Source organism: Calonectris borealis, chromosome 25 (genome assembly GCF_964195595.1).
Source record: "Calonectris borealis chromosome 25, bCalBor7.hap1.2, whole genome shotgun sequence".
Classification (NCBI taxonomy): domain Eukaryota; kingdom Metazoa; phylum Chordata; class Aves; order Procellariiformes; family Procellariidae; genus Calonectris; species Calonectris borealis.
The window spans coordinates 5185100-5451546 of record NC_134336.1 but is presented as its reverse complement, the minus strand read 5'-3'; the positions used below and the strand labels follow the sequence as shown (position 1 = coordinate 5451546).

General features: G+C 51.6%; 11 protein-coding genes and 5 non-coding genes across 72 annotated transcripts; 12 read left to right on the top strand and 4 right to left on the bottom strand.

Moving 5' to 3' along the window:
- The first annotated feature begins 26722 nt into the window (after positions 1–26722).
- Positions 26723–28345, top strand: TMEM200B (transmembrane protein 200B). Its single transcript, XM_075173552.1, has one exon. It carries the CDS (start codon positions 26723–26725, stop codon positions 28019–28021), a length of 1299 nt encoding a protein of 432 aa, XP_075029653.1. The 3' UTR covers positions 28022–28345.
- A 9029-nt stretch (positions 28346–37374) lies between these two features.
- Positions 37375–133757, bottom strand: EPB41 (erythrocyte membrane protein band 4.1). Of its 42 annotated transcripts, XM_075173648.1 has the most exons (25): positions 133656–133671; positions 124256–124362; positions 88162–88607; positions 85592–85822; positions 83107–83211; positions 80083–80125; positions 77992–78067; positions 77262–77480; positions 74966–75053; positions 74243–74395; positions 73251–73348; positions 72737–72909; positions 70990–71106; positions 69513–69641; positions 66257–66468; positions 64446–64502; positions 64279–64323; positions 63377–63439; positions 60324–60503; positions 46380–46856; positions 45046–45174; positions 43279–43380; positions 42733–42813; positions 41772–41879; positions 37375–40884 (listed from the first exon to the last, which is right to left on the bottom strand). In XM_075173648.1, the coding sequence occupies exons 4-24, from the start codon at positions 85643–85645 to the stop codon at positions 41781–41783; spliced, it is 2700 nt and encodes an 899-aa protein (XP_075029749.1). In that variant the 5' UTR covers positions 85646–85822; positions 88162–88607; positions 124256–124362; positions 133656–133671; the 3' UTR covers positions 37375–40884; positions 41772–41780. The 42 variants fall into 42 exon arrangements, with proteins under 42 accessions (XP_075029749.1, XP_075029748.1, XP_075029744.1 ...); XM_075173647.1 differs by lacking the exon at positions 124256–124362 and having other exon boundaries at positions 133656–133757; XM_075173643.1 differs by lacking the exon at positions 124256–124362 and having other exon boundaries at positions 66257–66465; positions 133656–133719.
- A 44-nt stretch (positions 133758–133801) lies between these two features.
- Positions 133802–138314, top strand: LOC142092939 (uncharacterized). Its single transcript, XM_075173661.1, has 2 exons — positions 133802–137717; positions 137796–138314. The coding sequence occupies exons 1-2, from the start codon at positions 137322–137324 to the stop codon at positions 138147–138149; spliced, it is 750 nt and encodes a 249-aa protein (XP_075029762.1). The 5' UTR covers positions 133802–137321; the 3' UTR covers positions 138150–138314.
- A 369-nt stretch (positions 138315–138683) lies between these two features.
- Positions 138684–150361, bottom strand: LOC142092936 (CCN family member 2-like). Its single transcript, XM_075173613.1, has 5 exons — positions 150230–150361; positions 144950–145163; positions 140796–141047; positions 140156–140364; positions 138684–139961 (listed from the first exon to the last, which is right to left on the bottom strand). The coding sequence occupies exons 1-5, from the start codon at positions 150290–150292 to the stop codon at positions 139650–139652; spliced, it is 1050 nt and encodes a 349-aa protein (XP_075029714.1). The 5' UTR covers positions 150293–150361; the 3' UTR covers positions 138684–139649.
- Positions 150362–181180: 30819 nt separating this feature from the next.
- Positions 181181–205162, top strand: TRNAU1AP (tRNA selenocysteine 1 associated protein 1). Of its 9 annotated transcripts, none has more exons than XM_075173601.1 (16): positions 181181–181333; positions 184474–184571; positions 185372–185471; positions 188226–188278; positions 189637–189768; positions 192901–193020; positions 194481–194643; positions 195222–195255; positions 196996–198849; positions 199337–199550; positions 200894–201148; positions 201678–201865; positions 203029–203139; positions 203833–203891; positions 204269–204381; positions 204817–205162. In XM_075173601.1, the coding sequence occupies exons 1-9, from the start codon at positions 181307–181309 to the stop codon at positions 197130–197132; spliced, it is 864 nt and encodes a 287-aa protein (XP_075029702.1). In that variant the 5' UTR covers positions 181181–181306; the 3' UTR covers positions 197133–198849; positions 199337–199550; positions 200894–201148; positions 201678–201865; positions 203029–203139; positions 203833–203891; positions 204269–204381; positions 204817–205162. The 9 variants fall into 9 exon arrangements, with proteins under 9 accessions (XP_075029702.1, XP_075029707.1, XP_075029705.1 ...); XM_075173606.1 differs by adding an exon at positions 204561–204706 and having other exon boundaries at positions 200894–201865; XM_075173604.1 differs by having other exon boundaries at positions 200894–201865; positions 203068–203139.
- Positions 202662–202805, top strand: LOC142093062 (small nucleolar RNA SNORA16B/SNORA16A family). The gene has a single exon (XR_012677290.1). It is a non-coding gene; the product is annotated as a small nucleolar RNA SNORA16B/SNORA16A family (small nucleolar RNA).
- Positions 203590–203720, top strand: LOC142093050 (small nucleolar RNA SNORA44). Its single transcript, XR_012677279.1, has one exon. It is a non-coding gene; the product is annotated as a small nucleolar RNA SNORA44 (small nucleolar RNA).
- On the top strand, positions 203929–204063 carry LOC142093051 (small nucleolar RNA SNORA61). The gene has a single exon (XR_012677280.1). It is a non-coding gene; the product is annotated as a small nucleolar RNA SNORA61 (small nucleolar RNA).
- On the top strand, positions 204611–204681 carry LOC142093057 (small nucleolar RNA SNORD99). Its single transcript, XR_012677286.1, has one exon. It is a non-coding gene; the product is annotated as a small nucleolar RNA SNORD99 (small nucleolar RNA).
- Positions 205163–205241: 79 nt separating the features above from the next.
- LOC142092932 (ras-related protein Rab-42-like) lies at positions 205242–207924 on the top strand. The gene is made up of 2 exons (XM_075173609.1): positions 205242–206553; positions 207324–207924. Exons 1-2 carry the CDS (start codon positions 206303–206305, stop codon positions 207739–207741), a joined length of 669 nt encoding a protein of 222 aa, XP_075029710.1. The 5' UTR covers positions 205242–206302; the 3' UTR covers positions 207742–207924.
- Positions 207925–208289: 365 nt separating this feature from the next.
- LOC142092935 (ras-related protein Rab-39B-like) lies at positions 208290–210225 on the top strand. The gene is made up of 2 exons (XM_075173612.1): positions 208290–208504; positions 209269–210225. Exons 1-2 carry the CDS (start codon positions 208290–208292, stop codon positions 209699–209701), a joined length of 648 nt encoding a protein of 215 aa, XP_075029713.1. The 3' UTR covers positions 209702–210225.
- A 641-nt stretch (positions 210226–210866) lies between these two features.
- On the bottom strand, positions 210867–218256 carry TAF12 (TATA-box binding protein associated factor 12). 2 transcript variants are annotated; one of them, XM_075173611.1, is made up of 7 exons: positions 218160–218256; positions 216780–216926; positions 214679–214930; positions 213424–213501; positions 213007–213121; positions 212504–212592; positions 210867–211339 (listed from the first exon to the last, which is right to left on the bottom strand). In XM_075173611.1, exons 2-7 carry the CDS (start codon positions 216846–216848, stop codon positions 211304–211306), a joined length of 639 nt encoding a protein of 212 aa, XP_075029712.1. In that variant the 5' UTR covers positions 216849–216926; positions 218160–218256; the 3' UTR covers positions 210867–211303. The 2 variants fall into 2 exon arrangements, with proteins under 2 accessions (XP_075029712.1, XP_075029711.1); XM_075173610.1 differs by having other exon boundaries at positions 216780–217319; positions 218160–218252.
- Positions 218257–218582: 326 nt separating this feature from the next.
- On the top strand, positions 218583–218711 carry LOC142093055 (U11 spliceosomal RNA). The gene has a single exon (XR_012677284.1). It is a non-coding gene; the product is annotated as a U11 spliceosomal RNA (small nuclear RNA).
- On the bottom strand, positions 218593–230087 carry LOC142092929 (discoidin, CUB and LCCL domain-containing protein 1-like). Of its 2 annotated transcripts, none has more exons than XM_075173593.1 (15): positions 229982–230087; positions 227138–227359; positions 223600–223737; positions 223203–223254; positions 222937–223009; positions 222570–222703; positions 222342–222379; positions 222035–222229; positions 221145–221266; positions 220888–221056; positions 220671–220763; positions 220375–220465; positions 220145–220182; positions 219827–219949; positions 218593–219322 (listed from the first exon to the last, which is right to left on the bottom strand). In XM_075173593.1, the coding sequence occupies exons 1-15, from the start codon at positions 230085–230087 to the stop codon at positions 218913–218915; spliced, it is 2004 nt and encodes a 667-aa protein (XP_075029694.1). In that variant the 3' UTR covers positions 218593–218912. The 2 variants fall into 2 exon arrangements, with proteins under 2 accessions (XP_075029694.1, XP_075029695.1); XM_075173594.1 differs by having other exon boundaries at positions 219827–219908.
- A 625-nt stretch (positions 230088–230712) lies between these two features.
- Positions 230713–243018, top strand: GMEB1 (glucocorticoid modulatory element binding protein 1). 4 transcript variants are annotated; one of them, XM_075173596.1, is made up of 10 exons: positions 230713–230777; positions 232264–232430; positions 233436–233518; positions 234479–234603; positions 235564–235667; positions 236114–236268; positions 237457–237585; positions 238297–238434; positions 239566–239688; positions 240773–243018. In XM_075173596.1, the coding sequence occupies exons 2-10, from the start codon at positions 232303–232305 to the stop codon at positions 241477–241479; spliced, it is 1692 nt and encodes a 563-aa protein (XP_075029697.1). In that variant the 5' UTR covers positions 230713–230777; positions 232264–232302; the 3' UTR covers positions 241480–243018. The 4 variants fall into 4 exon arrangements, with proteins under 4 accessions (XP_075029697.1, XP_075029696.1, XP_075029698.1 ...); XM_075173595.1 differs by having other exon boundaries at positions 233406–233518; XM_075173597.1 differs by lacking the exon at positions 230713–230777 and adding an exon at positions 233625–233746 and having other exon boundaries at positions 232313–232430.
- Positions 243019–243734: 716 nt separating this feature from the next.
- Positions 243735–265674, top strand: YTHDF2 (YTH N6-methyladenosine RNA binding protein F2). Of its 3 annotated transcripts, XM_075173589.1 has the most exons (6): positions 243735–244015; positions 244326–244350; positions 244771–244850; positions 249116–250702; positions 260680–260744; positions 264735–265674. In XM_075173589.1, exons 1-5 carry the CDS (start codon positions 243989–243991, stop codon positions 260737–260739), a joined length of 1779 nt encoding a protein of 592 aa, XP_075029690.1. In that variant the 5' UTR covers positions 243735–243988; the 3' UTR covers positions 260740–260744; positions 264735–265674. The 3 variants fall into 3 exon arrangements, with proteins under 3 accessions (XP_075029690.1, XP_075029691.1, XP_075029692.1); XM_075173590.1 differs by lacking the exon at positions 260680–260744 and having other exon boundaries at positions 243739–244015; XM_075173591.1 differs by lacking the exons at positions 243735–244015; positions 244326–244350 and adding an exon at positions 246290–246356 and having other exon boundaries at positions 244783–244850.
- The last annotated feature ends 773 nt before the right edge of the window (positions 265675–266447 follow it).

Sequence of the window (266447 nt, the reverse complement as noted above, 5' to 3'; positions counted from 1 at the left end):
TGGGGTGAAAATTTGCCAAAGGGGCATCCTACCCATCTCCATGCCATGCAGCATGTCTCCTGCATGATAAAACAAGTGACCTGCTGTCCTCTCCTCTCCTCCTTTGCCTCCTCCCTTGGAGGATTTGGCAGAGCAGCAGTGCTGCATCCATGCCCCCGTGCTGGCATCCTCTGCCTTTACAGCCAGGGATGCTGCAGCTGGGGGTGACGGGGGGCTGTTGGTCTTGGCTGCATGGTTCTGGAGTTTAAGAACTGGTACTTGCTGGGCTGAGCTCTGCTCCCGTCGTCATCAAGTGAGATGGTGCGGGACAGAGGGGCTGCATTCGGAGTGATGGTGGCAGCGGATCAGGGGTTTATGGTTGGGGTGGTGTGAGCTGCTTGCTTTCAAAGATGGGTAACATTAATTTTGAGAAGAAAGCTTGTGCTGGAGTTGTGTTGTTCCTTTGAGAGGTTGACTGCGGCCTTTATTCCCTGCACGTGCAACATGCCCAGATCTGGCCTGGGGGATTTTGAGGGGGCTGCAGTGGGGTTGCTCCGGCGAAGGAGGCGTCCACGTCCTCCCAAGGCTCACCCACGGGAGGGAGCTGCCCGGAGGCTGCCGCAGAGGTTGCTCTGCTGAGCATCTCCTTAAATGAAAAAGAAGCCAGGCCCATTTGCCTTTTAAATGCTTTTAAACACTGATTTTCATTGTGCTTTTGCAGCAGGCTTGAGGTGTTAATCATCGTTTTATTAGAGCTCAGTTAACCTGCTATTACCAGCGGGCATAAAAGGGTGCCAGCTCTTACCTCCTCGTGCATGCCCACAGGGCTGGCTGGATCCTGCACCTCCAGGGACCCTCGGCAGGGTCTCTGCCTTGCTTTCCTACACACGCATCTCATCTGGCCACTTAAAACTCTCAAGACCAGCAACTTTCCCAGCAGCAGGAACTGTAAAGACGAACACCGCTGCAATACCCTGACAGCCCAGCCCCAGCAGGAAAGAGGATGCAGGGATGGAGGGGGGAACTTGCTGTCTCCAACCTGCGTGTCTGAAGCCGACGGGCAACTTGAGCTTCAGGAGAAAGAGAGAATGGCAGTTGGAGAGGTTCAAGGACAAGGCTGGCTGTGCTCTGCCCAGGGGGGACTTTAACTGTGTTTACTGCACCCCAGCCATCAGCAGAACTGCTGGTCCTTTCCCAAATAATGCACTTGCTCTGCTATTTATTGGCTTTGCATGTCACTTCCCCTAATATTTTCTTACATCCTTGCCACCAAGTACAGCCTCGGCTTATTAATTGCCCCACGACATTTTCTCCTCTCTACATTATTCACCATCCAGACACTGTTAATGTAAGCAAGATTTTTTTTTTTTTATTTTTTTTTTTTTGGAGACGGATACATTTGCTGCTGGAAAGTTTCCAGCCATTTCTCCGAGAAATGTGCTGAAGACTTGTGCGAGCAGGGTATCTGTGCCGTGACCCCGAGAGCTGCTGGCGCGGGGGCTCTGGCATCCCCCCAGCAAACCCCTTCCCCGCCTGCCTGACCAGCTCCCATCTCGGAGCCTTTGATCGCGTGGGTGTTGCGTTTGTGGTAAGGTTTGTCCTCAAAAACAGGGTTATGGTTTCACCAGGGTCAACCTGATGTCCCCACGTGTCATTGGTGGTGGATCCTTTTGGGCCAGAAAGTGGCTTTTTGCAGCAATGCTGATTTAAGAAGCTTTTCCACCTGCAGAGCATTGTCCGGGCTCCCTTTCAGCTCTGTTCTTGAGTTGACTCAAATTACCCAAGTGTTAAAAAAAAAACAGAAAAGGTTGTTTCAAATTCAGGTGGTTTCCATGGTTGGGGTCATGGCTGTGCTGGGAGCCGGCGGCTCTGCGGGTCGGGGTTGCCAAAACGCCTCCGTTTCTTGCACCGTCCCCAAAACTCGAATGAAGCTTTTCCGCTCTGGGCTCAGGTACCCAGGGCACGCGGCTCTGGGCTTTGTTATCCCTGGCAGAAACGAAGCGCAGGGAAGCCGTGGTATGTCTCTGCGTTACGAAGTGGGACCACACAACTATTCAATGAGTCTCTCTAGATGGTTTTCGCACCGTCTTGAACTCGTCTCTCTTATGGATGGAATTGAAAAAGGCCAGAGAAGAGGCTCGAATATAAATTTCCCTTTTCCCAAGCATGTCTCTGCTGCTGGTCGATGGCTGGGGAAAGTCTTGCTCTTTGGTTTCAGTTAAAACTTTTCAAGCATCTTCATTTCAGAAGAAACACAACAGTTGAAATGTTGATCTCCCCCCGCCCCCACCCTGAAACTGATTTTTTTCCTCTTTCTTGTGCTGTGCCAGAGCCACATGCGCTGAAAGAATTAACCTAATTAGTCTTCAGAGCTCAGCAGCACCTTCTCCGTTTTTCTCCCCGGATTGTTCTTCCTCTCTCTGCTCTCCCTCCCCTGCCTGCAGGATTTCCCTGCCTGCTCAGCTCTGCTGCCCTGTGAATCTGCTTCCCCATCAATCCATTCTTCATGCGATCGGTTAATTCTGCCGCTCTCCCACCATCAGTTCTCTTCCCATCCATGAACACTGCACACACATGCGGCCTCCCCTTCTCTTTACCCCCATCCCTCCTTTCCCCACCTTCCCAGCAACATCTGCTCTCCCAAAGGTCCACCCTGACCCTGCATCCCTCCCGGAGGTGGTGGGCAGCAAAGGACAGGGGGTCCCTGTGGCATCGTAGGGTGAAGGCAGACCCATGGCACGAAGATGCTCTCGGACAGCAGAAACACAGCCCCAGCAGCAACGCAGCCTCTTCTGCTCCCACCAAGGTGGGCTGCAGACCCTTCCTGCAGCAGAAAGCCCAGAATAAATAGGAGCAAGCAGCACCGAGTTCATCCACCCTGAGTGAGACCAGGCTACAGGCAGGAGCACCATTTCTCTGCCCACCACTGCGGCAGGAGCCAGGAAAGGGTGACCCAAAATGAGTGGGAATCCCATGGCACTCAAAGGAGAAAGACCCGTCCATCAGCACAGGATGCTGTCGGGATCTTCGTGCTCCTGTGATGCTCACCAGTTGGAGATCGCAGGCTGGGCTGGAAGGATAAGTGAGCATCGGGGATGTAGTTGGTGTGAGTGGGAGAGCGATGCTGGTGGTTGCAGCACGGGCTGCGTTGCTCGTCTCGTTGCAGCATCCTCGCAGCAGGTCTCCAGCGAAGGCGGCTCTGGGAATGCTTTCCCAAGGGATGGGGAGGCCCCTTTCCCACCCTCCTCTCCATAAATCAACCAAGAGGGTTTCCGTGTTTTCCTTGCTGCTTTCTCTACTTCCCCAGGATTTCACAAAACTGTGTGCTGAACAACCCATTTGGAAGGAAACTGCCCTAAACAACTCGTGAACCAGGCAGTAGATAAAGGAATCATTTACATTTCAAATAAATAAAGCATTTTTGGCTTTGGATCAAAACATAGTTGTGTTCAATGTTATTGGTTTCGGAGTGAGTCACTGTTTTTTATACCCAGGCAGTTTCTCTTATAAAATGTGCATGACGACTTCATGTAAGCAGGGCAGCGAGCAGACTTTTTTTTTTTTTTACACTATTGCACAGAGTTATCCCCACGACAGAGCCGCCGAAGCTTTTCTCTTGCCCTAAAGCCAGTGCTTGTTTACGTCTACTTACAACCAAATTACATTAAACACCCAGAGCGATGCAGCAGATAGCTCTCTTGCATGTTGCCACCGTATTTCCAGCTGGGTGTTGCGAATAACTCTACATCCACTACAAATGGAAAACCTTTATGAACTTGGATCAGAGCTTCTGACCGTGGAGCCAAGGAGCCTTCTTCCAGGTGGGATAAAAATACAGAGATTTGCTCCTATAACTACAAAGAAAAGGGCTGGACATGAGCACAGAAGGTAACAAAACGAACCCTGTCCGCCTATAACCATGAAGAGCTTGTGATAACCAGGAGCAGCATAATATGCTAATACCCCAAAAAACCAATATCCACCCCAGCTGGAGACTCTCGGCATGGCAGAAGAAGTCAACCATGAGCCTTGGCTCTCATTCCAGGTGTTGTGTTTAATTGACACCCCAGCGATCGGGGTATCACAGCCTTTATGGTGAGATGATGGAGCTTCTGGTAGGTGCTACTGCCCACCTCCTCACTAGGAGCTTTCTAGCACCCAGGCAAGACGGATGTGATTTTTCTGCATGAGCTTCATCAATGGGAAGAGCTGGGAATATGCATTTAAGTCCTTCTGGATGGCAGAAATCGGGTAACAGTGTCTTCACAGAGCAATATGATGTAGTAAAGTGAATTCTCAGAGCACCGTTTGATCTTCCAGAGTCTTCAGCCAGAGCAGTAGCAACTGCATCCCTTTAAGAAGACATGTCTGGTTAAGATCATCTACTGCTTCCTCTGAAACAAGATTTAAAATAGGAGACCTCCCCTTCAAAGAGGCAGCTTTGTTTAGCAGTAAAATTGATTAATTACTGGAAGGGATAAAGAAAACAAAGTCTTCTGTTGATCCCACGGGGTAAGACCTGCTGTGGCAGAGATACTCTGCAGATGACGGATGGGTTTACCTTCCGTTACCCTCTTCACACCCTTCTGCTCTCAGAAGCCAAACAGCTTTGGACCGTGAGGGACCATCGTGTGTTGCTCTTACCCGGTTTCAAGGGAGAGCATCATCCAGATGGGTGTAGACCCGTCTGCCGGTAGCTACAACACGGAGCATCAACTGCTCGGCTCGAGGGCAAGTGAGGACAAGAGCTCCAGCCCGAGCCCATTTCTACCGCACACGAGTGCTGTCTGCTTTCATCCCTTCTCCTTGTGCACCCGAAGGAGAGAGGGAAATAAGGTAGGATAGGATTTATGTGATCTGGTGTGGTCCAGAGATGTGCAGGGCGATGTCAGAAGTATGCTTTGTTTCAGCTGGCATCGGCTGAACATCTCGGCTGAGGTATCTCGGCTCCTGTGCTGGTCAAGGGAGAAGAAACCAGCACCTGCGGAAATGAACTAATCCTCCTTCCCTTACACAGCTTTTTTGGGATCGGATGTGTGGAAACGCCGACTTTCCCCCTTAACTCTTGGGAGAGCCCGGAGGACGGCTGGTTTTCAGATGACTGAGGTCAGATGTGGTGAATCCCTGCAGGCGAGATGTACGGGATGCTTTCAGTAGTGTGTATTGCATGTGTTATTATAATAACACAGCAGGATTTTTCTCCTCTCTCCTCTTTCCTTACGCCTGCCTGCACAGGTTCTGAGCGTGATTAACCTAGAAAAGCTCCTTGCAACGTTCAGCAAGTGCTGGTTAACTTTCGGAAACCATCGGCCAGGAAATATCAGCAGCTGGAGGGGTTGGCAATGCGGGCGCCTGGCTCGGGTGGTCCCGGAGGCGAGGTGCGTTGGAGCTCTTTCCTCGCAAGGGCAGGAGGGTCAACTAATTTGCTGCTGCTCAGGCAGCTCAGCGTAAATTCATAGATGGAAAAACTCAATAGTTGCACATGAGATCATGAAATAGTCCCAAAAGAATGAAAAAAACCCCCGCCCTGATACCCCTATGGGAGCTCGGCTTCAGCAGGGCTCATAAAATCACCACTTGAGCCCTTGGCAGAGTGTTAATTATTTTCCTGCCTATTAGAGCCACGTGTGTAATTGCTCCAGCGCGCGTTAGCAGGGTTAGCGAATTGCTCTCCCAAATGGCCCCTTTTTTTCCCTGGTTTTCATCTAGACACAGTCGCCTGGAGACCGGATCCAAGTCTTCTGCTTAATGTGGTGTCAAAAATCTTTGCTCATCAGATGATCCCTTTCCCCTGGATCACTGAGAGGGAACCCGTTCTGTAGCGTTGAGATGCCAGAGGAGCTTGCACTGTTGCCTCGGGAGAACTCCAGGGTTTGTGAGCCTGTTTGTTTACTACTTTTCCAGAAAATCGTCCCAAATTTCATATCGTTTCTGGGAAGATTAAGCAGCACGTAGAGGAAAGCAGCACTCTGACAGCTGGGATTCCCTCTAGGTTCGGGATCGTTTCTTCCCGGGAATTGCTTCTCTCTGGGCAAGAGCCGAGGCCAGGCTGTTCTTCGGTTGCTGTTTAATTAGTTCCTAAGTTCTTCTAGTGCAAGTGTGCATCTACATAAATTAACAATAATAATGTCTATAAACATCTTTGTAAGGAACGGAGCTTTGTAAGGTCCCTGCCTCATGGCACAGATTCCCCACCTTCCCTTGGACCCGCCCATCTCCTCTCCTCCCTGTTTCTTGCCTTTTTTTTTTTTTACCCTGTTTTTAGCTCCTAGTCCTTGCTTCTTGCTATCCATGTCTGGGTCGGGATCTCCAGCCAAATACCCCTTGGCAAAGGGGATGGCAATAAACGGCTCGTGGGTGGCTCGGACCCTTCGTGGGTGGCTCTGCCACCACCCAGCTCCGCAGAGCCTCCAACCCGTGCCCCCGTGAAAAGGAAAGATGCTGCTTTTGTTTTTCGGCTGCAGCCCCCAGAGATGCTCTAACAACCGAGCTTGACTCCTTGACAGGTTTCAGCTAATAATCACACCCGAATGTGCCTGCAAATATAATCAGTGGTAAATGCGCAGACATAACCATGCCAGGGAAGAGAAGAGGTGCCATTTAGCAGCTCTAGAAAAGCCTGCAAAGAATCAGCTTTCTACAGACTATCGGTCCTTGGGGAACGATAGCACATGCAATATTCAGTGGGACATGGAAAGAAACACGGAAAGAGCCATAAATATCTCCAGGAAAAAAAACCACCGATGGAGATTCTGAAGCTGAAGAGGATCAGAGGTCTGGAGAGCCTCCTCCGCCAGCCACCACGGCCCGAGACCTTCACTGACTCCCCTCCAGCCTGTGCTTACAGTGAGAGAAACCCGCGGTGTTTACCCACAACGTGATGGTGTTTCGGGCACCGGGAAGGATTCTGAGCTCCAAAATCTTCATGGGGAGCAGGAGAGGCCGGAGGGGAGCGGGCGCGCGGGGCAGCACAGACCTAATCTCATTACGGTATTTTCCATAACATTACAACACTGACATAATTATTACAGGATTTTCCGTTAGCCAGGCCGTAATTGGAAACTTGCTGGGGGAAACAGTGTCAGGTTCCCTAAATGAAAGTTATCCCTTTTGCTCCCAGAAAAACCCCTGGTGTCTGGTTGTTCCTGCTCAGTCCATCCCGGGTCCCTTTGCTGGTGCCTCCTCCCTTAGGTGGCCATAAAACATCTTCATTTCTGAAATCAGCACTGCTTCATCCTCTCCAGAGGGATTATAGCCAGCATTTTTCATGGTTGTTGTTGCTTTTGCGCTGATGGCCGATCAGCCGTGACCGTCTCGGGACTTGCGCTGGGGTGCCGGGCTGCAGCGACCCGCCGGGGTTGCGGATATATGGATATATAGGCACGTATGGGCTGGGCTGGGTTGCCCAAAGCTTGGTGTTTTCTAGGTAACACTTCTCAGCAAAGCACGGTAACTGGTGTTATTTCACCTCCTGAATTTCTGTCCAGGCACCCGGCCTCCTCACCTCTGCTCCGTGCCGTCGGCTCAAGCAGCCGAGTCCTTTTCCATGAGGCTCTTGGAGGGGAGGGGGAAAACTTGCCTGGTGCCAAGAAAACTCCAGCCGAGGGCTTTGAAGCTTGCTGAGGTCCAGCGGCAAGAAGCAAGGCCTTGCAATGGAAAGGGCTGGGCTGTTTTAATTGCAAACAGCGTTACTGGCTTTGCTTGTAAAACGACTGCACGCGCTGCCTGGCTGCACCGCCGCCGCGTCCGAGCCTGTCCCAAGCAAGAAGGAGCTCACAGCGACTGCTCCCTGCGTCTGGAGAAGCAGCTTTTGGATGTTTCTCCCCAAGAACCAAAGCAGATGACGGAGCAGGGAAAGGCTGAGCCGTCCTTTCGCCTGGAGCGCTCCCGGGCTCCTTTCGGCCAGGCGAGTTGTGCGGCAAACCCCGCTCCGGGCAAAGGCTCTCTGCGGGGGGAGGCAGGTTGGCTTTGCACGCTTGCTCGTTAGCATGTGGGCTTGATTATGCACATGGAAGGGCAGGAGGCTGGCAGGGGAGAGAGCGTGTGCGTGTGTGTGTGTGTGTGTGCACGGTGCAAACTATTCCGGTTGCCGCAAGCGGTAATGGTTGCCATATGGAGCAACGCGCTGAGGATGCATGGCTGGCTGGGAGCGGGCAGAACCTAATTCTCACGATGGGTTTAAGCTGCAAAATGTTATTTGTGGGCATCTTTTCCCTGGAGCACACCCGCCTGGGATGCCGGCAGAGCAGCCGTTTTGGGGATGTTCATGCGATGCGTGTGTAGCCGATGTTGTGACATGAAACCGTCCTGACACCTCTTTTTCTTGCGCTATCTCCCAGTGGGGCAGGGGACAGCGGGATGTCTTCTTGTGCGGTGTTTAGGTTGCATGTTTGCACCCAACCCTTGGCCTTGCAGGGGCCTGGGGGTCCTGCCGAATTCCAGATTTCCGCTATTTCTCCAGATATGAGAGTGTGAGATAAATGGACATTTGCTGGCACATCTCGGCTGCCAGGAGCTTTGAGCCTTTTCTAGCTTCTCCTTGCAAACCCTCTCCTGCGCCGCAGCAGGGAATGCGCTCGGTGCTGACCTCGCATCCCAGTGGGATTTAAGCCATCTCCCCTCTGGGGAGCAGGGCAGCCCAGAGAAGACGAAGGGAGTTTTGTCTACCCGAGGATGGCAATCACACCCGGGAGGGTCACACGTTTCGGCTGTTACCTGGGGCAAGGGGGATGCCCTGCACCCCCAGACAAACTGCAGAGCTGGGTGGTTCGGCTGAGGCTGGAAAGGACGATGCTACGGCCCCACGACACGTGGGGGTTTGTTTAACCCCCAGCCAGACGCTGTTGTTCCGTTCGTTTCTGAGTGATCTGTGTCAGGGCTGAGCCTTCGGGTAGAAATTTATAAGCTGCCCTGTAAGAGGTGTCTGGAGAGGCACCAGCTCCTGACGTACAGGGACATCGAGGAGGCTGAGGTTGGCACTGGAGGAGAGGCAGAGCGGGGAGAGCTCGCTATAAAGAAGCTGAGAGAGAGCAGGGTTCATCCATCACATTCTTTTTTTTTTCCTTCTTTCTTATTTTTAAGGTGAAAATGCATTTGCTGCAAAAGTTCTGACTTTAATCTTAATTGCAGTCTTTAGCAGGGAAATAGCCTGGGGTAGCGGGCTCGCTGCTGGAGGGTGATTTGCCACTTTGGTGGCCTAAAACAGCATATTTCTGGATCATTTATCACCCATGTATCACTGGCATTGCCCTGAACAAAGAGGGCTCAGGCAGCCAGGACACGGTGGTACAGCCTGGTCCGGCAAGTGCAATCGCCTCACGGATGCCGCAGAGCATCAGCGCAACGAGAGAGGTCCCACCTCCCCATCTTGCCCTGTTTCCAAAGCCGTAACGACCTCTGCACACCCGCACGGGGAAAGACCTCGCGCTATCGGCTCTGAAAGTGCCCTACTTTACCCAAAAACTCATCGCCTGTCCCCAGAGCCCTCTTGCTCTGGCAATTGTACCTGGGTAAGCTCCAGCTCTCGGTTCCATTTATCTGGGCTGCGTTAAGTGCCTGGCAGGTTGAATTATTCTTTAAGCGCGCGTAGTTCCTCCAAAATTCATCTTCTTCCTAGTGAGGCGCAGCAGTTCCCACGGGCTGGCAGGAGTGAAACCTTGCGGCACCCCAGACGCTGGTTCCCAGTGACCTTCCCCGGCAGCCAGTGGTCGCTGCTGCGGGATGCTGAAACTCCCATATCGTGCTTTTTCCTGGTAAATATGGAAAAGCGGGATTACAGCTTCACCGTTTGGGCTTTTTCTTGTATCCCATCTGCTTATTTTTATCTAGAAAATAGGATATTGAAGGTATATACCTGCTGCTAATAGATATTTCAACTGAGGTCAAAGTACTGTCCCTCGTTACATCTAGGGGGGTGGGGAAAGGCAATTAAAAGCTCTCCATTCTGCTAATAATAATGAAACAAATGCATTTATTAGCCAGGGCAGCTCCACTTCTGATTAGCATTGGTGGGATCCAGGGGTGACTAGCGAGATGACATTAATGGTGAAGTATCCTGCACTGGGACTTCTCTTCTGGAGTAAAAACCGAGATGTCCAGAGGATGTGGAGCAGGCTGGGGGGAGGGAATGGAAACTGGGATTTTTTGTATCCCAGGACTCGTCGGGCATCAGCAAAGCAGAGCTGGGACCCGCGCTGGGTACCGCCGGGGAGCCGCAGCTTCCAGCGCTCGGAAATGGGGGTCCCGGGCCCCCAGCTCATTGCTCCGCATCCCCTCTGGCTCTGTCCCCAGTTCATCCCGCTGCCACTTCCAGTGCTCAGCATCTGTCCCCGCTCGCAGCCCAACCAGGACCCTCCCCAGCACCAGCCCAGGGCGGGGGGGAGATGCCTCCAGCTTTCCTGCAAGGCAGGAGAAGACATCAAAGGCACCAAACCCCTGACTCGTCCGTGTCCCGCGTCGGCCCCTCTCCCCCCCCTCCCCAGTTTACATCATGGAAAATAACGTCCGCGGCCTCCAGCCCAGGCCGCTGGCTCGGCTCCACGCAGCCGCTCGGCTCCCTCGCCCCCGGGGCCGGCCGAGACGCGAACACAAGGTCCTCCTCTGTCCGGGGAGGGGGCATTTTTTCCCCTCCCTCCCCTGATGCTGCATCTCTTCCCCTTTCCTGGAATAATTATAGCTGCTCGGGAAGCACCAAGGAAAGCCAACAAAAGAAACCGCTGCCTTTTCCTCCTCCCTTCCTTCTTATCCACCAGCCAGAACCAATTAAACCTGCAGAAGCTCAGCTCTTCCCTGCTTCGCTTTTAATTTCAGACCCCCTGGTAAGAGGAGACATGATAAAATGCAAGATTAAATGCCTAATACCTAGGATTTGGGATTACTGAGCCCAGGCTGGACGGCTGGAGGATGTATCTGGTTAAAGGGAGGTTTGAACTGGTGATGCCTCCCCACTTCTTCTCTCGTGGCATCGAAAGGGCAGGGCAAGCGTGAAACCCCTGCAGAGATCCAGCCCGGAGGCGTTCAGAAAGGAAAGGCTTCGCTCGCCAATGTTCAGGGGTGGCTTTGGGAGGGGGTTTCTGTGCGGGGGTGGAGGCTGAGGTCCAAAATCCCACCCCACGGCAGCAGGGTGGGGGTCCACGGGACCAAGTCTTTTGGGTTTGTAGGTAACGGCATCGCATAGCCCCTATCATAAACCAAACGTGTGTCAGCTTGACATCCCCTCCGCTTCTCGCTCCATACTGGAGGGTTTCAGGCTTTGATGGCTGGAAAGATGCTGCTGATTTATTCATGGCCACTTCCCGCCCATTAGCTCTAATAGCTCTTGTTGCTCTCGTCCATCTACGGAGCCCACTCCTATCCCTGCCCGGCCTTTGCTGGAGATGCTGGAGCCCAAATAATTTCCTGGAAATAGCCATCGTGCCAGGTTTCCATCCTCAGCATCTGACCTGTCCAAGAGGGAAGGAGAAGGATGCCAGCAAATGGCCCCTCTCTGTTTCTTCTTCCTCTTGATCTCGTCACTCAGAGAAGAAAATTGCAAAGATGGAATTGTGGAGAGCTGGTCTGCCTTCCTCCCAGCTGCTCGCCGGCTGCGCCAAATGGCAAACAAGCTCTGCTCTGGCTTGTTCGGGGTGGGCACATGCCCTTGGGATGGAAATGTGCCCCTTGGGTCCTGTGGCTGTTGATCTTAGTGAGGCCACCACATCTCCTCTCGCTGAGCAGCCGGGGGGGCCCCAGGACCTTCCCAGGGGAGGGAGAATCGGGGGTCCAAGATAAACCTCCACGTCTGAGCTGGTCAGAGGGAAATGAGCTCCCCAAAAAACGCTGTTAAATGCCCGAGTGCTCCTGCCCTTCCGTTCCCTCTTAGCTTCAAACCCTTCACCCTGCTCTGGCCCCACACCTCCACCCCACGGCTGTTTAATTTTACCACCATCACCTTTAAACATGAGCAGGGCGCAGCTCCAGCCCCGCTGCCGAACTGGTGTCCCTGGGGACCGGGATAGGAAGGATTCGGGGGGGCCATGCTGGGGTTCTGGTGCGATAGGGCTGAAATCCCCTGCTGAGACCCTGGGGGGGCTGCCCTGCCGGGAGCATCGCAGCGAGATGCGTGGGAGCGTTTCGCATCCTCCCAAGCCCTAGAAAGTGAGAGATGCTCTTTGCTCGCGGCGGCTCTGTGCCTGCGAAGCGATGTGGGTGGGGGGGATCCGAATCTGTCGAGGAAAGGACTGCAGAGGATGAGCATTGATCCAGGGACGAAGCTGAATATCCCAAATCAAGCAAGCTTGGTGGCTGAGCTTCAGGTTGGGTTCATCTCCTTTTCCAAGGGATCTTGCCCAAGTCCTCCCCCCTCCCGAGGCCCCCGCTCCCTGCCTGCGCCCCGGGATGTTGTTTGAAGCAGCGACATGGATAAATGCAATCGCGTTGGAGAGATGCTGGGATGCAGCTGATGGGTCGAGGACCAGATGAACGTGTGAGTGCTGAGACACTGCTCGGGCTCCTCCTGCTCCTACCTGACCTGTGGTAACTAACTTTAAGGTACAAGAAAAGGCTGTGGGCATTGTAGTGGGTGAATTTTTTATTCTTTTTTTTTTTTTTTTTTTAAATTACTAATCCTTTAGAGGCTTGATAGCAGAACCGGAGCCTTCTCTGGGGCTGCCTGGGGAGCTGATGCTTAGACACAGCCAGGGACACTATGTAAGTGAGCAAATATCGGTGAGGGGACAGCTCTGCTTTGGGGATATTCGCTGTATTTGGGAAATGCAGGGCTCAATGATCTTAATTGCCAATAAAGCCTATTTAATGTGCTGGCCTAAGGTGTGTCCTTGTGGACCGAGGGGACATTTTCCTCTCGTGGCTGCCCAAACGCCTGAGCCCTGCGGTTTTCCTCGTGTGACGGCCTGGAAGTGCTCGGTTTCTGCATCAGCAAAACAAATATGGAAGCGTTTTGGGAAGGGGGCGTTTGGCACAGGACGGCTCCGTGTCCCGCCGGGGGGAACAAGGAGCGAGGACATTGCCAGACCCCGGGGGTGTCACCTCCGAGAGGGTCCCTCCGTGGGGCTGCGAGCGGGGAGCAGCCCTCTCCCCCGCCACGCCGGCACAGCAAGCTGCTAATGAAGGCCTGGTACTAACGAGAGTGTGATTTAATAAGGGAGGGGACAAACAAGGGACGGGAGGTGCGGAGGGGTCGGGGACACAGACCCCAGCCCGGGTCAGCCCGCGGCAGGGCAGGTCTCCCATCGGGGACCGGGGTGAGAGGTGCGGAGGATGGTGCTTTCCCGGTGCGTTCCATCCCTTCGGAGCACCGATGCCTTAAGGGCTTCTGCGGCTGCGGACGTCACCCCATTGATCACGTTCGTTAGCTGCTGCTGAAGCACTTTGTCAATTTGAGTTCTCCCCTTTTGAGCTCGTTTGTGAGCTCCTACAGGGATGAGTTGGGCAATTCAATTAAACGGGGTCTGAAAACGCATTTCCCTCTGTGTGTGTTAAAATTTGGCCCTGATGGTTTCATTGGATTCCCCCAGGATTTCTCCTGTAGGATGAAACATCACGAAGATCCCTCGCCTCTCCCCCAAACCGCCGGGGTTTTACCGAGCTGCCGTCCCCGCCTGCCCCGAGCCCTGCCCTGCCCGCTCCGGCAAAGCAAGAGAGGGTTGAAAATACAAATTACCTTCCCATGTGGAGCTGGAAATGTTATGGCTCATTTTGAAATGAAAAGGCAATCTCAGAATATTGCATTTCTGTGAAATATCCCATCCCAGCTTTAGCTGAAGCACTTCACTCCAGCTTTTATTTTTGTGACTTCAACATTAGCAAGCACTAATGCTTAGTAATTTAGAATATAACCGAAATGACAAACCAAAACATTTTGATGCAGGAACTTCTCCAAAATCTGGAAAGGAGCTAGAAGGACAAGCCTTTTGGTGCCCTTTGGGATAATCCTTCCTAAACGGTCCCCTCCTCCCATCGGGAGTCGGATCTTGATCCCTTGCGTGACCAAACGAAGCGATGGCCAAATGCAGCTACTCCAGAGCAAAAAAACCACTCCTGAACGCTTCTGCCTGCCTAAAATTAGGGCACTGACCCCCAGGGCCATCCGCCCAGGTGGTGGGTACGTACGTGATGGGAGCAACCACCTTCCCTCTAGCTTTCCATTCAGTCCCTAACGTGCAGTACGTATTCTGCTTTAGAGACGCTGGGCGAAATTAAAACCAGCTTCAAGGCAGATTTCCTCCCCCAGCTTGTGCGAACGCTGCGTCGTCGGAGCTGGAAATGCAATGGCCAAGTGGCTTCTGGCTAGCGCCGGTCCTGGGTCTGCAGCATCTCCCTCCTCCTCCTCCTCCTCCTCTTCTTCCCCCCCCCGAGCTGCCGCTGGAGCATCAGGAATGTAAATGCAGCAGGCAGCGTTATCTTCCCAAATATTTTCTGTCGAGCGTGGATATATTTCTGTGGACTTTCAATTGCATAAAACTTCACAGAACTGCGTTTTGGCCTGAAGTCATCAGCTTGATGTTCCCTTCAACTGGAAAACGTTTCTTTTTGGTTGTTTGTACGGAAGAAATAATTCTTTACGCGGAGCTCTACGACCCGTGAGCCTGGTCAGGCGAGGAGGAATTGCTTTACATGGCAGTGGAGGAGAGATCCCGTAAATCAGATCCCACCTTGTCTCCTGCACAAGTTCTACTGGGTAGAAAATAAAATACAGCATCACGCAGTACAGCATGATATGTGCAGTCCAGGAAAAGTTTGCAAAACAGGGTTGTAAATCACTGGAAAGAGGAGAGACATTTAACTTAAAGCTTTGGAAATGTATTAAAACTCACTCGTTTTGTAAATTTGGTTAACTCGCATTAATCTGTGAAAACCTGCAGGTTTTCTTCTACGTGGAGACGGATGACATTTCCAGAACTCAAGTCTTTAGGCTTTTCCAAGTTCTTATTGAAAAAAACAGAGATAATTACTTTTCCAGGGACATAAAGATAATGACTCCACATTTACAGAACATGATTAATAACAAGTCTGTTTATATTTACAGTCGCTTCACTTACCACTGAAACGGGGCCACCTCCGAAGCAGCCTATGGAGCTTTTTATCCCACGGCGCTGGGAATCTGGCGCTGGGGTTATTTCCAGGCGTGATACCAAAAAATCTCTCTGCAAGGGACTTTGGGAAGATGCTGGCTCATCCCCCTGCTCCTAATGCCTTGCCCAAATCTCCTTCCCTGCCTTGCCCTGGCTTCAATGGATGGGGGGAACGGTTTTTTCCCCCCCTTCTCTCTGCGGCAACTTTGTGAATATCGGGGAAGCTGCTACAGCATCTCCCGCTGGATGGAAGTTGGATGAAAGCTGGCTGAAAGCCCTCGTGCCCTACGAGGGGATGGTGGTCTGGCTCCTCAGCCAGAGATTGCTTCCAGCCACCAAACGTTCTGCCTCGTCCCAGCGCACGAGTGCGTGACCACGGGCCGGGGATGCTGCAGTGAGCAACAGCCATCGGCGAGGCTTATTTGAACCTCGGCAGCTGACTTGGTGGTGGGAATACATCACCTCCCCTCTCTGTGCCTCAGTTTCCCCATTACTAGGGAAGGGAGAGGGCTGTCTGCTTCGTACCTTGTACTTCTTCCCAGCTGCAGCCCCGGGGCTGAGCAGACCCATCCAGCCCCACTGCTCCGACTCCCCCCTTCCCCAGGGCAGCATCACCCACCCCAGCCGAAAGCAGACAAGTCCCTGCACCGAGGGTACGCGTCCCTCAGCCAGAAGGGACCCTGCAAGCAAGAAACCTCACTGCTAAGCCCTGCCTGCTGCCCAAAATACCTCTCCGGGTCATGACCCCGCTTTGGCAGGCAGTGTTCCCTTCCCCGTCACCTCCAGCACAGGTTGGCAGCTGCCTCTGCCAGATCGGAGACATCGCGGAGGCTCCTCGCTCCCCTCTCTGCTAACGGGGAAGGCTCCGCAGCCTTGGCGAGCGGGTGCCAAATCCCACTCCAACAGCTGTATGTTCTCCAGCATGAGTCATCCCCACCCCGAGCTTTCAGCCTCTCCATAACAACATTCCTTCTCTCTGATCTCAGATCCTGGCTGTGATCACTCGCTGTCTAGTTCTCCTTCCTCCATCCACATGGTTCCTCCTGTCCAGGCTCAGTCCCCAGCCGAGGCAGCAGAGAGCAGAGGAGGCTTTGTCAGGGTGGCCAGAGCTTGAAACAAGGCAGATTCAGATCCCCTCCCTCCCCCAAAATCAAGAGGAGGTGCCCAAGCGCCATGAGATTCATTTTTTCTCTCTCTGAAGAGAGACGGTGACATCGATTCTTCTTCGTATTGTTTTTCGTTGTTCCTCCCCATCCAAGACGTCTTTGTAAGAGCGACTACTGCCCACCTTCTCCCAGAGCATCAGGGAAAGTGCCCTGAGCCCTTGGTCCTCCACACCTCCTGTCCTGCCATGAGCTCTGCTCCAGAGCCTCCTCCCCGAGCCCCTTCCTCTCTCTCCCTGCTGTCACTTTTGTCCCCAGTGGGTTCTTCTCTCCTCTTCACCTCTCCGCTCCTCCGGAGGTGATCCCACCGTCTGCAAGGACACAACTGCAACATCCGCCTCCCCCTCCGTGAGCTGGGTACCGCGGGAAGGGTGGGAGAGCCAGGCTGAGCTCTTCCTCCTCTGCAGGAGCTTGTCCCCTCCACGGTCCAACTTTAACCCCTGGAGAGCTGCAGGCAGCTGCCCGCTCCCCTGCACCTGCCTCCGACACCTTTTATCGCATTAACGGTAGACCCACGGGGAGACCAACCCGCTCGGGGCGTCACTGGGCGACCTGCAATTGGAAAACTGCTTTTGAGCAGGCTCCTGCGTAGGGATGGGCAGTGCCTGAGCGCGACGGCTCTCTGCCAGCCCCGTGCTGCCAGGTCCTTTCCCTGCCCGCGCTGCCGAAAGCGCTGACCCTCGCTCCTAAAGCTGCCGGTGCTGAGCTCTCGCTGCTTCCCCCCGCCAGCTCTTTGGCCGGCTCCGCCTGGCACAGGTACAGCCTCTGAATAGAAATCAAATTTTGCTCAAAAGCATTAATTTCTTCTGGATGGTGGAGTGCCCAGATGGTCTCCAGTGCTAACGAAGGGAGACCTTGAACGTGTCGCTCGAACAGCGTGAAAAGCCAAAGTCAAATATCATTCCTCCCTGGGCAGTTGTGTTTGTTAGCTTGCCTGGATAGCCAGGATGAGCGAGGCATCGCTCCGGTCCAGCGGTGCGGCTGGCACCTTGAACCCGCAGCTATAATCCCTCACCCTTCCCCAGCGCTCATCACTCAAGAAGCCCCAAAGTTTCCCAAACGCTGCTTTAACTGAGCCTGGCAAGTGGGGAAAGACGACCCCGTGCAGCCTCTCCGCAGCATAACCCAGAAATGGGGATTTTCTTTCATCATCGACTCACTGGATGATGCTCCCCTGCCAGAGACGGGTGAGGAACCCGGCGTCCTGCGCCCCATTTCTGAGCTTTACCCCTAAAAACCTTTCCTGGGCAATGCTCCCTGCCACAGAGCCAGCCGACTGCATTCTGCATTTGCTTACGGACTACGGGGTGCCAGTGGCAAAGTCGCACGGGGAATTGCAGGGTTGTGTTTTGTGGCTCCCTGGGAAGCGCGGAGGTCTGGTTTGATGCTCTTAGATTGACCACAACCATGGGGAAAAGGGGGAATGCAAGCTCGGTACATTTTTAATTAAAGGCTGATAAACAGCCTCTCCGCCTGCAAAACATCAGTGGCTCGGGGGTGTAATGAGGCTGAATCTCCTCAGCACTTACCAGTGCGTTGGGTTGTGGTGTTGGTGTGTCAATACGTTGGTGAAAGCTAGGATCAGTTGTTTCAGTGCATCGCGATGTGCCCTCGGTTACAGCCGTGGGACGCTGCTCGCTGCCGCGTGGGGATGCGGGAATGGGGATGCAGGGATGGGGATGCAGGGATGGGGATGCGGGGATGGAGATGGGGATGTGGGGGTGGGGATGCAGGGATGGGGATGTGGGGACGGGGATGCAGATGCAGGGATGGGGATGGGGATGTGGGGATGGGGATGCAGGGACGGGGATGCAGATGCAGGGATGGGGATGGGGATGCGGGGATGGGGATGTGGGGATGGGGATGCAGGGATGGGGATGCAGATGCGGGGATGGGAATGCGAGGATGGGGATGCGGGGATGCAGTGCCACGATCCTTGGGGCTGACAGAGGGGGCTGCATGTGTCCCTTGGGCAAGTTCAGAGGCAGAAGAGCGAAGCGCCGCGCTCAAAGCCGGCTCCTTGCAGAAGCTCCTCTCTTTGTGCCTGCCCAGAGGAGAAAGCGCTGCTGGAACCTGCTTTAAGCACGGTCTGCGGGGGGGCTGCATCAAACGCCTCGGCTGCTGAAGTTAACTTAGGGTAATGTTTTTATCCCAACTGCTAAACTCCCCTGTGCTTTCACAGCTGGAAGGGGGAAACCGCTACAACCCCAGTCCCAGCGCAGGCTGGCCTGGCTGGGAGAAATGGGATGTGTCGGTGCATCGCAGGCCGCGGGGCTGGGGGGTGGGAGTGGGAGAAGGGTCTCTGGGCCCTGAGCATCCTCTGGGGCAGCGGCGGGGCCCATTCTGCGCAGGGGGGGTGGTGCCGGGGCCGGGGTCCCTGCTGGGAAAGGGAACCCAAACGAGAGGCACCCCGGCCCGGCGGCCGCCCTCCCTCCTCCCCGCCGCTCCCGGGGCCCGGCCGGGCTCCAGCCCCGCTCGGAAAATCCCCCTCGATCCCCGCAAAGCGATCGCAACTTTCCCACGGCCGGGAACCGGCTGCCGGCCCCGCCGGAGCCCGCACCCCCGGGGGGGCAGGGGGGGTCCCGGCCCGTGTGTCCCCCCCCCGCCGCCGCCATCCCCGCGCTCCGCCCCCCCGCGGGGCCGCGGCCGGGGCCGGGCGGGGCGGGGACCCGGGGCCGGGCGGAACCCGCCGCCCCCCCGCCCCGCACCCAGGCGTCCCGGCGGCGGCGAGGGCGAGCGGGGAGCGGGGAGCTGGGAGCTGGGAACCGGGAACCGGGAGCGGAGAGCCGGGAGCCGGCCGCCCCGCTGCCTCCCGCCGCTCCATGGCCCCGGTCGCGGCGGCGGAACCCAGCGCCCGCCGCCCCCGGGGGACCGGCCCCGGCCCCGGCGGGAGAGGCTCGGCTCGGCGGCTGCCGGTGAGTGCGGGATGGGGGGGGCGGCCGGGGGGGAGCGGAGCCCCGCGGGAGGCGGGGGGGTGGGCACCGGCGGGTGGGCACCCACGCGGATACACGGACACGGCACCGGCCGTACACGCTCACATCAAGCCCGGGCACACCGACCCCGCAGCAGGATGCACGGCGGGCACCAACGGACCCCGGGCACCCACGGACACGGGGCACCCACGGACCCCGGGCACCCACGGACACAAACACACTCCCGCAGACACCAAGCACACACGCAGAGACGGGAGCGCATGGACACGCAGAGACGGGCACACGCGTGCAGCCCGCATACGCACACTCGCATGCACACGCCGACACGCAGGCATGCACAGATGTGCACGCACCACTCGTGTGCAAACCCACGCACGGACACAGGCACCCTCGCATGGCCAGAATCCGGGACCGGGGAAGCAGCCGGCTGCACTATCCAAATCCCAGCACTTTTTGCAGTTCCCCGAGTCTCCTCGCAGAGGGTTGATGCGAGGAGCGGTCACGCAGCTAATCCCCACGCAGGATTTGATGTAGACACTCGAGAGAGGAGAAGTGGGTGGAAATTATCCCGGTAGCTCCTGGACTTTGGGATCGGGAGGGCCTTTCGGCAACAAGGGGCTCAGCTTTGGAGTGGGGGAACAACCCCAGCCAGACCCACGGCTCCCGTCTCGCTTCCAGGTGGGTTTTGATTCCTGTTCACAAAACCGGGGAGACGGGGCTTTCGCAGGGTAGGGGAGTAGGGGAGATGGGAGGTTTAAAATGCTGGAGGCAAGAGTAATCCCAGCTGGGAATACGGCTGGGAACTTCACTGCTTGCGGGCAAAGTGGGATGTGGGTCCCTGGGGTGGGAGGAGATGGGTTGTGTGCGTTTGTACCCGCTGGATAACTTGGGCCATGCCTGGGAGCAGGGAGGACTTGGCAGCCCCCCGCAGTCCCCTCCCTCCCTCCCTCCACACTGGCAGGGATTTTTCAAAGGAGCAGCAGGGAAGGTGCCAAATTCAGAAAGAGTTTGGTCCTAATTCCTTGGAAATCCCAGCCTACGGATTTTTTTTTTTTTCCCACCCTCCTTCCTTTTCTTTTGGCCGTGAGGATTTGCAAGGTGCTTGGCTGCAGCCTGCATCCCCGGGTGCCCTGCCACCCTGCACCGCTTCCAAGAGGCAGGAATTCTCCCAGGAAATCCCCCTGAGCTCCCCACTCCTCCTCCTCCTCCTCCAAGCAAGCAAAAAGCTGCCATTAGAATTCCGCTTTCTGTTTAAATTTAGATGCCTGCATTATCTTGAAGTTGGACTTATTAATTATTTGCATCTGGTTCGTATCAAAAAAAGTTGAGCAATGCAGATGTCCTGGTTTTGGCATCAGCTTGGAGGAGAAACACAAAATTTCGCCGGCGTTTCTATTGTCTCCTTAAACAATGGCCCGTCAGAAGTGGCCGGGAATTACGATCCCCTTCAGAGGGGTCTGACATGAGTTAAGCGTCCGTCCAACTTGCGTGATCTCCTCGCTATGGGTGACTGCGCCTCATTTCCCAGCCGTAGAGATGACTCTAATTAGCAGAGCAAATCTGGGTAAGGCAAGCTCTTGTAATTAGTAATCAGTTGGATGTTTCCACGCACTTTCTTTGCCTGAGGGGTAGAGAGGAGTGTAGCGGATGGCCCCGTTTTGGGAGGACTTTGGAGCAGTCAAGGTGAACGGGGCTGGTGGCACTGGTGACACCGGTGGCTCTCCTCGCTTCCGGGCGTTGCTGCATCCCGTTTGCCCAGGGACCTTCTCGCCTGGGGGAGCCCACGGGGTGGAAAACAAAGGGACAGACCCCTCTGTGTCCCCAAACCACCCCAGCACCGTCTTGCCCCGTAGCCTGCTGTCCTGGATCATATTCCAAGTGACAGTGGTGGCCCTGGTGGCCCCTGGCTGCTGCCTGGGACGTGGGACCTGAAGATGGGAAGCCAGCAAGATACTTCTCCACTGCTTGGCCAGGCGTGGAGGTGGTGGGTGCTTGGTGCTCGGTTGTGTGTTAACGTCTCGTCCATCCCGTCCTTCCCTTGGGGAAGCTGAGGTCTCCGCTTCTGCCGAGAGAGGAGCCAGGGGTGTTTCAGACTGATGAGCGGTCACCTATGGGTGACGGGCAGAGGGTAAATAGTCACAGCCGGGATCTCCTGTGCTGCAGCAAAGGTATCACAAGCCCCGTTAAAAGCAGGCGTGAGACCCCCAGCCCAGGACCAGAAGCTGGTTCCCACTGGGAAGGGGGATAATCTTTCCCACACCGTGATAATTAGCGTTACTGGGTTTATGTGAAAGCTTCTATGAGGGAACTTAATTAATTTTGATTGATTAACGGGTGTCCCCAGCCAAAGCTGAAGCTGGAGAGACAGATTTTGTCACCGCGTTGGGAACACACTTGTGCGGGGGTGACGGTGGGGAGATTTACTCCTCGGGACCGAGCCCGGAGGAGGATTTGCAGCTTCGGGCTGGGAGCTGCTGGTGGGTGCTGGGATGGTGACAGGGTTTTCTTCTGCTGGGAGAGTCCCAGAATGATGCTCGGCGGCTTTTTGTCTTGTTTCTTCTCCCCGGACACCTTTAATGTGTAGCCAAGGGGGGAGATTTGAAGTGGACTGCGAAAAATAGGGAAGGAGGAGGCACCACGCGGGCGAGGACGTGGGGTCTCAAACCACCCCGAGATGATGGTTGTACCACACGCCGGGACCGACGCTGCTCCTCCTCCTTCATCTCTCCTCCGGCCGGGATGGGAGATGAGATGGGGAGAGGGGAGCGGTGCCTGGGTGCTGCTCCGCGCCGTCCCCTCCCTGCCCCGTGCCGGGGGCGGCGTTGGAGGTTAGGCTGAAAAAGGGAGTTATTTTTAACTGCGCATCTCGGCGCAGACTGTCATTACCGTTCTCCGTACCTTCCCCGGTGGGTGGGGGAGCCAGGGAGGGCTCTCGCAGCTCGGCGCGTCCTCGTACCCGTGAGGTCTCGGCTGCCTGGGTTCCCCTTCCCTGCGGAGGGGGGGTTTGGGGGAGCGCAGCCACCGCAGGCTTTGGCTTCACGGGCTCCCTCGGGGGCTTGGACGAGGCAGAGGGGGCTGCGCTGTGTCTCAGCACTTCGGGGGTCTCCTCCCCTTTAAACGCGGTGCGGGCTTTGCTGGCTGATTTGGCAACAAATTTCAAAATCAGTTTATTCCCCAAGTCAGGAGAGCAGCTTTCAAGTCGCAATATTTTAGGAAAAGGAATGGAAAAACGCGGGGCTTTCTGTTTGCCAGGCATTTCTTGAGGGCTCGTTACAGCCTGTACCAGCTCCCCGGGGCGATGTGCTGGAGATGTGACGTGGAGAAGACCCACAGGATGGGATCCCGGGCACGGGATGGGATCCCGGGCACGGGATGGGATCCCGGGCACAGGATGGGATCCCGGGCACAGGATGGGATCCCGGGCACGGGATGGGATGCTGGGCACGGGATGGGATCCCGGGCACAGGATGGGATCCCGGGCACAGGATGGGATCCCGGGCACAGGATGGGATGCTGGGCACAGGATGGGACCGTGCCCCGAGGATGGGCAACGCAGCCTGAAGCGGGGCAGGACAGCAGGGATGGAAATGCTCTCCCTGGGGAGATGCTGGGATTTAAATCCCTGCTGGTGTGGTGGCGTCCGTCCTGCACCAAAGCCCTTTCCAGTTGTTATCCTGGAGAGGGAACTGGCAAGGGGGATAAACCCGCAAGGGGAAGGCAGCTGCCCTCGGCGTTGCCTGTGCTTGGCCCTTTTCCATGAGGTGTTTTTGCAGCTCTCCAGCACGTCACCGAGCTGGCTGGCATCTCCTGCGACGTGGCACCAGTGCGGCACTGCCAGGCACCAGTACAGCCCCTCATCCCTCAGCCGGAGGGAGATTTTGAGGCCAAATCTGCTTTTTGATAGCTTGTGGCACGCTGCAAACTCAAGCTGACAGCACGGTCAGGGCAGAGGCAGAGCATCCCCGGGGCACCCAAGGGATGCGGGGACGCGCCCGCGGGAGGGACCCTTCCCAAATTCTGCTTCACCCCCAGTCCAGCTCCGCTGTTGTCGGGTGCGTTGGGATTTAGTGTCAAATTTTAGGAGCGTCTGTCTGCAAAGGCGGCGGGAGAGGATTGGGGTGGGAGGGTGGAGCCAGCAATGTGCCTTCGTGATGGGGGGGATTAGAGAAATATTTGCGTTTATTTTAATGCCAGGCTTTGCGGGGATTGGAAGCTTAACTCCGAACCTGGCAGCAGAGCAGCCCTCAGCTCGCTCTGTAACGCTAACGGCATTTACATTTCTATACTGTCATTCCTCCCCACCCGGAATCAAAACCTCAAAAGTGGAGGCGGCGGGTCCCGGTGAACCACGGCTGCCTCGGGGCTGGCGGTGGCCGGGAGCGAGAGCCACCGCCTGTCCCGTCCCCCTGCCCCGGCAGCACCCATGGGACCCCCGGCCCTGCCCTCCAGCTGAGCTGTGTCTAGCACCGCTGCTCCAACATTGAATTAATCCATTTGCGTGAGTGTCGGCGTCTGCGAGTTGCAGAATTGGATGGCAGTGCTGGCTTTTATATGTTGGGGGTTTTTTTTTATTATTTTTTATTTTTTTTTAAAGAGCTTATATAACCTTGGGGATTCTATTAATAAAAATAATGGTTTTGAACTCTGGGAACAACCAGCCCCGACGATGAGCAATTAAATGCTTCAACTTCAGAAAGCAGGGAGCTATCGGGCGGCAGGGAGATAAGGGGAGAGGCGCTGGGGCAGGAATGGTGGCAGGGGGCTGGGGAGGGGGCGAAGGGGATTCCCTGCCCGGAGGCGGATTCCCGGCATCTGCCTGTGCCTCCTGCCCTGCATCCCCGTCCCTGTGCCCGGGGAAAAGGGGGGGGAGCGGGGAATGGGGTCTGGGTCTGGACCCCGGGGGTGCGGGGTGGGGGGGCACCCTCTGGTCCTGCTGCACCCATTTTTAAGCACCCCAGCTCCCCCGGTTTAACCCTGGGGCCGTATCCAGTAACCCCGGCACGGCGCGGGTGAGCATCACCTGGAGCCAACACAACGCCCTGGGTGGGACCCCGGGGGGACGCTCGTGGTCCCCGCGGGCGCTGGCATCGGCTCCGCGGGGGCTCAGGGGGGGGTGAGAGGAGATAACGGCGGAATTGGGTTTAAAGAGGCTCGGCCGAGGCTCGGGGCCAAAAACAGGAGGTGGCTGGTGGGGGGGGGGGTGTTCAGGGCGACTTCGGGGGCCCTGAGCCCTGGGGGGTTTCACGTTCCTCCCCCCCCACCAGTATCAAAGAGGCTTTTGTGGTTTAGGGGGTTTTACTTTTTTTAATCCCTAAGTAGCCAGCAAGGCATTTAAAGGGTTTAATAGAAATTTAAGAGAAGTTGAATCTAAGACGGTAATTAGAGAAAGCTGGGACATAACCTAAATCAGGGCATTTGGAGGCAAAAAACCCCCCCACAGTCTTTGGGACATGTTCAAGTGCCCGGTTGTTTCTCTTCAATACCAAAATATTTAAAAACTTGTTTTTCCATTCAGGGTGACCATTGCGTTCGGTTTATTGTCTTTCCCCCTTCGCCGTGCAGGATTATCGGCTTCTTTCCCGGGAAGGTTTAACGCCCCGCTCGGCAGCGGGCTGTGGGTTTGGGTTGTTTTGTTTGGGACTTTCTTTTTTCTTTTTTTTTTTTTTTTTTTTCCCCTTTAAATCTCCCTTATTCAAATTGTCACAGCTCGACAGCCTTGTGCCAGGAACACGCTGTCATCCTGAAACCCATATCTTTAATTCCTTCCCTCTGATGCTAATAACACCTTAAGATGATTAAGACTGGAAAAAAAACCCTTTGGATCTTATTTTTCTGCCGTCGGTGATGCTGGTTGCTGGCTCTCGGCGCTTCATTCATCTTGGGGAGTAAAACGAGAGCGGTCAGCCTCCTCCTGCCGGGGCGTTTCTCCTTGGTTTTAGTTTCTGGCTTTTAATTGCTGGATATCGATGCCAGGCTATGCGAACGCTTTTCTTCTGCCGTAGAAGATGCGGCGTGGCGAGCCCTCTCCCGCAGCATCCCTTGGCCGGGGGCCACCCTGCAGCGCTCCCCGCTTACGCCGGCGGCTCGTCCCCGGCCCCCGTTTGGGAGCAGCCCGGGCAGCGTTCCCACCCCGGCCGGGCCAGGGGAGGCGGGCGAGGGCACGGACGCGCCGTCCTGCCCGGGCTGCGTCCGCAGCCCCCGTCACCAACCACTGCTGGGCACGCAGCAGCGAGCAGCCGGGCTGCAAGGACACAGATTCCTGTCAACATGAGGTTATTTATTTTTTTTTTTTAAAGATGTTTTCCGGCTGGGACGTGGTCAGAGCGTGTTTTAGCTTCCCCATATCGCAGGGCACCGCTTTCCCCGGGCACCACGGTGCCAGCCCAGCTGATGCTTCCCTGCCGGGCTGCTCACCGGCTGGTTTTGGCAGCAACTTCGACACCTTCTTGCTCATCCAAGAAACAAGGTACCGGATAAAATTAAATACTGTGCACTCTGGAACGCCCCGTAAATCCCTGGATGTGGAGCTTTATCTCGGTGCGTGCGAGGGCAGGACCCCGCGGATGCACTGAGCGGGTCGGCTTCTCCCTGAAGCAGAAGACAGCAGCAGATGGGGAAAAGAGCCTCTTTCAGCTGAAATCCTGCGCGGGTGCTGGGTTGGTGGGTCCCGTGGCCTGACGAGCGGCTCGAGGCCGATGGGACGTTGCTTTAGGTTTTTAGGTGCTGTTTGGACAGCGAGCGGAGCAAACCGGGGAGCTGCATCGCTTGCAGGGCCCCGTGCGGTGCGGCTTTGTCAGACCTTTGGTTTGGGTTTTCACGTGCAGTCCTGCCTCAGTTTCCCCAGCGGGCAAATAAACGGCCCCTTCCCTCGCTGCTGTCGAGCCGAGCTGGCTGGTGCTGCCCTTTTGCAGGTGTCGTAGGACTCGGTAACGCAGGACAGGTCCCTTTGGCCCCCCGATGCCAGCGATGTCTGCGCGCCGGCGCGGAGGTCCCGGCCATCCCCGCTGCCCTGGGCAGCCCAGGGGGCTTGGGGGGTTTGGCAGCGTGGTCGGAGGGAGCCCCTTGGCCCTTCCACGCCTCTCGAGCGGGGAGAGGGAAGTAACTCGAGGGAAGTAGGGAGGCGAAGGAGGAGAGCAAAGCTGCTGGTCCCTGATGTGGTGCAGCCTGCGGGCTCGGTGTCCTCCCTGCTGCCGGCATCCCCGTGCTCCCGGTGTCCTCGTGCCCACCATGTTCCTGGCATCCCCATGTTCCCAGTGTCCCTGTGCTCCCCATGCTCCTGGCATCCCTCTGCTCCCAGTGTCCCTGTGGTCCCCATGCTCCCGGCATCCCCATGTTCCCAGTGTCCCCGTGCTCCCCATGCTCCCGGCATCCCCGTGCTCCCAGTGTCCCTGTGGTCCCCATGCTCCCAGCATCCCCGTGCTCCCAGTGTCCCCATGCTCCCCATGCTCCCAGCATCCCCCTGCTCCCAGCATCCCAGGCACGCAGACCCCCAGAACCCCCAGACCCATCAAGTGATGCCTCTTCTCCCCCTTTTTCTCCTCCCCACCCCGCAGGAACAGCGGCCGAGCCGGAGACGATGACTGCGGACAGCGCCAAAACCAATGGACCCATGCGGGAGCCGGAGGGGGGGGGGACCAAACCGCCGGTGCCCCCCGCCCCGCCGCGGCGCCAGGGACGCAGGCTGCGGCGCAAGTCACCGCCGGAGATCCCGGTGAAAGGGCAGCTCCGCATGCGCTCGCCGTCGGGAGCCTTCGTCATGGTGGGCATCTCAGTGGTCCTGGTGGGCATGACCATCGCCGTGGTGGGCTACTGGCCCCACCGGGGACCCGGGGGCACCGGGGCCGGCGCGGGGAATGCCAGCACCGTGGGGGACATGAGGAGGGAGGTGGCTGCCGGGCGCCACGTGCCCCACAGCGAGAAGCTCAAGCTGATCGGCCCCGTCATCATGGGCATCGGGCTCTTCATCTTCATCTGCGCCAACACCATGCTGTACGAGAACAGGGACATGGAGACCCGCAGGCTGATGCAGAAGTGTCTCTACTCCATGGCGGCAGGTCTTCCCGAGGGGACCGGCCCTGAGGACGGGCGCTGCCAGCTCGGGGACGGCCAGCCCGTCCCCAAGGCCAATGCCGAGTGCGTGGAGGGCTGCTACCAGGTGGATCTCTCCTGCCAGCCCTGCCCCGGCAGCAAGTGGTCCGACTGCTACGGCCCCAACAGGCTCCAGACCACGGCCGAGCTCCTCCAGCACCCGGCAGCATCCCCTGCCGCCTCCCTCCTCAGCCTCCGCTCCGGTGCCTCCGCCGAGGCCAACCTCAGCCTCTCCTGCCGCGCCGGAGCCGAGTCCCTCCTCTCCTCGGCCGTCGGTGCCTTGGCGTTGCCCATCATCAAGCTCAACAACCGCTTGCTGGACGCGGCGACGCGGGGGGCCGGCGAGAGGGCGGAGGGGGGTGGCGCTGAACCCCCCGCCGAAGCACCGCGGCTTTCCCGGTGCAGCGTGGCACCCCGCGGCCAGGACCGTGGTGGTGGTGGTGGTGGTGGTGGTGGTGGTGGCCACGTCGTCATCAGCGTGGATGGCGGCTGCCCCGGCGCGGAGCCGGTGGCCGCAGGGCTCAGCCCGGATGCGCAGCTTCACACCCCGGGACACTCCAAGTCCCTGGACCTCGGCCGGCCGGGGGTGCTGCTGGTGGCCCCCATCAAGGACCGTAAGAACCGGAGCTGGCCCCGGCTGGACCACGTCAGCCTGGTGGGTTACGCCAAACTGGAAAGCACTGGGGAGTCCTCAGACCGGCTACTGGAGCCCAGCGAGCCCCAGAGCCGGGGCGAGCCCCGACCCAGCTCCTGGGCGGTGGGGACGGAGCGGGGCACGCGGGTCTGACGTCCCCACGGCCCTCGGGGACCGTGACGTCGCAGTCCCTCATCCTGCCCCACAGCACCCACCAGCGACCCCAAAACCCCACATCCAGGAGGGGTTCGGGGATGCCAAGAGGGAGGTCCCGACCCGCTGCTCCTGGGGGAGGACTCGCCTGGGGTGGGATGTCCTCTCCTGGCTGCCTCTCGACAGCTTCCCGGTGGATGCCCTTGGCCTTACAAGCCCTTCTCCTGGTGGCTTTTCCAGAGGAACCCTCGCTTTGAGACCCAACACAAACTGCGGGATGGGGACGCAGGGCGGGCGAAGCCCCACCGGCCCCCGCAGCGCTTTATTTCAGCGGCGTTGGGGTAGGGGGGATGTTTTGGGGAGGGGTGGTGTCCCTTTGCCCAGCCTCAACCCACCGGAAAATTTGCTTGACCAGAGCACGTAAACCCGAGGGGGCTATTAAATATTATCTCGATGCCATGCGGTCCCACCTCGCCTCATCGTCTCGCCTGCGGGGTGCTCGGGGTGGGCAGCGCGCCGGCGGCAGCCGGTTCCGGAGGGTCTCCGAGGTGCCCCCAGCCAGGCTCAACTTGGATGGAGTCAGGGTGCTCTATAACCAGCTGCTGAGTATTTGCAGGATAAGGAGATAAGCTCAAGGTTGGGGGTTTTTTCTTTGCAGGGTAGGGATGTAGAGGTGCCTGGGGAGCTGCAGGCAGCGAGCGAAATTAAAATAGAGGGTGGGTGCGGGGGTTCCCAAAGCTCGTCTGCGGGGGGAGCGGGTATTTGTGCTGGTTTCTGGTGGGGTGAAGGATGCTGGTAGTGGGAGGGATGGCACAGAGAGGTAGGGGTGAGCGTTGGTGCTGGTTTTGCTGGGCCCCGTCGTGTTCTTTGGTGCCCTTTGGGTGCAGAAGAGGAGCTGGATGGGACGAGGCCAGAGAGCCAGCCCTGGCACCGGGGCGGTGCGATCCCCGGAGAGAAGGTGGCACAGAATTAAAACTCTCCCAAAACCCATCACAGCAGGAAAATGCAGTAGGAAAATGTGGATAAAATGAGAAATGAAGTAGAGAAACAGGGTTCGCTCTGTCGGGTGAGGCTGTGCCGCGGGATGCCGTTCACATCCCATCTCGGGAGACGGCTCCGGGCTCAGCAGCGTGGAGAAGGGAAGCGTCGGCTGCCCGTTTTCTTGCAAACGAGCAGTTTTTGCTCCGACATTTCTTTCCCGATCCTTTCCCAGGGCCTTTGCCATGTTTGCCCCTGGGGAAGGCGTGGGCTGGTCACTGCTTTGGTGCTCAGCCCCCATTCCTGTTGATTCCTCCCAATGTCCCCGGGGGTGAAGCCCACCCAGGGGAGCTCATGGGGACGGGGGGGTGAGGAGCTGTCAGGTCCCACTGGCCGTGGCACGGCCACGGGGCAGCAATGGTGGGGCATGGTTAAAATAAATAGGAATATCCTTCATCTTTGTATTTTTAAGGCAGGGGCTGGAGGGTCCCAGCTGTGCCACCGGCTCGGGGCAAGCCTCTATGGGGCTGTCCTCCCTCGGCCCTGGGAGGCACGATGCCGGGGTTTGAGTCCTTCTCCAGAAAAAAAAAGCCCTTTTTTTTTTAACACCGAGTCCATCTCTGGCTCTGGCAGAGTCCCCGGGGTCAGGGGGTGGTTGGGCACCGGCGGGCGCTGAGCCTTGGGCGGCTGCCGAGGGCACCGCGGTGGGAGCATCCCCAGCTCCGCGGCAGGGTACCACTTGGCTGCATCTTTCCAAACCGTCTTTTTGCTCTTTGCCTGTTTCTTTTCTCCCCATCTCCGGGGAGATGTCGCCTACCAAAAAGCAGAGAAGTGTTTTTTGTTTTTTTCTTTTGCAACAGCAGCTTTGCTTTGTCGAAGCATCCGGCGCCGGCATCTCGCACCCCTGATCCTGCCCTCCCCATCGATCCGGACGGGAACGGTGCCCCTCGCGCTCTGATCGCTGCCCTGAGCCTGTTCTCCGGCCAGAAACACCCCCTCCACCCCCCGGTGCCGGGGGCTCGTCCCAGCCCGTCCCACTCCCCCCGGCACTTCTCATCTCGGCTGCCCAGGGTGCCGAAGGATGGATCAGAGCGAAGGGGCGAGGACGGCTCTGCTCTCCGGTGACTCGGGAGGCTTCAAAACGTGGTGTTGATGCTCAGATGAGATCGCTGCCTTTTGCCTTCCCAAGACCAGAGCCCGCCGTGGTGCACATAAATGGCTGAAATGTGTTTTCTCTGCATGAAATCAATTTTTTTTTTCTTGTTCCTGTCTCTGCTTCTCCCTCTCTCCAGTCTGAAGCGAGCACCGAGCCTTGGATCTTGCAAACCTCAGGGACAATATCCTCCTCCAGACCAAAACATCCCTGCAGAATGGCTTGGAATCTGCCTTTTCTGGCAAAAATATATTCCCAGCGCAAGCATTCCCAGCAGCTCGGAGACCGACGTGCCCCTGGCCTGGGGCTGGGGCTGGGCAGAGGGGAACCGTCCCCAGCCGGGGGCTCTTGTCACCTCTTTTTGTCACCCCATGGGGTTGGGGACGGGGGACAGGGCTGCGGGAGCCAGGGAAGGTTGTGCCGGCGATGCCGTTGTCTCTCACCCGGCTTTCATCGCCTTCCGCACCGCCCGCATTACCAACGGCGCTTGGCACCGGGGCTGGGAAACGGCTGATTAAAGCCTGCAAGAAACAAAACGGCTCCGCGCTCGTTTTAGAAAAGTCAGGGTTTTGCACAATATTTTTTTTTTCCCTGCCTTTGAAAACTCGGCATGTTTTGTTTCAATTTTTATTATTATTTTTTCATTTTCATTTCTATTTTGCCTTTCAAACAGGAGCGATATCTGCTTCACACCCTATTGCCCGGAGCAGATCCGGCCCCAGCTCCACCTTCCCCCGTGCCCCTCCAGCCTGCCCCATGCGAGACCCCCCAGCTGCAGGGCTGCTGAACCCCCCTTTTACCAAAAAACCAACCTCTAACCTCCCCCCACACCCCTGCAGTGTTTGTTTTTGGTTTTTTCCCCCTGCTTTACAAAGAAAAGGCTGGCTCTGTTCCCAATGCAAACTCTCCCAAGAAGTTTGGGTACCAGCATCCCCCTTTGCAGGGAAGCAGGGATGGGGCCGTCGGCTGCGGGTTTCGCTGGGAGCGATACCAGCCCACGGCTCAACTCTTTCTTTGGCTGCTTAATCCCAAAATTATTTAGGCACTGGTTCAATGCAATAAACAGCAACAACAGAAAGTCACCGGCGGGGTCTGCCCCAAAGCAGCATCCCAGGGGACGTGCCAGGAGGATCTTTTTATCTGAAAATAACTTTTCAGTTGGGCTTAACCAGCTGCAGCCAGAGCTAATGCCAGGCCCTGGGCCACGCTTCGGAAACGGGCAGCAAGAAATTGGAGCCCGAAATGCCGCGAGAAGCCACGCCAGGAGCTGCTTTTAGGGCTGTTTGAATTTTCCCACTTCATTTTCTGGCCGGGGCTCAGCCCGACCTCGGGAAGCGGCTGCAACCCAACGTGGCAAATGATGGGGGACGAGAGGGGAACCTGCCCGCAACGTTCTCCTGCCTGGACCACACACCCGCTCCAGCATCCTCCTCCTGCCCCAGCGTCCTCCTGCCCAGCTCAGCAGCATCCTCCGGGGAGGCATTTCTGAGCCACGTAGGGATCGTTTCAAAATGCAAAGCTGCTTTATTAATTAAGCCGGTGGGGGGAGAAGACCCGTGCTCTCTCTGGGGAGAGCATCATCTGCACATCCCTCACCTGCAGCTCTGCCTGCGGACACGGTTTCGAGAGCATTTGTGGGATTTTAACAGCGCTGGCTTCATCGGTTCGTCCTGCCGTGGATGCTCTCACCCCCACGCTGTCCCCGCAGCGTGCTGGGAATAACACTGGGTAGGGCTGGATCTGGGTTAAAAAAAAAAATTTAAAAATAAAGTAAAAAAAAATCCACCCTGGATCCCTCCATTGACCCCGCTTGGCTGCAGAGCTGTGAAGTTAAACCGTCCTGGAAGCACTGGAGATCACTGTGCGGCTTGGGAAGGGCAACGCTGGGCGGTATCTTCTCATCCTGCCCAGGAACCGGCTCTATAAACGATAGATTAAATACTCGGACATTACCACCCACCGGCGTATCCCCACCCCGGGAGGTCCCTGCTGCAGGAGGAGATTCCTGCCAAGAAAAGGGGGATTTCACCAAAAACACCAGCAAAAGGCAATAGTGGGGTTGTCCCCAACGCTGACCGGGACCGACCACGGGGTGTCCCTTGGGCCACCGCGGCAGAGGATGGAGGCAGGAGAGTCAAGGGGCCCCCGCTAATTATAATTACCCCTGCACCACCTTTAGGCTGGCACACGGTTATGGGATGGCTGTAGTTTGGGCCAAAAATGGACAAAATGTGGAAAATGGGTTGGGGGAAACCACTCCCGAGGGAGAGGTGCCCTGGGGAGGGTGCAGACCCCACCAACGGCTCCCACGCCCAGGGTCACCCCAGCCAGCACCAATGGGACTCCAGTTTGCTGCTGGGACACCTCCATCCCCAGGGACGTGGTGAGGGGGGTTAACAACAGCCCTTGGACCCCCTCGTTAACGGGGACCTACATGGAGCTGGAACCAAGGACTGTGCAGCTCGAATGGAGCAGAGTCGGAGCCGGCTCACGAAACATCCCCCCAAAGGGGCAAAAATGGGGGACGGAGAGAGAAGGGCTGGAGCAGCCAGACCAAAAAGCAGCAGATCCCAACTGCAAAGGATCCAGACCCAAAACCACCCCCCGAGCACAGACGGCTACGGTCACGCTCGGCCAGATCAGCCGCAGCTGGGGGATGACGGCTCCCACCCCACACCTGATGCTGCTCAGCCCACCGGCTCCCACCAAACCACCAGTTTGCAGCCCTTCTTCCTCCTCCTCCTTCTTCCTCCTCTCCCTGCAGCGAGGGAAGCCACAGCCATGAGTCTGCCTGGCCGGTAAGTTCTTCCTTAAGGTTTCAAGCCTATGCGAAGGAAAGCACTTTGCTAGCGGCCGCGCACTTGTAGTACAGCCAGGGAATGCAAATGTTGGTGCATTATTTAGGGCGAGTGCTCTCTGCTATAAATCTCCTTCCTGAGGCGCTGGGAAGATGAAGTGTCGGGGCTTTCCGTGCCGGGGCCAGGGCTGGGGCCGTTGTGACGTGCACCGAGCGATAGTGCGGTGCTTTGCACCTTATGTTTAAAGATGAGGAGCCCTAAGCAGGGGTGACGGGGTGCGGATGTTCTCCCCGGTGCTATAAAGCCTTGTGACCTTTCGGCGAGGTATATAGGGTGCTGCTTTTGGATGCTTTATTTAAAAAAAAAAAAAAAAAAAAGGAAATAAGTGTGATGCAAAGTGCCTCTCTGCATTAACAAGCCAGCACTGAGCCAAGGGCACCCATCTTGGTGCTTCCCAGCACCCGAGGGAGCCGGGACAGGGCTGGAGCTGGGGTGCGTTTAGGAGTAGTTGCTTGATTTTTTTTTTTTTTTTGCTTTATTTTTTGGCTCTGTGGGTTTGGGGGTGTCCCCGCACAGATTCGCTGGCACCCCAGGCTCTGCACATTTCTCCTGCTGCAGAAAGGGGCTGTGCAACGTGGGGCTGCTCCCCTCGGGGCTGCTTCTGGGTGGGATGGGGAGAGCCCAGCTCCAAAGTCCCCCATCAGCTGTTAGCAGGTCCCTGCCGTGCGCTGCCGGAGCTGGAGCCCAGACCTCTGGGGCTTTGGCTTGGAGCCCGTCGGGGAGCGCTGCCCGTGCGGGGGGCAAACGGGGGGGGAGGAAAGGATGCGTGGATAATGGGGCACGTCTGGCATGCAAGGAGTTAACTGGGACTTGGGGCATTAAGGGCTGGGAATGTGGGCTTTGGGAATCCGTTCCTACCCCAGGAAAACTCACACGGAGAAGCTTGGCAGGACGTGGCGGGGGAAAGCTTGGTCTGACCGCCTCGGAGCTTTCCTGCTGCGGGGGCAGAGCAGCGCCTGGGTCGGGAACGGCCAAAAGCCGCCGCGTGCGGCTCCGCGGGGCCTCGGCATCGTGGCCACAGCGGAACGTGGACCAAAGCGTGGCCAGCTCCGGAGCCTGGAGCCGCCTCGGCCTCCTGCAGCGGGCGGGCCGGGCAGGGAGATGAGCCGTGCCCACGGCGGGTGCCGGAGCTGGGACGGCAGCGCAGTGATCTCGCCTGGACGCGTCCTGCAGGAGAAAGCTCCTCTGGCCCTCAGTGCCACCTGTGGCCACCCGAGGTGTCTCCTGGGTGCCGGAGCTGCACCCACCCACCGACCCACCGGCTCGTCCTGGGCGAGGTTTGCACCTCGGATCCCACGGCAGCAGCTCTCCAAGTTTCCCTGGTACTTGCCGAGGGCAGTGGGGTGCATCCCACCGGCGCGTCCCGCTCCGCAGGGTGACGGAGGGGCCGGACTCCGGCCAGGGAGCTGCTGCTTCCCCGCTCTGGGATATTTTGGAGGGGGAGGCGAGGCGGCGGTGGCGATGGAGCGGGCTGGAGGGATGCCGCTTCAGGTCTGCAGTGTTTGGGAAGCCCAGTGTGGAGCAAGTGGGGTGTACTGGGGTGTTATCCCGCCCGTTGATTCAGTTTTCCAGCCTCCCGGGGGCTGGCGTGGTCCCGGGGTGCTCTGCAGAGCAAAAGGGGTGCTCTGCTCCCCCAGACTGACTTGGGGGGCTGCTCCAGGGGGAGCATCGAGCCCCTGGAGCTGGGCTGGGAGTGAAGAGCTGCTGGGTCTGATGCCCGCAGACCTGCAGCGGTGCTTACCTGGGGGGTCAGGGATGAACCTGGTGCCACCCACCCGGCTGGTGCAGGACGGGAGGTCACTCCCTGCCTCCGGCTTTGACTTTTTCCCCGTGCCTCAGTTTCCCCAGTTATGGAGCTCAGGGCTGAGCTCGATGTGTCCTACCTGGCCCGTTGCAAATGCAATTCCTCCCTTTTAACCCTGTTTATCCCAGACCCTAAACCACCCCGGGCTCTTCTGTCTAAAAGTGATGGAGTCAACCCCGCTGCCTGCCTGGCTCCGGCAGCAATTCCCCTCGGGGCCCTGAGAGCGGCCCTGACCCCCGGGCACCACGCTGACCCGCCGGGAACACGACTGGCTGCCCGAGCCCCCGAAACGAGAGGAATGACCTAAAAATAACCCAAGCTGGAACGAGCTGGTGTTTGAATGGGAACTTTCTCCTCCCGGCGTGGTGGCTGCTCCTCCGGGTCCCGGGTTGGGGTCTGGGATGGAGACCCAAGGAAAGACCGGGAATGGGGATGGGTGACGAAGAGAAACGGCTTTTGCAGCTCCTTCCCAAGGGATGGGACTTCCAAGACGGAGCTGTTGCCTTCGGTGTGGGATTTGGGAGCTGGAGCTGGCGTGGGGCCACCCAGGAGCCCAGGCTGCTGCTTTCTGCTGGTGTTGGGACAAGGGGGTTGGGTTTTGAGTGTTTTTTTTTTATTATTTATTTGCATCTCTCTAGATTGCCATGGTGTTTGTTTACCTAATATTTTCCCTTGCTTGTAGCCAGGCAAAATGCTCCAGGCTTGGCAGACTTTGCAGTTTGGAGTGGGGGGGAAACTGAGGCACGGGGCTAAGGGGAAGCAATAGGGCTCAGACCCCACCCAGCTCCGGCTGTGAGAGGGGTAAAGGCTTGTCCTGTGCTTGGGACACCCGGCCCGGGGGAGGCTTTAAGGGAGGGGGGAGCTTTAAGGAAAAGCCTTTCCAGTCATGGTGGTCTCCCAGTTGACAGCCCCAGGGCTCGGTGGCAGAGCGAAGGGTCGTGGCTGGTGTTTGCTGTCCCTGCGCTTGTCCCCTGGGGAAATGAGCCGGGGACACATTTCCTCTGGGCATGTCAGATGGGGCTCAGATGTCCCCTGTGACGTGTCCTTGCACTTGCGATGGCGATGGTCCTGCCCGGCAAAGCGTCGCGGGAATGGGTCCCAGGTGCCACCGATGTCCCTGCAGTGCCACCGGGCCGGGGAGGGGATGGGCTGGCAGCCCCTCGGGGCAGGGGCAGCGGGGGACAGCTCACTGTCCCTTTGCCAAGGTTTTTCTGCCAGGACACGCTGCCAGAGCCCAGCACCCCGGTCGGTGACGGTCCCCCCCGTATCGCTGGGACCCACCCCCGCTACGGGGCAGCTCGTTGAAGCCAGAGCTTGGTGCTGCTCCCTGGGCGGTGTTAAATAATCCAGAGAGGGGGCAGGTGACGGCTTGGCTGCTGGGGTGACTGCCACCCCGAAGTGCGCCTGAGCAGAGAAATTAAGCTGTTTCTTGGCTGTTTGGCCCCCCCCCCATGTTTTTGGAGCCGCGGTTCGTGCCCGGCTGGGGTTCATCGCACCAGCGCCTTCTCTAAGGGAGCTGGGAGCTCCGCAAGCCCCGGCTCCCCGGGACAGGGTTATTTAAAGCGCGTTTTGGTGTGACCCTAATGGGGTTGGACAAGGCGAGGAGCCGGCGGTGCGCGACAGCCCGTGCTGGCTGGGGGAAATAACGTGATGTTCGATTCTGCCTCCTTCTTGCAAGTAAATGAAGTTGCTGTGACATGTTAGGGAAAAGCAGCTCCAGCGGTGGCCGTTTCCCAACTATGTGGGGCCAATTCCTGTGGCTCCTTTGTCATTTTTGCTTTACAATATATTGAGATTTCATAGAAGAGCGGCTTGAAAGCAACCTGGCCAAAGGCAGGGTGTCAGGAAGATGCAATGATCTGTCTCTGGAGCAATTTGAATTAATGTTGCTTTTAGCATGTGACTATAGATACGTGCAGGAGCTCGTGTAAGCCTTCCCTTTCTGTCTGTTGGGGAAACTGAGGCACAGGGGGGTGGTACTGCAGCCAGCCCCAGGACTGCCCCTGCCTGCAGGGATGCTCTTCCCATCCAATTCCCAGTCTCCAGCTGTCTAAACTGGGCCAACTGGCTTTTGTTTTCTGTCGGGCTGGTGGCCAAGATGCCCCGTCAGCTTTTTGTTCGGTATTTCTGTCCCTCCTAGAGATGCTGCGGCCAGAAAAAATGAGCTGGGACAAAAAAAAAAGCCGGGATAGACATGTCCCCCGCTCCAGTTCAATCACATTTGCTCGGGGTTAGGCAGCAGCTGCTGAGCAGAAACCCTCACCCGAGCTCACCTCAAATTCAGTGGCTCAAAGGGAGGTTTTATATCATGTATTTATATGATGCTTTAGGGAAAGCTTGGACTCCGGGGCTCCCTTTTGGCCCTTTCTGGGGGCTTTGGTCCCGCACGTGGCCCCGCTGGGAGCTGTTGAAAGCGTCTGAAGCCGCCGAGAGCGCAGGAAAACGCAGGCGGAGGCGACGGGTCTGGCTTAGGTTGGAAAAAGCAAATTGCCACGAAGCCAGGCTGGGGAGAGAGACCTGGAGGAGGGCGAGGATAAGAAAAAAGGCTTCAGGGGCAGGAGACAGTTTCGTTTGAAAATTTATTGAAAAATGCAATACAAGAAGCAATACTGAACACTTACGTCTGTCTAAACGCTATGGCAACTTTCCCTTTGATTTACTATGAAAGTCCAAAATAACAGCTCCCATCACTAGTTAATCTATAAAGATTTGCCGATTTTAAAAGTTCCTATTTATTTTTATAAAGAGTGTAAACAGCTAGCCTAGACAATTCACAATTGCCTTAAAAAAATTGTACAAAGCTCCTTCATATTCTCAACTAAATTTTTGTTTGTTTGTTTTTTACAAGTTTCATCTCTAAGGCTGGGACACTACCACCTCTTAAGGTAATTGTACAATTAGGAAAATCAGCAAACCACAGTTTATTAAAACCAGAAATCAGTCAGTCCTTCGCTAACACATCTGTGTCGGTCAGAGATTGCTATTTGGCAACCGGAGCTGCCGTTCCAGTTTAATGGAGGAGAATCATGAGCTCCTTTGCCTTCCTTTTCTATAAAAACATTCATTCATATATAAATAGCTTCCATATAATGTATATTATACAATCAAGACAGTCTCTGGGTGAATTTGTGGAGTGGGAAGAGCTGGGAACATTCATATAAATAGACCTTACTTAGCTGGTTTGTCCCTAGAAATAACACAGCACGCTAAGAGCGAAGGATTTTAAAAACCCGTCGGAGGTGGAAGGGATGCGGGCAGCCCCGGCTGAGGATGGAAGAAGCTTCTTCTGCTCTTAACTTTTATTTTCTTCCCAGGCTGCCGCTGCTCCTGTCCAGCTCCCGGGCGCTGCACGGAGGCGGCCGTGGCGGCTGGAGAGGGTGGGCAGGGCTGGAAATCCCCCGTGGGGTCGGACAGCAGGGTGATGGCAAAGGTCGGACGAGGCGATAGCTTGTTTAAAATAGTCACGGAGAAGCAAGAATTTAGAAGGGGGAAGTGTGAGAATGAACAAGCTGGAAACAGCCACCCAAAATCCGGGGGGGAGGAAAAAAAAAAGGGTTATTCTAGTCTATGGGCCCTTAAAAAGGGACGTACGCATCCGCTTGGAAAGGAATCGCCTCCTCACCCTCGAGATCCCCTGCTCGGGTGTTTTGTCCCGTTCGTCGTGCTCAGGGCACCCGGGGCCAAGCTTCAGCCTCGCACCACGGTCCCCTAGGTTCTCGTGACGGCCAAGTGCCTGTAAGTGCTATGGACAGACTTAATTTATCGCGCTGGCTTTGTCTGGTAAAGCTCAGAAATCCTCTTAATGACTACTCGGCGTGCCCGTTTACTCCTCAGGTAGCTGCTCCAGGGTGAGAAGGAAGGACCGAGGGGCAAAAAGCTAAATTCCTAGAACAAGGACATCGCCAGAGGGATGCTCAGCGCGACGGGCGTTTAAGGCAAGTGTTACCCAACTAAGTCGAGGACAGCAGGGACACAGACCTGTTAAAGGGTCTGTGTTGCAGAAAAAGGAAGGAAAAGGCTGTCCAGACATAAATAGAAGACTTAATCTCTACTCTACAGCTGTGGAGCTGAGGACTCCCGAAATCCGCAGAGCAGGATGCCTGGTACCCTGTGGAAGGCAGAGCATCACCGGAGGGGACCACGCACCCAGAGCAGCAGCTACCGGCACGGGAAAGCTGGAGGCTGAGAAGGACCCACGGCCAGCAAGGCTCAAAGAAAGCAAAAATCCAGCATTTCAGCAGTGTCTCCAATCAAAACTGACAGCTTCATTAAAATTGCACCTGAATCTGAGAAACTCCACTAGCCCCAGTGTAGTTCGAAGGCTGTTTGCAGCTGAACAGCAAGTCGTTGCAGCCTGAGCTAAATCCAGTGACTTCTGAAACACATTATTCAAATTTAAAATAGCAGAGAGCTTTTTTTTTTATTGCCATTTTCTTCCCATCCTCAACGGAGGAGCAGCAGCAGAGCACTCCAAGCCCTCAGCTACCAACGTGCCACACTATGTATATTAAAAAAAAAAAAAAAAAAAAATCACAACCTCAAAGTGTACTGAAGTGTTCACAAGTGTCTGGGCAGACTCTTTACAACGCTTGGGGGGTGTTTTTTTTTTTTTCCTTTTTAAATTTAAATGCTGGAAGGAGAAACCAGGGAATGATTAGGACATTTCCACAAAGCTCAGCCCCTGGTGCTGTGGAGGGAAGCACATCCAGCTCCAGAAAAGATGTTTTCTGGTCATTCCCACCAGCTGGCCGTGGCCCCGGAGGTCTGTAAGCTCAGCCTAAAGATGCAGACACTAACCCTGGTATTTCATTCCAGCAAGGCGGTCAGGAAGCCAAAGGAAGTCCAGACCCTTACGCCAGCGTGGAGGAGGGGGTGGCAGCACTTTTCACGTGGTTTGGCTCCATCACGACCAGCAACACCCGACACCTCCTACGATTTCTTGTTCAGTCCCTCCAAATACCTAGGAAGGATTGTCTAAAGGATTTTGAATTAAATGACAGTAGGATATATGCCCTGGTGTTTAGCTGTAAATAGCACTGTGAGCGGAGGGAAAAAACCACCCCATGACTTACAAAAAAACCCCCTAATTTAAAAATCATGAACACAAACATGTGAAAAACTATGACACTGGAAAAAAAAATCAGTTACTGTGAATGCTGCATAAGCCTACCCTAATAGCATTCAGAGTCCAAACACCTTAAACGCACACTTCTAAGGGCTTTTTAATTTAATGGCATCTAGAAAACACAAACAGGCAGGTAGCACTCGGCAGAGACACACAGGAGGAAGGCGAGGTGCTATCACAGTCCTCTTAAAGCTCTAAAATTCACAGTATAAGATACTTGAAGCAACTTCCAGTATTCCTTAAACCTAGTCCACTATTAAGATGTGTGCATAGGCTACACCACAAAACCCTACTGTGTTCACACGTCGGGGGCCTGAAACCCAACGGGGAGGAAACTCGGGGCGAAGGCAGCAGCTCTGCTCTGCACGCCCAGGTATCGCGGCTGGAGTCTCAAGCTCCCCAGAGCTAAAAAAAAAAAAAAAAAAAAAATCAAGAGGCAATCGGAAATGTTGCACAAAACTGAAGTCTGACTTTTTAAACTGACTCTCCCGGCAGAAGGACCCATGGCTTTTTCAAGGCGCGTTACGGATCCCGCACTTGGAATATGCACGGATGTGGCTTATCGCCGTTATCCCTGACGAGGCGGAGGGAATACAACTTAAAACAGCGACCCTTTGAGCCCTGCGAGGTGTGTCTGAGTCTGTATCTGAAGAGGCTATGCGTGAAAGGGAATGCAAAATTGAAAACCTGTAAAAAATATTCAGTACAGTTAGAAATATGGCATACTTTTGTCACAATATATAAAAAAAAAAAAAATCTATATCCAATAAGATCCAGTGGAGTCTGGAAAATCCCAAGTAAAATGTCAAAGCGCAACTCCTAATAAATGATATGAATGTCTCTGAGTGTCAAGTCTTGTAAATCCGAGGTCTTTGTGCTCCAGGTAGTTTCTTGGTAGTTTTGCTGGGTTTCTTCTTCCTGGTGTTGTGTCTGGCAGGAACGCTTCTAGAAAGAGAGAAACATGGTAAGTTATAGCTACCAACAGCCGGCTTTCCGGGAAAGGAAGGAACCTGCTTCCCTGAAGCCGCTGAGGAACCGGAATCAGAAGGTGAGTGTGAATTCAGGCTCAGAGCCACCTCCAGGCACCCGGCACAAACAACGTCCTGCTCCCAGCCCTGAAGGACCGTATTTAGGAGCTGCAAGTCCAGGAACCCTCAGGAGACCTCTGCCATTTTTATTGAGCTTTGGACAGTTAAAAAGCTCAACCACAAATGCCTGTTAAACCACGCTGTCTCTCCTCTCGCCTAACTTCTTCTTGTTCCACCTCCCAAACCTCTGCAAGCGCCAGCTTTGCTGGGAGGAGGCAGGACGCACGCAGGGCAGCGCGTAGTCACCCACCTGGGCAACACCAACACCGCCGGCGCGGGGCAGGACAGGCTTTACAGCAGAGCTCCTGGATTCCTCGAGCAGCTCTTTCCCAAAACCATCAAGGCTGCAGAAAAGGGATCTTTCCAGGCAAGTCAGGAGCTCGGGGTCCAGCTCAGGGGTTACCTGGCACTGATATAGGCAGGGGTCTACGTGAAACCTATAGCTCGGTGTGCTATGGAAGGTGTTGGTAAGGCCAAACAGCCTCGTCGCAGGAGCCACGGACCTTCTTTTAGACTTTTCTGGCTCATTTCCACCGCAGGATTAGTCTGTATTTGTGCCTGCTTCATCAGCCTTAAATGGTTTAATAGCAACAGCCTGAGAGGGACTCATCGGCTAACAATAATAATTTTACTTCAACTTTGGCCATATTTAGCCAAACCTCGTTTGCACGGAGATGAAGCCCCCTGCCCCGGGGCGGGGAAAGCAGCACCCGTCACTCAGGTGTACGCGGTCTCCCTACTTACACAGCCTCGCTACACCTCTGCGATCTCCGTCTCCTGGTGCACAACCACTTTGGTCACCGACATGTCCGGGTGCTGCTCCTTCGCCGCCTTTATCGCCTGCGCTAGAACCTGGAAGAGAGCACACTTCAGAGCGTGGCACCGAGGGCCTCGGGGGACGCGGGGCTACTGCTGACGCTGGGGAGAAAAAGAAAAGCGGTTCCACTTCAGCTGGACGGTTTGGTGCCTTTTGGTAGTATTAGATTATTTCTGAAAGGAAAAGCTGTTTTCTAAGAACACACTACATCTCTCCACTGCCCCATGGTAGAAGATGGATGAGAGCAATGAAGCAAACTCTGTTTATTCTTCCAGCAAGTGCGATGAGCACATTTCGGGCATCTTCTCAGACATTTTCTTTTGGAATTAATAAACTAGTTCTTGTCGTACGAATATTCTCCAGCCCCACGATACTTGCATCTAAAATTAAATTCAAAGTATAATTCTCTGATGACTTCCAACACACGCTAGAGGCCAATGAGGCTGACTCATCAGAAAGGTTTCGTATAAAGCCGATGAGATTTAATGCAGGTGCTGAGTGCTATGAAGTGACTTCTGGCACTATGCAGCAGCGATAGTGCTTCAAAGTTACTAGAAAATTAACGCAGATCATCCAGATGTCAAGGAAAACTTTTATTTCACGTTTTTGTGGAATTTTTTTTTTTAAATTGCATTTGTCCAAAACAATTCTGGAATCAAAACGTTGCTGCCAATACCAGTTTCAAAGCAGAATTAAGCTTTGCTGGCCCAGCTATACAGCTGCGTACTGTCAAAGAGGAATTTATTATTGAAATCAGTTTTGAAGTTTTATTTCTACCCCAGTAAAATTTCCCTAGGTTGTTTTCTGGTTAAGTTATCTTCGGAAAGGCAGCCTGTCTAGTTTGTGCCAGCTCTGAGAAGCTCTTTTGGATCGCACCCAAGCTCCTACCTGGTCGTGGTCTACATCTGCATCTCCTGTGATGACAATCCTCTTTTCAATCCGCGTCTCTGAAATGCCACCTTTTACAGTCTAGTACAAAAAGAAAAAACTACTGTTAGTCTGGAAGTGAAAAGGAATTCAAGTGCACTGGGGCTGCCTGTCTAAAGATGGTATCAAAAATAGCGTTACCAAATCCTGCCGTCATACCACGGTATCAGAATCACGGGGGAAAACTGCCGCGGGTTAAAGAAAAACTGTCAAATATTCATTTTCTTATAACTGAGTCGGGGAAGAGCTCTGACTCACAGTACAGTTCTTTCCCGTTGTCCCACAGGACAGTCAGAGCCCGGGTCCGCAGACTGCACTGCAATTAATGCATAATTTACAGTCTTAATTCAACGCAGGGAACCTCATGCTTTGTTTCCGGTATTAATCACATTTTTTTAAAAGAACCAGGGTTTAAGCTTTTTTCCCTATTATTCAACTCTGCCCATCTCTCTATCGTGTTGCTGTTTTAGTTGTTGTCGTTGTTTTATCGTGTTCCCGTGCTGTTACCTTCGTGATCTGGGTGGTGGTGGTGCTGCTGGTGGTTTCCGAAGTGATGGTCTGAGCAGTCAGCAGGATGCCAGGGTCTAAATCTCCATTGCCACCATCTGCCTGCGGGACAGAAGAAGGGGCCATCGGTCTCTGCGGGCAGCGTGGACAGGAGGAGGGTCTGCACATCACCAGAGCAGGACGCAATCCGAGGACAGAAACTCCTCTCCATCGTGGACCGCGGGACAGAGCGAGCTGATCTGCAGCCGGCTGAGCTGCACAAGGACTTTGCAGGTCTCTGAAGCTCAGCACAAAGCCCACGGACTTTAAGGTTGGAAATGCAGGGATCCACAAAATCACCCAGGCAGGACCTATGACACCCCTCAGAGCAGGGGGACTGGGATATACCCAAATCTGGGTACACTGCAATGCTGGTCATGCTCCTCCGCAGCTTTGGACCACAAAGGGAGACCAAAGCAGACACCCATCCCAAATTACACCTGCCTGGATCCATGGAGGTTCACAAAGCCAGAGAGCACAATCTGATTCAGAAGGGACTTTCTACCCTTCCTCCCTCCTGACACCACCTTACACACCACTCGCTTTAAACTCTGCAGAAGCAAAGTCCAGATACCTGCTGAACGAGGAACAGCTTCTTTCATGGTTCCCATTCTGCACGAGTCGACCTTTCAAGGTCTGCTGAAAAACCTAAAATAAGTCATCCTGCCAACTCATCCCTTACGGTGCACCACTAACACCGGGCAGCATCCCCAGCGCGGCGGTGGGACGATATCTGGAGTTACCACAAGGTGGGACCATTTTCCACAGACTGGAAGAAAACTCATGGCACATCACAAGCGGCCGACTTCTCCCAGCCCTGGAGACGCACTTTTCCTTTTTGTGTCCCAATTAGAAATGGTAACAGCAGTAACCAGAGCAAAACTCTATTCATCTAGCCACTCGCTGAGAAACAGGGCGATGCTCACCACCGCCCGCTGCAGGCATGCCTGAACCCCCCTCTACTCCTGCCTTCGGGGAGGATGCCCAGCAGCCACGGGATTCCTCGGGAATCCCAAATTTTACAAGCATGATCCATGGGACACCCCCACCCAAACCTACATCCCACGGTCACTACGCTCCAACAGCAGAGCATGGGCTGCTTCTAACAACCACAGTTACGACAAACCCAAGCTAACACGGGCTCCAAATTCTCAAATACATCAATAAACCCTATTTTAGACTGAGGATTAATTTGAACCTCAGCAATGAAACCGTACCTGCATACGTCGGTATCGCTCCGCTAACATTTCTACTTTCCAGTCACCAGATACCCACTCTGGTTGCATTTTATACAAAACTTTTGGTTTTCAACACCTGTTTCAGGGTTGAAACCTAAAGGACAATCAAATCATTTATAAACCAAGTTCTGAAGAGGCATAAACAGCAAGGAGATCTGGGGAAAACAAGACAAGGCATCTCCTGCAGAAAAAAGGCCAACTCAGGTTAACTCCGATTTAGTCAAATCTACATCCCGAAACCACCAGTGACCAAAGATAAGTTCTGTTTGCACGTACATCTTGAAAAAACAATTACTCTTCAAGGACAGTAAAAACACTGCTCCTCTAAAAATACCAGCTGCACCTGGAAATTGCGTCCACAGCATCGGTTAACGTCTGCGCTGCGACTCGGATGCTTGGAGAAAGGCAGGTGCTTTCCGCGGGATTCGGAAACAAAACACTTACTTGAGTTTAATTAAGCCCCTGGAAAATTAATCAGAACACACCTTACCTGTGCAGCTTCATAGGTGATGGTCTTCGTCTCCGTGTGGACAATGGGGACTTCTTTCGTGGGAATTTCACTTTTGACGGCGCTGGACACGTCGGAGATGGTGACCGTCTGCGTCTTCACTAGCGGTGGCTGTGAGACAGGGTTAAAAACATCTCCGTAAAGACCCAGTTAGCATTTCCACATCGTGACCGTGTTTGCTGGCAAATGTTCTGACACTGATCTGATAAAAGCACTGTGGGAACCAAGGTCAGCCCGGAAATCTTTGGTTTTAAGCCTTCGGTACGACACGCTGCTCAGAGGGCAGAGATCGTGCGCGAGGATTAAGCAGACAGAAAAATCCTCCCCAACACCGTGCCCTCGGGTCAGCCCAACCGAGGCATTAAGGCTTTAACCGGTGTGTCGCAGTACCATGAAGAAACTGTCTCCGCTGATTATTAACTTTCTAATTACTAGAAGCTCATTGCCAGCTGCCAGTAAAAGATGACCCTCATCTACTGATGACCATGTCAAGATTAACATAAACCCTGGGCAAATAAAGACTTGATCACAGCTGAGAGGCTTTATCCTGACTGCGAGTGAAACACTGTATTATTAGAAATCCTCATCAGACCCTAGGTCTTTAACTTTTATTAAATCAATGTCAGACAAAACAGAAACATGACATCTCGAAAGAGAAATGAAGGGGGGGGGAGGGAGAAATCAGTAGTTCCACCACCTGATAATTATCCAGAAGAAGAGAGAGTTAGTTCAGACCCACGGTGTTTTCCCAGAGGGCTCGATTTCTGCTCACCGTCCCCAAACCTGACAGATACCACCGTAATTGTTAGCAGGGGAAGTGGGCATCTATTTAACCGTAAGCAATTAATATCAACACTGAAGCAGGCAAAAATATCTCCCACGGTGGGGAGCAGAAAGGGACATCAAAGCTCACGTTCACCATGTAAAAAGCCCGTTTGACAGCGCTTCGAATTGCTCCGCTGTGCTAAGGCTCAGCCTCCGGTACAGCAGGAAATAGCAAAAACCTTAAGAAACTAAAATTACATGCGTTTGGAGCCTAAATATTTCCCTTTTTGGGGGATGCGACAGGATGCTTTGATCAAAGACAGGCAAAGGGCGTTGCGCTGTGGCAATTGTATTTAATGCAAAGATAAATTGAGAGGGGCTTGTGTGCGCTAACTGCGGGAGATTAACCCGCTAATTAGCTGCAAGCACGAGTCCCAGCCAAGCAAACACAACTCCTCTCTGGGTCCGTGGCATCTGCTTGCTGCAGTGTTTGGGTTCCCACTCCAAAGCCAGCCGGGGGGTGTGGGGGGGCAGGCGCTGGGGCTCACTACCTGGAAGCAGCGAATGACTGCCGGCAGCCCGTTATTAACATCTGAGTCGTGACACTCGCCATTTTGCTTTCTAAAGGCAAATTTGTCTTCGCCATCCTCTGCCACCTCCTCCTCCTCCTCCTCCTCCTCTCCCCAGGGCTGCCGGGGAGGTGCGGCAGGGCTGGCGGGGGGCTCCAGCTCAGAGAGCTCCCAGTCCTTCTCCGCATCCGCACAAACCCCCTTTCCACATCTCAGGTCCTCCTCGCTCGCGGGGAGGCTGGGAGCTGCCGCCTCCTCCTCCTCCTCCTCCTCCTCCTCCTCGCTGCTTAGGGAGGAAGCAGCGAAGTCACGGCCGGGAGAAGGCTCTGAGGCGGGTGGCACTGGGGTCTCACTAAAAGCTACCGACCGCTTTGAGCCCTCCCACGCAAAGCCAACGTTAACACTGCTCCTCTCTGGCACTGCAGCCACATCCTCTCGGGAGAGAAAGTCACTCATTTTCTAAAAAGAAACGAATACAGAAAAAAGGCCAGGGAGAGAGAGAGAAAGAGAGCGTTAGGGAGAACAGGAGGTCACGAAGCATAAAGGCAAAACATCGGTTTTTTATAACAGATCACATCTCCAGTAACGCATGCAACAGCAGTGGGTTTGGACACTTGAAAGCTTGAAAACCTTTGTGCTATGCGATGTATCCAGTGCGTTTGCTGACACGGCCTGCCTGGTACATTCATAATTCACTCTCCTGAAGTTTAAGGAGTTAATATGGAAACAACTCTCTGCAACTGAAGCAAGAGCCACCACTATGCACTTTTGCCCAGTTTGGAAACGGGAATAATTTCAGTGTAGCAAGTGGGGACTTGTGCACGTCCAAAATTCACATGTGCAACAAAACCCACCGACTACACCAAAACCGTACCCCAATTCTGCTTGTAACTCCTTGAAATATTTTACACCGTGTTTTAATTCGCACGTGGAGGTGAAGAGAATAAGCCCAGAATTAGTGTGTACGATAACCCGCAGAGCCTGCGCCTTGCTCTTTGCCTCGCCCCTGGGAACGCTCACACCTCCGAGCACCCTCTCTGCTGTTGCAGCCTCCGGGATAACCAACACAGCCTTGTCCTTATGGCATTGATAAAATTATTGTAAGAATACCCACAAGTTAGTATTGAAATCAACTGCTTCAGTTACCGAGAGGCTCCTGAATTGACAATGCAGCCTGGTCATTTGAAAGAATTTGTATTATTTCTTCCAGACAAACCAGTCCAATTAACTCGCACAACTTAGCACAAAACTTTTCAGCTGAGGAATAAAGAAATGCGGCTTTAAACTGGAAAGCCAGATGTTCACGCTAATTTGTGCTGACCCCATTGCCACCAAACGTGCGGTTCAGTTGACTGCTCAACAAGCTGCATTTGACCATTTATTTGGGACTACCGAAATACTCCTAACATTCTTTATCCCAAAAGCAGCCGGCGCGCGGAAACCTCTGCCGTAGCTAAACCTCCTGAAGGTACCAGGTAACTGGCATTCGTGATGGTGCACGGGAGAGAAGACGCGTAACGAAGCAACTCAGCCCTCCGAGAAGCAAACAAGCACGTCTAGAGCACCTGAGATATTTGGGAAGCGCGTGCCAAGCCAGAGGGTTTAACTAAGGCTGGTGCTATTCTGCTCTCCGTTCAGCTCGTTAGCAAGGTCTCAACTAGGTCTTCTCACATCTCTGGGAGCCCTCTAGCCAGGAGGGAAGCAACAGTGACAGAAGAGAAGAGAAGGGTTAAAACATGAACAAGACAGAAAGTTTTAGCAAAAATCAGCTGTTTGCCCAATGCCCGCGTGATGAATATTTCATGTGCACAGAGAAGCAGCATTTCAGTCACCAGCGGTGAACGATGGCTACAGTCCTGCCCTGCGCCAGAAATTGCGTTTCTCATTATTGACGTGGAAAGTTGCCTTCAAGGAAGGGCAGAATAAACAGTTATGGGCACCTACAATTTTACACATCTCAAAGTTGTCACATCATACAACATCAAGGAACAAGGAGGGAAAAAACCCAGAGGGATGCTGCTTAATCAATGCCATTAGTATTTCTTCTCAATAATTAGCCTCACAGTTGATTTCTGGTAACTTTGTATAAAAAGAGCCACATATCTGTTAATCCAAAACGGTTTTCATAAAAGCATGGCAAGTCCACTTTGTCAACTGTTATTCTAATTTTGGTGGTGGTATTAAGATGAACAGAAACTGTTGCCTCATTTTCTATTAAGAAGATTCTCTGGGCAACCAAAAAACTGTAATTTGTGCTTAAAATGTGAGGTCTGAAGCCTGCGGGTTACCCGGTACAATGCTTTTTCTGTACACCAGAGGCTTTCACCCTGATTGACCTCATCTAATGGCGCAGTTCAATAGTATGTTAAGAATAGTAACTGCTTTATGGAGGAACAAATAGATGCTTATTTTAGGGCCATTTCAAGAAATGACTCTTCCACCATTCCTCCCGGGTATTTTTCAGTTCCCAGCTGCTTTATGTTGCAGATCGATTACCTGGAAGATTTCTGTCCATTAGGATTTGCAGCCTCTTGGGCATCTTTTAAGTTCTTGGGACGTTGCTTAGAAAAATGCATTTAACAGGAGCGAAGGGACAGTGATCAGCACAGAGATGATCAGGTTTGACCGCACACATCGGGAAGTGTTATTTCTGATGGAAAACCACTTCCATATGTGCTCCTCCAAAGGTACATCCAGATCCCACCCTCATTTTGCCTAACGCAAGATACTACACTGCAGTATTTCATGGCACAGAACGGAGGTTGTCAGCTTTGAATGCCCACGTCTTAATCTTGCTTTAAAACTTTGGTTTATATACTGCCATATATCTTTCCTTAATTGCAAATTGATCACGGGATCTTGAGAAGACACAGTACCTCTTCTGGGGTTTCATGGAGAATGCCTTAGAAGCAAGATTTCCTTACCTACCAGCCGGGCACTACTTGGACCAAGAGGAAGAATCACAGATAAAACAAAGCAGATTAAGCAGCTACACAGAGGCAGATCTATTTAAGAGACAAACATTTGTATCCAGTCAAAACAACTTCCCAGCTTCCTTTTGTATAGAGAAAAAATTGCATTTTGGAAGTATCTTGTATGGTAAAAGCATAAAGGAAGGGAAAAGCTTAAATGAAGCCGATGGCGTACATACACGGGTCGTCAGCAGAGCAAAGTGCGGCAATAAACGTGCAAGCTATAAAGACAGAATGAAATCCTGATAAGATCAACTGATCAGAAGCACTTTTTTCCTTGCCTTCCTCTTCCACTTGTAAGAAGTTAGACTAATTGAAAGGTATTTGTTTCTATATAAAATTAACTATTTACACACACTTTTTCTTAAAAAAAAAAATAAAAAACAAAAAAAAACAACAACTGTTTGCTCCTGTATTTAAAAACACAGTTTGCATGTAGGCTAGAAAAGATTATCTTTTTATGAAAAAAAAAAAAAACAACAAAAACCCCATAGGAATTTGAACATCCGTTACAAATTCTGATCTTATCAAGATTTACTTTAATTTGTAAATGCAAAAGAATTCCTATTTTTAGGGTTCAGATTTGCAGAGTTCCAAGCTCTCCTTGAGACCCATGAAAACTGCAAACTACTCATTTCCAGAGACACAAAACCAAACCAGCGACGCCTAAATCAAGCACGAAGCGGACTATTCGCATAAGCCATACACAGCGTAAAGAAAATACAGGACAGGATGCAATGCCCCAGAAGAAACAAATCGAACCAGACATGAATGCAACTAAAACATTACCCTGCTAAACACAAATCTTTGTGCACCTGATGTTGACAAATACTGAGGATATAGCTTAAGCGTTACACCGTAATAAGTGACAGACAATAATTCAGACTGGGGATAAATTAATAACAGGCTTAATTGCATGGCTGATACCAGCGACCAAAAGGATTTCTTTTTCTTCAGCAGTGGTTTTGTATAAATTTGTTTGCCTGTATTTTTTCAAGAACCTCCTATTTTGGATCAGGATCTATTCGTATGAACCAGCTGCCCTGCGCTGCCAGAGTGGAGGCCTGTTTTCTGCCGCCCGTGCAGGCACGTTGCTGCCTCTCTCCCCAGAAATATTCAATTATCTTCATCCCAAACCAGACTCCTATCCTGCGGGAAACTTAAGGAGTGCTAAAATGATGTCAGATACCAAAGATATTTGATAAAAATTGATAAAAACGTGAAATTACAGTGCACGTTAACTCCCTACAACCACCATATGAAATGCTATAAATTCCAGCCATTTAGTACTTCCCAGTCCCCTTCTTTTTCCGTATGGCATTGCAGTCGTTAACGCTGGCGCGTGTTATTAGGTTATCCCCGAACAGGTATCCACATAAGCTAACAGGCTCGGTGTGACCGTCTACGGATGCACAAGTAGACGACGTTGCTTTTGCAGCGAAACCACACTCACCAGTGAGAACTCCCAGATCAAATGATGCTCAATCTCACCGCTGTCAAAGCACTTGGGTAAAAAGTATTATAAAGCAGAAAACAAGAGATCCTTATTTTACAATACCTGCCATGCCTTATAGAGCTGCTTTGCCTTAAAGATAAAAGTTAAAAAGTTTAGAAGCTGTTCAACAAACCCTGGCATTTGAAAATGATGGCCATTACCTATGGATTTGCATTTTTGGGCTGATTTTTTAATTGCCGTTGATCTGATCACAATATCCTGACCAGCCTAGTCAGACGACAGAAGGATAAAGAGAATTTGACCAAAGTTAAAAGGTAAGGCTAGAAAATACACAGCATGCTACAAGCTTAAAAAGATTAACCTGCTGTCATGAACAAGAATCCCAGGATATTGCACAGCAGCCACCTCCAATCCACTGCATCAACTATTTGGCAACATGAAACAACCTCAAGATCAATACTTCAGTTATTAAAATAAGGTTGCTGAGCAATACGATTCCAGAAGCGTTTCCTCTCCCCATCCACCCTGATCCCCTCCCCATCCCTTTTGTGGGGCAGGTCCCCTTGGACGGGGGGGTACAAAGCTGGGCACTTCTTATTCCAAATTCCCTCTGCAGAGGAAAAGCTGCTAGGGGCACTGCAAACCCTGCCTCCGATTTAGCGTAGCAGCAAGTGAAAAGAGTGGGGAATCCATCAGGGTTTATAACTGACACGGCTTTTGTGCTGCTGCGTTTCGCTTGCTTCATTTCGTAAATCAAATTACAGCCCTGCTCGATGCCAGGGCTCATCCAGGAGAGCAGCAGCACAAGCCTCGTGCTGCTCCATCGCAGCCAGATTTGCTTTCCTGTGATCGCCAAACAGTTTATCCAGAAGTAAATAATCTCACAGAAGAAAAGTTGGGAGTTAAAATCAAGACTGACTCTTGATACAGCCTCTAGACACAACCTCAGGCTGCTTCAACCAGAGGCTTGCATTGTATTACCAAGCAGAAAGGCGGTGGTTAATTAGGAAGGTGGTTTCTTCACTTACAAAAATAGAACGGAGCATTTTTGTCCTCAAATTAATACAACGTGGAGGGCAGAGGCTCTCGCAGCTGCATTGCGCAGGACCTGCCACACTTCTGCTCTCGCTCGGGACAACTTTCTGCAAACGATTTTTCCTACCATTAGTCTCGAAGCGAAGAGGGAGAACGTGTTAGTGGTAGATTAAGTATTGGGTAGAGGGCCGAACCTTTTGACCCCTCTGCAAACAAAGCCTTTCTTAAACCAAGGGGGATTTAATCTTCAATCAAATTATTCTGGCCAGTTTGAGGGTGTGCATTGCTTGCAGCCGCAGCCTCACGTCTCCCCTCTCCCCAGGAGCACGAAACCCACACCAGAGAGCGTCCCGCAGACCCAGCACCCTGAATGCAACCGGTAACGACCTGGGGTGTGATGGCTCCTGGCTGGGGAAGGCAATACGGAGGGTTAGTCCGAGGAAGTGGTTAACAGAGGTCATAGATACCTTTTTTGTTAATAAGCAGTGGAAAGAAGAATCTGATTTGCAATAACATTTATTAATGATAAATGTACATATTTACAAAGAAAAATCTGAGAAAAAATACAAAACCAAAAAAGTGTTCCGAAAGAGAGCATTTTAGGTAAAAAAGAAAGTTTTTTTAGTCCCCACAAACTGATCCAACATGACCGTGAACCACTGTTAGAAGATCCCAAAGTGGCACAAACCAGGGCTAGTCCTTCCCTCCAGCTTCCCAAACCAAGACAGACGCAAACAGAGACACAAGAGAAACCATCACTGTCCAGTGTCACCCACTGGTAAGTGCAGACCAAAGAGTTTCCAAATGAATCCGTAACCCTGCTTTGGGCTAAATTCTTCCAGAAAGCATCCTACCTCAGTCTGTAAGTCAGAACAGGCGCCATCAACTCAGGAAAAAAGAAAACCCAGTAAACTAGTGGAATAATTCTCAGAGTGACAAATCACTGACCCTTACGTGAAGTGAAACACTCGGCCCGCAACCTTCCCGGAGCCCCGCGGAACGGACGCAGCGCGGCCAGCCCAACCTCGCTCCTGTAAAGGCGAACTACTCCTTTGGTGCCACGCCGAGGAAATCCACCTCTCCTCATTATTTCAGGAGAGGAGATAAATATCGAGTACGTCCTCTGCAGGGTCATCACCAGTTACTGCAGAAGGGAGGAGAGCTGGTCTCAGCTGAGCCCCCGGCCCTAACCTGACCTGCCTCAGTTCATCTTCTACAGACCCACGGGGCAAAGCAGCACAGGCAGGAGACGCAGACCATACCCTCATTTATCTGTTCACTTTTAATAACGGAAAAGAAAAAAGGGATGTTGTTTTACAGTAACGCACACCTCGAATATCACCGATGATCATCACGGAGAGAGCCCGATACCTAACGCAGCCTCAGAGCTGAACCTGAGCTTCAAGCAATCGGCTCTGGCATACTTGCTGCTTCAAAATACTGATGTCCACCTTTTCCTAAAGACCAAGAAACTATTCTGTGTTTTATCTGGCGTTCAGAAGAGGTGATATCAGGGTAAGAAGATTCAGAAAGTAAGCACAGAGCCAACCACCAACTTCACGATGGAAAACGCCGAAGCCTCGACAGCCGCTAACTGGATCCCACGCATGAGCACCAAAGAGCCTCGCTGCAGCCGAGCGGCCACACCACAAAACACTGGGAAAGTCTAATTAACGTCAAAACTGCTGGCAGTCTTACCGTAGCTACGTCACTGGCATGCCAGAGTCACTGAAATGTCATTTTCTGCAGCAGAAAATTGAAAAATCACATAGAAAAATGAGGATTTCTCACGCCAGCCTGGATGAGGTTACGTGCTGCAGGCACTTCCAGCTTCCCTTTGGAAGGGATAATTCCGTTCTCCATCACCCCCAGACTGGCATTGCACCGGCCACGTACGAACGGGGTGCGTTAATCCCACCACCGCGCGGGGTCAGCGATGGTGTCGGGGCAGGCGGCCGGGGGGGCTGCGGTGCTTTGCAGCAAGTTTGTTCCTGAGGAAAAAAGGGAGCACGCATTGGTTCCTTTAGGAAAACCCTGAGACCTCTGTCCTTAAAACAAAGGTAGAGCGAATCAACTCTCCCTGTGCACGGGTACGACAGCAGGCATCCCGAAATCCCTTCTTTCAGCGCCGCATCCCGCACGGACTTCAAGGGAAAAGGGTGAAAGCACGAATCAACCAGCACAGCACCGATGGGTACGAGATACATAATGTGCAGGAACGGGATATATAATGTGCAGGAACGGGACATATAATGTGCAGGAACGGGACCTTACGTGGATTGCCACGGGGCACGTCTGTAACTCCCTTTGCCTTACAAGCAAATGGGGAAAAAAGCAGAGGAGCGACCGGCAACGGGGCTGGAGCGCAGCGGGCACATCACTGCGGCGTCGATTGGATGAGGTTTCTGTTCCTGATAAGCTACGAGCTTTCTCTGTCAGAAGAGATCATATCCACCCGGATGAATCCAGATAACTGGCTTCTAAACTGCCGTAGAAATATAAAGCATTTGTTCAGTTTCTTTATACTCTGCAGTGATAATTGTTATATAAATCCCAAAAATGTTCCTGAGCATTCTCAGAATGTAAAGTTTCAAAGTTTTTTGGCTGATGATAACCAGCCTTATCTCAAGATTTAAAAAAGAAAAAGTGAGAGACCGTTTTAACTAAGAAGTTGAAGAATTGAGTTTAAGCGACCAACAGAGTGCACCTCTCATCACGCTGGGGTAAGATACCCTGAGCGCTATGTTCAAACATCGCTCTGGGCAAAGACTTTTAGACTTCAGGTCCTTTGGAAATGGTAGATAGGGCTACAGAAACCATGGCTTTGCGAAAGCCACTGGTATGGCTTCGAAGTACTTGTCATCGGTTCAGAAAGACAGCACGCAGCAACCTCAACAGTGCTCAGCGCACGGCACGGCAGCTGACCCGAGCGGCGGCTTTCCAAAGGAAGCAGGCGTGCATTTAAGCTGCTCTTCTCCAGGAAATACGGACAGAAAACGGACAGGGAGAGATCCGAACAATTCCTGTCCCTTCCCTCTCCACGCCAGCTTGGGGAGAACGAACAATCCCTGTTTTTCATCGCGTCTGTTCCAATTTCGGGAAGGAGATTCAGGCAGGGAATCCCAGCCAGAATCCTGCGTCTTCTGCAACAGCACGTGGCACCTCAGCATCCTTCCCCACCTCTCCCACCTCTCCTCTCCAGGGCCCACCTTCTCCAGATAATCTTCCTAAACTTCACGCCGAGCTCAGCAGAGTTCACGGGCATCCCAAGGCGCGCTCCGAGCGCGGCAGGCACGCAGCCCGCCGAGCAGCCCTGCGCTGCCGACAGCTCTCCTTCGCACCACCGTACGCCCGTACAACCAGCCAGTGACTTCTACGCTTCCAACCACCGAAAGAGGAAGACTGTGTATTAAAAGGCAGTGTCTTAAAAAGGGAAGAATACTTTCCAATGAAAAATCAGCATCCTCACAAAACAAACTCCTAAAGGCACAAACCGGTGAACTAATCGGAGCAGGTTACAAGAGTAATCGGAAAGATTCCTGGGAGATTAAAACAAAGGGTTTCACTAGCAACCTAAGTTTCTGAGAGCATCGAGAGCCTCAACCTGCACACTGAGAGCAAGAGAGGCGGCTCGAACGGTCCGTGACACACCACGGTCCTTCAGATCAGACAGCACATGCCATATTTGCCTTATGTCTTTTTCCTGCAAGCTTTATCTGCTAGCTTCCTAAATAACACTGTTCACACAGCTACAGATCTATAAAGGGTTATAAATACATGTATTTATATATATTCACACAGTTTAGTCCCTGTAATAAAGGTCTACTCCTTTCTCTTCTGTGCTGCTGGAGCAGCTGCCAACACTGATGGCACTGGTGGCTGTTGTAGAAGTAATCGTGTCTACACCAATCCTCCAGAGAAAGCAACAGAAAGCACATTACTGTCGAAAGGAGAAGCGGTTGGCTCAGCTCAGTCTCATAATTACTATATACAGAAAAGAAACCCCGTAGACACAAAGTCCCACCTTCCCTCCAGCTCACAAACCAGTTCTGCTCAGCCCAGCTGGGCAACTCAACTTGGAGCCTACGCAGCTCAAGCAGGGTAACTCGGATCGACGTGAGCCTCATCCAGACATTTACATTTGTAGGCAATAAACAACAAGCGGCATGCAACGGTTTCGTTCGAGAAGTCAAAACAATCAATGGCTTTAACATTAGAAGTGTGTCCTGATGTGGTAAAGTCAACATGCTAACAGAGGAGACGTACCTAACAGCAGGTTACTCCATTCCTGTGACCTAAGCAAACATGCGTCAGTTAGTTCAACACAAATTAAAAGAAAAACACATCTGAAGTGCACACCAAGACCACCAGATTCAGAAAAATGATTCATCTATGTTTACAATACGTATTTCCTTGCAATGGGTTTTCTCCTATAACACGATGTGTTTTCTCGGAAATGAGAATAGAGAGGGGAGAGAGAAGCTGCGATGCTTTGCAAAAGGCTTCCCCCACTGGGAAAATGAAAAGTTGCCCGTCCCTGTCTCTAAGTTAACACTAACAGCAGCATTGATAACCAACACTTTTTATTTAAATGCCAACCTTAGTTTCCTAGAAAAGGAGTGGTTATGGATTAGATTCAGCAGATTGCTGTAAAGCCTCTTTTGGATCAGTAGCCAATGTTCTCCAGCCTGTGAACATCTTACATTTAAAACAACAAGCTTCAAAGCAAGTCTTCGGAATTCCTACGTGAAGTCTACAGGGGCTGAAGAAGCAAACGTCTCCTCCCACGTATTTACGCTCCCCGACTGCCCTCTTACAGCAATCGGGAGCACGGTTCGGAGAATTTGCTTTTGCACACTAGGAAACTTCAGAATGGACCTGGCAATCCATGACCACTCCTGCCAGGTCCCGGATCACAGCTACACGACGACACACAGCGGGATTAACACGACGGTGGCGGGGTGTCCCTCCCCGGGACAGCGAACCACGGAGAGAGGGAAGACCAGGACAAGGAAGATGCAGCAGAGGCTACGGCCAAGAAATTCAGGAGCTTTGGTCTTGAGGTTTCAACACGACCCTGTTGCCACTCAGAGAAAGAGCAGCCACCAAACAGTCAGTGCTACGACCAGGAGAAAGGACATCATAAAGGGAATACGTGGAGAAGGAAAAATGCTAGAGTACAGCTGACACTTTTTGAGTGATTTCTGCTCTTCAGGAATTGGAATAGAAACCTTTGGAAGAGTTTCTTCACTTGCTTGCCGGGGAAAGGCTGTCTCAGTAGGTATCTCCTGCTTTTTTAGTTTGTCTTCATCCTGTACTAACAGAGGACGTTCCTGTGTCTGCTTTCGTGGTAGAAGATCAAGAAAGACAGAGAGAGATGAACAAAAATGACAGATGGAAAGTGCCCAAAATGGTACTTGGAGGTGTGCAAAGCGTTAGGACAGCCTTCTCTCAACATAAACTGCCCTGGAGAGCAGAGCCGCTGGTGGCTTGGGTCACACCAGCCTTAGAGCTACAAAAGCTAGTCCTCTCTGCAGAGCTCGGGAACATCTGGATCAGGATCACGTGTGGTTTGTCACAAACCTCTGGACCGTGATCACGCGTGTTTTGCGCCTGCCCTCCCAGAAAAGCCTATGCTCAAAACCTACGGAAGTGTTTTGGAATTGGAACGGTTGAGAAAAAAGTTCGAGGCATTAGAAATAGAAATGGCATAGTACAAAATGTGGTCTCTGACAGCTTCCTAATCAACAGTGCCCTTAAAAAATAGCGTTTCTTAAATATCACTGAACATCCAGCTGCAGTGCAGATACAAAATGCTTTTTCAAAGTTCTCACGACAGTATCAAAATTTCAATTGTTTGGAAAATTCTACTGGAACAAGTGAAAAATTGTTACATCTTAGAAATCCTGAGCGTGGAACAGGCAGGATGGCAGTGGGAGTGTTGCAAACTCCTTAAATTTTGCTCCGCATTTTAGCACTTTTGTTTCTGGAGTTTAAAGAACGTAAAAAACCAGAATGAGCAAATCATCACGTAGGATCATGCAAGGGCTCTAGCGCTTTCGGTGACGAAAGAAAAGATCGTGGGAAATGTTGCTGTTCAGTAACTCTCCATCCCTTTAGTTTTGCCAGACCTGGTCAAACCCAAGTGCACCTAGGAGAGGAAAAACTTGGCTCTAAGCTCTCTCAGTTGAGCTAGCCTCCTTTGATCAGTGCGGTATTTTGGGACTGGTTCTTTGCACACCCCTAAGTGATGAGTATTGGGGAGAAAGTAGCTGGGAGACTGGGCAGCAAAAGAAAATATAAAATGCAAGAGTAACGTGATCATTAAAACAAAAAACAGAAAGAAAGACAACATAAAAAGAACAGGGTACAGTTAAACTTTCATAATTGCTTTTCTCTCCGAATACACGGTTATATCTTTCATGCAGCTTTTTCGAACCAGCCATGCACCAAAATAAGCAAAATTGAAAGCTGCAAAAGCTGCAGCAGTGCAAAAGTCCTCTCGGTGTGAGTTATGAAACTACTTCATGTAGCCAAAAGAAAAAAATGTTATCCAGCAGCTGCTGTTGAGTTTTTGCTTGGTGCCATTGCAATAGCAAAAGTCTGGTTCAGAAGCACATATCAAAACAGCAGCTTTACCTCAAGCCCACCAACCTGTCTCTCAGAAGATAGGACAGTGACTTTCTTGACCTGGACACACAAAGCGTGTTAAGGTTCAGTTGTCTTGAAATAAAACATATAGGAACAGCAGAAAAGCAGCCCCTGGCAGAATACCCTTTGGCCACTACAGCAGGGTGAAGATACCACCATGAACAGGAGAAAGCGGATTGCTTTGCATCGTGATTTACCATCCTTAAACATGGGCGGGGGAAGGAAGGCATCCGCGCCGGTAGGTGCCTCTCGAAGATGCATTTCTGGAAGTTCACCTCAGAGCAAGACCACTTCAGAGAGGATCAGATTAAGAGGGAATTTCCAGAAATGCAAATCCAGGGCTGCCACCAACCCTCACGTCGCTGTGGACCACTGCAGCCTTAGATGGGGAAAGCCCACAGCATCCAGTTATCGTGAACAGCAGCCCCCCAAGACCTCACAATGCGGTCACCATGCAAGAAATTCTTCGTAATAACCAAGAATATCATTCCTGAACTGTGGTTGTGGAGCTTGAGAGCCCCTGCTCTATCCCACCCGCACATCCGTAAACCACGTGGCACCGTGGGCAGAGCTCTGCACCGCTCTGCTGCCCACATTCCTGCAGAATTCACACTGAGACCCAGCAACCAAAGAGGAAAGTCCATCTGTGGACTTAAACACGGTAATTCCAAGGATAACGATCAACCCTCATTAGTTCATTTTGGAGGTTTTGTTTTTCCAGCAGGGAAAAAAAGCCCTATACTTGTCATGGCTTTTCTCTATGCTTTGAGGAGCCTGTAGTGAACTTGGCCGTTAAGACCCCTTGTACCTGTTGTGATAACCCTCCCTCCACTGCAAGATTATTTCTGTTTAAAAAGTCTCCCTTGCAATGGTTTGAAGATGAAATGCAAGCTTATCTGCAGCGCTGCGGGCTTAAACCAGGAGAGAGTCTACGACTGCGCCACTGCAGCCAGGGTGCAATTTTTCAGTTGTAATGAAAAATCGCATTTATTATTAAAGAGACTCATTACCTGCTAGAGTTTTACTCACGAGCTTCAAATCTGAGCTAGGTAACACCAATATTAAAGCTCTCTGTTATCCAAGAAGAAACTAGTTGGCAGACAGATCTCTGCTGCTCCAACTCCGTTTCTTCGAAAAATTACCTTTTTTAAGGACATTAGCAGGGAGACTGAGAATTGTGTATGGCCACTAACATACAGACACTGCTCCTGCAAGGAGAAAGATTTCCATCCCGTATGAACAGCCCTGCTGTAGCACCTGAGGAGTCTTCTCGAAGCCTCCACAGCAGATCAGCACCTGCAGATCCTAATGCAAGACTGAACCCCATGACATACTGGATTAACTGGACAATAAAGTGACTTGAACATTGATACCATCCTAGTGCTTCTGCACTAGGTTACCTGCAATGTTATCTCTGAATTAATTCCCTTCAATTTAGGGTTTTGGGGGTTTTTTTCCCACATTTTGGGGAGACCTATTCCCTGGCACCAGGAATAAGCCAGTCCCCAAAAGAGCCATGGGAAGTATACTCTAGCATCAGAGATGAAAGCAACGCTAGGAAAAGCAGCACCAAAACCAGGTGAAGAATCCCTACATTCTTTTCTACCAAAAAAAATCGTATTTTGATGATACTACAACTAAAGCATCAATTCTCTGAGACCATTATACATGTTAAAAGTCAATATTAACTATTAAAATTCAATATAACCAAACCCTAAGGGGAGCTGGGGCTCAATCCTAGGTTGCAAAGCTGTCCCTTGGAAGTCGCACACTGCTCTGCACTGACCCCCCCCACGCCGCCGAGGTACTCACTCCATCCGCTCCCGTGGGAATCTGCCCGTTGACGTTGAGGGTTCGGAAAGGGGAGTGAGTGGACAAACGTTTGTCCCATTCACTCGGCCGAGGCTCCGGGACGGACTCCATAAAGTTCTTCTTCAACTCACTGATGTTGGCGTGATGCTTCTTTATTTCTTCTTGGGTCTTATCTAGATCCTATTAGTAAAAGGACAAGATAAATGAAGCGACACGGAGACGACACCTGCGATTGCCTACGCTGCCGCATAGCAAAGCTGCGCTCAGCAGAGGTGTTGCCGACTTCCATCACTTGGGCTCACACTGCAAACACACAAAGGGAACGTCCTCTCTCCTCTTTCCTCTTGTATTAATTGGGATAAACTGCAATCGGCACGGAGCGGGGTCTCCTCCAGGAGCGGGACGTGCCATCGGTTCATCTCAAGCAACACCAAAAGAGATGACAGCTCAGGGGTTTTCCCCATATGGGATTTTTAAAAATTGCAATAATATCTTTGTTCGGGTTATTTAATTTAGTGCCTTTAAATTGGGTGGGTTTGCTTTCTTTACCCTCTGTTAGCCTGAATATTCATGGTATAAATGTAGTTACTGTTTAAGAAAATATTTTCCCAATTTTATTTATTCTCTTCATACCTATTTCTCTTTCATCCTACCAGGAATTATCTTTGGTCCCAGAACACCCCCATTACTTTTTCCCCCCGCCTCTCATCTCATCCCTCCAGGAGCTACCACAGGAGGTTTTAGACTTCTGAAATGAAGATGAGATGACAGCCCTTTAAAAATCAAACTGAGAATTTACTTTATGCCGGATTAATCAAGAAACTCCTGCTAAAATACTTCATCTGGAAAAAGCCAGATTTCTACTCTGTGATGCCAGTTAACAGCATAAACGCACAGACTTCAAGGCAAGTCAGCTCTCTTCAACTTGTTTAAAAATAGTTTTTCCTTGCAAGCAAACCAGAGTTTGTTGAAAACAAAGCTTTTGCATAAAATAGGCATAAGCCAAACAGCAATTTTTTTGGACAGTGCCAAAAAGCAGCAAGCCTCACCCGTTAGAAAGGGGGAAATTAAGGTCAGTAAAAGCATCACTGGGAAATTTCACTATTTTTGTGCTTTCCGTTGGTACTCGGCCCATCGATTTTAGAAGATGGGAGAGCAAATGCATCCCGAAAGGAGGGTTTGCCCCCCAATATCGGCGTCCCTGCAGCGCACCCAGGACACACCACCCTCCCTCCGCAGGGCTACAGCCCCAAATGCCCCATTAACAACATTTGGCATGGTTCTGGGGGGGGGGGAAAAACCAGTTTTGGCATCTGTCCTGGATGAAAGCACAAGGCAAGTGCCTGCTAGTTAGGAAAAAAAAAAAAGCACACAGAAGTCTGCTGAGGGTAAAGCCCTGCCCGGGTCCAGGAGCCCTACAGTTGCTCCTGGTTTAGAGAAGAGAGAAAGACCACCTTGGCTATCCGCCACTGCGCGAGAGCTGGTCCTGGGAGGGTTTGCAGAGAAGCTAAAGCCACGAGGAGCTACGTGGAGCCACAGCGGGTCTGGAAAGCATCTGGAGGACCGGGCTCGCTAAGCGTTAAGGCTTTTCCTCCTGTTTTGCCCTTTTTGTAAGAACGCGGAGCGTGGGTTATCGAGCACGGAGCGATAAAAGGCGTTCAATAAAATCAAGCAGCAGCTTCGGGAGTATGAGGTCTGCTGGAAAAACATCTGATCTGTCAAATGCATGGATTAAAAAAAAAAAAAAAAAGAATAAAGGGGGTGAGCTGCTGGGGTCAGCCCTTTTCTAGGGGAGGGCTGGAGCACCTGCAACAGAACCGGTGGGGAGGGCAGCAGGGCTGGAGAAGGGGCTGGGTGCCAGAGCCAAGTATTGCACTAACAGGAAAAAGGGGTTTAGAAGCAATGAAAAAGCTCTGTTTGGGGTTGGGGAGATGGAGATGCTCGAGTTGGGTGGAAGAAAGCGACAGGCACAGTCTTCGCAGTGCTCCGGCGGCGGCCGAACCCTGCCCATCGTGCCGCAGACCCTTCACTCGTGGCCGAAAGCTTAAGTTGTTAGCAGTCCAAAAAAAAAAAAAAACAACCCAAACTTAAAAAAAAAACCACCCAAAAGCTGCAAAACTTTTAAAATTCAGATTAGGAGAAGGCAGTTAGTACACTTCACTTGCAAGAGATACCAACAGGGAAACCCTACCAGCTGCTGGTGCTGCAATTTTGAGTAGAAACACAGAACACAGAGTATCAGAAGCCACAAAACGTCTTCCGTAACACAGTGTATTAAAAAAACAAAAATATATGATCGGCATGGTCTGTTCTGAGACCGTGCTTGGGCGAAACCAAGCGTGAAGGGCTCCCAAAGCCGCAGGGAACAGCTGTAGGCGGAGGGGTGAAATGGCTTCTCGCCTGCTCACAAGCCACCCACGGCCATCGAGCCCCCGCATCAGCTCCGAGGGGACCTGGTGCCGATGCAGGATGGGGCCCGGGGGAGCGTTAAAGATGCTGCAAGGCAAGCGAGCGGCGGGAGGAGGATTGCAACGTCGCAAACATCGCTGCAACGCCGGCAGCAACGTCCGAAAGGAGAACTTGCTCCTGTCTGAAGCAAGGCGGACATCGCGGTGGCCTGAACGCCCCGGAGGTGACAATTTCACCTGCAGCTTATCCTGAATTTTGCATTTTTGTCTTTTCCCCCAGGAAAACAACTTCTTTTAAGCAAGGAGAAACTTGTCCATGAGCCCCCTGCCACGATTCACGCCACTGTGAGCACCCAGCGGGTCCAAGAGCAGACCTGAGCACGCAGCTCTGCCAATCATATATTTTGGGTAAGTATGAGAGAATGAAAGTCAGAAGAGGTAGAAGGAAGAATGCCTGCACATCGTCATGTTTACCGTCACCATGCAAAAGCGTATTTTTTAAAAAAAAAAAAAACAAACCAAAAGGTCTTTCATGCAACAGCATGCAAAAACAAAGGCAGCGGCAGAAGAGGAAGAAAAAAGTTCAGCGCAGATGCAGAAGGTCTAGGCAAACGCAACTGAAAAAAGCTTCAAGTTCATACAAACCTCCAACATTAAATTGCTATGCCTGATATAAATGTTTTCACCATCTAGCCTCTTTGATCTTTTCTGTGAAAATGAAAGAAAAGGGGGAAACAAAACAAAAAAAAAAAAAAAAAAGAAAAGCACAAAAAATTAAAATGTTGTTTTTTTGCGGGATTGACAAATTGGCAAATTAAAAAAGTTAACTCAAGGTTGGGAGCGCAGCGCTGTGCCAGTGTGGGGTGGGGACCCAGCCGCAGGGACGCCGGCGTGGGGCCACCACCGGGAAATGGGGGTTCTGGCTCATGGAGAATGGGGAAATGCAATGAGTCCTTTAAAGAGACAGCTCCCAGGGGTTCATCGGCTTTCGCCTTGATTCATATCGCTCGCCACAAAGAGACAGTTCACCACTTTTCTGTGGAAGCCTTGCACAAAGTTCATATTGCTGATAGAGATGCCCGCGGCTGCACTGCCTGGTGTAACTTTTACAAGGTCTCAGTGCACAGTAACTACGCCTTAACCACCTTTCCCATCTCGGATATGTCCCCTAATGCTCAAGCAGTACAAAAAAGCATTACACTTCTTTTTTCCTTTTTTTTTTTCCTTTGCATTTCCTGGAATGCACGCTATACAGTTTTCTTTGGTTTCTAACTAAATTTGTGACAGAGAAGATAAATTTTATAAATCAAATGAAGTGTGTTTCTCTCGAACATTCAACATGCATAATTTTAGCAATCAGACTGTCTATGGGACAAAAACCTATCCATTTTAAAATAAAATATTTGATAGTTGCAGTTTAAAAAAAAAACCACACCAAAAACCCAACCCAAAGCACATGAAGAAATTGGAGCACTGTCTTTTTAAACAGGTCACAGATGCATGAATGATATGGCAAATTTGTTTGGTGAAAGTGGAAAATGGCTAACCTTCCTCATTCTTATCAGTTCTTCCTCTTTTTCTGCAGGCTGCTGCTGTTGGGCAGTGATAAAAAAAAAAAAAAAAGTTGTTGGTTCATTTAACTGTGCTGAACCTCACTGTTTAACCTTAAAAAAAAAAAAAATGTGAGCAACCTAACTGAATTATTAGCACAAACCTGGGGCTGGTCACCATTCGTGGTGGGTACTGTGACCTCAATGTGCGTTTTCCTCACCTACATTTAAGAAATAAATTGGTAAAAACATTTCTTGTTAGTAGACTTGTTTCAAGAGACCATTTAGTTTCAAAACACAGCTGCATAAAGTTGGTTTTGAAATGCTGGGTGAACATGCAAAAACCAACATGCAGTCCTCCGGAAAGAGTTAATGACACCGCAGCTCTCCGCCAGTCTGTTAGTTCACAGCACGTGACAATAATTCCTTCAGGTTGAGAATTATTCGCATTTGAACCCAGCGCTCTCCAGTGCTTCTGAAGACAGGCTTCCCACTTGCATTAGCTTTGTCAGGCAATCTTTTCAAATTTCATTTGCAGCTGGATCTCCCAGTGAAATCCTTACCAAAAGCAACACGCTCAAATTAACACGGACCTTCTCAAAAACAGAAAGTTATTTGTTATGCGCAGGTATTATGTTCAGAGAGTCAGCAAGAAGAGGCCGATTTACAAAACCAAGCCTAACATCACCAATTAAGTTCTTTACTGTCCGTAAGTAGAGAGCCAAGATTGTCTTAACACTTTAAGGAAAGTATTTTAGGGAAACTGGATTGTCAAATACTCTGAAGACAAAAGCATCAGTGGGTGTTAAAAGAAACGATGCAGCTGTATTTGAGAAACAGGGTAAATTTGGCACGTTCAAATCCACAATTTCCTCCCACATCTACATTTAAAGAAAAAAAAAAATCCAGTGTTTAAGCATTTAGGAAAAAAACTCTGTAATAAGTGAGATGGGATGAATAAAAACTACTTATTCTCAGTTGAATGCTAGGGAGGGTGAGCAGCCGTGCAGGACCAGCGTTACAGGAACCACGTGCCACGACGCACGCTCCAAAGTGCCATCCTGAAGATCCCTTCAGCATTTTCGTTTAAAAAATTACAGGTCACACAGCAACTGTCCTTCCTTCCCCTCCATCTCCCAACCTTAATTAACAGCGATCTCCCCTGGAGTATGTCACGCAAGACCCACTGCGTGACATGTTATAGCAAAAACGTGGCTCCAGTAACGCTGAGAACAGCTGAATACTCAGGGTAACGCGCAAATTGTATCTCGAGGCACGCGCCCCTGCTGCAACACTGGGAGGTTTCAGTCAATAAGATTTGCAGAATATTAAGGACGCTGTAATAAGAACAATAATTTTTCACGTTATTTTCACTTACGAGAAAAATATACACAGATCAACATCAGCAGAGGTCTCAGACGTTTGCAAAAAGTTCAAAGAATGTTTAAAAAAATTTCATTTAAACAATACACCCCCCAAGGTCTCAACAGTGCCATTCACAACTAAAGTTTTAGTCCAGTTTGCAGAAACACATTAACAGCTCTCCCAGAGAAAGCCTATCAACGTAAAAAACATTTGCATTCGGACGCCGGGCTGCAGACCAGATCCGTATCACTGATTTCTCTGGAATTGCTGCTGCTGTCATACCAGGAATCAGCAGAGACAGCAATGGGCGAGCTCCAAATTCAATTACCATGAACTTCTCTGCAGTTCTTGCCAGCTTTTTGAACCATGTATCAGTAAGTTGGCATTTAGTTTGACTGCAACCACCAAAACCCAGCCGCCACGGACCTCCTCCTTCCTTGCCCTCGGAGGGTCCGGGCTGGGATTTCCCTGGGACCCAGACCCCCCTGGGCGAGGAATAAACCCCCGCACAGAAGGTGCTCAGAGCTGCTGCTCTGGGACGGCTCCTAGAGCCGATGCTCCAGCCCGGAACCAGCGGAGCCCCTTCCAAAGAGACTCCGGTCTGGCATACCTTTGACGCATCGGCGGGCTGCGGCTTGGCTTTCTCCGGTGGGATTTCTTCACGCCTCACGTCGGGTTTCGCCGCTTCCTTTTCTACTTTAGAGGCAGCGACCACGTCCTTCGCGTCGGGCTTAGCTGGGACTGGTTCTGCAGCGTGGCTCTGAGCGATGGCCGGGGCAGAGGTGGGACGGGGACTCCTCTCGGGGGTTATCACGGCCACTGCTGAGGATGGGGGAGAGAGAGACAGGGACAGGGCTCAGAGCGGGCAACGATTCTAAAGCACCAGGCAAAGTCTTTCCAAATTACAGTGCTGTCGTTTAAAAAGAAAGGGGGGAGGAGGAGGAAAAAAAGGGAAAAGAAAGAAAGATGTTGAGCAAAGCAGCTTGTGCATTTAGTACGGGAAAGTTGTGATTATTTTCCTTATGGTTTAAATAAAATAAAATAAAACCCCACAACAGATGGTTTACAAAAAGCAAGCTTGCACTCTGCAGAGAAGCCACACCAGAAAGGCAAATAGATTTTTGACACTGGTTTCTGGGTCCTTCACACACAACAGACACAGAAGTCCATCCCAACGCAGCCGTTAAAATAGAAACACTGATAGCTGTGGTGAGTTCTTGACTCATTGGCATCTCCTCAACCAGAAACGGATGGTTTCTGGAAGAGCAACAATGGTTTTCCCCCATCTCCCCAACCTTTTCAGCAATTCCAACAACAACAAAAAAAAAATCAACAAGCATTGCTCCATAAAACTGTACAGCAACTTCCAGGTGGGTTTCAAAGCAGGCTGAGGCTGCGTGTCCGAGATGGGTATCTCCTGCTGCAGCCCAAGGCACCGCTGCGAGAAGATACCCAGCATCTCCAGATCAGTGCCAGTGCAGAAATGAACAGCATGCTGCCAAAAAATCATCTTTCCAGAGAAGGATGACAGTCTTAAATACAAGCACTAGGTACACACAAAACCAACCGCCTACTCTTTCCTTCGATTCCTGATTTCCCAGACAGCTCCCAATCCCTGAAAAGCCTGACACCTCCAAAATATTCAAGCCAATATTGTGCGACAAGGAAAGCCCCAGTTAATTCACTGCGTGTACCTATAGACACAATAAGTATTTAGCTCTCCTGATGTTGGTTTTTATGGCCGTTCCACTAAAAATATACCTGGTCACCTGAAATAATTCCTTTGACATGGTCTCATATTCCAAAAATCACAGTTTATGCAGCAAGGGTCACACTGCGTCACTCATCCCAGCCAGCACTGGGTTACTAGAGTCCATCCAGCTCGTCAAAGACACTAGAAAATTCAGCATTAAAAAAGAACTTGTCATTTTAATTAACTCCTTAGTAAGAATTCCTGTTCCACTGAAAAGATAACTGATCTCATCTGTGTGTATGAAAGGTGTGCAGAACAAAGTATCCACGTGGCCAAAAACACACAAGGTGGAAGGGCAAAAAAGAACCTGATTCTTCAGAGCCTGAAATTACACTTTTAAGACAAACTCCTAGACAACCACGTCTTGCTGAAAATCCACACTAAGACCCCAAACCACCACCGCCATCTCCGTTACCTCCCCCCCTCTTCGGCACGGCAGTTCATTTCTGTGAGCCAGACATTGCGTTATCCTTTCGGAAGGACAACCCGTGCCGTGTCCCGGTGTTATTTATGCCACGGAAGCGGTGACAGCCGCCGGGGAGGTTGTACAGCGGGACGATCGGGATTAGGAGGACGCCGGGTGTGCAAAGCCCCCGTGGTGGTACCTGCCTCCTGCGGGACCGGCTCTAGTTCTCTCATCACCACCATTTTTTCCTTCCTCCTCCTCTTCAACTGGGCTTATCTCAACATTGCCAAGAGCGCGTTTGGCTAAAAAAGTTACACAGGTGTTAAAATGCCACCTCGAAGATCAAGTCGCAAAGGAAATACTGGCATCAGTAAATCCCCAGAGCCACCTCTCTTCAGGGACTCCTGCTTCTCTCACAGCGCTTCAGCGCATCAAGACACGTGGAAAAAATAATAAAAGATCCTAGGCTTTTCCTTTGATATTCAGCAACGAGTTCTGTGCTGTCCAGAATTGCATTATTTTAGTTATATTTTCTCGGTTTACTATCTTTAGCTATTTTGACCATTTAAAGACAGTAAAAAGCGCTGCTCCAAAATATGAGATTTAAAATACCGATCATCATCACCCCAGCCAAGAAAACTGTCCCTACTGGGAACAAAAGTGTCACGAGGAGGACGAAGTTTAGGAATGAGAAGAAGGGGCAGCTGTAGGGAGACCCTGGCTGTGCTCGGGTCTGCCGCTGGCCGCTGCCTGCTCTGCTGCAGCCCATCCCACGGAGCATCCTCCAGTCTCAGCGCCGGGGCTGGTTTAGCGTTTTTCATAATATTCAAGAAAACGGGTGAAGTTCCCAGTTACCTCCCTCCTCGGCTTCAATCCCCTCTTCCTGCCATGACTAACCAACTCTGCTTTTAATTATGATTGGGGTGTATCTGTCTGCAGCAATAAAGTTGCTCTGAAAAAAACCCCAACTAGGAAAGAAGTTCAGTTTCTATAGCATTCTGTAATGCTATAGAAAAATCTGTAATGAGTCTGTAAAAGTTGTTATTATTGAAGACTTGAACTGCTTACTTAATATCAGATAGTTTGCATCTACATTAGCTATGTTGAATTTACAGAATGGTGTTTATAATGTTTAAACCTGTTGTCGTCTTTGGGCGTCTATCCCACTGTTCCTAATTCTGCTTCTATCACCAGGTAACTCGGAGACATTCTGAGGGGTCACTAAGCACGTGAAGAGTTGCACTAGTAATTCAAAAGAGAATTTAATAAGTTACTTCTCTGTATCTGAACTGTACTTCGGTTTCTTTGGTCGCCTAACGAAGAAAAAAAGCAGTGTGTGGGTGACCTCCAGCAGTCCCGGAGCACACAACCTGATTTTTCACATTCCTACAGCTCAGGAGAACGAGCCTTACCAGAAGGGACAGCAGCCGAGGAGCGTTAAAAGGCCACTGCACACTCATTTCACCACGCGGGCACACAGCCAAGCCACGGCACGGCACCTCCTCGTCTCAACCGGAGGCACACCCCGATAAAGCAGCACGTGTATTAACAGCACGCTTGCAAAGCCGAGTGTGATTTTAATGGCAACGAACACCACCGCAAAGGATGCAACCTCTGCCCTACAGCACTGCATCACTTCAACCCAGCAGGTCACAGCACGGGCGGCCGCGGGAGCCACGCCGATGGCAAACGCCGCTGCGGCTGTACCTGACCACGTCTGCAACGGCTCCGGTAACTTTGGTTCAGCAACGGGAACCTTAACCACCTCTACCTTCTCCTCCTCCTCTTCCTCCTCTGCAATGGGTTTCATTTCAAAAGTTTCAAGAGCGTGTTTGGCTAGAAAGAGGTTTGCATGTGTTAATAGAGCGGTCGGAGAACCGCACGGACACACGACGGTCGCCACGGCAGAGGAAAGAGTGAGGAGATCCCTCTCCGAGGCAGCGGCTGAGAACAGCAAGGAGGTTTTTAAACCAGGCAGCTTAATAGTAATTTTTCACCGTGCAATTGCCTATCAGTCTTTCTAGGGCTGCCAGGCCCAACAGTGTATTGGATGAGAGGGGAAAAAACAACGCAAATAAGCTTTGCAGGCTCCTTGCCCAGGCAGGGATACGTGGGGACAGGCAAACGGCTCTCGAGTGTGGTACTAGGACGGGCTCTGCCTGCGAAGTCTGGGGAGATGGAGGTGCTGGCTGGTAAAATCCAGGAAAAACACACCCAGGCTCCTGTAGATAAAAACCTATATAAAAACTAGCAGCGTTAATTAAACGTACTTGAGTGATCAGCTTCAAATCTAAAAACTAGGAACATACAGCCATCTATCCTGGTGTCTTAAATGTTAATTCTCCACCTTCTGTTTTTACAGCATCAGGTTTTCCCTGCCAGGCGATGCTGACTAGCGAGAATTCAAGGCAAGAGAGTGGTGGGGAGACAGTCCGCCACATTACTTCATGAAAGCTTGGTCTAGATTTCATACCAGAAAAACAGTGATGTCAAAAGCGCGCTGTAAAAAAAAATGAGGGTGGAAGAAGGGCAGTGGAGCAGTACGTAATGCATTTGCATACAAATTATCTCCAGCCTTAATGCACCACAGGCATTCACTATTTAAGTGATGAAGACTGCAAATATTTGACAACACCGCTGCTGTGATATGCTTCTTAGTATTCAAATATGCTGTTGTACCTACACACCTCTTAAGGGCATTAATATTTATTAGTAGTACTTATCTTAAGAGAAATATAAGCTCCATGTAGCAAAATGGGCGGCATTTCTCAAACCACCAAAAAACCCCATTATAGGCTTAAAAAATGGCAAGCAGGTCCCGGGATGAAGAATTTCAGAAGCTTTACAAGAAGTTTAAGATCAAACTTTAAAGTTTTTCTAATCCACATTTACAAAAACACCCAAATTTAATAAGGAGACAGTTCTCCAGTTCCAGCACATCCTAAACTTTTTCCCCACCTCCCCACAAGGATTACAGTCTAACAAGGTGCAAGGTGGAAATTTAAGGAGTCTCCCAGAGCCAGGGCTCTGCCGGGCTGTCTGTCCTCTGACTGTGAAACTCTTCTTGCAAAGAAACGAAAAAGAAAGCCGCCAGATTTGGTGAAACTTTTGAGTTGTCAGGAACAAGCATGTGAAGGATAGGAAAGATGCTGCAGAAGAGTTGTAGCCACCACCACAGCTATACCTGGCTTCTCTCGGATCTGATCCACGGGTTTTGGTTCGGGAACCTCAACCACCACCACCTCCTCCTGCTTCTCTTCCTCTACGGCTCTGAACTCAACTTTTTGAGTCGCACGTTTAGCTGAAGAAACGGGGCACATGTTAACGACTGCCCACACAGCAGATGGAAAAAGGCTGCAGACTTCAACGGGGACAGAAGCGTTATATTCACAGGCTGCTCTTTTCCAAGCTCTGACATTTGGGTGCGGGATTGCAGCGGGGATTTCTCTACTCATCTGGGGTCATAATGGTCTACAGGGCACGGCCAAGGGGCAACCAACTGCGCTGGTCCCCTCGCCTCCGTGCACCGTGCCCGGGTAACCTCGCACGCCCGGACTGCAGGCAAGCAGGCGTTTTGCTTTGCGGTGATACGGAGCTCAAACCAAGCAGCCCTTTCCCTCCTGGCTCTGAGGCATGAAGCCCAGGCTCGGGGTGTCACTGAGCCCTGTAAACCCATGCCAGGAGCAGGGGCAGCCTGGCTGCTGCTGGCCAGGGGGCACTGGGGCAGCCCTGCTCCCTCCCGGGTTGCAGCACGACCTCGGGGCTCAAAGCAACGCTGTTCTTGCTCCATCAGGTGCCCCTGGTGCAAAGGGATGCGCCCCTTTCCCTGGATCCTCTTGGTGCAAAGGGATGAAACCCTTTCCCTGGATCCCCTTGGTGCAAAGGGATGAAACCCTTTCCCTGGATCCCCTTGGTGCAAAGGGATGCGCCCCTTTCCCTGGATCCTCTTGGTGCAAAGGGATGCTCCCCTTTCCCTGGATCCCCTTGGTGCAAAGGGATGCACCCCTTTCCCTGGATCCCCTTGGTGCAAAGGGATGCGCCCCTTTCCCTGGATCCCCTTGGTGCAAAGGGATGCTCCCCTTTCCCTGGATTCCCTTGGTGCAAAGGGATGCTCCCCTTTCCCTGGATCCCCTTGGTGCAAAGGGATGCGCCCCTTTCCCTGGATCCCCTTGGTGCAAAGGGATGCGCCCCTTTCCCTGGATCCTCCTGGTGCAAAGGGATACTCCCCTTTCCCTGGATTCCCTTGGTGCAAAGGGATGCTCCCCTTTCCCTGGATCCCCTTGGTGCAAAGGGATGCTCCCCTTTCCCTGGATCCTCTTGGTGCAAAGGGATGCTCCCCTTTCCCGGGATCCCCTTGGTGCAAAGGGATGCTCCCCCTTCCCTGGATCCTCATTTTATAAGCACCCCATGATCCAGATCAAGGGGAGCAAACTTAGCCACTCCCCCTTCCATGCCTCACCTCCTCTAACCTGGCTCTTTTAAAAATGTCAGGGACGAGCCCACCTGATCGATAGGCCACGAACTTCAACATTAGCATCGTTTTAACAGACGCTGACAAGGTTTCAAACAGTTGTGGCAAAAAATCTCCCCCTCAAGGAAAACTATTTAATTTAAGAAGCTACGGTAAACAAAACAAATCCTCAAATAGCTTAATTCCTCATTTGCTAAAAGGAAAATGCGTACATATTGAATGAGGAAATATCTTTACAACCAGAACTTTGCCATAAGCCTTCAGCACCCACCTACATCCTTTTTGTCAGCCAGTTCTTGCTAGTACTACTATCGGTTTGCATTTTATATCCAGGTCTTGTATTAAAGTGAGAAGTTATGCTTTTTTATTTTTAAAGCAGGGAATTTAGGCAATATTTAAGGAGTATTTCAGCATCCTGCAGAATCCAGCCACAAAGAGGGAAGAGGGACCAGACACTCACCTCCATCGAGGCTCCTGGAGGCTCGCTTACTTGCCGTCCGCTCGAACTGGGGAGCGGGTCGGTCGATCAAGGCACTCGCCTGCCTCGTCTGCGCCTGCGTCCGGCCGCTGTAGCGGAACTTGGAGCCCAACGCCAGGAACCTGCTCTTCGGGATGGCCTCGGTGGAAGTCAGCCTGAAAACCACACGCACGATTTAAAAATCATACCTCCAGGTCTAGGAAGCGGCAGGTAAAGAGAAATTAAAATACAAATTAAAGAAGCCTCTGCATACGCTTGATTAACGAAACAACACGCGTTAACAATAAGCCCCACATCTACATAAGACCTCTGTCTTATGTATCTTACGGAGAGGAAGCTGCCTAGAAATTTATTGCAATATAAACACTTAATGTCTCTGCAACCATTTCACTCTGAATTTTGTGAAGCACGAAGGAACACTGAAGGAGTGCTCGTTTTCAGCCGCTAATCTAAAGCATTGGTTATTCAAGGTGAGCCTACCATTTAGAAAACCCACCTGAAAAACGTGTGATGTTCAACACATACTTTCCACAGCTTCTTCGCTGCCCGGTAACTTGGTAGCTTGAATCCAATTGTACTTTCATACTGTTCTTGCTGTGGAAAATATAAGTTACTTAGGTATAGCAAGAAACAAATGTGGCAGGAGTCCAGTCCCCAGCCCATCGACCTGTTCTGCTGCAGCACAAACTGCTGGTCTAGCCCAAGAGCAGCTGAACTCACGCCACGATGTGCCGGAGGAGCTCGGGTCCGAGAAAACACAGAGCTTGGTCCGCAACCCCCACGCATCTCTCGGGATGCACCAGGACTTGCAGAGGAGCGTGCCATGAGTTTTGCAGCCATTCGGACTCATTTACCCCCCCCGTCGCGCTGCCCAGCTGCAGGACAGGGTCAAAAATTGACCCCCTTGCAAGGCTGGATCATGGCAGTCGAAGCAGGAGCAAGAAGGAGAGGAGTAAAGAGGCTGAACCCCATTACAGCCCCTCTCCCCACCGTGTTTCCAGCAGCCAGGCTGCTCCGGGGATCTCCCTGTTCACGAGAGGCAGCGTCAGGGCAGCCACCCCCTGCCTGCGGCCGTCGAAGTGAAAAGGTATGCCTCTGTATTTTTTTTTTTATTTTTTTTTTTTTAATAGAGACAAAGAGCTTTTGTCTTGCCCTGTTTCCAAAAAAGGAGTTAGTCCTCTCCCAATCTCAACTGTGAACTTCCCACCGCTTTCCTCCGGATGCTGGGAATACCACGCAGTGCCAGGAGGTGGTGCTGGATGACGCGTTGTTTGAATGGTCACCCGCTCTTTCACAGCTTCAGCGAGGTCAGCTCTACCTGAAGAGCTGAACTTAATACCCAGCCAAGATCAGAAACCCAATACTGTAAAACGCTCGTTCAGAGAAAACCTTGCTCCCTCCCTCCCCGTTGTTTTAGTGAAGCATACAGGTTGGCGATAATCAGAAGGCAATTAAAGAAGACACGAGCACAAAGAAGTCAGAACGTACCTCCCCTGGCCGAATCTTAATAAAGAAGCTGCTGCGTTTGTAGGAAATCTTCAGGACTTTGGGCCAAGGGAAGCGGTTGATTCTCAGTTTATCTTTGTAAACAAGAAGGCCACTGGAGCAGACTCCCAGAGTGATATCCACTCCTTCCAAGTCCTGGGAAAGCAGATGAGGATTGAAGCAGCATCAGAGTTACAAATTTCAGGTCAGTGTCTGTCAAATTACCCCTTTTGGTCTTCCCCCAAGGCTCTCCTGAATTCATCTCCCCACCACCCAGACCTCAGCTTCCAGCTCCCCATGCAGCCAGGGCCAGCCTTGCCTTTCCTTCACGCGTCTCCTTGCAACCCCCTCCCGTCTGCAGATCCCTCCCGCGACGCTGTTTGCTCTAAGGGCTGGTCTAGAGCCTCTCCTGCCTTTCTCTGAGCCGAGTAGCCGACCTTGCAGGGTCAGAGCCTTATTCTAAGTTCCTGAGAGCAAGGACCTGTCTGCATCAGTAGCTTTGTAAAGCTTCCTGTAATATATAAATAATAAGCAATCACTTCTCTAACGACACTTGCAACAGTGCTTGAGGCATTTCTGTGGTGCGCCTGTGTTTCTGTACCAGTAGCCAGCTGACTTCCTATACCTTTCAAAAGGAGCCTCCTGAAATAGGAAAACTTGCTCCTGCAAGGGAAGGATAATCCAATTACAAAATCCACAGGCAGGTGCACGCACGCTGATTCTCACCTTGGCTTGGTGAAGGTCGACTCCATACATAGACAGCTTTTTTGCATTCTCAAGAAATTCCAGGTCTGCTTGGGCTGGAGTCATGGATCTGGGGAAAGAGAGAGAGGGCTTGGTATTCCCCTAACTGTTGCTTTTAGGAGGGCACAGATAAGACTTCACAAAACCATTTACTCCTTAGATTTTCTTTTGCTTTCCACACAAATCTGTGCCCAGACGAAGAATTATTAAATTGCTCTGAATGCACAAACTTGTGCTTTGAGACACCCCCATGAAACAGATGCACCTTATTTCCGTGGAGCTGTACAGACCCAGACAAGAAAGCAAGTTATCCGGCGAGGGAGCGCGGAACGGGGTCCAAAACTTGATTCAGTGGAAGAAACACCAACTCAGCTGAAGGCAGAGGGTGACAGGTACTGTCCCCCCAGACCTCCGGACCCCCCCCAAACCCAGCTATTGTTCTCCAAACCAAAGGCAAGGACGGCTGAGACCACTCGGCAGCGATTCCTACTGGGGCAGAGCAGATGAATGAGATGTTTTCTGGGAAGAGATGGTACCCTGTCCGCAGGAGGGGCAACACAACACAACTTTGCTTAACAGAAACATCCCGATAATGGAGGCTATTGTCAACGTTATTGACGGGCCCTTGTTAATAAGTTTCTGGAGCACGGGGTACATCTAACAGCTCTGCTGGGAGAGTATTCGGCCGAATACATTTCATTTTGTACCCCGCTTTGATGTCTCTCTTACTGAGCGCTCGCATACATCTTGTGTGCGATGTCAACAGAGGTTTTAGTGGTGGGAGACAGAGCAGACGAAGACGACTGTAAGGACAATCCTCTAGGAAAGACCCGGGAGCAGTCGTCATCTCCGACACGAGCCTTGCGCTTTGCAAATAAAGTAGCCAGAGACGGAGCACGGTTTAGCAAAGTTTTCCCCCTGAAAACCCTCTGACAGTTTAATGTTCACAGAACACAGACCAGAAATTAAATATTGCTTCCTCCCTCCTTCACGCACAAGCGGATTAAATATAACTACATCCCATACCTTGAAGTATCCTTCTAATGAAGCCATGAATAATTCAGGAACGTGATCTGCACTTCTAGCACAGCTAACGGCCTTTGACTTCAAGTCATGAAGCTTGTCAGCGGCCCCGGACTTATTTTCCCTCATTTCCTCTCCTCTCAGTGCAAATGGAGGGGAAATCAATTTGAAGTATTGATTTGCGGGGTTGAGCGAGGTGTTAATTGTAGCTTTGGTCACAGCCGGGGGCACACGTCCACCCTTCCCTACTGCTCGCAGGTTATTAGTTCCCGTCTGCCTGCGAGAAGGTCTCGTCTTTGCTCTGTTCTCGTTATTACTGCATCAGCCAGCAGCTTTTCACAGGTCAAGGGGCTGCCGGCTGAAGGGCTCAGTATCACGGAGTGGTTTTATGGGCTTTTTTTTTCCCCCTTAAAACACAAACATCTCTCTGGGAGGCTGCAGAAGCTACCGGCTGGCCGCTCTCCACGCCAGCGAGCACGCAGCTCCGCACAGCTTCTGCAACCCAAGCACTCGAGAGCATCTATGAAAATAAGCTCAAAATAAGATGAGGAAGAGGTTTGGTTGCTGTGACCCTTTAATCTGCTACCAGGAGTCCTTCAACCCTACCTGAACAAGACACATCTGCCCAGGTCATGGTCGCACTGGGGAACACGAGCAGGACAGCCTAACTGCAGGTTTACACCTCCTGCATCAGCTGGAGAACCTCCACGTTAGAACGTTGTTACTCATTAAAAGTGACAGCAGAAAACCCCAAACACGCTGTAGGCTACAGCGTATACACAAAGAGACGAGATCTGCTCCAACCAGATTGCAATCCAAAAAATACATAAATCCCAAAGCAAATATAAATAAAAAGACAAAGGGCAAGGTTAAAACAAGCAAACTTTGTATTTTCCTATGAAATAAAACCCACTTTCACAGCTATACTGCTGAAAAAGAGCACATGTTAATAAACAATTGAAAGACTTTGCATCTGCTTTCTAAAAACATAGTTTCTTCTTCACGCAGGAGAAAAGAATTCCAGCTTCCAGAAAGATTTTGTTATAAAGTATCAGATCTTTTTTAAACAGCTGATGTTCTCAATAGCTGAAAATTCACACCTTGCTGCTAAAGCTTCTCTTGCCAACATAAAAAAATTGGTGTAGCAGGAAACCAAAAGCATACAACAGAGCTGGGGAAAATACCAGAAAGCCCCATTATTTCCATTATTTCAGGCTGCTGTGCACGAACAAGCCCTCCAGCCGCTGCACCTTACCTGTACGTTTTATGAAGCTCCACAACCTTCTCTTCGAGCTCTTTTGTCTGGTTTGGGGCCAATTTAAATTCACTGATGTAATCCGGGCTGTGCAGATCGGGATCGTAGTCTCCCAACTCGGACTGGACCGTGTACGAACCCAGCAGAGCCAAAGTCGCAAAGGAACAGGGCAGCCGCCCCGTAACGATGTCTTGTCTAAGCTGAAGACACAGGTAATACCTGGGGGCGGGGGGGGAAAAGCAAAATACTATTTACAGAGAGCATGGAGAAACTTAAGAAACTTGAGGATCAAACAGAATCTCCTTTTTTATGCCACTGATGAATGCAGCATGACGCTTGTTTCTAATTTCTACCTGTATTTTTACTTATGGGGTAACACTCCCACGGTAAACAGCGTGGAGGACAGGAGGGCTTACTCCACTCTGCAAAGGGCGTAGAGGACACTTACGGTCAGAAAATCTTGTTTTTAAATAAAAATGTACTTTTCTATACAAACACACACATGCCAGGATTATAAATGACACTGCTTTACACATGTGGAATTTGGTGAAGGGAGGGAGCATCCCACACATCCACTAAAAACAAACAAAAAAAACCTCCAAACTGTTAAGACATCTGATCTCCTTGCTGAAGGAGGGAATAACAGCCGAACATTACAAATCTCTACTCAATATTCACTGCTTTGCTGAGCGAGCTCGCTGGCTGGTAGCAAGATTCCCAGGTACTTCACCTGGTGATGTCCTCTGTCAGCTGCGCGGGATCCGGCGGATAAAACTTGACATTGAAGGTAAAATCCCAGGGGCCTCCTGCGATTACAAAGAAGAGGTTGAGCAAAATAAACAGACCAGAACAGCTTCACGATAGTCAGTCGTCACAAAAAAGCTGGCGATATCCAGTCTGATCTTCAAAATACGGCCAGCGGATCAGAGATTTTAATACTGCTCGCTCGCTGCTTAGCAGACGGCGTGAGATACGACTTCATTTACAAGAGCTAAGATACAAGCAGGAGAAAACAAAGCAGGGCAGGCAAATACACGCGAATAAACCACAACTTGTGGAAAAAATGAAATTCATACCTAAGAGGCTAAATTACTCACATATTTTTTCACTGATTGAAAAAAAAAAGATTCACGAAGAGAGGTCAGGCGTGTGCTGTAAGTTAATGAATTAGTATTGTTTTATCCCTCAACCCAGTTTTCAAATTTCTCGTCAGGAGCAGATGTGCTAATTCACTCAGCAGCCTAACGCGCTGTGGGCGGGGGGTCAGACCTCAGTTTAAACTCAGCACAATATGAGCATCAATCTCTGGAAGAAACAGCAAGCGCGGAGCTAGGAGGAGCTTTCAGACCTAAATGCTTTAACACAGCTTGTTGCAAACCTTGTACAGCACCGGTACAGGCATTAACCGGAGTGAGAATCCACATGCTCACACCTAGAACTGGCGTTATATGCGGTATGGGCAGCCTAGGTGACACAGCTGAAGGGGTTACTCTCTCTTTTTCTTGAAAATAATCACAATCACCCACAGAAAATAGTCCTGACCCATTAAGCACTCAAAGTAATTTTCATAGTTACAACTCCCCCCTGCTGTGCCCTTTAACACTAGTTCAAAATAATATTTATTTCAGAAAGAGAAGCTAGCCCTGCGCTTAACTTGCTCAGAGATTTATCACAATCTCAAACAGGGAGGAGCGGGGACGTAGCGTTCATGGATTTACTTCTTATGCAACACCGTAACTGGGATTAAACACAAGGCATGTTGTTTTCACTACACAGAGTTCAAAACAAGTTATTCCAAGAAGACATTTCAGGTAGCAGAGGTTTCCTACGTATTGCGAGGAGGATGCAGAGACTGACTCCCTATATATGTACAACAACATATATCGGTGTACACATATTCATATGTACATTCAACATATATTCAAGTAAACTCAAATAATTTGCCATTTAACCCATCTCCGGGGACCAGATTCCATAGCAGGTTGCTCATTACACTTACAAGCTGAATTTTACCTGCGTGGCAGGAGCAGCTCATGCCCTTTACACTCACCCTGCTATCGATTCAAAGAGAAGTTGATAAGGGCAGGAGCTGTTCCTACTCCACAGCCCTGCGGCATTTCCCCCCTAATCTGTACTTAATGACATACTTTGTTCTGCAACCCCACCAAAGGCATACGTAAAACGGTATTTTGCTTTTGTAAAACAGTATTTTACTTTCAAAGCAGTCAGACTTGCTCCTGAGAGAAAACAAAAGCCTCTAAAATTTATTTGACGCTGCCCTCATCTTGAACTAATTCAGTGCTAGCAGACCTTAAAATACAGTTTTGGAGAGCATCTGGCATTTGCCCTGATACTGCTCAAGCCATTTATCATTCCAATACCCCTATTTGGACCCTGAAACAGCCTCAGAGTCCATAAAACCCTGCTACAGCACGCAATTTTGCTCAGGCTCTCCCAATCTCCTTTGAGATTTAAATGGTTCCCACTGACACCTATTTTCCCATCCTCCAACAGGGAGCAGATCTCCCGTTTCAGCGTCTCATGGTAGTAAGGATAGCGTGGGTTTGCATAGGGCAAACACACCCCACGTTATGTTTTCCCAAAGAAATGACATTTTTTTCCTAAATCTAGAGCATCGCTAAGTACTTAAGAAGAAGAAAAAGGATGCGCAGGCTGCTTGAACTTGTGCTGATCCCTGCCAGACACCCTCACTCGAACTCTCACCCATCCTCGGGCCCCCAGATCGCCCGCCAAAGCCACACTTATTTAGGGAAGGGGGGAGAAACCACACACCCCCGCACGATAAATTCGATCTACTTACCGTGAACCTGTTTTTTTATTTCTTTGGCAGGATCCAGCCACGTCTGTAAGAGGATAAAAACATTCACAGTTTAACAGACATTCCAGAAACACCACAGAAAACTGCAAATCGCTAAAAATAGGGCAAAAAGACAACATTCGACACAAACACAGCCATGGAAACTGGGGAGACGGTGCATTTTTCACAACTTTTACTCCAGTCTGTGGTCTCGGTGGGCGCATTTCCAACCCTTCACCTACCAGGTACTCGTAGCAGAGGCACGAAGAACAGGAGGAGAAAAAAAAAAGGCGTATTAGGGCTGCAGCACACAGCAGCAGGTACGGTCGCAGCCACATCCAGCTACAAGGGGTAATTGTGCAACACGTTTTTTTTTCTCCAGCACCTTTAAAAACAGGCAAATAGGATGTCTGCATTCATTTTAGGCACCCTGTCTCCATACTTGCTCTATTCAGAACAAAGATTGCGAAGACTTTCTATTATTAGCTACAGTTTTTAACAACCTGAAATATGAGTGAAAACATCCAATCGCTGGGGAAGGTTGGAATATTTTACAGGAGCGTGACATAAACTTCTCTCTTTTAAGTATGACTCAAGTTTCTAGTAATTATCTCAGCTACAAATTTAGAAATATATCCTTTTTTTCCCCCCCGCTCTGTAATTTGGGGTTTTGCGGGATGGTGGTGCAACATAAGCCTCAAAAAACAACTCCTGCTTTTGCCAGCACCATCTGAGCAACTCCCGGCACGTCGAGACTGAGCCTTTCCCGTTGCAGAGGTCAGGGTCTGCCCCGCTGAAGGCGACGGCGCGGTGCTAAGAGCCCTCCTGGAGAGGCTACATTAAACCACCTTCTTCATTTTCACGAGCCCTGAGCAGGATTTGGACGTCCAGGTCTCCCGAGGTGAAGGAATTAACTCACTGAATCCTCCAAGCTAATCTGTCTTGACCAGAAGGACACATAATTTCATGGCAGGGAGACAGCGATACTTACATTTAATCTTATCTTTTTATATGCTTGCCCCTCTAACCTATAAAACTGGGGATAGGAAATCCATTTGAAAGGTAGATATGCCACTTGTTGTCTTTTTAGGGCCATCGTTTTAAGCGGAGCATCTCTATGTCCACGCTGGTGCCACGACTGCTCGTTACTGCAGTGATAACGCTGGATTTCGGGCAGCCGAGTCCAGCAGACGACGACGGGTACAGCAATTAACGGCACTTTTATCCACACTGTGTCATGAATCAGTGGGAAACGGATTTCTTTTCCGAACAGCGTGAGCATCAAGCTCCTTCGGTGCTGACCAGCTGCTCTCTCCACTGTCACCATCTCCTAGTCCTACTGTCACCCTCTGCTATTCCCACGTGGGAAAATGCCCATCCCCAGGAACGTTTATTCCCTAAATACCGAGGTGGAAAATCCCACGTACAACCCTTCCCTGTCCAGGAATACACACAGAGCTGCGGGCGAGGTGCAGAAGCTCAGCTGATGGTTTCCTATTAAGGTCATTTCTACCAGTGAATCAGTAACGCGGTGTCAGGTCTTGTTTGAAGTTACAGCAAGAGAGAGATGGAGCTTCAGATTTCAAAGTTCAATGAAAGATAACCAGAAAGATATCCAAAAAAAACCCAAAAATGGTGTTTTCCCCCATCAGAGCAAACCAGACTTCCACCGAGCAACTTACTCTGCACTGGAGCTAAACTCACGCGTAGCAGCTTTACCTTCCTCAGCTCCCTGCTCTGGGGCACAAATCGGACAAAACCGTCTGTTTTCACAGCCCTTAGCGCTTGTCGGCGGGGGGGGAAGGAGGTGCACGCTTTTGCTTTCGGAAGAATCGACGCCAGCACGCCTGGACGTGAGAAGAGCAAGTCCCGGGGGTCTTGGAGGTGCAGCAGTGAGCTACCCACAGCACAAGTGTGGGAAGTTGAGCTGCTCCAGCTAAACTCTTTTTGCTCTTAATTGGATCTAAAAGTACACCTATCCCTCCCTCGGCAAGCACAACAAACTCCTGGAGTGAAAAATCCAGGCTCTATACACGGAAGCGAATTTCACACACAGGCGAACAGCAGGACACCAGAGACAGTAAAACAAACGCAAGACAGAGCTCTGCCTGCCTCCAACAGCGACGGGGTGTTACTGCGCCGGCGTATTAAAAATTCGCTCTTGCAATTATTAAGCATTTAATGACAAACGTCTGTCAGCCATCGTATCCTGGCCCATAAGTGACTGCTGTAGGTGAAGCACGGGAATAGTCAGAATGTGGACTGGTCTAAAGGACAGAAAAGTGGGCCCTTGATTTCAGTTTAGCACACTCTGGATGGCTTCATGAAACAGAGCTTGAGTAATTGCTTGAGTTAAAGCATAACCAAGGGTTTAAAAGATAAGACACTGCTTGAGTCTAACCAAACAAAGACCTTAAACTGAAACCATATGAGTAAGAGTTTTGGTATGACGAGTCACGGGTGTTTTTTCACAGGGCAAAGCCTCGACTTAAAACTGCTCTGGATGGCTGCGACCAAACCTTACAAAAAATAACACCAGGCAGCCAGCTTTTACTCCTGCTCAGCCTTACGCCTTTGGTGAAGGCAGGCTCCAGGACTGTGACGTTCCCCTGCAGCGCGTCGACATTCAGGCTCATCTTCCATAGCGTAAGAGCAGTTAACCTATTCTTAAAATCACAATTAAAAAAACCTGCTGCTTTTTTTACAGTGGGAAAAGCCTTATCTTTCCCTAACTTCTTGAGCTATAGCTTTACAAATTAACGGCATCATTTTGCGGTAAACTAATATACTGAATTTTCTCCAGGTGAAGATACAAGTTCACGTAGCTTTTTCACTAAAAGCCACACTCCTGTAGTCATTTATTCACAATTTCTGCCTCTGTGATGACCGTCTTAGTCCTTTTTTGGGGAGGACACCAAAAGGAATTTTAAGAAGAGCTTATGCACCACGTCCCTCCCAGGGGAGAGGTTCCCTTGAAAGGGCTGAACCCAGCCGGGTGCAGAACACCACGCAAGAGCAGCTGCTTACCCTGGAGGTCGGCGTATCCCATATGGCCAAACCAAAGTAGTCTTCTTCCAGGAGATTGAGGTGGTCGCAGACTTTTTTAAGTAGATCCTGCCCCTTGGCGTGTTTCTGCAAACAGACAAAAGAAATTCTGTAGGATGGGCTGGTTTTTGCCTGCCCCCGCTCACGGGAGAGGGGAGAAAGGGGATGTAATCAAACCACACTGTACCCTATCAAGAAGGTAAAAAAGTCCTGAGTAGCTCAAAATCAGATCTCCTGGCTGGTTCTCCTTTCACTTATAGCAAAGAGGATCAGGGATAAAAATTCAAGCCGGAGAAGCAATGGGAACTGCAGCGGGTCTCTCTGCTACCACCAGCTCCGTGTCTGAAGCCTCTCCAAAGCTGAGCTTCTCAACACAACTCAATAAACACCGAGGATTTGTATGGATTTTTCCCTCCCAAAGTACATCTACTGCACTGATACCTCCCAGCTCCAGGCTGTCAGACAATCAGACATGGATCAAAAAATTATCAACGTGGGGTACGCAACAGCTGCTACAGTTGTAGTCCCCTATTTTGGGGGCAACCTGGCCCCGTAGGGTCACAAAAGAAACAGCGTCTGCGAACCAAAGACCATCATTTCCGTGGCCTTTTCAATCTGCTGAGGAAACCCAGCTTCTCCAGTTTTGCCTTATGCACCGCAAGCTGCTTAGCACACAACTTCTTGCCTCCAGAAACACTCTTTGAGCATTCCTATCTCTTTTTTTTTTTCCAAATCCTGCAGAAGTGAACTGGCCCTAGGAACAGATACCCTTTTAGTCCCAAAGCATGAAGGAAAACATCCCTGAGGCACAAAACTATGGTAACCAGAAGCAGCTAATTCTATTGGAGGCTTTGCTGAAAAGAAAGTGCAGTTCCAGCGATGCAAAATAAGCTTTACTAACGCATCGCTTGTGCCCGCATCTCTCCTTTCAGTCATATTTACATGGCAACTGTTTTATTCCAGTCCTTCAGCTCTAAGGTCCTTAGTACATACGTTGCAACTCCATAGGTAACACAGTGCATGTGTTAGCCGGGATATTTCTCAAAGAATTGGCACTTAAAGACATATCGGAATTAAAAACCTTCCAAGGCTGTCAATTGGAAAGGATGCCTGAAAGCATTTATTCTTCTTGGATAAAGGCATTTGTGCTGGTCTTTGCCTACACCTTTGCAATTCCTTCCCAATTAAGCCTTAATAAATTCTCAAAACGCTAGAGTAGGATTACGTCGGCGTTAAAGCCAAGGGTACTTGTCAAGTCAAGAGGGTCTCACCGACACAGCAGCCCCTCCTAATCCTCTCCGCAGTGCCCATCACCACTCTCTGGACCTACAGAGAGAGAATTCTAACATCCTGCTCAAGGACCAACCACACCACCACCAGCTCTCCCACCAACAGCGCCCATGCAGCCTGCTGGCATTTGCAGGCATCGCTGCAAGAAACTCATGCACAAAACCACAGCAAGCTGCCACCAACATTTTGGGGAACAATTTCTTTTTGGGGGCTGCAGCCAAAATCCCTGGCAAAGGCTGGCTGCAAGTGGGGAAGGCGATCGGGGCGGTGATGCTCCGAGCTGATCCCGGGCAATAACAGCAGCGACGCCGTTACACAAACGGCCGGCACCGAGCTGCTTGCCCAGGATCACCCAAGGTAACGCTTTCACGGGGAGCCCTGCGCCCAGATACCCTCTCCCGGCCCGTTTAGCCAGCGGGACTGGGGAAAAACAAGCTGATGGAAGTATGCTCGAATGGTAAGTACCGGATTATTAATATTCTGGACAAGTGCTTCAATACTGAAATAGGGATTTCTGCGAGCTTTTTATTGCCCTGACAGCAAGACGGCCCTGTGAGAGAATGCACAAAATAAAGCAGAAGAAAAGCTCTCAGAGGAAGGGGTTTGCAGTGCTGTAAGTCAACATAATAATTTCAAATTGTTTACTGCAAATATATTCAACTGCAGGCTAAACACAGCATGTTTTTCTTTACATCCAAGCTCCAGGAGTTATGTTAGCCACCAACCTGAAAGGTGAAGGTACCTTGGGTGAACAGAAAAGCACAAATCAACTTGACAACCCATTTTATTCAAAGGAAAGGGGCAGAAGATATTTAGGCAATTCCAACCTAACAAAAAAACCTCAATTCTAGTCTGGGATACAAATGAGAGAGAAGATTAATAGCAAGTAAGACAACTGGTTTTTTTTTTAAAGCTTCCCCCCCACCTTTACAAAGCAAGGCACCCTGGAAGTTGTAGAACAATTAAAAAAACAGAAAGATTCCTAGGCACCCCGAGATTTTTACAACACACTAAATAAGCTGTTATAGCTTACAGGAAGATTGTTCTGCCGTAAAGCCTGTCATGTAATTCACTGGCAGCAAATTAGACCCCAATTAAATAGCGTTTGTGGTGATTTTTCAAGGGGAGGAGAAGGGAGAGGGAAAAGAGAAGCAGAACAAACCCCAAAAGTACTTACATCCACGGCGCACTCAAAAATGGTGTCATCCAGCAAGACGACTTTGCAGTACATGTTTCTGTGTCTTTTTACTGCTCTCTGGGCAGCTTTCAAATCCTTCTCTGCTTTGGTCTCCGGAGTCTCTTGTTTCGGCTCTGGCTTGGCGCGCTCTTCCTTCGCTTCCCCTCCTTCCGTGCCCCCGAGGTCTCTGCTGTCGGGCTCCTGCTCGTCCCTCCTCTCCTCCTGCGCAGGCTGAAACCCCCACATCGCCCAAGTTGCAATTTAGACGTGTCACGCAAAAAAAAAAAAACCCCATCACATGAAACAAGCGTTGCAGAGGTGCACTGCAGGGCTGGGACCTCACCCCAGAATTAGTTATCTGACTTCAAGGTGTAACCCGGGACCTGGAGCAGCAGCTTGGATGAGCAAGGTAACGACATTAATTTTTAAAGCCCTTCAAGTCATTCTCAAGCCTTCATTTAATAAAGGATGCAATAAAGAAAAAAGGGTTGATTAGAGAAATCAGGGCAGATTACATCATGCAAATCTTCATGGTCTTAATGACAGCACCTTTTGCACCAGCAAGTTTTTCCCCTCCTAGGCAAGACCCCCGCTGCACCCACCGCACATGCCCCACTGCCGCCCTGGGCGATGGGCTTTGCTCCAGTGCGCTGGAGCACTCAGTGTGGCAGCGGTGGGATTGAAAGGGGGGGTCGGTGCTGAGATTTCACGGCCGTCTGAGCCGACCGAGCAGCCCTCTGCCACCAAAAAGGGAAGGCAGCCTTCACACCACTCTCCCTTTGCCTGCTGAAGCACTTTGCGAGCCCGTTCAATGCACTAGAATAGCAGAAAGAGATGCAGTTTGGGGACAGGAGGAGGAAGGAAGCTGGTTTTTTTTTTTCCACTGCCATTTCAGCAGGTTAAACGAGTTCACGGCAGGCTCTGACAAGTGCTGGAAGTGGCTCGATGCAGCAGGAGCACGCAGCCGTGGCCGAGGAAGAGCAAAACCCTGTCTTTTCAGCCCATCGCATCCCATGAAATCACACCCAGGCACAACTGCACGGAGGTATTTAAAAACTAAATAATGTCCACAAGCTGCTGACTTCTGTTCCAGCAGGGCCGGGACAATCGGGAGCAGGGAATCAGTCAAAGCTCATAATGCCCGTCGGTCAGCGTTTATCAAGCAGGCAGCAACCTCACAAATGCTTTCACAGCAGAAATATCTGCCGAGTGTCACAGTTCAAAAAGCCACCGACGCTGATCTAAAATAAGAATTCAAATAAAAAAGGCACAAATGCTTCGTCTGAAACGAACAGCCCGTGGTGAAGGAAGACTGTGGGTGCACACTTACATACGCTCAGAAGCAGCAAATCAAAGTTAAATAGAGAAAGAAATCATGCATTTCGTCTTGAAGGCACAATTTCTGGGCTGAAATTGCCTGAAAATTTCCAGCTCCTCCCCTTTCTGCTAATCCCAACCCTCAGAGGTACAAAACACGAGCAGAGATCATCCCATGGTTTTCACAGGCTCAGGAATTTGGGAAAAGAAAGAAAAAGGTGTACCTTCTCTACGGCTTTGTAATTTTAAGGAGGTGGATTTACAATTACTGCCTACAATTGGCAATGCTCTAACTTGTAAAGTATTGCTCCAAAAGTCAGAGTTTGCAGATATGTAACACCCCTCTGGAGCCCATTCGAAACTTAAGGCAGCGGGATAAGCAATCCAAATTATTTCACCACGAATGTGCTACGTGCACAGAGCTGGTGGGGCTGTAAGAAACCCCCATCCCAGGAGAAGGGGCACCCGCCTTTCTCTAACTCCGGGCAGCCGCACTAGTAACGGCAGAGCTGCAGTTACCCCAGGAGTAAGAGAGGGCATCCAACACCCCCAAATCAATAACCAGCTTTGTGAATGTCTCCCCGTGGGTGGCTCTGCCTCAGTTTCTACCATGCTTTAAAACTTTAAATTTTGCATGAAAAATGACCCTGGCTGTAAAGAGCAGACATCAGATGGCTACTAGGAGCTGGGTTCAGCCCACATGCTGTGCAGAAATCCCTGTCTACATGATGCATAAGCAGAAAATATTTGTATTTGGCAGGCTCAGCACCAGCCCGGATTGAACAGATGACCAAGTCCTGAAATGCCACGCTTGCGCTCCTTGAAGTTGAAGAAACCCTTTCCCAAATCCACGTCCTCTTGCAAGCCCCACCTGACACCGCTGACCTGCCTTTATTCTGCACACACCAAGGACATCCCGACGAGCAACCGCTCCGTCGTGAATTACGAATATGAACCCTAGTTCTGATGTGACTTTCCATGCCTCGGCAGAGTAAAGAGTCAGCACGGGGCGTTTGAATTTCTGCTGTGAAGTGATTTCAGGAGCAGGTACTTTGCAGGACAGCCTGATACAGGAACGCAAGAGTGGGAAGCAAGCGATGCAACACAGGGAGCTGAAACGGGCCTTTTAGCATCTCATGAGTTTTTCTGATCAAGCTCACCATCCTAGGATATGAAGTTTTTTATAGTTTTGGCTGAAAAGACATGTTTTCAAGAACAGAAGGGAGCATGCCACACGGAACAGGGTGTTTTACCTGTGTTTCTGCACTGCTTAAGGAATGGAGGTCTAGTGATGGATCGGTTTTGAGCTCAGGCTCAGGAGCTGCAATTGGGGCTTTCACCAAGATGTCTTCATCAGGGCTGGCTCCTAATCCCAGGTCTTTCTGGTCGCCTCCCACCTCTTTAGGAGCATCAGTATCCTCTTCGGACACCTGAGACTTGGGCCTCCTGAGAAAGGATGAGAAGAGGCGGGAGAGACCCCGGCCCTCAGAGGTGCGGCACTCCTTCTTGCTCTGCTCCTCGTGCGTGGGCGTATCGCCGTTGGAGGCCTTCTGCTTCTGCCCCGCTGCAGGCTGTCCCTCCGACGTCTGCTGAGCCCCTTCTTCGAGGGAAGCCTCTTGCTTTTGGGTTTCAGCAGCTCCTTCCTCCTCCTTGGCTTGCTGCTGCTCTGAATTGTCGGCGTCCGCCGCTAGACTCTTCTCTGTTGTCATGATGATGCTGTAAGAGAGGTGCGAAAGGTCTCAGTGAAGAGCTTTCCAACATTTAAGTCTGCATTAAGCTATTCAAACCAAGCCACAAGCACAGACACACCACCTTCCCCAGTCACACCACCCCGTCCTGCCGATTCCAGCCTACAAAGTCATTAAGAGCAAACAAATCATTCATTTTGCTAAGGTTTGCTTTGATAGAAACATCTCCACCGACATTTGCCCACGCATCTTCCACTATTTGGTTGATGCTGACTCCAAACTGCTAAATGCCCTGGCACCAGGTCTGCAGCCTGACAAGAGCAAATGATTAAAAAATGGAAACAAGATTAGGGAAAGGGAAGGAGATGGCAGAAGGTCTTGCTCCACAGGGCTGTCCTGAGGTCCTCTCTTCCTCCAAGTCCCTGTTCCCCTCTGGCAGCACTGGCTGTGGGAGTGGAGCAGATGAGAATCATAGAATCATTTATGTTGGAAAAGACCTTTAAGATCATTGAGTCCAACCGTATGAGGACACACACATGACCAGGCAACCTCCTACCACGCCATGCCAAAACACCAGACGGCCTGCGATGGCTTGCCGTGTTACAGCATCCTTCTCCGCAACTGCAACTGGAAGGAGAAATCTGCTACTTGAGAGTCAAAAATTGCATGGCCACAACAAATTTTAACAGCTGCTCACTTCTAAATGTCCCTGAAAGAGGCGACAGATCCTCACCATGAACTAAAAAGCGGGACATTTAAACACCGTGAACCACACTGATGCTCTGCTCCAGATGGGACTCATCAGTGTTGATCAACAACGGTGATCTGCACAAGAAAGGTCCAGTGAAACAGAGCAGGCTTCAGGATTCATGAGATCTTTGCACTGCAAGTTGGAAAAATGTAAAATGAAAAGGCTTCCAAACAATCCCCACAACGGAGAGCAGATTTCTTCAGAGCCTGGGCTCTTAAGCTGATGCAATATTTATTTCAACTTTAGCCTGGGCTGTTGACACAAAAAGATGGAAATCACATGAGAAGAATATCTATTTAAGGTATAAAGAGGACCCAAAATAATCGTGCTTTAGAGAGGATAGAACTAATCTTTGCGCGTTGCATCACGTCTATCTGCAGCAATAAATTGCCACTGCTTACACAGAGCGAATAGCATATAATCCAACACGCCTTTCAACCCCACCAGCCCAAGCCTCGGCATACAAACATTTGTTCAAAACACATACTTAAAATTAAGAAACTTTTCAAGATGTCACCCTCCTACGTATTATTGCACTCAACAATTTTAATTTAACTTATCCTGATTGCCAAAATAACCAGAGGGCCTCTTCGCTTTCCAAAGTACTCTTCCCCTGCATTTAATATTATTCTTAAAGCTGTGGTTAAAACAAAGCAGCATTAGAGAACTTCACTGAATTTGTTTCCCCAGCAATGCAAATTTCCTGGGTTTACAAGATTTGTTTTGTTTTCAATTTTAGCTTTTCGGGGTTTTTTTTTGCAGGGAGGTCTTTTGTAAAAGCAGGGATGGTGACCCACAGGGTCTGTGCTCCCATCGGAGTGACTTGGAGCTGCGTCAGATTTGGGACAGGCTCTCTGAACTCTTTGAAGCCTCTTCACTTGGCCGTAGCCCCACCAGCCAGCTTTGGGGATGAGCTGCAGGGCCCGTTTTAGCCTGGCCTCCTGCAGAAGCCAGGTTTAAAGCTTCATGCCCTACACACCATCTCCCCTCGGTGAGCTGCTCTGGGTTTCTCCAAACCCAATGGAGAGGTGGAGGCCACTGAAACAGCAGCTTTATACCTGCACTGGGAGAACGGGCACCCGAGCAGCCAGCCTGCACGGGCGTCCGCGGGCACCTGATGCACCAGGGACATCGCGAGGCAAAGACGCTGCCGAACCCCAGATGCGTCAAGGCTCCGAGCTAGACGGAGATGCAGATGTGCAGAAAACCACACTGCATCGGTTCTCCTCCTCCGGTGCTTTGCACAGGAGAAGACAGGACAGGTTGGCATAGCCCAACCAAGGCGCGCAAGGGTAACTCTCCAAAACGCTGTTGAGTTGGGCGTTACGTCACCTCGTTTCCCCAGAAGTCTTGCAGGAGTTTGTTTTTGCGAGATTATCACAGAACAGGCTCTGCGAGAAAGCTGTAAAATCCAAGTTAAACGAAAGGCTACGGCGGATTCACGCGGCATCCCACTGGTTCCCACCACCACCCTCGAGGAGGGGGCAGCTTCGTGCCTGCCGCTCGCTTCGGGGGGGGAAAGCAAAAAAAAAAATCTGCAACGCTGAATTTCCTTCTTCCCTAAACCAGAAATATCTGCAGTTCGGTTCAGGAGAGGTTTTGAAGGGGCTGCGCGCTCATGGGGAGGGCACAGGGCTGCGAGCGGTTTGCAGGTGCAGCACCCGCTGACTTGCTCCTGCAGCTCTCGCTGCTGTTTCTGTTCCTGCCGCGATCCCCTGCCAGCGTGCGTGGATGCTGCTGACCCCGTTAGCAACACACGGCTCCATCTGCAGAGTCACCCCAGCCACCACGCAGCCAATTCACGCTATCAACAGCTCTCCAAAAACTCCTAGAGATGCTACAAGGCGGTGCAGGGGGCAAACGCACACCACCCCGAGCCCATGACGCAGGACGGACCTGCCACGGCCAGCTCCCGCGGCAAAGCTCCTGACGTCCCGGACGCGTTGCAAGACTGTCCCAACGAACGCAGAAAAATAGCAAGCTCCCTTTTGCACCAGTCTGCTTTGTAGTTGCTTCCTACTGCGTTTGTTTTGAATAAATATAGTTGTAAGAATCATTATCTAAACCCACATTGGAAGCGCATCGCTCTTAAAAATAAAAAGGATTGAGGCTCTTGAAATGACGACTGCAGGGAGGGCACAGCTGAAGAGCAGCTCTTATCAGCCGCGGTAAGCAAGAGGGACAGTCCACAAACAAACATTTCCTCTGGAAGTAGTTTTCTCTCTTTAAATAACCAACATTTCTGGAAGACGAAATGTTTACTTGTTTGGATTTCAAAGCCACAGTCGCGGACCTTTCCTGGCACGGGAAGGTGGGTCTCGCTGGCGACAAGCAAACGTCTCCGCATCTTTCCTCCATCCCCCGGGAACCGCCTCGCAGCTTGGCCAGATCCCCTCGGCAGGGCTGGGGACGCAGAGATGGGCACGTACGAGCCCTTCCCTTCCCAGCCCTTCCCAATAAACATTTCATAGCGGCAGCCGGCACCAGTAACTCGCTGGGTGCAGGCAAACATCTTGCTGCAAGACCCAAGCGCGCTCGGCCGCCGCGTGGGCTCACGGCTGCTTCCCTCCCTCTGAAGTTTTATGTTCAGGAATGGTTTCCCCTAAGCCCTCGACCGAAAGCAAAGAGATCTGTAAGCAAGCAACATAACCGAGAGGCCGTATTATTTAAAAAAAAAAAGCCCTTTTGCTGCACGGAGATGTTTGCTAAGTAGCGTTTTGCTTCCAACCCAGCCCACACGAAGAGCCAGGTTCCCGCTCCGCTCCTCTTTGACTCGTTATTTGGAGAAAGCACTGCCCACAGCCAAACCACAAGCGTTTGTTTTGGGTTTTTGGTTTTTTTTCTTTTTTTAATTAAATTTTCTCCCATTGCTATTCCACAAGGCAATTCTGCAGAGCCTGTAGGTGCCTCGGGAGCTCCCAGGACGCCGGAGGAGGATGCTCTGCTCTTGTGGGAGCACCCAAGCAGTGCTGCTCACCTCCTGCTCCGAGCTGCCACACTTGTACGTGCTGGGTTTGGGGTTTTTTTTGGTAGAGGATGAGGGTTTGGTGCCAGACAGCCTGTAAAAAGCAGGCTCTTCACAAGTCTAGTGTAGAGAAGGCGTTTAACGCTACGGAAATAAGCAAATCACAGCAAAACTTAGATATGATCCCACATCGAGATTTCAAAGTAAAAATCTCATCAGAAAAGAGTTCAAGTATGTATTTATATTTAAGCACTTTAAAGTTTAAGAACATCCTTAAGACAAGACGACTTTAGCAACAGGAAGCAATCTGAAGCAAAGGTAATTAAACACACCCAGAGCAGCCTGTGGGGAGAAGACAAATAGGCTTCTCCCCCTCGAGGAGACCCGCGCCGCAGGTGACCTCCCCACCGACAGCATCCCCCCCTCCACCTGCACCAGATCAGCCCCCAGCAGAGGACCCGGACCTCCCGGTGTCCCACAGCACTGCCGGGAACATCGGTGCTTCGATGATGAAGAGGGAGCCCCGCACACCTCTTCTTAAAAGGTATCAGCCATCTCGGAACACCAAACGTCAAAGCAAACCGCTGCAGGGGCACCTTATGAACCTGTCCCCTGCAGAGACACCCAAATATCCCCAGTCCCCCCCAGTCTCAGGGCTCACCCCCCTGTCTTTACCCAAGGCCACGGCTGTAGGGAGCACACAACATCTCTGCAGGCTCGTTGTCACCCTGCTTTTCTGCATCAAAATCCTTTAAACAAAATAGACTTGAGGCTTAAATGGAGTATAACGGCTCATTGCTCATCCTCTTCCTAACGTGGATGGTTTGATCCAACACTAATTAATACCTGGCGAGCAGAGGATAGCAAAACTCGGTTTCAACGCCACCCCATTCCACGGGCTCTGCTCTTGCCGACGTCGAAAGACAACCACCCTCCAAGTCAAACCGTTCCCCTTTTGCAGCCTGCACACACGCACAGCAATTTATGTAAAATGCAGATTTTAGAGCAGCTCAACAGATCCCAACGGCTCCCTGCCGAGAAAGCCTTCGAGCCCGGAGGATGCCGAATTACTCACTCACTGCGCCTGTGCTCCCAGAAGGTTGTCATTAAGTGACGGTGCGTTAGCTCTCTGGAACTAACGATGCTGCTCGTTTAGGCTGTTTCGTGACAAGTTACAGAGGCTCAAAGAAACACTAATATTTAGATACGCGTCTATCACTGTCTCCTACCTGTCAGCGTGCTCCAGTCTCTCTTATTTAGGCAGACAAATAAGCGCAGTAATAGTAAAAGCTTACTTATCCCTGCTTCCAAGCCTGGAAAAAAGATTTATAGCTCACGCCATAACTTACTTAATTCCCAGTGTTTCAGTCTTTCAGAGAGAGAAGAAAAAGGACTGTCCACCGGGGAGGTTCATTCCTCAGAAACACAAACTGTTTCGCAGCGATGCCCGACGCCAGATAATGGTAATCACGCTGCTGGAACAAACTGTCTTGACCTTCCTACCCAAAAATGCGTGGCTTTGCCAAACGCTACTGCTCCAGCAAGAGCTGGAGACAACGATAAGAGAGAAATTTCTGCTAAAAATAGGCAAAAATCAAATAGTTTCAGCAAGAGTGTGGTTTCTTTTAAAAATGCGGTCCTTCCCGTTTCATAATATGTGTGAAAAGCACACAATTCACCAGGGAAACTACACGGAACATCGCTCTGGAACAGATAGCACAGGCTGAAAATTCAGTTTTTTCAAGACCTGGTGCCTGTGCAACAAAGCTGCGTCTGCGGGTGGGAGAGGAGGAAAGTGCAACCACCCCAAGCAGGACTCGCCCCACGCGCGTGTTCGAGTAACGTATCCTACATGCGATTTTTACTACAGTTAGAAAAACACAGCAGAGAACTGGTTTTGTGGGTTTTTTTTTTTTAAACAAAGTAAGAAATTCAAACGCAATAAAATAAGTCTCTCAACAAGAAATTCAAACAACTTTAAAATACTATAAAGCACGAGAACCTTTCAAAATTTATTTACTGTATTTTATTAGAGGAATAATTAGCGCTGGCATTTTATAACCACTGTTAGCATTAACCTGCATCATTTTTTTTGTGCCGGTACTTTGGGTCCTGAACAAAAGGGATGCTGTGGCTCAGCCGGGTACGCTGCCTTAGCCGGAGGGTAAGAGGAGACTTCAGGAGCCCCATCGAACGGGGGAAAAATAAACCGCCCAACACAACACAGATGGCACATTACAATCGCCCGGATTTAATTCTCACTAGACCAGTCCTCGTAATCTACTGTATGTCGGCAGCACCATGCCCCTCTTTCATCTTCTGGTGTCGTACAGCTTTCCTATTTAAATGAGGGCAAAAAATAGTAGCTCACCATCTGCTGAAAGCAAATCATTTATGTCAAATCGAAGACTGGGCTTATAAAATGACCTGACTAAATGGAGCAGTAAGTGCATTACAACCGAAGGGAGCCGGGAGCTCCTCCCATATATCCTCAGAAATCCTCCTGGATGCTACAGAATTCCTTACGCAGGAATTCATGGGCTTTGCTTATCGGTAAAGCACTGAAATTTAAATGAAAACATCTACTTGTCACCGGAGTCTACACAATGGGTTTGGAAAGGCTGCCCATGTGGGACATGTTAAGAAGACCCACTTGAACTTGGAGCAGCTGGACCCAGAATAGAGAGAAGGCGCAAGCACCAGGCTGCCAGCAGAACAGAGCTGCTCGTAGACTACCCCTTCTCCCGTTGCAACGCCGAAGCGGATCGGTAGTTTGCTAAAAAGACTAAGAAAACCAGTCGGTTTAATACAAGTGTTGCTTCCTATCCCGTAGCGAGCAGCAGAAACAATTCTCGGGGCTCCCTACCCCTGCTTCAGCTGAGGTCAGAGCAGAAACAACGCCACTTTGCCTCCAATGCACGGCGCCTGCCGAAGCTCTCCCTCCGCAGAAACGAGTCTGCAAACCACCCGACCGCACCAAACCCCCCGCGGAGGAAACGGCAAGGTCAGCCTCGCAGGCGGCCGTCGCACCGAAACCCTCCTTTGCAGAAGGAGCCGGTATCTGCCCGACCTCGCGGAGGAAGGGAGGGACCCCCGGCACCCGTCCCCACCCCGCAGGCAGCTCCGGCACCTGCGCTTTGCAGATAGCATCCCCGGGGGCTGCTCCGTCCACCAGCCTTCCGCAGAGGCAGGGAGCGTGGGCAGCCCAGCACGCACGAAATGAGGCAGGCACCAAAAACCTGTGCAAATAAAAGCAGCGGGAAGGGTGCAGCCCGCACGCTCGCAAGCGAGCGGCACTTCGTCAGGAGCGAGCAAAGCCGAGGACGCGCGGGCTTCGTCCCAGCAGGTCGCTCCATCACAACCGCTCCCGACTTTGCACTGAAGGAATACCGAGGGTGGCTACGATGGCAAAACAGTCGGTAACGCCAGCGCCGCACATGACAACAGCCTTCTTTCTTCCTCCAGCGGCACACCGCTTTCTAAAGCAACAGTTAAACAGAAATAAGCAATAGATCTCAAACAGCTGAACTGGAAGATTTTTTCCATGCGTTATTCATAAGGGTTTTTTTTTTCCCCCTGCCTGAACACAGATGTGTTTACTCACACTGTGCCTCATTTACACTCAAGGTTTAACATAACAGGCCTCATTTTCCTTCCTCACAGTTTTGCAAGCACAGGCGTAAAGCGCTTTTTTGCTTTTGTCATTTTCCCTTTAGTTGTTTCCAAACCAAAGCTATAATTAGAACCCAAGAGGGACCTGCGCGCTCCTTTGATAAAGAGCCGCCTGCTAGATAAATACCACCCGTGCACACACACACAGGCACCTGCCAAGTACGTACCGCTGCAGCACCGAGAGCCAGAAGGATGCTTGATGCTAAAAGCTCTTAACAGGCTTCATCGCCTGCTGCTGCTCTGCAGCGGGCGCCGACGGCTCCGGCTCACGGGCGCAGGCTGTTCCTCTGCTGCGTGCTGGGGACATCGCGCTTGATTTGTAGTTACACGGCTGCATTACAATTTGCATTCATCCGAGCGCCTTAAATACGAGCTGCCACACCCTGGTACAACGCCCAAAATTCATTAAAAATAACCTATCGCGCCAGTTATTTTTACGTGATTAGCTGCGCAATAAACGCACAAAATTTAAACTATCTAAGGGAACCACTTACAAGGAGGGCTGGCATGGTGACACCAGGCTCGCCCTCCGCCAAGCCCAGGTAAACGCTAGCTGAAAGCACCCTCAAGCCGGGCTTTAAGCTGGGCTTACTGCTTCAAGATTGCCACTGAATATGAAGGATATTTTAACAAGTTAGCACCGACGCTACCCTAAGCTGATTTCAAGACCTTCTCTCCTGTAAACCAGCCATTGCTTCTCCTCCTCCTGACACCAACACTCCAAAAATACCCAATGCAAAGGAGACTCATTCTCCCCGGCAAGAGCCTGCAGTGAGGATACCCCCAGGACGCACCGCCTAGACCAGCTCTGCCCAGAGGCAGCAGCAACGTAGTTTTGCTGCTGTTTTAACAAGTTGGTACCAGCCACGAAGCTGAGTTTATTTACACAGTTTGCTCTAGCGTGCTCGCTGCAACCATCGAGCCACAAGCAGTGAAGAAAGGGGCTGCAAGGGCACAATTACCTTTACAGCAATTATCAGCAAGCCCTGAACATTGCACTTTTAAAGTTTAACAATCCCCACCTAAGAGTGCTGGAAGGTCAGCTGCAAATTATCCTCCTAAATTCCTCAATTCTTGGTTTTCTCAACAGGACGGCCAAGCCCCCGTCGCTTACACCTGCAGAGCAACACCGGGGATGGAGAAGCTGGAGACCTCCTCAGCATCCACCAGCCTGGAACGACCCAGCCCCACCACGGCCACGGGAGAGACGCCTGCGGCGGCTGCAAAAGCTTCGACAAGCCCAGGAAGAATGAGTCAGCTAGCAGGGAGGTTTGTCAAGCCCAGTTTCACTGGGTGGGTACATACCACCGCAGGTATCGTACTCACGGCAGCCCGCAGCCTGCGCTTGCTCCCGAGCAAGGGGAAGGCTTTGTTTCAGGAAGCTGCCAGCCTTCGGCATTTCCCCTTTTCTGAAGTCTCCTCTTCTTCCAGGGCTCAGCATCACATGCGGCAAGACCAGGACAGCGAGAGCCTCGTGTAGGAGGAGGATTCTGTTCCCACCACAAACCTCGAGCCGTATACTCCCAGTATCGCAGAAAGAACCCAGACTTTACTCATTTGAAAACTCGCATGACCATGCAGCTTAGCTTTAGAAACCACTAAAAGCTAATTAAAGTCGCCCAACAAAAACAGAAGAGCCTGCAGAAGCACAAGCCCCACGAGCTCTCTCCGAGCTGGCTGCGGCTCCCCAATAGCAACGGGGAGCGCAAACTGGGATGCAGCCCCCCAGCCAGCTGCTGACCTTGCCTCAAGACGAGGAACTGCAAAGCATCTTCTGTTGGCACCGTGCACAGAAGGGAGGTGGGGAGACACCAGCTCCAGAAAGCTCCCCTGTTTGGTTGGTTTTTTCCTTTTTTTTTTTTCTTTCCCTTTTTTTTTTTCCCTTTTTTTTTCCCTTCCCTTCCCCCCCCCCTTTTTTTTTTTTAATAGTGCAGGTGATGAGTTAATTCAAAGTCTGCACCATTCCCAGAAAAGCATCCCATGGGGATGATCCCACCACGCATCTCCGAGCTCCTGCCTGGGCCCGAGGATAGCAGGCAAACACCCAGCGCCATTTAAAGCCTGGGTGCAACCATGTTTTCAACCAGACCTGGTCCACAGGTAATCAACAGGCAGGCCTGCAAACCAGTCATTCAGTTGTTTTCCCAAATACTCGTACCTCAGAGTCAGATGCTGGTTGTAAAGCCTCAAGGTATTGACTCAGTTTGATTGGGACAAACTCAAGTGCCACCAGGAGGACGTTGCCCCGACAAATGCAGCATCACGTATTACAGAAGAGCACTGCATGTCCCAGACACTTAACACCACCTCCACGAGGATGGTTTTCTTCCCATCTTTCCTGCTCATGATGCTCAGTGACCCCAAAGTCACCCTTCCCCCTGGCGTGGCTTCACAAGCCGGAGAGAAGAATGGTTCCTGGAAAATCACAGCTGGCATTGCAACACCTCCCGCACGCAGGGTGTTCCCCCAGCCGCCCTTCAGGGATCCTGCACCCGCAGGGCACGTAACACCCGCCTGGAGTCAGATAAGCAACGGGAGATCACAGTGTCAACACCCTCCTTGGCAGTCCCCATCCCACGACAAAGTAGTTCTCCTAGCAAGGCCGGGGAGAAGCCCACAGAGAGCACAGCTTTCTAATATTTCCATGACACAACATTCACTGCCCCAGATTTGGCACAGCACTGCCCGTTTCGTGCATGCAAAAGCACCTCACCGATGCCTGAAGGTCCTGCCCTGCGTCCAGGACCTCATACACACATCTCGCTTCTGCTTCTATGCAAGAAGATCTCACACCACCGTCCCGAACAGCCAAGAGCCGGTGACGGGTACCGAGACGGTGGAGAGACCCAGGACACCAACCCACCAGGGAGCGAGACAACTGTGACCTCCCCAGGCTGCACCCCAGCACGGCTGGCCCGGGATGAAAATCCTCCCATTCCCACCAGGAGCAGAAACCAATGGGAGGGAGTGCAAAGCAGAGATTAAATATCTCGTTCTGTGCTCGGCAGGCAATTACACACAAATTACAGAGCGGCTCGGTCCTGTCACCCTCCCCAGAGCTGCTCCTTTCGGTACCCGACGTGGCTGCAGCAGAACCACCCTACCCAAGACTTGGCCCCCCAGCAGTGAAATCAGGCAGCTTTAGTTTTTAATCCCCTTAATTAGGGGTGTGCAGCAGTCTTCATTCCTTAATTACATCCATTGACACATCTGATGCAACACATTTACAAACAACCATTTTCACTGGAGATGGCTTTGAATCAAAATTGCCGTCTTTCCCACACTGGCTGCGCTGTGTCGCCGATGGGGAGAAGGCGACCCGGCTTTCCAGATGCTTTAACAAGACACACTCGCGCACAGCTCGGAAATGCGATTTTCATTAAATAATCACCTGTTACTTCAGCAGGATTTAAGCAGGAGGTGACTACAGGGTGAGAAACCACCGGCAGTCTGCTTGAAGCCGCAAAGTGGGAGCGCAGCTGTTAAAAGTTTGCAGCAAAAAAGTTACCATTTCAGGCAATCCTCTCACTATTGACCCACGGGATAGAGGGACGATATTTCAATGCGTAATCCGGTTATTTTGGTACATCGCCTTTCGGTAGGTCGGTTGAAGGCGGACAACGGCGCGCTTCATTTCAGTTGCTCAGCTGTCAGGAATCCCTTTGATCCTCTGGGAGAGCAAATACCCAGCGAGCACTTTATTACCCCCGCTTCTGCTGCCGAACCAAAATAATTACGCTGACACCTTCTGCCTGCCCACGGAGCCATTACAGCGTGATCCCACGGGGTGCCTGTGCTCACTCTGGCTTTGAATTACTACACCGGACTCCCATCCCAATCCACTAATAGCTCACTAGGATGCAGCAGCTGAGCTCCAGCGCGCAGCCTGTCCTATCAGCCATAGGAAATAGTAAGCAGGATATTAAATATTGTCTTGGGGGGAAGGGAGAGCATTGATTTCAAAAATGGGGAGGAAGATAACATGGCATTGCGAGCTTTTTTCCCCGCTGCTGGAGACCCAAGTAAGCATCCTCGCTGGTCCCCGCAGCACCCTCTGCTCAGCTCCTGCATCAACCCTCCTGCTCGCGGTCGTTGCAATCATTTGCATGGAGGAAATGTGCACAAACGTTGCTTTCTTCAAACTACAGAAAGGAAAAGGAAGCTGCGTTCACCTGCAGGGAGGAGGTCAGAAACACGCTTTGCACCCACATTACAGGGGCTGTTTGCTTACGTTTTCAGTTGCTGCCTTCCTTTCTAGACTCGACGGGTTGGTATGGGAAGGGTTTTGTAGGTTTTGATTTCACTGTAAGAACACCAGCACTGCCATGTCTGAGCAGTTCTCGAGAGGTATTTTCTACTTCTTCAACTCCCACCTTTGCCATCCAGCACTCTAGGAGGACAGTATTAGTGCTGAGTCTCATACTGGTGCTCCTGGATGGCCCTTGCATTTCTGAGTAACACACGGCAGCACCTTCCCTTCCAGCCACGCTTAATTCTGCTGATCCAAACATCGCTCCACCCAGAAGCCCGCACACTGCCCGATGGACAAGATGCACTAAAAGGATCTCTCCCACCCTCCTGTCCGGCTGCACTAGACCTGCTCTCCTCCCCACCACCCCGCCGCTCCCCTCCTACCCTCTCCCTGCTCCCCACCCGGGTCCCCCCTTCCCCAGCCCGCTCACACCTTCCCCCCCACAGCCCTTTCAACCTTCTCCCTTCCATTCTGCATTCAACGCCGCACCGGGAGAAGCTTAACATCCCCGAAGGCATTAAGGAGAGCCTGGGCGTAAAGACAGGCGGGCAGACCGCAGGCGTGCGCGCTGGGGAAACCGGGGCATGGCTTTGAAGTCGTAAAAGCGGCTTTCTCTGCTCCCACCGGTGCCGACGCACGCCACCGGTGCCGACGCACACCACCGCGGCACAGCCGGCACGCTGCCGCCCACCGTCCGGCTGAGAAGACAACAGTAAACAGCTCACAACTTTTTATACGTTGCAATATTTTAAAATAAATGAAGAGCCACGCAAGACAAAATATTTCCTTTAGCAGGGATAAAGCATAGGCAGAAAACAGAAAGCAGCTGGTTTAAATATCTCCCTGTTAAAATAAATCGTAGCTGAGGCTAGCGCTGCCTCCTGGATAAGCTACTGGTCCTGTGTACACAATTTAGCATCCCATTGATACTTATTTCGCAAGTTAGGTCTCAGAATAATCCTTACTCTATTCAATGTGTGCGCGTGTGTGTGCACGCGCACACACCCAACAATACAAAGGCGGTATGAATAACTGCATGTTTTTTTGGAGAAGCTTTGCTTGTTTTTCCCTTTTTTATATTTAAATCCCAGTTGTGCAATTGCCTCATGCACAGCTCAAGCCTCATTGAGCCCAACGCTGCTTCATCCAGCTGAAAGCTCCAGAGACTGACAGGGACTCAGCATGGCTCGGGTATTTATCAAGTACCAAAACCACCAGAAAATTAAGAATAAACCTTATTATCCTCGGTATTTTGGACTCAAAACCTACTGGCCTTGTCCAGCATCCAGTACTGAAGACTGAATGGAGAGCCCCAGCTAAAATTATGCTGCAAAAGGGCTGCGAGTGCCCCAGCCACAATACCAGACAAGTGAGCTCCTCTTTTCACTGTGCTGCTGACAGCAGGAGCCACACAACAATATTGCCGAAATCCACATTCATGCAGCACAAGGGAATAAAACGCCACGCAAATCCTCTGTTCTGCAAGCTCTGTTGATATCATTGTTCGGGCTAAAACTGCCATGAGAAGACCCTTCAAATGACGCCAGGGCGAAAGAGTGGAGAGAGCAAAAAGCGTCGGTGAGCTCACCCAGGCTCCCCGGCCAGGCGGCTCACACCAAACCAGCTCTTTACCTCTCCAATAAATACATCCTTAAACCACCTCCTTTGCACTTCCTTCAGGTTCTCTTTATATATACACAAGCTGAAGGTAAACGGTCGCCCGTTCCTCCGTAAGACGAAAATAATGAACGTGCAAACGAGGTCTGACGGGGTTCAGCTCGCCCCGAGACCCCTCCTCGCCGGTGTAAGCTGTTAGCAGGGCAGTACGGAAAATAAGAGTAGAGAAAAGCCACAGCAGCTCCAGAAAACAAGTTGGTTTTTGCAGCCCACACAGCGGCAGGAAGCGTGGTTTAAGAGTAAAAAGCAAAGACAGAAACAAATGTAATGAGCTGGTCTCCCATTTAGGACGTTGGTGCATGCACACCCCGCAGCCTGAGCTCGCTTTAGCTCCCCAAACTAAAGAAGTTGCAAAAACTGTTTAGAAGTGAATTACAACTCCACATCAAGAACATCTCATTATCTTATTCCTAAGCGAGGGAGATGCTTAAAAAATATCTGCCTTACCGGGTGGTGTCCCCTCTTCAGCACCCGGGGAAGGAGAGGAACCTGCCCCTGCTCTGCAGCTGCACGTTTTGGTTTCGCTGGGTTTGCTTTGAAGCGCGCCCGCGCTCAGCACGGACCTTGCTCGCGGCACGCGTCATTGCCGTACGGATTTGCCGTTTCCCAGGCGTTTTACCTGCTGACGTTACGATTGCAAGCCTGTTTGTTTTATTTAACCATGCCTCTACTCTTAAGCTACCATCCAATTACTGCTCCCAATTACTCGGCGCTCAAGAGCCGACATTAATTACAGAGTTCCCTGCGCACGAGGGCTGTCCTTGCTGTCGGCTGCGCTGCACGGAGTTGGAGGCACTGCTTCAAACCCACTGGCATCCAGGACCAGCCTCTCCTTTGGAAAAAGAAACAGAGATTCCCGGTCTTGCTGGCGGATTAACAGCCCTGAGCAAGAAGAACAGGTTTGGTGAAACAGTGGATGAGCAGAAGGTCATCGTAGCCTCAACGCCCAGATCTCAGCAGCCTCTGCCAGCCCCTCGGATCCCCCGTGCAGCCACACGCTAAATGTCTGTTTTCTTCTTTGGGATTCAACAAAACACAGCATCAGTTCAGGACCGGGGACGTTAACCTGGAAATCTCTGGGATGTGGGGCATACGTCACCATCAGCGCCGTATAAATTCATGCGAGTTGCAAGTGCCTTTGGCAAACCCAAAAAAAGGAGGATGGAGACCCCAAACACCCCAGACTACGGGAGAAATGCCTGAAAACCATCTCCCTCCAAGCACGGGTCACTTTAAATCATGAACTGAGCCTGTTCAGGCATTAACACCGGAGCTGGGAGGTCAGACCCGAAACAACTCCCTGTTGCAGAGCCCAGGGACAAGGAGCACAGCGCGAGCCTTAGGAAACGGCGCAGAATGACCTTTTGCAGCTTGCGAAGCCTTCACGAACGCGTCGGCATCTGCAGACAGAGGCGCAAGAAGTTATTTTGCAACTCACATTCCTCAGATTTAATAATCCCCCCAGTGCAAGACACCCTTCTGTCGGATTTTGAGAAAGATCCCATAAACTTTGGTCTCTTTTTTCCCTTTCTACAAATAGATATCTATTGCACAAAGGACTGATGCAGTGCCACTTGTGTGAAACAGCTACAGGCCAGAAGGAAATATCGCTTTACCACAATTATCTACCCATTTTTTAATTGAGCATTAGATTTTTTTTTAAAAAACCTGTGTTTCTCTTTGCGTGGTGCAGCGCACACTTTCAACGTGCTTCACGAACAGCACTGCAAAACTCATTCTTGACAACAGCAGGGAAGGTCAGTGCTAGACTTCTATATACAAGAGGAGAAATAAAATGTGCTTCGTTTCTGCTCCCAGCCCTTGCCTACCTTCCCAAACACAAGGTTTTTGAGAAAAACCCATCTCGTCGCAGGTTTGCTCAGCAGCAGGGCTTGAGACCCCACTGGACCGCGAGCAGGGAACACCGTGGTGGCATGAACTGCACGGGGACGTGGCGAATGCGGACATGTCCGCTCCCGCACATCTGGGATTGCTTCGGTCGAGTACTTCGGGGCAGCAGAACGCACCTTTCTAATCCACAATATATTTAAAATTAAGAGCGGCAATTAAATCAATTAGTGGTTACCCAGTGAGCTGCTAGTTTACAAAAGGAGTTCACTTTAAGCAGCAAAATCAACTTGTAGCATGGTTTAAAATAGGAAGATGCTACAAAAACATAAACATGCTCGTGCCATTAGGAATCAGGCAATGGCTGCATAGGCTTTTTCTGCATGTGGCATATACCAAACAGTCTCGTTTAATGCATCTGGCATATACCAAGCACTCTCAGATTCCGAATGAAACACACACATCCCCATTTACAGTGATTCAACCAAAAAGACCTATTAAAATGCAAGCGCCACATCCATTTTTCCTCGCAGTAAATGCAGATCACGTATACGATCGCTGCAATCCTACGAAGCCATAAGGGGCCATACCCGATACCACACTGGCTCGTTACTTGCACGACAAACTATTAACTTAAAAATCAAATATCTGCACTGCTCCAAGCTGAATTTTTTTCCAATTTGCATTTAAAAAAAAATTGTAATTCACTGCTTGGAGCTCTCTTTTCTTTGAAAGAGCAACAAACTTCAAGCATTATTTCCCAAAGCACCATTAAAAGAGCTCATAGCTGCCAATACCAAGAAGTCTGGATCTTTTTATGTCTTGGAGTCAACCCTTAATTTTAAGCTTGTGCAAAGCCTGGGGATCTCCCAGGTTGTCTTCAAGAAACTTGCCCCGTCCTGAGCTCTACTGACTCATTCCCAAACACCTCTGTGACTTGCAGCATCCGAACTGGCTGCACCCGTGAAACACCTTGTGACTAGGCAAAAACACAGAAAGTGGGTGGGAAAGCGATGCAAGGAGATTAACGCAGAAAAGCAGATAAAAGCCGCACATTCTCAAGTTGCTGTTTCCTCCTGAGAGGAGGAACCAAGCGACTGCTGGGCTTGGCTTCTGTAGGGATGTTGAGACGATGCTCGACTTCGCGGGGTGCAGTTGGCTGCATTTCTGCACTGTTTTCATAAACTGCTTCATTAGAAAAGCTCTGGTGATGTTTTCCAACTGAAGGAATACAGAGGCGCTTGTGCTTTTCTCCAGCCTACATCCTCTCCACCCCCAGTTAGATTACGATAAAGTTTAATAGAACAGGTGTTTTTAGTTTAAAAAAACCCAAATGTTCTTCACCTATCCCAAGATGTTTTTCTAGTGGTAAAGCTAAAGCGTTACGGAAGTTGCAATTAATCAAACTTTAGTGTCAGTATAACTAATCACTACTTGGTTTTTTGCCAGAGTCAGAAGTTTCAGAGGGTTAAACTGTTTCCCAAACAAGCACAAGCTATCGACAGGTTTTCAGTTGATTTTACAGTTAATGCATCAAAAGGGCACAGACCTTTGTTTCCTTGCAATTCTGTTTTCAATTTAAAAGACCCAGGCAGGAGGTGGTACGCTGCACAGCAAAACCAGGGCTGAGGACTTTTTGCCTCTCTTCCTACTACATGAGCGATTTACAACTGTTTGCGATGAGAAATCACGAGAAATAGTTAATGTGCAACCACTTCCACCAGCAGCATTAGCCCAGCAAACAAAGCTAACCCCGTAAGCAGGCTCGCACCTCGCCAAGCCACCGATTAGCTCTGCGCAAACCTTACGACCTACTGAACTCCTGCGTGATCGATCTCCAAGCACGGGGTGCTGGCACATCTCCCTACACCGGCTCTGCCGCTGGCCTCACCTGTGTTTGCAATGAATCTAATCGCTGGCAGAGATGCAGCTGCGCATCTACCTCAAAAAAAGGAGAAAAAAGTTTAAGCCCACTGCATTTGCATTATTAGATCGCCTGCCTTTTCTGCAATTAGCACTGCATGGATCAAACCCAGCCTGAACAACCCCGCCAGTGCAATAACCAGGCAATACTGATGCTGGAGAGCCCAGTACAATTATAGAAAGAAATAAAGCTGCAAGAAAAGCATCACAGCGAAATACCAAATTTCACTGTAATTGCAAGCCTCCTTGCTTTCCTGAAGTCATCTCTCACGTTCATTATGCAGTCCCATTCCTGCCTCTGGAGGCACACAGGCACATAACACTAATAGATTCAGTTTCCACGAGCTCTCCCTCTCTATTCATCACGGGGTGGGAACTCTTTTTTTAATAAACTACATCTTCACAAAAGGAATATCTCCATTTGTCATCATCAGGTCAGATGGACAGAGTCAATCATCATTTTTAAATAAGCCAAGAGCAGCAGCTGCAAAATATGAAGCCAGTAACACCACCCATGCCACTGCTGGTTTCCCTCCAGCATCCAAGATGCCGTTCAGCCGGGCGTTTGCAGGTGGGGATCGAGTGCACCTGAATGCAACCAAGAAGAGGAATATTTTCTGCATCGGTGCCCCAAAACCAAGGGGATGGGAGACACCAGCTACTCAAAGCATCTCACTTCAGAAGCAAAATAAAACGGAAAAAACTTGCTCCGGTATGCAAGCAGGTTCGTCATTCTTTGAGAATGCTAGTCCCTTGGGTTCTCGTTACCGTTTCTAACGAGGGGGCGATGCATCCCAAACCACGCTGCAGAGAGGGGCAGGGACGCGATCCCTGCACCAGGACAGGCAAGACGCTGCTCCGACCTCCTCGGCCAACTCCGGCTTTTTTCCACCATTTCCTGGGGGAGGGAAGGGAAGCGCAGAGACAGGCGGGAGCAAACAAACCAGATACTGCCGCCCATAAACAGAGGAAGTGTTTTTTGAAGACAACGTCTAGGTAGACAGGAGGGAAATAACAGAAGCAGCAGTTACAACAACAACAACAACAACAAAAAACTCAACGAGAAGTCTAAAGAAACTATTTCCTCTAACGAAACACGCTGGAAAGGGTATCAGACGCTGCTGAAGTCAGAGGAATTCAGCGCGGGGCCACTTCCCCGCGCTATCGGCAGCACACCCTTCCCATGTCGACGCAATCGCCCCCGTTGCTCCTCCTGGCTTCACCACAGACAAACCCCCCTGCTCCAGGGTCCATCCTGTGCCCGCCCTCTACAATATTAAATTATTTTTCAGAAACTCCTGAAGAATGAAGTCAGCCGACCTGTGTAATTAACTCAGCAAATCCATGCATCTGCAAGAGCTCTTTTCCATCACGTTTAAACACCCCGGGAGACCTGGCTGCACACGAAAATCAATAGAAAAACAACTTAGCCTGCATTTTTTCCTCCCAAATCAGTTTCTCCTCCTAGCTGTTCCCCGTCTCCAAGAAAGGTGGGGGTCCTTAAACCCTTTTGACTAGAGCTACGTAAAACAAACAGCTGAAAACAGTCATTTTCTCTGCAGCTGGACTCCCCCCCAAGCCCCAAACATTCCCCACTCGTACCTAGATGAAAGTTATTCCAGCAGCTGTACCAGGCAGCCCACGCTTCGATTTTATAGTATTGCTATTTGATGTGCTTATTCACCAAGAGTTTCGCTGGCTCCTCACCACACATACTTTCAAGTTGGCAGTTGGAGATAAAAAAGCAGCAATATCGGCAGCGGCCGCCAGCACCAACCCTGGGAGGGATGGGGGGGCACGGAGGCAGTGCCGGTCCTCCCCGGGAAGGATGGATGGAGTGACATCCTTGGGAGGGGACATCCCCGGGAGGGATGGAGGGACACGGGGGCAGTGCCTGGTACTCACCCCACCTGGTCTCTCACTGCTCAAATTCTAATACTTGCTAGTGAGGATCCTAAAAACGCTGTTTTCATGCGACTCCTTCCTCCTACAAGAAGCCTGGGAACACCACCTCTGCCTTCTGCCTGTGTCAGGGCATTGTACATGGCCTTTTTACTGCCTCTATACACTTACACGCACTCACACGGGAGAAACAGAGATGTCGGTTAGGTGTCATTTCCTTTGACTTCACACCAACAACCGCCCGCACAACTTAAACACCCAATTTCCATCTTCACGTCAATCACTGCCAAGCCAACACTTGTAAAACAGGCACCTGAGACAGAAAACTTTGGCTTAATACTGGATTTTAAGACTTTTCAGACAAAAAATGAACAGCCGCGTTGTCATTTATACGAAGAACAGGAGGGCTCCCTTGCCCAGCTCACCGCCGCTCTTCTCCCCCGTCCGCCCAAGGGGCTGCATCCCCGTAGGGTCCCACCGGCTCGTGTCTCTAACGACCGATGTGCACGTCAAGATGACGCCGCAAGCAGGACTAGAAAACTACGTACACGCAGAATCCAGTATTTAAAAGACAGACTAACAGTTTTCGTTTGGGGATTCAAAGGGGTTTTTTTGTCAGACTGCAAAATGCCGCCCTGAGCTGCCTCTGCACTTCTTAAAATTTGCATCTTCCCGTAAAGCCCTGGGGCATCCTGCTCTCCTCTGGCCCTCACGTTAAGAGAAGAAATCAGGGATATTTGGTTTTAGGGCCCTCTTATCATTTGATTCATGAACTGGAAGGCAGCAAGCAAGGCAGGGTTGGAGGAGGAGAAACATTTCCCAGCTACAGCAGCTGAAGCTGGACCTGAAAGATTTTTACCCTTCCATGAACCCTGCCCAATGACAAACGTCTCTTAAAACTCCCTAGGAATGGTCACCAGCTGCATGTTTCTCATTTTCCGAGTGCTTGGCTCGAGGCAGGCAGCTCACAGAGGCAGAAACCAGAGCTCGAATATAAAACGTTCCACCACGCTCCGCGTCTAAGGGATAAAACCAAACCGCCCTTCCAGGTTTATACCGTTACCTGTCCCGAAGCATCCAGCCCCATCTCACAAGCGAATTGCAAAGACCAGCTCACGCTTTTGATGCATTTGCACACAGGCATCGCAGATGAACCCGGGCGAGAATTATTAATCCTGTCTTCGGAGCAGAGTTTGAATAGTGGGACATAAATACAGCCCAGGGCTCTGTACACAATGGGACGGGACTGTTCCCACTTAGCGGGCAGCTTTCTCTTGTATTTAGTGATACGCAAGCCCTGTGGGGGGAGAAGCCCCCATGCAATCGTGCACTGAGACCACGCAGGTCTGCGCTCGCACAAAACGGTGGAGGAGACGCTGCGGGGCCAGCAGCCGCGCACGCCATCTTCTACCTCCAAGTGTTTGACTCTGCAATTCTGCTATAAAGCCGCGTGAGCGGCTTAGTTATTTATTTAACTAAAAGCTTTTAATTATCTCTCTCACACACACGCATTACGTGGGGCGGGGAAGGGGGGGGGAAATAATCAGCCTACAACTGGTGACGCGCGGGTTCAAAGGAATTGTGTTTTTCATAGAAACAGCTAACTAGCCCAAATCTTCTCCTGCTGCTCCCAAACCGTGCCTCCATCCGCAGGGCTCCATCCCCGGTGTGTTTTGCTGTGGTTACAACTCAGGCTGACCTGACCCCTGCGAGAAGGACCTCGGTTCGAGCAGAGCGAGTCCAGGCTGTAGGGTTCCTCGGGTGGCCACGGAGGACGTTATTTCATGGTGTGAACCTGCCGGAAAGCCCGGCTGACATCCCATGGCGCTCACCCTCGCCAACAGACGGAAGGGATCGCTCTCCGAAAATACAGGCGTGGGAGGGAAGCACACAACGTGATGGCCATGGCCACGGCACGCGACCGGCCAGCCACGCAGCTCTCCCACCGCCAGAAACACGCTGCGAGCAGTAACGCTCCCCAGAGCTGCTCGTCTTCCAGGCTCTGCATCGAGATCAGGGAGATACAAAATACTCGGTCCCCTCCAAAAGCACCAGAGCTCAAGCGCTGTGCGACTTAATAAATTATAGATTATAAACCACTGCTGTAGACGCTTGCTCCGAGCACAGCAGCTAAAGCAAGTCGGCGTGGGAATTTGTTTCAAGAGCCTGTATCAGAATGGCAGCAGGGCTGGAGGAGCGTGCCCTGGAAGAGTACGAGCGCTTGAAACACACACCCCAAACCCACACAATTTTCCTCTCTGTGGAACTGCTTCATTAAAAAAAAAAAAAGAGATTTCGTCCATCTACACAGCCAAATTAAAAGTATTTGCTTTTAATACATAATGTTAGCGGCATTACACAAGCAAAAACTCACATAAACAGAAAACAACATAAACAGCAGACTGAACGTAAAGAAACTAATAATATTAATCTGGATTAACTACAAGCCATGAACATTCCTACCTAATCCATCCAACGGACAAAGATAAATCCCTGCTATGCCACATCCTACAGTTCTTTGCAACTTAAGGAACCACAGTACTGATCAAAATAACGTAGCAGATGAGAAGTATAAGGTGAAATCTTTACATATAGCCGCCTGCTTAATCTACACAAGATTATGGCAAAAGCCAAGCACCAAGAAAGCAGAACAATCATTGCAAAAGATCACCGAGCCCAGCGTGCAATTTCCACTCGAGATGCAAAGCTTCGCGTCGAGCTTTCCCAGAGAGATGCACGACAGCAACGAAACACAGCTCCAAGTCTGAACGATCTCAACATCTGCCATTTCTTAACGCTCCAGAAAAGCTGCACGGAGGTGAACCGTGGTTAGGAACCAGTAGGTCTGCAGCGGAGTTTAAAAACACAAAATCACGTTTATAATAGGAAACGATTTGCACCCATAGGGCTGCTGCAGGCCCCTCAAAGGCTACCTTATTAAAGCAACACCTCCGATTCATCACTGCTTATTACCACAAATGTAAAAGCAGCTTCAGCAAGCAGAGCAAGTCCAGACACTAACCCAGCAGAGTACACAAACACAGGCCAGCTCCAGCACCCCATCCGCAGAGCCGGGCACGCCTCCGCCCGCTCTGCCTCCCGCTCCGGTCGGTCTCTCTACTCCAGGCTGGGACACCTGGAGAGAGCCCGGAGCTCTCCCCACCCACAGCATCCCTGAGCTGCAGCGACTTCTCGGGCTTTTTCCAAGAAACAGATGCAATGTGGCAGTAAGCGGCTGAAGAAAAACCTGCTTTGCAGCAGAACTGGTCCCCCCAAATGAAGAGGCCCTCATCAAACGCCCCTCATTAGAGAACGCATCAAGGAAAGGTGTTTGATGAGAAACTCCTGGCCAGGTGCTGTGGACCAACACCTCCACAAACTTCCCCGAGGATAAAGAGCCGGAGATTTACTCACCGACACCAAAAATCCAAGATTCCTTTGAGACGCTAAATAACTCCTAGGGAAAACCCAGTACAGAGCCACTGCCTTCCATCAGCAACACTTCTGTACATACAGTTTTATTCCAGCACGTTACGTGCCACATTCCCGACATCATCATCCACCCATCAACATATCAAAGCACACGGAGCATCCCAACATCCCGTGGCTGGAAGCCTGCAAGCTACTCCGGCACAGCAACGCTTTGATCGCTAACGACTGAATTTGTAAACGCGGTTGCTTACTAGAGAAGCCACGTACCTACCAGCCTTCCTCCCATCAATTCAAATATCTGCTCAACAAGCAGTAAATGGGGCGTCAGAATAGGTATGTTTTACCACTTTCTGAAAATCAAACGCTGTCAAGTGAAAATATCGCGTCCGCTCATGCGGAGCACGCGGGCAGTTGGCAGCGCGTTACCGGAGACAGAAGCTGTAGATTTGGAGTATCGTTGTCTAAAGCATTTTTAGGCTTTGGGAACATACGGTGTGTTGAAACAGGCTGAGAAGTGTCCTTCCTCCCCTCGCCCGGACCAGGAGCGCCCGAGAGAGAGACTGCTGCCTTCCCCTCAAATGCTTTGCTTCCGATAAGAATTTGGTTTAAATTGCAATTGTGAGATCAGTTGAAAACACAGGTAATTCCTGTTCTTCTGATCTAAACTGATGCAGGAAATAATTAGTGCATTTATGTTAGGGAAAAAATCATCATTCTCTGTTTCACAAGGCTCTAATTGAGTTTTAAAGGTAAGGAGCGCTATGTTTATCCTGATATTTACCTTCTGCAGCAGATTACGTTTGTTCATGGGAATCCTAGAAAATCCTCGCCTTCTTTATTAAGGCCGTGTCAGCGGAGAGACGCAAAGGACCCCACTGCCTTTTCAATCACACCCAATGCCCAAAATTGTCACGGAAACGTAACTGAAGATGCCAGAGGTTGGCACCGTGATGTAAAAAAATAAATATCAAGTGCACTAGCAGCATCGACACCCGACACGCACCGCAAGCAGGACATCCCCATTAACAACCCCCACAGCGCTGCAGGAAAAGTCTCAATTAATCCAAAATATGGTTGTGCCAGCCGTCAGCAAAAAAAAAAAAAAACTCAAACTACGATTGTACCTCCACAAAACCACCTTTCCAGGGCTGGGGCACCGAAGGGAGCAGCTCCCGGGGCAGCGACAGCCGAGTCAGCTAATTGTGAAAGGAACCGCGCTCCACGGCATCGCCACAGCGATGAAGGGCGACAGCAGCCAGGTCAGAGCCCCGCCGCGTCTCCCATCAACATACGGCCGTATTCTCCTCCCCCTGAGATCCGACGGGGATTATTTTTACGTTCAGTAACTCAATTGTGAAATGAGAATGAACTAATTAGAAGGACCATCCCTCCAGATCTATGTAACTTATGCAAACAAAACCTAGCGCGTTTGGAAAGGCTTAAAATCCTTAAAATAAACAGCAAAGTAAGGCAAAAATTGGTTTTGTGCTGTTGTTCAGAAACAAGATCTTGCGTTGCTTCTCCGTATTTTTACCGGCATCTTAATTGAATTGTAACATAAAGAACTGAATTATAACTGAACTATAATTTCCAGCACAACACCTGCCCAAGAATTTGGACAGTCTCCAAGACATTTTCTCTTTGCAGCTGGACATGCAATTCTTAAATAAACATTTACGCACCCACAGCTGGGAGGGCTGCCGGCCCCTGCCCCAAAGCAGCCCCCCCAAACCGCACACAGCCCCCTCGGCAAACAAACGGGGAGCAAGTTCCTTCTCCCCAAGAAACACTTCAGCAACGGCGCTCGGGACGCTTGCAGACGCGGGACTCACAGATGTGGTCTAGGTGCGATTTTAACTCATTCCGGGGCACTTTGGAGTCGTTTTCATTGTAAACGTTGCTTGGTGGAGGTGAAAAATAAAAATACGCCTTGGCGGAAAATCCTTTCAGCTGAAGAGCGTTGCTTCCCAGCGGGCTGAGGTGTTTTCTTCAGCTGAAATTCAGAGAGAAGCGGGATGCCCGGCCGGTGCCAGACCACAGCACCCACATTCACCCCACGGGTGGGTGAGCAGGGCCCCTCCGGTTTGCAGAGCCCAGAGCTCTTCCCCGCCATGTCTCCTTCCTCCTCCTCCTCCTGCACAATGGACTCCGCGCAGAGCTGGGGACCCCGGCTCGGCCGCCGGCAGCCCCGGGCACCCTCTGCCCCAGCAAGGGGGGGACACTGGGTGCTAGCTCCCCCGTGTCGTGTCCCCCCACCCTGCTATTCCCCCCCATTTCTCGCCTCCTGCAGAATCTCTCTCCGGCTGAGCCTTTTGGCTTGCAGTTCTCCGTGACACGCACATCCCCACGGAGAGCTCGCAGAGCGCGCTGTGCACACACGGATACGCCGTGCACACACACGCCGTGCACACAGATACAACCGTGCGCACACACAGGCTGCACACGCACGTGCACTGCGCACACATGCAGAGACCGCAGCGGACACACACCACCGTGCACCCCACGTACACCACGCGCACACGTGTGGGTGTGCAGACCCCATACACACAGGCACCCTTTACACGCACAGCGGCGACCACGCACATGCACACACACACACCGTGCAGATACACCTTGCACGCACACGTGAACACACGCACTGCGTGCACGCAGATACACCATGCACGCAGACCGTGCACACGTGAACACACGCACTGCCTGCCTGCACGGATACACCGTGCACACTGACCATGCACAGATACACAGGACCCACGCACGCACACGCTGCACGCACACCGTGCACACCCCGCACACCGGGCACAAACACACACACGTATCCATACCATACAGGCCCGGACAGCGCAGAGACCGCGGGCAGGCGCCGATCCGCCGTTTGCACACACACGCACCCCCCGCACGCACCGATGCGCCCTGCACGCGCGCACGCCGACACACCGCGCAAAAACCATGCGCGCAGATAACGCCGTGCGCGCTGACCGCGCGTGCACACACGCGCCGTGCACGCACGCACACACACACACACACGCTGCACGCACGGACACGCCATGCACACGCACACGCCATGCACACACACGCACGCTGCACGCACACACTCGCCGTGCACACGCACACGCTCCCGCGCGCACTTACCCGCCCGCCGAGAGCGCGCGCGCGCGCGCGGCCGCCCCCGCGCGCGGCGCCCGCCGCCCTCCCGCCGGGCCGCGCCGAGCCCCCCGGTGCGGCGCCTGGGGGTCCCGCCGCTCCGCTCCGCGCCGCGCCGAGCCCAGCCCGCTCCGCCCGGGTGGTGCCGCCGCCACCGCCCGCCCCGCGGCTCTGCCCCCCGTGCCGCGCACCCCCGGCCCCGCCCCCACCCACAACACTGTAGTAAGTTCCCATTGGCCGAGAGCAGGGGGCGGGGCGCGAACGCCGCACTGCTGTTGGTGGAGGGGAAACCGCGGCTGGCGGGGAGGGTGGGGGGAGCGGGAGCGCGCGCCCCCTCATCGCTCTCCCCCCCCGCCCACCCCGTTTCCCTCCCTCAGGGCCGGGGCTCGGCGCCCGCGGGCGGCCCTGAGGGACCGCGGCCCTGCCCCGCCTCGGCCGCCTCCCTCAGCCCGGCGGAAAAACACCCCCGCGCCCCGGGAGGGGGAGGCCGAAATGACAGGATTACCGGCGGCCCTCCCCGGCGCTAAGCCGATGGGGTGGGGGGAGGGGGGCCGCGATCCGTTTGGCGCCGCCCGGAACCGGTACGAAAGGGGCAGGAGGGGCCCTGCCTGCCGGTAACGCCGAGCGGCGGCGGGCTGCTCTCTCCTCCCTCCCTGACCTAGATTCTAAATACAGTTCGCTGCCTCCCACAGAAAGTTGTGGCCCAGCTCAGGAGGGAGGACCCGGGGGGGGTTGCTGGGGTTTTATTTTTTTAAACATAAGGCCATTGGGAACCGAACAGGTACTGGCTCAGTCGATGGGGTGCCGAGCCGATAAAGCAACAATTGAGATGGTGAGCGCTTGGTCAGCAAGAAAACCCCACAGCCACGCTGGTGAATGTGCAAAAATGGGAGCACCAGCACAACCCCGCAGAGGAGACGGACCTGCCCGCCGCTTTGAAACTGTGCACGTAACAGCACGGAGGCTTTTCCTCGCCTACAGCCAAATTATAAGTAGTTATTTGAGTCAACCAGAGCTGTCCAGCTCTCCCTGCTACATACGCTAGAGCAAAACGCTGCCCAGCTTCTTGTCAGCGCTTCCACAGGGCTCCAGAGAGGTTGCTGCCAGCACGTCAGCCTGACCAGCTCTCAAATACTTACACAACCCCAAAAGACACATGGCACAGAGGCATCTCCATTTGCTTCCCAAAGAGAATTAAGCTATTAGGCACACTATTCTGCTTGCATTAAGAGCAACCATCCTACCTCTTCATCAGCAGATAATACCCAGGGCTGATGCACATCTTGGTTGGGATGGCTTCATCCTTGTGCTGAAGCCCTCTCTAGTACTGGCCTAGCAAGGACCACTCAAGTAAGGACATTTGTACTAAACAGGAGCCAAACCAACCCAATTTTCCAGAAAAATTAATACACTTCTCACAGCTATTTACCCCTTCTCCTCTATGTCTATGACACTCAGTTCTGCCAAAATACGCAGAACGCGGCAGCTGCCCCTCGTCTCGCTGTTGAGATCGCTTGCAAAAAGCTCCTTAATGGGAGGGAAGAGAGGGATTTCACCTTAAATCTGGACTATCTGGTGGTTTCCTTGGACTCAGTGAGCACACCTGATTCAAAGACACAGGTCTGGCGGCCGTAAATTGCTGCTCCTACACCAGGGACGGGCAGTTCCCCTGAAAAATGCCCTGAAGCTCCGACTTCACTGCCCATGGCATTAAATTAACACATTTTAATAGCCCAGGCTGTAAATGGAGGAGGCTCAGATGTGTGGTGCTGACCCACCACAATAACTGCTGCCTTTGCTACTGCTCACCCATGGATGGGCTGAAAACAGACTTGTCAGAAGAGAAACGCGAGTCCAAAGGGCTTTAAGGAGAAAACCACCGAGCAAAGAAGCCACAGTTTTTGGATGCGAAGGGTTGGCAACAGCTTCTTGCAATTAAGAAAAACAAGCAAACAAAACCTCACTGCTTCATCACAACACACACGCACGCTGACCGACGGCAGATTGCAGATTATACGGAGAAGAGACCAGGGCAACGAAAACTTCACATCAAAATGGTGATTTAACACCACGCAGTACGTCATCCACCATACTCAGATCACCAGATGATCCCCAACTCCATCTGCCAGAATCTGAGTGCAGCTAGCAGCAGCTCCCGTATTTTGAGCCATTATTTCCCAGGTGAAGCATTTATCCATAGGGAGCACTAGTGCGAGCTGCTGTACATGCTGTGCATGAGGGCAAAGGATGCTACTGCCTCTTCAGACCCCAAACAAATGGCCGAGAGTTCAAACGGCAGGAGAAACTTAAGAGCAGCAGAGTCATTAGGCATGAAAAGAGGCACATGGTCTGTGCCGTGAGAGTGCCTTGAAAATGTTCTCCTGGGGCAGGGCAATTTGAACCTAGGCCAAAGCAATCCTTTTGTAGGGTGCAGAAAAAAGAAAAAAAAAACAAAACCAACAAACAAACAAACAAAAAAAACACACACAAAAAACCCCAGGAAAAAAAAAAAACAAAAAACAAAACCAACACTTTTCTGCATATGGAAATACCACCATCAACACCACACTTCAGCTGTAAATCGCTGGCTTAGCTTCTAACCTTCTCCTTCCTACAGAGTCCCAAACTGACCTCTGAAATCCCATAGGAAGTAATGGACATTTCTTAAATTCTTCACTATAAGAACAGTTTGCCCCGTGCCAAGCCCGGATTGCAAATATTTAAAGAACTTTCCCAGTTATAGCTGGTTTAAGTCGCTTTATAGGAGTCAATCAGAGATTGAGAATTATTTCAGTAAGTCAGGATTTCTTGGTATTCGGCTGCTGGATATAGGAATAAGGAGAGGAATTAGATTCATTTTAGGCACGTGTCTGTGGTCTCCAAGGCAGAAGCTTACAAGCTGAAAGGCCACTTGGTGAGTGCTCAGATCCCAGTGGACTCGGTCAGTGCAAATCAACTGGGTCACAACGGAGAACGATGCCAAACCCTACCCTCTGCCTGTTAAATGTGCATGCAGCTAGCAAGCGGCTCAGAAGTACGCGCTCTAGCATCTTAGGAGCATCGAGACAGTAGATTAAATCCAGCTCAAGTAAGTTCTCCATAAAAAAAAAAATCCTTTGTAAGGTGATCCAGTGGTCTGCAGGGCCCCACAGGATGCACTGCTGGTAGGATTTGTTGTAAAACAGGTGCCAAATTTAGACCAGTGCTGGTGAACACTGTGCCTAGAGCGTTACTGGCAAAACAATAAACTGCACAGAGCTCTCCTCACCCCAAGGAGCTTCTCTACGTGAGGAATTCCCAGTCTAAACAAAGGAATCGTGCATCACACTGGTATCGGTGCTCCCTCCCCCAGAGCAAGCAGGATTTGAAGTGAAGAGAAATACCCAGGATTACACCAAGTTCTAGGAAAACAAAGAAATTAAGCTGGTCAACCGAATCATTTATCCACTACTGCTCCAAATAAGCTGGTTCTGCCTGTATTATGCATACGTTTGTACACGCACAATAGGCATACTGGGTTTACGTGCCACGTTCACACATTTCGCTAGCAAGTGGCAGTCTCCAGAGCAGCAGCAGCCATTTCACAAGAGCGAACAAGGTGGGAGGAGAGCAGGTGGCTCAGTTTTGCCAGCTACTGGCCCTCTGCCCTTGGCTCCTCTTCCGAGATTTACTGTCACCATCAGCAGTGCTGATTTGGCTGATAGCAGGCGGCCAGGATGAGGTATAAAGGAAATCTCCCTTTGGCTTCCCAAGCTTCGTTTTACTGTACAACATTGATCTAGAACAAAGATATTTCAGGTAAATGATTTACCTAGAAAGAAGGGGTGCTTCAGCTAAGGCTGCGTTTCTCCCGTGCTCACCCCTCGATTTAGCACACAAAGTGGCAGGCACAGCAGAATTCACTGCCAGAAAAAGCCTCCGACGGGCTGAATTGCAAAGTCAAGAAATTTTCACGAAGAACTGGAACACACTGCACCGCTTTGCTACAACACGTGTGTGCGCAGTGAAGGCAACCTGCTACATCTACACTCACCTGGCTCTGTATCAAGTATTTAACCAAAGATTAAATCTAGTCCAGCCCATCGTAGCACTCTCCAAAACCAACAATCGATTCATTGTTGAGCGAGTTATTAAAGGGCCAAGCAGCACCCGCCATAGTTAAAGAGACTAAGTGATTTTGCTATTGTAATCCCACTTGGCATCATGGCAGTCAGCCTCAAGTTTTGCTAAATCCAAGTTGCTTCTCCTATCCTTTTCTGTGTGGTTTCCTACTGGAGAGTTTTCCTTTGTTGGTTGTTTTAAGAGCAGGAGTTGTGCCCTTTAAGGGCCATTGTTGCCAAACTGAAACTGCATGTTCTTTCCTGTGGGCAGAAGAATCCAGTTTTCGAGCCACTACATCTTTTTGGTACTGGCTTACGTGGATGCCTTTTGGGGAGATGGGGAAGGCAGAGGGGACGGCTGGGCAACTAAGCCTGTACACGTAGGAATTCACGTCCCACCCAGAATCTCGTTAATTTATGCAAAAAGCTCCCACTGTGGGTTTCATCAGTTTGCGTGAAGTTGATGTTCACTTGAGTCGGTGTCTTGCAGCACAGCTGACTAGCTCCAAGAAGAGAGAGGAATAAAATAGACGAGGAGGAGCATCAGCTCTCTTCAGGCTGCATGCCAGTGCACGGAAGAACAGCTCCCTGGAAAGTCAGCTTTGTTCCAGGGCTTAGAGACAGTGCGTAAATCACATTTCTGCCAAGATGCACCATTTAAAGATTAGAGGAGGTCAGCTTCAGATTGCAGCATCGAGTTTTCATACAGTGAATGTTTCTACATGGAGAAAGAAATACTTTTCCCCGTCAGTATGGGTAGGAAGTATTAAACATACGAGTGGCTGCACTTAAAGGATCTAGAAAGTGCTTTAAAAAGCCTGGAGAATAGATTACAGGCAATGCTGTGAATACAAGTAGTGCAGGTTCAGGAAAAGGCAGAATCAGCATGGCATGAGCCTGAGCTCTAGAAAGAGCCCAAGAAATGGACTGAACCATGGAAAGAGCCGTTGCAAGAGATACGGCCGGCCCAACGGCACGCTGACCTCCATCAGGTTGTGAGCTCTCCCTCATTTCAAGCATTTACCAGTTTTTCATTCCCTAGCAGCCTTAGTGAAGACACAACTAAAAACAGAGGAGCGTGCTGCTCACAGAGAGTGCTCGACTCCCTGCCCCTCATTAATAAATTCCAGGAGACGCTGCTGGAAACCTCTATGTTTGGGCAGCAGGAGGAAGTTCAAGCCCTTGCACCAGCCTCCTAAACCAAACACGGACAGCCAGCTTGTCCAGAAACGCAGCTGTCAATTCAGCGGGGGACAAGCTCAGCTATGCAGCCTTTGTTGAAATAAACCCAAAAATAACAGTTAGTGCCACCTAGAGACCAGTGCTAAGGCAGGGAGGCAGAAGAGCCATACCACAAACAAAGGATGTCAGTGGCTGATTTACTCCTTGCACGGATGAGAAGTCAAACTGCAGCGAGGAGAGGCTCTGGTCCATTTAAATAACACCAGGTAGGTGTTTTTTTGAGCTGCAGCTTCTCCCCAGAAAGGCACCGGGTACGTGAAGCTGTCACCAAAGGCTGCTCAAGCACAGATTTGACTCCATACTGTTACTCCCCCAATTTGGGCAAAGAACATCCCTTGGCTTCAAAATACTCAGAGCTCTTTGGTTCAGGGAAGGAAAGTTTCAAGATCAGGGTTTATTTAGGACCGATGCGTACCTAGCAGTAATTTAGAGCTCAGCAGAGAGCCCTCCAGCCTATACTAACACATCACTTGTAATCCAAAGGCCGGACAGCAAATTCACCCAAGCCGTGAACCCAGCACTAGACAACTGACAGCAGTTCGTTATTGCAGGCTAGGGACCTCGGCGAGGGACACCTGGCAAGACCTAACATTTATTTAATGAAGACTTTAGCTACGGAGAGCAAATACAACTTCTAAACAGAGCATGGGCTACCTTATTTCTTCCAGAAATAAAGAGTTGAATCTCTGCACCACCTTGTTCAGTGCCGTTTCCCCCACCTGCTATCTCCTTGGACCTTGCAGGGTTTGTCTTAAGCTACTAACTGGATCAGATTCGTCACCCCGAGTGCTTTCTATAGATCATCCCACAACCTAATACAGCACAGCCAAAGTCTGCTGAGAGCCATTTCTGCAGGTGCGCAATAATTAATTGGTGCACATTTCCATATCACAAATAAAAAAAGACTTCTCAGCTTGGTTGAAATGCAGTATATTAACCTTTGAAACTGGCAGTCATGGATACCAGCTTCAAAAAGATTAATATCAATAGGACAAAATCCCAGAGGACAGCATCACGATGCTGCCAGTTTTTCTGGAGCTTTACAAAATAAGGCATTTTGAGGCTTTATTTAAGGTCCTATCTTTCCATGCTCATTTTATAAAGAAAAGCCAAAGCAGTTCAGATTTACAGGCAGGATTGAAGTACTGGAAGTGGGGAGAGGGGGGGAAATCAGAAGTTGTAGAGGAAAGCTGTGGGTATGGATGGAGAGACTGGGAGGAGAGGGCAGGAAGCATGCTTCATCTGAACTGTTGCCATCGTCACAGTTAATTGCTAAGAGTTGTCCTCTCTGAGAAAGGTTTGTTACTGAAATAAATAATATAACTCTCTTAGTTCAGCACGTTCTGCAGGTCCACAGAGGCTGCAAGTTAACATGGTGTACACGGTAAATCTTTCGAGCAAGAGACGCAGCAACAGTTTTGAGATGCACACTACCCGGATCTCACCCCTGCATTCAGCTTTCACCGCAGACTGCATCAGAAAGAAGCTAATAATCATTAAGCTGCCATCTTTTATTTCTAATTATTTGTCTCCACAGCAGGGTTCCTCCAACCATCAAGCAATAGGGAAGCAAGTCTCAAAGGAGTAACTGTTTTGAAGAGGGCTTGCAGCTGCCACCGCATGAATGGCTCTCCAAGAACAGTAGCAACTGCTACAAACTGCCCACAGAGCTAGGAGGAAAGCATCTCTGTTTAGGCTGTTTTTCAATGTTGGTTTTTAGGTCAACTAAAACAGCTTTTCTTCTGCACAAGAGATGCAGAAAGCTCACTTACTTTTGAGTTTTTGCTTTCATTTAATTAGATGGTAATTCAGAAGGCAGCACTGCTATTTTAAACACCATAATGAGAACTATTTCACTATTTACAAAGCATTAAAGTGAAACCACTGAGCTAAGCCAGCCCTAGAACTTGACACCGCATCTGGTTCTGATGGTCTTTTCTGAAGGGGTGGGACAAGCAAAAGAGATACCCTGCTGCCACATTTCAAAGCAGAAAATCTCACTGAAAAGTGGAAAAGCAGGAGACCTTATTTGTTCTTCCTCTTTGAGCTATACGTGAATAAGAATTAAGGTGAGACCCAAGTTCACAACCCAACTGCTGTTCAACAGCTTCACGAAGCAATGCACCTCTCTAGGTGAACCCACGAATTAAGGGATAGAAAGAAAACAATTTCATATACAGGTAAACTTTAAGATCACAACACGTGGCTCCCAGCATCACCAACGCCAACGTATGGACAGAGACAGCCCAGCAGCAGCCCGTTAACGGACACGCTGCGCTTACCACCTCCTTTGCCACAAAGATAGCTCTGAACATTTTTTCAGCCAGCGCGCATGACCTCACTTGGGATTTCTCGACAGGCTTCAAATAATGGCAACATACATACGTTGCCAATCTTAGCTTGCGGGTCAAGAGCACAACCTCACACCTCACAGGCTCCTCTTGCTGCACTTGCATCTTCAGCATTTTTCTTCACGGTTTCTGCCCTCCAGCTTCTCGTAGCACATCCCTTCACGGAAGCTGCTGGTGTGTTACTTTTAGGACCGATGCCCAACGCTTATCAGGCCAGGAGGGGAGATTCACTTACTACAGCTCCTATGCATTTTATGTTTACCTAAGAGATAAGCCAGGCTTAAAGATGGAAAGGCAACCTGAGCCTGCCGATTTCTCTGCTGGGTGAAGGTCAGGGCTGCCCCTGATCCAGTGAAACTGTACCACACAACCTTTATCTTTGCCATTGCTAACAAGGTACCACTTAGCTTTCTCATTTGCTTACCAAGATTAGTACCAAATATTCAGCAAGCAGCAAATTTCGTCTTGTATCCGGGTCAAAAGCCCAGAAGCCTATAACAAGCAGGACCATTGAAAAGCAATTCTCTACTCTCTGTGCAGTACATGAAAGACAACAGACCGCTCACACAGACAAAAGTCGCAGTGAGACTGCTCTGGGGAAAGCAAACCAGGGGTTCTTCAGGTTACCAGCTTTCCCCAAGGAAGAAATTTACCCTTGACCAGAGACTTGTCACACAGCGATAACCAGAAGGGTGACTGTGTCCTGAAGGTCTGCTCGAGCACGAAGGAGGAAGACTCTGCTGCCGCTCACCTGGTCCGGGACAGCCTGGCACAGCTACAGCCGCTGCGCTGGCAGACACATGCCTCTCGCTTACCCACCCCGACAGTCACACGAGTGAGTACTTGCATTTTGCTCCAAATACGAGCTCCTGGCCAGCACGCTGCCAGCCTGCATTTCTTGCAGTTACACCTCTGTGCAGAGGAGTTTTATTCTGCATTCAAATGACTGCTGGGTGTTTGGTGGGGATGGGAGCTCAGCACCTCTGATCAAGGCAGGTTCTCTAGTTAATTAATGATCCTTCTTTTAGAGACTTGGTAGCAAAGAACAGCTCATTCAGAACAGGAGACAGCTGCTCAGCTTCCAAATACAGTGCTTCACTTACTTCTGTGTAAGAACAACAGGTTTATGCTTGGATTTGATTCATCTCTCCTGCCCTTCCCTGTGAGGCGTCGTATAATAATGCTGAGTTTAAGAATAAAGCAATCTGTTCCCAGCACCTTCCTCTGCTTTCCCTTCAAGTCTTTCATCAGTGACTGGCAGTACATTGAGCGCTCGGGCTCGGAGCAGAGCTGCTCTAAATATGCTCAGTCCTTTCCGTTACTGGGAGAGAAGAGGATATTACTGGGGAAGGGGGGGGTAATGGACAGGAAAGGGGAAAGCTTATTGGCAGGAGGATACTTTACATTTTAAAAAACAAGTCAATTAAAACCTTCTGAAGTTTCCAGAGATAGCAAATCAATGCAAAGGCACTTCTGCATCCAGAGAACCTCTAATTTCTTTCCTCTATCCTGAGCACACACACCTTCTTTTGAGAGGCACAAACAGCACCTCACAGCCACGCTCAGGGGCAGGCACCAAACCTCTCCTGGGAAACCACGAGAATCCACCCCACCAGGACGATTTTCCCCCCATGCAAAGCAGGATCTCTGTGAACGCAAGCTGGAAACATCAGTGCCCGCTTCAATTCTCCAAGCTCGAGATGCATTTCCCCTCCTCTCCTGCCAGAAAGGCCTCAGGCTCCTCTCCATGCCCTGCGAAGCCCTGCGCATCTGCAGGTTTGCAAAGGGGAAGCCAGCCCAGCGCTGCGCTCCGGCCGTCAGAGAGTCCCTTACACAACCAGGACTCTGATTTACCATCAACAGCTGTCAGGAATCTGGGGAGAAACAGCAAGTATTGCTTTCCACTACCAAAAACATTTTCACTTCCATCTGCTCACTTGCTGGCTGTGCTTTTATTGCCGGGTCAGTGCTCCGCAGCTCAGGCTGGTAAGAAAAACTACTGCTGGGGGCTTTTTCATGTTATAAACTTGGCCTGGAAATTGCTAAATGAAGTGATTTTCAATATCCAAAATCTTCACACACACACACACACTCAAGACAAATCCCACTGTTTGATAACAATCAATGCTCCAGAGTTTAAGACAGAAAAAACAGTTCAGTTCATTATTTAAGCCCAAGTGATTCGTTCCAGCTATTTCCCCTCACTGATCTAACAAAGCAGGTACTTACCCAGAGATGAGACAGCCAGGCAAACCACGCAGGCAAGGCACCAAAATCCATCACGGGGCAGTGTATAGAAGAGAAAGGAGAACAGATACTGGTTAATAAGCAGTTCCAGCTAAACATGAAAAACCCCACACACCCGCCAGAAAAATCCCTCAAGCCACAAAACCAAGTGCTCACACTTGTATTTTACGTGAGCGCTGCACGCAGAGTTCACGTAAGCGAACTTTGGTGTCTGACTCTTCCCAGAACTGAAGGTGGAACCGGACGTTCACGTTGAGCCACTTCTTAGAAATGTAAACACCAAATGGGGAAGGAAAAAAAAAAAAAAATTAGCCCGACATTACTTAACGCTGATAATACAGCGAGCAGTGACGCAGGCGTCCTGTGCCTGCCGGCCTCCAGCGAGTACAGCCCCCGGAGCCCCGGCCGGTGCCCGGGGCGGCACGGCACGGGTCAGGCACCACCGAGCCCTGGGCAGAGCCGGGCTGGAGAAGCGGCGAGCGCGGTGCGGAGGCTGCAGACTGGCCCCGTGCGCTTCTGCGTCCGTCCGGCTCCTCCAGCCTTACATAACTTCTCGTGCAAACTTCTGCAGGGGATGGACATGGCCCAGCGCCTCCAGCCCCAACTCCACAGGGCTCCAACTGAGCCCTCTAGCGGGCTTTAAAAACTCAACAAAGCACCCATAGACCTAATTTAATTAACACTCTGCCAGAGGCCTCTAAACCCTAATCCTCTCAACAAAAGGATCATTAACTAAATGAAGAGATTCAAGAGAGCAACGGTGCTCTCAGCCGCAGCAAGGCGGGCTGCGTGCTCCAGCGGGCACACGCTGGGGCCCGAGGAGGGTCCCGAAATCCAGCCAGATCCTCAGCCCATGCCGCAGCCCCACCGAGGGTCCAGGGACCTGCTTGACACGGGTGCACAGTTGAACGCTCGTGGCACATAGGGGAAGTCTAGCACGGTGCCGGACCCCTCCACAGCCACCCTGCCACACTGGAGAGATGGGCACAAGCCCGCACCCATCCTTTGGGATGCACTGCAACGCTGACAGCCCCAGGGCTGTCATCTCCAGCGAGACTGAAACCCCGAACTGCTGAACCAGGAGAGGATTAAGATGGAGCGCTGGTTGGTTTTAAGTGTTATTATCCACTGATGTCAAGAGCCTAGCAAGCAGTGAAGAGCTCTCCTTTCAAGAGGCAGCTTTGGTCCTTCAACCGAAGGCTGGGAAAACATCTCTATCTTGCCCGGCCCTGCCAGCATGAACACCCGGAAGGGTTTTCCTCACTTAAGAGAGCGGGGTGTTTGTTGGCAGGCCAATTTACAGCATGCAGGGTGCCGTCCGATAAGGTGCAGCCGGGGAAAACCTTTAAAGTCAAAGGTTCCCAGCCCACGAGCTTCACCCCAACGAACCAGAGTCTGGTTTTGCCCTTTGCAGGTGGCTCCCTTGGGAAGCCACCTCCAGCTCCTAAGCCCCACAGAGGATCCAAAGCACCGCGGCTGCAAGGAGCACATCCACGAGACTACTCATTAGTATGGTGAGCAGGAGCAGAAGAGAGCTTAATTACAGGGCAGGGATTGTTCCCTCCGGGTTCGGATGTCAGCGGCAGGCTCGGCGGGGCCGTGCTGCCCCACGGGACAGGCGTTCCTCGACAGAGCCCGCAGCAAGTGCCGCCTTTGCCTGTGCCACGTGCAGAGCCTGTGGTCAGCGGGATCCTGGTTGGGGCTCTTGCGATGAGCTGCAGAGCCTCAGGCTCGCAAATGTGAGAACCCAAAACAAGGAAGACTTGAGGCATTGCTTGCAAAAAAGCTTCTCTTGGTCAGCAGCAGCCTGCACAGGTCTCTCTGGAGATGTTACTGCAGCCCACCTATAGGTACTGGTCCTCTGGTTTTGGTGCTGTATGCGACCACCCCTGTCCTGAGGAACTTGGTCTCATCAGCAGCTTCTGAAGCTCAAATCTGAGCTCCAGCCTTGACATTCACCAGAGCAGAGACTGCAGTAGCTGCTGGTGGGGCAGGTTCATACCCCAGAGGCTGCCACAACCTGGGGCAGGGCTTTTAGGGTGGCCAGGAGATGCTTTCGCACACTACCTCTCTCCAGACCAATGCAGCCTTCCCTGGAGGGACCTCAGCCCTCCAAGGTGCCAGCCAAGCCCGTTGCAGACCCTCTATGTTTGGGTTTGTATGCTGGAAAGCATTCAGAGATGACCCCATTTTCAGTAAGTGCCTTTCGCCCGAGCCTTCTCCCTGCAGCTTTTCGGGATGTGCCTCCAGGATAGAACTGACACGTCGTCGAGGCCTCCTTGCCTGAAGATGCAGGAACAACTGTTCCCGGAGTTAATGAGGCTGTCCTGCTTTGACCCGGGGCAGTTTTCGGCAGACACAGAATAAGCAGTCCTCTCCACGTTCACCTCCTGGAATAAATCCCAAGAGCTCCCGTCTCCCCAGCCCAGGCCAGAACACAGATGGTCGTAGAGATTAAAACATACAGAGAATTAACCACCCCATGCAAATGAGCTTCTTCATCCAGCCCAGCACTGCCAGGTGGTTTGAGGTACAGCGCTTGGATGTGATCATCACGGTTTGCTGAGCTCCGATAAGAGCCTCGTATCGACCAGAACAGGGGCCAGAAAGCCAAGAAGTTTGAAGGCAGTTTGTAGGGGAAGCAAGAAGCAAACTGCCAGAGCCAGGCAGCTGCCGTAACCACATTTGCCTCCTGCTACAGCAGTGGGGAGGAAACAGCAGCACCAGGAAAAAGCCTGGGCAGCAGCATGGATCAATTCTGCACTTGGATATCTTGTGTATTCCCACCAAAAGGCAGCTTGGATGGATCAAACAGCCTGCAACCCCAGCCCGAGCCATCTGCAACTCTGGATGCTGCCCCAACACCTCCGATTGCCGCTCGCAAGGCACCCGTGGGCTGGCAGCAAGGGAAACCCACACTGGCCCCCGCTGCCACTCCTAGAAGGCTGAAGTCTTGGCACTCAGCTGAGGCACAGGATCTGACACAGCACAGCACACCAGGAAGGATCTGACCGTCACACAGGGCCAAGCCACCTTCCCGAGAAAGGCAGGGCTTTCTCCAGGCTGCCTCCCAGGGAGGAACCGCACCCCAAACCCACAAGCACATTAGCACCACCAGCGATAGGTTTAAACCATATTTCTTTTTTACTCAAAACCAGGGAAAAAATTCTGAGAAGACTGGACTTCTCTCGCTCAGCCACATCCCAGCTGCCAGTCGGTATTTTTAAGGGACAGGTTTCAAGCGCACGATGATACAGACGACCATGTTTGCTATTAAAAGCCTCCACTCCGCATCCGAGGAAATCCCCGAGCAGTGCTGACCCCATCTGCCAGCCACGGATCGGCCGAGGCCAATCCCAACCGTACGGGAGAGGTTCACCCCCACCTCAGACACAGGCACCCCCAGCACAACATCAACACGGACGGAGAAAGTCACGTTACAGCCCAACGTGGCTCGGGGCCGGGCCAGCATCTGCCCTCCATTGCTCCCGTGCTCGGCGTTCAAGTTCACGCAGATGCAGGGAGGCACCTGGGTGCTGTTCCTGTTTGATACAGACCCTCAATGCAGAGAAAGAGTTCCCCTCAAGTTTTGAAGTGCCCACAAACAGCTTACGCCATCTCCAAGGGTTTTGGGAGAGCGGATACAGAAATATAAGCCCTTAAAGGCTGGTGCTGTCTGGCAAGCAGCTAAACCATCGCTGCAATCAGGGGATAGCAATCAAGCAGGGATCAGCTCACGGAGGTCACGTACAGCATGATAAACGCTGTAATGCATCGGCTGCGTTAACGCCCTGCTAGAATGATGCTTCCAGACATCGGTCCACCCCATCTCCCACCCACGCCAAGCAGAGCTCAGCACCGACACCGGGTTCTCCAGGCTGTAAGCAAGCTCAGAGCTTCCCCACGTCTCCCACCCCATCGCTGCGATGCGCTGGCTTGTTTGCAACACCTATAAGATTGTTTTAACACTGCTGCGGTCGGAGCTCGGTCACTCCGAAGACTCCCAGCACACGTCAAGCCTCACACCCCCTTGCTCAAATCCAGCTCAGGTCAACCGTGGCCAGATGTAATTACCTACATGAAAGGAGCTTGAAGCCGCCTCTAATAAGAGGATGTATTTGTGCCGTCAGGCCAGGGTTCCTCCTCCTTTTTTGCTGCTTACCAGGGTGCCAAAACTTGCCTGACATTAAGTGGAACAGCAAGAACTTAACCTCATTCCTTGCTACCAAATCTGGCTTTCCCAGAAACAGCAGGAGAAGGCAGGTTTCTTAGTCACCTATTTACCAACAGGAGCAGAGAACATTTTAACATTCATTTAATTGAACAGCACACAGTGGCTTTAGTTGTGTTGGCAAAAGGCTTTGGGATGAGCAAATGGAGGAGCAAGGGCAGGCCCTACACCCCAAAACACTTCCCAGGGGCCAGGCAAAATGCCGCCGTTGAGCCCGCAGCCTCCGCAGCCTCCCGGGTCCTTTTTCCCAGCTGCCTTCAAATCACCAAGCTGCAGGAAGAAGCAGCAGACAACTCTAGCTAAGAGGTACAGCAAAATAAGACGACCCAAGCTCCCTTCCAGCCTCTCCTCCTAAAATCTGCACGCGAGAGGCAGCTTTAGAGCCTTCCCAGAGCAGCAGGGTCCGACTCGCACGAGGCTCAGACAACACAAAGCCACTCTGACCCGCTGTTTTCTGCCCCTGAGCAGCCACTCGGACCGGGAGCCCAGATGGTGCCTGTGTGTGCGCTGCCCACGGTGCCCCGCAGTCTGATATTTCAGGATTTTCTCGGGAGGCATCAGGAGGGGACTAGAGACAAACCATGCTAATTGGATAGACGAAGAGTCCTCCGCAGCCCTATAAAGCTGTGAGCAGCTGCTCAAAACCTCTTGTGAACCACAAAAATAGTTTCATCTAAGGAGCAGGCATGGATTAAACGCCACAAATGCTCTTTTCTTTTCTCTGTGCAAAGTGCATTTTTCCCCTTTGCGGTCCCAAAACAAAAACCAGACCCGCAGACCAAACCAGGAAATTCAGCAAACTTTGAGCACCAACAATAGCAGGAGGATTTTCCAGACCTTCAAGCTTGTTTTGCAAGTCCCAGATTATGTAAAGCGCCGCTCTGCCATTGTCGGGGAAGCCGCGCTGCCTGCTCGGTGCCAGAGCCAGCTGGCACCGCGCTGCCCTCCCGGCAGCGCCTGCACCTAGCGAAGGCAGCGGGGTCTTGTGCAACGCCACGAACTCCTTCCCAGGCACCTTCCACTGCAGCTCTAACCACGCGGCAGCAACTGCCTTTCATTTTACACCTAATTGTTATGTGATTAATCATCTTCCCAGGGTCTGGGGTTGTTTTCCAGACTACCATCCTGCCTGGGCGCTAGGTACTAAACCAGCTGCCCTGGAAGAAGAGTCTCCTTTGTGTCTACCGGGCGGCTTTACGGGCCGTCACGGCTGTGCCCAGCGGTGAAGTATCCCTTCCATCGCTTAACTAATCCTTGGCTTTTCTGCCAGCTGGGATACGCCAGAGGGGTGAAGCGGTTATCGCTGTACACACATCCTCCGGGAAAACAATATGAGAGCCTGAATTCATTCCGCCTTCAGCACCCAGCTGGAAAAACCCCGTGAGCACCCCCGAGGCAGGCGGGATGGGAGCCGGCGTCCCCGGTACCCGGCTCCACACACGATCTGTGTCCCCTGGCAATGGCCTCACACATGGTCCCAGTGCATTTGCCTAATTAAGACCTAATGAAGTGCAGAGATCTATTGTGGGCCTGGCACGGGAGCAGATGTGCCCCCTGAACCCGGCCGGCCGCTGCCGGGGGAAGCCCGCTGCTGTCTCCAGGGTGAATCAGCAGGAAAAGCTCAGGCCGGGATGCTCAGCCCTGCAAATTCAAGACCCCGCTGCTCCGTCAGAGCCAGGGAAAGAAAAATGCTCTGTTCATCAGCAGCCTCTAGTGGGGAGAAGCGCGCAGACGGGCCGGCCGCTTCGGACGGACCCCACCAGCCCCGGGACACGCAGCTCCTCCGAGCCCACCCCGGCTGTCCCCGCCAGCCCAGCCAGGGACGGCCCCGGTGCTCGCGGCGTAAGGGACTCTGAGAGCCACGAACCAAACCACCTCGGCCTCGGCGGAGCAACCGGCGTGGGAGACTGCTCAGAGGGGCCGTCCCCACGCGCTGGCCGCGGTCCCACACCCGGCACTGGTCCTGGGCTAAGCACAGAGAGCCGGCTGCAGCATCTCCCCGCAAAGCCTGACTCAGAGCCTTGCACAAATCACTACATGAAGAAAAAAATGCATAAAAGGGACAACCAAAACGTCCAAATCCTTCCCAGGCAGCTCATTCAAAGAGAAATCTCCAGGCTGATGGTGGGTGAGTCCCTCTCCCCAATGACTCACACCTCAGACAGCTCCCACACCTCCAACCCGCAGCATCCAGCGTGGCCAAGAGCCAATTTTGACCCCAAACTTCCAGCCACCACGGCCTTGAGCCTCTTCCCGCAGCTGGGAACACGCACAAAGGTAAAATGCTGCTCGGCATGGAAAGGACGATATCTGCACTCCGGGGTAGGGACCGTCTGCAGCCTGCTCTCCTCCCCGGGGAACGGCTGCGGATGGAGCTCAGAAAAAGCTTCGTTACATATTAAATTAGTGACATATCTTCAGAGTCCCTCGCTTGGAGAATGGCTCATGTTTTGCTTACCCTCCGAATGATCTTCACCCACCGGCAGCTCCAAAAGGACCGCGCCGGCCCGGGGGGAACGCGTGGTGCGGAGAGATGCGGCTGCAGGCAATTCCAGCAGCTGCCAGGCTGCGCGCCGGGAAGAGAGAGCCTCGTCAGAGCAGCACCGCCGCGGATGAGAAGGCACTTTCTCTCCTCGGCAGGGTTTCAAACCCTCTCGAGAAGGCCTGAAGTTTCTCTTAAGCGCGAGGCAAAGCCAAGCGAAGGGACGGGGGAGGCTCCCGCCGCCCGCAAAACAGCTTGAGCCCGACTACGGGGAAGCAGTTTGATGCACAGAGGAACTTTTTGCTGCCGCTGACTCGCCGTTACCATCACGACACGCAGAAGCGGCACGTGCCCCGCTTTGGGCGAGAAACAGGAGGGGCTGCCAGCGCCGCGACGACCTGGGGGAGACCCACGTCTACGCCCACCCCGGCACTCCGAGAGGAGCCGTGCCACGGCTGCGCACCCGGGAGGACACAAACCGCTCCACAAGTTTCGGCTGCCTCCTTTCGGGGATGGGCACAGCGTAGCTGCATCACCCACGGGCACGTTTAGCACAAGCACAGCAACGGCTGCGGAGGAAGGATTAAGCTGAACAGGGAACCTCAGTCCCGCGTCACCTGAAGCTCTGGCACGGGTGCAAGTTACTCCCACAGACTAACCGGGTTATCCGGCAGAAAGAGGACATGGAGGGGAGCGTGCGCTGCTGCCGGCAGCCCCGACCCCGGCTCTCCCGGAGCCGTGCCCATGCCTTCGTTAAAGCCTTAGGAAGGGAGCAGCAGAGGGATGGAGACGGTTTTGGGGTGCATCTTCAAGAACCTAACTTGCTCCCGTGCCCCAGGGCAGCCCCTACCCCGCGGGGCAGCAGAGATTTCCTCGCACCGTCAGCCTTCCCCGTCCCCGGCCGTTTGCCCCGGCTCACCCGGTCGCGCTGCCGGGTGACAGCAGAGCTGGTGCGACAGTGCCGGGGGGGGCTGTTGGCGCACCCCGCGCCGAACCACGGCCCCGCGCACCTTGCGCAGCCTGACCTCGCGCAGGGCGCGCGTCGCCTGACGTCAGCCCCTGCCCGCCCGAGCCGGCGGGGCCGGCCAGCAGCCTTGGCAGCGACCCCGCTGCAGGCAGCTGCCAACACCGCCCGACCCCAGACTTCAGCCCCACGCCGGGGCCAGCCCCGCAGCCCCGCTACGGACCCCTCGGAGGACGGGGCACCCCAACACCCGCTCCTGCAAACCGCAGAGCAAATGTTGATTTTTCCCATGCGGGAACCTCGGCATAAGTCAATCCTCAGGCGAGGAGGCGGCTGCCGGCAGCGCCGAGCCAAGGCACACCCCTCTGTTGCAACACAACCCTAAAGATAGCCGCTGTCCCCTGCGACTCCGGCCGGCGGCTTGGACCCTGCGGCACCTGCCGAGCCCACCGGGAAGCGGGGAAGGCAGAAGTCCCCGGTGCAGCCCACGGCACAGACTAGCGAGCAGGTTCACCGACCTTCATCCCGCTACAGCTGCAGGAGGGCGAAATTCAGGACAGGAAGAGATTGCAGGAACCGCCGGGGACGCCGAGTCCCGCCGCACGCTCCTCTGGTTGCAACATCAGCGCAAAGCACCCCCGTCTAAAGGGGATGTGGCGAGATAAATCCCCCGCTCCCGCAGCCACGCGGGAGGAACGGCGCAGAAAGTTGACGGCGAGGTTTTTGCACTGCCGGGTTGAGCACGGCATCGATCCGCGCTGGGACAGGTATCGACGGGAGGAGGAGGCCCCCGGCTCCCGGCCGTCGGCGCCGGCTTCGGGAACCGTCTCGGCGGGCGCAGACGGCGTCTTGGAGAGAGGGGAAAGAGCGCGGCCGCCCCAAAGGCCCCGGCTGAGCCGGCTGCGGCTCAGGCACAACCCCAGCGAGCACCGAACGCCTCCGGGAAATCAGAGCCGGACCCAGATGCCGACGCGGGAGCTGCCGCCTCCCAGGGAGGGACGACGGGTGCTGCCGTCGGGACTGCGGGGTGCAGGGGGGGACCCGACTCCCCGAGGCTGCACCCACCTCTTCCCCTCTGCTGCACCAGCGGGAACAACGCTACGGGGGGAGAACACCCCAGTCCAGGGGTTTGTATCCCCCCGTGGGGCCGGGCCCCCGCACCCTCTGCGCCCCATCACCTCCTGAGCCTGAACCGCTGGGGGCCCCCCCGCTGCCCCCCAGAGCACCCCACCCTCCCCACCGCATACCCTCCCCTTCAGCCCCACGCACCCCCAGCCCCACTCATGGTCCCTGCTACAGCCCCAGTGCACCCCGTTTCCCCCACACCCAGCCTGACCCCGCTGGGGGCCCCCCCACCCCAGAGCACCCCACATCCCCCCTTCTGCCCCATACGCTGCCTGACCCCCCTGCGGTGCCTCCCTGGTCTCCCCCCGCCCCAGGACACCCCCCATTTCCCCATAACCCCCCCGGCCCACACCTCACTCACTGTGGGTCCCCCACATCCAGCCTGACCCCCCCAAAACCCCAGAGCGCCTCACACCTCGCTTGACCTCTATGGGTCCCCCAGCCCAGGTCACCCCACACGCAGCCTGACCCCACTGTGGGTCCCCCCACCCCGAGCACTCCACGTCCCCTCGTGACCCCCCCACTCCATAACCAGCCTGACCCCCCATGTGCCCCCAGAGCACCCCAAATCCTCCTGTAACCCCCATAACCACCCGGACCCCACCACGGCCCCCCCAGAGCTCCCCAGGCCCCCCTACAGCCCTCCCCACCCCATAACCGGCCTGACCCCACTACGGGCCCCCCCGCCCTGACCCGCTCTGGGGCGCCCCAGACCCCCCGCGGCCCTGAGCCCGCCGTGCCCCCCCCGCTTTACCCGGGCCGGGGCCGCCGCTCCGCTCCGCACCGCGCTGCCTCCACCTGCACCGCAGGCCCCGCCCCCGCTGACGTCAGCGCGCGCCCCGCCCTCCCGCGCCGCCGGCCGCGCCCACTGGCTGCCGCCACCGCCCGTCAGCGCCGCGGAGGGGGCGGGGCCGGCGGCGGCGTGGCGCTGCAGTGGGCGGGGCGGGCAGGTGACGGTGTGGCGTCACGGTGGGCGAAGGGGCGGAGCGAGGAGATTCCCCGTCCCCGCGGGGGGCGCGTGACCTCACCGCTGGCCTCTGAGCGCCGCCGTGACGTCACCACCCCATATAAGGAGAAAGCGCTCCCATGGGTTCCCCACGCACCCCACGGGCCGTGGGCACCCCCGGGCGGGGTTTGGGCACCCCCGGGTGGGGCTGGGTCCCCGGCTGTCACCGGGGCTGCCAGGGCACAGCCGGCAGAGCCCCAAATCCCCCAAAAAACCATCAGAATTGGGTCTTTAATAGATTTTTATGCTCATTTTCACCTGCCTTCTTTTTTTTTTACCTTTTTTTAGGGAAAAAAAAAACCTCCCTGCCCTGGGGGCCTGGAGGAACCGAGGGAGCCCCTGTCCCGCCAGCGGCGTGTCCGGGGCTGATAAGGGCGGCGCGGGGCCACGCCCGGGCTGTCGGTGCAGCACAGGCGGCGGCTGCGGGCGATAAGGGGGAGCGGGGCTCCCCGGGGACCGGGACGGCCGCGGAGGTGGCGGCGGGGCGGGATTCCTCCCCCTCGCCGGCACCGAGGGCCTCGCTGCCCTCCCTGCGGCCAGGACGCGGTGGTGGCCCTGCGGTGATGGTGGTGGCCCTGCGGTGGCGGCCCTGCGGTGATGGTGGTGGCCCTGCAGTGGCGGTGGTGGCCCTGTGGTGGTGGCCCTGCAGTGATGGTGGTGGCCCTGCGGTGGCGGTGGTGGCCCTGCGGTGGCGGCCCTGTGGTGGCGGTGGCAGCCCTGCGGTGATGGTGGTGGCCCTGCGGTGGCGGTGGTGGCCCTACGGTGGCGGTGGTGGCCCTGCGGTGATGGTGGTGGCCCTGTGGTGGTGGCCCTGCAGTGATGGTGGTGGCCCTGCGGTGGCGGTGGTGGCCCTGCGGTGGCGGCCCTGCGGTGGCGGTGGTGGCCCTGCGGTGGCGGTGGTGGCCCTGCGGTGGCGGTGGGTGCCCGGGGCTGGGCGGAGGAGGTGGGTGCTGCCCCAGGGCTGTGCTCAGCAGCGGTGCCCCCCCCCGGCTCCCCCGGGGCAGGCTGAGGCCCTGCACCCCACAGCACCCTGCCTTGGGGACAGGGTGTCCCCGCAGGGAGGTGCCTGGTGCCACCTAACGGCCACCGCTCTGGGGACACTGGCAAGGGCTGTCACCGTGCCCCCTCCCCGCTGCCTCCCCCGGGGCCTCTCCAGCCCCCAGAGAGCGACGGGACCGATCCTGCTCTGGGCTCAGAGCCTCGGCCCCCCGCAGCTCCCGCTCAAGCTTGACGCGGGCTTGAGCCCTCCCCAGGGAGCCCCAAGCCTTCCCCGGGGCGGGAGGAGGGTTTGGGGGGGGGGGGAGGAAGAGCCTCTCGCCCCCGCCACGGTGCCGGGGGTGGGAGAGGGGGGAGCCCCCGGCTAATGTGATGAGAGGGGGATGAACCCGTAAGCCGTTAAGCCACCGCAAAGCCCCTCGCGTTCTGGCCCCGTTATCGCCGACTTCTGCTCACATCTGCTCCCAGGGTTATTTTTAACCGGGTATTAAGGACTTCTGGGTCCTTAAGCAGGCGGAGGGGGGGCTCCGCTTGTCCCCCCCCGAGCAGGAGCCACGTTTTTGTGGCTGCAGAGGTGCCCGTGAGACACTGACACCAGCCCCGCGGCTATTTGGGAGGGGGAACAGGCCCCCCCGGACCCCCTCTCAGCTCCACACCCAGCCATCAGCTTTGCAGAGGGTCCCAGCACTGGTCCCAGCAAGCTGGTGGCACTGGGGAAAGGTCGGAGGGGAAACCAGGCAGGAGCCTCGCACAGAGGGATGCTGCCAGGAATATAAAAAATAAAAGAGATATTTATTAGCGTTGAGTAAAGTGCAACCTCAGCGTAGTTTTACACTCAGAAGCCGTGTAAACGGGAGGAGAAAAGGACCTGGAGGGCAAGGGGAGAAGAGGCCCCGAGCAAGGCTGTGCTAAAAGGATATAAAAACTGTACAAAGGCCTTTAAAAAAAAAAAAAAAAAGAAACAACATCAGGTAACTTATTTACAGTTCAAACTGATTACAGGAGGCTGAAGGCTCACGAGCTTCTGCAGGCTGAGAGAGCAAGAAAAGAGGGGTCGAGATGAGACCCGGGCCCCGAGCCGGCGTTTCAGCGGGGCTACGGGCTGCAGGGCAGCGTTTATTGGGATTATCCTCCGGCACCAAGTTCTGCTTTGGGGTGGGAGTTGTGGTGGGGTAAAGCCTCGGTGCTGCAGCGTGGCCCCTGCTCCCGCCCGGCTGGGACAGGGATTCATCGTGATTTCCAGTGACTGGAAAAGGGCAAAGTCAGGGAAGACTGAAGGAATGAGATCGGGCCTTTCTCTGGATGTTTCTGCTAAAATCAGCAGAGAATAAACACAACCGATAAGTCTTCGGCGATACCACGGAGCTGCCGAGGTGCGTGGGGCTGCGTCGCTGCTGCCTGTGCCAGCCAGGCTGCGGCTTACGGGACCGCGCCTGCGCTGGTGGCCTCTCCTGGAGCCACGGGCCGGCAACCAGCACGTCGTTAACGGCAGAGAGACTCTGCGCAGGCCGGCGGCAAGAAGGGAATCCCGCCACTGGAGACCCCAGCGCCACGCAGCTTTCCGTGCCGCTGCCTCGGCAACTCCAGAAGAGAGCTGCTCCGTTTACAATTCCGGCGTTTTTCTTGCCGGTGCCTTAAACTCCCCAGGGAGACCCGAGCTGAACTGCGTTCCTCCAACTTATGGCCTACAAGCAAAGACTCCGGAGACAAAACGTAGCTGCAGCCCCGCTGTAGACACGTGAGCCAGCAGAGTCCAGCCCCTCTCCCACCCCGGAGCCATTTCTGAAGAGATTCCCGAAAGGCACAACAGGACCTGCTCCTCGTGGCACTGAGAACTGCCAGGAGCAGCGCCCGCAGGGGACGCGGTTCAGACCGGCAGCCCGGCTCACCCCCACTTCAGGCTGGAAGAGCTCCCCGGCTCTGAAACAGGCCCCAGGGAAGGCGGCCCTGCCAGCACCGGAGGCAAAGCTACAGCCGGGCTGGATCCTTCCTTCCCCTTTCCCGGGCTGAGATCTTCTGCGGGAGGCCCCGAGCCACGCTCCGTCTCCTGCGGGGACACTGCACAACGGGCTGCTTCCTCCTCTGCGCTGTCACCCTCCCGGCACTCAAGGCTATGTATTGGGTTTGCAAGGTTCTGGTAGTGGGGGGGCTGCAGGGGGGCTTCTGTGAGAAGGTGCTGGAAGCTTCCCCCACGTCCGAAGAGCTCCAAGACGGACCCGCTGCTGGCCAAGGCCGAGCCCATCAGCGACGGTGGTAGCGCCTCTGGGATAAGAGTTAAGAAGGGAAAAAAACTGCTGTGGAACAGCAGCGGGAGAGAGAGAACATGTGAGGGAAACAGCCCTGCAGCCCCAAGGTCAGTGGAGAAGGAGGGGAGGAGGTGCTCCAGGCGCCGGAGCAGAGATCCCCCTGCAGCCCGTGATGAAGACCATGGTGAGACAGGCTGTCCCCCTGCAGCCCGTGGAGGTCCACGGTGGAGCAGATATCCACCCGCAGCCCGTGGAGGTCCACGGTGGAGCAGATATCCACCTGCAGCCCGTGGAGGTCCACGGTGGAGCAGATATCCACCTGCAGCCCGTGGAGGTCCACGGTGGAGCAGATATCCCCCTGCAGCCCGTGGAGGTCCACGGTGGAGCAGATATCCCCCTGCAGCCCATGGAGGTCCACGGTGGAGCAGATATCCACCTGCAGCCCATGGAGGTCCACGGTGGAGCAGATATCCACCTGCAGCCCGTGGAGGTCCACGGTGGAGCAGATATCCCCCTGCAGCCCATGGAGGTCCACGGTGGAGCAGATATCCACCTGCAGCCCATGGAGGTCCACGGTGGAGCAGATATCCCCCTGCAGCCCATGGAGGTCCACGGTGGAGCAGATATCCCCCTGCAGCCCGTGGAGGTCCACGGTGGAGCAGATATCCACCTGCAGCCCGTGGAGGTCCACGGTGGAGCAGATATCCACCTGCAGCCTGTGGAGGTCCACGGTGGAGCAGATATCCACCCGCAGCCCGTGGAGGTCCACGGTGGAGCAGATATCCACCTGCAGCCCGTGGAGGTCCACGGTGGAGCAGATATCCACCTGCAGCCCGTGGAGGTCCACGGTGGAGCAGATATCCACCTGCAGCCCGTGGAGGTCCACGGTGGAGCAGATATGCACCTGCAGCCCATGGAGGTCCACGGTGGAGCAGATATCCACCTGCAGCCTGTGGAGGACCCCACGCTGGAGCAGGGAGATGCCCAAAGGAGGCTGTGATCCCATGGGAAGCCCACGCTGGAGCCGGCTCCTGGCAGGAGCTGTGGCCCGCGGGGAGAGGAGCCCAGGCTGGAGCAGGTTTGCTGGCAGGACTTGTGCCCCACGGGGGTCCCACGCTGGAGCAGTGCGTTCCCGAAGGACTGCACCCGTGGAAGGGACCCACGCTGGAGCAGTCTGTTCCCAAAGGACTGCACCCGTGGAAGGGACCCACGCTGGAGCAGTGCGTTCCCGAAGGACTGCACCCATGGAAGGGACCCACGCTGGAGCAGTTCGTGGAGGGCTCTCTCCCGTGGGAAGGACCCACGCTGGAGCAGTTCGTGGAGGGCTGTCTCCCGTGGGAGGGACCCCACGCTGGAGCAGGGGAGGAGTGTGAGGGGTCCTCCCCCTGAGGAGGAAGGAGCAGCAGAGACACCGTGTGATGGACTGACCGCAACCCCCGTTCCCCGTCCCCCTGCGCCGCTGGCGGGGAGGAGGGAGAGAATTTGGGAGTAAAGTTAAGCCCAGGAAGAATGGAGGGGTGGGGGGAGGTGTTTTAAGGTTTAGTTTTTATTTCTCATTACCCTACTCTGATTTGATTGGTAATAAATTACACTAATTTCCCCAAGTCGAGTCTGCTTTGCCCGTGACGGTAATTGGTGAATGACCCCTCCCTGTCCTTATTTCAACCCAGGAGCCTTCCGTTGTATTTTCTCTCCCCTGTCCAGCTGAGGAGGGGAGCGACAGAGCGGCTTTGGTGGGCACCCGGCGTCCAGCCAGGGTCAACCCACTGCAGGCTAAAACGAATTTAACGGGGAGAAAAGACAGCCCAGCCTTGAGCTGCCCGGAGAACGGCTCACCCAGCAGATGATCCGGCCTCTCTAGGAGCAAACTGATCTGGAACAAAGCACGTGGGAGGGTGAAAGATGGGGAAGAGCTTTTGCCAATTTGTTGGATCCAACTAGCCAAAAATACTTGAAAAGCTCAGCAAGAGCCAGGGGCCAGGACCACTTTCCTCACCGAGAAGCTCTGCATCAACACGCAGCAGAGCCGCACTCCGCTGGAAAGCAGGCTGCAGAGCTCGGCTTTAGCTCGGGCCTCCTGGGCTTCTCCTGTCTTCTGCTCTGGGTTTGCCGCATGGTTTTGGCAGGCCAGTGGCCACAGGGAACCCTTCCCACCGTGCTCTCAGCTGGAGACAGGCTGGAGCCACGCGGCTTTGATCCACTCTCCCATCTTGTCAGTGGGAACATGGATCAAGTTTGCAGCTCAAGCCTGTTTCTGGTTCCTTCACTGACCTTTGCACCACCGTGGGTGAAGGTCAGGAGCCTGGGGCAGGTGGGGCTGTTCCCCCCTGCACCTCGGCTGGTTAGCAAGGCCACTGGGACCACCGGTGGCGAACGGTGCTGTTCTGAAGAGCACAGCCCCTCACAGAGGGGGAAGAGGCTGCATTGTCCTGGGACACAGCCACGAAAGCGCTGCAGAGCCCTCTTGACACCTTGGCCTGTGGATCTGGCACGGAGAGGGCTACTGCCTCTCTGTCTTGACGTGGTCTCCAATCATCCTCCTGTGATACGTGGCCAAGAAGATGTCGTTGTCGCGGGGGCAGTCGTAGTGGCAGGAGCACACCTTGATGAACATCATCTTCCGCTGGAAGAAGTCCCCCTCGGGGCAGCGGAACTCCACCTCCACGGTGCTGGTGACGTACGGGGTGCAGCAGCGGCCGTCCGTGCAGCTGCCGCAGAACTTGGGCCGGTAGGAACGGGTGCTGGTGCAGCCCGAAAACTCAAAGTGGAGGCTCTGGCGAGGCTTTGGGGTCCGCACACACTTCTTCCCCTTCTAGGGAGAGAGCAGATGGGTTAACAAGGACATGACAATCAGACAGAAGGTCCACCTAGGCCTGTGCTCTATCTCCATCACTGGGCAACAGGACACAGAGCAAACCCTGTGAGACAGGCTCATGCCTGACACGGACCTAACTAGGTTGTCCCTGGCATTCACGGTGTTGTGTTCCCCCTCCCCGAGCCCAGTACCTTGGTTTTCTCCACAGGGAAGTCGCAGGGCCGGACCATGCAGAGCCGAGTCTCCTTCTCCAGGCGGCACTGGGGGTTGTCGTTGGTTACGCGGGCAGAGATGCCCATGCCGCAGCTCTTGGAGCAAGCGCTCCACTCGGTGGTCTGCACCAAGCAGTTCTCCTGCAGGTTATTCAGCTCCGGTTTGTGTGCTGGATCCTCCCTGAAAACTGAGCCACGCAGAAGAGACACAAGGAAAGGTTCAGGGCTTGGGACAAAGCGTGGCAGCTCTGTGGCTGCTCCCAACTTGGTCTAACTCTTCAGAGACAGTTGCAAAGGTCTGATCCATCCCGTGAGCTACTCAGCCTCTCAGCAGAAGGAGGATGCAGGCAAGCACGGGGCCATTTCCTACCACAGCCCAGCTCCAGCCAGTTCTGCTGCAGTATCAGAGGGGCACGAGCCTTCCACAGCATCACTAAGGTCTCACCTTAATGGGTCCGGAGTTCCAACACTTGGTACCCACACCTCGGTGCACAAAGTGAGCAATCACCCCCAGTTCCAAACCAGACGTGACTTAGGGCCCCATCCCAACGGCAATTTGGATCCACCCCTATCCCCCAGCAAAGAGCTCCCCGCCCCGTCACGTCTGCCCACCACTCACCCGCCATGGCTGTTTCGAAGCGGTTTTCCTCACTGCCCTCCTCGCAGATCCACTCTTCGCAGCACTTATTGCGAAACTTCACCCGCCGGGGGTTGGGGCACTCGGGGGACGGCAGCCGCAGGTCGTCGGAGCAGAGGGGGATGCAGCCGATGGCCCCGTCCATGCAGATGCACTGCAGCTTGCAGGTGGGCTGGAAGCTCTCCCCGTTGTGGTAGATCTTGCCCAGCAGGTCACAGGTTGCACCCTCGTGAGCTGTGGGAAGGGGGAAGAGGAGGAGAAGCTGAGAAGATGGTACGGGGCTGGCAGCACAGCCTCTGCCTCAGGGGGTCACAGGGCTCCTGACGAGGGACAAGTGCCCATGTGCAGACTCTCCCCCGCTCCCCCATCCCAGTGCTGGATGCAGCAGAAGTTGGCACATTTAATATTTGGCTCCCTGGAGCCAAGGCTATTCCCAACACTGATTTTTGGAAGTTGGCTCCAGCCGTGCCAGACCCCCCAAAGTTCTCTAGAAAAATCTCTTCTCCACTTGGATGAGCTACTAAGTGGGACTTTGTCTTCACAGCGTGTAAACAGCCTGTTCTCCAGTCAGAGGTCTTCCTGCGCGGCTCAGAGAGCGCCCCAGCCAGTGGTGTTGTGCAAGATGCATTCCTGACACGACACGTGAGCCAGCAGCTTTGCTCCCCGTTACACCCAGGAGACCAAAAGGCAACATTCTCCTAAGAGCAGTCGGTTCCCCACATGTCTAAAGGTACCTACAAAAGGAAAATAACACTTCAGGTTTATGACCTTTTTGGCTCCTCTGTGATGCATGAATCTCTTCTTCCTTCCAGCCACACCTTTTTCTATTTCTCCTGTTCTGATCTCCAGGTCTCTCATCTCCAGCCCTCCTACGAGTCTTTCACTCCTTCCCGATAAAACTTAAATGAGCAAAAAAGGAAACGCAACAATATCTGACACTTAGGAGCAATCTTCAGTCTGCAGGTGCGAGCAACGCTCACAAGTTCTTATATCTGTGTTAGCCAAAATTTTTCCAGTGGAAGTTTTCCAGCAGAAAACTCCTATTGATTAAGAGTTTTGCAGGCAAGAGATGTTTTCAATAGAAACGACTGAAGCAGTTCAATTTGATATCAAAGATTTCCTTTATGCTCTTACAATAGCTCAACCAAAATACTTGTTGGACAGTTTCCATGGGGGGAAGCATTTTGCTCGGGTAATTATTTTAGATACTATAAAGGTCAAGATGAAACATTTTGATATAATGGAAGTGATATAATGGAAGTGGAAAGTTTTGACAGAGCCAAATGTGTATTCTACATAACTCATGGAAAGTTTTGAGATTTTTTTAATTTTTTTTTTTCTTTCAGCCTGAAATGAAACGTTGAAATCTCAGGGTTGTTCACAGGACAGAAATCCTGCTTTTGGACAGTTCTCGTCAGCTGCTGCTTTCTGCAATCCTGACCCTTAAAAAACAAAAAACTCCATGCAAACCTCTATTGGGAAGTTACCAAAATGAAGGATTCTTGGCTGCTCACAGAGGCTTACCAGGAAACCTGATCTATTTTCCCCTTAGTCCTGCTCGCCCGTGGAACATTGTCTCAGACAGAAAGTGTTTGGACCAAACAAGGAGCGAGAGCCTCTTTCCATCCCACCTAGTCCTCGAGGGGACACAAATCCTTCCGGGCTGCTAATGCCTTGTTTCTAACCAGAGCTGGATCTCAACTTGCAACTCTTTTCAATGCCATTGGTATAAAAATACTCCTGTGCTCCTACTTAGAAGTTTCAAAATCCTCACTTTTTCCATCGAAGTGGAAGCCATCCACTTTCCCTCTACACAACCATTCATACTTATTTTTAAATCCTCTTTCACTGTTTTTTAGCCCAAGCCCTCTTCCTTCCCGATGAACTGATCGTGCTGTTCCCTCAGCAGCGCTCCTCCCCACCCAAGGAATGGCAGCCTGCTCGAGGGTTTTATTATGTTTTCAAAACTCAATCGTTTTGTCATGCCCTTCATTACCCTACAATGACCTCACTTTCCTGTTGACCTGATCCAATTAAAGCACCAAAACGGATTGCACCAGCGGAGTGAGACAGCTCTTTATTTACCAGCTCCGCCTGGCACCGCTGCCACCTCCCGCCTCCAAAGACCACGTCCAGCCAGGGAGACTTTTGCCCTTTTCCACAGGGAATATGGCAAAACTCAAGTGAGCCGCTCCAGTCGCCGCAGCTCTGCCACCCACCCAGGCCACCCTTATCACCCTTAGGCTCTGCTGCTCTAGAGTTACTACGGGATCGTCTCTACTCCAAGGTCTCTGCAGGAAGGGAAGAATTCCTCTGCAATACGTGAAATGTTACATACTGTGATAACCTTAAACAAATATACAGTAATTTTCACTCTGATGGTTCCCTTCCTGTCTCTTCTGATATGGCCTTCGGGCTGGTACCCAACCTAGAAGCTTTTGCCATGACACCTGAACACCTCCCTGCTCCTTCCTGCTCCCATCACATCTGTCTTAGTTGGATACCTGTAAGTCGTCTCTTCTCTATTCACAAACATTGATTTTTGCCATCATTTGATTCTTTACTCTGCCTTCAGCTTCCCTCACTGCCTCCAAAATTGCCCACGTTCCAAGAGACCAATGTGGAAATCACAAAAATATCACCTAAGGACATTACAGACCAAATCCTCAGTCCAATTTAGGGAGATATCCCGACTTATGTCCATCTGGGATTTTTGCCATGAAAATCTTAATTTCTCATTTAAAGGCAGGAAGGCAGTTGTGGTCTTCAAGTCTGATTTTCTACACAGCAGGGATCTGGGACTCTCACTCCAAAATCTTTGTATCAAACCCATACGTCATGGTGAACACAAAGCACTGTCTTTAGAAAGATGTCCAGTCTTCATGTGAAGTCTTTGAGATGGAGACTTCTCCACACTCCTGAGTAAATTGTTCCAGTGATTTAGCTACCTTTACTCTACAAACATACACCTCATTTCCAGTCTTAATTAGGCAGTTTACAGCTTACCCCCGCTGGATGTTATTACGCCTATGTTCACCTTATTAAGCTTCAATCATCAGCTCTTAAGTGTATCAATGTCTACAGAAAGTACTAGGAAGCTCATGTGGCTTCTAAAGATCACAGTAACTGTGGGAGGAAAACTAAACAAATAACTTATAAAAACTTCTCAAAAGAAAGGAGAAAACACCTTCTACAAGTTAAATTCATTATTTAGAGTAAAAAAACCTGTACGTTTGCAAAACAGTGCAGTTCCACCCCGAACCCCCAACGCCCCTGTCTCGGCGGGTGCGAGGGGTACGGCTGCCCGAGCATTTCCAGAGATGCCACGTGCAGCGGCTGAGTGCTTCCCAAAGCGTTCAGATCAGCTTTCCAGCCCTCGCGTCTTCCTGACTATTTTGAAAAGCTTGAATTAAAAAAATGGTCAGCTCCTGGCAGAGACGGGGCAGAGGAGTCTTGTTTTTAAACAAAGAACAGGAGCCTGAGGAAATACTTTTTTTTTTCCTCTACACCAAAATAATTTTTGTATGCTTTAAAAATAGCTACTAAACAAAAAAAGTCAAAAAGATTTTTCTTTTCTGGCTGAAAAGAGGCACCAAGGAGAAAAAACAGGTCTGCATTTGTATTTACCTGGCTCAGTAATTCTCACATTCTACATATACACTATTTTGCAAACGAGTTGGTCAGCTCTTTCCACCCACATGCTAAAGCCAGAAATACGGTATGCCTCTTGCATGTAAGCAGTCGAGTGCAAAATGCCAATCTCCAGTGCAAGGCAGTGAGATTTTGGGTGAGATTTTCCAAGCAACTGTACTTTCCAGTAAAAGTCCAGATTGCTGATATTTACCCACAGGCGCTACAGGGCTAGAGGATGTCTCCTAACAACGGCATGGAAACAAAGCCCCACTCGTGCCTTTGGAAACATCCTTCGCTGCAGGAGGAAGTAGGTTGCATGTGTATCGGTATCAGTGAATCTGTTGGCTCGCAGGGCTGGCACAGATCTCACAACGTGATGCTGGATGAAGCTCCAAGCACTACAGGAAATTCTGACGATGCCGTGGGTTTTCTGGGAGGTCTGCAGGCAGAGGGCTGAAGGGGCCACGAGAAAACCGCATAATAACAGAACATACAGCTCTCACCTAAGCAGATCCCGCTGCCTCTGTGGATTTTGGAGAAGTCGCAGTAGAGTCCCTTGTGATGATCGCAGGGTTTCTGCAGGGAACAGAGCTCGCCAAGCTGCCTGGCACACACCTTGCAGCAACCACAGGCATCCAACACATGGCTGGTGCCAGCGGGGCACTGCAGAGGCTGGGAGGGACACTGGCATGGATACGTGCAGGCCTGCGGTTCTACCTGGAGGGCAGACAAGCCATGGAGAAAATGAGTCTCCCGCAAGCCAGCCAGGCAGAGAAATAAAAAACACGATTCTGCTTCAAGCACAGACATCCCATCGAGAGGAGGGAAGACCGACTTCGCCCTCCACCGGAGAGCTCTGCTGCAGGGGGTGTGCGTGCAGCCCCCCAGGACTCGCAAGACTAATCTTTTTCTCATCCCTAACTCATCTGGAGCTCAAGGAAAAAAAGATGCCTCTGGGAAGCAGGGCCAAAACAAACAGGACAAGCAGTAGCTTGGAGTCCCATGCGCAGCTCAGCCCTCCGCTTCCCTGGAAGCAATAAAATGGTAATTATTAACAGTAAGCAACTCCCAGCCCTTACATAGCACTGCTCAGGAGAAAACATCAAAGCACCTCTGCAGCAGCATCACTAGACCCAGTCCGAAGGTGGAAAAAGCGAAGCGCATGGTGAAAGGACTTGCCCAAAGTCAGCCAGCGCTGAAAACTGACCCAAAGTCTCCCGAGTCCCATTTTGTCCTCTGGATCTGATACTTTCTTCGTTATTCCCAGAGATGTGCCCTCTCCTCTCCCCTTTCCAGGGAAAGCAGCGTAATCAACCTTCCTCGGGACCGTGTGAATCTACAGCTGCCCCGCTTGGTAGCATTTCAGAAGTGCTGGCCACCTCTTGGAACCCACCCTTGGCTTTTATGCCACTTCAGATGCTAAACAGAGATCAAGCTATGTCTAAAGGAGGGTTACCTTCTCTGGAAAACCCAGGATGTTTCAAACACTCCAATAACTCAGTTTGTCCTGAATCAGCTTGGAGCGAACACACTAGCCTCAGCTCTGGACATACCCAGATTTGGGCAAGGTGTAAAACCACGACTGAGAAAGGTGCAGAGCATATGGTCTGGAAAGATCCTCTTACACCTCCTTAGAAACATCAGTGTGCCAATTCTAGCCTGGTTTTCTGTTCAGCTTCTGCCCACTAAAATTCTCCAGGTAGTTCAGAGGGATGCAAGAGCACTGCTCCAGTTTGCAGTGCTCAGATGCTGCGTGCTGCTAGACACGGGTCAGCTCCCCCCCAGGGGCAGCTGCTGCCGCAGGGCTGATACAACCCTTGTGTGTAGACGATGCCAGCAAAACGCTTCGGGATCCTGTATTGCTGTGAGCTGGGGTGAAGAGGAAGGCAGCCGACAGGGCAGACCCCTCCCAGCTCCGCTGCCAGACCCGGCCACTGCCACCCAGGGAGAGGGGCTGCAGCAGCTGGAAGGAGCCTGGGGGCAGGCGGGAGGGGGGAACACCTGGAACAGAGGCCAAAAAAATATCTTGCTACAGCTCTGTTTGCACTTGCTATATCCCATCCAGCCCTCGCTTGTGAAACAGCTTCCTTGGATATTGTGTTTGTCACCAATAACAGTAGTAAAACTTTTCCAGCTGTTTTGACTGTTGCTCAAAACAGCTGCTCTGACTTTAGCTCACATGGGGTTAGAGGACGCCAACTGCTTTGTACTTCTGTAACAATCAGCACAGTATGGCGTAGGACAGGGATCAGTCTAAATCTTAACTCACAAGTCCTCCCAGAGTCTCACCCCGCTCAGCAGGAATCAGCATAATTCTCCTTGAAAACCCTTAGTGCAAAATATTTTGGAAACAAGCCTCTCCTGCCTGCAGCCCAGCTGTTCTCAGACAGCAGTCCTAGGGCCACTCGCTGGGAGCTGGCATGTCACAGGGATCTCTTCCTGACTGCTGAAGTGCATTAAAAGACGCTAAAAATACAGAAATGCTTTCCTACTGTTTTTCATGTATGCAACTGCTGTAGCTGCCAAAAGGACGTGTTATTCAACCATGGATGAGTGGGTGGGGGGTACATGAGATCATAGAAGAGGCAAAGCATTCCTAACACAGACCTATATTAAGATGCAATCCATGCACTTAAAAAAAATAATGACAACAAGCATTTTCCAATGCAGTGTCAGCCACAGGCCATATAAAGAAACACTCTCAAAATAGCTCTCCTACTGAAAAACAAACCAAAACAACCTCTTTCAGGATGACAGAGAACGCAACAGAATTAAACCCAACCGAGTTTTCTTTCTCACCTTCATTAATCAGTGCTGTTTATTTCCTTCAATAACTCACCCAAAGAAACTAGACCACCTGGCTTTACCTTCTGTTCACAATCAGCTTCACTTCCTCATTATATTATGGCTGCTTTTCAGCACAAGAACATCTGGATTCAGATCTCCGACGTACCAAAGACCTGCTGGGTGACTCTGCACCCCTACCTCTTCTGTGCCTCATTTCCCCCACCTGTGAGCACAAGCACGGCTTAAAAGGCCCAATTCATCCATATTTGCAGGGCTCTTTTCAATACTTTGAGATTTTCCAATCAGTCAGCTCAGACATGCCTCTTTTCACCACCCAGTCCACCTGGCTCCAGGGTGCGTTGGGGCTCCTGTTTGCTTGTTTTATTACTGAGCAAAGTCAGCTCATGCTATTTATAACTCCCGCTCCTCTCACGAGCGCAAGAGAGGAGAGAATGAGCTGAAATCTTTCTTGGCTCGTGCACACTCAACAGTGAGCACTGAATAACTGGCTGGCGAGGGGAACTTCTTGAGTTGGGAACAGCTGGTAGAAAGTCAACGTTGAACCAACTTCCTAGAGTTCTCCATTACTTAATTTGCTTTCACAGCAATTTCAAATGGGCTAAATAATGGATTATGTTGGATTTGCATGGAGCACCCTCTATCCTGCATTATTTTTAAGGACTGCTTCTAGGAGTTGTTTCACTACAGTGTGAAAACTGCCCAAACTGTCCCAAAGAACTGCAAGGACTGCATTCAGGGCTTTGCTACAGACCCATATGTACCACGAAGAGCAGCATTTCCACATAACGTGCCACTGACCTGGGTACAGAGGGATTCAACTTAGAGAACATTTAATTTTCTTCCCCTTTGTAGAAGGGTCTGTCCCCGAAATTACACTTTTACCTTCACTAAGCAGGATCCTAACTTCAAGTTCACTACAGTCTTGACCTTGTTTCTGTTGAGGTTAGCAGTGCATTTCTGTGAACTTCGAGAGCAGCAGAACAGGACCGGTATTAGAGATCAAGGCTATAGATTTAAGAAAGTGCTAAAGCCTGGAATATCAGCTCTCCCTTCTCCTGTTTTGCTGGCAGCTCTCGTATCGATCACAAACACCATGTGGGAATCTGCCACTCCCAGGACCCCTGAGCGATGGCCAAGCCACAATGGGAGTAAAAACAGTCTGACTAGAGGATTCCCTTGCCTGTGCTCCATACATGTTCTCCACCACTGACTCCCAGGTCCCATCTGCTCAACTGACAAGCCAGAACAGGCTTCCTCCCAACTGCCAGCACCGAACCCAGTTACCTGGGGGGAAAGAAAAAGTGAGAACGTTCTTCCTGCTTCGTATTCACATAAAACCTCTCCCCCCTACTCCCTCAGGAAGGCACGAGTGGGAGACACGAGCTCACACCACTGCAGCAGTTCTCTGGCATCGTCAGGACTTCTCATTTCTGATCAACGTCCACATGAGCCCAGGGAACCAGCTAAGAGGGCCAAGCCAAAGAGGATTTTTAAAATGCGTTTGGGCTCATGACTGCATTCAAAGGGCTGGGAAAGGAGTGTTTTGAAGCTGAGCTAGCTGTTTGCAAAGTGCTTTGGGAGCCAGGGGTTAACACTGCAAGGTAGAAGTAATATAATAAACACGTAACTGGTTCCCTTTCACGCTCCAAGACTGGCAGGAGATAAAGCAGTCAAAACACAGCTAGTCACATACTCCAAACACTGAATTATCACAGATAATACCTGCTCTCTCTCTATCACAGGCTCTCAAGACACCTTCCCAGGCTGCTGCAGCACATTGTACAACAGCCTATTACGAGAGACAAGAACCACTACCCCCATTTCACAGACAGAGAGCGGAGGCACGGAGACTTGCCTAGGCTGAGCCTGGCAGAGCTGAACCTAACTCCTAGCCATCCTGGTTCTACTCTCACCTCTGAACAACACAGGAGGCAGGTTCAGGAGCAACAGCTCTCGTTTCCTTGATCAATTCACTAACCATCACTCAGAGCTCAAAGAAAGTCAAAAGTCCCATTTCTAAGGCAGTCGGCAGGTTTAGGGAAAATGACATCATCTCAGAGTAATAATAAAGTGTCACAGCGGTGGGATTCGCTGCTATCGTTTATATGACCAGTATGATGCTGCCAAAGCTGAGTCAGTGCAAGAAACAAGAAGACCATCCCAAACCACAGAAGTTACCCTTAGATCACAGCAGTATTAGGTGCACAGGACACCTTTCCCGGCAGGAAAGGGGCAGGCACATGCTGTGTACTGCCAGGAGCAATCAAACAGACCTTATCAACCAGAAGTTTATTGCACCCATCAGCACAATAAGCTTCACAAGGCGCAGTGGCTCTGTGAACCTGATTTCTTCACTAATCCAAAAGGTACTTACTGCAATTTAGATACATTAATGACTGCAGCAATGTTCCTGCTATTAAGGGCACTGTGATAGCACACAAAAGTCCTAAGCAGAATCAGCTGCTCTACCAAGCATTTGTATTAACACAAAACCAGGCACAAATCCTGCTCTGGAGAGGCTGCAGTCTAATTTCCCTCTCAGGATCACTGTTTTTGGGAACGCATGGGTGGATTCAGTGGCAGCTGGGGCAGGATGGTAAGGACCTGGGATACAAGACTTTTATTTCTTGCAGTGACATAAACTCAGTGACTTCACCTCTCTCTGTTCTCTTCTCCCCCCTTGTAAACCAGGGCTGGCTTCTAGCTCACAAGAGTGGAGTGAAACAAAATCCATTCACATTTGCCAAGAGCTTTGAGATCCGTAGATGACAGGCATTACGCGCAGTGCAGCTCCGAGCGTGATTTAGTTACACAGTGCATTTGCATTGCTCTGCTAACAGCCAACCTTCTCTCAGAAACCTTTGGAGGCAGGTGGCAGCTGGGAAAAGTTATTGAGCCTAAAGCATTCGCATGCATCAAAGCAAGAAGCTGCAATGCCCAGCTAGCAAACAGAGCTGCTGCAGTGCAATACATACCCAGCCAGGAGCAAGGAGGAGGAGGAACAGGGTCCAGGTCACTGTCCCCAAGTTGCCAGACATCCCGAGTAAAGGGAAGGGAGGGGATTCAGGCTGCTGGCTGACTCACTCCTTCGGAGTTTCTCCTCTCTCTTTGGAGAAAGTTGCACACCAGCTCCTCTTTAAATAGCCTCCTGGAGGGGGCGTGCCCCGCACTTGAGTGACAATCTGGAAAGCACGCTGAAATGGGTGCAACAAAAAATGTCCAAATTCCAGGGAACATGAGCAGATTCCTGTGGCCCTGGCGGTTACGGGGCTGCCGGCGCAGCCTGCAGCTTGGTTACTTTCCACGTGGGTAAATCAAATCCCAGTAAAAGCAGGATTATTATTTTTTAATTTTTCCTCTTTTTAACTCCAAAAGTATGAAGCCTGGGACAGCTGTCTTGACACAGCCCCCCATTCCCTACCTACATCCATTCCTTTTTGGCTGCAAGAGCTGAGGACTTAAATAAGCAGAGCTTTGTGGTGCTCAATGTTTTTCCTTTGAACAGGAGGGAGAGATGGAAAGTTCAGCGCTGTTAGGCGCAATTAGGTACCATAACTGACCGTGCATCACCAGCGCTTGCTGCTGCCAGCTCCGAGAAATGAAAGTTTCATGACTATAAAGACTGCTGTCTGAACTCCTGCAACGAGGAGCTGCTTGTTTTATGAGGCAATGAAAAGCTACGGGGTGAAGGTTATTGACAAAGGACAGCAGTTCCCTGTGGTGCTTTATTTGCGCCTGGGGATTGATGCAGGATATCACACGTTTTTATCTCAGGGCATGATCTTTTCTGTTTGCTGCTGAAATACAGAACCAGGCTTCTGCACAGCCTGCACAAAAAGACCTTTAGAATATGAAAGAGTTGTTCTGTGTATTAAAAGGGTTGTTTTGTTTATTCCCAAACAGCAAGCGGAATGCTGCCATGGAAAGATGAGGAGAAGGAGTGCAGCAGAGGGCACTCTTAGTCCTTGCTGGCCTGGGGTGTGACAGAGCAGGGTACTGGACAGGAATCCTCTGCGCCGCACATGAAGTGGCCTTAAAAAGATGGAGCCATGCTTTTGAGTCAGGGACCTTTCCAGGGTAGAAGTGGTGCAAGATCTATGTACTTACTTTGGGCCAACATAAAGCAGCGATGCAAGATCTACGTACTTACTTTGGGCCAACAAAAAGCAGGGGGGCAGGAGCACATGCAGAACGCACTGTGCCATGCAGTCCCTACCACATCCCAGCAGAGTGTGCTGGGAAGTAGGACAGAAGACGAAGAAAAATATAGGGAGTGCATAGGGAGTGGGTCATTTAAATTCAGCCTCCTTCCTTCCTGCCTCCAAGTGTAGGGCATCTTAGCTGGGAATCAAGCCCTGCATTTTACTCAGGTCCTTTCAGGTCCCTGGCGACACCAGATCAGCCTCCACACTCCCTATGCCACTGTTTGTCCACTGCTGAAAACAGACAACTCCGACTCTTAATTAATTAGCACTTGGAAAGCCCCTGGGATTTGGGGCTGGAGAGCATTAGCGCAGTGCAAACCACCTCAGATGCACCTCCTTCTTCTCCTCTTCCATAAGACGAGGGATTTCACAATCATTTCCGTAACAGCTACCTCTACTAATGTCACAATGAAGGATTATGACTCCACACAAAAGATTTAATGTACTGGAGGTGGTATAAACATCCAGTGCCCTAGAGCAGCTCGGAGCTAAAGGCAGTCTAGCTGGATATACATTCCTTCCCCTTTTGGAAGGCTTGGCACCTTAAACTGTGTTGTCGCCTAAAATTAGCTGCTTACATTTTGCAGGACATTCTCCCACTGCTCGTGAATAAGACAGGGATAAAATGCTACACACCTCTGTTCTCATTTTCTCACACAGCAAGAATATAAACCACAGCTGAATTCCAAACCATATGGGGCATTTGTAGCTGTTATATTTGTGCCTTTTTAAAAGGACAGTGCTTAATGTATGGCTTGATTCATACATTGCTCCTTGTCCAATAAGCAGCAGTTGCACCTTGAGCCATGATCTTCCAAATTCTGCTTTCAGAATTTCTTTTAACCTGCTGCATGACCTTAAATGAACTGTTCAACCAAAATCATAACGCTCACTCACCTGTCAGGAGTTTTGTGGGAATATTCAGCACTAAACCAGCATTATGATGGCTGATTAAGTTTTCAACCTACAACAAAAATAAAGAATAATTCAATTATAAAACATCCTTACCAAGCTGCTCATTATCATCCACCTGAATGCTTTCATCTTCCCAGAACAGTAGCAGAAGTAAAATGTACAGAGTTGCAATCCTGTTCATCCTTCAAGCTCTGCCATGGTCAGCCAACAGTCTCCCCTGCCTTGCCAAGAGACAAGAACCCGGATCCACTCTAGCTCATTTACTGGAACCAACAGAACCAACATCTTGCACCAGGATCTTCACTGCAAAGTGCCGGGAGCAGCGCCAAGCCCTCCATATGAGGGTTTCTAGGGACAGAGGAGCCCACTTCGCCTCTCGGAGCCCAAAGCAAGTCTGCCACAAAGGCACCTTTCTACCATAAGCTGAAAAAAAAGTAGAGGAGCAGCAGGACGTGAAGGATGATGTTAGGGAGCTCCCTACACCCATGGTCCAAGATCTTCTGAGGGCACTGTGACAACAAAAACTACCCCTAATGCTAGCAGCTGAACTGTTCACCCCACTGGACATGCCACTTGCCAAGAAGCAAGAGAAGAACGTGAAGGTTGAGTGACTCAGAATGATCAAAGGGAGGAAACACCCAAGTTAACACCGATTTGCATCTCTTCTTTTTGCCCGAGCTGCCTCAAGTGAAGGGATAAAGATGTCAACACTGCTTAAAATCTCCCCCAAGCAAAGAATAGTGGGTGTTTAATTCACCTTGTTATGTTCTTCTGGGTTCACTCACCATCCCCAACCAGTGGCTTTCCTGAATTTATAGTAATTAAAAAAATAAGACATTTAGATAATTGCTAAAAATCATGCAAGGTTAAAGAATAAAATTAAGGCAAGCAGACACACAATTTTTTGGCTCAGCGTGATCTCTCCCAGTGGCACTCTGCCTGCAGAAGCCAAAATAAAAAGCCGGTACAAGCAGCATAGGGAATCATGCTCACTCAGTCCTCAATGACTTCAAAGCTGTCCCCTGTCTCAAAGCTGCTCGGTCGTCCACAGGACATGCTGGTGGCTCTCCGGGCTGCTCCTTACGGGAAGGTTTCCATTCTCACAGCTGGCCAGTCTTAGCAGAAGTCACTGTTGGAGTGGATCACAAGCAATCACTCTAATTTGGCACTCTTAACTTTATTAGCCTCACTGAAATTATATCGAACATAAATTCGGCCCAACAGAGATGGTGAGGTTCATCCAGCTAGATGGTTTGAAACACAGGAATTTCATTTCATTGTTCATTACCCAGCTACTGATGCCTGCTTGATGCATCCTGCTCACATGCTCAGGCTAAACCGATTGCCAGATTTGGGGCCATGAAGGAGTCCTGTCCCCTGCTTTTTGCTGCCTTCTGTAGGCTGAGGATAAGACGCAATTCTTAAGATTGGCTGGGCACTTTCATCCAGCTTCTCCCCTGATGATACAAGGCTGCGAGACATAAGTGACACTGTTGATTTCTCCATCTGCAGTATATTACTAATAAAAGAACAAAACCCATCAACGTCCATCAAGGCTGTAAGTTTGCTGCAAGGTTGGGAAGGAGTTCTGCAGGTCCGTGTGCCTTGGGCTAGGACAGGTGAGCAGTCTCTGAATGCTTTTGGGCTAAACATGGTTCCCAGAGACTTAACAGCTGAGATGGTCTCTTCCAGACCCATGTTCCAGTTCAAGTTCAGTGCAATTCAGCATCTGCCTAGAGGGACATTTGGGGTCAGATTCATGCCATCTAATCCTTAGGCACTTAATTAAGGCATCTACACTAGAAGCCTAATCTCTCTAGGCTCTCTTTATAATCAGTGGAGAAGGACTGAAGCTCCTGAACTGCCTTCTGATGGTCCCTATCTCCGTTGCTCCATACCTATCAGTTGTATCACGATGCTAGTTGCTGTAAATTGTCAAGAGAAAGTGTCATATAAAGGCAACACCGGAGCTCAGCGAAGGCTAAATGCTGCAGCGTATCTGACTCCAATCTGTGTGGGAAAGGCTACCCTGTGCTGAGGACAGAAAGGGCAGGAAAAACCACCCCTCCCCACTTCAGCACAGCCTTGGGATGAAATCCTGACTGCAGGAAAACACCCACTGGCTTCAGCAGAGCTAGGATTCCCCTCTCCATCTGGCTTGCCAGATACTGCAGCCCCGAGGGCTGTGCCCATCGTTTAAGGGATGTCAAGCAGGGAACAAATTTTGTCCCTGGCTGCAGAATTCGCTAATGAAGTCTACAGTTATTTTAGTTCTGGGAGTAACACTCCATTGTATCTGAGGATTTGTTGTGAAAAAGAAGCCTATCAAGGGACACAAAACTTGGGATGGGTGGGGTGCCTGTTGATGTCCTTATAAAGGAAGTAAATATATAAAAACACTCTTGGCATCACAAGTTCGGAAAGAACCAGTGCTTAGACACGGAGCTTGCCAGCAAAAGCACACATTCTCTTCTGGAAAAAAAAAATGCCCCCCTGGAGCCTGATCTTGGCAGGAGGCAAAAAGCCAGTTCTGCAGCTTACCAAAGAGTGTGCAACCAAGGGCACCCTGAGGGGCTACCAGGAAAGACACTAAATCCCATTTATCAATGCATAGGATTCCTGTTTCAGAACAGGTGAACAGTAAGAAAGTCACCACTTCCAAGGACATACATGCAACAAGAAGCCTTCCCAAAGCAGAGTACCACAGGTGTTGAGCTCTTTGCAAAAAATAGGCCTTGGTTTTGGAAGCAGAGCACTTGACAGTCTTCTCCCTCCCTTTTGCCCTGTTTCTGCTGTTGTGAGAAATCTGGCCTTTCACCCCAACCCGGGGCACAGCCAGCTGGGAGGCTTTCAGGCCAGCTAGGACCACTCTAATTATCTAACCTGACTTCTTGCCTAACGCAGGCTGGAGGATTTTGCCTAAATAATGCACAAGATCCTACAAAAAGGGCTTCTGTGACCAGCTTCTGTATTCTGCCTCCTGGCAGGTTACAACCAGCTCTGAACATGGCAAAGAGGCAGAGGTTCATGCACGGACCAGGCCCTGGACTAGAGCTCTCGGGAGCCTGACCTAACGCCCAGCCCTGCTGCAGATCCCCTGCGAGACCCCACGCACACTGCACTGGCTGTAGCTACAACCCCTTCAAAGAGCGGTCAAGAAAGGGCTGCAATAACAGCTTATTCCCTGACCTGACCACGCCTGGAGGCAGCGTGGGCTCTGCAGACATGTCCAAGGGCACAGTCTGCACCAGGGGTGCTTGCGCAGGCAGGTGCCCCAGGATCCCTGGGGCTCAGCACCCAGGTTACTGGTCCATGCAGAAAATCAGACCTCGAGGGCAATCCAGACAAAGCTGCAGGCAATCACTCTGTGCCTCAAGGTTCGTCAAGGTGCAATAAAAAAGTACCTGTTACCTGCAGACCAGCACAGGTCTCCAGGTGATAGTGTAAGAGCAGGTGATCTTCTGAGACCCTTAACAACTGCAAAATTTGGATACAAATGTGAGTCACCATCACAGCCAGGAGCATTTGTGCCGAGGCATTGGCTTGCACAGAACTGTAGGAGGAACAGGCCCTGGGAGGAAACAGTCAGCTGCACCCACCTGTGAAATGGATGCTTCCTTGGGTTTTTCCACTTCTTAACTTATTGCATGCTTAATTATCCTGAAGGAAAACTGCAAAGAGGGAGGGTATGTTTAAGGTGGACTTGGGCAGGCTCATTTAAGGAGGCCTCCTCATCTAGAGGACATTTCTGATGTATCTGAATAGCACTCTTTTATGGGACTTATCTTTTAAGGGATTTGGTCCTCACAACACCTGCACAGATGTAGCACAAAAGGACATGCTCAAGGTAATATGGCTTGTGAAAGAGAAGGGACTAATGTGAGGTCTCTCTAGTTACAGGCTACTGATTAATCACTGGGCTCTGCCACCCCCTGAATAAGCAGCCAATCTGCCATAATTACGAGGAGCTTTTTCTAGTGCATAAGCCAGGCACTGCTGTCTCTATACAGCCATATCTGAAAGGGTGCAAGGTAGAATTCTCCACCAGATCCCATCTCTCCGTATCACCTAAGCTCAAAGGATCTCTGCCCTAAAAATCCAGGACTCAGCCCCTCAGTCAAAATAACTCTGCTGAAATCAATAGGTCTTCCCTAATTTATACCAGCTGCACATCTCACACAGACTCAACAGGCAGCAACAGGTCCCTGAGCTCTGCCAGGCTGGTAGGACCTGGAGGGCTGGGTGGCCTACCAGGACTTGTGTGTATCTCTCATTAGGGATTTGGGATTCCAACAGGAGCCTGCCCACACCTTTCCCATTCAGGTCTTGGAAAAATTCCAGCTCATTACCTGGAATCAGTGAATAATTTAGGTTGGAAAGACCCGTAGGTCATCTGGTTCCTCCTGCAGCCGATCCCAGTGCAGAGGACAGAGATGAGGGGTAGACTTCGGAGACCAAGAGAGAAGTGCAGGTCAACGGGGTCTGCAAGTTCAGCAAGGCAGTGCTCTTGCCAGCCTGTTCCTGTATGGCACAAAAGAATCTCAGCACATGAATCTTTGATTAGCTTTCTAGTCCCTGGGGCTGTAATTGTGAGCCAGCCTTAATACAGGGCTTGCACCTTTACAGAGGCAGGGACTTCTCTCAGCTGAAGGGAGCGTTAACCTTGTAATGTAATGCAGACACCTTCGAAATTAGCTGTAAGCCAACTACTTCACTGCTGATTAAAGAACATGATCTTTAATGAAGGTCTGCACAAACTGATTCAAGTTACACACTGATGAAAAATAATGTGTGGATTGTTAAGCGTCAGACTTTCACTTACATGTTCTTAATTCTTTATTTTTGTTACAGGCACACATCTATGAGGTTGATCTTTCACATTTGTTTTTTTTCATTTGTTTCCTTACTAATAGATTTTTTAGAAGTTTCACATCACAAATGTTTAAGAAAAGACAAGTCCTAAGCTCCATGAATAGCCTTGCTATAAGAATGGCATCATTTTACACAACATTAATAAGGAAATAGTCTGTATTTGCAGCCATCATTGCCTTCAGACAGACCGAACTCACACAAGCTGAGGAAGACGAAATGTTTCAGCAGGCTGTGACCTGCGTGAGGTCTCTAGTGCAGCTTTCACATGAGCAGAGTCAGTGCTGTGCTCCTGGGCCCCAGCAGCGGTCACCCTGTCTGTATGTTGGATGATGTGTGCTGCTTCTCAGCACCTGGTGCTTCTCGCCTCCCCCAGCCCCTTGTCCTAAACAACTGCCCTAGCTCTCTGCCCCAGAAACTTGTATGATGTTAGAAACCCTCTTGATATATTTAGAGGTGACAGTTTTATTAGCTAGTAGTGGAACATTATTAGTTCTGCCTACAAATGCTGCATTTTTTCATACCATTTTATGTACAGGTACAACAGCATTACTGTTACAAACCTGCTTAAGTTTTTAAGTTCACTTGAAGTTCAGAGCCTTTATTTTCAGTATGGCTTCTGCCATACTGTCTTTTAAATACCCTGTTGCTGGTAAAGCAACCACTATGACAGATTACTAAAGCTTTTACAGTTTAGGCCATTTTACCCCAGAGATGCAGCAACAGATGTTTTCAAACAAGTTTTACAAAGCCTCAGTCTGTGTTGTTGTGCTGTTTTAAGGAAGTTATTTGAACCAATAATTTTCATCTCTATAGTTTAAATTGTTTCACCCTTAGAAGCATGATGTCATCTGGCAACAGAGGTGCACAGAGATGTGTTTGAAAGCAGACCTTAAGTGAATAATACTCACTTGTTTTTTTTTCCAATCTGATTCCTGCAATATAGCCACGAGTCAGGTAAAAGAAAAGCTGTAGCTGGTTCAATTTCTTTGCCAGGCAAATAGCCCCAAATCATCTTTACTCTAATGACTCTTTATGCAGTCATTTCACAATGTTCTCCCTTGTGCATTAGACTGGAAATTAATGACCTGCCTGGCAGAGATAGGCCAATCTGTTAAGTCTAGAGGCTCTGTTAAAAAACCTTGGAGATTCTCAAATTATTACAATTTTGAACCCAAAGTGTCCTGAGCTTGAAAAGGGGGATAGGTAAGAGGAAAACTGTGGAGCCTGGCTAAGTTTCAAGGTGGTAAGGAAAAAAGACTTTTCCTGCCAGGGCAGCTCTTGGTCACTTGGCACTCAACACCTTCAAAAACCACAGAAAGATTCTGGACTCTGGCATTAACTGTTAGAGCTCTGTGTGTCCCTGATGTTTCAAGTGGGGAAATAACTAACCAGTTGCATAGACTCACCGGTGTCATTGCCTTTCCGCTAAAACAATGAAACTCGCCCTCTCCATGTGCAAGTCCCCTGGACTGGTGAAGTTCCTCCTCTGCTATGCTCATCTTCCTTCAGAGGAAACTGTGAGGGCCAGGACACAGCTCAAATCCCTGACAGCCCTGCAAGCCTGTTCATTCTGCCCCAAACAAGGAGGGCTGGCAGGGCCATGCGGATCACTCTCCTAGAACAAAGGAAACAAACAAAATTACTTCCAGCTTCTCAAATTCTTCTCAAAATAATATGTCAGCTTGGTCTGTACTGCTATCCTGTAAAAAGAGTTTGGAGAAACAAAAGGAATGAGGCAAAATCCCATGCTTGCACTGGGGCTGTTCACTTTACCAGAATGTACACAAGAAAGAGCTTGTGGTGCTGTTTTAAGCCCTAGGTGTATTTCAAGGGGATCTCAGCTGAAGAGTCCAGGGAGGAGTCCAGGCTGTGCTGACTCAGAGGGGAATCCCATGAACCAGCCCCAAGGATAGAAGACCCTTCTTCATCCTTCACACTGAACTAAAATTAGAGTTGAAAGAAAGAATCTTGTGGCCCGCAACAAAGGGACCTCAGGAACAGAAGCATGAGGTTAATTTGACACTGCACGATATAACTAAAGCCAGAACTTTACCCCTAGCATTCCTGTGGCAACCGCACAGTGATTATGCTAGTCCCTGGTTTCAATAGAGAATGATTTCAGCTGGCAGTGGGGCTCAAGTGATGTGTTCACTGCAGGGTGAACTTTTGAGGTTATATACACAGCGCTGGCAGTCACTCCTTCTCTGATCATTCTGAGACTAACTTTATGGATAGTCATCCCACAGCTCAAACAAAGTGTTATGAGGTACAGAGGAACATTTAAAGCAGCGTTGTTGTGATCGGCAAGGCTTTCACGTTCCAAAAAGATTACCAAAACATTCTGCCTGGTCAGTGAAGCTACTGGCTGTGTGCCTTTTCATCAGCAGCAGCTGGTCTTCAAAAGGAGACGTAAGCATCCCTGCTAAGAGTGAAGCCACACAAACAGCAGGCAGAGAGCCCAACCCTGTCTGGAGGGGGGTTCCCACAACCCCGGTCCGTGGAGCCATGGTAGCACCAGGTTTCGGTGACCTGGTGTTGGACTCAGATCTGTGAGCTCAAGACCAAACCCATTCTCCCTTCTCAGTCTTAAGGCCCGAAATAGCGTTTACTGCATGCCCCCCACCGGGCTTGGCTGGCTGCTGGTGCAGCTTGTGCCAGTGTCTGCTCAGCTCTTTCCCACACTCAGAATCTCATTTCTGCTGTTCCACAGGCTACAGCATAACTAGCCTTTAGGGGAGACATGTCAGTGCCTGCAAGCTCGGTCTCATCTGCTGCCATGAGCTCGGTACAGCCTCTCCTCCAAAGCCAGCGCTGGGAGGTCATCACTTGCCTTGGGTTCGAATGCCAGAAATACCCAACTCAGCAGAGTTTTCTGGCTCAAAAGCTGCCACTTCCATAGGAGCCTCTGGGGAGGGGAAGGGATAGGCTTTGCTTAATTGTTTTGTTTTTAAAGTAGCATACTCTCATCCTATTTTTGTCCCAGGGTTGTTTTAATTGGACAGCTCTAAAGCTCTTTGCAGCTCATTCAAAAGGAGGGAGAGAGAGCAGACCCTTTGGTTTTACCCCTTTCCTACACAGGGATTGTTGCTGTTCCAAGTCTTCCCACCTAGTGACTTATCAGACAAAAGGGAGAGCCTTGATCTGTGCCAATGTCTCCAAAGTGACGTGAGGCACAGCAGGGTTGGGAAAGAGACAGCGTGAAACGGTTTTCTGTCTTCTCCCCTTGGGTTGCCTCCTGAAGTCATTGTGCCCGGTGAATACTGTTGAGGAAGGTGACTGGCATGGCAGGGAGGCAGCGGTGTAGGACGTGCACACAGCATGCTTGGCGAGAGGTGGCTGACTTGTAGCTAGAAGACAGAACAGAGCAGCTCACAAAAAGGCACCTTAAAATAATCTTGTCACTCAAGTCTCTCAGGTGAGGCCACGAAATGAGCTTGGGGAATGGCAATTCCCATCTTCTTTCAAGGTTTATTGTTTTATTTGGTTGTGGTTGAGCTCTTTTCTGAGTGCAGGTGTTCCTGTTTGCACATTCAGCAACACCTCCCATCAATTCATGGCAGAGTGAAGCTACGAGGGAACAACAGGTCTGTTCCCCATCTCTTCAGTGCCGCTGTCACCTCAGCCTCTGCACTAGTCAAGTCTCTCCTACACACAAGATCAGAACCAGGTTCTTTCTATTTCCCGAGAGAGAGACACATCTGCACTGGGGCTCCTGGGCAGATGATTCCAGGTTCAGCTTTTAAAGACAGAAGCTCCTAATTCTGGAGTATCTGGGGGTTGTTCTGCCACAGGTGAGAGCTCAACGGGCAGTATGAACCTTTGGATTTTGGAGAGCATCAGTAGAGCCATAGCAGGAACAGTCAGCAATCATCAATCCCCATGCTTCTTCTCTAGCAGACTCTCTCCTCAGATGACAAGAGGGACCAGGTCCAAGGGAATGTCTATTTTGTAGATGCTGTAAAATTAAACTGGAAGGAGCATGCTTGTGTCATGCAGGCTGATGACATGTGTCATGTGCTTGCCCTTTTTTTAGGGAAAAAGAGCGTAGAAGGCATTGAGCAACCACAGACCTTGCACCACAGCAGTCTGCTTGGTGGCTGCTGGAAAAAAAAGAGCATCTTCAGTGCTGGGGGCAGGAGCAGGTCCAGCTGCAAATCTTACCCCTGCTTTGTGGATATACAGTATACCTGTCTCATAACACCTCCGAGGGCCAGCAGGTAGCATGGCTACAGCCCATGCTGGCTCTGGTGAGCCAGGCTTTGTGGGAAAGCTGATATTCTCCTAGCAGGATTTGGGCTTTCCCCAGGGCATGGGAGGGAGGGCGAAAGTACTTCTCCTGTCCTTTCCTTTCCTATGCAGAATGGAGAAGCAGCCAGGATGCTATTCCAGTCCCAGATAAGTGAAATAGTCATAAAGGCATATGTATGAGATATGAGCAAATGTGAGGGAGGATAGGGGCTCTACAGCGGTTGTATTATCCTTCCACATCCTTTACAGGAAGATATTCACTCCATAAATATCATGGGTTATGGCTGGGCCTGGAGTTCACGCTGAGTTTAATGGACTGTGCGAAGCAAGCAGCGTGCGTGTGAATGTGCATGTGTATTTCTTCTCTCTTGCTGGAGGGAAGCTATTCTGGGTTCTCCCTACCTGACCGACAGCTCCTGAGTCAGGGAGCTCTGCGGCTCTCTTTTGGCTAAATTGGCATTTCAAAATAGTGCTGGTGTATTTAAGGAGGGGAAGGAAGGCAAAACCATCCAGTATCGGTGAACATGGAGTTTATTCCTGAGAGCTACAGAAACCTGAGATCTGGAGAGAGCTAGAAGACATTGATTAGAGATAGAGCCTGGGAGGACCCACACCAATTTATACCAGTTGAGCATCTGACCTCAATTCCCTGTGGGCTTTTGGCACTCAGACTGCTAGGGTGCTTTTGGAAATAATTCTAAGCTTTGTCTGTATCTGTAGACCCCTAGCTACCTTCAGTTCAGCACTGGATCTCAATTTCTTCTGGCAGTTGGGGTTGTTTTGATCAAGGTTTTGGCCTGCCTGAGAGCTCAGAGCCAGTAGAGAAGCTGCTGTCAGCATCCCCAGAGCTCAACCCCCTCCTCTGAGCATCCTGCTCCCCCACGTTCTTGTTGCATATCCCTGAAACTGCTGTGACCGTGGCAGGATGACTCCCCAGTTATACGGCCGCAGGAACTGTCCCTCTGCAGTCCCCCGTGGCATTAATCAACATGCTCCCTCCAAGGGTTCCTTCTTTGTTTACAAACTAAAGAAACCCAAATTCTTGCGTTACTGAGAATTTCCGCTCTGCTGTGGGTCACATTTTAAGATTCCTCTGTTTTTCTCTCCAAGTAACAAATGTTTGTTTTGCTGAAGAAAAAGGGAGTGATCCTGTTCCACTCGAATGGGTGTAAATCAGGAGTAATTCCAACGAATCCAAGGGGCCAGGAGCAGGGAAAACCCAGCATGAGAAGTGTATCCTGCCCATTTCTATGAGCATATGAAGGCCAGATTTCTTAGTTCCTTTACCCCCCACTGCTTTTGTTCTCTTCCCATCCTTGCCCTGTTTCCCTGTTAGAAAGAATGTCATGACTGGGATGTCAAAGAGCAGTTATCACTAGATGTTTGCTTGGTTTTTTTTTAATAAATAGATGATGTTCTCCAGATGCTAAAGAACTGAGTAGGCTTCAGATGATCGCCTGTGCTTTCATTTACACAGCTATAAATCCTGAGTCACTCCACTTACTTCAGCAGACTAATGCCAGATGCAAGCAGAGCAACGAAGATCAGCATCCAACCCTGAGCTACTAAAAGCAAACTGACCAATTGCATGTCTTAGAGAAAGGCTTTTACAATGATTAATGACAGACAGACAAACAAAAGAGGGGCCTTGGGACACATTTCTCTAAGTCACAGCAATTTTCACTTAGGCAACTGGGACAATTTTAAAGCCCAAAACAAGAGAGACAAAACTATTTACTGTGCTCAACTGACCTAGTTTATTTTTTTTTCTTTTTAAGAAGATACATGCTTGCTGGGAACATGAATGAAAAGGTCCTGTTCACAACTTTGCTTTGACATTGCCTGAATTATAAGTTATTTGGGTTTAAGTCAACATGAGTCAGGTAGCAGGCAAAAAGAATGGTTCCCACAGCCCCAGATCAGGAATCAGTGCCCTTTAATGCAACTGCTTCTGCTCTCTGTGGTGCCAGGAGTCCAGGCAGAGTCAAAGGAGCTTTTCTAGATTTATGCAGCTTCTGCAGAAACCAGAATCAGGTGTAGTTTTGAGATCCACCCAATAACACAGCTTTTGCTCTCATGGTTGTGTACAATTAGTTGCAACTGCATTTCAGTTTGGTTTCAGTGGGCCAGTTGTAACCCCTGTTAGAGTTTGGAGTCTGAGGAGCACTGGATGGGAAAAAGTCTTGCAAGAAAGGCCTTGTGATTCTCCAAAGGATGGCTGAGAAGCAGAGATTTCCATGCAAAATGTTCCTTTCTGCACACTCATCCAGCTTCTCACAACTGCAAGAAACACTGCAAGATCACTTGCACACTTTTTGTGACTAATTTAGGTTTGACATACAGTTAAGTCTCCTGTTTATGTCACTCCTGAAGTGAACCGTGGACATTTGTGTTGTGTTGATACAAATTTACGGACAAAGTTATTTGATTCTTCAAATGATTCCCAGATCCTGTTTACAAATTCTTTTATACTTTAGATCAGATGCGTCAGCATGAGCCAGGACACCTTTCATCATTCTGGTAGCGCAAAGCAGCCATAAGTCCAGTTTAGTCAGCCAGTTAAAGCGGATTTACTGGTGCTTTGGACTTGAAGCTGTTCAGACAGCCAGAGGATATCAGTGAATACTGTCTGCAGGTGGCACATTTCAGATGGATCCTTACAAAAAATGCATACTTTCCTAAGAGATGTTTGTGACACCTTATGCTCTCTTCCTTCTGCGAACATAGTGCATTTTATTGAAAACAGCTGGATTTGCACCACTGTCAAAGAGATTATGGTCTGTGCTGGTCTTGTTCTGACGGTTACAGGTGTCAAAGATGGTCAGTAAAGGACTTTTTCCTTTGAAGGTACAAAATGGATGTGGCAAGAAAACTGCGTTTTAGACACACGTACAACCTCTTATATCAGAGTGTCTGGGCATGTTAAGATCTTTTTCACATGGCTTAGTGTTTACTGGTGTCAGAGGTGGATAGCCTCAGAGCAGCTGTTTGGCTCATTAGCTCTCAGACATGGAGAATGTTTGTCCTGGGAACAGTATTTATAACCTTCCTAGGCAAACGAGAGCCAAGACATTTCAAAACGCGGTTTGTACTGGAGTGATATCTCTCCTCCCAAATATCCCACCGCAAAAGTTTCTAACTAGTCACTGGGATTACCAAGACAGCAGGGAATCTAGCGGAAAAAGTGTATTCTAGATTTTGTGGGCCAAATCTGCTTTTGGTTAGGGTAAAGAAAGAATGACTTTCTTGAATTGACAGATCTGCAGTGCTACCTGGCCAAAGCGAGTTAAGAAAGAATCAGTTCCCATTCCTCTTTTATGAGAAGAAAGCTTGTGCAGTGGGAGAGTTAAAATGGACTGTTTGTTAGTGCACTCTTTTATGAAAAGAGTTTACAGGAAGGCACAGGTGAGGCTTTCTAAAGTGTTTAAGTGCTACAGGAGCCTATTTGCACCACTAAAGTCATTCAGATCTCATCAATAAAAACTTACGTGACAAGACAGAGAGGAAAAGGATTTTCTGCAGAATCAGTCACTTTCCTATATTTCCCTTGCCTTCTTTAAGATTCAGGTATTTAAAACCTTATGGCCCAAAGGAGAACTAATTTCAAATAAACTGATAAGTATCTATTTGGAGATCTTCTGGCAAGTTTTACAGTATCACAGGATTTCTTAAGAAGCTTTTCCAGTGCCTGAGAGCACATATTTTCTTTCCCCGCAGAAAAGCAGCAGCTATTTGACATTCCACTCCTCAAGGTGCCTAGTTCCCACTGCACTAACGCCACGTCTCTGAATGACGGATTTCTGTGACCAGCCCCATCCAAATAAAGGGATAAAGGGAACCGCCAGGCTTCCCCAGAAACACGAAATGGCCACATCCAAGAATCTCAAAGGCAAGTAAATATCCTCCTGTTTAGATATCAGAGATAAACAACTATTCAGTGGAAGCTGTGAAGACAAGATTTGACCCACATCCCTACATTTTCACTAGCAGCTGGTGATCTAGGGTATTTTCCAATCTTGTGAGATAAGATTTTTTTAATGCTAGATTAACTATCTTGTGAAGAATCACCCTCAATTTAAAACCACTCTTTTAAAAAATGAATCTCTTTTATATCCTACTCCTTTCTTTATTCTAGACCATTAGGGACACACTGCCACTCTGAGCAGATAGACTCCAAATGTCCTTTCACATATGCTGATACAAATGAGAAGAGTCAGAAGGCAATACAGCTATGCTACAGTGAAAGGGGTACAGTCATTTTCATGAGATAATTCCCACTGAATATTCCTAGCTTTATTTCCAATCACACAGAACGGTCCGGTCACTTCACCTTGGCCTCACACACCCTCCTTTCGGTGCTTCTTGACATGTTAACTACATATGCGACTTTTTAACTCAATTGTAACTTCTCGGGATTAGCAGGAATGGGATCAGATGGGAACAATCTGCTCCTGTTTCATTAGGAGGGGTATGAGTTGCAGTGAGTATGAGACTAGAAGGCATGATAAATGATAAGGTAGACGGATTAGAAGTTCCAACGAGGGATGCTGGAAAAACCTCAAGAAGGAATGAAAAACGAAGCAGAAGAGAAAAGTCTGTTTTGAGAAAGTGCTGATGCCAGCTTGTTGTGTTTCTGGAGCCCATATGTGGGTCTGTATATTTTTACATCAGCACCTGTCCAAGATGCATCCCTCCTTGTAGATGCTCCCTCCATAGGAAATTTCCACGGACATACTAATTCACAGCTGCATGCAAAATGCTTTGCTGTGTCCCTGGGATGTCCCTAACCCATAAAATACGATTTCAGAGCATGGATAGAAAATCTTGTCACTTCCCAGGCTGGTATGTAGTGTTCAGGTGTAACAGGAATGATATGGTTACTTTGCATAGTCCCACTGAGAACTACATCCCAGGTTTTTTTAGATTTAGGCTTTGCTTAGCATTTTCTTTTTTACCATAGGACAATCAATTGGCTGCTTCGGATATGGAGAAATCTGAAAGTGGTTTCCATATTTACAGTGGGAGAAAACAACAGCATGCCCTTAGGTCCAAGTCTCTCTCAGTTATTCCCACCTCCTGCCTCAATTTAACTTCTGCGAAAGGAAAGAAATCCACCAATCCAAGGGAACGTGCATTTCTTTCCTGTCTGCATGCCATGAGACTTGACAGCAGTGTGCAGAATGGAGCACGAAGGGGGCACCTTACACAGCATGGCCGAAGCACGGTGGCCTGACCTGACTCCTCCTTTTACTACTTTAATCCCGAGTCCCCTGCCTCCTGTCACACTCACACTGGAACCGCACTCAGTTCTTCAGTCCTCCACTCCTCTAGCCCAAGCCACCTCATGCAGCCACCACTGTGCCTGAAATATGAATCACTGAGTAACAGAGCCAAAAAGTTGAACTCGCAATCCAGCAAAAAGAGGGAAAAGCATTTCATGTGAGAGAGGCCAAGCCTGCTCCAGTGTCGTCTCTGATCATACCCAGCCCGCCTCTTTCTCTCTTCGCTTCATTTCTCATTTTCACTGGTGGCAAAAAAACCTCTGTCTTGTAACAAGCTGACCTTTCAGCTGAACTTCTCAGCCGCTCTTCATCTTCTGAATCATACGTAAATAATTATACTAATATTGAACATTTACCTATTCTGAACATAGTGCCTTCCAGCCATAAAGCACCTTGCAAAGTTTAAAAGCTTGGCCACAAATCCCCAGGGAAGCAGCTTTCTATCCCTGACCTCAGTGCGCAACAGGAGGAACTATAGCACAGAGGAGAAAGGCAACTTGCTTGAGGCCACACAGCGAGCCTACAGCCGAGCCAAGAGCAAAAGGCAGCTCTGCTCACTCCCCGCTCTGAGCTTGAACCAGCCGGTGCTTTTTCATCAGCACTGACAAGACAGACATTCTACTGATTTCAGTGAACAAAGAGGGCCCTCTCTGAGCTGCCGTATGCTGCCATGTGTTTCCCTGCTGTCAATGGTTATCCATGGGATTCCCAACAAGGACCTACAGTCACTGGCAACATCTGCTGCAGGGCTTCTCAAGGGGCTGAGGACGGGCTGGTTTTAGCCTTTTGTTTATTTGGACAAGTTCGTTGCTTGCCAGAAGCGCTCCCCCCACTGCATACACATACACACCCTCACATGCTCCTTCGAGCCAGAGAGCAGGGGACCTTCCATCCCACACAGGCTGCTTTGCAAGGCCCGGCTCTGCAGGAGGCTGTTCCTCCCTCCTCCCTGGAGCCAGCTGCTAAAAGCAATGCTGAGATTAGATAAAAGATTTCACCCATCAGTCGGGCTGGGGAACACAGGGATTGCTGTCCCGAGTCAGACCGCTGATAAACCCAGCATCCTGCTTCTGGCAGTGACCAGCCGTCCTCCATGCATTAGAGGAATGCGATTTCCACCTCCACGGATGCACCTAGCCAGCCAGGCAAGGCCTGCTGTGGTGCACGGATAAAGGTTTCCTTTCCACACAGCCAACAAAACAGGAAAGACTGAGCTCCTGCTGTCCAGTTGTGTCGCAGAAGTCCCAAATACTGGTTTCAGATAGAGCCAAGGTGATGTGCTCAGAGTTGCATGAGCTCTTGAGCTTCCAGATGGACCAAAGAGGGCAAAGACCCTAACTCAAAGATGTTGCAGGATGTTGGAAAAGCCCCAGATCTAGGATCTGCTCAAGAGCTGGATGTTCAATACAGGCATCACGCAGGATCTGTTCTGTACTGAATGGTGTGGACACTATTACCACTTAAAGGCACTTACAGGCAGGATGCTTCTAAGTGTGCTGGACTGCCAGCCCTGTTTAGCAGTCCATTACAGGAGCCAGTCCTCCTTTCACATATAGTAGTGTAGGACAAGGCTCAGACAGAAATCAATGAGAGCACACAAGACTAAGTCTGGCTAAAGGAGATAATTCATATAGGAGAAGTGACCATCGCCCTGTCTGTCTTCCTCCTGTATGTTTTTACTCTGCTCCAAAGCTCTCTCTGGCGCACTTAGCTCTTCACTTCACTGCTGCAGTTACCAGCAAAGAAATTAGTTAAATGGCAAAGGAGAAAACATAGTGCTCTGAGATTTTGTTCCCTCTGACAAATAAACAAACTCATGGGCATGCAAGGAACTCAAGAGCCCCGTTTCCCTCTCATCTGTTCGCCAATTTAAAGTGGATCCATTCACATTCACAACTAAACCCTTCTAATTCAGAGGTTTAGTTCATTTGCTCCTAGAACAGCCTATTTTGGAGATCTGGGGATGTCTTGAGGCGCTGAAGATGAATTCCAAACATCTCCAACTCATTGAACAAACACGTGCAGTATTTATGCAGTAATGCATAATCAGGGAGCAATGCTTTGTCCAGCACTCAATACGAGAAGGCTGGCTGCATTTAGATAGATTCCAGGAGTATTTTGCAGCTCTAAGCCTTATCACATTGGGTGGGACCTTAACTGATATCAACAGTTAACTGGGGCTAAGCAACCACCAGATGGATACAAAATCTGACCTCTAAGGAACACTCACATGCTGCAGGCTTTGGTGCTGCCAGTTCATTACCAACAGACTTCCCAATCCCTCTTAGCGACTCTGCAGCGATGCTGCAAGGTCAGGGCAAGCTCCAGGGCTGTCAAGTTGACACAGCAGTTAAGAGTGAAACGAAGGTCAGCAGAGACGTCAGGAGAAAGGAAGCCTTGTTATGGGTTGAGTTTAGTCCCAGGAGGGAGCCGCAGTTGCTCTCCCAGGCATTATGAAATCAACAAAAAGAGAGATTCAGCCTGATCATAAGAAAAGAATGTCTCTGATCTCCCTCTCCTCGGCAGCGATACGCCACCCCACACAACAGAGAGGAAGGATGAGTAAAGCAAGCGCACAGCCCAGGCACCCAATAAAGGGAACTGGTGGGTCCAGACCGAGAGAGCAACCCCAGGTTTGTTCACACCGTTTAGCGTTATGGCTTCTCACTCTGATTCTGCACTGGAAACAACGCTAGCTTGTATTCAGGGTGGCCATTCAGAGCTCATGTTGTGCTGCAGCTATTGTTCTGCATGACAAACACAAAGCATACGGTAAGTGAAATTACATGTTGGGCTTATTTTTAAAAGCATTAACATTTAGGGAAAACTAGGAACTTGTACCACTTTGGGCTAAATCTGAACAACAGAGAAAATAAATCAGAACAGGCTTCATGCACATACTTTTCTATGAAGAAAGTTGTTTACAATGCATATTACACTCCAGAATAAATCTGGGATAAACAAAGTTGAACTCTTACTCCTCTCTGTCCTTCTTCCTGTGAAAAAGTCTTTTCAAGAGAGAACCAGCCCGCCAGCTACTCACCCCATAAGCCCTGTTTAACTCCTTGTGAATATCAGTGCAGACATTGTGGAGGATAGTTTTCTCCTCATCCTGCGCACTACTCAGCTGTGCTAGTGTTTCCAAACACTCCTTCCCTTGCTTTGCTAGACAAAATACACCTTTCTCCAAAGACAGCAGAACAGCTTGCCTATATGCCAGCTACAGATCTCTTCTGGCAGGTGCCAAGCACCAGCAGCTCCAGCAGAAAGCAGGAGAAGATGAAATCATTAGTTTGCAGGAAGTGCTTACTCCATTTAAAAACTTCTCTTCTCTGTATCTGAATGCTTGTACCCCAGAGACCCTTTATGAGTTCCCCAGTAACCACCAAAACGTTGTCACTTGTTGAACCATTAGTCAGGTACACCCAATACCCTGTCTAGGATGACGGACAGTTCCTTTCCTACATTAGCACTCATTGTCATGTTACACAAAGATGTGCACTTTAAAGAATGAAAAGTAATGCACTAATTTTTGAACATGCAGGACTGACTTTAAAAAGTCACACTCCTTCTGAAATGTAGTGAACCTAGCGCTTTCCAGTCTCCATGTAACCTTTTTTTTCCTGCAAACCCAGAGCCAGTCTGTGAGCTTGTTGACCATGGCAGAGCTTTTATGCCCAAAGAATAGCAGAGCTTTCTACCAGTGACCAAACACTGAAGACACAAACTGTCTCTTTGAACACAAACACCCAACCACACACATATGTCTTGCTCACTGCTGCAGCCAAGACTCACTTTGAGGTCCTCATGACTCAAAGCAGGGCAAAAGAGAGCTTCTCTTGGTCCAGGCTTAGCCTCCAGTTGCACAAGCATTCATTTCAGTAGAAGCGCTGGCTTAAGCAGCTCCCATATTTCCGCCTCTTGTCACCCTCTCACTGTCTCTACGACTTGTTTCTGCAGCTGAAATATGGATTAGGGAACTGACCTGTAATAAAAATAACCTAACAGAAAGGAAAACAAAAAAGGGGGTTTAATTCTTTTTTCTTTTTAAACTGAGATAATTCCCTAGCTGGGCCATAACATAACCACACAAAAAGTACAACAGGATGAGAGAGGGGAGCAGTGCAGGCGCAGGAACAATCAGCCATAGCAAGGAGAAAGTGACTGCGTTCTGGAAGCGTGCTGCTGCTGAAAAGAAATACTTGTGAAACAAAATCCTTCTCTGTGCTAAGCCTGCCCCAGTTTGGAGCTATTTGTTTTGCACTGGAGACTTGAGAGCCTGTCCACTTCTGACTGAGAACCTTCCGTAAAGCGAAATCCCCGCTTGGCTGCCCATTAGCTCGAAGGGATCATTGTACTGCAGTACCGCCACATTCTTGGGTCCGTCTCCGACTGCTTTGAATAAAAACAACCAGAAAGTCTCACATGAAGAAAAGCATAAACCTGTTAATGTAACTATTGCTATTAATAATCTTTAAACACCCAGGCTGAAACTTGGGTAAGGCCCACAGGAAGGCGAGGGGCAAGCTCCAGGTCCTTGTGGTTCACAAGAATTTCCTGTCTTGTCAGCGCGCGTTTCCTCTGGTTCGGGGAGGGATGGCATCCAAGGCAAACGGCATTCCTTTTACTCACCGACCACGGCATCGTCCGAAGGAAGGGGCGGCCGAGTAGCTCTAACGCTGACAGATGGTGATTTAGAAATTGAACCGCTGGGAGACCCAAGCCAAATCAGATATGGGGCCTCAGGGATACTGGTGGTAACTCCAGTAAGGATGTGCAGCTATTAGTCAAATTAATTCTGACTGCTGCTTTCCTAAGGAAGCTGTATCCAGCAGGGCGAGGAGCATTTCTGCACCCCCCAGAGACCATCAATTGCACGTACTAACTAAGCTGATCGTTCCCCACCTGCCTCTTTGCAGCTGCCCCTCGGAGCGCCGCAATGGAGCCACAGCATTCAGAGCACGGAAGCCTGTGGGAATTACACGTTACTGCTGGGGAGCAGGGGGGACCCTGTGAAATTGGCCAAGCTAAATGGCAGGATCCCAGCAGGAGAGAGTCCCGTGATCCCTCTGTTTTCATAATCCAGTGAGAAAACACTCCCCATCATATTCTTTTCCATCAGCAGACAAACTTCTGGAAATCAGACCCTTTTCAATTAGGTGCCCACACATGGATTTAAGAATCTGGGCAATCAGGTTTGTAAATGCTTAGGGCAGGATTTTTCAAAAGCATTTGAAGCACATGCTTGTGAAAATCCATCCTCTAGCAGTAAAGACCTCAAGGTGCTGTGGAAATGTTCTTTAATTAGTGCATGCAATTTGTGAGGTTGAATTATTTCCTTAGCCCCATTTTATAGATGGGAAAGCCAAGGTACAAATGAGGCAGTATGTTTCCCAAGGCTACATAGCGTGCTAGTGCCCAAGCCAGAAACAGACCCTACGGCTTCTGACTCCCAGTTTCTTGCTCTAATTACCAGAAAATTCCTCTCCTCTATGGCACAGCCAACTGGTTCCAATAACAAATCCAAGCTGTTGCAAAGATCAAGTCCGTTTTTTCACTGCTTAACCCAAAAAAACATTTTCAAAACACAGGTTTGGCTTTTCACCAGAGAAAGGATTTGTTTTTCATTATTCATCTGTTTTTTGTTTTTTTCTCTCTCTTTTTAAAAGCCAAACATTCAATCACTCTGTTCAATATAGAGTTCCTAGGCTAGGAGTACTGCAACAATTGTTACCCTATAAATCTTCATTATTCTTACTATAAATACACTTCTGTATTTTTCATTTTGTTATTTTTATGACTAAATATGGCACCTTTAGCAAACCTCAAAATGCTTTCCAAAATTAAGAACTTTGAGTCAAATCCTGTAGTCCTTATTTCTGAGAAGCAATGCTTTTTAAAAAAATGTAACATTCCTTGGTATATGTCCAAAGCAATAACCTTAACCTATGGCTTTTCAACACTACTTAATTATGCCAGTCTACAGTGGTAAAGATAATACTGCCTTACTTAGACACAGTCAGATTGTTATAATGGTACCTTATATTACCTATTCCTGTATGGGAATAAGCCAACTCAGGATAAAATATATATTTTTTTAAGCTGTGCCCACTCTAGGTATGTCAGAACAAAAGATTTGTGAAGAAGCTTTAATGAAGAGAGTGACTTCTCTTAGCATGTACAGTAATCACTGCTGGGCTAAAAAGAAGATACATGCACAAAAGAATGACATTTGTCCTTTTTCAAAAGTAGAAGGATATTATTTCTAGCTTTGCTTTTTTATTTATTTGTTTTCCTAACCTGGAAATTCAGATTCTGTGGAGGCTGGAAGATTCTCAGATGACTAGAAAGTAAGTGAAAATAGTTTTATCACAGAGTTTGAGTGTGAAAACTGATCTGTTGAGAGGAGAAGCAAATGTTAATTAGATCCTTAAACTCTGTTTCTCATTCCCCGTTTGGCACAAATGAGTAATTAACATTGTGGAGAAAGGATGCTTTTGTTAAAGAACTAAATCCCACAGACTCTTCCCACCTTGTCCAAGAACCAGTAACTCACTGTAAATAGAACAATAGGGTGGTTAAAATGACTGAACCCATCCGCCTTTTATCTCTGCTCCCCCTGTGGAACTGTATCTGCTGATGAATCAAAGATTGACTCATTGGTCAAACTTCTCAGGTGCATCTTTCAGTACTACCTGTGATGCTCAGAGTGGTGGAAACGATCGACCAAGATTTGCCGTTCTTTATAAAAAGGACTGTGGTTCCACTGTCAGCAGCACCCTGTAGAGTAACATGACCCGCATATTCTCCTTCACCCCATAAGACGGGGTTGTCCACAGTTAATCTTCCAGTACAACAACAGGGCTTCACCATGGGTAGTGGTAACTTTACAACTAGATACTTTTATGGGCCTTTTGGTTGTATTTCCTTAGGTTTAGAGCCTTGTGCTGAGCTAACAGGCATAAGCTCCGAAAGCAATACCACTGAATGGAGAATCAAAGAGCTTTAGGGCTTGCAAGTGGTTCAAAGGCAAGCGAGGAGATCAAAGCTGTTCACCGTGTGCCAGCTGCAGAGGTGATGGCACCGTTAGCCTCCCTGCCACACAAAAGAAGGAAATTAATCATTTTTTCCTGGATGCTTTTGATATGGACACTAGCTCTCTTTCATCAAAGCCAAAGAATACCTGGAAAACTGCTTCAGAGGATTTTAAATTATCTCAATTTATCTTCAATATGAAGAACACTAAAATAGGAGAAACTGGCTGGGTTGAAATTTAAAAATCAAAAAACCATGCAAAACCTTTGCTGCAAAACTCAAGCCTATGAAAACCCTCACCTATTGAGCTTTTAGGCTGAAAAAGAGGGAACTTCTACCTGCCATTGGGTTTGTCAGCATTCACTAAAACAAGAGCAAGCTCAGGAAAAGTATTCTCATTGCATTTCTGCCCCAGTACCAAGACCTGCTGAAAATCTTACGAACAGAAATAAGTAAACTACAGTTTACTTCTGGAACCATGCTACCCCAAGCCAAAGAGTTCTGATAGCAAGGTTTTATACTCTTTGAACTTAGGAGAAAACTCTTTAAGATTCACAACCTAATTCCCCGTTCCATGTTTTTTGGAATCAGAGAAGCAATCTAAATGTTTGACTAATTTCTCTGAAATTTTCAGCGATCAATCATCTCTGAAAAAGAAGCTCTTGGTAAATGGTACTGTTGGCAACCAATAAAAGATGCAAGTGGCTACAGGCTCTCTGCTCACTGAAATAATCAGTTCATTTGGCCTCTTTGGAGCAGAATGTTCCCTTCCTGCCCCCCAAAATGGGTACTGCTCCATCAAATCCAGGGAATTTCAGGCATTTATAGCATTTACTACACCCAGATACCCTGAGACCAGTCTTACAGATTTAATATACCCTGCAGTACACAAAAACGCAGGTATCCCACCCTGGAAGAAGAGTGAATATCATCTTATCTCCCCTCCCTTTCCTCATTCATTAGGACTGGTTTATTTTTTTAAATATAAGGTTTAGATCCTTAGAAAATTCCCTTGAGCTCGTCTACCTAGTAATTGTAACTGCGATAGTCTCATTCACAGAAATGCTCAGGTTTTGGTTTATTCTGGTTTATTCTGCATAGTCGGTTCCAGTGCTACATTGTAAACCTGAAAAATTACTGGAGTCAATGGGAGATTTGCACATGGCATCGACGTTTCTGCAAGCCAGCTCCCTGTATGCAAATATACCTCTCCCACCCATTCAAATTTGCTGCTCCTCAATGTCACTGAATCTTGTTCCAAGCACAGAGGAAGAGCAATCTTTCCCACCCCCAAAGACATGATCCAATCTCCCCACATGCATTATCAAGCATATGTATACCACATTCAGGGGGTTCTCTGATGTACTTATAAAAACCACACAAAAATTCCCATATGAAGCCTACTGCCTAATAAGAAGAATCCTTCTGCAAAAAACCTCGTTGAAATGTATTTTGCTGGAAGTTAAGCAGCCTTCCTATCCTGCCCACAGCAGAGTTAGAGGAGAACTGATTCAGCCCTCTTACCTTTCACTCATTGGAAGACTGTCCTTAGCAAACCCTACACTTCATCTTTGATTTTTGGATTAAATAAATCCAGTTCCTTCAGTTTCCTCCCTAGGTCCAGAATTTTAGACCTCTGGTTGTTCTTCTTGCTCTGCTTTGGTCTCCAGTGTGTTCTTCTCTTCCTTAGTGCTCAAAGCTTAGACACACACAAGTCTATGGGGCCGGAGGGATCCACCCAAGGGTACTGAGGGAGCTGCCGGGAGTGCTCACGAAGCCACTTTCCATCCTTTATCAGCAGTCCTGGCTAACCAGCTTGGTAAGACTGAAACCCATAGAAAGTGCTATTATCTGCATTTTACACAGGGATTAAGAGAAAAGAACCCTGATTTAGCCCCTTAACTCCAGGCACCTGCTTGAAGTGCTTCAATTAGAAGCCTAAAGTGAAGAGTGGATCTTCTCCCACACGTGCTGCACTGCTCCGCGTACACATAGACATACCCAACTGCATGCTGTGGAGCGCAGCAGAGACTCGTGCAAGCTGCTGCAGTGACGACTGGTTCACTGGCACTGCCACCTTCCAGCCATGCTGTATCCAAGACGGACACCCTGACCAGTCCATCGTCTCTGCCCACTAGTGCGTGATGCCCATGCCCCACGCTGCACGGCCTCCGCCTCCTCCCCTCTTTCCCTGCCAGCTGATGCACTGTGCCTTCCCCTGTGCTGGCTCCATTTAAACAATGTATTTGCAAGACCTACTGGGTTTTCTGTTGCCTTGAAATCAGACAGTAACAATTTAAACAGACTGGAGCTTCTGTTTTCAGCAACATCAGAAGTTGAGTACTGAGTCATCAGCTGCACCGCTTCTGAAGTTACACAGCATGCTCACTGATGGGGTGAAAAAGCCTATTTATTTATTTTACCTTAAAACATCATTGGCATAAGATCCCAAAACGGACTCTGTATGGACTACAAACATCCTGGCAGATACCCCAAGAACTACTCTCAACCAAATATCAAAGACCAGGATTAAGTCTGTCCCATGGGATCCTTATGGAGGATGTAAACAAATAGGCCCTGCCAGCTAGTAAATTATTACTGTGAACATCCGGAACACTTATTTGACCTATTGACATTTTCATAAATTCTCTGAGGGTGAATTCCCTGTAGTACCAAGGAAGAAAATAAGAAACAGATTACTTCTTTTTTGACCCCATTCCTGGTAAATGACATCCACAATCCGAGATGGCCCTTGCTGAATCCTGGCTTGGTGAGACACAGCGGTCTATTATTTGATCCCTGTGGGGGTAGACGAGGTCTCCAAAGAAATTCCCCCAGAGGAGTGAGTAAGGACGTCCCTCAGCAAAGATATGAAGTGGATAAAAACTACAGAGGAACAGGGATCGACTGATGGTGTGGGAATAGGAATGCAAAACCAGAAAGGGGAGCACATGTGCTCATAGAAGGGAAAACTGACAGACCTGGGAATAAATTCTTCTAGCCCTGCTTGCTCGTTGATGGGCGTAGGTATTCTCCACGCTGAACTCTGTACGTTGTTGCTCACAGCCATTCAGCTCAGATGCCATTCAAGCTTGAAAGATATTCCTTTAAAGGAACAGGAATGGAGTGTCCTTGCCCTATTCGATCTTGGCTTTGTTGGGGAATCTTACAAAACCCATAGTACCACAGAAATATGAACACGGGACTATCACATAAGTGTCTTCACTTTTTCTTAAATACAGAGCAAGAGAAAACATCAGCTCTCTACCACTGCGCTGTGTTGATATACAACAAACTGCATCTAGATAAGAAAACTAGCAGGCACATACGTATCAATAATGAGCTTTTAGTACCACTTCCTTCAAAAATACCACTGGTAGCTAGAACTCGGTCAGAAATTATTTTTACTTGCTGTGAGATCAAGATAGGAACAGCAACTCTTATCAATAAATAAATAAGAATGTCAAGTCTACAATAATTTGTAAATATTACATTGAAAAAAAAGATGCCAGATCTCACTATCACTTTAAGCTGCATTATCTTCATCATATAAAAAAACGGTTTTGATCAAATTTTAAGACATACCATCTCATGCAATAATGGAAAACAGATTTCATTGCATATTTTCTCCTGGATTACTTAAATTACTTTCAGAATCTCAGAAGCCATTCCAAGCTCAAAGTTTTGCTTTATGTATCTTTTTTTTTTTTAATTTATTTATTATTTCAATTATCCCTGGCCAAATTCATCCCTGATCTCAGTCCATTGGCTACAGTTGTCTAAGACGGAGGATGGACTTGGCACCTGCGAGACCAACAACGGGGAAGGCTCTAACACAATAACATACAGTACCGAAGGCAGAAAAACTATTTGAGTCAGTTTCAAGCTCAAGCTAAAAATAGCAAATTCAAATTAAAATCTCTCAGGCCAGATTCTCATGCTCAAAACCATTAATTTTAAAAGCCAAGACCACTCAGGGCCTCCTCCTGGGAGGTACTGAGTGACTCTTAACTCCCATGAAAGTTACTGAGAGTTGAAAGAGCTCTGAAGCTCACAGGATTGGGGCCCTTTAGCAGGCTAAGCTCCTAGTGACCAGCTAAGAAATAGACTGCCAGCTTTACCCAGTCCTGCAGGGGTCTCAGGGATCACCCCTCCAGTGGATTCCAGTAAACGCCAACTGGAATTTACTCAGCACTTTTTAGCACCAAGTTCCCAGACCAAGAAATCACTACTGTCCCAGCAGAGGTGACAAGATGTACAGATGTTTTGGCTGCCGACTACTGAGATCCACACACAGGACAGAGGAATTCCCATGTCTTCCTATTATGAGCTGCTGCCTCTTTGCCAGTTCACAAATTTTTAGGGGAGAATAAACAGTTTTTCAGATAATAATATTCTTCTGGCAGTGTTTTTGCTCTGTCACAAGGTTAGGTGCATAAACAGCAGTCACTTCAGATATAACACTGAATATAAAATTCTTACCTTCTCCTAGTCCAGCACAATCACATGATCCTGGCTTCCTTTTGCATTTTCATTGCCCAACATCCATCTCTGTGGATTATCCCAGGAAAAGCAAGTTCTGTATTACTCAGCTGGAAGGAAAAATGGAAACGAGTTATTAAAGATACTGGACTCACTTCATCAAATGACAAAAAACAAACTACTGGCTTTGATTAGTTGTAAAGTAATAACAGAGAATGAGCGACAGCTTTGTGGGCTCTGCAAAGCAGAGCTCAGTGCTAACCAGTGGATGAATTGCCATGTTGCAAAAAAAAACCCATCCTGAAAGCTGACACCTGAAAGGCAGTCTCAGCAGGGACTCCAAAGAGGGTGAATTTGCAAGAGACCAGCTTGCCAGTGACACCGAGGCACAAAAAGTGCTACTTGATAACCGAACGTCTTTATTCAACAGAGTTATCAGCTGTGGGTCTTGCTAGCTGTCTCGATTTTATGCCAGATTTTGCAATGTTGTAGGGAAGAGCTTGGAAAAATGACCTGAGGGTGCCCTAGGGACTCAAAAATCAGAAAACAAATAAATCAAACTGTAAATATGTTTTTAATCTTATGATTCTTGCACACCCGTGATTGCTGAAGAGTTGATATTCTAGAGCAATCAGTACTGGCCATGCTGCAGAATGATGATAGAGATACAGATCCTGCCCAGTAGGAAGATGAAGGATTTTCAGAGCCTCCAGCAGAAATGTAATAAGGGTCAATGTTCATTACACTTTTCACCCGCAGGGAAAAGCAGAGCAAATAACTTTTTGTTCCACTCCTGGTCGGTTTCACACATTAGTCACTGGAATGGGGATGCTCTGGGGCAAGATTTAAGTGAACATTGCTTCAGAAGGAGTGTCAGAGGATTGGCTCCATCCGCCGGTGCTGTTCTCATCGCCCTATGAGGATGCCCAATTTCACCACCTGAAAACCCCCAGCCAAGAACCGGCGGCCTTGTGCTGCCCTCTCACGGGCTGCAAACAGCAGAGCAGCAGCACCTCTGCTCGCCGAGACCCAGCAGCCAGAGAGGCAATAAATAGTACAGAGGGTTTGGAGTGTCCCTGTCATCATCAGCTGGATTTATGGCATGCTGCAGCGACTGCACAACCACAGCCAGTGCTTTAGCAGCTCTGTCCTATGCCTGGCTTTCCATAAGAGGGTACAGGGCTCACAAGGCAAAGCTCCCGTGACCAGAACTGCAGTGTTGGGTGATGCCGGAATACCAACCAGCTCACAAGAATGCAGCCCTCGGTGCTCCGGGTCCGCTCGTCTCTGCTCCATCATAACTAGTGGTCTCCTTTGCACCAGGAACTGCCACCCTTGCTGTCAAAGGCCTGGGGGAATAAACACGAGAAGAGGGAGGATTACACCATACCCAATCGAACCCCACGTGCTGGGCTGATGACCCCGAAGACTGAATCTCCTGCCTGCCAAGTGAAGAGGCAGGAGTCTAACCTCAGAGCCGGGGGTAGCCCCAGTTTGGCTGGGATTCAGAGCACAGCGTCTACCTTGTTGGTGGAGGGGAACAGGGATTATGGCCTCTCACAAACGTCCTCACCCCAGCAAACCACACTGAGCCTTTGGCCTTCTGCTGACATTGCCAAGTCCCCAACTTTGTAAACCACGTGCCAGCACCGGCAGCAGTGGTCTGAGTCGCACGTTCACAACAGAGAGTTGAAAAACTTTCACGCAGCTTATTTCAGCACCTCCAACTCTTGCGAGAAAACCTTGAAGAGATGACCAAAGTGCTTTCAAAACACCACAATAGTCAGAATGCTATCCCTTTGCTACACCAAATTATTTGGGACACACAATGAGTTTCCATGATACTTATGCAGAGCACAGCACAGGCCTGTGTACCACTATATGAAGTAATTAATTCTTTTCTCCATTTAAAAGCCTCATGATTTTGTTAAGGCAATCCCATGATGCGTGGGGGCCTGGGTTGTCAGCTTGGAGTGCTAAAATGAATTCAACCCCCGTCTCAGACTTAGAAAACACAAGGATCTTTTAATTAGGAAATTTGGGGGTTGTTGTATTTGTCTTCTCACACGTGAAACTTTGGAGTACGCAATAGGCCTCATTTTCTTGTGCCATTAAAGCGGCTGGAAACTCACTGTCCCTTCTCAGAAAGAGCCGAGATCCTCAGGCACGATGCGACTCCAGGAACAGAGGTGTTAATGGAGACCCCAGCGCTGGCCCCCGTGCCCCTCTCCAGGCCAGGTGGGCAGCCTGACGGGCTGTTTTTCCACCCATCTTAAGACACAGACCTTCTCCTGGGGCAGACATCTCCTCCCTGCCCTGGCTCCCTGCCTCACCACCCCCTTTCCCCAGTGCTCCTGCCCCAGAGGGACTTTCCTGTCCCCCACCTCAGTCCCCGCATGGCCTCACCCAGGCTTGACCTGCCTTCCTGGCCCGGCTTGCCTCATCCATCCATCCACCCCTCGCCCCTTGACCCCTTCCTCCTCCTCCTCCTCCTCCCCCCAGTCTCCAGCCCTGGACCCCTCATCTCACCCCCCTCCGCCCAGGCCTACCCCTTGCCTTAGGTCTCCTCACAGCCCCACCAGGCACCTCCCTGCGCCCACAACCTCCTCCCGGCTCCCCACAACCTCCTCAAGGAGCCCCAAAGCCTCCCCGAGAAGCCCCAAAACCTCCCGAGGAGCCCCAAAAACTCCCCGAGGAGCCCCAAAGCCCAACCGCCTTCCCCCTCCTCACACCCGCCTCCATCTTGAGCCCCCCCGCTCCACCGCCCTCCCCCCGCGCCGCTGGCGCACCTCCTGCCGGCAGGGGGCGCTGCCGCGGGCCGGGGCGCCCGTGGCGGCGGGGGCGCCGCTCTCTCCGCCCGCCGGGCGCCGCGGAGGAGGCGGCGGGGCAGCGCGGCGGCGGAGCGGGCCGCGGGCTCGGCGTGAGGCGGCGCCGGCGGCGGCAGCGGCGGGGCTGAGGCGGGAGGCGAAAGCCGCGGCCCCGCTGAGCCCGCCCCGGGGCCTGCGGGAGCAGCATGGCCGCCAGCCTGTGGATGGGGGACGTGAGTGTCCGGCCGGGACCCGCGCGGGGCTTTGTGAGGCGGGCAGCGGGGCGGCCTGGCCGGCGGGAGGCGGGAGGGCAGCGGCCGGGGCGGCCGGCCCCGGGGCCATGGCGGGCTGGGGCGCACTGACTGACTGACTGACACCTTCACACTGACTCCCTCACTGACTGATTGACACCCTCACTGACTGACTGACACCCTCACTGACTGACTGATACCCTCAGACTGACTGACTGACTGACACCCTTACACTGACTGACTGACACCCTCACACTGACACCCTCACTGACTGACTGACTGACACCCTCACTGACTGACTGACTGACACCCTCATACTGACTGACTGACACCCTCATACTGACTGACTGACACCCTCACACCGACACCCTCACACACTGACACAGCCTCACGGACCCTCACACACTCTGACACAGGCATAAACTCCCGAGCTGACTGACACTCACACACACACACTCCTGTGCACGCTGGCAGGCTCACGCAGGCTGACACACACACTCACACGGGCTGACACACAAATACGCACTCAGAGGCGCTGACCCTGGCCCGGCAGGCACATGGGCAGTTGCACGCTCACAGACACAGTTAGACACACACAAACCCCCCCCAAGAGTGACCCTCGTTGCCTGCCCGCAGCCAGGGTCACAGGCACGCTCGTGGCACTCACACCAGTGTCCCGTGCTGCCTGCGCTCACGCTGGTGGGCAGGCAGGCTTGTGGGCACTGATATGTTCTCACGCTTTCGTGCTCATGCTCTATTAGGCTCTTACACACTCACTCACATACCCACAAGCCTGTACACTTGCATGCTTCTAGGGTTTATATGCTGGCTTATATGCTCATGTGCTTGTAGGCACTTACATGCTCCTGGTCATACGCTCTAAGGCACTTACACACTCACACTCATGCTTGTGCTGCTGGGCTCACACGCTTGTGCTCACGCTTGTAGGCACTCATGCTTCCTTGCACTCGCGTGCGCCTATGCACCTATCCAAGAGCATCCCTCACTGCCTGCCTCACACAAGTGCACTCCTGTGCGTGCACTCACACGCTTATAAGGATTTGCACTCTCCTACAGGCACACACACTCATAAGCACTGACACACCCCAGTATTTCTCTCATTCCTGCCTGCGTGTGCACCTGGCAGCACACTCACACTCACAGATGCTTCTTCACCCTAGGGTGTCTCTCACTGCCTGCTGACGTGCACGCCGTGGGCACCTCACAGGGTCCCTTGTTGTTTGCCCTTCACACACACTGCGTACACCCTCATACTCGTGCACGTGTGTCCCTCACCACTTGCCACTGTACACACACCCTTCCATACACACTCACGTAGGCATACTCACGCCCAGTGTATTGTAGTGCTTTGCCACACACACGCCTGTATGTATGTGCTTATGTTGTATTGTAGTGTCTCCACTGTCTGCCACTTTTACACCGTCACATATACAATCCCACCGCTGTACCATAGCGTCCTTGCTGCCTGCCACATGCTTGTATACACCTGCATATACGTACAGACATGCATATGCAGTTACACCAGTGTATCACAATTTTGCCTGTTACTTGCACGCATGTCTTTCTCCAGCCCCTTTCTTACAGACTCACACCAGCATACTGCTTGCACAGACACATGCACCTCATAGTCTTCCTCAGCCTCTCTCAGGTATGAGTACACACAACCCAGCACATCACTGAGGATCCCGCTTCGCTCTTAGACACACATTTACACCAAGTTCACCGTTGCATTGCACGCATACGCTGACACATCAATGAGTCTTCCACTGCCTGCCACTCATGCAAACACTATGGAGTCCCTTTTCTCTTTCTCAGTCACCTCTCTCACAAGTGGGCCACTGCTCTTTGAAACACATACGTACATGTCCAAGCAACAGTCACCTGTTGCCTTTATGAGTCTGGCTTTCCTGTACACACACACCACAGGATCACCCGCTGCACGGCATGTCTGTACAGAGTAGTGCTGCCTCCTGCTTTTGGCACGTGTAACGGAGTTGTTTCTGCTTTACACTCACACCTCCGCAGGGCATCTGCCACCTTTTGCACGTGCGAGTGCAGTATGGTTACCCGCTATCAGATACTGCACAAGTCTGCACCTTCTGTCACGCACACAAGTGACGGAGCCACCTGGTACCTGACAGACACACGAACACCCTCGAGGGCTGTCAGTTACCACAAGGCCATCTGTCTTACTCACACAGGTATATATACTTATATATATGGAGCTATATATGTTTCCCGCACACCCCAGCCTCGTGTTAGCTGTCACAGGCAGTGCTCCCCATCAGTATGTGTATTGCACAAAACCTGAATTTTGGTTAGTTCCCTCCTCCACTTTCTATTACACAGAGAGGCATCCTTTTCCCTCAGTACCTTCATCATATATTTGGTCCAAATTCCAGTGCCGTTTCATACCTTTCAGTCACTTACACCATACAGACACCTGCCCTCCAGCGTGTTCACTCACACAGTACCACTGCCCTGCACTTCACACGCACTCCGACATGCACAGTGCCACCCTCTCACCTATGACATAAACACGGTCAGTGCACCCATGCAGTACAAAGCGCAGACCTACTGCGGGACGCGATTAGCGGTCTACCCTCCAAGTGCTCCGCTGCGTACCTCCACGGTTAGGCGAGGTAGACACGGCGCTGCAAACCCCTACCCCACCTCGATGGGGGCTGTGTTACCTGACGCATGCCGCCCGTTCGTGGCTGTGCCGCGCCTGCGTACTGACGGCGCTGGCCCAAACTCCGTTTGCATACCGAGAAGGAGCCTGCCATCTCCTTATCCCCTGCTCCGTGTAGTGAACGCTCAATTTGTTGCTGTATGTTTCTGAGTGGCTTTTGTCCTTCTGTGAAAGCTCCCTGTTCTCTGAAATTCATGCTGTCTCTTGGGTTCCACTTTGCAGACTGTTGAGCCTGGTTCATGCATGCCTGCTGGTTTTGAGTGGCATCGACCCTCTTAAATGAGTCTTCTTTTTGAAGTGTAAGGGTAAAATACTTCTCAATAATGTTTTAACTGCTTAGGGTGGCATTGACACATATATTCTCCTTTTTGTAGATGCCCTGGTCTAACTTTTTTTTTTGCTTTTATAGCTGGAGCCATATATGGATGAAAACTTTGTTTCAAGAGCCTTTGCCACCATGGGAGAGCTTGTACTGAGTGTAAAAATCATTCGAAACAGGTTGACAGGGTAACTGTTTATGCTTGTTCTCAGTTTGTTCTACCAGTGCATTTGGGTTGAACCGTTTGCCCTCTGCATGGCATCGCTGTGGTCCTGTCCATATTAGAGTGATTTTCCCTTTGAGCTTTTTGCCATGGCTGCCAACAATATGGGTGTATTGATGACAGCAATGGAGAGAATAATTGCTGGCGCTTCAACATCCCCATCAACAAACCAAGGTTTGGCCCTCATCCTGCAGTGCTTCAGCCTTCATTCAGAGTGGCATATGTATGCCATACAGTCCTTCTGGGAATTACACCTCCTGGGCTGAAAGCTTTGGTGACTAGTCTGTGTTAATCGTTGCACTAGTGCAGCTACGTGATGCTGGCAGAGGTGGGAAGTCTGACTTTAGAAGGAGCCATATGAGGACCCTTTGAGTTCATTTGGAATAAAATGAGTGACTACGCAGAATAAAGTAGTTTCACGTTCTTGTAAATGTTGTCATTTCAGTTTTCAATTGTTTATACTTGGGTGGGAAAATTTATATAGTCAATGAAAGTAGGAAGTAAACTGATTGTGAGCAAAACTATTTTCTATGTGCTTATGTTGACATGACTTACTGGTAAGTATGGGCTGTCACTCTACATGAGATCCGAGATTACTTTGCTAGCTTCTTTTTGGTAGCTAATGTTTATTCTCTGAAAAAGAAATTGTTCTAAGTATTGCAATTATAGCAAATTTCCTACCAGTTATCTAAAAATACAATATTCCTCCTCAAATGTGTTTTAAATCTGAAATCTTTCTCTCTCCTCTCCTGTGTCTATGTTCAGAATTCCAGCAGGCTATTGCTTTGTAGAATTTGCAGATCTAGCGACTGCAGAGAAATGTTTACACAAAATCAATGGAAAACCGCTTCCTGGTGCTACACCGGTAAGTAAATTAAATCAGCCAGTTGGGAAGTGTAACTGGGAAGGAATAGATGGTGTAGAATCTGTATTTTGAATGATTATAGACAAATTCGTCTATAATTCTTCTGGGATTCTTCTTTTCTTTAGAGTTAAATTAATGAACATAAAACTATTAATGTTCTTGCTCAGAAAATTGTTGGAAAAAATACTAATTTCTGTGTGAATGTCTGGATAAAATCCAGGTATAGAAATGGTGTATTTCTGAGCCTTTCTACTATTACCAAAGTTGGACTAATAAGACACCAGAGAAGAACAAGATAAAAAATAGTTGGAGTATACCTATCACAGTCCTTCTGTCTCTCTTTGTCGTTCCATATTAATTTGTTACAGTGTGTATGTTGTTATATATGTACCAGATGAACTTGCAAGTTCGCAGTGAGTTTTGAGTAACTTTGATTTGCAAGAGAAACATGGCTTTTAAGCCTTGCATTATTCTTGGCCCTTAGCAAACAAAAGTTATTCAAACTTATTTACAGCAGAGAAGGAGCTAGTCCATTGTATAATTGTAATACATAACAAATGTCTTGGATACATAAAAGCTAGGTAGTTAGGAAGAAGAGGAGGAATAGTCATAGAAGCTAATTTTAGGATGTTGACTCGAATGTGTAGTAGATTAAAATGGAACGCTGACACAGCTGTCCGTCGTACCCACAGGAGTTGGCTGCAGTAGCTAGCATGACTGGTTCATAAAGCAGCTCTAGAATCACCTCAGTTACAGTGTGATATACTAAGGTAAATTGATGCCTATTTCAGTGTAGTTAATACCCTGAGTAGGAAACGGGGAAGTTCAGGTGTTGTTCCTTGAACTATTTGGTCAGCCTTCCTGAGAGGATGGCGTCCCCTGTTAATAGGGATAGATGGAGGTATCTGCTTTACCTGTCCTATTTAAGATGCTCTTATACCGCAAACCAGAGCCCACGATTAAGGGAAGCTAATCTTCCTAGATGCCTTCTATAGTCACTAGAGAGAGAAAGAGAGCAGCTCTTGCAAGGAGTAATATAATAATTGAAGTTTGGTTTCGGGAATACCCACAGTTTAATTCAAAATGTGGTGTTGTGTAGAGGGATGATTTACATAACACATGGAGAGAATTACAGATGTCAGACAGAGATTTAGGCAGCCTAAATCAGTGCATTCAGCAGGCAACTGTCCAGCTCGTCTCTTGCATTTAGATACTTTTCTCTTGTTTGCAGAAAACTGAATGTGGCTTACTCTTTTATTTATTTTTAAATACTGAATCAGCCAAAGAAATAACAGAGAGCCATGGTGCTGTTGCTGTCTCTGTTTTACAGAATTAGTGTCCCCAGTTCCCATTTGAGTGGAAGTACTCTCAGATCTCTCATTGATTTTAAACCCAAAATATTGCGATGAAGAGCGAAATCAAAAAAAAGATGAAAGTGTTCAAAGTGGAATGTAAATTTTGTGTTAGCTTGTAAATGCTCCACAGAAAAAGTTGCGTACAACTGTGCACCAGTGAATGCAAGCATGCAAGAAACATGATTATAGCCTAGAGTTAAGTCTTTGCTCTATTTCCCAAGAATTATTTACGCTATCTTTGAAGGAAGAAAATACATCATACAGGGTACAGGAGCACACTAGGCTCTCTGCTGTACTATACAAACGTCCTGATCTCTAGGTTATGGACTCACAGTAGGCTTGCGTTCTTTGGCCCAATTCCCCTTGAGTTCTTACTATGCCACTGTGTAGTGCAGAGGGATATCTGCTTTGGAAGCCTGTGGGGAGATAGAAAAATTGAGCCCCTCTAGCTGATGAGGGAATCCAGCTTAGGTCTTCCACTGTCTGGGTGAGTTCTGACACCAGTATTCTTGTAAAGGAATGCAGTCCTTTGCTTCTTCCTCTGCTAGACATGTTTCAGAAGAAGATAGCAATTACCATTGCACTCTGCAGTGAGCCTGCTTGGGTCATTGTGTGCATCATATAGGAATGCCCATGGGATTGAGACCTTCGGGATTTTGAGGCAGAAGACCAGCTGCTCCTTAGATCTTGGTCTAGACTTAAATGTGAGTTGGGCACAAGTTGCTGAACTCTGGTAGGATGGGAGTGGGAAGTTCTAGATGTGCCAGTGGGCCCAAATCTAGGCTCCCAGGAAACTTGTTTAAAAAGAAAATCAGGTGCAGAGTTTAGGGAGGTCTCCAGCATCCAGTGACAGGTAAGGCTTTCAGAAAAACCTTAATTTTGGATCTTACTAAATGAGCACATCATCCAGAACAAAGTATTTAGCCATACTTCCAGACTGAGGAATTGATTCCATTTTCTGATGTGGCGGATTCTGGTCTGCCAGTATTCTTGTAAATCACAGATGTCCAACAGTCTGTGCTGTCATTTCATTTCAAGACCTTAAAATTAGAAGTCATTTAATATTTGTTGTTAGTACCTCTGTTTTCCTCTCTTCCTTAAAGATATAAAAAGTCGATGCTATATAAGGTTCACCCCTCTTTCACTAGCTTTATAAACTGTTGAAATAAAGATAGGCCAAACCTCTTGGTGCAGGTTTTTAGCTGATTTTCATTATTATAGCTGTACTGATATCAAATAAGAATGTTGTCCTTGATACCTTAACTGGCTGGCCTGATGGCATTGAGCATTTGTCAGCATTAAGAAAGTTGTGTAAAATAAGCTTATTGTATTTTTTCCTAATTGTTTGGATTCACGTGGGAACATTTGAATGTATGGATTCATTTTTGCCTTGTTTCAGGCAAAGCGATTTAAATTGAATTATGCAACGTATGGAAAACAGCCCGATAACAGGTAAATGCTCAATATTCAAATATTAGTTTTGGCTGCTTAATGTCTCTCTATCAATTGCCTCACAAAGAGGATTCAAAATTATGTAAACCTACAAGTTCATCATTGCTGGATGAGATGTACAGCTAGCAAATTTGTATAGGACAGCATTCATGAGATGCATACAACTAAAACTTGTACGATTTTGTCTAGCAGTGCCAGATAACTAAATCCCATAATTAAAAATGTAGATTACATTAAACTGCCTTGGCATACGCTGTAGATATTTGTGATGCTGTAGCGTGTTAGCACTTTCTTTGTATCTGAGGATGCATCCCATCATAATTACTATATAATGCCATGAATGTGTTTAGCACCTGAAGATAAATGCAGTGGTTTCACACCACCTGGCTTAACCGGCTAAAATACAACAACAGTCAGCAAAGAGAGAGAAGGGTGCTCTGAATTGCCCTCTGGAGGAGCCCATCTTTCTCCACTGACAGTGAAAGGTGCGTAAGGAGACAAACGGGCCAAATTAGGCTCCTGAAGTTCGGAGGTGTGAGTACCTTTCATAATGCCCGCCCAGAAACGCTTACACAGTTGAAGTAGTAATAACACAAGGAGGTGTTCGGGCAGGTGTGTACGAGGGTGAAAGCAACACAGTCCTGCAGTTTATTAGGGTAGTGTTAGTCATATCGCAGTAATTATATTTTTATTTTAGATGATTATGAATTTTTTTTTAAAAAGAACACAACTTTTTAGGTTAGAATCAAGGCATGACAGATGGGGACAAGAATGAGATTTACATTTGTTAACTAATTCTTATGGTTCCATTTGCTCTGGAAATACAGATGGATAACATTGCCTTTCTTATTCCAGCAGCTTGCCCCGTGAGTCTTTAGCAGAGGGAGGATAACTTAGACTGCCTGTCAGTTTTATGCTTTACCTTTTGTGTGGCACAGCAGATTTGTCAGGAGTGTATTTTAAGATATTTAAACTTTCTAGCATCAAAATATCTTAATTCGTATATTATAATTTAAGATCAATATATTGGAAATAGCAAATCCATAAATGAAACATTAATGTTTTCTTGCCATATTAGAAATCCAGAGATATCCTGTGAGAACTAAAAAATGAAATTCTCTTTAAATAAAAAGCAGTATTGAGTAAATTAGTTAACTTGAATTAACTTGAAAAAGCAATGTCAATAAAAATTTTAGTCACCTAAGCAACTTAATGGATGACACTTTAAAGTATCCATTAAATGGTCCTTTAATATCACTTTTCTCTGAAGTCAAATGTTTAGGCTAACTGTTAGCTGTCACTCAGCATGCCTCTTTTTTTTGTATGATTGTACTTAAGTTTTCTTTTGATTTCTTTAGTCCAGAATATTCACTTTTTGTGGGAGACCTGACTCCTGATGTGGATGATGGCATGTTATATGAATTTTTTGTTAAAGTTTATCCATCGTGTAGAGGTGGAAAAGTTGTTTTGGACCAGGCAGGAGTATCCAAGTAAGTCATCTTTTATTCATTCTTTTCTTTCACTTCACATGCAGCAATAGGAAAGATATAATGCAGCAAGGGAAACAGAATATTTCTATCAGCTTAGATTTTAATTATCTAAAAATACAATGTTTTTGGATATTCAGTCTACAGTATGCTTGGCACCACAGCGTATTGTCACTCCTCTGTCAGTATTATGCCCTTTGTGTGTTGGCAGTACGTTATTGCACTTCTGAAAATGCTGAAAAATGTCTGAGTAATCTTGAAACATTGTCTCCCTGGACTTTCAGATGGAATTGTGCTTTTAGAGTCTGTAGGCTATTGAGTGTATATTCCTGTGAAAGCTTTACAGGTTTTTGTTTTGAATACGGTAGGGCGAACAAAGCTATGATTCATTGTCAAGTACTTAGTAGCCGCCTTGTCCATCTTTACAGGAAATGTCTCGCCAAAATGTCAAAAAGTCAGTTTTCTTAACGTTATTAAAACTTTTTCTAAATAGCAGAAAATGAAACTGCATTTTCCTAGAAAAGGGACCAGTTGGTCAGCATCCTTGTTTTCAAAACAGAAATGAACAGGCTTCAATGAAACACAATATTCTGATACAATACCTATGAGAATGTGGTGACAAGACCTAGGATATTGCTGTAGATCTCCCCTCTTTCTCACATAAGGTTTCTCAGTCTTAGGCATGTTGGTTTGAAGGAACCTCTGGAGGTCTCTTGTCCAACTTCCCACTCTGAGCAGGACTTGCGCTAGATCAGGTCAGCCATGAATTGTGTAGCCTGGAAATCCTCCCAGGATGGAGATAACACAGCCTGTCTGGGCAGCCTGTTCCAGTGCTGCACTACCTCCCTAGTAATGAAGTTCTTAATGTGCAACCTGAACCTCTGGCAGAGCTGCTCAGTCGCTCTCTGGCTGTTAAGTACTCGTGCTGTCACCGCCACCTCACCTGAGACCGACACGGCTGGGGTGGGCTCCGGGTGCCGCCTCCTCCTCAGAGGTGTAAACCCCGCAGTTCTTGTTTTGCTGCACCTGCTTCAATCTCTGCCTACAAAATAGGTGTTGGGTGATGCAGGCTGGGCCATTAGTTGGTCTTTGGGGACTGTTCCTAAGTGCAGACCTCAGGGAAGGGGAATCTGCGGTAGCTTGGGAAGCGGGGAAGGAGCAGGGACTTAAAGGCCTACTGCTGGGAAGAGCACGGGTATCTCCCCTAGCAGTGCCGGGGTGTCGCTGCCAGGGGCTTTGTTGTGACTTGTGCTGTTACTCAAAGCTGAGGCAACTGAAGTGTTAGTGTGATGCGAGAGAGGAACCTGGGGCTTGTGAACGTGCCTAGCGAAGCCCTGGCCCTTCCAGCCAGGGCTGGTAAATCAGGAGGGCCTCCTCCCAGCACCTCTTGTCCAGGCAAGAGAGGAGCTTGAAGCTTGACACCGTAGTGCTGTGCCTGCTTCTTTGCTTTCTGCTGAGGGTGCAGGCTGGGGGACTTGACCTAACTGCTGGGACAGGACAGAATGTCTGCCAGGGTGGTGCTGGCCACAAAGAAGTTACTGCTTGGTGGGTTTTCTTCTGTACTAAAATCTCCTTTAACCATCGGTGTGAAAAAACTAAGTGTCTGGAAAAGTTGGAAGAATCACTGTCTTCCTTGCTGCACTTAACATCTATTCCTATACACTACATCCAACTCTTTATCTGTCCGTCTCTATTTTGGAGCTGCCAATATTCCCGGTTTCACTTACACACTCCGGGTCCCATCCAAAAGGCTGCAGGACTCTTTATAGCAGCTTAGAAACTTACGCGCTTCAGGTGTAAACACCTAAAATTGACTTAAACTGACTTAAAAGTTGACTTGCACTGGTTTAATTTGCCACAGTCCTTTTGCAGAGGGCAAGTTAAACAGAATGTGTAGCTGTGTAGAGTTTTGCTCTTGCTTAATTATCCAGTTTGTATACAAGTAAGCCTGAGCTTTGACTTGGTCTTCTGTATTTGAGGAGTACACATACATACATGCATATATATATAAAAATATATATTTGGACTTGTGTGTATAGCTTGCTATGCAAGATATTGCTTTTTATGGGGCACCAACTGCTCTGTAATAGCTTCCAGTGTGGCCCTGCTACGAGTACTAGGTGATGCTGCTTTCAGCATAGTGTTACTTGGTGTTTAGGAGTTCCCACAGAATAGATAATATGCTGTAAATTTACACCCTTGCTTACGGCTCGTTCTTTTCCCCAGGTAGACAAGCCCTTTCCCTCCCAAACTCCTTCCTTCGCCTAGATGGATTCCTCTTTCCCTCCCACACCTAAGTCTTTGATCTTTTTGCTGCGTGAGGCAGCCCATCCCATCTTGGGATCCTGGCACTGCCCTCTTGGATGCTGTTGCATTGCTTCTGACTCACTACAGCATCAGAATCCCACGCAAAGGACCTTTGGGGTTGGAGGGGAATTAATATTTTCTGTCTGGCTGACGTACAGTACTGCTAGCACCGCAGTGAAGGATTGCCACGGAGTTGAGGGGTTGCTGGCTGTGTGCTATCCCTGTTCAAGTTGTGCTGTCAGAGCAGGTTTTAGCAACTTGACGTTAAGAGCTCGTTTTCAGGTCCGCTGTTGAGAATGCTGATGGGGTCGTGCCGTTGTTAGGAATGACAGAAAGCCTATTTGAATATTTTCCTGTTGAGAAAAGGACTTGATTGGAAAGTGTATCTCAGTCGATCCTACAGAAAAGCCAAGTTTTCCTTCACGGTGGGGCAGTTTTAGATATAAACGGTGCCTATGTCTTGTCAATCCTGTGCTGACTTGCAACTGTTTAGATTATCTGTATCCTCCCAGTATAGATTTGAGGCTTTGCTACTGTCTGTTCATGCATTTCGACATGTCTTGTGTCAGCTCACTTCCAATTCCCCAGAATCCACTGGCACAAGAATTACTTTACTTTTGTGAAGCCCTTGCAAGTACTGCCAAAGCTTGGACGTACGGTTTCAAGCATTTTGCAAATAATAAAGCAACTGGAAGACGGAATCACTTAATCTCTACTAAAAGCAGGGACAGTCCTAGTCCTACTTCATTTTGACTTCACTGTAAATATTAAAAAAAAACCAGTGGCATGGCTTTTTTGTTTTATATGAGTTATTCTGTATCTCTGCAGAGGTTACGGGTTCGTGAAATTCACGGATGAACTGGAACAGAAAAGAGCGCTGACGGAGTGTCAAGGAGCTGTGGGGTTGGGCTCTAAACCTGTACGCTTGAGTGTGGCTATACCAAAAGCGTGAGTATAAGAGCAGCCAGACGTTTATATAAGAGCAGGGTGATGTGAAATCACATGTATTTTTAAATGTCTTTTAGTGGCTTGGGTACATTTCCTGGATGTTTCCATCACAAAGTGAAGGAATACCCACAAATATAGTAAAGTAGCTAGAGTATCAGAATGCACAGGAATTCAAAGAAATTATAACATTAGATCAAGACTAAGCATTTTACACTGTTTTTATTTGTATACATTATTAAATACACACACATGTACACACACTGTATTTAAATATGATTATTTTTAAAGTATGTGTTCCTTTGCATTAAATTGAAATAGTCTAAATCTGCTTATTGATTTCTGGATAGCAAAGCTCAATTACCTTGCTAATTCTATTATAATGTCTACTAAATATAAGTCTTTTGGGGCAGGGATTAACTTTTTTTTCTGTGTTTGTTCAGAACCTGATACAATGAGATCCTGGTCTGACTTGGGGCTCGTAGCACTAGGGTAATACAAATAATAGTAATTGCTCCCTATTTGAATAATATTTAGATTTTCAGTGACCTCAGAAGACTTGGGGGGGATAAGGAAGAGAAAAGCAGAAAAAGGGGGTGTAATGTGGTGAGAAGATTGATGTTTCCCTCTTCCTACTTCTCACTAATTTCATCATTAGACATAGCTTTATGTGTGACACATTTTCATTTCCAAACAATATTTGTCATCTCATTATTTCAAATCTTGATAATCAGGTGAGATTCCCAGTTCCTTGGGAATGCTGCCACTTTATGGCAAGGAATGGGAATTTTAGTCAGCTCACAGGCTATTTAAGTTTAGTTTTTTAATTACTTGTAGTCCTTTTTACTTCATGAGCTCTTCCAACTATGTGCATGGAAGAGCACCCAGTTCAGTGGGAATGGGGACAACCAGTCGTTGGTTAGGCTTCTGTACGATAGTGGCAGAAGGGAGAGGTTTTTGTCCATTCTTAGTAAAGAAAACCCCAGATATTTTGCAAGGCTCTAAGTCTTTAACTCTTCATGTAAAGCAAGACTCAGTACCTTGTCTCAGGAAGCTGCAGAGTACTTAACTTCATCCTATTTATCAGAAGGAAAAAGGGACCCAAGAATCTGGATCATGGTTCAGGATTATTCTAAACTGAGGCTCATAGTCCTGAACTCTTCCCTTCCCAAAGCCAGGAAGTGATACTAAATTACTCATAAAGAATGAACGCGATGTTTATTAATGAAGATGAATATGAATACAGGAAAGGGCGTTAAATTTAAACCACTTCTTTCTTTCTGCAAATGTATGCAAATGATAAATACTGCTGCAGTAAATAGTGAATATATTTTAAAGACTGAAATTTGCATGTTAGACTAAGCCTTGTCTATGTACCATATTGTATCTTAAACTATTTCATGGGTTTTTTTCATAATTGTTCTGCATTATTTGCAACTTATTCCTGCTTTATTTTTTTTAAGTAATCGTGTGAAACCAATGGAGTACAATCAGATGTACAACTATAATTATAACCAATATTACCAACAATATCACAACTACTATGCCCAGTGGGGCTACGACCAGAACACAGGCAGTTACAGCTACAGCTATCCCCAGTATGGATACACGCAGAGCACAATGCAGGTAGGACAGCGCGATGTACTCGCTCTTCAGTGATCTGTCAGCACAGAAACACGACATAGGTTACAAAACGGTGATGGACACGTTTTATATTCAATTCTGGGGTCTTAGTATAGCTACTTGATGAGGAAGCGAAACTGTTTAGCAGACCCTGGTGTGTACTGTTGCCTTGTACGGGGGATATTGCTGGGACTGGAGGGTTAAAAAGGTCTGGAGGGCACAAAGGGTCTCTTAATACAGTTGTCATGGTAGAACAGTTCTCTTGATATGGGCAGCTGGACAGACAGTGCTAAGACTGCCTTCTGGGATCCTTCATAAGCCTTTAGAGGATAAAACAGATCAGGACAGCCACCCACTGCACCACAGGGATTTGAAGAACTGCTGCCTCTGTTAGAAGTTTAGTGTGGGGTCTTCCCCATGGAGTCTGTGGGAAGTGGAACACGGGGCTTATGTGTGAAGAATTCTGTTGTAATCAGTCAGATATAAAAGTCAGTATGTGACAGCAGTAATCAACAGATGATGTTCATAAAAGAAAAGATAAATATCTGCTGTCCTAAGATGTTTTGGTTTTTTCCTTGCAGACATATGAAGAAGTTGGTGAGGATGCATTGGAAGGTACGTTTCTTGAATTCGATATTGAAGTTGTCTGTTTGTTCGGCACTGATTAGAGATAGTCTTTCTCAAATTGGCCCTTAATTTCCATGTATAATATATCTTTGAGTAAATCTGAGGCTTGAGAAAATTTGTGGGTCACTATCACCTAGCGCATTTGCATCCTTATTTTACAGTTGCTATTCCTAGTCTGAACCTTGTCAGGACTGAAACTAATTGACTTCACTAGCATTGAGATTTTAGTCTTCTATAGTACTCAAACTTTTATCCTTTTTTTAAGTATTTTTTGCTGGTATGCTACAAAAACAACGTAGATACTCTGTTTTTCTGTAAAATCTTGGAATTTAGAGCCCAGGATACTTCACTGTGCGTTTAGTTTAAAAAAGAAATAAAATCAGTTAGCACACTGATAAAATATTTGCTTTAGCAGTCATTGCTTGAAATGGGCCACTAAACCATATTGGGGTTTTAGACATACATACAAGCAGTTTTCATTTAATGATGCAAGAAAAAATAATTTCATACTAGCAGTTCCAAATTTCTGTCTTGAGTGGAATACGCACTATGTAGTGTATCTTATTCTTCTCTTTAAAAAAAAATTAAAAATCACATGGTAACAGTAGAAAGCAGCTGGATCCTTTACAGGATCCATAGGTATCAGTAATGATGTCAATGAGAAAGCCCTTACTGGCTTTTAAAAGCACTACAGGAGAACTTTTCCTTTCTCTGAAGCTAACACACCAGTACTACAGCTAGAATATCTCTGGGGTGTCTTTTTCTCATTGATTAAATTAATACGTTGAAACTTGTAGGAAACTGAAATAACATTATTGCCAGTGTGTCATTCCTTTTTCTTAATTCTGTTCTCCTGTGATGTGTTACAACATGATGTAGCTAAAACCGAACATGTTTACAAGCATTTTATTCCTGATGTGTTTTGAAGTTTTTCCATTCAGTTGGCTAGCTGCTTTGCACGCTGATAGTCGCTTGCTAACCTGTGTGATTGTGCTAGTCTGATAACCTGAGCTTTAGGTTGTGGGTGTTGTTAGGTGAGCTTTACATCCTACAAGTGGTTTGGGGAATACGATGAGTCGATTTTTGTGAAATGTTAAGTGTGCATTGGTAGCAGCAGAATTGTACCCTCTGGGTTGCTATCCAGCTCCAAAATGCTTTACAAACATTTCTTCCAACTGTAAAATAGGGGACATATTCATACGTAATTCACTGGGTGTCGCTGGCACTTTTTTGGTTACTAACTGTGAAATGCTTTGAGATGTTCGAGGCTTTGGCAGACGAGCTCTGGTGACTCTTGTTGCAGCAGCGTAAGACGCTACCGTCCCCAGCCATCCACTCTGACCCAGTAGTGGAGGGAGCAGAACGGAACGTCTGCCTGCGCCTCCGCTCCTCCACTTTGCAGTCCGGTGCCTTAGTGCCAACCCACCTTCTTTGGCAGTTTAAGTGGCTACACTGGGCTGCGAGGTGCAGGTATGCGTTCTCTCTGTTGACTCTGCTATGGGGGCAATCACCACTGGAAAGAGGGACATATTTGGATGTAGTTATTTCTTATCCCATTGCAGAAAGATTTACTAGGGCTAATGTAGCCAGGTTCGTGATTGGGCAAGTGCTGGGAATGTTTTGTGACTCCCCCCACATTTGTTTTAATAAAACTAACACGTTGATGGGGTGTGGGTCTTTCCTAACACATTTGGCGTGTGACCTATTTGTCTGTCTTTCCTCCTTTAGATCCGACGCCTCAGTTGGACGTCCATGAAGCAAATAAACAGTTTATGGAACAGAGTGAAGAGCTCTACGATGCCTTGATGGACTGTCATTGGCAGCCTTTGGACACTGTCTCGTCAGAGATTCCAGCCGTGTTATAGCCTCGTTGCTGAGGCACTGTGTCTGTGTGACAAGCCCGCCAGTGCGCTCCGGACTGTTATGCTGCACCTGGATCCTGCAGTAGTGAGGGGTGGCCCTTTCTCCACCCGGGTCTGTTACTCGAAGTACAGGAGGACTGTGGCCTTTCCTGCACAGAACGAGTATCGTAGGAGCATCATGGTAACTTTTGTTCATGGTGAAAGTTAGAACTGCAACAGTTTTATTCCTTTTGTCTTGAAATGAACTCTTAATACTACTTGGGAATTGTAATTTATAAACTTTCAACAAGATGGCACAGGGGAAAGACTCTACTCCAACGTACAATAAAAAAGTTGGTCTTTTAAGTAAAATTACCCTTTGCATTTTGGTTCCTGCCCATCTTTCTGTTTTGCTGCCCATTTAACTGTCTTCAGTCATTTGATCCAACTCTCATGAATGTGTTATTTTAAAAAATCATTGCTGGATACCACTAAAATGTCTCAAAGGCTTTCTAGTGACTGGGTAAGGTTGCTGTAACTTGAGCACGGGAAAGAACCATGTAGATGAAAGCTTATGTTCTGTTTAACCTAAGCCGTGGTCTTCAGCTAGCAAGTTTATAGCTCGGTGTTCTTAAGCAATCTACCTGAAGAGCATTTTGGAGAGTAAAGACAGAAAGGAGCATTATAAAACTACTACAGACCGATGCCTTCTACCTGGTGATCCCTCGCACATTTGGCTTGCTTCTCCACCTGTGTATGAGGAAATAATTCCCCATCAGTCAAGCAGTTTAAAACACTTTTACCAGCAACCTTGTTTAAATGTTATTTTGTGTATCATGCCTTTTTTCATTGTGGACACACCTTGATGGTCTCATTAAGATGTTAAGATTCCATAGCGTCTTCCACTGTCCTGTTAGAGTGAATATGGTGAAACTGAAGATCTTGCAGCAAAAACGGGTCAGAGCAATCTAATCGATATATTGTGCAACAAATTGTTGCTACCTGGAAAGCAGTTTTCTACTGGATGTTGTATAAGCTGGATGGACAAGCAATATATTTAAGCTAATATTATGTTGCATTAGAGGTGAAAGCGAAAATAATAGCACTTATGTACATGTTATAAGCCCTTTTCAGGCTTTTGTGCCTTAAACTCTTTGAGAAATAGGAACAGATAAACTACCTGTAATAAATGTCTACCCAAGAAATAGTTTGGTAACTGAAATTGCTACTACAAAGCATTTAGTTGCCTCCCTGCCCATGTTGATGCAGAGATTTGCCACAAAATTTAAATACTTTCATAAAGCCTACTTCTACTACACCTTTGTTTGTGTCCATAATTATGATGTATTTGTCAGTCTGTGGTCTTTTTATCAACTGCAATGGTAAACGCACTGTGAATATGAGGGGAATGGTGACATAGACTGGAGTTAGCATATTTCTGAACAAGTGGAACTAGAGGACTACTGGACCCCTGCGTTCTCATCTGCTGTGAATTTTGTCCTCCTGCTGTGCATCTGACTGTACTGTGGGCTGTTAACAGTGTCCTACCCTTCAGTTACCCTGAATTTTAGGAAATTAATGTTCCCTGCGTGTGCTGGTAGTGTTTCAGAGGCAGCGGAGTGGTGGAAGAGAGCAGAGTGCTTCTTTTCTTCTGATGTAGCTGGTCAGCGGTGCTCTACACTCAGATGATGCCCCTCTTCTTGAAAAGTGCCTGTTCAATAGAGTGGCGTTCAATAGAGAGGTGATGTAAAGAAGGTTTTCTTTCTGTTCTGCTGTTAAATGCTTTCTGGATTGTTCTGTTACTGTGCTGCAACAGTGCTACCCTGTATGCCCTTCATTCTCCTCTGTTGGACCTGCCTTGGCACAAAGAAAGTTGGTAATGATTAGTCTGAGCCATCGTAAGTGGCATCCCCTAGTTTCTAGGAAAGCTGTGTATATACAGACCCTTGGGCCCTTACGCGGAGAACAATTTGGGAGTACTCAAATTTGGGAGAGGCTCGCAAAGATTACCCACTGAAGCCTGCTCACTGGTGCTGCAGAGCTTAAAATAGCTCATGCATTTCCTTTTAGGAGAGAGGTTGACGTGAGGCTTTGGGCCACGTTCCCTTGATGTGTGAGCCAGCCTTTTGGGGTTGTTTGTGAGAATCTCAGCCAATGTTCTGTTGAGTTGTTCATCTCTCTGCACTTTTTTCTGTGTATCACTTATTCATCTTAATGTTCATTTTCAGCTCCCGGCCATTATTGCAGCATCTGAAGCAGAGAGGAGACTTTTATGTGGAGCTACAGAACAGCCGGTCACCTGGATTTTGTAGGGTTTGTGTTTTGGAATCCAAGTTAAACAGAGTGTGGGATTTTCTTTCTCATGGATGGCTACAGGAAAAGCCCTGATTAATTACCATTTAGTGTAACACAAGATGAAAGACAAGGACTCCGTGTAGTAAGGTAAATTCTGCTTTTATCTTTGTGTGCTAAAGGCAAGAAATCCAAGGCAGATGATATCACAGCTCACTGAGATTATGTAATTCTTGAAAATTGCATCAAAATCTGCGATTGAGATTATGAACTGTTCTGCCTTTCAGCATGCAACGTTTACTAGCAATTACAAAAACGACTCAAACGTTCTTACTATGTTACTTGATGAAGATGTGATGATCCAATGTAGATTACTCTAAATTGCAGGGACTCTCGGGTTACCATTTGAGTTACATAGACTGAAAAATGTTTAGCCAGCTGCAGAGCTGGAAAGACGTGGGCATTACTCCTGTTGGGCATTAAGTGGTGATTTCCAAAGCATAAGCTGCAAGGCTGCGGGGTGGCCTGTTGCCATTATTAACGTGTGTTTAATTAAAAGTTTGACAGTAAGCATCAGGGGTGGCCTGTGAGAAATTCTGACCGGCTTCCAATGGGATGAGGAGTTTGAAACCATTTCTTTAGCAAATGTGGGTCTGTACCAGCGCAGCCCCGTGTATGGGTTGAGGGGTCTGACAGGGGCCGATGATGTTTCCCGTGTGTGTCCGACTAGAGAAAATTCCTATTACTTGGACTGTTTTCAGGAGACAGATTCATATCCCGTACGCCAAGAAGTACTGAGCACCCTTAGGTATTTCTCTGAATCCCTTTTGAGGAACAGAGATGTTTGATCTTTGCGTACTCAATGTCTCATTACTGGCTTGCTAATCCCCCGCTTCTGCTAAACAAGATCTGAGAGGAATTTTTACCTTCCAGCCTTGCTATCTCCCAGCGTATCTTGTAAAGCATACTGGATACACCAGTTTCTGGATTTAACTTGGGATTTGCTTACACATGAAATTAATTCAATGTCAGGATAGGGTATGAATTTTAAATGCAATAGCTACATTTAGAAACTGATAGAGCTAGTTCAGAAAATGTCCCTTTGACAAAGCTTGCTTTACCTTTTTGCCTGGTTAGAGCATTTCTTCAGAAGATACCTCCTTTTTTTTTTCAAGGTACTATACCTTTCTTCCTTAGCACTTATTCCCAGTCAAAATGGTTTTACCAAGTGCAGTCAGTTTTGTAAGAAGAGTTTTGGGGGTACTGGTTACTACACACTCGGTTTTTCTCAGACGATATGCTGCTTCTGTTGTAAAATTTCCAGAGTCAAAGCAATGGTAGATAACGCAGTTCAGGCGATGCAGATTGAGCTGTGTGTGGACAGGGTTCGTCCCGTCCCCTCAGCACACAGGACCCCTGAGGAGCTGCAGGCACAGCAGCCCGCCCGGATCACTAATTCATATTTGTTTTTCCTTACTGCTGTTTTTTCATAGAGTGCTTCCCTGCGGGTTGTCTGCTCCCACCTGTCCAGCAGTGGGAATTGCAGCCTCTTCCAGCGTTTGCTCCACGTCCTGCGCTACAGAAGAGACTGACGTGAGGCTCCCAGCCATGCTGGCAGGTTTCATCAGGGCTTCGCTGACCTTGTGGTCGAGCACCGCAGACGTGCAGCAGGATTTTCTCTGCTCCATCTTCTCTCCATCCATCTTCTCGTGATGGGCTGAGGTCTACTGAGCATTCGTTGTTTTTTGGTATTGCTCTTTGGGGATTCTCCCCGTTTAGCATTTGGAAGACTCGCGTCCCAAACACTTGATGTTTTCCAAGGTTGTCTGAATTTTTGGGGTGGGTTGTTTTTGCTACAATGAGCGAGTTTCTCTCCTGCCCTAGCATTTGACAGGGAGATTTCTAGGTTCACTTTGCACGAGTCGCTGTGCCAAGGAGAATCGGGGCTGCCCGGGCAATGCCTCATGACTTGGCAGAGCAGCTGCAGGGTCCGTGGAGGAGGTGAGGATGGGACCAGCTGCTTGTAACCTGTCCCCGCTGGCTTTGACAAGGGCTGTTTTTAGAAGAGCTTGGTCATGCAAGGTTTGGGGCTCGTTTCCAGACTGACTTCTGCTTTAAATGGGTGCCAGGCTTATTTTGTTGGTAATCTGGCATGTTTGTGGTGCAGCTTAAAAGGGTGATTCCTGAGCACTGTGAATTTTTTCATCTGTGAATTTTGCTCAGAACAGATTAAAAATTAACTATTGCTCTCCCTCATCCTTTTTGCACTTCCTCTAGGGCTCAGGGGCAGGAAGCAGTCTCGGGCTTTTCAACCTGATTTCTCATGGTGGCTGTGGCTTCCGCATCGGTACCTGCAGAAATTTCAGCAGTCCCTTCCAACCAGTTGGCAGGTGCTCTCATTTTAAATCCTTTCCACTGATTATGGATCACGAGCCAGGAACCTGACAGAGGTATTGTTTTGGCAGGTAAGACTTTTGTTTCCCAGAAACTTTCCTTCCATTCCTCAAGGCTGGGGTGTCCCCCCCCGCCTTCCAAAAGGGAGGAAAGAGTAGGAAAAACGTGGCTGCTGCCTTCACCTTTTTGAAGAGCAGCTTGCAGGGAGGAGAGAGAAACTGTCTTTGTGCCACATAGGCTGGAGGTTCATTTAGGTGGGGTGGGGGAGCGCAGCTCACCCCCCGGTGCAAGTCGGGGGGTTGCAAATCGTGGTCTTGCTGCCTGGGGGTGGGGTTTCCCCTGCCTTCCCTGCTGCTGTCGGAGGAGGGGGGCGCGTTTATCCTTTGGGGAGTGGGGTGGCATGGTATGGCATGGCATGGCATGGCATGGCAGGATAGAGGGGGGCTGTAGGCGGCGCGAACTACAACTCCCAGAAGGCTCTGCGGGAGGGCCCGGCCCCAACAGCCAATCAGCGCCTACGCTGCCGCCCTATAAAAGGCCACTGCGGGGAGGCTTCCGCCTTTCTCTGCGATGGCGGCTGCGGAGGAGGTGGGACGCTGCGGCGCGGGGGCAATCCGCCGCCATCCGCCCTCCCCCGGGGCTCTCCCGCCGCTCGGCCCCGCCACATCGACGCCCCGCGGGCTCTGCGCCCGGGCGGCGGCGCTTCGGGGCGCTCCGATGGGCTGTGAAGGGCAGCGCGGCCGCGGGAGGGCCTTGCTTCCTCCCTCCCAGACCGAGCCCGCCGTGGGTGAGTGACCTCCGCAGCGGGCTGAGGTAAAAACCCACCCTGGGAGAGGCGGCTGCTGGGCGGAGGAGCCCCGCAGGCCTGCCAGGCCCTATCGAAGCTGCATCTGTCTCGATGGTGTGGCAGATGCAGTCAAAAAGGAGCCGAGAGCGAGGGGTTTTCCTCGACGGTCGCCGCGCAGTTTGAGCCTCCGTAACTGTCCGGCAACATTTCGGGAAAATACACGGCCCGGGGGGCCCTGGGGGGCTGCCGAGCCGAGGGCGAGGGTCTGGGCATCGCTGGCCACTTGCGGGAGCCGGGCTCTGGCTGTGGGTGGAGGCGGTGTCCGGGGGTGCTGTCGCTAGAAGAAAGCAGCTACCCCAAAGAGCTGTTAATGTGGTCTTAATTGGTGTGGGAAGTGGTGGGTATCGCGGCTTTTCTGTTGTTTTAAGATACTTCTTCTGTCTTAAGAATCTACACGAAGTTCGAGACTGTGCTTTTCCCCAGCAGCATCCTGGCATGGAAGGTGATCCCAGTGCGCAGAGTGGCTGGCGACGGCCGCGGCTCGGCAGCGTTGGGCAGGTGAGATGTGAGATGTGCGATTCAGGCTCTGGAGTCTCCCCTTCTGCTGGGAATTCGGTTGCTTTCACAGCCTCCCTTGGCCGGAGCAGCGAGCAGCAGTATTTCCTGGCCCTCTGCTAGCAGATGCCGCCAGTGTGGTCCTTGTTCCTGACGCTGTGGATCCTCTGCAGGGCTCATGCTCGGGGTTAGGCCCTGCAGACAAGGATTTCCCGCTGGCAGGGCCCGTTACAAATATCTCCCCAGTCATTAAGAACTGTGGAATCCCCTTATTTCTTGCTCTGTCGAGATCATGTATGGGCGGGATAAGGGGACTTTCTCTAGCGTCACTGGGCCTGGCTAGTGGCAGAACTGTGAATCAGATCTGATCCAAAGCAGTAGATCACTCTGCTTTCGCTCCGTCTGCCACTCTGAAGCTGTAACAGACCTTGCCAGGCGAGCTCAGTGGTGACTCTGCATGTTTATCCAAGAGCTGTGGCTCCGTGAAATAGCCACAGGTCTCCAACAACATGCAAGAGCAACGGGAAGGTCTTTGACTGCTCGGCCTCTTTTGCCTGTTGCTGTCACTCGCCCCTCCTATATATTTCCAGGAATTAGGGTGTTTCTTCTTGCAAGGCGCCGGTGGTTTGTGGGTGAGGTGTGTCAGTGATGTCTGCAGCCCGCTGCTGACGTTGCGGGTGTTGCGATGTGTTCCAGGGTTGCTTGATGTTTGGGATCGCCTTCGGCCGATGGTCTGCCTGCCAGATAGACCCGAGGTGAGAACGCTCGCCCTTGTCAGAGCTCTGTAACCTGTCCCTCCAGATCCCTTTCCCATCGGATCTGAATACCGATCTTGTGGTCGAAAAAGGAGGAAAACTAAAATTCAAACTGGTCTCAGCCTCTTTGCGGGTGCCGTCCTGCTCTGAGAGGGGCCAGTTTGAAGACAGTCTGTGCTGGCCTTGCTCCTTCGGGAAGGCTGGGGTGGGAGTGAAACCCCCTGGTCAAGAGAAGGGATAAATATTGGGCACAGAGGGCGGAGGGGCCGTGAAGATTTGCGGGCTGGTGTTCGCTTGGGCTGGGTCTGATGCATCAATTCCTAGCGTAGAGCGGCCCAGCGACTTCAGATACTTACGTGTGGCTCTGTTTTTTTCAGGAATTACTCGCTTAGAGGAAAAGGCCGAGAGCTTACGAGCCCCTGTCCCCGGTGAAGGGATTCGGTTTGCTTTCTTAGGGTCTGAGTCGTGGGGAAGCCGTGACATGGAGCACGTGAGTGTCCTTTGTGGGTAATTGCCAGATGTTTGGTGTTCCATGAATGGGATCTCGCCAGTCCTAGAGGACAAAGGAGAGTTCAAGCTGACTGTGCCTGTGCTGGAAGTGGCCGGTCCTTAACCTTAATGATCAGCTTCATTAGTAAGGTTTTTAATTGGGCAGCCTATTATCTGTAGGGCAGAGTGTCAGTGAGATCCGTCGCACCACACCAGCCCTCTGAGCGCAGCCTGGTCCGTGATGACTCCTTTTTCTGGAGACTGTTGGATGAATCCTGCGGATATGGGGCTGAGGCCAGGCGTGAACCAGCGGAAATCGCTGCACGGTGCGGGGAGGGGGAACGCCGGGGAATTCCTTAACGCAGGTGAAATCTGAAGCAATGCCGAGTCAAACTGCTCTTCATTCAGGCTGGATTATTTTTTATCCCCTCTTTAGGTCTAACTAGAGCACGGAGCTGAGATGAGCCAGTCCCTGAGGGTTTCGGTGCTGCAGTGCCAGACTTTGGCCTTTTCCAGCGCTCTCCTCCAGAAGCGGGAGCTCCGCATGACCGGATCCTGGCTCCTTCCTGAGCCGTGAGCTCCCCCGGGTGGGAACAGCCGCTCCTGTGCTCCGTTCCCCACAGGGAGAGGGAACTTGCTTGGCTCTGGGTGCTGCTCAAGCTCCCATTTAATCACTCGGCATGGAAGAACAGTCTCTTCCATGGAGTTTTCTCAGGAGAAGAGCTTGAGGGAGGCTCTGGATATAAAATATTTTGAGCGTGAATAAACGCAATCACTTGAAACTCTTGCTGTGTCTCTCGTGTTTGGGATGCGTTGCTCTGGGGTGAAGCCCGACCCTGCCGGGTGCTGAGGGTGAGACTAAACTCGTGAAATCTGAGCGGCTTCTCCCACCTGAGGTTACCGGTCCTGCGGGGTGAGCTCCTGTTGGTACCGCTGGGCTGGAACTCCAGGCAGCTGCTGCGTGACGGGACGTGCTCTTGGATGTACTTTTTCCTCCTGCAAATCGGTGCGTCTTTATTCTTTTTCTGTGCAAATTAGTGCTGCTCAGAACACTGCGTTCCCGCCCGAGGGAGCTGATGGGGAAGCCCTTGGCGCACCAGGGCTGCCTGGATCAGGAGCTGCTCTTCTGCTTTCCCGGAGCTGGCGCAGCGCCCTTCCCTCCCTCCGCAGCGCCGGGCGGTGGGGCCCTGGGAGCGCAGGAAAGTCATGGAGCTGCACGGAACGGCTCCTGCCCAGGGAAAGGCAGCGTCCTACAAGGTAGCCAGCATCCTCTGCTCGAGCCCTGGCGGCTCCAGTCACCCCTTTTCTCACGATGGAGAACAAATTGCAGGTGGGAACGGCCCCAGAGCTGTTCGAGTTATTCCCCGTCTCGGCACAGCCCTCAGGAGGGGGAGGGCCGGGCCGTGGCAAAGTCCCCGCGCCGCTGCGGGTGACCCGGGCTGTTCGCAGAGCACCTTTGTCCGGGGGACGCGGCGTCGGTGCCTCTGACCCCTCTTCCCTTCTCCCTGTGGGGACTCGAGACCCCCTTTCCTACGGAGCTCGTCCCTCCCAGCTCTCCCAGGATTTTGGCTTCCTCGGGGGCACCAGCCCCTCTGCGTGTTCACGCAGCCTGGCTGTCCCCGTCTTTGTCACCAAAACCAGCCAGCGGGACAGAGCTGACGTGACAACGCCAAACACAGTGTCCCCGGGATGGGAGGACGAGGACGGAGCCGGCAGCTTCTCCCTCCTCCCCGGGATGGTTTGTTTGTCCACCCGGGTGACTGCGAGGCTGGAGCTGTCCCTGTCCCCAGGGAAGGTGCTGCGGGGTGGGGACAAGGGTGGAGACCTGGCGCCGGCGCCACCAGCACAGCAAAGCCCGGCCAGGTCAGGGTCTGCCCAGCTTGGGGACGGTGAATCTGGCCTCACCGGGCACAGCCACCGGCATGGGGACGGTGACGGAGCCCCCCCAGGACCCCGACCCCGGGGGACACTACCAGTTCCGCGTCATCGTGCTGGGGGACGCGGCCGTGGGGAAGTCGTCGCTGCTGCGTTGCTTCGCGGAGGGTGCGGGGCGGGGGGCGGCCACCCCCTGCCCCACCGTCGGCGTGGAGTTTTACAGCCGCACCGTCCCGCTGCCGCCCGCCGGCAAGGCCAAGCTGCAGCTCTGGGACACGGCCGGCCAGGAGAGGTTCAGGTGAGACGGGGACGGGGACACAGCCCCCATGTGGGACCCCAGCACCCAGCTGAATCGTCCCCCCCCCAACCCCGGGGTGGGTGTAAAGTCCCTGGCTGGGCGTGCAGGGACGGGCAGCAACGGCTCCCGGGGACGGTGACGCTTTAGGGGCCGTTGCAACCTTGTGCTGAGCTTGCAGCAAAGCCAGAGCTGGTTTTGGGGGGGTGGCCAAGGGAGCAGGGCTGGGTGCTGGTCCTGGGGTGCTGGTCCTGGGGTGCTGGTCCTGGGTTGCCGGCGGGATGGGTGATTTCCTTCCCGACTGCATCAGGCTGGAGCCAGGAGCTCCTGGGAGCGTGAAAGAGGCTCAAATGGGGCGCAACGGGCTGAAGAGCCGGGTGCTGCGGCTGGAGTGGGGGTCCCGTGCTGCCCCCACCCTTGGGAGCCTTTTGGGGGCCCCAGGGTTTATCTGGAGGTGCCTTGTTCCTGCCCAGTGCTCATCCACCCATGGGTGCTGCCCCATCCCCACTGCACCCCAGGCTGGGGAGGGGGGGGGGGAGTGGAGGGACCCCTGAGCCCCTGCAAAACCCCACAGTTCTCCTGTGGAGCCCCCCAGTCTGGGGTGGGGATGCTGAACAGAAAATTGGGGTGCAGATGGTCCAGGCAGGTTTCCCCTTCCTGCTCCCGAGGTCACAGCTGGGACCCAAAAATCCCCCAAGCCCCGTGCCGGGGAAGTGGGTGCACGGGCTGGTGGGTGCCAGGGTGCCCCCCGAAACCCCTCCCGCTGTGCCCAGGTCCATCACCAGATCCTTCTACCGGAGCGCGGCGGGGGTGCTGCTGGTGTTCGACCTCACCAACCGGGCGTCCTTCGAGCACGTCCCCGAGTGGTACCGCGAAGCCGCGGGGGACCGGCCCCCCGCCTTCGTCCTGGTGGGCCACAAGTGTGACCTGGCGGCCGAGCGAGCCGTGTCGGCGGAGGAGGCCGGGCACCTGGCCGCCAGCCTGGGCATGGCCTTCGTGGAGACCTCGGCCCGCAGCAACCTCAACGTGGAGCTGGCCTTCCAGACGCTGGCGGGGGGCATCCAGCGGGCGCTGGGGCGGGGGGCTCTCGCCCCTCACCGGGGCTGCGGCGGTGGCATCAGGCTCATCCCCAGCCAGAGCCGCCGCCGGCCCCCGGCGCGGGGGGAGCCCCGGGAGCGCTGCCGGTGCTGACGGGGACAGGGGACCCTCCACCCACGGGGATGTTTCTTTCTCCGCCCTGCAGCCCCCCGGGTGACTGGGGGGGTCCCCACCCTGGCTCGGGTTTATTTCAAGCCTTAATTTGGGGGCTCTGAAAAAATACTACTTTCCCGCGGGATTGTTTTTAATAAACTTGAGGCTTTTCTGCACTAAATAAAGGCTCGGCCGAGTGCCGGACCCCTGGCAGGGACACGCCACCGTGCTCAACCCATGACATGGGGGATGCTCTGCTTTGAGGGGGGTCCCTGGTGGGGTAACACCCCCCTCCACATCTGCACGTGGCCGTGTCACTTGATGGGCCTCATGTCCCAGTGCCACCCCCCGGGAAAACGGCAGCAGGCACCCCCCGAGTGCTGGATGGATCCAAGGTAAAGGGAGCAAAGGGGCTCCCAAGGGGCCACCCAGCACCCACGGCGGGCGGGAACGCCTCCTGGGTGGAGGAGCGGAGGCGCCCGGCGCTGCCTGCCCGTACATGCGCCCGGCGCGGGGGCGGCGGGTCCCAGCAGACGGCGGCGGTGCCGATGGAGCCGCGGTGGCAATACCAGTTCCGGGTGATCATGCTGGGGGACTCGACGGTGGGGAAATCCTCGCTGCTGCGGCGCTTCACCGAGGGCGTCTTCTTGGACGCCGTCAACCAGACGGTGGGGGTGGACTTCTACGTCCAGTTCGTGGAGCTGGAGCCGGGGCTGCGGGTGAAGCTGCAGTTCTGGGATACGGCCGGGCAGGAGCGGTTCAGGTGGGTCCGGCTCTGACCATGGGGTGGGGAGGGGGGGGATGGACCTGGGTGTCCCCTCTGGATTTTTGGGTGCTGGTGGGATGTTGTGATCCCAACCCTGGGGAGGTCCTGGATGGGGCTGTGCTCCCACCAGTCCCTTTGCTGGGGGGAGCCCCATGGGTGAGGAACCGCGATGCCCAGCACCGGGTGGGCTGCAGGGACCCAGATGAGCCAAAGCCAAGGGTGTCCCCAGGGAAAGGAGCCCTTGTAAGCCCTCGCTCCAGCTCCAAAGGGGGTACAGGACCCCCCCTCTGCCCCACCAGCTGCAGAGGGCTGGGGGAAGAGGCTGGGAGCCCACCGGGAGCTGGGCAAAGCGGCTTCCTCAGCTCAGCTGCCAGGAGCCTTCACACCTCACTGCCGGGGCTGCCCGCCGCCGGCCGGGCTGGCTGCTGGGGACAGGGGACCTGGGGGACGTGGCTGTGGGGGACGGGAGCATGGCGGCTTGTGGCTGCGGGGGATGGGAGAGCACCGGGGACGTGGCTGCAGGGGATGGGAGAGCACCGGGGATGTGGCTGCAGGGGACGGATGAGCTTTGGTGGCCGAGCAGGGACAGAGCTGCCTGGACCACTTGCTGATACAGCAAAAGGGCCGATTCCCCTCCCTCACACGGTGGCTTGGGACCATTGTGCCAGTTGCGGGGGGGCAGGACAAGGCTGGGGAGACGCTGCCCAAGGCGGCACAGGGGAGCCCCGGGGGCCGCTCACCCCGTTTCTCTTGCACCCCAGGTCCGTGACTCGCTCCTACTACCGCAACTCGGCCGGGGGGATGCTGCTCTTCGACCTCACCAACCGCGCGTCCTTCGAGAGCGTCCGGCAGTGGCACCGGGAGGTGACGGACACGGTCCAGCCGTTCCGCATCGTCTTCTTGCTGGTGGGGCACAAGAGCGACCTGGCAGGGCAGCGGCGGGTGGGCAGGAGGGAGGCAGAGAAGCTGGCAGCCTCGCTGGGGGTGCAGTACGTAGAGACCTCGGCCAAGGACGCCAACAACGTGGTCCAGGCTTTCCAGATGCTGACGTTGGCCATCTACCAGGCACTGCAAACGGGGCGGCTGGCTCCCACCGAGGCGTGGGACGGGGTGAAGAGCAGCGTCCCGCTGCCGGCACCGCTCAAGGCTCGGACGCCGGAGAAGGAAGAGAAGCAGAAGAGATGCTCGTGCTAGAGCTGGGGCCACCGGCAGCCTGCCCCGGCGGGGCTGGGACACGCCGGGCTCTGCCCACCGCGATGCAGAGGTGAGGCAGAGATGGAGCAGCCGGGAGCAGCGAGCGACTGCAAGGGCGCATTAAACCCCCCCTCTTCACCTCTCTGCCTGCCCGTGTTTTCCTGGGGAAGGGGAAGCGGCCAGCGCCGAGGCTGCCCGCGGGATGGGTGAAGTCCCCAGGCAGGACGGGGCAGCGGTCTGCAGGGAGGCGGGTGTCACCCCCGTTCCCTTATTCTCGCTCCGAACCCCTTTCTACAAGGCCATCCCCACCCCCAGGGGAGGAACGCTGCTCCCCCCTGCTCCCCCAGGTCCCACCTCAGATCAGTGTTGATCCGAAACCCCCTTTTGCTACCCAACCCGTTGGCTCAGAGCTGGGGTCTCCTCCACGCTCGGGAGGACAAGGCGGTCTGGTTTGAACGGCAGCTCCTCCCGGTACCCCGAGCCGGAGCAGCCGGTGAACGACTCCGCGTCCCCCCCGGCAGCAGCGCAGCACGGCTGCGGTGCAGGAGCAGCTTCCCTCCGCCCCGAGCGCCGTCAGACCGGCCTCGCCCGCGAGGCTGCGCGCATTTATCGCATTCCCCAGGCTCTTTAGCCGGCGCTTACGTGAGAGGAGGAGAGAGCCCGTCCCGGTTTCTGAATTATTTGAGCCAAGGCGGTTTCCCGGTTGGTAGCGGGAGGCCGAGGGCCCCAGCACAGGAGCCTCCCTGTTGCGCCCGGGGGGTCGCAGAGCTGCCGGCTCCCTCTTCGCCCCGACAAAACGGCACCCGCGGCTTCTCTGACGCAGACCGAGCAGAGCAGGCAGGGGGACGCGGCCTTTCTTCGTGTCCCAGGCAAGGAGAGAACCAGGACCACCTCGATTTCTTGTCCTCAGTCTCCGTGTCCCACTCCTAACGGTCCAAATATCCAAGCAATGGGCAAACTACTCGCCCTGGGCTGGACGTAAAGAGGGGAAGCCGCCTGCCGAGCCCTATCAGCGCGGCAGAGGCCGGCCGAACCCTTCCACTCACTTTAAACCCCGGGGCAGGAGATCTCTTACCAGAACAGCACCGCACGTAAGAAACCAGGCAACCCATTTCACCTGCAATTCCTCTGCGGGCTGTTTGAAGAGCACAAGACTGTGCCACGGTTTTAGCTTAATAATTTCTTTATTCATGTAAAACAAACGCAAGTATTTATATAAACACTGACATTACAAAGTACTGGAGCAGGTAGGGGCAGGAAGGAGGAAACAAAAACCTCTACAGATGCTTCTAATACTGTCCCACACAAGATCAAATGCTCTGTCCCTTGGATAATCACTTATACGATAAACCACTTTCAAGTCACAAATAAAAGTCTTTGTTTTGAGATACGTTGCACTCTTAGGGGGATGAGGAAGGGGGCGTAGAATGTTTTTGGCAGATCTCCTCATAAAGTCAAGATATTGCTGCACCGTTAATAAAAAATATATGCTTCTCTGTAAAGCATTAAAAAAAATATCCCAGGGATGGCATCGTGGAGGCTTCAGTGGAGAGGCAGATATCCCAAAACGCACCGGCGTCTTCTCCCGGCTCTTCCCAGGGGCTATTTCTTGGTAGTTTTGCGAATCAGTGCCATTCTCTGTAAGAAGAAAGAGAAAAACGTGGGAAGCCGAGCGTCTCAGACAAGGTTACTGCAAAACAACCTGTAGCCATGCAGGAACAAGGTATCTCTGGTTCTCCCAGGACACTGCCTGACTTGTTTCCACACAGGTCTTTCAAGTCCGTTTGAATCTTAATGTGGTCCCAAGCTGGAGCCAGAGGAAAAGAAAGCGTCTGTGCTCCTCTCCTCGACACCCGGGGCTGGCAAGTGAGAGACCGACGCCAGTGAGGGGCAAGGGGGTTAAACAGCGGGGATCAAACCCCTCCTCAAGGCCTCCTCTCTCTCTGCCCAGCAGCTGCTGCGGGAGCTTCAGGAGGGGAGACGCAATATCACCACGAACTCCAGCGGCTCCTGCAGGGCAGCTCCTTCCCCGGCTCTGACCTTACGCTTCAAAAGCGATGGCCCAATTCAGTTAAAGCAAAATTAAGGGGAAAAAAAAAAAACCCAGAGCAGCTCAGCTCCAACCTACAGCTGAAATCCCAGGCCAACGGTGTGCTCTCTGCTGCACCGTCCCAGGCCTTTAGGCTTTTTGCAGCTCTTTAAATTCGCACGGCCCCGAGTCCCGACCCCGACACACAGACGCAGGAGGTGCCGTACACTGCTCACAAAATACCCCAGAGCGGCGTTGGGCTACAGACGTAAAATGGCCCCAGGAACTCGAGCCACAGCCTGACAAAGAGCCCTGCGGTTCACCTGGAACATCCAGACTCCTGGAGCGGTTCGAGGGGCTACGCCAGCATTTAACCCCCCAGCCTGGGTATGGATTTTCTACCGAACCAGAGGAGTTAGCAGTGTGTTTTCGGTCTCTTCTGCACAAAGACGGAGCACACGATTTGCAAGGGCGCAGCTGACAAGTTACTGGCTGCAGCTCTCAGCTGTTTTTTAACCCTTCCAAGCTGGGCTGCCCTTCAGACAGCGAGCACCGCTGCTTCTCTTAGGGCACAGCCAGCACTGCACCCTCACAGAGGGGCCAGAGCAACCTCAATCCTCTCTGCACAAACAGGCGAGGAGACTCTGGAAGTTATTTCAAGTCCAAACCGCTTGGAAGAGGCTACAAATTCACGTCGTGCCAGGAGTCCAAGATCACCCTCCCCGTATCAGGCTTCTACCACGCGATTCTCGGCGTTACTGAGGGCTCCTTACCTGTTTGTGAGCTTCTGTAGTGCAGGCTTTTTTGTAGGGCCTGATTTCTTCAGAACCAAAGCCCGGGATCCACATGTTCCACTGACGCTCTGGAAGAGAGAGCGCAGGTCAGCACGCTCTACCCAAACCACCCGCCGCAAGAGCGGCCTCGTCATCACGAACACGTCTGGAGCCAGAGCTAGAGACGTGCTGGTGATCCGCAGCTATAAAAGCTTCACAAAAGCGGAGTAGCGGAGGGCTGCACAGCATTAAACGTGGTAAAGACGCAGTCCTTCTGCTAGGGACCTTCCAACACAGGCTGATGGACAGCTACAAACTGCACAACTGCAAAATTTGGAGAGGGGAGGGTTAGGGGCAGACACCCTGATTAATAAGGCACTATTAAGTAGCAACGAATCTGTAGCTACTCACAGGTCTCCAGCCCAACACCGCGGCCATGCCCTGACTTCAGGGCGTGCGCCCAGCTCTCAGCTGAGAGGGGAAAAAAAAAATAAATCACTCACCAAGATGTAACTGGACGTCTTTCACTTCCAGGGTGTTTGACTTGCGATGCCGTGCAAGCTGGCAGGCAGCCGTCACCACGCTCTCTATGAAATCATCGGCGATCTGCAACAGCATCTGGGGCAGAACAAGGACAACAACCAGTCTTATCAGTACCGAGCAGCTGAAATTATGCAGAAAGTATGAAAATGAACGCGCAGAAGCTAGAATTTCAAAGGCATTTGCTACAATTGCTGTTTTAAAACCCTTCTCGACACTGGGACGTAGAAACAGATGCGGATGGCTGAAGGCTGCAGCGAACATGAGAATACGGCAGTGTTACACGAACCAACCCTCCCTGCCTTGGACAAGGGGCCACCGGTTCGTGAAAAATCCCAGATTAGCTCTTTTTGCAGCCCCTGCCATGGATTGGTACCTACTTCCTCCACATCTTCATCCAGCTGCTCGTTCGGATCCACCTCACGCACCAGGTCCTGCAATTTCTTCTTGGTTAAAACCTGAGCGTGTGGGAGAAGAGGAACAATTTACTGCCCTACTTTAGCCCACGCAGCACAGCCACAAAAGACCTCCTCCCCGCTACCCCCCCCCCGAGGAGGCCCAAGTCACACGTGTTGACACAGCCTATCAGTTCAGGAATGGCAGAGATAAGAAATATCAGGTGTTAAGGAGTTATTTTCAAGCACCAGTGGTTGCTCTGAACAGAAAGTGGAATGCAGCAGGCCAGGATAAGTCAGTCTCCTGCACTAAACTGGCATTAAAATGCCACAGGCTGAAGCAAGGCTGCTGGCAAGAGGGGACAAAGGCAAAACTAGAAGTCTTAAGAGGCAGACAGCAAGTGCAAGCCATAAATCAGGGACTAAATTTGTGCTCAGGGCACAAAGGAAGTATTCCCGTGGCTCTAGGGCTTATCAGCTTTAGTGTTTCAAATGGAAAACAGAGAGATATGCGAGGGCTGGGTTATTCTAGGGCAGAAGGCAGCGCCCCGTCAGCCCAAACATGGCAGGGAGCAGAAATTTACTGCTGCTGAACAACAGCAGGACACTTAGTCTTGTAGGAAATGGAGGAAAGTTATCAGCACCGATCCGTCAGCCTGGTCAGATGAACCAGACACACGCGGGACATTCCCACCCTTCCTGGTTCTCTTACACCAAGGGTGGAACTGCTCTGCGGGTGTTTGTGTCGGGGGACTCGGACACTTCCCAGAGAGGTCACGGCGCCAGTGCAGCCCGCAAAGAGATCAGCGTGCGTTCCTGCAGCACTTGCTGGGCAGCAGCGTATTTTATGCACGTCAAAGACTCCACGCCACAACAAGCAAACACGCAAGTCAGCAGCTCCTGGCAGCGATGCTGCCTCTCGCACCACCCCAGTAAGACGAAGGCTACAAACCTGCACTTTTATTTCTCCCATCTGAACGACATTTTAAAAGAATTTCCCAATCACATCCCAATATACATTTTCCTGAGACTGAAAAAACCTCTATACCTACAGCGTCCACACCCCATCAAGCCTGAAAGTGCCTGGGAGAGAAGAGACGCGTGAAGATGTTTGCTCACTCAGTAACTGATACTTTAATAGACATCACATTTTTGCTGGCAGCTTTAGGAAGGAAAGGAATTAAGCCATGGGCAGGTCTCAGCATCTCCCCCGTTGTCCTAAAGCCGGGGATGAAATTACCTGGTTGCTTTCAGGACTGAGCCGTCCCCCTCCGCTGGGCGTCCCAGGCATCTTTGCCACGGTGGTGCTGTTGGCCATGGAGCTCTGCGGGGGAGTGCTGGCTGGTTCCGGCTTTATCGAGGAGAAGTTGGAGAGGTTGATCAAGGTAGAAGGGCCAAACTGGTTCATAATCTGTTGGGCTTTAGCTTTTAGATCATAAAGCTTATCTAGGTCCTGCTTCTTCTTGGGGTTGTGGGGACCCAAACCAATCAACTGGAAAAGGAAACGAAAGCCGCAGTTAGCAAAGAGAGAAGGAATTCAACGGGGCGATCGGTCTTTGTCCAGAGTAAACCACAGCGTCCTGACGGGGCCCAGAGGTTTATAGAAGATCGGGTCTCTCTGGATGCAGCAAGAAGGGAAGAGCAACGTTTGGAAGAAGAGAAAACATTCCCTGGCATATGGAATATGAAGTCTGCCACGAGAAGCACGGCGGCTGCAGGCAGCGCGCTGCTGAGAGGCAGCAGCTCTGCACCGGCCCCGACCCGCCTGCTCGTTCCTCGGGCTGAATCCCACGCGCGCGTCCACCCCTCACCCTCCGGCCAGGGCCTCTCTGAACACATTTCACTTGGACAATAAACAGCTTCGAGGAAGAGACCACGCAAAGAAGATTTAACTAAAGGACACGGCTTGCTCCCGCGGCAGCAATGCAGGGGAACGGCAGGCGCAGCGTTTGAGTCTTCACCTCCACGGGCCTGAGAAGAAGGAGCTCCCTTGGGTGTCTGCCGCAGGGGGGAGGTCTCGTTTTGGGCAACACCACACTTCAAGCCTGACCCGCAGCGATCCCTCGTTTTCGTTTCTGAGAGCACAAGTCGGGGTACTCAGAGGTAACGTGACAGAGAAACACAGGCGCACACCCACCCCTTCGATTTGTTCTTCCCACACCGGGCAACCGACAGCCACAGTAAATGAAGTCAAATTTACTGAGCTGTTAACGGTGAACCAGAAGTGGGTTGCAGCGGCTTAACTGGTTACTCAGATCTTCCAGGTTCTCCCTTCGGTGCCTGAAGTTATTCAGGTTATTGGCCACGGAGCTAACACACGGACTGACTGGCAACTGCTATATTTCATGGCTGGAAGGCTCTAAAATCCAGGCTCAATGAAGTTCTGCTCTGTCCTCACTGCTCCGTGAAAGGAAACTCGGCCAAACCCTGGGCCTTCCGCCCCCACAAGCGGTGTGGGCAGCAGTGACAGGTCCGTCACGGGAAATGAGCATTTAATGAACAGTTTGGTGTAAAATCCCCTCGCGCCGCGGCTGCAGCAGCTGCTGTTGGGCCCGGAGACGGGTGAGAAGCAGCTGCTGAGAGCAGGCGCCTTTTCTGAAAAGCCCGAGCGCTTCAGAGTGAACTTACTTACAAGAGAAGAAGAGAGTTTGTTTAAACAGCTTTACAGCACGTTCGCATACAAAGTGAGCAAACAAAGTATTTGTACCTGAGCTACAAACAGACCTTTTCCCCTCATCAGGGCAAGCTTTGTTAGTTTGGATTAATTCATACCAAAACACAAACCAGAAATCACACAGGAGGACTTAGAAGTACTTAGAAGCAGCTGCTTTAGTGCTTCATTCCAAGGCACACTCATGCACTGCCGCACCTAGACACGGAGCCCTTTTAGGAGAATTTACATCCAAGACATGTTTCTGTAGCACCCTCAGCAAATTCCTAGGTCAATTTTAAATAGTTAATGATGGAAAACCCATTACATTCACACCCTAAAACCCCTCAGATAGCATTTCTGGACAAGGAGCTCAGCACAAGATCAGGAGGGACTTCAGTGTGCTAGTCTTGGTTTTAGCTTAGGCTGATCTCAGGCTGCTCACCCCCGTGCCTCAGTTTGCAAATCCACAAAGCAGGAATTCTTACCCACCATGCAGGGGAGAAAGCTCCAAAATCCTTGGGCAGAATGCACTTTATTAGCATAAAGTCGTTTTGTTCATTTATTTGCGGATCTTATCGCACCCTTCGCGTGCCGTTAAGATCACCAAACACAAAACTAACGGGATACACAGATTCCCAGGACAAATCCCGCATGCTGGCCCCGTGGCAAGCCCCGGCGGTTTACTTACAGCTATCTGAGTGTCTAGATCTTTAATTACATCAGCAACCGCTGTGGGGCCAGCGAACGGAGAGGCCATTTTCCAAAGCCTTCCCAGTACGTCAGCAGTCAGCGTTAACCTACTCTCGCTTCCTCCTCTTCCATATAACTCTCATTCCTACAGGAATACCAGATATTTTTCGTATCACCCATTCTATCGTAAGATCGCGAGAGGAAACAGTTTCCCGCAAGAGAGCGCGTGTTGTCCTCACTACGGCGCAAGAAGGTTTATCTACCAGAAGATATTATGCAGTCGTGAGCAGCAGGCGAGCGTACGCCGCTGCAGAGGACGAGGCACCTCCCAGGATCCTGAAGCGGGAGTAGAAATTTGGCCAAATTCCATTTTTCTGTCAGAAGACAGAATATCTTGATATCTGCTATCAGCAGCGACGTGCAGGTGAGCCCGGACCTCTGCAACAGCAGCTTCCCTCCGCAGCAGGAATAGGTCTGGTGGTCGCAATTAGCACCGCTGGACCTCATTAAGCACTGGTACTACAGCGCAGGATTACAGCTGTAATTAAAGTCTACGTTAAAAGCCAAACAAACCTTCAGCACATTCCCTGGAGTGCTCAGGGGGTTCCCACTTCCGTTAAGACATAACGATTTTCACCAAATATTTAAATAGGTTTGCAAAGGACCGTCCGGTCCGGGTGTTTCTTTATTGCTAATAGAGAAAATTGGGAAAGTTCTTGGGTTTTGCTTTAGTTATTATAAATGTGAGACAAACCCCTCCCTTACGCTGCTAGAGGAAGCATCTGTTACAAGCCCTTATCCATCAGGTGCACCTGCTAAAAGGGGACGAGTAAGAAAGTCCTGGTTTTCCCCCGGGATGTGTTTGCAGATGCTGAAGGGTCACCCAATCCTCCCTCCTCCTCGGCGCACAGCTTCCAGCTTCGCCTTTTACCCCCGAAGCACCGACACTTGGCACCTAGGGAGGCAACAGCTCCACGCACGCCGCTCGAAGAGGGTTTTTTTTTCCAACCACCAGCTTAAAGAGGTCACCAGCCCCCACGACTGCCCACGGGGAACGCCACTACGGGAGCGAACGAAACCTCCCCGTGCAAAACGTTTCCAAAACCGTCGGGAAGAGCCAAGGTCACCGACAGCCGCCCGGAGCTGACGCCTGTCAGCGCTGCGGGGGTCGCCCCTCAGGCCCCGGGGCCGCCTCCCCCCCGCCCCCGCGCCCCTGACCGCCCCACGGGCGGGGGTTTGAACACCGGCTCCAGGCCCGGCCCGGGGAGCGGCGGGGTACGGCCTGCCGCGCCCACCGCCGGGCTCCCTCCCGCGCCCCTCCGTATTTTAGGCTGTAAAAGCGGGTGTAAAGCAGCCGGACCCCCGCGCCGGCCCGTACCTCCCCATGACCCGCGGGCGGACCGAGGCACCGCCGCCGGCTGCGCTCCCTCCGCCGCGCACACCGAGCCCTTCCGGGGGCACCGCCTTGCCGCCAACCCGGAAACGCTTACCAGCCCCGCCAATCGGGAGGGAGACGAGTTGCGCATGCGCCCGCCAACGGGGCCTCGGTGGGGGTGCGGCGGGGGAGATGCCCCAGCATGCCCCGCGTTATTTGCATATGGCTTGGGTGTCAGAGAGGCGAGAAACGGCGGTTTTGGGGGGAAAACGCGCAGAAATGGCGGAAAAAGACAGTGAAAATCGGGGAGAAAGAGGGGAAGAACAGGTATCCAGGCGCTGTACTTCGGGGGAGATGCGGAACTCGCCGTGAGCTCGGTAGCACCCTGCCGCTTTCCGGTGTCGGCGCGGCGGGTAGCGCAGCTTTAAAAAGGGCTTCTGCCGTGCGTGGCACGGGGGGGCCCCGCGGCCGCCCCCGCGGAATCGACATCAAGAGATTTCGGAAGCACAATTTTTGTGGTGGGGGTCGCCGGTAACCGCTTGTTCCGGCGCCCCGGGCAGCATTAACGGCAGAGCGGAGGCGGCAGCGCGGGGGTCGGAGGCGCACGCTGGTGCTCGGAGCGGTGAGCGGGCCACGCGCGGATGGTTAACACGCAGATATATATGTGTATATATTTAAATAGGATTGTGCTTAAAAAAGATTCCCCCCGGGGAAGGTTCGCACCCCGCCGGGACAGTGCCGCTGGGCTCCCCCTCCTCACAAGGCTTCGTGGTAGACGTGTGAGAGGGGACAGTCCCCCAGCGGGGAGCGGGACCCCTCCGGAGAGGGGATGTCCCCGCCGGGGCTGGCAGTCCGTTCCCCGACGGGCAGCTCCCCAGGTCGCGGGGTGGGTGCATCGTACCGCACCGGGGGTGAGCACGGCGTGCCGGGGAGGCCGGTGATGCCGCAGGGGCTCCGGCGGGTGCCGGTGGGCTCAGGCTCGCTGAACGGCGTGGCGTACTCGGGCTCAGGCGGCAGCGGCTCCGCGTACTCGTGGTATTTTCCCGGCACGTCGTAGTGGCTCACGACCAGCGGCAGCGTGTAGCCCTCGTCCGGGAGCGGCTTGAAGGTGGAGGGGCCCGTCTGGCTGCTGGGGCTCACCTGCACCAGGTCCGGCTCGGCGTACTCTGCAATGGGGATGCCGGGCTCTGAGCTGGGGACCACGGGGGATCGTGGAGGGACCGTCCCTGCAGCAGTGAAGGGGTCATGGTGCTGTTCCAGATGTGGATGGGCTGGGGGCACCCGTGGGTGGGATGGGTGGAAAAAACGGGCACATCTGGACCCCCAGGGCTGGGAAAAGCTGGGCAGACATGAGCCAAAACTCAGCCAGGACAGGACACCCATGCACGGGGACGGGCACGTCCCCCTGCCCCAGCCCAGAGCGGGGCTGCTGGTGCCCTCCGGCCACCTTCCAATGCCCACACCTGTGTTTGAGGTGGGGTAATAATAATAATAATAATAAAAAACAATAAGGCTTCTCAGGGTCTCCCTTTTGCACAGGGCCATGATCCAGGACAGGGGTGGGACCAGAAGGGTGCTGGGGGGGAATGGGCACCCCAGGGTGCAGTGGGGGAGACACGGCTCCGGATCTGGGCTGAGGGGACCCATTTGCGCCCCGATGTCCCCGTTACCTGGTGAATGGGTCCGACTGAGGTCCCCCGGCACAGCCGCTGTGGGGAAGGAGGCCAGCGCGGAGCCGGAGGGCGGCAGGCCCTGCAGGGAGCACACCTGGCTCGACTCCAGTTTGGGGTACCCTGAGCAGAGAGCAGAAACCCCCGGTTGTCACATGCCGTCCCTTGGGGACAGGCAGCGCCGTGCTGTGCCTGGGGGCAGACCGGGGTGGGACGGCTCAGGGCTCGGCAGCAGCACCGATTAAACCAGCTGCATTCCCCTTGAATTTGGCCCCAAGGCAAAACAGGACCCCCGGGGAGGGCTTGGGGACCCTTTACCTTTTGTGATCCCACAGTTCAGCTCCGCCGCCAGCTTCCTGCCAAGGGGAGAGCGAGATGGGGGTGAGGGGTCCCGGCCACCCCATGCCCACCACCACCCACCTCCTCGCACCCGCTGCAGAGGGGCTGCGCTCCTTGATACCCCGCGAGCAGCCGAACAGAGCCGCTGTGCTTTGAGGGGGCAATGCTGGGTCCCCCGGGGGCGAAGCGGGGGGCAGGATGGGACCCACCTCTTCCTGCGGCAGAGGAAAGCCAGCAGCAGGAGGCTGGAGCAGAGGAGCACGAAGCCGCCGATGAGCAGCATCACCAGCAGCGTGGAGCCTGGGGAGGGAGGGCAGTGTCAGCCCCCGGGTGCCCCATCCCACCCCTCTGCACCCATGGGTGCCAGGAGCCCTCCCGGGGCCACCAGAGAAGGAAAATCAATGTGTTGTCACGGGGGGGATCTTAAAGCCCGAGTGGGTCCGTCAATGCCTGGAGCACCCACAAGATGCTGCTGCACCCCAGGGCAGCCCCCCATGGCACCCACCTGCCTTCTCCGGGTCCAGGGCGACGCCGGGGATGGGTGTGAGGCTGGCCGGGTGGCTGGTGGGGACGGGGACCTCCTTGGGGACGCTGGGCACTGCGGGGCAGAGCGGGGACCATGAGTGTGGGACCACCACCGGGTGCACGGGGAGGCAGAGGTCCCCAGGGGACATTTGGGACATAGGGGGGTGCGGGGTGAGAGCTCCCGCGGAGGGGCTCACCGTAGGGCCGGGGCGCGCGGACCCGTGCCAGCTGGCAGCCCACCAGGGCCACCTTCAAGGCCACACGCTGGTGCCAGCTCTGGGGCGTGACGCGGACGTAGCGGGCGACGATGGGGGGGATGAAGGCATTGGAGACCTCCCCGTGGCTGTCGGTGTTTCCTTCAAAGACCTGCCGGAGAGGGTGAAGAGGGTGCTGAGAGCCAAATGTCTGCGGGCAGGGGGTCTGCAGCCCCCGCCATTGACCCCCCCATGCCCACCTTGTCCTCTTGGCCACCGCTGCCTCTGTAGGGTCTCCAGTTCTTCCCGTCGCGGCTGGAGGAGACCCGGTAGGACGTCACGTAGTAGTCGTACTGCTCGGAGGAACCCTTGGTGATGATGCCTGTCGGTGCAGAAGCGAGCCCGGGGCGGGGGGCCCTGCTGTCAGTCGGGGGGTGCAGGGCCGGGGAGGGGCTCGGGGGGCTGCCCTGTGCCCCATCCGCACCGGGATGTGCCCCATGGCATGGAGCAGAGCTTTCCCACCCAGAATAACCCCCACCTCTGGGATACCTGGGTCTCTGCTGGGAGGGGACCAGGGGGGCAGGACATGTCACCTCCCTGGGTAACCCCCCCAGGGGTTCCCTCCAGCCCTGGGAGGGGGTTTGGGTGGCAGATTCAAGCGCCGGACCCCCCGTTCTGCCCCCAGGAGCTGATAACCTCCGGCCCCGGCTGCCAGCCCCGCATTCCTCCCTCCTCCAGCCTCCGGCCGGACAATGTCCCCATTTTCCTCCCCGCGGTCGCCAGCCGACGCCGCACAAAGCCCCCGCTTTCGGCAGGCTCCGGCCGAACAAAAGGCGCTCGCTGGCACCAGATGCAAGAGCATAATATTAACTTGTTCATCCCAGAAACGGCTGCAGATGAGGGGGGGCAGGGACAGCGGGGACAAAAGGGGGACGGGGGACAGCCGTGGGAGGGTTGGTGCTGTCTGCATCCCAGTTTGCACCAGTAAAACCATGGCACAAGGAGTTCCAATGCCTCCTAGGAGTTACGGGGGGGGGTTGCAACTGCTCTGGCAGTTTTTGGGGGGGGGGGTGAGGCTGGCACCCATGTCACCATGGGGAGGACAGTGGTCAGGGTGGCCTGGGGATGGGGTCCGCTGGCCGACACCCACCTGTGACGTTCCTGCGGGTGCCCAGGTCCAGCTCCAGCCAGGCGCCCTCGGAGCCGGGTTCGGCGGCCCAGGAGTGGCCGGCGGTGCTGAGCGCTGCCCGTTCGGCCGCCCAGGCTCGGTCCTGCCCCAGCGCGTCCACCTCGTGCCACCAGGACGAGGCGTTGAAGGCTGCCACCTCCAGCGCGTCGCCGCAGGCTGGCAACGGGAGATGATGGCAGGCTGGGAGCCCTGGACCCCCAGCTGGGCACGGGGTGGGGGGTGGCAGCCAAAGTCGTGGCTTAATTTCAGGGGAAATGGGAAAAAATACCTTTGTGGAATATGAGCCGCTTCTCGGAGAGGGATCCCCTGCAGGGAGGAAAGCGGGGGGAGCATGGTGGGGTCCCCAGGTGAATAAACCCCGGGGGTCTCCAAAATCAAGGGGTGACAGGTCCCCGGTGTCAGTGTGGATGGGTCCCACGGCTGGGTGCGGGGTGCAGCTGGGATCCCACGGCTGGGTGCGGGGTGCAGCAGGGGTCCCCAGCTCCCCTTCACCCACCTTTTGGAGTGGAGCCCGTTGGCGAAGGCCGACTCGTAGAGCGTGATCCCCTTCTCCCGGCTCAGGGTGACCTGCCCCCCCAGCTCGTCCGCGATCACCCCGGCATGCACGGCCGCCTTGCACAGCACCGAGGTCTGCAGGGAGCAGGGGAGGGGTGACAGCAGCCCCCCCAGCGGGGGCGGGGTGGCCAGGCACCCCATGGGGCACCCCATGGCCAAACCTATCCCCCATGGTCTGCTGGGGGGTGACAAGCAGTAGCCACGTGTGCTGGGGACCGTCCCCAGCGGGTGCACCCATGGGTGCTACCCCATGGGTGCTGACTCGCGCAGCGGGGTGCCCCGTGGGACAAGCCGGGCTCTGCACTTACGTCCCGGTAGCCCTGGCTGGGGTTGCCCCAGATGTCCCCATCGATGTCCTTGCAGCCCGCGGGGCAGTACACGCTGAAACACACGGCGAGGGGGGGTCAGGTCCAAATCCCCTCCGCGCACCCGCTTTGCTCCCCAACCCGCCACGGTTGCACCCCAAGAGCCCTGGGAGAGGGATGGGGATGAAACTGGGGCTGATGGGGACCAGCAGCGATGCCGGGGTGGGGGATGCCAAAGCGGGGACCACTCACACCCCCTGGCCACTCACCTGACGTGCTCCTGGGTGTAGTGGGTGCCTCGAACCAGGCAGGAGACCAGGTCTGCAAGGCAGGGACACCCCAGGGTGAGGGACCCCCCCCGCCCCACAGCACCCACGCCTGCCCCAGGGCACCCTGTCCCAGTGGATGGCCCCATTGTCCCTGCAGCCATCGGCTCTGCCTGATATTGGGGTCCCAGCTGACCTGGGGGTGCAGGGTGCTGTGGGGGGTCCCAGCTGGCTGTTGTGCCCCAAGCCAGGGAGAACATGGGTCTTCAGGGAGCTTGGGGTGACGGGACCCCACCCTGGGGTCAGCAAGGAGCTCCCTCCACCCCTAGCCATGCCCCCCTCATGGGCCAAGACACAACCCGGGGGGGTCTGTGCATCCCTGGGGGACGCTCCCCCCTACCTGGGTGCTGCGAGGTGGCGTAGGACAGGAGGAGGCCTCGTCCCGAGTGGTGGCTGGTGCTGTTGAACAGGACGGTCACAGCACTGGAGTTTGTCACCAGGAGCGGGGCGGCGGGGCCGGCGTTCCTGCAGTAGGGCCCTGCCGGCAGGGACGGGGCCGTGGAGAGGATTGGGGCTCCCCGGGGACAGGCGCGGGCACCCGGACCCCGGGGCTTCACCTGCCCCAGCTCAGCCCTCGCCAGGGCCAGGGGGGCTCAGGCATTTGGGCTGTGCTTAGGGAAGGATGCTCAGGGGGGTCCCAGCACCAGGGTGGCCCCATGCAGGGGGGTCCCAACCCAGGGTGGTTCCATGTCAGGGTGGTCCCAGCCCCAGGGTGGTCCTAGCCCCAGGGTGGCCCCATTCCCAGGGTGGCCCCATGCCCAGGGTGGTTCCATGTCAGGGTGGTCCCATGCCCAGGGTGGTCCCAATCCCAGGGTGGTTCCATGTCAGGGTGGCCCCATGCCCAGGGTGGCCCCATGCCCAGGGTGGTTCCATGTCAGGGTGGTCCCAGCCCCAGGGTGGTCCTATCCTGAGGGTGGCCCCATGCCCAGGGTGGTCCAACCCCAAGGTGATCCCATGCCAGGGTGCTCTAACACCAGGGTGGCCCCGCACCTAGGGTGGTCCCATGCCAGGGTGGTCCAACCCCAAGGTGGTCCCATGCAGGGTGGCCCCATTCCCAGGGTGATCCCATGCCCAGGGTGGCCCTATCCTGAGGGTGGTCCTATGCCCAGGGTGGTCCCAACCCCAGGGGGGTTCCGTGTCAGGGTGGTCCCAGCCCCAGGGTGATCCTATCCTGAGGGTGGCCCCATGCCCAGGGTGGTCCAGCCCCAAGGTGATCCCATGCCAGGGTGCTCTAACACCAGGGTGGCCCCGCACCTAGGGTGGTCCCATGCCAGGGTGGTCCAACCCCAAGGTGGTCCTTTGCAGGGTGGCCCCATTCCCAGGGTGATCCCATGCCCAGGGTGGTCCCAAGCCCAGGGTGGTTCCATGTCAGGGTGGTCCCAGCCCCAGGGTGGTCCTAGCCCCAGGGTGGCCCCATCCCCAGAGCAGTTACGTCCATGCAATGGGGGGGGCCTGGGGCACAGCCCCCCTGCAGCTCACCCTGTCCCCGCCATCCCCAGCTCCTCTCCCCCACACTGTCCCCCCGCAGCCCCCAGGCACGGGGGTCAGAGCTGGACCAGGCTCTCGGGGGGCACCCCAAGATGTCCCCACCTCCCCAAACAGGGACAGACGGGCTCCCAGCCAGGCAGGGACCCCCCCACCTCCCAAGGCGGGGGCCTTCCCCCAAGGCCTCTTCATTCCACCACGGCTGGGATGGTGCGAGTGGCCACCAGCCCTTATCAGGCGCCTGCCACCGTGTCCCCCACTGCCGGGGCTGGCACGCACGGTGCAGCCCCGCGGGACCCCAAAATGGGGGCTGCATCCCCGTCCCCTCCCCACCTCCCCTTTCACAGGCACCTCCGAAGCTGCCTCCTAAATCCCTCTGGTTTAATCCAAATTAATTTGCAGTCTCCATCTCCCTGATTAAAACTTCGGCTTAGCAGGCAGGCGGGTTCCTTGGGGACATCTCTGGTCCCAACCGGGGACAAGAAGTGGCCCCAATCCCTGGACTGCCATCACCCCCCCTCCCCGTGTCTCTCTGCTCTGCATCATGTCCATCACCGGGGCCTCGGGGCGCCCAGAGATGCTTTGAGCAAATGCCATCGTTGCCCTGGGGACAGGGAGCTGTGTCCCTGTGTCCCCGTGGTGCTGGTGGTGAAAACCACCAGGTGGGGTCCTGCCGTGCCTCAGTTTCCCCACCCTAACCCACACCCTCACCCTGCGTCATAATTAACCGAGAGATCAAGCCCAGGGGACGCGGGACACGCGTGTGTCACAGGGTCACAGATGTGACGGAATGAGTGTTCTGCATGATATGCAAATGACATGCATATGGGATGCAGATGACACACATGCACAGATTTCCCCACCCGCTGGCAGATGCCAGCGCTGCCCTGGTGCTGCCACGTCTGGTACGGTGCCCACCCGGCCGGCGGCTCCGGAGACCCCCTGGGTGCTGGGGACCCCTCGGCCGAGCCGCGGGCTGGAGGCTGCCACCCCCGCGGGGACCCCGGCGCGTCCCCAGGCAGGATCAGGCCGGGTGCCAGACACCGGGTCTGAGTCAGCAGGAGGGAACCCACAGCCTCCGCCTGCTCCGGCCGCTTCCCGAAAAACATCTGGGACTTCTCAAGAGCCGGCGTCAGCCGCGGGCGAGGGAGTGGGACCCCGGCCCGGCGTCACCCCCCACCCGTCGGCACGCATGGCCCTGGCGAAGGCACCCAAAGGGGCTGTGGGTGCCCAGCCACCTCCCCCAGCCCTCCCTCACCTCCACCAGCCCCCCAGGAGCATCATCTGGGGGTCCCCCCTTTCCTGCATGGTTCCGGGACCCCTCAGCCTGAGCCAGGCGGTCTCTCGACTTTGGGGTCCTGGGAGATGGGGACAAACGCGTCCCTGAGGCCACAGCAGAGGGGATGGGGACTGGGGACCCTCACGTGCTGTCACCCCTCTGGGTACAAGCCCGGAAAGGGTGAAAGCCCTGGAAAACAGGGAAAAATCCCCATCCCGGGAGCAGTAGCGAATTTAAACTGGCTCCTTTCCACCCCACGTTTCCCACAGCGTCCCCTGCCCAGCCCCTGCCCCTCACCGGGCCTCGGGGCTGCTCCTCGATCCCATCCCATCGACACCCTGGTGCCGCTGCCTCCCTCCCCTCCCAAGACGTCTCCCCCAGCGCCCGCCACGCTCCCGGTGCTGTCAAATCCTTCCAAGACCATTAAATCTCTCCGGGAAAATCCTGGAAGCGTTTGGGCAGCGGCTGGGCGGACAGAATTAATTAATCGGTAGCTGCATCTGGTCTCATCTGGGTGCCCCCCCCATGGCTTGGCAACAGCCCCCTCCTTGGGTACCCCACTCCTCGGGTACCCCCTCCTCGGGTACCCCCATCCTCAGATATCCCCCTCCTCAGGTACCCCTGTCCTCGGATATTCCCCTCCTCAGATAACCCCCTCCTCGGATATCCCCCTCCTCGGGTACCCCCATCCTCGGGTACCCCCCTCCTCGGGTACCCCCATCCTCGGGTACCCTCCTCCTCGGCTACCCCCCTCCTTGGATATCCCTCTCTTTGGGTATCCCCCTCCTTGGGTAACCCCTTCCTCGAACACCCTGTCCTCAGATACCCCCCTCCTTGGGTACCCCCCTCCTTGGGTATCCCCCTCCTTGGGTACCCCCCTCGTTGGATATCATGCTCCTCGGATACCCCCCCTCCTTGGATACCCCCTCCTTGGATACCCCCTCCTTGGATACCCCCTCCCCATGATGAAATCAGCTAAAAAGCCGGATTTTCCCGATATTCTCCTCATCCAGGACTTTACACAACGTGTTATCACACACCCCCCCACCCCATCCGCAAGCCCCTCGGCGGGCGCTGCCTCAGTTTCCCCCGGGAATCCCCCCCCCCCCCTTACCGTAGGCGGTGCCGGCCTGGGGGTCGGCGAGCAGCAGGGAGCTGCGGGCGCAGCGCTCGGAGGGTTCCAGGTCCACGTCCCCGAAGGCCAGGAGGAGGGAGGTGCCCGGGGGGGCGCGCAGCCGCCAGCGGCAGGCGGTGTGGTTGGGGTAGGTGCCCGGGTAGTTCTTGGAGCTGAGGGTGCCGCTGTGGGGTGTCAGCAGCGTGTGGCCGCAACCGTCCCCTGCGGAGAGACCGGAGGGCAAGGGGGGGGGCGGGCTCAGCCAGGCTGCTCCCTGCCTCAGTTTCCCCACTTGGCACGGCCCCATGGGGGACCTGCAGCCCCTTCAAATGCTTTCCTCGTCTGAAATATCATTTTTTTGTGACTTTTCTGGCCGTTCCCCCCACCGGCGACAGTCCCCGGGGGGGGATCCAGAGCTGAAGCTGCCTCAGTTTCCCCCCCGCAGCCATCCCAGCACACACCTGCACCTCCAGCTCCTCTCCATCCCCCAGGCCAGGAGGATCCCAATTTTGGGGGATACAAAAGGATGCAAAGAGGAAATACCCCCCTACACAGGGGGCTGTAGAGCACCGAGCAGCCCCCGGGAACCCCCCCGGGCTGCAGCCTTGACCTTGAGGATGACCTTGGGCAGCTGCATCCCCATCGCCTCCTCCCCGGGGCCGTGCCAGCACCCGCCACAAAAGGGGCTTTTCTCCGGGCTCGCCGCCCCCGGCCACGAGGGAATATCCTGGAAACTTGAGTTAAAAGTGCCCGATGTCGGGGACCAGCCAGGATTTCTGGTGGAGCTGGGGCAGGATTGGGGCATAGGGAAGGGCACGGAGGGGGGAAAGCACCGCTCAGCCCCTCTGGGGGGGCTGGGAGGGGGGGGTCCATCGTTCACCCCCCCCCGTTGCATCCCCAAAAAGCTGCTGCTCCTGCCAAGCATCATCCTGGCACAGTCGGAAAGAAAAGCGATGGCGGGCACGGCTTCGCCCCTGCCTTGGCTGCCCTCCTCGTCGCCGGGAGACGGCACAAAGCACCGGCGGGGGAAAATCCTGCAGGGATAAAAAAAGGGGGGGTGGGGGGGCCGGAGGTGGAAGATGCCAACCCCCCCCCCACGGAGCCCACTCCTGCCTAGCCTGCGGGAAGGGCTGGCGGCCAAACCGGGGGGGTTTATCCTGTGAACATCCCCTGGGCAGGGATGCGGGACGGGGTGAAATTCCCAATTTTCCCCCCCCCGGGCTGGGCAGCGGCCCCTGTTATGGCCAAACCGGGAAGGATCAGGCCCTCCGGGGCTGTGCGGGGGTACGGGGGGCAGGGTGGATGGGCGTAACGGCACGGGGGACCCCGGGGTTGCCGGGAAAGCGGCTCCCAGAGGGACTGCTGTGCCGGGAGGAGAGAAATCTGGGATATTTTGGGGAGTTTCCAACAAGGAAGGTTGGAGCCAGCGGGATCTGCATGGAAAACCCTCTCTGGCCAGGACAGCCTGGCACGTGCGCCCGAGCTGGGGGTCTTGGATGGACCCCCCCGGTGGGTGTGGAGTGGCTGGGGGGGCCCCATCCTGGGAAAAACCAATCCCGGGAAAATAAATCCTTGATAAAAGCATCCCGAGCGTGGCCGGCACATGCCAGGCGGGAATGCCAGAGATAAGCCGAGAGCCGCACGCGCACCCAGCGATTTGGCTCCAAAGATGCTACCAAGGGGCCGGGAAACCACCTCCCCCCTCCAAAAACAATCAATTGCCAAAAAATGGGAAAACTGGATTTCCGCTGGGTGAAGGCGAAGGCGCGGCCGGGCCCCCGCTGGGGCCATCCCTGCCCGGGATTTGTTTGTTTTCTCACAGGATGCAGGAAAGACACAACAGGGCGATGCTCCGGGAAAAACCCGGCACGCTCCCGCCTGCGGCACGCTGCCGGCCCCCGGGAGAGCTCCCCCGCGTCCGCTGACGGGTTTGGGATCTGGTAGAAACCCGCTGCGGGATGTCTCCCAAATCACACGTGGGGAACGCAGCGGGGTCCTGCCCCCGGTGATCCCGTCCTGGCCCGTGCCTCAGTTTCCCCTCGCTGGGGACGATGCTTTGGGTGTCCCGTCCTCGTCTCCTCGCTCTCGGATGAGTTGGGGACGAGCGGTACCGGGGAAAATCGGTGTGAGGTTTGGCTGAACGTTCCCTCGGGGCCTTCCCGGACCCCGGCGGGTGCAAATCCCCCCTGGAGCGATGCTGCCGGGGTCTGCAGCATCCCCGGGATGGAGCCCGTTCCTGGTTCTCCCGGCTGTTCACCGTAAGCTCCAGCGATCCTCTTAAACTGGGGCAGAGTCGGGCCCCCGGGGATTAGGGGTTCCCGGGGGAAGCCGACCCCGGGACCCCCGGGGCAGGCGGCACCGCGGCACCGGGAGCAGGGTGGGACAAGGGGAGCGGGGCGGGGGCTGCGGGGAGATCAGGCGGGTGCGGGACCGGGGCGATGCGGGGGTGGTGGAGGTAGCGGGGAGCTCATCCCGTCCCGTACCGGAGCAGACGGATGGCGGGGACCCTGTCCCGGATCGGTACCGGGGCAGGTGGACCGCGGGGACCCCGTCCCGGAGTGGTCCCGGTCTGGGGACAGCGGGGACCCGTCCCGGATGGGTACCGGGGAGCCCATCCTGGTCCGATCCCGGTCCGGACCGTCCCGGGTCGGTACCGGGGCAGGGGGGAGCCCGTCTGGTCCCCGTCCCCGTCCCGCTCCCCGTCCCGGTCCCGGGCGCGGCACGGCGCACAGCCCATCCCAGCGAGGGAAGGGGAGCCCCGGGGGTGCCGGTGGGAGCGGGGGTCCCGGTGCCGTGTCCCGGTGCGGGGTCCCCCGCCGCCGGTGCCCCGCAATCCGCACTCACCGTCCTGTCCGCCGGCCGGGCGCAGCCCCAGCGGGCCCAGCAGGAGGCAGCGGCGGAGCAGCGCCAGCGCCAGCGCCCCCCGCGCCGCCCCGCCGCCCGCCCGCATCCTCCCGCCGCCGCCGCTGCCGGCCCCGTCGCGGCCCCGCCGCGCCCGCCACCCCGCGCCCGCCCCCGCCCGCCCCCGTCGCGCCCATTGGCTGCCGCCGCCCGGCCCCGCGTTCCCATTGGGCCGCCTCGCTGTCAGTCAGCCGGCAGCGCCCGCCTCGGGGGGCGGGCGCGGCGCGGTCCGGCCCGGGGGAGCGGGGGGCTCGGCCGGGCCGGCGGTGCGGGGTCCCGGGCACCCCGGGGGGGCCTCGCTCGGGGCTGGGGGACGCGGAGCGCCGGGGCGGGGCTGGGGACCGTCCCAGATGCCCCACGGGGACCGTGGGGGCTGGGGTCGGACCCGCCGTAGGGGTGCGGAGCCCCCCGGGCGGGGCTGAGGGTGCCCGGTACCGCGTTCGGCTCCCCGCCGCCCCGGGCCATCCTGGCAGGGGCCGGGCCCCCCCCGTTGCCCCCCACGCCGTCACTCGTGTCCCCGCCTCACGGGGGAAACCACGGGGCGGTGCCGCCGGCCGCCGCCAGGGGGCAGCACGGCGCCGCCGGCGCGAGTCGCGCCGTCGTCCCCTTTAAGGCAGGCGGCGGCCGGAAGTGCTGGCGGCCGAGGCCGCGGCGGCTACTGCGCATGCTCCCTCCTGCCCGGCCCGTTTCCCCCCCCCTCCCCCTTCTCTCAGCCCCCGGACTCGGCCGCTCGGCGACGGTAAGGGCCGGCCGGCGCCGCGCTACGGGAGCCGGGAGGGGCCAGGCGGCGGCGCGGCGGGGCGGGGCAGGGCGGGGCGGGAGGGGGCCCGGCCCGGCCCGCCGGGGAGGGGAGGGGGCGCCCCAGCGCGCGCCGCCGTACGTGCCGCCGCCGCGAGGGCGGACGTCGCGCGCCGCGGGGGGGTGGGGGGGGCCGCGCCGCTGCGTCCGCCCGCGGGGGGGGGGGGGGGAGGCCACACCCCCTCCCCCGGGCAGCCCCGCCCCGCCGCCGCCGCCGCGCGCCGCGGGGGGGACCCCGCGCCTCCCCCCCGCGCCTGACCCCTGACCCCCCGGCAGGGGGGGCGGCTGCGGCCTTGTGGGGGGGCGCTGACCTCTGACCCCTCACCTCGGCGACCCCCGTCCTCCGGGGTGACCTCTGCCTCCCGGGGGGGCCGGGGCCTCCCCTCGGCCTAGCGGCCCCCACCGGGGCTGGGGGCTCCCGAGGCGGGGGCAGCGTCCCCTGTGCTGCCCCGGGGGGTCCCCCGGGCCCCACCGGCCCCGCACCCCAGGCCTGGGCTCGGCCCCCCGCCCGGAGCCGGTCACCGTCGGGGTTTCTCCGTCTCCCGGTGACCCCCCACGCCGGAAATCCTGAGGAAGCCGCGGCCCTGCCGTCCCACGGGGGGTCCCGGGGGAGCAGCACCGGGGAGCGCTGCCCCGGGCGGGGGTCTGGCCTGCCCCGGGGAACCCTCGAGCCCTGAGCGGGTGAAGACGCAGCCGAGGAGGGAGGCGCAGTGACCCGCGGGGGGTGCGTGGGCTGTGGAGCGCGTCCCCTGCGCCCCAGCCGTGGGCCACCGGGCCCGCCGTCCCCTGCCCGGGGCTCCTCTCCTGACAGAAGCGCTTTCCCAGAAGCTTTTAAACCCCGAGGGGTGGTCCTGACCCGCGCAGGGCCGACCTCCAGCCCCACAGGGGTAACAAAACCACCTTCACACCTCCCTGCGAGCGCAGGGCGGCTCGGTGACCCCCTGCCAGGATCTCCTGCGGCACCGCACCTCTGCCGCCGGGAATACCGGCTTCTCCGCAGCCCCTGTGCGGTGGGAAGGGTCAGCCCCAGGCACGTGCGGGTTTGCTCGGATGGTGCCAGCCTGCGGGGCCAGGGAAAGCCGCTGCCGGCTCGGGAAGTTATGAGTGGGATGGCACTGGGGGGGATCTCTCTCTGTTGGTTTTGTATCGTCGGATGAGACGTCCCTGGCTATCGTGATCGAGAGGGGAGGAGAAATCCTCGTGTGTGTTGACAGGCACTTGCCGTCTCTCTCTGGTGGTGAATTTAAAATGCCTGGTCCCCTCTTTGGAGCCGGAGCTTTGCTCTGCCGGCCCTGCGGTCCCCACTAGCCCAGCCTTTGCTGCGGCGGGACTGGGCGATCATGCTTACACACCGCTGCCTGCCCCTCTCCCTGCACAGGCAGCGGTGCTGCCACGGTACAGACCTGCCTCTGCTTTGCCCTCTGCAGCACCGCGGCACCCCGCCACCGCCGGGCTTCATGTGAGAGATGGCGAATGCCGAAGTGAGCGTCCCTGTGGGTGATGTGGTGGTTGTACCAAGTGACGGAAACGAAGGGGAGAACCCGGAGGATACCAAAACCCAAGTGATATTGCAGCTTCAGCCGGTGCAGCAAGGGTGAGTTGGACGGTACCGGTGTGTCTGGGAGGTGCTGGGTGGGGTGGGGGGCATCCCTGTAGATTTTCATGTGTGGGGACCAAGCGTCACTGCGTTTTCCAGGTCTGCGTCGGTTTTGTGTCACGCACGATAGAGAGAAAAATACAACGCAAAAAAGCTTTTGTGTGCGTCGCTGTCACGGGGCCTCCGAGGACTGAAATTGTCCTGCGGAGACGTGTCCGCGCGATGCTGGATCGCGGTGGCTGTGGCAGTGGGGAAGCGGCGCGGTGGTCACGGTGCTGCCCCAGCCACGCATCCTCCCGGTCTCCCTCTTCCCTCTCCAGCCCCAGGGTGCGTTTTTACAACACTGCAGCTGCTGTACGTGGTGGTCTGTGCCCGTGTGTGCAGATCCGCATATGCCTCTGTGCCAGCTTTCCCCTGAAATAATCCTCCTCTAAAATACGATGAAGCTGGGATGTTGGAGGGAATTTACCCATGGCAGCTGCTGCGGAGAAGTGGCTGCCACCAGGCACTTCATCTTAACTCTGGATCGATCAGGACATAAATATACAGGCTCCAGTTTGGTAATATTCGCAGAGCAGGGTGGCTGTAGGCCTGACAGTGACTCTTCCCTGCGTGATCACCCGTGCTGCAGTGTCACACAGGGCTGGAAGGGAAATCCTGGGGCACTGAGCTCTGCTTCCTGTTGTCGTGGGTAACTGCCTGTAGCAGAAACCAAGAGGAGGAGGCACAGGGAAGCGCACTGCAGAGCTGCTTCAGTGGCGCTGGCAACGTGGAGGGTGCGATGACAGGACTGGGAACGCCTCTGCGTGTTTCAGTCCTTGGGATTATTATCGTATTTTGTACGTGCCAAAAAAATGCCTGTGATTGAATCTGTATCAAACGAAATCCACATCCCTGGAGGACGGGCAAGAAAGAAACGAACCGAATTTTTAACCACATGCTGTGAATCTTAATTTCCCATGATTTATATAGTTTGTTTACGGATGGCCGCTTTCACAACAGGATTTACCAAGAGAGCTCTGAGGCCAGCGCCGCTGTAGTGGCCGTCGAAACCCACACCATCCACAAGCTAGAAGAAGGGATCGGTGAGTTCCCGCTTGGCGTGGGCGGAATCCCCTCCTCTGCAGGGCTGGTCGCCGCTGAGCTGGTGTCTCCAGTTCGCTGGGCTTCCTTCTGGCTCTGCCCCTGCAGATGCTGTTTCCCAGGCATGGATGTGGGTGCAGGGTCTGGGCATACTCTGGAATAAGAGTCTGCTGTTACTGCTTGGTCTCAAAAGTCCTGGAACTGAGATCCTGGCTCTCCTGCAATGAATGGTAAGGGCTCCCACGGGGTCCAGGGGAGCCGAGATTTCACCCTAGTCTTGGTGCGCAGACACTAGCAGGCAGGAATGATGGTTATAAGGATGGCAGTTGTGTCTGCGCTGGCTGAGGCATCAGACTCTGATTGCTGGTTCTGTGCTGAACGATCAGCCTGACAGTTTGGGTTGGATGTTCAGAAGAACCGAGCAGGTTGGCTCTGAGTGCTCCCTGCCATCCTGAGGAGCATGTGGGAAAAGGCTCCTGTCATTAGGTGCTATCGCTAGATCTTGACTAGTGTTCTGCTTCCTGTGTGGGTGTGGGTCTTTTGGCAGAAACTCTGCCTGTGAAGAGAATATATTATCAGTAAATATCTGATATCGCTGCTAAAGAGATACCAGAGCTCCGAAAAATTTGAGAGATATCTGTGCTTCAAATTTTAAAGCATTTTGTTTCCACGAAGACTGTTCTCATTGACACCCACCCCCCCCAGATGTGTTGGATTTCTGATCTCGCGTTCTCCTGATAGATGAGCTTCATTTTAAGTGTTGCTATATTAAAAAGCGGATGCCAGTTGCTTTTAGAGCTTGTAATTGGAGAAGGCTGAGAGAGGACTGATCCTGAGCTGGGATCGGCCCTTCTTTTGGTTTCCTGACAGTAGGTCTCACAACCTGTGAGCTTTCAGCTCCCACCTTGTGGGATTTGAGCCTCTCGGGTGGAAAGTTTCATTTTCACCCGTTCCTCCCTCAGACCCCAGCACCATTGAAACGAACGAGGAAATCGAGATCGCCTATCCCATCACCTGCGGGGAGAGCAAAGCCATCCTGCTCTGGAAGAAGTTCGTCTGTCCGGGAATTAATGTCAAGTGTGTAAAGGTAAGGGAGTTTTCGCAGCGGATTCCTTCTCTGCTCTCAAGGTCTGGTGCTTGACCTCCGCAGGACTTTCTTACTTTTTGTGTTTCGTCTGAGCCTTTTCCTGGAGCCGAGTGACTTTGCCTTTGCGGCGTGCTGGATTGTTAGCGCTAAAATTGTTTCTAGCATGGGGAGAAGCAGGGGAGGAGTGGGTTAAGGAGTGAAGGCCCATCACGCACCTTATATTTCAGTGCTGCTCTTGATTACTGTTTAAAGCGGAGTCGTATTTGTCACTTGACAAGGGACTTGGAGCTGAAGATAAGCAGGGGATGCGTACTGAGATCCGCCAGAGCTTTTCGTCCTTGTCTCTTTCCCTTGGTGTCCTGATACTCCACTCCTGTCACTTCCTCAGTGAGCAGGTTGCATCGAGAAGAGAAATCTTGCTGTTACCTTTTTCCGCTTGAGAGCTTGCTAATGTAACAGCTGATGTGCTGAGGCTGAGTCCCCGTGTGCTGCTGCGGCGAGAGCGCTCTGCTGCTGACCCTCAACAGGAACTATCTTAGTCGCTGGAGCAGGACGGAACAGATGCCCGAGTGAATACCTGTGTCAGCTAGATGTTGCTCGGCTGTTTGATGTAATAGGAGTCTGCCATAATGATCTCTGGGATGACTGTACGTGTTCGCAGAAGGAGCTAATTTGGCTTATGCCTCGTACGAAAGCCTTCAGGGCTGTTCTTGGCTAGAGCTGTGCGGTTCGAATGCCGATGGCTGGCAGGTCATCCCTGCAAACGCATCCATTCCGGAGTTATAAGCATTGCTGTGCCGAGGGGATCAAAGCTGGTAGGAATTTGAGAAGCAGCTCCTCTTTCTGGGTAGAAGTGTGGCCTCAGATGAGCTGTGGACTGGCTGTGTTGGATGTCCCAATACAGTCTTCCGAAGCGATGTTACCCTGTGTTTGCTGAACCTCTGTTTATCTCCTTGTCAGTTCAATGACCAACTGATCAGCCCGAAGCATTTTGTTCACCTGGCTGGGAAGTCTACCCTGAAGGACTGGAAGAGAGCCATTCGCCTCGGAGGAATCATGCTGAGGTATTTGACTTGCCTGCCACTGTGTCCAGCTTCAGGGCTTCATCTCTGCAGCTGCAGGATCCCGAGCAGGCATTTTGTCTGCTTTGCAGTCCCCGGGAGATCTCTTGGAGGTTCACGTTACCTGGCCAGCAAGCTGCAGCACCTCTGGGCAGAGATCCTGGCCCCAGGTCTGAGGGGCAGGATTCCTCATCCTGTGCAGAAGTGGCCTCGCCTGGGGGAGCTGGTACTTGGTGGGGGTGGAGCAGGACGGGAGCCCTGTACATGAAGCTGGGGGATGGCTTGGATTTGCCATTTGAAAGCTCTGCAGATGTTTTGTGGGCAGAGTGGCACTGGGTCTCCCTTTCTCCGTCCTTCCCATGGCCGTAGCATTCCTACGTGGAATACTCCCTTTTGTCTCCAGGCTGAAATTTGAGCTGAGCCTGGTTCTCTCCCCACTCCCTGCACAGGAAGATGATGGACTCGGGGCAAATCGACTTCTACCAGCACGACAAAGTTTGCACCAACACCTGTCGAAGCACCAAGTTTGATCTCCTGATCAGCAGCGCCCGCGCACCGGTGCCGGGGCAGCAGAGCGTGGTGCAGACTCCGACATCAGCTGACGGTACAAAACCAGTTAGCAACGCCGCAGGAGTTTCCCTCTGATGCTCCTCTCCCTCCCTGGGCTATTCAAATCGGGTTGATCCACACACACACTGTACACCTTCTCCCCAGGCGTAGCAGGGCAATCCCGCCGTTCGGGAGACTGCTCTGATTTCTGAGGAGGAAAACGCTTCTCGTTCGCTCAGAGAGGTCTCAGCAGCATCTGTCAGGGAGCTCTGCTCTGCAGTAATGGGAGGGCTGGAAAGCAGCTGGTATTAAGCAGTGACTAGAGGCAGCCTTGGGAGCCAGGGGAGGCTCACCTTGAAAGGGAGCCCTGTTCTGGGGTCAGCATGTGAGCAAACAGCTGAGAGCTTGCACAGTGTTTCCTGATGTCCTATCTGAGGGTCTATTACAAAGGCTCGAGGTGGGCTGATACTCAGAGATGAATCTAGGCATGCTGACCTCCAGCCTGCTCCACATTACCTGGAAGTCCAGAAATGGTATGGTGGCTGGACACGATTTGACTGTCATTCCAACTGCAAATTCTCAGCAAATCCCCTGTTTCAGAGCAGAAAACGATCTCTTTGCTGAGGTTAGGGGAGAAGACTACTCCCAGCCGTACTCATTCAGCTGGGCAGGTTACATTTCTCTAAGGCCCTGGGTGGATGAGATGGCAGAGTTGTCCATAGGCTAAGGAGAATCTCCTGCAAAGCACGTAGTAAAACCTTACAGTGGCTGCAGATTGGCTTAGTCCCAAATTTGATCCAGAAACTTAGGATTGAATCAGATCCGTTTCCCTTCTATAAACCAGCTTGGACCCTGACCCTGTCATTTCCTGAGAGATTAGGGCATCTCTGGGGAGCAGAGCTCTCTGTTGATGATGCAAGAAGGGTGACTGGGCTGAGGCTTATTTGTTCCCTTCTTTATTCTGATCCCTTTCTGCTCATTTTATGCCAGGACTCCAGTTTGCTTTTTGGAGGGCACGTGGTTTTCCCTCCAGAACCCCCAGAGCCTTTCATAATCACAGTTCCGATGAGAAGCAGCAATATTTGCTTTTAGCTAATTTGGTTGAAAGAGGCCAGGCACAAACAACCTGACGATGAGAGTGAAAAAAGAGCCTGGGAGGGGTGAGGGGGGTGGAAAGCAAAGCAGGGATTCAGGTCTGGCGCTCCGGGTGCCGCAGAGGGAGCTGACGTTGCCTTTCTGGCAGGGAGCATCACCCAGATCGCGCTGTCGGAGGAGAGCATGGAGGAGGGGATCGAGTGGAACTCTGCTCTGACGGCTGCTGTCACCATGGCCACTGAGGAAGGCATGAAAAAGGACACGGATGAGATCTCGGGTAAGCTCAGGCTGCTTGTTGGGTGTTTTCTCACCCTCTCCTTGCCTGTTACGTTCTGGAAACTGAAATCCTGGAAATAAGGAGAGTTTAGGCAATGACAGAGCTGTCCCCCAGCCCCTTGGCTATCCCAGAATTTCCCAGGTGCGCAGGGTCCCTGCCAAGCGGCGCTCCTCACCGCAGCAGGCAGAGTGAGACTTCAGCCCTGGCCTTGTGGCTGATGGATGATCCCCCAGATCAGTTGCTACTAATTACAGTGAGGGGTTTTTTTGTTCATTCTAAGGATGTAAACGTCTGCCAGCCTGGAGCTGGACTGAAACCATCGGGGAGCGGTGTCTTGTTAGTACCCCTGTTAGTACCCTGTCAGCTGTCTTGGCTGTGTCTCTCTGGCTGCGCTGCCTTGCCTTCCCTCTTAGGATCAGTACAGAATTTCCTCAAACAAAGATTTTAAGCTCTGCATCTCGCGAAGGTGAACAGAGGCAGTGAAATGTCGCCTTGGAAGTCATGGTGCTGTTTGAAAACATGTTACTGATTTGCTGCCTGAGTCGGTTTTGTTTCTTTTGGGGTTTTTTTTGCATGTCATATCCACCCCAGTGGCCAAATTAGAAGTCGTCTTGCAAAGTTACTCTTGCCTGAAAGGTTTAAGGTGGCCTTGTGGGCAAAAATGCCAAATGCTTGTACATGTTGAGTTCTTTTTCCCTCTCCTTCTGCCAGAGGACACGCTGATGTTCTGGAAAGGAATAGCTGATGTGGGGCTGATGGAAGAGGTCGTATGCAACATCCAGAAGGAGATAGAAGAAGTCTTAAGAGGCGTCCAGCAGAGGTTGGGTCAGTCTCCCTTCCAGATGACAGGTAGGTTGTGAGCCGCAGCCTCTGGCTCTGCGGTGGGGAAGGACGCTCAAAAGGGGAGCTGCAGGCAAAAAAAAAAAACCTGCCAAGGGTCCCTGCCCACCGTTTAAAGCTGTTGAGTCAGGGTGGTGAGCGAGTTACCGCTCATTAGCTGAGCTGCGGGAGCTGAGGCTGGGTGTGGTCTCAGCCTGCCCAACTGTGAAGCGCATTTGCTTACACCACTGCGGGGGACGAGGACACAACGTGCCACCCTCGTCCCTGAGCAAAATGACCCTGGCAGCTTGCTGAGACCATCGGGGGACTGTCCCCAGCTCCTGGCCCTCATGAAAGCCCACCCAGATTCACTTCTCGGACCAGAGTTATTCAAACACTTTTCTCTGTGACAGTTCAGGCTTAAACAGGTCCTGCCCCCTCGCTTCTCGTTCTGTCTTCACTTGTGCCAGAAAACCTGTTTTTGGGGCTGAACCAGATGAGGGAACTGATCTGGGTTAAAAATAACTCCCCTCCCCGCTTTAGGGTTATTTTTAACTTGGATCAGTTCCCTAATCCAGTTCAGCACATGCCCCTGTGAGCCCAGGGTTTGAGAGCACCTCTTGTTGATGCTCTTGCTGAGAGAACATCCATGTAGCCACAAACTTCATTTTACCCAGGATATTTTTTTTTTATTTTCTAATTTAGCTTTGGGCTGGCGGATCTTTGTGTCTGGTAGGTGGCAGCTTTTGGAAGCTGTAAGTGATTGAAGTCAGTGGATTATAATAGAAATTTTGCACAGCTTTCGGTGGAGCTGGCATGTTAATGACACTGTCAGCAGCATGGGGTGATGATTTGTAGGTGGAGAGCTCGTTTGTATCTCTGTGATTGCAAATTATGCTTTCATTTGCAGCAATTTTGAGCTGCTTGGGTGACACATCTCTGTTTCATTTTCTTTAGCATGTGAATGGGACTATTTAGTCCTTGGATGTCAGAAGGAAGAGGGAGCTGGGTCTGCCCTTGTCAGCCAGCCCTTGGGAAAGAACAGAGAGAGTTTTACAAAAAGCAGCAGAAAAATTTTGGTGTAATACGAGCATCTTTTGAGTACCTGACTGAGTCCCACCTGTGGGACTAGGCACTCGTCCCCATGCACTTTCCTTGCAGATGCTGCAGTCTTGAACAACGTCGCCCACACATTTGGCCTAATGGACACAGTCAAGAAGGTTCTGGACAACAGGAAAAACCAGACAGAGCAAGGAGAGGAACAGTTTCTTTACACGCTGGCAGGTACAGTCAGCGCCTTGTAAGGCTTCTCACCCTGTTGCTGCTCTTGGGAACTGATGTGACCTTCCTTCAACGTATGAACCGTATTTGGGTTATTGTTCAATACACGCTGCCCCAAAACAAATGCATCCCAATCCTTTTCCATCCTAGGGCTTGAGTGGAATCTCCCCTCTCCCTTGCCTCGCAGTGAGCAGTTACTTGGAGCATTCGACAGCCCAAAATCTGTGCCCTTTGCTGCAGCCAGGGTGCTGGGGCTGCGAGCCCGATTCTGTCGGCATTAGGAAATAGGTGCTGCTGTGTGGCTGTCATCCGAGCTGCAGGCAGTGCCGTGCTGTGCCCGAGCTCATAAGCGTCTCCGTGTACGGGGTGCTGAGTTGTCTGCTTGTCTTGGCGTGGAGCTATCAGGTGTCTTGCATGGCTTCCCCTGAGCTGAAGCCAATAACCTGACCTGGATTCCCCAGAGCCGCTTGCTGGATGTGTCTCCATCCTCACCGTGTCCTGTAGAACCTGTTCTTATCTGGGATGTCCTAGTCCCCTACTGCCCTGGATAAACGAGATTAATGTGCTACTTCTGACTTCCAATGTTCACACAGACGAGGGTTGAGGGAGATGTTTCATTGACCGGGGCAGTCCTGCTCCCTGTCCCCACTACAGGTGCTTGGCTCCTGGGGAGGGGACCCAGCCAAGCTCAGGAAGCAGTTCCTACCGTCTGGAGGGGCTTGTCCACTCTCCCTTGTAGGTGGGTCTGGCCTAGGGAGCAGAAGTGCCCATCTTCTCATCAGTAGGAGCAGCCAACTGGTACAGAGCATTGCCTGTTCCTTATCCAGGCGCTGACAGCCGGCCAAAGCAGGCTGAGCGGGTGCAGAACATTGACCAGGTCTGTGTGGGTGGCAGGAGAATCTGGCCTTTTCCTTCAGTGCAGTTTGATCTTGAGTGAAATGCTAAGATCATGCTCGACTGGGTGGTTAGGAGACCTCCCGTCGCAAATATGGGATGTAATGGCTGTTTGCGGAGCCCTTGAGTCCCCAGGAGCTCCTGCGACCTGCTGGCCCTAGCCCAACGCGCTGCTTAGCCGTTCTCTTTGCAGACCTGGAGCGGCAGCTGGAAGAGCAGAAGAAACTCGCCAAAGACCAGAAGGCGAAGTCCCAAACCATCCAGAACGTGGTGCTGATGCCCGTCAGCGCTCCCAAGCCCCCCAAGAGGCCCCGCCTGCAGCGCCCAGCCTCCGCCACCGTCCTCAGCCCCTCCACCCCTATCCAGCAGCCTCAGTTCACGGTCATCTCGCCCATCGCTATTGCGCCCGTCGGACAACAGTTCTCCGTGGGCAACATCCCGGTGGCAACCATTAGCCAAGGCTCCAGCCCGGTGACTGTTCATACCTTGCCATCTGGCTCCCAACTCTTCCGATACGCCACCGTGGTGTCCTCCTCCAAGACCAGCTCCTCCGACACGGTCACCCTCCACCCGTCCTCCAGCCTGGCGCTGCTGAGCTCGGCGGCCATGCAGGACAGCGGTGCCCTGGCGAATGTGGCGGCCGTGGTCAACCCCGTGGAACTGGTGGCCATGGAATCCGGCCTCACTTCCACCATCCAAGCCGTGGAAGGCACCTCGGACGACGGGCAGACCATCATAGAGATCGACCCGGCGCCGGATCCTGAGGCGGATACGGACGAGTCGGAGGGCAAAGCTGTGATCCTGGAGACGGAGCTGAGGACTGAGGAGAAAGTGGTGGGAGATGTGGAGGACCATCAGCACCAGGTCCATAACGTGGAGATTGTGGTCTTGGAGGACTAGAGGGGAAGGCAAGCGTCAGTTTGGGGAAGAGTTGGGAATTTGTTTTATTTTGGGCTTTTTTGTTAAGCATTTTTGCCAGCCACCCCATTTGTTTCCATGGATATTTTCATTGTACTGTATATTTTATATATATATATATATATATATAAATTTTTTTTTTTTTAAAACAAAAAAGCTGGAGAAACACGTGAGACCTGGAAAAGGCTCTGTCTCCGTGGAGCACTGAACAATACCGCCTGTTTGCAGGGTCAAGGAGAGACTGGATCTCTGCTGAACAACCCAACCGGGAGGAACTGGACGAGGGCTCCCGGCGCCGGGAGCGCGCCGTGGCCCAGCCACGCGCATGGTGCTTCTGCTCCGGGCCTGCCGTGGCCCCCGTTATTTTATTTCAGAGAGACAATAACCAGTGGCTGGAGCGTTGTTGTGACTGTGGGAAGGGATGATGGCTTTGGGGTGGAAAAGGTACCTCATTTGTATTTTTATTTTCCCCCAGGGAAGGGAATTCTGTCGGACTCTTCACTGTCACCTCAACTGGGATTTTTTTATTATTATTCTTGCTTTGGGGAAGACGACAGTAACCCTGCCTTTACTGTCCATGTTCTCCTCCTCCTCCTCCACACAAATTGTTTTTATATCTATATTTTTTTGTATTTGTTTGCTCTCCCTTCCCTTGTCCAGATTTCCCAGCTGCAAAGCCCTGGACGCACTCTCGCCGGTCTCGGGGTCCCTGTATCCCAATCCCACCTCTTCCCGTGGCACTTTTCCCCCATCCCTTTCCCCGCCTGGCCAGGCTCGGTGCTGCAAACGCCGCTTAGAGACTCCGAAATTCACTTCAACCTTTTGCATAAAGGCAAAAAATATCAACCCGAGCTTAAAACCACAACCTCCCCCTTCGCTGCTCAGCGCTGCAGGGACCTTTCGGGGTGTACAAAGCATGTTGTGCTGTTGCTTTCCGGGAGAGCTGGACTCCGGATCGGAGCAGCTTCTGTTTACACTGTGTGCTGAGGCTGCTCCGTGCTTGTCGCTACTTGTTTGGTGGTTTTATTTTTGTATTTTTTTCTTCTTTCTTCCTATAATCTCTTGGCAGGATTAGAACTGGCACGTTGCTGACATAATGCCCCGCTGTTTTCCCTCTTTCCCTCTTTTTTTTTTTTTTTGGTGGTCGGGGTCCCTTTGGGCTCCGCTGCGGTGGGAAGATGGAAGGGGGGAAGCGCCGGGTGCTGTTAGAGCTGCGGAGGTTTGGGAGGGCTGGGAGTGGGGGAGCTGCTTGGCTGGAAATATTAAGCAAAACAACAGCAAAGGAAACACACCTGGGGAGGGGGAAGGAAGATGTGTTTGGCTATTTTTTGCATTAAAAGGAAAAATTCAAACTTACGCTTGAAGGGTTTATTCGTGGGTAGGTGAAAGGCGGCGACTCCGACACCTCGGAGGCAGCACGGGACGGGCAGGGGTCCCTCTGCCCGCAGCCACTGAGAGGTGGTCGCTGCTGCTCGGACCCCCCGCCTCGGCCGGGAAGCGTTTCACCGGCTTTCCCATGGCGCTTGGAGCCGCCGAGCGGAGCCGGGAGACGGTGGGAGCTCGTAGCCGGTCGCACCCACCTTGCGCAGGTGTGGGAGCCAGACCCCGTGGGTTTTGGATCAGGGATCCACCTCCCTCCATGTCCAACAGCCTTCACTCCATTCCCCTCCGCCTTGCCCCACGCAGGCAGCCCCTCGACTGCGGAGGGACGGGGTCCTTTTGGGGACCCCCATTCCCCCAATCCGGGCTTACAGCAGGTCCTTCCCTCCGCCATCCCTGCCCGAGCTGTGCCCCTCTCTTGGGAGCGGGGCAGGGTCCGGGCAGGCTTCCCCGGCACCTCCTCCCGGCCCCTCGGGTGTTGGGGTTGGCGGCCGGGGAGCCCCTTGACCCGGGGGGTCCCAGAGGGTCCCTGGTCCCCCCACACCCTGGGGTGCTGGGCTGGGGGCCGTGCCCTGAGCACGGGGACGGGGGGAGCGAAAATGTCGGGGCGCGACAGAGCAGAGTTGGGGGGGTGGAGGCGGGGGGAGCTGCAGCCGGGCCTCGGATTTGCCATTTTTTGCTGGAAAAGTCCAGGGGGCAGTGGGGGCGCCTGGCCCTTTAAGAGCGCCCACCCCCTCCCTGCCCCCCCCCCCCGCCTGCGGTCCCGCGCCCGGCCGAGCGGGGGCGCTGATCCCGCCGGTCCTCCGCCGGCCCGTCATGCACCGCGCCCCCCCCCCCCCCCCCGCCATTGTGCCTGGGAGCGCGGCGCGCGCGCGGTGCCGCGTGACGCCCGGGGAGCGCGTGTGTGGGCGCGAGGCGGCGGGCCTGGGCCATAGACGCGGGCCGGAAGGAGAGGCGAGGGGGTGGCTAGAGCGTCGCCCCAGCCAGGCAGCCGCCGCGGGCGAGTCGGAGTCCGCCAGGCAGCCGCGCCGCGCCCGCGCCCGGACAAAGCCGCCGCCGCCGCCCGCTGCCCCGCCCCGCCCCGCCCCGCCAGCAGCCCCGCCGCGGAGCCATGTCGGCCAGCAGCCTCCTGGAGCAGGTAGGAGCCCCGCCGCCACCGCTCGGCCTTCCCCCTCGCGGCGCCGGGCCTGGCCCGCTAGGCGAGGCCGCGGCTTGGGGCCTAGCGGCGGGGGCGCGGGCCGGGCCGGGGCGGGCGGCGGCCGCGGCCTTCCTCCCCCACACACACACCACCACCTCAGGGCCGCGCCTCCATTGTGCTGCGGCGCGGCCGGGCCTCCCCCCGCCGGGCCGGGCCGCGCCTCGCCGGGCTCCCCGCCCGCGCCGGGGCCGCTTCGCCCCCCTGACTCACCGCTCTCCCTCTCTCTTTCCATGCCGCGCCGCCGCGCCAGAGACCCAAGGGCCAAGGCAACAAAGGTGAGAGCCCGGGGGCGGCGGGGCCCGGGGGCGGCGGGGAGGGCTGGGAGATGGGGGATCCCGCGGGAAAGTTGCGCCTTTGGGGAGCGTGCCCGCGGGGGAGGGACGGGGAGGATCTCCTGCGAAATTTGCTGGGCATGTCCTCGGGTCTGTGTGCCTTTACGCAGCGGAGCGGCTGGGAGAAAAACAAACCGTGAGCTGTGAAGCCCGTCGTCGCTCCTGGGGCTGGGGAAAGTTTGCAGTGAAAGAGGGTTTGTGCGGTGGTGAAGTGTCTTTCCGCTCTCTGTTGGGCTAAGCGTGGTGTATTCTAAACTAGCGAGCGGTCCTTGTGTTATAAATACTGTCTTTAAATACTTTGAGTTGGTAAATGATCGAGTTTATCGGCAGAGTTCTTCCTAACGCTCTAAATCTTTTCCTCAGTGCAAAACGGATCCGTGCATCAGAAGGATGGGTTAAATGACGATGACTTTGAGCCCTACTTGAGTCCCCAGGCCCGGCCGGTGAGTAAGAGCACTACCTGCTAACGGGCAGGAAGCGCCGGGAGCGCGGGGGCTTCCTGCCGCTCTCTAGCGAGGGCGAATTTGCCATCCTTGCGTTTCCCCATCTCCACTGACTGCATTTTGATGTTTGCCAGCTTTCTTACCATAATATACGTGCCTTTCTCCAGGCAGAAAACACTAAAATCCATGGGGTTGTGGTGAGTGAGGTGTAAAGGTTTTAGCAACTTTTTGGGGGTGTAAGGACTTCCTACAGTTGGTGTTCAGTTCACTTTTTTTTTTTCCCATGTAACTGTCTTGAAGATACCATTTCTGCTCTTTCAGTTTTACTGTTATGACCTTATTTCCTTGCTGGTTTCTGGTTCTTTACGCCGTATGAGGAGATGCGCTATACTGCATTGTGAAATTGCTTCACACGATGCAGTTAGGCTCCGAGGGCTTTTGGAGGATACTATCAACGTTCTTATCTCTCTGCCACGTAAACTGAAAATGCGTGTCATGGAGGTTTTCTCTATTTTTCACCAAAAAACCCCACAGAACACACATGTGATAAAGGCTGTTAAGACTTTTTGAGAACTTTAGTTAGAAGTCGAACTGGAGAGCTTGTGATCAGTTCCTGAAAGTCAGACTTCCAGATACTTTTTCCTCTTAACTTTCTATTTAAGATTAGCTCCACTGTTAACTGTTTTTTGTTTGTTTTTCTTAACGAGTGGTAGGAGAGTGACACATAACAGATGGAGTTCAGCTGATTAAATGGTACAAGTAAGCATTATAGATAAACATCTGTAGTAGCACTGGAGCAGTTAGTTCATTCTCTTGGCTTCTCTTTCCTCTCCAGTTGCGATTAGTAAAAATAAGTTGTTCTGGTTTTCCCTTTCTGTATTTTTTCGATCATTTTTGCTAGTCAGTGTGGTTTTGTCAGATAAGTGATGCATGTTTTATTGGAACAGAAAAACAGGTTTCTGTTTCAGTTAAATTTTCAACAAGTATTTTCCTAGTTTGTGCTAAAGATATGAGGCTAAATATTCTTTAAGGTCCTGTCAGCTGTTCATGATCTTCAGAGTTCAGCCTGTCCATTAAGATAACTTAGTGCATTCAGCTCCCTAAAAAGTTACAAGCCTAAATCCAATCTGCGTAGGGCGAGAGAGTGTGGTTACTTTCTCAAGTCTTGCATAAAACTAGCTACTTTCCTAGTAGCTATCATTTAACGGTGGGTTTTTTCTATCCCAGAAATTAATGTGACCAATTTCTAGCTTCCTTTTGAATGTGGAAGTGTTTCCTGCAAAGTGTAGTTTTATTTAAATCTCCTAAAGAGAATGAAGGTTACTATAATGCTAGAAGCAACATGATATTTTACCCTATTTTGCATGTTTGATGAACTTCTGAATATTTTGTTTCTTTTTGTCTGTGTCACACTGGTAAAAATACTTTTTAAAAACAAGGAAGTGATTGGAACATGCCCCAGGAGGTGGAACAGAGCGGTTGCTCTAGAAATTCAGCAGGAGTGAGGTAAAACCGCCATGTTAACTTTGAATGAAACGGTAGGGTGAGTTTATCTCAGTTTCTCACCGTGCTGTGTTGCTTGTCGGCTCTCGTCCACGTTTTGACACTCGATGTAGTAGAAAACGAAACCCTCGGGTTCAGTCTGGAGGGTCCATGGTTCTGCTGAGCGGGCCGGCCAGGTTCAAAAATACAAAGGTATCAAAGTGTGCACCTCTTTTCTGAAGATGGGAAAGGGAGTTACAGATAAGGCTCTGAAAAATGAATTAAATGCGGCCCACTGCTGCAGGGTGACACAAGGCAATTTCTGAAATTGCCTTCTGAGCTCTCCGCACAAGCGCTGGGTAACAAGTCGTAAAGTTTCATGGCCCTTCATTCAGGAGCTGCTGTTTCAGGTGCGACTGTTACTAGCTTGTCAGCCTAGTAAATGAGGTTACTGTGTATTTGAAAGATCAGATACACAGTAAGTGATTCTTCCACAGTTTAAAAAACAGAACAAAAGCTCAACAGCGACAATAAGTAATCTTAAACCCTGGTTCTAGTCTTGAGGTGAAGAGGAATAGTGAATTTGAGGAAATAACTGTGCAAAAAGTCTTAGTCATTGGAGAGAATTAAAAGCCGGTGCAGTTTTATTTGCATATTAATCAGGAGCTGTGTCAGTTGTGCTAGTGCAGGGCAGCAGAGCGAGGTGGCGAGTTTGACAGCGAAGCGTAGTTCTAGACATTGAGGTAGTGAACAGCAGCGGGCCTGTCTTAAATCTGCTTTGAGCTGGCAGTGCTCAACTGTTTAACTCCTGAGCACCCTCCTTACTAAGTGAGTATAGCTGGTGAGTGCTCTGCAGCTAAGAGCTTAATACAGGCTACGTTAGAATATCTCATGAAGTTAAACATGTAACGGCATGTAAGAAAGTACTTCGAGGTGACCAGGGGACAGGTTTTCATCTGACAGTGATGTGCTTCGTGCGCTTTGAGGGAGAAGCCTGCGGAGAGGAGAGTGCTACTCTGCCTGCTGGGCTCAGGTTTTAGGTATGGGCTGGCATGTTTATGGTCCATTAAAGCTAATTTCCAGGAGAGTATATTGTTATTCTTATAATTGAGGGCATTATCTTTTGAAGAGACTTTGCTGGTTCAAAATAATAATGTTTTTTTTAAGTTCCTTCATTTGCCTTACAAATTAGTGACTGTCAGTATTTGTGCTTTTGGACAGATTGAGCCCTAAAAGACTGTTCATTGGTTTGGGTTTAGCAGGGCTGAGTTCCTCCGTTAGTAAAACTGTACCCTGGACAGGACTTAGTTATTAATTTGCTTTTGGGACCCCTTCTTTGGGAAAACGGAAAGGCTGGAGAGAACGCCTCTGAGTTTTCAGGCATTCACACCATGAAGTACCACAGAAAGCTTTTTAGTGTTTTCTACAACGAAACGAACCTTGTCTCTGAACACATTGTGTTAAATAATTCCTATCCATTTTTGTAAAGTTGGGGCTGGGTTAGCCCCAAACCTGTTGCTTTCCTTTAACTCGGTGGATGGTGGAGAGGCAAACCAGCTGTTTCTGGAGGGTGCCAGAGCCATCTTGAGAGCCTCCATAATTTCAGTATGGCATGAAGTCCTTCGGGAGCTGCACTTGGCACGTGAAAACATGATTCAACGAAAAATGGGAGTAGAGCCTGCTGCGAGCCAAGCTTTTAAATGGGAACTGAACCTGACTTTCATCTCGTCTGCATTGGGTTGGCATGTAAGCGGCTGTATAGCACGAGGCTGTCTGCACACAAGTTCAAATTACTGGATGATAATGTCCATTAGCGTGGCTTTAACTGCTCCCCGGAGGGGGCATTGGTTTGAATGCAAAATGACAGATGTTTTTCACGTAAGCAAATCTTGGTGATGTCTGAGAGTTCCCTAATTGTAAAATTAGGCATTTGTTTTCGTAACCTAAAGGCTACTCTGATGTTAAAAGGGAGACCAAGGCATGGCGCAGCTTTTTTTCCTCTCTGAATTTGAAGCCTGCTCTCTTGTGCTGCTGCTGTCACCATGCTGTAAAAGGCTCCTACTGAAACCCATTTTCAGGTATTTTTCAGTATGTGCCTGCAGCACTGGAGCAGTTTGTGTTTTGAGGAGGAGGCTTTAAATCCCCGTTTGTTTGCAAGTTCTTGGAATATTTTGAGCTCTGAAACCTTAAATTGTAGGGATAAAGCTGGTTTCATGGGTAATAAGTTTAAGGGAGGGACTAAGGAAGGCAGTTAGGGACATTCATGGTTCTGGCAGTGCGCTTCCACTGGACCTTTTTCCTCCATATCCCACTTCTTTCTCAGTCCTTTCCCCAAACCCCTCCTGAAACAGCAAGATTAAGGGGAATACGTACATTACCCAGGCAAGAAAAGCCCTCTTTGGTAGTAGCTAGAAAAAGTAGAAGATAATATGTGGATGCTAGGTGAGGTACTGTTTTTATAGCCTGAGCAGGAGCTCTGGGACAGTCTGGTGTCCAGTCCCACATCACGCATCAGGAACACAATGCGCTCCCATCTCAGCACGGGAAGCTTGCTAAGCCTTTGTGTTTAATCTTTCTGGCAATGAAACAGTTTTTAGAGCACTTCTAACAAAGGAGGTGCTTCAAGGCCGGGCCTGTTTATCTGCCCAGCCCTAAGGTAGGGAGGGGTGGGGCACCACGGGAAGTCGTAAGATGGCTTTTATTCCTGGTCCCTTGAAATTTGTTCAGCTCTTTCTAACTATTTAGTGCTTGTTTTTTGTTTTTGTTTTGTTTTTTTTTTTCAGAATAATGCATACACTGCAATGTCCGATTCCTACTTACCAAACTACTACAGTCCCTCCATTGGATTCTCCTACTCCTTAGGCGAAGCTGCCTGGTCCACGGGGGGTGACCCACCCATGCCCTACCTAACCTCTTACGGACAGCTGAGCAACGGGGAGCCTCACTTTCTCCCAGACGCCATGTTCGGGCAGCCAGGGGCCCTTGGCAGCACTCCATTTCTCGGGCAGCACGGCTTTAACTTCTTTCCAAGTGGGATTGACTTTTCGGCTTGGGGGAATAACAGTTCTCAGGGACAATCCACTCAAAGCTCTGGCTATAGTAGCAATTACGCCTATGCCCCTAGCTCGCTGGGTGGAGCCATGATCGACGGGCAATCAGCCTTCGCTAACGAGACTCTGAACAAGGCTCCTGGCATGAACACCATCGACCAAGGGATGGCAGCTCTGAAGCTGGGCAGCACAGACGTTGCAAGCAGCATCCCGAAAGTCGTTGGTTCGGCTGTTGGTAGCGGATCCATTACCAGTAATATCGTGGCATCTAACAGTTTGCCTCCAGCTACCATCGCTCCTCCAAAGCCGACCTCCTGGGCTGACATCGCTAGCAAACCGGCTAAGCAGCAGCCCAAGCTGAAGACCAAGAATGGCATTGCAGGTTCAAGTCTTCCACCGCCTCCGATAAAACATAACATGGATATAGGAACTTGGGATAACAAAGGGCCGGTGGCAAAAGCCCCGTCGCAGGCTTTAGTTCAGAATATTGGTCAGCAGCCAGCCCAGGTGTCCCCCCAGCCCGTGGGTCAGCAGATCAATAACAGCCCACCGGTGGCACAGGCTTCAAGCGGGCAGCAGCCCCAGCCGCTGCCCCCACCGCCGCCGCAGCCGGCGCAGCTGCCCGTGCCGCAGCAGGCGGCTCAGCCCACCCGTTGGGTTGCCCCTCGTAATCGCGGCAACGGCTTCGGTCAAAATGGAGTGGACGGTAACGGAGTGGGACAGTCTCAGGCCAGTTCTGGTTCTGCTCCTTCGGAGCCGCACCCCGTCTTGGAGAAGTTGAGATCCATCAACAACTACAACCCCAAGGATTTTGACTGGAACCCAAAACACGGCCGGGTTTTCATCATTAAGAGTTACTCTGAGGACGATATCCACCGTTCCATTAAATATAACATCTGGTGCAGTACAGAGCACGGCAACAAGAGACTGGATGCCGCCTATCGCTCCATGAACGGGAAGGGCCCCGTTTACTTACTGTTCAGTGTCAACGGTAGCGGTCACTTCTGCGGAGTAGCAGAAATGAAATCTGCTGTGGACTATAACACGTGTGCGGGTGTGTGGTCCCAGGACAAGTGGAAGGGACGTTTTGATGTCAGGTGGATTTTTGTGAAGGACGTTCCCAACAGCCAGCTGCGGCACATCCGCCTAGAGAACAACGAGAATAAACCAGTGACCAACTCCAGGGACACTCAGGAGGTGCCTCTGGAAAAGGCTAAGCAGGTGTTGAAAATCATTGCCACCTACAAGCACACCACCTCCATCTTTGATGACTTCTCACACTATGAGAAACGCCAAGAGGAGGAGGAAAATGTTAAAAAGGTAACTTGTTTGTCTGTCTCGGCGAAGTCCCGTGGGGCAGGAGATGGAGGAGGGCTGCCTTGCGCTGGACTAAATCCGGGGCCTGAAGGCGTGGGCTTGTGAGCAAGCTTGGTGGGCGTCAGGCTGCTTTTTGGCTAGCTGTGTGCTCGCTCGTGGACCCCCTACCCAACCGGCAGCCCCCGTTTGGGGTGGAAATGGGTGCCAGCACCCCGGCAGAGCGGTGAGGAGGCTTGCCCGGGCCCTGCCTGCAATCGACTGCCCTTCGGTTGCTCTAAATCTCAGCCTTCCCCGAGTGCTGTATTCTAAACAAAATTTATTTCTGTGTTATTGTCAGCTCCTGGATCGGAACAGTATAAAGGAGATCAGTGGGAGGTTTAGGGAGTTGTTAGAAAACAGAGCTGGCTCTTTGAATGCCGCCTGATCCACCCCCTACCCAAAGCGGGGTCAGTGTGACAGATGTTTCCCACCGCTTGTAAAACCTTCAGGAACGGCGGTTCCTGTCCCTCCCCAGGCAATCTATTCCTACGCTTAATTATCCTTCCTGTTAGAAGGCTTTGTCTAATGCCCAACCTAAATCTCCCTTGCTGCAATTTAAGTCCGTGACTGCTTGTCCTCTCTCCGGTGGACGCGGAGCGGGTCATTCCGCTCCTCTTGGCAGCGAGCTCCGCTGTGTTTGGAGGCGGTGGGCTGTCGCCTGCGTGGGCACTGCCCAGCAGTGTGGCACGTGAGCCACACTCGCCGCCTGCCTGCAGCTGCGCTGGCTTGCCACTTGGGTCTGTCGGCTCAAAGCCTGCTGTCATCATTGATTCGTTAATGAGAGGATTGCTAATTGAAAATTCTGCCCCAAATTCAGTGACCAGTGGGCCTTGAATCTTACTGGGGTACAGCTGTGTTAAAGTCACCTGTGGCCGACCTTCCCCACAATAGGGGTCTTGCTTGTATTTGATCAAAACAGTAATTACAAATTAGCATCAGCACAGCTTTCTGGTGGTTTGCCAAGTTTTCTGATGATCTCTTTAGTTTCGGCCATGGGGAATTTTCCACCCAACAGTTGAAGAACTAAAGCAGGAGCTGTAACTGCTTACCATGACAGTGAATGCAGGTTTTAATTTTGTTTCTGTATTTTACTTGGAGCATTGTCGGTATAAATAGCATCACCCATACACAAAGGTGGTCACGTTTTGCAACTGATACCCCAGCACTTACAGTGCTCGAAGAAAATCTGTAAGGAGGAATACATTGCAAGGTGTGGAGGTGTAAACTTCATTTTTGTGAGAACCTGAATATTTCGCGTGACTTTACATCCTAAAATTGCTCCGCTTGGTATCCAGCCTGTACTGAAGTGGTGATTTCTCTTTTACTAACCGAGGTTTTGAATGCAATCAGAAATCTAGTCTGTGCAGGATATCTTAGGAAGCGGGACTTCTTATATGCTCCAAATCTGACTTGAGGGAGCAACGATTTGCAGTGCGAGGGGGGGGGCAGACCTTGGCACAGTGGGAGAATGCGAGGGAGGGGAGAAACGTTGGCGGAGGGCAGGTGGGGGTTGATGGATGAGAAGGGTTAATGCTGGGTAGATGTAAGCAGGCAGCAAGCAGAAGGAAGAGCAATAGAGTGGGGAAGGCTGGGGGAAAAGGTGGACAGACTGGTGGTCTCTTCTGCTGGAAGGCTGCTGTGTTTGCAAGTTGTTTGTAATGTCTGAAAATTGGTGTTAAAAATGTGGCTTAGCAATTTTCTTAAAACTGTAAACCATCCATACTCATCTTTTCAATTGCGTTCTGAAGTCTCCTCCGCTGTTCTTCAATTTCTTTGAGATGTGCTAGCGTACGAGGGTCAGAAGCAGAATCGGTAGCTGATCGACGTTCGGTGCGCCAGCGCCTCCTTTCTACGTGATGTTCGGGTTGATTCAGTGCAGAAGCGGTTGATGAGGAAAACATTTATTCTTTGAAAGGGAACTTAGTCATACGTCTCTAGAATTCATAGGCAAGGAGGGAGTCTTGTAGATACACAGTTGGTGTTTGCTTTTTACCATTGACTCACTCTTTGTTGCATGCTCAGGGCCCCCTGTAACATCCGGCACGGAGGAAGTGACTTGGTCTTTCTTTCAGCAACAGTTTGACCTCCTCGATTGCTCGCTGACGCATCCTTGAAGATGGTTGAGGTTTCTGTAACTGCTCTTTCATGGTTTCATTGAGAAGCAGTCATTTTTGTTCAAGGAGGATTATTTTTTTTTTTTTCCTGGAGTGAATGCTGATGGTTACCCTAAAACTGTGGGTGGCAAAAAAACCCAAGCCTGCCTTGAAGCATCTCCGGTAATCACCTGGAAAAAAAAAAAATCAGAAACCAGAGTTGAGGCACTGGAAAGTTAAAATGCTGCTCTGGCAGCGGCTCCCTGCCTGCGGTCTGTCAAGCTGCTTTTGTGTCGGGGAAATCCCATTGCTACCAGCTCTCTTTGTCTCTGCCACCAGTCTTTGGATGGTGGTGATATGTTAATGTTCTGCATTCCTGTTCCTTGAAGCTTAAATGTCTCAAGGTTTGGGTTGTTTTGAACTTCTAGCAAGTTGGAATTGTTTCACTTGGCTTCAACTCGCCTAAACCTTTGTCTGAGTTGCAGTTTGATTCCTGCTTGCTACCCGAGCAGATGGATGAGCTCTTGTGAAAATCTGGGAACTCTTGAATATTCTTTTATACTTCTCACTGTTAGAGTCATTTCTTCAGAATTCCCTAAAATAGTTCCCAGAAATCATATGAAAAACGCTTTGCTTAGTCTTTGTGCTGTTCCCTTTGGCCGGTGAAGGAGAGTAAATACTTCAGCGTTGAAAACACTGAAATCGTGCTCTTGTTTGTCCTTCTCTGTTGCCTGTGCCCATCTTGTCCTCAGAGACTAATCTCCATTTCTTTTGAGCACCTTGCTTTGCCTTACTAATCCAGTTTTTTAAAAGGTTTGGATGTTCTCCTGACCCAAAATGATGAAGCTGACTCTCAGTGCAATCCTACCTGAAGCAGTTTAGGACTTCTTGAAACCCACAACAGCTGCTTTTGTGATAGAGCATGTCACCGGCTTCTTCCCTGTAAGCACTGTTTTATCTTTGTTTAAACAAAAAAGAAAACCACAGAAAACAAAAAAACCAAACCAGCAACAACAAAAATCCCTACACTTGTATTTCTAGGAATGTTGCAGTGACCTCAGTGTAAAGATCTTAGATAGTGATCTGCTTGCATGTGAAAGGTTAACAGCTTGTGTTTTCTGGAAAAGCGATGAATGTCAATTCTAAGGGAAGTTTATTTTGGTTCTTTCTCCCATTGCCTTGCCCAGGGTTGGGGTACTTGGCTACTTGCAGGTTCCAGGGATTTTAGGAAGGATATCCCATGAAAACCGGTCCTGTCCTGTCCCTTCCAGGGCCAGGGTGCTCAGTTGCCAGGTTTGCAGTTGATAAGAGACACTTTGCGTTGGGACTTTGGTGGGTGTTGAGTCAGGATGAGCTGTGCAGGATGGGGTGGGTTTTTGTGGGTTTTTTTTCATGCTGAGGTGTAGCAGCCTCGAAACAGAAAGGTGTGATTTGCCAGATTGGAGCTATTATTTCCGGAAATGTGCTGCTTTGTGTCTCAGCTGACACCGTCTGCTGGTTAAAGGAGTATTAATAGCGGCAAGTGTCACTGCCTCCCTTAGAAGATATGATTTAAGGGAAAACTAAGTGGTGTTACATGAGCCTATTAGAAACTAGCAGACTATTTCACAGTTGCTGTAAAAAAGAAATGCTTTCTGACGTATTTTGCAAAGTTCTTTTTTTCTTTCTAATTTGTAGTCTCGGAGGGGAGAAGAGAGCGTATTTCTTATAGGGTGGGCTAGCACTTTTCTCCCGCTGTTACAGTCGTCCTGGCTAGCGCCGCATTTGCTTTGGTTTTACCATATCCAACAGGACGACGTTTCTGACTATAAGATTCGGTTCCTGGATATTGCCTATCCAGGCAAAGCCAACTGTTTCCTATGAGAGCAAGGGAACACGGCTTGCACTCGCATAGTTCCTTTCATCCCGTGATCCCAAGGCTATTTGCTCTTTCTGCTCCAAATCCTGGCCATAGTAGTTAATTGATTGATGCACCAGGACAGAATTTCCTTGCTGCGAATACCCTCCGCTGTTCAGCAACGTGCATGGTTTCTCTCCGTTTATTTCCAGGTCTTTTAAATCCTGTACGTGTGTGTCCATGCTTGTACATTTGCGCAGTAATAGAGGAAACAGAAACCATACTGCTTATTCTAGTAGTTTGGGACTGGCTGTTTGACATAAGGAGTGCCTTGTTCTTATGATATCTTTAAGCCAGCACTACAAAGCACTTAGGGCATTCTCGCATATTTTTGGTTGTGTTCTAGCTTTGTTTAAAGGCAGGAGAAAATTGGAGGGGAAGGCTTAGATCTAGCTGGTGCTCTAACCCTTGTTTTCTGCTGTAAGACAGGGGACTTTGTTTCCCCATCTGTAAAACGGGAGCAGCTGGGAGCCATTTCACTGCAAGTGGAAGTTGAGTAGTGGAAGAGCAAGCCTGTTGCACTTGCCTCATAGCCCTGCCTCTCACTGTTAACATCTTGTTAGTTTAAAATAGTATTTTAATAGAACATTGCGTTAATATTATAAAATAATAAAATATAATGTTATAAAATACAGTGTTTGACTTGTTGAAGTTGGTTTAAGGAGCTGTCGAGATGCACCGTTTAAAGTTGGTTTTTGAGGGCTAGTAATGGGATTCGGAGCTGTTCTCCAGTTGCTGGGCCAGATGCAGTACGCGCCGTATGCAAGAAGGAGGTTTTGCACCTCTTACAGGTATGGCCTTGAGCAGTGAAGTTCATTTCACGTCCTGTTCTTGTGAACTTGTTCCCAACTCACTTGTTGTCCACTTGGTGTGGGCAAAGCTTTGTGCCCCCTCCCATCCAGGCTACCTTCACCTTGGCTGGGTGATTTCAGCTCTCAGTTGCAGAATACCCAGAACTGGTATATCGTTCTTATAAATATGTTAATTGCATTCATAATGAACATACTAATGACTTCAAATGAATGTCCTAATTTAAAAAAAAAAAAGACTTTGTTCTTCCTTCAGCAGTTGAGTTGAAATGGCACGTGTGTGGCCGACAAACACCCTAGAAACAATGTGGAGGGTTTGGTGTGCGGGAAGGGAGCGTGCAAGATGTCAGCAGCGATGGCTTCTCTCTTTTTTTTTTTTGCCCCCCCCCCCCCCCCCCCCCCCCCCCCCCCCCCCCGACGTTCTGGATAACTTCTGACACTGAGGTTAATAGCTACTGACACAGGCGTTGTGTTTCGGGTTATTTTTTTAACAGCTACTTCTCCTGAAAAAGTAGTTTTCCGTAGCAGGTAAGTATTTGCCAGCTGTTTTGTTCAGCGAAAGCACCAGAACGTGGTCCTCTTCAGTTCCCTGGATTTTTTATTTGGTGCAGAAGTGCAGTGGGTCACAAGACGTTGCTGAAAGCTGATCAGGATCCCCAGAAAACTGTTGAAGTACATTGATACGTGAGCCTTGTATATATGCAATACATCAAGAATAGCTTCATGCATGATGTTCCTCATTTGTTCTTGACGAAAATGTAATTCTGTAACAGTTTGCTGTCTGAAAGAAGTCGCTTTCTTCTTTTCTGTCTCCTATAAAGTGTTATGTGACAGGTGTTCGTTTAGGAAGCTTCTTGTTCTGTACTGCGCGATCGTTTTTGCTGCAATTATTAGAGCCCTCTCATTTTCCTGAATGTTCTCGTTTGTACCTGGTAGTAATTGTGCTATCTTATGGCTTTGTGAGTTAATAAACCAATTCCTTAGTGGTGCACAACGCAGGACGCTTTCCAGCTAGAACAGTGCCACCCTGCTTTTACTGTAGCAAAGTTACCCAGGGAAGTCTCCGTTAACAAGGACTGTTGTTATCCAAGCCGATGACTGGGACAGGGAGTTGATTGTAGCTCCTTCCAGTGACTAGCCCAGTGTGAGGCTTTTTAATTGCATATAAGTCATGTAATAGTGCATTTGAGCAGTTCATAATAAAGCATTTGGATTTTGTAAGCCATTCTTCAGCAAGAACTTGGAAATGAAGACTGCATTTCTGGTTCCGTATCATTAGAACTTTTTTTTATTAAAAGGACAATGTTGAGCTTTTTTCATTTTTTGTGGTTAACTGCACAGCTATTTCTTGTAATGTAATACCAGTTTAGCAGACTTAGATAAAATCTACCTAAAACTCTGTCTTTTGTTTCTAATCTTGGGGAGAAAAGAAACCACACTCTTTTAGTTTCCTTCCCTATCTGTACACACGGGGAAGGCTCTGCTCTCTTGGCTCTGTTATTTGTAATTTGATGCCATCTCCTGTAAAATGACTTCAGAGAATTCCCCATCGTCATCTGCAAATCTTTAAGAAATCATGAAGTCCTGATCAGCAACCTTTTGGCTGTTGCAAGCCAGCCTGATGTGGGGTTTAGCTGTTCCAAGTGCCATGTTCTTGATATGTTTAAAGGGGAAAAAAAAAGTCGAAATATAAAACTGTGTTCCAGTGAATACTGCTATGTGTTCCCTTTCGAGTGGCAATAAAATGAGGGTACACACAAAGGGCGATAGGGAGTATTGGCTCTTTTGCTTGAGCTTGTGAATTCAGCTCTTCATGGTTGACAGAGTAGGCAAATAGATCTCCTCTTGTCCTTTCATAATACGGAATATTGTGTGTTTTTCTTGTAGCGTGAAGTATTTCTTCTGCCTTATTCAGGATGGAGGCAGTGTTTTAGCCTCAAACACAAGAACAGTGTGTCGGACCGTAAGTCTGTGTAGTCTAATGTTGCATCCCTTGTGGCTGTGAGATCTGCAGCTCCGATGGACACGTACAGAGATATTGCTCGAGCATCCTTGCTCTCTTTTTCCAAGTAAAAAGCTCCGTGTGCAGCTGACAATAACATGGTCAAGAGCAAATGCCTGTAAGGACAGTGCAAGCACATATTTATCCATCTCTGATGGTTTTCCTTGCCTTTAACAATTTGTGGCTCAGGAATTTCTTTGACCCAGAGGATGTATCTTTGTCTTTAACGGCTCATGATTTCTCTTCTTGTCTGAGATGGCGATGCATTCCTTGAGCATCCTCAGGATGCTGCGGCAGCAAGTTCTTCAGCTTAATTACGTGTTGTGTGAAGAAACACATCCTTTTGGTTTGCTTTGAGTCTGCCTTATGTGATACTCCTTAGTTCTTGTGCTGGAAGAGGCGGTGAGCAGTTGATTTCAATGCGCTCTCCGTGCCTGCTCTGCTTTTACAGTCGTGTCTCTTCCAGGCTCGAGAGCTAGAGCACGGTGGCTTTGCAGATGAAAACCCTTCTGTCCTTTGCTCGTCCCTGTTGCTCTTCTCTGACCCTTTTCCAGTTCTTCTGCGTGCCCGTAGAGAGGGAGAGGAGCAGAGCTACGCACTGCTCAGGATAGAGGTGCAGCTTGGGTTTGTGTAAAGGCATAATGATCTGTTCTGAATGACGTTTACTTTTCTTGATGGTGCGCATTTTCCTAGAGTTAGAGATCGTAAGCCTGAGCTCGTGTTTCCGATTGTTAATGGTCAGTTCGGAGCCTGTCGATTTAGAGTTAGGACAGTGCTTTTTCCCACGTGTCATTTGATTTACCTAAACCAGGCAGACCAAATTCATTGTCATGTTCAGCTGCTTTTTCTCACAAAGTCCTCCAGTCAGCTGCTATTTTTATTACCCTGACTAGCTTAGTATCATCAGTAAACTTTGTCACTTTATTATTCACTCCTTTCTCTAGATTTTTTTGTGAATATATGGAACCACAAATTCCAGTGAAGCTCCGCAGGTTTTCTCCACACAAGATCATTCGGTCCTTGGCGTTACACTTGCCTGGTGTGACAGAGGCCAGCACAAAGGCATTATTAACTACAGCAGTGAAGATTTTGAAACATTAAAGTGGGGGTCCTTCCTTTTCTGAAGACTCATGTGGCACTCATTTTCAAGTGCTAATACTTACTGCGTGAGCTATGATTTAAGGTAACCAAAGTCACGAAATACGTTTCATGTAAACCCAAATGGGAGGGAACACTGGTCTGTTATCTGGTGTAGATCAAGACTCTGGTGGGATGCTCAGGGCGAGCCTCTGGTAAATGCAGTTCAACGCTATTTGCTTAAACTTTCACGTTAACTATTCGCGTTACTTTTGTCCGTGCTATTAAGTTTCTTAACTTCCTTGCTTTGTGAGGAATTCAGTGTGGATGGATAGATCAAAAGCAAGTACCCTGCTCCGTAGTGGGGAGATTGAGCTGCCCAAATGGGAAGTATTGGCATACTTAAAGCAGCCAACTGCAAAAAGAAACATGGCAAAGTTCTCGTCCCTTGTAGTGACAGGGAAGGATAAAGACTCCCTGCTGTAAGACAAGGAGGATTTTATTTTCCATCCTAATGACTTGAAAAGACTTGTGCCGTTGTCATTTTGCTTGTGCTCCAAAGCCAGCAAGTCCAGTTCCAGTCCCTAGTGGGAGCCCAGTCGTCCTAGCACGGAATGCCACTGGGAGTCCTCCCAGGCCGCTCTGCGTTGCTCTTTGCTCTAAATATTCATGTATGTTCTTAGCTTTTTTGCCATTCTGTTTCCTGCGTGAGTTTTGCTCTGTGGGACAAGGCTCTCTATGGGAGGGTAATTATAAATGTTTTGAGGAATTGGGCTGCTTTATTCATGCAATCAAACGTGATGTTTAAGCAAGAAGAGGTTCATTCTTTGCAATTGGTTGCATCAGTTTTAAAGGTGCCTTGAAAGATGCTGGGGAACAGCAGCGTGCCTGCTGGTGTCTGACAGCTAGGACCACCTCACTGGTGTAAAACCCACTGCAGGGGGGGGAAGTCCTGGTGCTCTTCGTGTCCTTCTTACCCCTAGCCCCAAGCTAGTTGCTCTGACATGGAAATTCAATGTCTATGTAAAGTGCGTGGCCACTGTGGTGTTTATGTTCCCTGGCGTTAAGGCATGTTTTGGCTTGCAGTTGTACCTGAAGAATTGCATCTTGCGGTTCCTTATTTGTTCTCCGTGACTTCATATCCTTCTGATTAAATGGTGAGGTGACCGGCGTGTAGCAATGCCGCGGTGTGCTCGGGTTTCGAGAGGAAAACAGAACTTCCGACTGCCCAGGCATGCATGCTCAGCGTGGTGGCAGGGGACACCGGTGCTTCCTGCTGCCTTCTGCATTTTTGGGGGCAAAGTCACAGTTGCATCCCTGCTTGGCCCATGCTTTTTCAGTGTTGTGAGCTTGTCCCTTTTGGGGTTGTGTGGATAATTGGTTTTGCTCCGTTAGATTTTCATTTGTAAAACAAAAGGTCTTTCCTGCTTCGACAAAGAGTCACTTTTATTTGCATATCTCCTGTCTTCGTTCTTGGTGGCGAGCTCCGTTACGTGAAGAGGAGGTAGGATGAAGATGTCTGACTATAACCCAATCCCTGTATCTGATTTTTATCCCCTCTCCTAGGTGAGACAGACTAGGATGTAGCTTTCCTCTGTAACTCTGATGGCTTTCTAATGCTGACAACAGGAAAACCTCACGTTTGGTTTGTAAATCAGTTAGGACTCGAGGCTGTTTGTGGAGCAGACGAGCATAATAAAGTGATGCGTTGTCCATCATTTGTGCTGACTGTCACCATGCCTTGAGCTGATCCTGCTGGGAAGGCTGTGCTGGGCACGTCTGAGGCAACGGGCTGCCCTAACTGCTGATCTGTAAGGCAAGTCAGACGTTTGCCCCATGCTCTCATGAAGTAATCTGCTCTTCCCTTGTGGGCAGTTACTGGGCGACTGATGCCTTTTGCTTGTAGGACCTTCTCAGTTTGAAACTGAGACTGCTGCACTGTGCTCCGGATCAAACGGATCCAAATAAACCACGGTTTGTATGCTGCACAGCTGGGAGCCATGCTCTTGGTTCTTCTCCAGGCCCTCCCTTTGATTATACTCTTCTGTTTCCCCCGTCTGTAGTGTGGCAATAATATCCTTACCTTTGCCGGAGGAGCATTGAGGTTGAATGTTGGTTGCTAATCAAGGTAAGAGCCTCTGAACAAATGTGCAGCATTATCACCTATTGTCATCATTTCTCGTACAAACTCCTGAGCCTTTTGTTGTTGTTGGCTCCCCACAATGTGACTAGATAACGTAATCTCTCATCAGCCTTCTCCACCAGCTCATTCAGTTGCTATTATCAGGACCTGGCTTGTGACATTGCTGCAGCCCCCTGGGGACGGCGGTGACATGACTGAAGTGGCTTAAGCGAGATGATTACAGAGCGCTCCTACTTACACATGCTTGCCTTGTCTGAGCTTGGTGCCTCTAAAACCGCCGGCCCAGAAGCACGCTCGCAGTGATGTGTGGGTGTCAACACTTGACTTGAGCGATGGCATGCGTCTTTCTAGTCATCGGCGTATCGCTTTGCACTTCAGCCATTTCGGTGCTGCGGTGCTCCTGCCCCTCCGCTTGCTGAGGGGTTTGATAGATGGAGACGAGAGTCTGAGCTGCTGTCTTTTTCTTGCTCCTCCCACATGGATCAATAAGCCATGGCCCAGGTCTAATGAAAGTGCAGCCGAAGAGAATAAAACACTTTCTGATGGAATCTCTTTGCCCTCCAGGGACTATATGCCAGAGCAAATCCCAGCGTGAGCGTGCAGAGGCTGCTCTGCCTTCTCCTGGGCTGTCCCGTAGCTGGGTGGGCTGTGGGTTACACCATCCCCGAGCCCATGATTTCGGAGGATGAGCCAGGATGAACGTTTGCAACACCGCTGACCTTTGCGATGTGTTCCGGTAGATCTTTGTGCTGCTCTGCTATGATGTGGGTGCTCACTTCTTAGTCCGCAACACCCCGAGGACCAAGATGTGTTCATGGGATCTGCTGCAGTTGGGCTGGCAGATTAGACGGTGTAAAAATCCTTCAGGCCCTGGTACCCCCCTTTCCCAGGAGGACATGCAAGACAGCAGCTATGAATCTCCCAGAGAATAGCAAGAAAAGCAATATTGAAATCAGCGGAGAGTAGAGAGCTGTTCCTTCCCTGGCAGCAGTGCCCTCGGCAGTGCCTGCTCGGCCGGGCAGAGCTCTTGGCTGGCTGCCTCCGCATCTCCCGGCACGGAGGCTCGGCTGTGCCTAAAGCCCTGCTCTTCGCGGAGGGCAGGGCAGCCCCAGGTAGGTGTTGAAGTCGGCCCCTCGAGAGCCTGCAGCAGGTGTGGTTGGATGTCACGCTGCGTTTTTCTGTTACAGACTCCCTAGGACGCTGTTTGCAGCGCTGGTGGAGGGGAGCGGGTAGTTCTGCGCCGGTATTTTGAGGTTGAATAGCAGGAGGTTTTAAACAGAAGACTGGGTTGAGAAAAATTGGGCTATAATCCGCCCTGAAATTAAGACGTTCACTTCAGGCATGTCCCTGGGCCCCTCTCTACCTTGGGGACATGGGGACATCTGCTCTAGCCTCTCTTTTGAAGGTGATGCCGTCTGTTCTGGCACACTGGGATTTCGAGGCGGGGTCATTTTTGCACCGAGACTGGGTCCTGCCTCCTGCTCCCTGTGTTAACCATACACTGGCCTCGGGAGCACCTTCACCTTCACAGCAGGGAGGAGAAGTGACTAATTGGGGGTCCATCTGGTCAGGTAACGGGGCGACGCGCTCAGCAGGACCCTCGACCGCTGTCTGCAGCCGGCCCGGGACACTGGCCCTGCCTGCTGACGGAGAGGGGGGCGATTGAACCTGGCAGCCGGCTTATCCCATGTCTGCATTCGCGAAGACGGAGGCATTAGCTCAGGCAGTTGCGGCCTCTTCCCGAAGGAATGCGTCACGTTGCCATCTGTCCTCGTTTAACGTAACGTGCTAGCTGCTGAGCCAGGCAGCAGAGAAGGAACAGGGCTTGGCACCTTCCGTTTGATTTGTGGCTTTCCCTGCAGCGCTTGTTTTACTTCATGTTCAAGACTGGCTTTGTTTCCCACCATGGTAGGGGTTTTTTGCTGTTGTGCAATGGTGGTTTTTGGCAACGAATAGCACCTGCAACAGATTTGGGCAGACTGACTGGAGAAGAGGAGAACTAAGTCAACTTATGTGGGGCAAATATTCTTGAAGAGAACGTGTGCCTTCATCTAGTCCCCCTCCCCAGAAGGCAATCTGTGCACGGTATGATGGCTTTGCCATCCAGCTCGTGCAGAGGAGTTGGAGCTGAAGCCTCCTTGGGTCACCGTGCGCGTGTGGCTGAGGGGCTGCCAAAGCCTGGGGTATTGTTTCGAGCTGGATGCAAGGCCTCCCTTTTTGGGAAGGTTTCTAAGAATAGATGGCTATACATGCTGTTAGCCCGGGATCGAAGCTTCTCAGAGACGAGCTCTCCCCGGATTTAGCAGTGGTGGCAGAGGACGTTGTTTCTTCGAGCAACCCGCATGCTTCTGGCAGAGGTTGCGTGCTCCCCCTGCCAGCGAGCTGCCGAGGTGGAAGGGAAGGCGCCTCTGATCACCGGGTTAACGTGGGGCCAGGGGAAGCGGGCAGGCTCTGCTGCTGCCCTGACATCGGGGGGGCAGCCCCGGGCAGAGCAGCAGAGTCGCAGGGAAGTGTCCTGAGCTGAAACAACCAGGTTTCAGTTCGTCAGAGCCCTAACAGTGTCCCTTCTCTCTAAGTGACGTAAGTTAACACAAGGGAGAACCCACGTTGTCTTGCTCTGTCAGCGGGCACCTACTGCAGGTGCTGCTTTGCTGTGGAAGTGGGATGGACTTGGCATCTCTCGAGACTGGCTCAGGTGGCGATTAACTCGCTCCACCGCGGAGCGTGCGCCCTAGTGCCAGGTTTTCTTTCTGAGGTGGTGTCATATGATCTGGAAGTGGCCCTTTGAACATAGGCTGAGCAGCATCCCATAACCCTTTGGGATAGTCTCGACTTCTGTGCAAAGCTGCTGGGTTTGGGTTTAACAGAGAAGAGACTGTGGCACATGGTGCTCGGCACAGGAGGGGATATAGTAGCCCTTGATGCCTGGGTATGTTTGGTGCTGCGCTGCCTGTTCAGCTTGGTGCAAATGTTTGTCTGGACACTGTGTTCCTTCAGTGCTGAGGGAGGGATGTGGATGAACACCGAGCGGGTGGTAGCAGCAGTCGGTGGGAAACCGCTGTGAACCTGTTGGTTTTCGAGTGAGATGCCATCAGTAGGTTTCAGAGTTATCAGTGAGATGTTCTGCTGGTAGCTGTGGGCTGTTTCAGTCCCTGCAGACTGAGGCAGACATCAGTGCTCCCTAGGTTTGAGCTGCAGTCTGCTGGGATGCTCACACGGGAGCTCAGGTGAAGCCGCAGGTCTGTGCAACGCCCGGCGAGCCGGGCCGCCCTGCCCCGGCAGCAGCGGGAGCTGGCCCCGGCGTTCGTTCCTCGCTTCCTCTTCCTTCTCCCGGACGCAGGGGCTCTGCCTGATCCCCACAGCACTCCTGAGTCCTGCTCCCGAAGCTGCCCAAGTCTTCTCCAGCCCAGAGCTGTGCTTTGCCCCGGTGCTGGTTTCCAGCCTGGCAGTGGCCGAGATGTTTTGTGGGTGCTGCGGGTCCGTGCCCAGGAGCGGGAGCTTTGTCACCCCTGCTCCCAGCCCGCACTGCAAACTTCAGTGCTGACCTAGACTCGCTTTTTTCCACCAGTTCTTCCTCGCTTTGTCCTTCTTGGTTGGTTTGGGTTTTTATTTTTCCTCCTTATGCTGTTAAACCTCAACTTGGAGCAGCCTGGTGATGTCTGTCCTGGGGAGAGCCCGTAACTCTGCTGGAGGATGCTGCCGTGAGCAAGGAGAGAGGAACGGGAGTGGAGCTGTGGTATCAACAGCCCTCGTAAAGGGGAAACGTGATGACCTGGTAGACCCAAGCGGTGCAATACATCGTCACGTTAGCCCTACGCAGTTGCAGTACCTCCTTTGCAAAAAAAAAAATTACTCTTTCTCGGACTTTGCTCGCATGGGACAGGCCTGCATCGCAGAGCCGCATGTTGAAATGCTGCTGTGTGAAAGCGGTGAATAAAATCGCTCTCGGCTAACGTCGTCTTCTTTCTTTTGCAGGAACGCCAAGGCCGTGTCAAGTAAAAGGCCATTCCTCCCACAGAGACTGCAGCAGAGATTGCATCCCAGCTATCTTTCAGAGAGGGAAAGAAAGAGCAAAAATATCCCAGAGAGAATTAGGACTTTTTTTTCTTAATTTCATTGACTTCAAAAAGACTCTTACAAACTTGCAGTTTAAAGAAGAAAAAAAAAGTATTGGAATTTCACAAGACATAGGACCTAAAAAAACAAAAACAACAAAAAAAATCCCTTCTAGGTAGAGTATAGGTAAAAACTGTCCCCTTTCTTTTGGCTTTGGTTGTGATTTCAGAGCATACGCTTTGTTTTTTGTCTTTTTACTATGTTTTTTCGGATTTTAAAGTCCGTAAGTGGCATATGCCTTTTTTTTCTCTAATTTTTAAACCCCGCTGCTTCCCTTCCTTCCATCCCCTCGCGCCTACTTCCCCTGGTTTTGACATTTGCACTTGGAACACCGAGTTGTAACATCCACCACGGAAAGTGGAGTAACTTTTTTTTCTCCTTCCCCCCGCCCCCGGCCTGGAAGAGGAGGAATTCTATAAGGAAGTTGGGGTTTTGGCCTAAGAAGAATTGAACAGAAATTGTCCATGAGGTTGTGTCTTAAAGGTGGTTCATTTTTCTCTGACCCTTTGTTACTCAAAGTCAAGTACTAGGAGTCCTAAGAAATGTTCTGTTCTTGTGCATTATACGGATTTACAGATTAAGCCTGGATTAATTTGATTTTGAAAGCTGAGAACAGTGGTAAAAACTTGTTTTGTTTACAGGAAAATGAATTTTGGACAAAAAAAAAAAAAAAGAAATATTGTAAAATGTGTAGTGAATATGTTTCTTCAGTTTCTTGTTAAGCCAATGAGGAATGGGCATTGCCTTTCTTTTCACCATTAATCACTTCTCAATAATAAACGTGAGATCCTGTTGAGCATCACTGTTGTCTGCCGCTCCCTTTTCAGCGCTGCCCGCTCCGTGGCGTAGCGAGGACGTGCAGCTCCTCGTTTCCCCTCTGCACGGCAACTCGGGAGTTCGCTGCTCTATTAATACCTTAAAATAATGAGTGAAGTGTGGTTTCTCCTTGGGTTTGAAGCAGGGTGCTGGGACCCATCTCCGGGCATCCCGAGGTTAGTCCTGGCGCAGTCTCCTGGGGTTTGTTCCCAGCACACTGGGATTGTTTTTGCTCCTTGACTTGGGAAGATGTCCGGTGGCGTGGGCTGGCACCGGGCAGAGCCCCTGCCTGCCCCCCGCAGCCCTCCCCGGGGCGAGAGGGGCAGTGCCCGGCTGGCCTCGCTGTTCAGGATCCGTTCCCATTTCACAGGTAAATTGGGGATTATCCAGCTCCTTCCAGGTGTGTGTGAAACTCAGACACCCACGCGCATCCCAAGTGATCTCCCCTGGGAAAACTGCTCGAGGTCAAGAAATCAAAAATCCAGGTTTTCTTGTTTTGGCAGTTCAGAGGGAATAAAAGAGCCACAAATGAATCTACTGTCTGAGCCAGTAACAGTGCTTTAATTGTCAATACTTAATGGGTCGTCATCAAGGAAAATTGTGCTGTATTGAAAATATCTCAATTATTAAATCGCAGTTGGGAAACATCTGGAACCAGCCAGCTGCCAGCTCTGCTCTTCTCACCTTGGGTGGAAAATCAGCCTGGTCTGGTGAGCCTCGCTTTCCCATCGCACAGGACGGCAAATACTCACACAC

Excerpts from the sequence above, each read along its gene's own strand:
- TMEM200B (XM_075173552.1), top strand. The coding sequence starts at position 26,723 with ATGACTGCGGACAGCGCCAAAACCAATGGACCCATGCGGGAGCCGGAG.
- EPB41 (XM_075173614.1), bottom strand. The coding sequence starts at position 88,617 with ATGACAACAGAGAAGAGTCTAGCGGCGGACGCCGACAATTCAGAGCAG. Across the intron at positions 71,107-72,736 it reads CTCCAGGAGCCTCGATGGAG|CTAAACGTGCGACTCAAAAA; the intron begins GTGAGTGTCTGG and ends CCGTTTCTTCAG. Across the intron at positions 42,814-43,278 it reads CCACCACCCAGATCACGAAG|ACTGTAAAAGGTGGCATTTC; the intron begins GTAACAGCACGG and ends TTTTTGTACTAG.
- LOC142092939 (XM_075173661.1), top strand. The coding sequence starts at position 137,322 with ATGAAGACCATGGTGAGACAGGCTGTCCCCCTGCAGCCCGTGGAGGTC. Across the intron at positions 137,718-137,795 it reads TCCACCTGCAGCCCATGGAG|GTCCACGGTGGAGCAGATAT; the intron begins GTCCACGGTGGA and ends CAGCCCGTGGAG.
- LOC142092936 (XM_075173613.1), bottom strand. The coding sequence starts at position 150,292 with ATGTCTGGCAACTTGGGGACAGTGACCTGGACCCTGTTCCTCCTCCTC. Across the intron at positions 141,048-144,949 it reads AGGCAGCGGGATCTGCTTAG|CTCACGAGGGTGCAACCTGT; the intron begins GTGAGAGCTGTA and ends CCCTTCCCACAG. Across the intron at positions 139,962-140,155 it reads TCCCTGTGGAGAAAACCAAG|AAGGGGAAGAAGTGTGTGCG; the intron begins GTACTGGGCTCG and ends CTCTCTCCCTAG.
- TRNAU1AP (XM_075173601.1), top strand. The coding sequence starts at position 181,307 with ATGGCCGCCAGCCTGTGGATGGGGGAC. Across the intron at positions 181,334-184,473 it reads CCAGCCTGTGGATGGGGGAC|CTGGAGCCATATATGGATGA; the intron begins GTGAGTGTCCGG and ends TTGCTTTTATAG. Across the intron at positions 189,769-192,900 it reads GACCAGGCAGGAGTATCCAA|AGGTTACGGGTTCGTGAAAT; the intron begins GTAAGTCATCTT and ends GTATCTCTGCAG.
- LOC142092932 (XM_075173609.1), top strand. The coding sequence starts at position 206,303 with ATGGGGACGGTGACGGAGCCCCCCCAGGACCCCGACCCCGGGGGACAC. Across the intron at positions 206,554-207,323 it reads GCCGGCCAGGAGAGGTTCAG|GTCCATCACCAGATCCTTCT; the intron begins GTGAGACGGGGA and ends CGCTGTGCCCAG.
- LOC142092935 (XM_075173612.1), top strand. The coding sequence starts at position 208,290 with ATGGAGCCGCGGTGGCAATACCAGTTCCGGGTGATCATGCTGGGGGAC. Across the intron at positions 208,505-209,268 it reads GCCGGGCAGGAGCGGTTCAG|GTCCGTGACTCGCTCCTACT; the intron begins GTGGGTCCGGCT and ends CTTGCACCCCAG.
- TAF12 (XM_075173611.1), bottom strand. The coding sequence starts at position 216,848 with ATGGCCTCTCCGTTCGCTGGCCCCACAGCGGTTGCTGATGTAATTAAA. Across the intron at positions 214,931-216,779 it reads ATCTAGACACTCAGATAGCT|TTGATTGGTTTGGGTCCCCA; the intron begins GTAAGTAAACCG and ends TTCCTTTTCCAG. Across the intron at positions 213,122-213,423 it reads TGGATGAAGATGTGGAGGAA|ATGCTGTTGCAGATCGCCGA; the intron begins GTAGGTACCAAT and ends GTTCTGCCCCAG.
- LOC142092929 (XM_075173593.1), bottom strand. The coding sequence starts at position 230,087 with ATGCGGGCGGGCGGCGGGGCGGCGCGGGGGGCGCTGGCGCTGGCGCTG. Across the intron at positions 221,267-222,034 it reads CACCCGCAGGAACGTCACAG|GCATCATCACCAAGGGTTCC; the intron begins GTGGGTGTCGGC and ends CTGCACCGACAG. Across the intron at positions 220,764-220,887 it reads CCGCGCGCCCCGGCCCTACG|TGCCCAGCGTCCCCAAGGAG; the intron begins GTGAGCCCCTCC and ends TCTGCCCCGCAG.
- GMEB1 (XM_075173595.1), top strand. The coding sequence starts at position 232,303 with ATGGCGAATGCCGAAGTGAGCGTCCCTGTGGGTGATGTGGTGGTTGTA. Across the intron at positions 235,668-236,113 it reads CTCGGAGGAATCATGCTGAG|GAAGATGATGGACTCGGGGC; the intron begins GTATTTGACTTG and ends CTCCCTGCACAG. Across the intron at positions 236,269-237,456 it reads GACTCCGACATCAGCTGACG|GGAGCATCACCCAGATCGCG; the intron begins GTACAAAACCAG and ends CCTTTCTGGCAG.
- YTHDF2 (XM_075173589.1), top strand. The coding sequence starts at position 243,989 with ATGTCGGCCAGCAGCCTCCTGGAGCAG. Across the intron at positions 244,851-249,115 it reads TGAGTCCCCAGGCCCGGCCG|AATAATGCATACACTGCAAT; the intron begins GTGAGTAAGAGC and ends TTTTTTTTTCAG. Across the intron at positions 250,703-260,679 it reads AGGAGGAAAATGTTAAAAAG|TGTGGCAATAATATCCTTAC; the intron begins GTAACTTGTTTG and ends CCCCGTCTGTAG.